Here is a 288,358-nt window from a genome sequence, read left to right as displayed (position 1 = left end):
TAGTATTTCGGGCTGTAGCATGAGGTACGGCATATGTTTCCAACCATCCAGTGGTTGCTTCCACCATTGTAAGTACATAGTGCTTACCTTGACGTGTTTGTGGAACGCGGCGATTAGGAACAACGCATACCAGGACGCAGACAGAAATTCATGCAGAGGCAAAGATCTTGTTCAGGAAGGAGTGCAGAGCCTGGCCAGGCAGAGAGCTGACCTAGGCCTAGGCTTAGGCTACCTTCTTTATTCACCATTGACCATAGGATTTACAGGTACAGGTCTGGACTAAGATGCTAAGATGTTTACAAAAAGGTGTTTTTCCACTAATTGTTATTAAGAACACACTAAATTCATGTGATATTTGTCTCACTTGTTTTTCCACTCATTCACAGACCAGGCCCAAGGACATTCACACATCCCATGCACTTGGGGGCGGTTATCTGGCCCGAGATACCATTCTCACGAGTTTGGGCTATAACTTTTTACAGTTACGAGAAATGTACTTCAAAGTAATCTGTCCAAGGCCCTTTACATATTATTATGTTAGTATTATGTCTTCGACCATCCGGATGGTCATGTTAGTATTGATCTTTCTTTATCATCCAGATGGCTGGAACTGCACATCTTGCTTTCCCACATTTTACTTCCCAACAGTGGAAGTGTAATATAATCAATCTGCCAAGCTTCTCCATACTTATACTTTAACCATCACCCCCCATACCATACAGGCTTTAACCGTTTCACTTGTTTGATTTCAGTGCAAGTACAGTCCAATAAACTCTGTTATCCCTTTCCTCCACCTGGTTGGAGGCAGGGCACCTCTAATTCCTGTTTTGCACAGTCTCTGGGTGTGAATTAGAGGTTCCTTCAAGAGCATCAGAATGTCTTCTGCCCCTTTTGTAAACTGGAGCAGCCACCTTCTTAGGAGTTTTTCCTTTTATCTCACGTACTCGTTCTTGAAGTTCTGAGGTAGGTCTTCCGTGCCACTTATTCGTGTTTTCTCCCTGCTCATGTAGGAAGAACCACAGTGAACCTCTTTTTGTGGGCTGTCTCTGCCCTCTCTCTCGAGATTGGAAACGTCTTTTCCTAATAGCTGAAACATAGGTTTGTGCAGGTCGTGAATGGTACGTGTCTTCTCTGAGTTCTTTGATTTCTTGCAACAACTTTTCAAACCGGTCATCAGATTTTTCACACAGTTTCTCCACAGCAGAGACACAAGCCCACAGAGAACCAGCAAGGCTGTCCTCAAAGTTCCGGAGCTGGTCAATCACTTCAGTAATATCTTGTACACCTCTAGCTGACCAGACCATTCCTGCCAATGACTTAGCATATGCAGGTGGTGCACTTTGTACAAATCTGCGCCACAGAGGTCGTGTACAATTGATTCTGTCTGGGTCTGTCCCCTCTTGGTTGTCTGGTCCAAAATAGATGATCTCTCGCACTGCTAATTCTCTCAGGAACTGGATACCTCTCTCCATAGTATTCCATTTCCCTAACTTGGATATACAATCTTCCTTGTAGGGAAATCTTACTTTCATAGCTGCCAAGAGTCGGGTCCAGAGAGTAGTGGCATTAGAGTCTCTTGAAATTGCCCTATCAGTGGTGGAATCTTTTGACAGAGATCCCAGTGCCTGATTTCACCACCTTCTAATTCAATTGTTTCTGCCCCATTGTCCCAGCATCGCAGCAGCCAGGTTAAAATATTCTCACCTTCACGACGACTAAAGTCTTTTCGCAGATCTCTCAGCTCACCTGGAGAAAAGGACCGAGTGGTGGTCACTTCATCTCCTCCCTGTCCTGATGGTGCCCCTTGGGTTGATGTTGGCCCTGTGCCATCACCTGCTGCACGAGTAGTCTTTCTAGTGACTTTCTTAAAACCGGCAACTGATGCTGATATGGGTTCACCATCATTCGATTCATTTCCAGAGTCTGAATGTCTGTCACAGTGATTGCTGTGGTTACAGCAGCAACAGTGAGCAGTGTGTGAAGAAGGGGGGGCTGCCTTGTTAGCCTTTGAGGCTGGAGAGGTAATGTTATCTGCAGCAACCTTGGCAGAGGAGCTCTGTGTAGAAGCTGTAGCTTCAGCCTGTGAAGCTGCGATTGGGGGGGCAGTGGCTGCAGCAGCAGCTTTCACTGTTTTGCCTTTACTCGAGTGGCTCGGAGTGCTTTTTGCTAAAGCTTCCGAAGACGCATCGCAAATCCCAGGACTAAAAAGAGATGCAAACCTCCTATTGAACCTCATTTCTTTTAACAGAAGCACAAACTGACACACATTCAGCAAACCAGATAGCACCATCACAGTTCTATCAAAGCTCCAAGGATATTCAAAGTTGTGTAAAACATTTGCAAACTGTCTCAGTGAAAAGACAAAAGTATGGTTAGTCACCCTTTCTAAAGATTCGCTTGACCAGTTAGCAAACACATAGCCGTACTGCTGTTTAATCTCTCCCAGAGGCTTTTCAAGGTACAGCAGAAGCGAGTAGAAATTCATTAGCGACTGCAGTGTAATGAAATAAACCAGTGCCAAAACACACAATATCATCATGACCGCTGTCCAGTTTCTTGTTGTTATATAATGAATACTTCGATTCAGAAAGAAACACCAACACAGATAAGGAATCAGTGAGCACAATGTAGAAAATAACTGATACAACTTATGCCATAACATCTTTAAATCAATGTAATTCGCTTTGCCTTAATACCACTAAATAATATCCGAAGCAAACAGACGCGCGAGTATCACAACTCTATGAGTTGGCATCGTGCCAAGAAAATTGAAAGGTACATCAGAGCAGTAGAAAAGCTAAAAATCTCCAAATTTACCCTTTTCTCTTGCCCCACGTTGGGCGCCAATTATCTGTCAAGGGTTAAGATTGTGGGGTGACAACAAAAACCCTGGCAGGTGTATTGTTAACCTCCTCTCCTCCCCACGTCCCCCTTTTGCCCCTCCCTCTCCTCCCTTCCCACTCAGGACAGGCGATCGGGAGGGAAAGAAGGACAGAGAGAAGAGAGTTGGAAAAGTTAAAGATGTTTTACTAATGCTACTAATAAGAATAGAGAAAATAATACAAAATATACAAAACCAATCTTGTAAGTCTCAGCAACTGCAGAGCCAGCACCCAAAGTCCTGGATTAGACTCTGTAGCCAACCGGAGCTGGATTCAGTCTGTCACTAGGTCTCAGTTCGCAGGGACGACCAGCAAGGTCCTCTCCTAATGTCAGCCATGAGGAAAAAGGGAAAAGGGGGAAAAAGGGATGAGATCCTCGTGATCTCCCACTTTTATATGAAGTATTCACGTGAATGGAATGTTATACACCATTGGTCAGTCTCTCGGTCATCAGTTTTCTCGTTGCCCCTCTCGCGAGATGTCCATCCGTGCTTATCAATAAGTTTGCATTCCATTGCTAGGTTTAACCAAAACATGTGTTGGGTTCTCCAGGAAAATGCAGCTAACATGAAGGCTTTAGCTGACAGGTAAATTCACTAAAAGAGAAACTTGTTTTTAACAAAACCAGGACATTCCACCCCTTATAATATGACATTCACTGAATACTTAAACCTTATTAATACAATCTATCAATACAATCTAATTAATCACTACTACTATATATATATATATACACATATGTACATATATACACAGGAGTAATTAATCAGAGTGTTGCTTTATCCATGCGAGCCACGGAACCTGACACACCAATATGATGTTCACAGAGTTCGCTTTATTGTCGGACCGGGCTAGCTTTATAGCAAAGCTGCCCTGTCCACGCGCCTTACAACAACGTGATTGGTTGTAACTCGTGTTATACAATAACATGATAGGCTGCATGTACTGTCCACGCGCTCTGCACGCATGTGTCCGGCGATTGCTCACTCATTGTTACCTTCTAATGGTGCTCCTTTAGTCTCTTTTGTCTCTGGCTTCACCTCTCAGCCAGGCTGGCGACAACCCCATCCCCCTGGGGCGGGGGGGGCTCTGCCACTACATCTCCCCCTCTTTTATTTTATATTAACAATACGCCGTATCATGCTTTAAATACAGTGTGAAATACAGGGTAAGAACATTAAGGCTAATACAATTACAATTAACAAGAACAAACCTGTTTTCAATATTCCTTTTAACCAAACAAGGCATTCACCCCAAAAAACCCAATATCTTCTGTTATTTTCTTGTTCTGCAAATCTTCTATCTTTTTAACTTTTAAGTTCAAACAACACATACAATCAAACTCTTCATAACTGTGAACATGTCCAATAACAAAACATTAATTGCTGCTCTGTTTTACAAAGTGGTATTCTCAACATTGGCTACATTCGTTGCTTAAAGCGATAACATGTCTGAGGTTAAGGGTTGTCATCACTGCAATCGGTTTCTTCTCTGTTAGCTAGCCAAGGTCTCACCCACTTTGCTGGGATCCATGAATTTTTGTGGTTACCTGTAGAAACACAAGCATATCCCCTTCCCCAGGTTATTAGTGACATAGGACCTTCCCATTGTTGTGTTGTCGGATTAAACACACTAACCTTAGGCACATTTTCGGAAAAATCTTTGACATTTTTGATATGGTGCATAACAATTGGTTCCATTTCAGTTTCACTTTTAGGATTAAGCCAGTTCAGCACATACAATGCCTTCATCAATACCTCTTCTGGGCTCACACCAATTCCCCCTTGTTTTTTCAAAACAGACAAAAGATTTTTTAATGCACGGTGTGCACGCTCAATAATTGCTTGGCCAGTAGAATTATAAGGGATTCCAAACAGGTGCTGTACCTTCCACTGGGTGAGGAAGGCTGCAAGTCTGTCAGAGTGGTATGCAGGACCATTATCTGTTTTGATTTGTGTAGGGACACCCATGACAGCAAAAGCTTGTAGTAAATGACGTTTTACTGCCTTTGCATTTGCTGAGGTCAAGGCTGTAGCCCACAGCAGTCCTGAACAGGTATCTATGGAGACATGAATGTACTTTTGTCTGCCAAATGGTGCAAATTCAGTAATATCAGTTTGCCATAACTGACCTGGCTGCAAGCCCCGAGGATTTACTCCCTTTTGTTGGAGAGGGACTATGCGGGCACAATCAGGACAAGCTGCAATAATGGCTCGAGCTTGTTCCTTTGTAATTGTAAACTGCTTTCGGAGTGCTGCTGAGGATTGATGAAAGAATTCGTGAGCTTGTCTGGCTTGTTCAAAAGGGGATATATCTGCTACTGCCACAAGTTTGTCTATGGTGCTGTTTCCTTCTACTAGACCACCTGGTATGTTAGTATGGCTTTTTATATGCATGATAAATACTGGTGCTGTCCTATAATCTAATACGTTCCACAAATCTAACAATGCTTCAAACAACAAGGAATTGGAAACTCGCTGCAAAAGTGCTCTATGTATTCTTTGTACAATTCCCACAACATAAAGAGAATCTGTTACCAGATTAACTGGAGAGTTATGCCATTTTTGCAATGCTGCTAAGCATATTGAGGGCAGTTTCTTTTAAGATGTCCTGTCTGTCCGCAAGTAAAACATGCTAGGCCACAAGAAGGGCTTCGGCCTTTCATTGCAGGCTTAAGTGCTGCAGCCAAGGCTGCAGCGTGGGCTTGAGCATGTATTTTTGCTTTTTCTACCTCCTGTTGCATAATCGGTACCTGTGTGCGAGCTTCCACCATCTCTGCTAAAGAAGCAGTTTTTCCCAAACCGGCTAATATCTGTTGGCATTGGGTGTTTGCATTCATCATAGCCAAATCTTTCCCCACAGCAGCTTTTGCCTCTGGAGTCAAGTTAGGAGAGGCATCTATCACTTCTTTTAAACGATCCACAAATGTCATATATGGTTCCCCAGGATCCCACTCTATTGTAGAATAGGGTGGCACAGGGTTACCTCTATTTGGCAATTCTTTCACTGCCGCCAAGGCAAGCCCTTGCGTTTGCTGCAAAATCCTTGGATGAAGTGCTGCCTGAGTAGCACCATCCGCATATTGCCCACGACCCAGTAACTGGTCCATGCTAGCTAACCGCAACGGATCATCAGCTGGTAAACGAACATTTTCTAATACTGCCAATTCCACTTTCCCCTGCCACTTGTCCAAGAACAGCAAATACCCCGTTGGAGGAAGCAATAACTCCATCAACGCCCTAATATCTGTTTGAGTTAGTACTTGCTCCTTGAAAAATGAATTGATTAGCTGCATCACATGCTTATTATCCGTACCATATTGCATAACTGCACTTTGCAATTGCTTAACCGTTTTCCAATCAAAAGGCGACCACTGCCTTTGTCCTCTATTATCTATGTGCACTGGCACTGCTGTAATACTACCAGGTAACATGATCCCTTCAATAGTTGCATCTCTGATTACTCCTTGCCAACGTTGCCCTGCATTATAAGAATGATCTCGAGGAATATCTCTACCCTGATGCACAGGGGCAGCACCCAAATTATCATTATTATCACTGCTATACAATTCCCTTGTGTTTCCCTGTGGATCAGTAAGTCGGCGCATATTTGCAAACCGATCTGCTAACCCAGTCTCCAGCCCTTTTCCATATCGCGCTCTCAAATATTCATCTGCTTCTCTTACAGACCACATCCCATCTTCAACACATTGTCTAGCCCATTTTTGTATTCGCTCCCTTTTGATACGGAGCTCCTCCGGAGTGAGGTCTAATTCCACCCCCTCCCTTTCCTGTTTTCCCCGTTTTTCACATTCCCTGCCAATTGCCTCCAGCCCGTCCTTAATTGCATCTGACGCCTTTTTATATGCTATTAACCGCGAAGTTTTACTGTTACCGCCATCTAGTCGTTTCATAGCTTCTAGAACTTCTTGTATCTGGCTCTCCTGCCGTCTCAGTAAGTCCTTCAGGCTCTGCACGTGGCTCTCCTCCTGGAACTCAGGGCGATTCTGCGGTGCTCCGTCCTGGTGTTCCATCGGGTCCTCCGGCAAAGGCACGTCGGCTGGATTAACTTGTCCTGGCTTGTTGAAACTTGCCGGTTGCTGCCATTCGTTGTCGGAGCCAGGCAATGGCTCAACGGGCGCAGAGGGTATAATTTGCTCTCCGCCCCAGAACTCCAGATCTGATACGGGACATACCAGCGGTGTTGATTCTTCGGAGTTCTCGGAGGGTGGGCAGCTCGCGGCGGGCGGCTCCGAGGGGACGGCACACAGCTCCGGCTCCTCTGAGACTTCCTGCATTAGCTGCCTGACCTCCCGCCAGGGTCCGGCGAGATCGCAAGCCTCGCGGCTCCCCCTTGTAACCGCTTCCCATAGTTCGGTCCCTATGTCCTCCCATGTACTGGGAGAAAAAAATTCGTCCGTCGAACGAACACAGCCCTTACGCTGGGCGAATAGTAAAAGGCGCTCCACCGCGTCTTTTTCCAAAATTCTTCCTGTTCTTGCAGCCAGCTGCAGAATACTTCTCACTATTATTTTTTCTTCCACGGATGCCGTGTTTCCCATGCCACCTGCTTCTTCGTAGGCCTACTTTCCGCTATGATTGAGCGCTGGGCTGGTGTCGCCCCCAGGTGGCGTCCTCGCGTCTTCACTTCCGGCGATCTTGCTTCGATACGAAGTATCACGTCGGGGTCACCAAAGTGTTGCTTTATCCATGCGAGCCACGGAACCTGACACACCAATATGATGTTCACAGAGTTCGCTTTATTGTCGGACCGGGCTAGCTTTATAGCAAAGCTGCCCTGTCCACGCGCCTTACAACAACGTGATTGGTTGTAACTCGTGTTATACAATAACATGATAGGCTGCATGTACTGTCCACGCGCTCTGCACGCATGTGTCCGGCGATTGCTCACTCATTGTTACCTTCTAATGGTGCTCCTTTAGTCTCTTTTGTCTCTGGCTTCACCTCTCAGCCAGGCTGGCGACAACCCCATCCCCCTGGGGCGGGGGGGGCTCTGCCACTACATCAGTGGACCATCCTTTGAAAAATTCATTAAGTTCATTTTGTCACAACAGTCTCCCAGGGCAGGAAAAATGGTACAAGTGCATCTCATGACCACTGTTTGTGGGTTAAGGACACCAACTTCGAAGAAGGTGTCGGGCGCCACTTGAAGAAGCTAGCTCTAGTTTCATCACCATTGTCTTGATCTGAAAGACACTTATTAAACATTGTTAGTGCGGCAATTCACATCATACAGTTCAACATTGCATATTTTCACCTAAAATGATATCCCCTTGAGGTACACACTGAACTTCTCCATCCTTAAGCATCACCCACCAGGTGCTGCCAGGTCCCTGGGCAAAAACAATCCCACGAATAGGTTTGCCTTTGCCTGAGGCAGGAGTAACCCAGACTGCCTTTCCTAAGATATTTTTCATGTGTACTACAGGGACTTTATCTCCTTCTACAGTACGTAGAATTTCTGATTGGGCAGGCCCGGCTCGGTTGGTTGATCCCCTAGTGTTGACCAACCAAGTGGCTTTTGCTTAATGTGAATCCCAGTTTTTAAAGGTTCCACCACCAAGTGCCTTTAGTGCAGTTTTTAACAAACCATTGTACCTTTCAATTTTCCCAGAGGCTGGTGCATGATATGGAATATGATATACCCACTCAATACCATGTTCTTTGGCCCAATTGTCTATAATACTGTTTTTGAAATGAGTACCATTGTCTGATTCAATTCTTTCTGGCGTACCGTGCCGCCAAAGGACTTGCTTCTCAAGGCCCAAGATAGTATTTTGGGCTGTAGCATGAGGTACGGCATATGTTTCCAACCATCCAGTGGTTGCTTCCACCATTGTAAGTACATAACGCTTACCTTGACGTGTTTGTGGAAGTGTAATATAATCAATCTGCCAAGCTTCTCCATACTTATACTTTAACCATCGCCCCCCATACCATACAGGTTTTAACCGTTTTGCTTGTTTGATTTCGGCGCAAGTTTCACATTCATGAATAACCTGTGAAATAGTGTCCATAGTTAAATCCACCCCTCGATCACGAGCCCATTTGTATGTTGCATTTCTACCTTGATACCCTGAAGCATCATGGGCCCACCGAGCTAGGAAAAGTTCATCTTTATGTTGCCAGTCCAAGTCCACCTCAGATACTTTAATCTTAGCAGCTTGATCTGCTTGGTGGTTGTTTAGATGTTCCGCAGTGGCTCGACTTTTAGGCACATGAGCATCTACATGACGAACTTTCACAGGCAGGCTCTCTAGCTGAGCAGCAATGTCTTGCCACAGTGTGGCAGCCCAAATGGGTTTACCTCTGCGCTGCCAGTTGCTTTTCTTCCATTGCTGTAGCCACCCCCATAAGGCATTTGCTGCCATCCATGAGTCAGTATAGAGATAAAGTATTGGCCACTTCTCTCATTCAGCAATGTCCAAAGCCAGCTGGATGGCTTTCACTTCTGCAAACTGACTGGATTCACCTTGTCCTTCAGTGGCTTCTGTAACTTGTCGTGTGGGATTCCACACAGCAACTTTCCACCTTCGATGTTTTCCTACAAGACGACAGGATCCATCTGTGAACAGTGCATACTGCTTATCAGTCTCTGAAAGCGTATTATATGGTGGTGCTTCTTCAGCACGTTTTACTTCCTCCTCATCTGGAGACATCCCAAAGTCTTTGCTTTCTGGCCATTCTGTAATCACTTCTAATATCCCTGGACGGTTCAGACTTCCAATTCGAGCTCGTTGTGTGATCAGTGCAATCCATTTACTCCATGTAACTTCGGTTGCATGATGTGGAGAGGGAACCGTCCCCTTGAACATCCAGCTCAGCACCGGCAGTCGAGGTGCCAGGAGGAGCTGTGCTTCAGTGCCGATCACTTCTGAAGCAGCTCGAACTCCTTCATATGCGGCTAGTATCTCCTTTTCAGTTGGAGTATAGTTGGCCTCAGATCCTTTGTATCCTCGACTCCAAAAACCTAAGGGTCGACCTCGGGTTTCTCCTGGTGCTTTCTGCCAGAGGCTCCAGGTAAGTCCAGTATCTCCGGCTGCGGTGTAGAGCACATTTTTAACATCTAGTCCAGTTCGGACTGGTCCAAGGGCCACCGCATGAGTTATCTCACGCTTAATTTGTTCAAAGGCTTGTTGTTGTTCAGGGCCCCACTCAAATTGGTTCTTTTTACGAGTCACTCGATAGAGAGGGCTCACAATGTGGCTGTAGTCAGGAATATGCATTCTCCAAAAACCTACAACGCCCAAGAAAGTCTGTGTCTCCTTTTTATGAGTAGGTGGAGACATTGCTGCAATTTTGTTGATCACATCCATTGGGATCTGACGACGGCCATCTTGCCATTTTATTCCTAAAAACTGGATCTCTTGTGCAGGTCCCTTGACCTTGCTTCGTTTTATGGCAAAACCAGCATCCAAAAGAATATGAATTATTCTCTCACCTTTCTCGAAGACTTCTTTCGCTGTGTCGCCCCATACGATGATGTCATCAATATATTGCAAGTGTTCTGGAGCTTCACCTTGCTCCAGCGTGGTCTGGATCAGTCCATGGCAGATGGTAGGACTGTGTTTCCACCCCTGGGGCAAGCGATTCCATGTATACTGGATGCCCCTCCAGGTGAAAGCAAACTGCGCCCTGCACTCTGCTGCTACAGGAATAGAGAAAAATGCATTAGCAATGTCAATTGTAGCATACCACTTGGCTGCCTTTGACACCAGTTCAAATTGCAGTTCTAGTATGTCAGGCACAGCAGCACTCAGTGGTGGTGTAACTTCATTCAGGCCACGATAGTCTTCAGTTAGTCTCCACTCATCACTAGACTTTCGCACTGGCCAGATTGGGCTGTTAAAAGGTGAGCGAGTCTTACTGATCACACCCTGGCTTTCCAATTGACGGATCAGCTTCTGGATAGGAATCAAAGAGTCTCGATTGGTGCGGTATTGCCAGCGATGCACCGTCGTGGTAGCAATTGGCACCTGCTGATCGTCAACCATCAGCAGTCCTACAACAGAAGGGTCATCTGAAAGACCAGGCAAATCAGACCGCTGTTCAATTTTCTCAGTGTCCACAGCTGCTATACCAAATGCCCACCTATACCCTTTTGGGTCCTTAAAATACCCTCTCCTGAGGTAGTCTATGCCAAGGATGCACGGAGCATCTGGACCAGTCACAATGGTATGCTTTTGCCAGTTTTTTCCAGTTAGGCTCATTTCAGCCTCTACAACAGTCAGCTCCTGGGATCCCCCAGTCACTCCAACAATATTGATGGATTGCGTTCCTTTAAAATTAGAAGGAATTATTGTGCACTGAGCACCAGTGTCCACTAAAGCTTTGTACTCCTGGGGTTGTGTTGTACCAGGCCATAGTATTTGTACAGTCCAATAAACTCTGTTATCCCTTTCCTCCACCTGGTTGGAGGCAGGGCACCTCTAATTCCTGTTTTGCACAGTCTCTGGGTGTGAATTAGAGGTTCCTTCAAGAGCATCAGAATGTCTTCTGCCCCTTTTGTAAACTGGAGCAGCCACCTTCCTAGGAGTTTTTCCTTTTATCTCACGTACTCGTTCTTGAAGTTCTGAGGTAGGCCTTCCATGCCACTTATTCATGTTTTCTCCCTGCTCATGTAGGAAGAACCACAGTGAACCTCTTTTTGTGGGCTGTCTCTGCCCTCTCTCTCGAGATTGGAAACCCCTTCTCCTAACAGCTGAAACATAGGTTTGTGCAGATCGTGAACGGTACGATTCTTCTCTGAGCTCTTTGATTTCTTGCAACAGCTTTTCAAACCGGTCATCAGATTTTTCACACAGTTTCTCCACAGAAGAGACACAAGCCCGTAGAGAACCAGCAAGGCTGTCCTCCAAGTACCGGAGCTGCTCAATCACTTCATTAATTTCTTGTACACCTCTAGCTGACCAGACCATTCCTGCCAATGACTTAGCATATGCAGGTGGTGCACTTTGTACAAATCTGCGCCACATAGATTTTGTACAATTGATTCTCTCTGGGTCTGTCCCCTCTTGGCTGTTTGGTCCTAGATAGATGATCTCTCACACAGCTAATTCTCTCAGGAACTGGATACCTCTCTCCATAGTATTCCATTTCCCTAACGTGGATATACAATCTTCCTTGTAGGGAAATCTGACTTTCATAGCTGCCAGGAGTCGGGTCCAGAGAGCAGCGGCATTAGACTCTCTTGAAATTGCCCTATCAATGGTGGAATCTTTTGACAGAGATCCCAGCTGCCTGGCTTCACCACCTTCTAATTCAATTGTTTCTGCCCCATTGTCCCAGCATCGCAGCAGCCAGGTTAAAATATTCTCGCCTTCACGACGACTAAAGTCTTTTCGCAGATCTCTCAGCTCACCTGGTTTAAAGGACCGAGTGGTGGTCACTTCATCTCCACCCTGTCCTGATGATGCCCCTTGGGTTGATGTTGGCCCTGTGCCATCACCTGCTGCATGGGTAGTCTTTCTAGTGACTTTCTTACAACCGGCAACTGATGCTGATATGGGTTCACCATCATTTGATTCATTTTCAGAGTCTGAATGACTGTCACAGTGATTGCTGTGGTTACAGCAGCAACAGTGAGCAGTGTGTGAAGACGGGGGGGCTGCCTTGTTAGCCTTTGAGGCTAGAGAAGTAACGTTATCTGCAGCGACCTTGGCAGAGGAGCTCTGCGTAGGAGCTGTAGCTTCAGCCTGTGAAGCCGCAGTTGGGGGGGCAGTGGCTGCAGCAGCAGCAGCTTTGGCTGTTTTGCCTTTTCTCGAGCGGCTAGGAGTGCTTTTTGCTAAAGCTTCCGAAGACGCACCGCAAATCTCAAGACTAAGAAGAGACGCAAACCTCCTATTGAACCTCATTTCTCTTAACAGTAACACAAACTGACACACATTCAGCAAACCAGATAACACCATCACAGTTCTATCAAAGCTCCAAGGATATTCAAAGTTCTCTAAAACATTTGCAAACTGTCCTAGTGAAAACACAAAAGTATTGTTAGTCAGCCTTTCTAAAGATTCGCTTGACCAATTAGCAAATATAGAGCCATTCTGCTCTTTAATCTCTCCTGGAGGTTTTTCAAGGTAAAGCAGAAGCGAGTAGAAATTCATTAGCGGCTGCAGTATAATGAAATAAACCAATGCCAAACCACACAGAATCATCATGACCGCTGTCCAGTTTCTTGTTGTTGTATAATGAATACTTCGATTCAGAAAGAAACACCAACACAGATATGGGATCAGCGAGCACAATGTAGAAAATAACTGATACAACTTTTGCCATAACATTTTTAAATCAATGTAATTCACTTTGCCTTAATATCACTAAAAAATATCCAAAGCAAGCAGACGCACGAGTATCACAACTCTATGAGTTGGCACCGTGCCAAGAAAATTGAAAGGTACGTCAGAGCAGTAGAAAAGTCAAAAATCTTCAAATTTACCCCTTTCTCTTGCCCCACGTTGGGCGCCAATTATCTGTCGAGGGTTAAGATTGCGGGGTGACAATCAAACCCTGGCAGATGTATTGTTAACCTCTTCTCCCCCCCACTTCCCCCTTTTGTCCCTCCCTCTCCCCCCTTCCCACTCAGGACAGGCGATCGGGAGGGAAAGAAGGACAGAGAGAAGAGAGTTGGAAAAGTTAAAGATGTTTTACTAATGCTACTAATAAGAATAGAGAAAATAATACAAAATATACAAAACCAATCTTGTAAGTCTCAGCAACTGCAGAGCCAGCACCCAAAGTCCTGGATTAGACTCTGTAGCCAACCGGAGCTGGATTCAGTCTGTCACTAGGCCTCAGTTCGCAGGGACGACCAGCAAGGTCCTCTCCTAATGTCAGCCATGAGGAAAAAGGGAAAAGGGGGAAAAAGGGGCTGAGATCCTCGTGATCTCCCACTTTTATATGAAGTATTCACGTGAATGGAATGTTATACACCGTTGGTCAGTCTCTCGGTCATCAGTTTTCTCGTTGCCCCTCTCGTGAGATGTCCATCCATGCTTATCAATAAGTTTGCATTCCATTGCTAGGTTTAACCAAAACACGTGTTGGGTTCTCCAGGAAAATGCAGCTAACATGAAGGCTTTAGCTGACAGGCAAATTCACTAAAAGAGAAACTTGTTTTTAACAAAACCAGGACAGTTGGTTTGTTGGCTGCACTTTTCTGGCCAGAATAAAGTCTATTTTGGAACTTGTTGTCTGCCTAAAACTGTCTTTGGGGTACTGTCACGGTCCATTCAGTAATGGACTCATGATGGTTCGTTTACCTTGATCTCGAAGCGCAAAATTAGACAACCAAAATGCCAAGGGGTTTTAATTCAATCAAACAGTGTTACTTTATTATTTTGCCCATAAAGTGGCATGCGATAGAGAAAGAGAAAAAGGGAAAGAAAAAGGAAAGGGGGAAAGAGGGTTGGTTACCATCACGGGTCCAAAGGCATCCCTATGGTCCCAGGTCCCAAACAGCATCCTGCCAGTCCTCTGTCGTGATCCGTGATCCTTTGGTGGGGAGACCTCAACAATGTCCAGTCAGGAACCATCTTTTATGCTTCTTCACCCCCCCTCACTCCCATGGGTCGAGGCCAATCTCCGCCTTTGTTTTGCAATCCAGGCTTAACTGCACAGGCTCGAAGAATCTCCGCTTCACCTGCCAGAACCTGTCTGCGCCTTTGTGGTCTCACGTTCAGGGGTCTCTTTCTGGTCCTTTGGGTGACCTCAAGACCCTCGGCGAGCCTCTGCGCATGCTCTTCTTCATTGGTCTTAGTAACAGGGAGGAGGTGGGGGGGCAGGTTTGGCTGAAGCAGCAGGTGGAAATCCATCTTCTGGACAACAGCTATTGTCCCCAGATCGGAGAGACCTGTATAACACAGTTTTTTTCCTCAGGCCTCTCTCCAAGTCGTTGTCCATCTGTTCTTGATGGCAATGTTCAAGCAGATACTGTTCTTTGGACTGACTCCTGCACCACCCCATGGCTGAACATTATTATCAGGAGCTTGTGGCAGTAACACAATCCTCAAAGAGAGGTATAGAGGAAGAAAAGGAAAAGTGGTTTATATCCACGTGATCCGCTTTGTATCAATGGTTTTAGGGATGTCTACATTGGAGGGTACACTAAACAAATTATGTGCATTAAGTACAGATGTTAAATGTGTCAAACGCTTTACCAAATTCCAATTTAAAACATGCAATATGGCGGACAGAACAAAACCTATCAAAACTAATACTAAGAGAACAACTATGGAGTGACACAACTTGTTCAGGATGCCTGTAGCAGTAGGTGACCACCCAAAAAGCGTGTCCCACCACTTATGTTCAACATCTTTTTCTACTCAACACACGGTGAATTTCTTCAGCATTGTGGTGAACGGTTATCAAGGTTTTCTGTCCATTTACTTGAACTTCTTCCAAGATCTTGATCAAGTCGTGGTGTTGCAACAATTGCTTTACCAATGTGAGATTCATCCTGACAGGTGTAGGTAGTAATTTGTAAATCGGTGTATCATTAGATTGTATAAGTTGATGAGATATAACTGGTGCTAAATAAGAAAAATCACATCCAGTAATTTTAACAAAATTACAAACACAAAAATTTGAATGATTTCTAATATTTACCATCACTGTATCTACTAATATAGAGTTACAAGCAGTCCTCAAGCACACACAACCTTTGCCAATATACACTAATACAGTTTCTTGATTGTCAGGACGAATCTCAAAATGACAAAAATTCTGCTCAGTGTTCAGACAAATGTCTTGAGCACTGATTGTATTACTTTCACAGATGAATCCTTGCTGTTCTCGCACAATACAAGATTCTAAATTGACAGTTTGCCATTTTTCCTCTACTTTTTGGACCCATACTCTGTGTTCGAAAGGATAGAGTATAGTTCTGTTGTGGTTCAATCCTAATGCAATGATAGGGTAAATTATGTATATTGAAGCATTGTGTATGGTTAACACAAAGGTCGTGGCTGTGTTTGTGATGGGGTTATAAGTGAAGTTTACTAAAGTAAACTAAAGTAAAGTGGCTTCTCTTATGATTGAGGTGGCTACTGATTGCATCCACAGTTGTGCCTGAGTACAACTGAGAGCCAAAGAAAGGTTATTTTGGACCACACTAAGTGTGTCTTTTATATTTACTTCTGGTAGCCAATTTATTCATTAATATTTCTGAATCAATACCATTTAAGACTTCCAATCCTGTCCCCAACACACCAGTTAGGTCTTTAACTTAATCTTTACTATCCCACTCCCATTCAATTACTACAGTAGGTAAGTGAAAAGATGTAGAAAAGCATTAGCAGCTTATACTATTGGTCATTTTAAAAATTTAGGCCTTCAGATTCGATTAATGAATGATTTGTGTTATTCTCTGTTTCCCTCAGAGTTCTTCTGCAAAAAGGAAAACAAACAGGGCTCGTCTCCTTGAGGCAAGAATAATTAAAATGATACAATTATCCGGGGGTGCAGCTTGTGGTTTTGGAAAAGTTCCAAACCATTCTCACAATTGTTTCACAGTGTTTTCACCTGTAGCCCTGCCAAAAGCTTCAGTTTGGACCAATTCTGGGGTTATTCCCCCCCACCAGCACAAAATGTTTACCTCCTGTTTGCTTAAAGGGGCTAAAATAATCCACCTGCCAGATATCCCACAAACCTTTACCCTCCCTTAAATGTAGAGGGTTGTCTTCTAAAGGGTGCCTTTCAAGCTGTCTTCGACATTGTTTGCTGACCAGGGCTTCATGATACAAGCCTTTAGCTCCAGTGTGTTTGCATTTTACATGTAACCATTCTAACAAGCGTTCCCAGTCTTCTGAAATTTGGTCCTTTTGTACGGGGGCCAGTCTTGCTAACTCATCAGCTCAGTTATTCCATTTTCTGCGGATCCCCCATCTACCTGATGAGAAGCTACCCAGCCCACAGCTTGTATAGCTAGGTTTTTTAAAGTTCCTTCAGATATTGAGAAAATGTTACAATAGTGTTCAATCTGAGCATACCACTTTCATACTGAGGCTTCCTGGACCACCTCATCAGGGGTACGGGCCCCAGAAGTGACTGTTTTTATTATTTTAAATGAGCTTCTTAATACGATCGGCTGTTGTCATGCAATCTTCTCTACTTCTACTAGAGTCAGGCTAGCAAGGAACAAACTTTTCTCCCAGGCACACTGGGAGTTAAAAAGAGAATGGGCATTTATTACCACTCTTTGTTCTCACATTTCTTGTATAACCGGTTTGATACCTTTCTTGGCACCCAGGGGAAGGGGGTATTGTTCTGTGGACTGTAAGGCACTGAGGACGCAAAAATGTCACTTCAAGGGAGAAACCCCACACCTTTTAGCATCTTCTTCCTTCAGAGCAGAAATCTGTGCACTGGCATCGATTAAAAAGGTTACAAGTGCATGCTTAGGACCCACTATAGCCGTGATCAATAAATCTCCCCTCTTTGTGTGTGTGAGCTGTTGGATATAAATCCATCCTCCATCCCCCTGCCCACTACTAGGGAATGGAGGTTCTAGTTTTCCTGTTTCTCGGAGAGACTCTGGAAGTCCCCTTATCAAGGGAGTTATCATGTCAGGATTCACTGGCAGCATCATTGGGGATTCATATTCGGGAATCAATTTTCTTTCATGTATCATTTGCAAGCAGGCTGCTTTGTGTACACTTTCTAGCAATTGATTGGGTGTGCCAGTGATTGCCAGGGGTTCTCCCCCAGTTAGGGATACGTGTCACACGTACTCCATTTCAGATTCTTTAGGGAGGTGACCACACTCTTTCTTTAGTTTGGTCAGCTCAGTGTCAGTGTAAGGTGTTTGCTTACTTGTAATGTGAGGGTCAGTATGCTCCTCATTGATTTGATTTATTTGTCGGATACTTTTCTCTTCTAGCTCCCACTCTCTCAGCACTCCTGTGTTTTTTAAATATTTTTTTTAATAAGCTATTTTCTTCCTTCTCTTTTTCTAATTGTTGTTCTAAACTGAAGGTAGTTTTTTGCAAAATCTGCACCAGATTTTCAAGGGATTCTATAATTTTGCTTTCATTACTACATCGTCTGAGATGATCTTCAATCGCTGCTACTAGGTTAGCTCCTAGGACAGCACAGACTATAGCTTTATCCTTATTTGATCTAAACTTAGACTTAGTCTATAAAGAAATCACTCGGTCTACTACACTCTGTAAATTAGCCCAATTATCATGAGCCCAGTCTTCTCCAGGTACGGAGGGTCAAGCCCCATACTCTGCTAAAAGTGTGTAGAACGAGTCTCGACTTCTCACATCTCGATTATTAGCCTTTTCAGTCATTCTTATTACGAAGGGGCAAAACCCACTATGGGAAGGCACAACTTAGTTACAAAAGCCACAGCAACTGCTGCATCACCCTTCTCTTTCCTGAGTGGTTGAAGGGGCCAAAAATCTGCTACGGGAAGGCTCAACTTAGTTATACTAACAAATAAGATTACCCCTTCACTCTCCCTAGCAGACAATTCTCATCAACATGAGAGCAACACCCCTTTTGCACTTTGAGATCTTCTGGTTTGATTCCAAGAGACAGAGCCCTCTACACTACCTGCACTCCTCTGTTTCCCAGAATCCTGTCCGTGATGCCAATTTAATGTCACGGTGCATTCGGTGATGGACTCATGATGGTGAGGCGCAGAAATGATCTTACAACCCTTAAGATTGTAAAGAAGGTATGTATTTACAGCGCTGGACACATGAGGGATAATTTCACCTAATACATGTGTAAAATTACAGTAGCTGTGAGCTTGGTTAAATGCAGTCAAGTGTTACATATTCATGAAAGTTTTAGGAATGCCTATACATATTCATAACCTGTCCCCGAGAAGGCAGCTCTTATTACAATGAGTTCCAGGAGACCATTTCCATAGTCTCCACCTCCGGTTCCTCCTAGTTGCACCTGCGCAGTGATCATGAACCCGGGTCCTCTTCTCTGTACACCGTCACCTTTGGTCCAGTGTGATGAGTTGGTTAGGACTCAGACTGCTGAGTTGGTTAAAACTGGCATATCCCCTGTCCTGTGCCCAAGTTTCTGTTATCTAGTTCACCCAAGGATGCACCAAGGATGCACCCAAGGATTACTATCTTTGCAAGGCGTCAGCGAACTCCTTTTTCTCATACAATAAGTTACACAAAGCTAAGCAAGGTTAGGCAATAGTGATGTGGGTTAAAGGGTTAGCTCTCTGTTAGTTCTTTAAGTCTTTAAGTGTTAGTTCTTTAAGTGTTAATTAGTTAATTGTTAATTCCCTGTATCAATGGTTCATTTACCTTGATCTCGAAGAGCAAAATTAAGGCCTGGACACATTCCTGTGTAGCCTCATCTAGGTGTTCCTGCTCCAGCAGGGGGATTGGACTAGATGATCTTTTGAGGTCCCTTCCAATCCCTAACATTCTGTGATTCTGTGAACTAATACTGTTCAAGTCTGAATGGCCACATCACATGTTGTGGGGGTTTGAGTGGATGCAGTAACTGATGTTGCAGTTGTAGTGGCTGCAGTATCCAAGTCAGGAACTGGAGTTGCTGCAGAGTCTGTTGAGGGGGGTGCAGTAGCTATTGTATCTGTTATAAGAACTGACGTAGTTGCAGAATCTGTCTAGGGGGGTACAGTAGCTGGCATGGGCATTTCAGTGGCTGAAGTGCTTGTAGCTTTAAGAGCGGCAATTCCTGTCACTAGCAAAGACTGACACACATTCCAGAGACTCTTCACTCAAATGTCCAGGGATATTCAAAATTCCCCAAAGCATCTATAATTTGCTCTAATGCCACAGGCAGAGAATAGTTAAATAGCTGTCCTAAAATATCACTCCTGAAACTGAGAAAACAAAAGGCACAGGTCTCTTTAATTTCTTCTGCTTCTACCAAAGAATTCCAAAAATGCATACTCCTGAAGTATGATAACAATTAATAGAAATACATCATTGGCTTAATTAGGATTAAATAAATCACTTCTACACAACCCATGAACAAAACTTTTATAACAACTTTATTCTGACTTCCAGAGATGACATTCCACACAAAAATATTAACAATAAGAATTAATCCCAAAAAAGACATTATTAAATCCAACCAAATTTGCAACAGCATCCTTTAAACAAAACCTGTTACAGTTTTTTTCTTATCTTATCCCCGTATGGCTCTCTCTATCCATACTTTCTCTTTCCCCATACGTTCATCTCTCCCTGTATGGGTCACAAATTAAATCTGTCAAGGTTTAAAGCAAGGCAACAATAAACAATGGCAGATGCCCTCTGTTAATCCCCACCACCATAAAAGGTGATAGAAAGATAAGGAAGAAGGACTTCAAGTTAGAAAGAGTCTTACAAGTTGGAAAAATTTTAAAGGTTTTACTAATGCTACTAATAAATAGAGAATAAATATATATACAAAATATACAAAAGCAATCTTGAATGTCCGATATGGAGTTGGCATCACTCCAGCAGCGGCGGAGCTAGGAGCTTGGCTCCAGCAGGTGTAGGGCAGGCACCCGGAAGTCATGGGCGGGACTTCACAGCAAACCAGAAAATGGATTTCAAGGATGCAGGGCCTGAGGCCTATAGATCACAGGCAGACAGACAAGGTTTTCTCCAGATTCTAGCCACGGTCGAAGAGGCGAGACCCTTGTGATCTCTGCTCTTATATAGGGTACATGATGATTATGGGATGGAATACTCAGTTGGTCAATTTTAGTCAGTTGTTCCATCCACTCCTCCTTCCAAATATGTCCCATTATCCGTTAACCTTGGTTACCATAGTAATAAATCTAAGCATGAGCTTCTTCAGCATTCCGTTGGTCCTCTTATCAGCACCAGTACAGTGTCTAGGAAAAATATGCAGTTACTTAGAAGGCACTTAGCTGAACTTAGCTGAAAGGAAAAATCACTAAAAGAGAACTGGTCTTGTTTTTAACAAAACCAGGACACAAGTTTACTGAATAGGGTCTCCCATACAATATTTCAGAAGGGCTTACTTTTTCTCTTATTCTTGAAGTAATGTGAATTCTCAGGAAAACAATTTACAATACATCTATCCATTTTGCATGAGATTCCTGTCACAATTTAGCTAATTGTCTTTTTATAGATTGATTCATTATTTCTACCTTCCCACTACAATGAAGTCTCTAAGGGGTATGTAAATCCCATCTTACCCCTAGAAGAGTAGAAATGGTCTGTATTATTTCTACTATAAAATGTGGAACGGCCAAACCTTGGTATGATTTTATTCAATAATTTCTTTGCTACTTCCCTAGTTTTGTTGGTCCGTCATGGGAAAGTTTCAGGTCATCTGGAAAATTCAGAAAAATCAATTTACCAAAATTGTCCCAGAAAATTCCCTCTTTTTACCTCTCCAGGTGGAGGCTTTAACCCGATCTTACAACTTTGCATTTTAGGTCAAATTGCATATCTTTTAACACTTACTATCATAGCATCTACTCTCATATAGGTTTTGTAGGATCAAGGCACACATTATCGCTTCATTGGCCACTTTCTTTGCAGTTTAACTTCAGATTGTCCAAATTGGTGAGCCTTACAATGCATTACTGACACCTCTGGTGATACTTGTAAAGTCAGAAGTCCTCTTTCTTTCCACATTGTCTCATGTGCATGCACAATTCCAAAAGCATATGCAGAGTCTCTATATATTAACCCACTCGCCTTGTTACAGTTCTTAGGCTCTAATCAAAGCAATCAGCTCAGCTTTCTGTGCTGACATATTTGATGGCAATGATTGTGATTCAGTTATATTCTCTAGTTACCACAGCATATCCAGATGGTCGTTCTTCACTCAGAGCAAAACTGCTCCCATGAACAGAGTCTACTCTGCATCTTCCAGTGGAGAATCCTTTAAGTCTGGTCTGCTAGAAAAAACTTGTTCAGTAGTTGGTTATGATTAAATATAAGCAATAGAATAGCAGGATTCAAAATGTTGTTGTTTTTAAACCTACATCATCCTGTTCCAGTAATGCTGCTTGGTACTGTACCAGGTGACAGCCAACGGTGTCCTTGTTGTTCCAGCACTGAGGCCACAGCATATGGTGCAAATGCAGTAATCTGCTGTCCCAAAGTTAATTTCCCTGCCTCCTGAATCAGCAACACAGTCACAGATACCTGCCAAGCTTCTAATTATTTTACCAGTATGTCACCAAACAAAGCAGGATTGTTCTTAAGTCCTTTTGGCAAACAGTCTAGCAAGCTGCATCTTTCTTCCAGTGGTAGGTCTTTCCCATTCAAAGGTGAAAAGCTTCTGGCTCTCTAAATCCCATCGTATACAGAAAATGCATCTTTCAAGTCTAAAACAGTAAAATAAATGTTATTTCCTGCTATATTAGTCGAAGAGTGTATGGGCTTTGGCACTACCAGGTGCACATTTATCACAATAGGATTAATGGCTCTCAAATATTGTATCAACCAGTATTCCATAGAATGTGGTTTCTTTACTGGCAAAATTGGAGTATTATTTCTCCCTTATGAGTATTATTTCTCCCTTATGAAGAAAGGCTGAGGGAGCTGGGTCTCTTTAGTTTGGAGAAGAGGAGACTGAGGGGTAACCTTATTAATGTTTATAAATATATAAAGGGTGAGTGCCACGAGGATGGAGTCAGGCTCTTCTCAGTGGCAAACAATGATAGGACAAGGGGCAATGGGATCAAGCTGGAACACAAGAGGTTCCACTTAAATTTGAGAAAGAACTTCTTCTCAGTGAGGGTAACAGAGCACTGGAACAGGCTACCCAGGGAGGTTGTGGAGTCTCCTTCCCTGGAGACATTCAAAGCCTGCCTGGACACATTCCTGTGCGACCTCACCTAGGCGTTCCTGCTCCAGCAGGGGGATTGGACTAGATGATCTTTTGAGGTCCCTTCCAATCCCAAACAGACAGACAGACAGACATACATACATACATACATACATACATATTCTGATTGACATTCCTGCAAAAGTCCATAGTGCATAAACTTGTTAATCAAAGTCTCTAACCCCACTTTGGCTTCCATGTTTATTGGATGTTGTTTTTCCTTACCGAATTGAAGTCCTGTTTCAGTTCTGTCTCAGTTCTGTTAGTGTAGTGTTGGCTTTACCAGGTACTTTAGCTGCCCATACTAGTGAAAATACAGTATCCAAAATTTCCTTGGAGATTTCTTGCTCACTTTGCTGTTCTGATTGCAGCAAGCAGATCTGTGCTTTCCAAGCATTTTCTTGTGGGATATGCAGCTGAACAGAGTTCTCAGAAAATGTTATTTGAGTTTAAAATTCTTAAGATTCTTCTCTCCCTGATAACCGTTCACTCCGGAGTCTGTATTTTAGAACTCCAGAGGCAAACTTTCAGGCGAGGTCTGATAACCGTATGCAGAGCAGACTTTCAGGAAACAAATTCTCAGAAAAAAAAAATTTAATGGAGTAGAATAGCAGGAGGACTGGCTCAAGCTGGGTACCTGCACAGAGGTTCCGACCTGAGCATAGAAAACCATAGACTTTTATATCTTTGCAAATCATTCGTACCATGATTCAGTCCAATAGCAATATTTCATTTTGAGGTCTTCTTGCTTCTCATTGGATCTTTTTCTCTGATTCCATGTCGGCCTTTATTTTGTTCAGCTTAGACATTATTTATGGTCCATAGCCTTGCAGGTACTGTTTTGTCTGAATAAATCCTTTCTTCTCAGCAAAGTGCAAAATAGGCCCTGTTTTGCAGATGTCTGTAATGTCTCCGTGTTAGCCTTGGATCGTCGTTTTTCCCATTAGTTCTGTTTTTCCAAGCAAAGTGCAAACTAGACCTTATCTTTCAAGTGTTCAGTGTAGTCTGTAGTTGCTTTTGGTAAATATGAGCAGAACTTTGAAATGGAGAAATAAACTTAACGACAGAGTCAGTTATACTGTTAAGCAGCATTCTTTTATTTTATCAGTGCTGGGGAACACTGGGGATCATCCTCCATAAGTGCTCCAAAGACTGGATGCTCTTGCATTGCTTATATTCACATAATTATTACATATGTATTACAATTTTTGAAAATTTTGACATACATCTATACTAAAAAATAACTGATGAAGTTAGTTATAATTGTTTAGTTTCTTACAATACATCTATTAATTATTATTTAAATATAAACTCTGCTTCTAATCAATGTATTACTTAATCTCCTGTCTCTCTCTTGTCATGCAGAAGGATCTAAAACTTGAAAAATATCCCCTCGTTTTGCAGATGGTCAGAAAGCATTTATCACGTCAATTGGTTAATGATGGGTACATCTTTTGTAACTTAATCACGGTATACATGAATTTGGCAGTTTCTCTTCAACTTTACAGCTTAAAATTTTAGCAAATCCAGCTTACCAAGTAACATAAAGAAAAGAGTATATTAAAAAACATACTACTTTATACCGCTAAATGATTCATTACATTTGGTGTGCATCTACTTAAACTAAATGATTAATACTGAACTTGAATTGGGCTCATCCACTGACCTGTGAGTAGTAAAACCATTGCCATACAGCTCACTTATTTAGCAGGGAGAGCTCAAAGTGGGCTCATCTAGGCTGTCATATTCATAGAATGAAGTGGTTGACTCGTAGTCAAATTGCATGCAGTAGGAAAAGTATGCAAAAGACTCACTGCGCTCACAAGTTACTGGCATTCAGTGTGCCATCCTGCTTCCTTGTGGGTCTCCTGGAAGGAGTTCTTGGCCTGGCTATGGCTCAGGCCCTTACCTCCTCTGGAGCCTGGACCAAACTGCTGCTGGTTTGGCTGAGGGGGGGTCGAGTGCATCTGCCACAATCATGCATATTCATTACATTTCCAGGAAATCCTTTACATATGCATTACATTTCTTGGAACCACTTCACATATGGTTTAGTGCTAGAGTTACGTTATTGTTGGACTCAGTGAACCTGAGGATCTCTTGCAAATGAAATGATTATATGATTCTATATGTAAATGTCCCCAGCACATGCGCAGTTCAATGAGTCAGGGGTCTTGCGAGAGTCCTGGGAGGAAGTAAGTCTTTCTCAGCCGCCCTGCTGTTTGACCTCAAGTCCTGGGCAGGCACAGTTCCTTTGTTATTTGGCTTGTAACCGCAAAGACAGTCTGAACTGGTCCTTGTGCTGGTCTCATCACCTTGTCTTCTAAGAGCAAGCGCATTGTGTCTTACCCTGTTTCCCCCAAAATAAGACCTACCCAGAAAATAAACGCTAGCATGATTTTTCAGGATTTTTGAGGATGCTTGAAATATAAGCCCTACGCCAAAAATAAGCCCTAGTTACAGTTCATTAAAAAATGTCAATTTAAATAGTGTCTAGGTAGCTATACATATAAAAAAGTAATAAGTTTTGGAGCAAAAATTAATATAAGACCCTGTCTTATTTTTGGGGAAACAGGGTAGCCTTCTCCTGCTTATCTTAATGAATACCATTCTTTTTACTTAATGCCTAGTAAGTGCCTAACACCTAACATATATGAACCTTAATTTTATTAAATTATTTTATTACTAATTTCAGATTTTTGGTATCACCATCATTCATCACTGCTGGGAGAGGGACAGAGATCAGGCCAACCCCTGTGGAGGGGTTTCTGTTAGATGGAGATTTGTTACTGAACCAGCCAGGAATTTCAAGGGCAGCTCAAAAGTTGAGAGCAGGACCTGCTGAGAGAGGCAGCTCTACAATAACAAGGCCTCAACGTGACGTAAATCAATGGACCTATCAGCGGTGAGACTCCAGTGCATGGACATTTCGTGAACATAGATGATATCCAATCAGTGAATGCATGATCGGAGCGTGGACGGGTGATCAGAGAATAGTTGCATATATAAGGAGGTTTGTTTCTGTAATAAATGGCTTTGCGTGATTCACATTGAATTGGAATGCTGAGTCCTTTATTCACTCCAACAAATGGTGACCCCGACGTGATACTCTGAACGGTGTATCACTACGATCGGGGAAAAGCCTGGAGTGGTCCAGCTGGAGGTGGATCAGCTGGACTGAGAACCGGGAGGAGGCGTACGGACATTCCGCAGACAAATTTGTCAAAGAAATCGCCGGAAAAGGTGAGCGGCTGGGGCAGGAGGAGGGAAGAGTGAAGCTCCTCCTGATATTCTCTCTGTGAGAGGACTTAAATATTAAGAAAGTAACATACATAGACTGTTAGTTTGGTGTAGAACTAACGGCTACCTGGGAGAAACCGAGAAGGCTTTTAAACTTGAACTTTGGGACGATATAGGGCAGAAATTATGGGATAAGGTCAGCAATGGAGATAAAGAAGCTAAATCATTAGTAACTACATCGAAGTTTATAATTACCACCTTAAAAGATCTTAAGGTTGAATGGTCTGCTGCTGCTGGAATTTTTGTAGCGTTGCAGCCTGATAAGAATCCTGAAAGTCGCTGTGAAGTTTACCCGGTTCATGTCTTTGATACCGTCCCTATTCCATCCCCTACTGTGCTTTTGGCATCCCCTATAGCTCAGCAGTCCAGGGCAGGGGGGAGGAAAAATGCCGAGCAGGTGGTCTCCTACACTATTACCCAACCCTGATGAGAATAGCAAGTCCAAAGGATTGGAGTCAGACAACTTTGCCCAAAGAACCTGTGAAAGGTGAGAATGCTAAAGTTGTAAACAAGTGTACTATCAATCCTTTTACCAATTTGTATCTGCCTTTATTGTCTTTTAACCCTCCAACTTCCACGAGAGAGCAGAAGGAGTTGCCGGATAAGAACTGGGCAAAAGAACTGTGTGGAAGATTAGATCAGCTAATAGCGAGTGAATCCAGCAGTCGGCAATGCGGTCATGGTGATCGTGATGGGAAAGGGGATGTGCCTGGGGACTCAGGTTTTACGAATAATTATGATTCTAGAAACTACTGGCGAGAATGTGCACTCTTCCGAACCCCCCTGTTAGTAATGATTCTACAGCACCATTCAAGTCCGCGTTATCTGATGACTTGGATGAAGATGAGGGTTTGCAGCATTTTTTTTTTTTGAAAAGTTAACAGGAAAAAGAGTATGTGTACATGTTTCCCCGAGATCAGATAAAAACCATGAAAGACTAAAGCAAAATTAGACCTATGTAATGTAACAGCTATAGATCATTTAGGATGGAACGATGGGGATTCGTTGAAAGGGGCGGGTATCCCCCAACTCTTGGAAGAGACACTAATTGACACATCACAATAACAGGCGTGATTAGTTTCTGAAATCCTGAGGCAGTCAGCAGACCTCGCATATCAAGCTATGACAGAGGTGCCTGAAACCAACAAAGCAGCCAAATTATTTACAGATATTAATCAGGGTCCCAATGAGAATTACATGCAATTTATTGACCACCTTCAAGATGTCATCAATAAGCAGGTTGAAAACTTAGAAGCTAAGGAAGCACTGGCCTTGAAATTAGCAGTAGAGAATACTAATGTTTGCTATCAACATGTTATTTGCGAGTTTTACAGTACATATTACATGCTTCTGTGTATTGCCTCTCTGAAAATCAAGCAGCTTGTCAGGAATGTGAGTTAATTGTTTTGTGCCGTAAAACCTTCTCCCCATTTTTCCGACTCACGCTGCAAGCAGCCCTGTGTTTCCCTCCCTCCCTCCCTCTTCTCAAGGTCTTTACTTACAAGATGGGGTCAGAAATTACTGTTTTCAGTTGTGTTCCTAAGAAATCGGTATTGGGAGGTGTTTTACAACATAGGAAAGCACTTGGAAATAGGAGAAAATAGGATCTTGTTAAGTATTGAAATTAGTGTTAACTGCTGTGTAAGTTAGATGAATGGGAAAAGCGCCCAGAGAATAGAATCTTGAAGTAAAACTCTGTGTTGCAATTAATGTTGTTTTTAAGGCGAGAAGAGCAGGACAAAAAAAAACTCTACAAGAGATCATTAAATCATTTCAGACAGTTTTACAGGCGGAGCGATTTGAACTTCAACAAGCTGAGAGAGAATTAACTGACAACACACAGGTCACAGTAAACTTGTTAAAGTCTGCAAGATGATTTCCTTATTAACCTGTTTTCTTTGTGGGTATCTGTTTAACCATGATGCAGTTTTGGTAGGTCTTTGTTATATGGTACGATGAGTTCACAAACTGTTAAATCATGAGAATCTGTTGACTCAAAATGTGCGTTTTGTGATAATACAGAAGACCATGAGTAATTTAGTTCTTTACTGAGTGAATGTGATGGTAAAATTTTCGTGTGTAGCAACTGTTATTTTTCTTTCTAGCATGCTAGCTTTATTCCAGTATCCAGACTTGCACAACTCTATGATAGGCTGTGTCTCATCTCGATGTGCTTGATTTGGCTCTTTTGTATGCGCACCATGTAAAGAATCCTGGTTTTGGGATAACAGTTGTAGCGTACCAGATGAGACACTAATAAAAGCCTTGCCCAGTCCAGCTTGCTGCGGCGGCGGGGGAGCGGGTGCCAATTGGGCGCCAGCGTGCACTGCCCTGTTTTGTCAGGGAGACCCAGAGGTACCTCCATCTGGCTGAGTAGTAAGCAGTTCTGTCGAGGGTTTAGATTGCAGGGTGACAACAAAAACCCTGGCAGATGTATTGTTAACCTCCTCTCCCCCCCACTTCCCCCTTTTGCCCCTCCCTCTCCCCCCTTCCCACTAAGGACAGGCGATCGGGAGGGAAAGAAGGACAGAGAGAAGAGAGTTGGAAAAATTAAAGATGTTTTACTAATGCTACTAATAAGAATAGAGAAAATAATACAAAATATACAAAACCAATCTTGTAAGTCTCAGCAACTGCAGAGCCAGCACCCAAAGTCCTGGATTAGACTCTGTAGCCAACCGGAGCTGGATTCAGTCTCTCACTAGGTCTCAGTTCGCAGGGACGACTAGCAAGGTCCTCTCCTAATGTCAACCATAAGCAGAAGGGAAAAGGAAAAGGGTGAGATCCTTGTGATCTCCCACTTTTATATGAAGTATTCACGTGAATGGAATGTTATACACCACTGGTCAGTCTCTGGGTCACCAGTTTCTCGTTGCCCCTCTCACGAGATGTCCATCCGTGCTTATCAATAAGTTTGCATTCAGTTGCTAGGTTTACCAAAACATGTGTCTGGTTCTCCAGGAAAATGCAGCTAATATGAAGGCTTTAGCTGACAGGCAAAATTCACTAAAAGAGAAACTTGTTTTTCAACAAAACCAGGACAAGTTCAAAGGTGCAATGCAAAAATTGAGATATTGTCTTGAATTAGTGTAACTGTGATCCATCTGCATATTTGAACTTGGTATTTGGTTTTTATATCTGAGCTCAGTATTTTAATTTGCAGATATATATATATTTAGTACCAAAATAATTTTATTTGGGGAGATAATTACAAAATGGGAACCGATTCTGCTACTCAAGTACTACCTTGCTCCCCCTTAGGATGTATCCTTACAAATTAGAGTAATTGCTTATGTTGTTACCTAATAATTTTGAGACCAGAAAAGAATTTAAGTTGTTAAACTTTGATTCGCATTGAATTTATGCATTTGTTGGAGGTATGGGAACTAAAACTAAATGCTATGATAGATGTGAATTTGGAAGAGGTTGTATTTAAAAGTTGCTAGAATATGGACTGATTTGGATCTAGGAAAACAGAATAATGGATTTGTGTTTATTATACTGTTTTTTGACATCTGTAAATTGTAAAAGGTAAATGGAGCTAAGTAATGTAACTATTGCTGAGCTACTCGGAATTGCATATAAAGTGTATTATGGTTGGAATGAAATGGGAAAACAAAAAAAGCAAAATATCCCAGGTCTGTGTCAAGTTGCAAGATAAACTCAGCTCATTGTAACTGAGGATTTTGCCAGGGCCTCCTACTTCGTACCAGCAATTATGCCAGCTGCGTGGCCTTGGTACATCTGAACTGCAGCAAGAAGAGAGAGAAAAAAAAAAAAAAAATTGGAAAAACCTGGCTGCCCACTTTCAAGGCGGTGAAAGGGGGGTTTTCTCTCCCCCCCACTGCAGCAATGTAATACTGAATGGAGCAGTCTGGGGGTGAAATTTAAAGGCATCCCTAGCAGATCTGTAGTTCTAATGAAACTGGGAAATTAAACCAAAAATTTGTTAATAGACTTATTCTGTGGTAACTAATTGTGAAAGACTTCTTCGTAAATTCACCATGATAGTTTTTGAGATTGTGGGAAAGAAAGAAAGAAAGACCTTTTTTTTTTTTTTTGAGACCAATGGAATGCCAAATTTGAAACAAAGTTTTACCATATGAATTCTTGTAGCTGCCAGAAAGCCCTGTACATCTCTTGGGTCAAGATTTGTTAAGTAAATTGTAAGTTCAAATAACATTTTCTGAGAATTCTGTTTAGTTGCATGGCCCACAAGAAGCTACTTGGATGGTGAAGATATGCTTGCTGCAAGTGAGACATGTCCAAGGAAATTTGGAATGCTGTATTTCCACTAGTATTAACAGCCAATGTTTTGATAAAGAAAACACTACACTGATAGAACTGAAACAGGACTTCAATCCGGTAAGGGAAAACAATATCCAATAAATATGACAACCAAAATGGAATTAGAGACTTTGATGAATAAATTTCTGACAACCTTAGAAGCTAACTGCATTCGATTGGACTTGCAGATTTGTCTAAGAAACAACCTGTGGCTATTATGGGACAGTATGATGAGATTGCTAACAGACTGATAGATCAATTGTCACTCTGATCAAGAAAATGCAGGGAATGAATTTAAGTCTTAATAGGCCATGATCCTTTTATTATATACGTACCATTTGTGAAATTTAATTCTGATTTTTTTTATTTGTAATCTATGTCCTTGTAAATTGAACTAGCTGGTTTTCTTAACAGCACAGCTGTTGGCATTCATAAATGTAAATTGCTGCAGAACCTTCAAGTCTTTAACATCAGGTCACAGGCCATACTTGGTTTTGGTCTGATCCTACATACTTGCAAAGTTTTTGTTGATGGTTTTGAGAAGTCTCATAAAGCTGTAGTGGTCTGGCATGAAGATAAAAATTGGCATTATTCTGTAAAAATTATTGAAGGTTCAACCCAATTAGCAGAACTTGGCACAGCTTTAAATTACTTAGAGCTTTTTAAGGAGGAACCTCTATATTTGATTTGTGATTTTGAGTACGTAGTCAAGGTCCAACGCATGTATCTGATTCCGAAGCTGTTTGCTTGTTTATTTAAAAACAAACAAACAAAAAACAAACAAACAAACAAAACAAAAAAAAAAGGGGGGGGGGAGGAGAAGTAGGGGAAACACCACCACAGGGCCAGTTGTCGGAGTCATTGTATGTGATGAAATAATTTGCAAGTATGACCCAAGGCCATGGTAGGTCAGAGGGAACCTACATTGGTTGTGGTCAGGTTGCTGGTCAATGGAGAGGGCCACATCGATTGAAGGCCTGGGGAGGGGGTTGTGTTTGTGGCATTGCAGGGCGGGGATCGGGGTGGATTCCTGCGAGGTGGGTCGGGCCGTGGCTGAGTGGAGATGGCAAGGATTCGGTGAATGCGAATGGACAGGAGGGAGATAAGTTGTGAGGACTGTTTCAGATGTAGACCATGAATCCTGGTTCGGTGTTGTGGATGCTCACAGACCTGGTGATCTAGAAGCCTATTAGCAAGCTCGTGGTGTGCCTTCTGTGGAGAATGACAATTTGAACAAACAGCAGGAGAGTCAAAAAGGCAATATTACGCTTAGATAGTCAATGCACTCTTTCTCACTGATCTAGCAGCTGGTAAAACCTTAGGAGACATATCAAAGTTAAGCTATTGGTCTTTTAAATAGGTTAATCTAACTTCTGAAGTACTAACTCAATTAATAATAGATGTTGATGGTATTGGACATGTTGCTCTACAAAATCACGCAGTTATAGGTTTTCTGCTTTTAACATCAGGATTCTGGTTGTGCTGTATTAACTTGTTTGATTATTCTGGATCTATTAATAAGTGCTTTAGACAAAGTAGAACAGTACATTAATAAGATTGCCGTAGTAAAATTAAGGTTTGACACATAGCTTAAATGTTTTGGAATAAGTGGGTAGTTGTTTGATCTTATTAAATAAGGCTTAGTTGCATTATATGTAACTGTGATTGTTGTGTTAATCATGTGCTGTATATTGCAGTGTATTTCAAAGATGATTCAGCGCGCTGTAAATGGGGTCTGGCTGGTTCAAGAACAAAAAGAGGGGAATTGTGGAGGGGTTTCTGTTAGATGGAGATTTGTTACTGAACCAGCCAGGAATTTCAAGGCCAACTCAAAAGCTGAGAGCAGGACCTGCCGTGGGAGAGAAGCAGCTCTACAATAACAAGACCTCAATGTGATGTAAATCAACGGACCTATGAGCAGTGAGACTCCAGCGTGTGGACAGCTCATGAACATAGATGATATCCAATTAGTGAATGCATGATTGGAGCGTGGACGCATGATCAGAGAATAGTTGCATATATAAGGAGGCTTGTTTCTGTAATAAATGGCTTTGCGTGATTCACGTTGAATTGGAATGCTGAGTCCTTTATTCACTCCAACAAACCCCCACAGCTCTGCTCCTGCGGGACCACCAGTGAGGGTCCTATCCCACAGCATGGCAGAGTAGTGGAGGGGACACCAACTCACTGAGGCAGTAGCCATTGGCCAGCCCCTCCGCTTGTACCATGCATGCCACCAACAACCAGCAATTGCCCAAGGAGCTGGGGGGAGAGAGCAGGAGGGTCAGCACCGTGCATCTCCTCCACGTCCCAGAGACAACTCTGGACTCACCTCGGCATCCTGGGTATCCATTCAACTGATCCGGGAGATGGGGTGCTTGGGGATCACCAGGAAGTGGACGGGGTTTTGAGGAGCCACGTCGCAGAAGACCAGGCACTGCTGGGGGGAGCAGGGTGAGCCCCGCACCCATGGGTGTTGCCCACCCCCCCCCTCTCCCCCGTACAGACACGTGCTCTGCTGTCCTGGTTATCTTGTCGACTTCATAGAGCAAGGGTGTCAAACTCATTTTCACCGGGGACTCCTACAGGAGTACATCTATACAGTCCTAAAATTACATTCGGCCCTTTGTAGGCAACCGCAAGGCTGATGTGGTCCCCAGTGAAAATGAGTTTGACACCCCTGTCATAGAGGATTCTGGCAGGCATGCTGCTGCCTGCTGCGCCTTGCCCACCTCCTCGTCCTGCCCGCTGGGCACCGCTAAGCACCACTGAGGCGGAGGGGCACGCGGGCCTTACGACCTCCCCCCATAGGGATGTGGACCCTGTGGCCTAGGGTGGTGGGGGAATGCGGGAGGCACAGGGAGATACACAGGCCAGGGTGATGTGGGGTGCAGTAGGCACATGGGGGCGATTTACATGGAGGTGATATGCATGGGAGTTATGGGGGATGCACGTGGAGGTGAGGGTGGACACACACGGGTGCTCAGAGGCCCAGTGCAGTGCCGTGTGGGTGCTCACTGCAGGGCTCATGCCCGCCGCAGACCTTGCCCCGAGGTGAGAGCAGCGGCGAGTGAGACACAGGGCAAAGGCACGACCAAACCCCCGGCTTCCCTGCACGCAGAGTCCCCCGCATCGCCCAGCCACGCGCCTGCCCACCTCACCACCTATTCGCCTCTGTCACTCCCATGCCTGGACCCTCGGCGCCTTAAAGGGTCCGCACGCCCCCAGGGTCGACACCTCTGAGCACTATGTAGGCATCACCTACGCACCGGCCCGCTGAACCTCTGCCGGAGAGGAACTCGCCGAGCTCGAGTTCCCACTCGACCCTCCCCGCCGCCAGTGCCCCCTCAAAGACCCTGGGGCGAAGGCTGGGCCAGACGGGGTTTATTGGGTGCTTCAGAAGCCCATGCAGGGACGTTTGTGGCGGGGCTGGGAAGCGGAGAAGAGCTGACTCTGGGAGGAGAGGATGGAGAGCTGGCTAGCCTGGCTGCCGGGGGGGGTGAAATTCGGCCCCCACTACCAGGTAGTCCCGCAGTGCCTTCTGCCGCTCAGCGCAGGCTCTGGGAGGAGAACAGAGCTTCGTCGGGTGCCAGCAATGCCGGGGGACTGCCTCGCCCCGCGCCCGCGGAGAACCTTCCCGGGAGAACATGGGGTCTGGCCGGGGAAGAGCGGCGGTGACAGCTCAGCTCCAACAACTCGGACTGGTGGGTGAGGGAGGGGGTGAAGCTGGCTGAAAGGCTGTGACGACCCCGGGCTTGCTTCTGCTGCCTCTCCTGCAGCGCCCACTGCCTCTGAGCCAGGTTGAAGCTCGTCTTTTCTTCCCACCACTGCCTCCAGTCCCTGAACCAGGCTGCCGTCAGACAGGTGCTCAGGGGGACCGGACCCCCTGCCAGCTCCGGGGTCTGTGGCAGGGCTGGGGGCTCCCAGCACTGGATGCAACCCCCTTCCTGCACGGTCTGGCGCAGCCGCTAGCATGCCTGCCTGTGCAGGGTGCTGGAGATCACTGGCACCCCCAGAGGTGCCTGAGGACTGGAGGAAAGCAAATGTCACTCCAGTCTTCAAAAAGGGCAAGAAGGAGGACCCGGGGAACTATAGACCGGTCAGCCTCACCTCCATCCCTGGAAAGGCGATGGAACAACTTATCCTTGGTGCCATCTCAAGGCATATAGAGGATAGAGGGTCATAAGGGGCAGTCAACATGGCTTCACCAAGGGGAAGTCATGCTTAACCAACCTCATAGCCTTTTATGAGGACATAATGAGATGGATAGATGATGGCAGAGCAGTGGATGTGGTCTACCTTGACTTCAGTAAAGCCTTTGACACAGTCTCTCACAGCATCCTCACAGCTAAACTGAGGAAGTGTGATCTGGACAATCAGGTAGTGAGGTGGACTGTGAACTGGCTGAAGGAAAGAAGCCAGAGAGTTGTGGCCAATGGGGCGGAGTCTAGTTGGAGGCCAGTATCTAGTGGAGTACCTCAAGGGTTAATACTGGGGCCTGTATTATTCAATATATGCATCAACGACTTGGATGAAGGAATAGAGTGCACTGTCAGCAAATTTGCTGATGACACTAAACTGGGAGGAGTGGTTGACACGCCAGAAGGCTGTGCTGCCATCCAGCGAGACCTGAACAGTCTGGAGAGTTGGGCAGGAAAAAATTTAATGAAATATAACAAGGGCAAGTGTAGAGTCTTGCATCTGGGCAGGAACAACCCCAGGTTCCAGTATAAGTTGGGAAACGACCTGTTAGAGAGCAGTGTAGGGAAAAGGGACCTGGGGGTCCTGGTGGACAGCAGGATGATCATAAGCCAGCACTGTGCCCTTGTGGCCAGGAAGGCCAATGGCATCCTGGGGTGTATTAGAAGGGGTGTGGTTAGTAGATCGAGAGAGGTTCTCCTCCCCCTCTACTCTGCCCTGGTGAGACCACATGTGGAATATTGTGTCCAGTTCTGGAGTCCTCAGTTCAAGAAGGACAGGGAACTGCTTGAGAGAGTCCAGCGCAGAGCCACAAAGATGTTTAAGGGAGTGGAGCATCTCCCTTATGAGGAAAGGCTGAGGGAGCTGGGTCTCTCTAGCTTGAGAAGAGAAGAGAAGAGAAGAGAAGAGAAGAGAAGAGAAGAGAAGAGAAGAGAAGAGAAGAGAAGAGAAGAGAAGAGAAGAGAAGAGATAGAGAAGAGAAGAGAAGAGAAGAGAAGAGAAGAGAAGAGAAGAGAAGAAGACTGAAGGGTGACCTCATTAATGTTTATAAATATGTAAAGGGTGAGTGTCATGAGGATGGAGCCAGGCTCTTCTCGATGACAATCAATGATAGGACAAGGGGCAGTGGGTACAAACTGGAACACAGGAGGTTCCACTCAAATATGAGAAGGAATTTTTTCACCGTGAAGGTGACAGAGCACTGGAACAGGCTGCCCAGGGAAGTTGTAGAGTCTCCTTCTCTGGAGACATTCAAGACCTGTCTGGATGCCTTCCTGTGTATCCTCATCTAGGTGTTCCTGCTCTGGCAGGGAGATTGAACTAGATGATCTTTCGAGGTCTCTTTCAGTCCCTAACATTCTGTGATTCTGTGAGTCTGTGATTCTCTTTCTGGGTGAAGAGATGCTTCTGGCTGAATGTGGGAGACCGGATGTGCCAGGGGGCTCCCTGCAGCTTTTGATAAGCACCTGGAGCCAGCAGCAGTACCGCAGGGACACAGCTGGGCAAAGCCAGTGCAGGCTGGGGGCTGGCACAGTTCTCCTTGGAGCATTTAGCTTCCTCCTGGGCTACTGTGTGATGGATGCACTTGACCTCCCCCCAACCAAACCAGCAGCAGTTTGTTACAGGCTACAGTTTCCAAATTACAAATGCATGTAAATGCAGATCCATTAGCATTACAACAAACTTTCAAACCCTCACCAGTTTTGAATGTGCCCCCACTCACTGAAGAAACACCAACAGAAGGCGTTTGGTTTACCAATGCCTCAGCAAAAAGGATAAATGGTAAATGGCAATACAAGGCTGCTGCATTCAGTATTACCACTGGTGAACAAGTAATAGAAGAAGGTGAAGGGAATGCACAAGTGAGAGAGTTAAGAACATTTTATGTATAAGAGTCTGGTACATGACTAAAAAAATACTCCCTGTTCATCACGAGGAATTCTTCAATGCTGCAATGACATTTAATATTACTAAAGCTATTTGCTTAAAAAAAGCTTGCACACATTATCATTGCATATATATAATATTAATTTAACACTTAAACCGCTGATCTACAACACACTGCATATTTATGACACAGAGGCAAGAGGTAACTGCACTACCACTCTATGAGCTGATAAAGTGGATTCACTGTAGTCAGGGGGTGGAATGTGACAGATGCACTTGACCCTCCCCCAACCAAACCAGCAGCAGTTTGCTACAGGCTCCAAAGGAGGTAAAGGCCTGAGCTGCAACTAGGCCAAGAATTCCTTTGAGGAAACCCACAAAGGAACAGAATGACATAGTGAACACCAGTAAGTTATGGGTGCAAGGAGTCTTTCCCACTGTATGCAATTTGACTACGAGCCAACCACTTTATTCCATAAATATAACAGCCTGGGTCAGCCTACTTTGAGCTCTCTCTGCTCAACAAGTGTGGCTGTATGGAGATGATATTTTACTACTCACAGATCACTGGATGAGCTCCATATAAATTTCATATAAATCATTTAGCTAAGTAAATGCATATTATAATATTCCACCACCACGTGGCAAGATTCATAATTTTAAGTCTTTTAATGTGTCAGCTGGCAGACTCTTATTTTCCCCATCTTCAAGAGTTGAACTTACCCTCCACACTGACTGAGGTGATATTGTAAACTCAGCAAATTAATAACTCTTAAAACCACTTTTAAGGTTTTAAAAGTAGCATTCCTTTATTCCACACTGGGACCCCACTGGGGATATTCCACCATGAGTGCACCAACAACTGATCATTTTTGCTTTGCTTATATTGACAGAAAAATTACATATTCATTACAGTTCTTGGAAATTTTTAACATAGAGTGCACCTATACCAAGAAATGATTACATAAACATCTAGTTATTTTGCGGTCTTTGCTGCCATCTAGCATTCTTCAGCTTGTATTGCAGACTCTTACAGCCTGGTCGCATTTTCCTCTTCAAGGGTCTTCCCATCGTGTCTGGCAAATGACCTCTCCTCGTTGGCAACTCCTCGATCAAGTGCAGTATATACCTACTTATATAAGCTATTATTTGAGCCACACCTGTGTTTTTTTCTAATTAATTATTACTTTATCATCCTGTTTCAGGTCCTCCTTCTAAAGACTGGATCCTGTTCCTAAAGAATATGTTGTAAATCTCTAATACAAGGTCTGCTTACATAGTGAACTTCAGGTGGAATTTAAATAAATACCATTTTTTTAATGAAGTCAAACCAGATTCAACTTCTGTAGCAGGGAGAGAGACATGAGTGTGTTGCGGTTGAGACGGACAAACGACATAGACCAAGTTGCAAATGATTTGGCTGCTTTGTCGCTTTCAGGCACCTTTATCATAGCTTGATATGCGAGGTCTCTTGACTGCCTCAGGATTTCAGGAATTTATCGTGCCTGTAGTTGTGGTGTGCCAATTAGTGTCTCTTCCAAGAGCTGGGGGGTAAATCCCAGCTTTTTGGTAAGTTCGGTTTACGCTCTGAAACTCTACCCCCACCCTCAGGAATTTGCTCTGCAGCAGCGTGGGAGGGGGGCGGGGGCAGACTGGGGGGACCTAAATTTATAGGAATTACGTTATTTAGCTCAGTCTGGCTCACCACAGGAGGATCCTCCCCACCTAAATCTCCAGGCAAGGGGGGATAGGAAAAAAAAATGTCCACTTTTTCCTTCTGCGACTGATAGCGGCGGGGCAGAAGGTTGAACTGTGATTAATGGTGGTGACGCAGATGGCGGAACCGCGACTGATGATGGTGGAGCAGACGTTTGAGCCGTGATTGATGACAGCGGAGCAGTCGGTTGAACGCACTGCTCTGACCGGTGCTCCGGGGGCCCCTCCCGAGATCGTATATAACCCAACGCTGTTTTTTCATGTGAGTCTTTCATAGCTTTTATCTGATTTCGGGGCCACACATACGTACGCTCCTCCTCTATTCCTTTTAACTTTCCAAGAAAGTGTCGCGGATCCTTATCCGTATCAGATCATATGGACTTGGGCGGTGTTGACGAACCTTTAGTAACAGGGGGGGTCGGAGTAGTACTTAATCTCGCCTTTTCCTCCGAATCTGGCCCAGGAGAGCCAGGAAGACCATCCCTCCCCACTGTCTCTGCATGTTTCCGTTGCTCTTTTAATCCTCTGAAAGTCTCTAGCAACAAGTGACATGTTGTTAACAGTTCAGTTGTTTCTTTGCATCTTTCACTAGTGCTTTGCCCCATAGTAACACAGTCCTTCCTTCGTAAAGTCAGTTCCAGAGGGCTAATACCCTGCTTCTTCAGAAGCAACTTTCATGTAGATAATATAATACCCCCCCCGTTCCCGGTAGCTCACCAACTCTTAGTGTGGTGTCTTTTCAACGATCCGGATCTTCGGTAGCTCTCCTCGGCTGCTCTATCAGCTGTACCGGGCTCCGTCTCCACAGCTCGTCTTCAGCTGTCACAGCTTCACCGCTGTCTCTTCTTCATGCGAGATCCTTCTTCATACAGGATCACGTAGGGGTCACCATATGTCACGGCTGAGACGGACAAACGACATAGACCAAGTTCTTCCAGGATGAAAGTAGTAGATGCCATTTATTGCCACAAGTGCATTTTTATACAGTTTTACCAATTCATGTGTCTCTTCACTATTGTTTACAAGTTACAGCAGTAACATCTCATTGGCTAATTTTGCTATCATCAGTGTTACTCTTCTATCCCCTTCTCTCTCACGGGTACATCCTTAATATCTCCGGATACTCCTTTACTCCCATCTTTCTCATGGGTAGGCCTTCATATCTTCAAGGCTAATTTCTCTTACCATGCCCTCCGTCAGGGAATCCACGTACCCACCGTAGTCCCCCACACTAGGGCTAGGATCACAGTCATGACAGGCAGGGTCCTCTTCAGATGCCGGTCACCTGTTCTGTCTGCCCCTCCTTGCAGGTACACCCCTCTCATTTATGGAACGTGCAAAAATTATCAGCAACCTTGGCTGGACCTCTTCTGCATACCATTGTTACCATTATCAGGTCTGGAGCAAACAGTGTCTGGAAAACATGCAGCCAACTTCAGAAAAGTGCAGTTACTTAGAAGAACTTAGCCAAAAGGAAAATTCACTGAAAGAGAACTGGTCTTGGTTTAAACAAAACCAGGACAGAAGGCATCTGCATGTGTGAGACTATAATGTTAGCAATAGTAAAAGACTTTCTCCTGAACTGGGAAACAGGGGGTTGAGTTATTTCATTTTGTGGTCAGTCTCTACAGAAACAGTGATTTGGTAAACCAACTTTTAACTTGTATACAATATAAAGTGAAGACAGTTAGTTCACACTTTATTTTGGTATGCATATGTGATCATGCAGTTGAGGAGGAGAAAGATCAATGAAATAGAAGTGAACGTGTTTGTAGAGATAACTAGAAAAAACTGTCACCTGCCAAAAAATGACACATAACCATTTTCTTTATTATCAGGCAAAGAGGCAATAAAAGCATTTTCTGGGAGTATTAATTTCAAATAAAAGTGGTGTGCAGAAATGAACTGGTTGTTGAGACTAGGGAAGGTGGGAAATGCTGCGTGCCTGTATGTCATTGTTTAGCCCTGGTTTTCCCAGCCAGCAGCTAGAACCACATGCTGCTCACTCACCCCTCCCCTGCCCCCAGTGGGATGGAGAGGAGGATTTAAAAAAAAAAAAGCAATAAAGGCAAAAAACTCGTGGGTTTAATCAGGCAGCAAGGAGAAAAGAAAGAACAAATAAGCGGTAACATAACAGCACTGGTCAAGGAACCCACAAAGACGATAGTCTCCAGCAAGTGATGAGCACAGCAGTGACTGCAGAGGAACCACGGGAGGTTTAAACGCGGTGAACCGACGTGCACAGCAGTGGCTATGGTAAGAACTGAGGCTGGGCATGGATTGGAGAGAGGAGGGGGAGATTCCGATCCTGCCAAAAGAGTCGCAGTGAAAGTGCTGATCTCGAGAGAGGGGCTGACCCGGAAGGGGCGTTGCCAAGAGCAACCGGGGAAGATTTAAATGTCCTCCTAGGGAGCACAGGTAACCAGGTCTAGTGAACAGGGCAGAAGCAGTTCGTGCAGGCAGTTTAAGCAGGCAAGGCAAGCTCAAGTGATTTATCTCACTTGGTTGTTGTCACCCTCACAGAAGGAGCTGACTATGGTATCCACTTGGGGCAAAGGTGAGTACTCTGCACTCAACAGGAAAGAGGCAGCAACTCAGACAGAGCTGCTATGGGAACATGCAGCTACCCAGATCTCAGGCTGCAGAGAATGCCAGAGCCTTTCACTGGTATGGAGTGGTAATACAGAAAACAGTTGTGTGAGGTGTGAGCAGGTGGATGACCTGCTCAGTCTGGTAGTGGAGCTGAGAGAAGAGGTGGAAAGGTTGAGAAGTATCAGGGAGCTGAAAAAGAAAATTGACCGGTGGGATCAAGCCCTGGCTGCCCAGGGGCGGGTAAGACCACCAGCAAGAAACAAAGATCAAGGGATTCCTGTGTCCTCCCCTTGCCTGACTGAAGAAAGCAGGTCAAGGGAAAGGGATGAATGGAAGAAAGTCCACACACAGGGTGGCAGGAAAAACACCCTCCCCACCTTCCTAGGTGCTGCTGTCCAACAGGCATGAGGCTCAGGATGTGGAATGCAGCAACATGAGGAATAAGGGGAAATAGCAGTGAGTTCCTGCCCCGGGGCAGAAAGAGGAGGGTTCCTACTGTGACCACTCCACCCCTCCAGGTTCCCTTGCAAAGCAGGTATGAGGCCTTGTAAGTGGAACTAAACAACAACATTGAGGGAGGTGGTTCCATTAAGTTGGAGGTGCTGCAGAGGATAAGTCACCCTGCACCCTCCATTAAAACAGCTCCCACAAAGAAAAAAAGGTGGGTTGTGGTTGTAGGAGATGTCCTATATGCAGGCCCACTTCTTAGGAAAGTCTGCTGTCTCCCTGGGGCCAGGGTCAAAGATGTAAAAAGGAAACTTCCTGCCCTGGTTAGGCCCTCAGACTACTATCCATTAATAATTTTTCAGGTAGGCAGTGATGAAAACTAAAGACAATCAAGAGAGACTTCAGGGCCTTGGGATGACTGGTCAAGGTATCAGGAGCACTGTCCCAACAGTTGCAGGGTACAACAAGGAAAGATACAGGAAGAGACAGCAGATTAATACCTGGCTACAGGACTGGTGTCACTGACAGAATTTTGGGTTTTTTGATCATGGGCCAGCTTGCAGGGTACATCAAGGAAAGATACAGGAAGAGACAGCAGATTAATACCTGGCTACAGGACTGGTGTCACTGACAGAATTTTGGGTTTTTTGATCATGGGCCAGCTTACATGGCACCTGGCCTGCAAATGACAAATGGGATGCACTTGTCTCAAAAGGGGAAAAGGATCCTGGGGCAGGAGTTAGCAGGACTTATTGAGAGGGCTTTAAACTAGATTTGAAGGGGGAGGAAACCAGGTGTGGCAGAGGCAAACCCAAGGGTGACATGCCAGCATCTGAGGGTAGTGCTAATGAGGCCCTTGGGTCTGCTGACCCCGTGGAATCAATGGCTCAGCTGAACTGCATCTATATGAATGCACACAGCATGGGCAACAAACAGGAAGAACTGGAAGCCCTTGTGAGGCAGAGAAACTATGATTTAATTGACATCTCAGAAACATAGTGGGATGAGTCTCATAACAGGAGCACTGCAGTGGATGGCTATAAACTCTTCAGAAGGGGTAGGCGAGGAAGGAGAGGAGGTGGGGTAGCCATGTATGTTAGGGAGGGTTTTGATTGTCTGGAACTTGAGGAGGGTGATGATAGGGTTGAGTGTCTATGGGTGAGAATAAAGGGGAAGGGCAACAAGGCAGACATCCTGGTGGGGGTCTCTTACAGACCAGGATAAAGAGGCAGACAAAATATTTTGCAGGCAGCTGGGAGAAGTCTCCTGATCACTAGCCCTTGTTCTTATGGGGGAGATCAACCTACCAGATGTCTGCTGGAAAAAAAACACAGCAGAGAGGAAGCAGTCTAGGAGGCTCCTGCAGTGCATGGAAGACAACTTCCTGACAGAGCTGGTTAGTGAGCCAACTAGGGAAGGAGCCCCACTGGATCTCTTGTTTGTAAATAGAGAAGGGTTCGTGGGCAACATGTTGGTTGGAGGTCACCTTAGGCACAGTGATCGTGAAATGATTGAGTTAGTTATCCTTGGAGGAGTTAGAAGGGTAGTTAGCAGAACTGCTACTTTAGGCTTCCGAAGGGCAGACTTCGACCTCTTCAGAAGGCTGGTTGACAGAGTCCCTTGGGAGACAGTCCTGAAGGACAAAGGACTCCAGGAAGTCTGATCTCCCTTCAAGAAGGTAATCTTAGAGGCTCAGGAGCAGATAGTCCCAGTGTGCTGGAAGGCAAGCCGGTGGGGAAGGAGGTCAATCTGGCTGAATAGAGAGCTGCGTCTGGAACTTAGGAATAAAAAGAGAATTTATGACCTTTGGAAGGAGGGGCGGGCCACTCAAGAGGAATACAAGAATTCTGTGAGGCTATGCAGGGAGAAAATCAGAAGGGCCAAAGCCCAACTAGAGCTAAGCCTGGCCACCACTGTGAAAGGCAACAAGAAATGTTTCTATAAATTCATTAGGTCGGGAGAGGTTCTCCTTCACCTCTACTCTGCCTTGGTGAGACCACACGTGGAATATTGTGTCCAGTTCTGGGCCCCTCAGTTCAAGAAGGACAGGGAACTGCTGGAGAGAGTCCAGCGCAGGGCAACAAAGATGATTAAGGGATGTCACGGCTGAGATGGACAAATGACATAGACCAGTTTCTTCCAGGATGAAAGTAGAAGATACCATTTATTGCCACAAGTGCATTTTTATACAGTTTTACCAAGTCATGTGTCTCTTCACTATTGGTTACAAGGTACAGCAGTAACATCTCATTGGCTAATTTTGCTATCATCCATGTTACTCTTCTACTCCCTTCTCTCTCAAGGGTACATCCTTAACATCTCCGGATACTCCTTTACTCCCATCTTTCTCACGGGTAGGCCTTAATATCTTCAAGGCTAATTTCTGTTCCCATGCCCTCCGTCAGGGAATCCAAGGACCCACCGTAGTCCCACAAAGGGAGTGGAACATCTCCTTTATGAGGAAAGGCTGAGGGAACTGGGTCTCTTTAGCTTGGAGAAGAGGAGACTGAGGGGTGACCTTATTAATGTTTACAGATATATAAAGGGTGAGTGTCATGAGGGTGGACCCAGGCTCTTCTCAGTGACAACCAATGGTAAGACAAGGGGTAATGGGTTCAAACTGGAACACAAGAGGTTCCACTTAAATTTGAGAAGAAACTTCTTCACAGTGAGGGTAGCAGAACACTGGAACAGGCTGCCCAGGGAGGTTGTGGAGTCTCCTACTCTGGAGACATTCAAAACCCGCCTGGACACATTCCTGTGTAGCTTCATGTAAGTGTTCCTGCTCCAGCAGGGGCATTGGACTAGATGATCTTTTGAGGTCCCTTCCAATTCCTAACATTCTGTGTTTCTGTGAACAAGAAGAGGGCTAAGGAGAATCTCCATCCCCTGATGGATGCAGAGGGAAACAGTGACAGAGGATGAGTGAAAGGCTGAGGTACTAAATACCTTCTTTGCCTCAGTCTTTAACAGTCAGAACAGTTGTGCTTCAGGTACCCAGCCCCCTGAGCCAGAAGACAGGGATGGGTAGTAAGATGAAGCCCTAATAATTAAAGAGGAAATTGTTAGCGACCAGCTACACCACTTGGACACGCACAAGTCTATGGGGCCAGATGGGATACACCCAAGGGTGCTGAGGGAGCTGGTGGAGGTGATCACTAAACCACTTTCCATTTTCGGTCAGCAATCTTGGCTAACTGAGGAGGTCCCAGTTGACTAGAAGTTGGCAAACGTGATGCCTATCTACAAGAAGGGTCGAAAGGAGGATCTGGGCAACTGGAGACCTGTCAGTCTAACCTCGGTGCCAGGGAAGGTCCTGGAGCAGATCATCCTGAGGGGCATCACATGGCACATACAAGAGAACCATATTATCAGGTCCAGTCAACATGGGTTTATGAAAGGCAGGTCCTGTTTGACCAATCTGATCTCCTTCTATGACAAGGTGACCCAACTAGTAGATGAGGGAAAGGCTGTGAATGTTGTGTACTCAGGCTTCTGTAAGGCCTTTGACACCGTATCCCACAGCATTCTCCTGGAGAAGCTGGCCTGGATGGCCTGGATGGGTGCACTCTTTGATGGGTAAAGAACTGGTTGGAGGACCAGACCCAAAGAGCTGTTGTGAATGGAGTCAAATCCAGTTGGTGGCCAATCACAAGTGGTGTTCCCCAGGGCTTATTAATGGGGCCAGTTCTGTTTAATCTCTTTATCAGTGATCTGGATGAGGGTATTGAGTGCACCCTTGCTAAGTTTGCAGATGACACCAGGTTGGGTGGGAGTGTTGATCTGTTGGATGGTAGGAAGGCTCTACAGAGGGATCTGGACCAGCTGGATCATTGGGCTGAGGCCAGTTTTATGAAGTTTAACAAGGCCAAGTGCCAGATCCTGCACTTGGGTCACAACAACCCCATGCAACGCTACAGTCTCGGGGAAGAGTGGCTGGAAAGCTACTTGGCAGAAAGGGATCTGGGGATGTTGATTGACAGCAGGCTGAATATAAGCCAGCAGTGTTCCCAGGTGGCCAAAAAGACCAACATCATCCTGACTTCTCCCTGGATAGATGAACTTAGTAAATACGGGTATGGTTTTCCTGAAAGTCTGATCTTCCATGATTTTTGATCATCTGAACTTAGAGCTCTTACAGGTTGTGGAATAATTACTGAGGGAGTAAATTACAGAAACTAATTATGAAGGATCCACTTATTGAGAAGTTATATCCACATCTTCAGCATATAAGGCAGCTGCACGGCAGGGAAGAAATAAATCTGCTCTGTATGGTTTCACTCCCCCACCTGGCCTGCATTCTTAGATGGTAGTGCATGGGGAAGCCCAATGTACTGGCAGTTAAGAAGTATGGGGGAGTGGATTGGTGTGAAGATACTGCAGCCTGTGTAAAAAGGCAGGTACAGGAACCAGATGGTATAGCTGCTGCCAATTTTTAAGATAAGGTATAGCTGCTGTCAGTTAAAAAGAATAAATGTTCATCCAAAGTGCTAGTTACTGAGCGAAAAATTTGTCTGGTGGATGAACTTTGCTCATTATAATCTCACTACAATACCAAAACACACCTCCATCTCAAAGGATACCTACCTCCAGTGCAATTTTAAGCATGCTCAGTATCACCATTTACTGCAGGGTGACAATAAACCATGGCAGATGCTCTCTGTTAACCCCCTGCCCTCCCTTCTAAGGAAAGGTAACGGGAGGAAAAGGGAGAGAGACTTACAAGTTGGAAATGTTTTAAATGCTTTACTAATACAAAATATACAAAACCAATCTTGAATTTCCCAGGGTAGTGCAGCATTGCCCATGGTGGAGCTGGTGTGGCTCCAGCGGCTGCAGGACAGGCACCCAGAAGTCCTGGGCTGGAATCCACAGTAAACCAGAACGAGATTCAGGAATGCAAGGTCTGGAATCAGGCCTTGGATCACAGGTGTGAAAGGCAGGGTCCTCTTCAGATGCCAGCCATGGTCGAAGAGAGCGAGACCCTTGTGATCTCCCACTTATACAGGGTGTATGACGTGTATGGGATGGAATACTCAGTTGGTCGATTTTAGTCACCTGCCCTGTTTGCCCCTCTTTGCAAATACAGAATCACAGAATGTTAGGAACTGGAAGGGATCCCGCAAGATCATCTAGTCCAATCCCCCTGCCAGAGCAGGAACACCTAGATGAGGTTACACAGGAAGGCGTCCAGGTGGGTTTTGAATGTTTCCAGAGAAGGAGACTCCACAACCTCCCTGAGCAGCCTGTTCCAGTGCTCTGTCACCCTCACTGTGAAGAAGTTTCTTCTCAAATCTAAGTGGAACCTCTTGTGTTCCAGTTTGAACCCATTACCCCTTGTCCTATCATTGGTTGTCACCAAGAAGAGCCTGGCTCCATCCTTGTGACACTCACTCGTTGTATATTTGTAAACATTAATAAGGTCGCCCCTCAGTCTCCTCCAAGCTAAAGAGACCCCAGCTCCTTCCGCCTTTCCTTATAAGGGAGATGCTCCACTCCCTTAATCATCTTTCTGGCTCTGTGCTGGACTCTTTCAAGCAGTTCCCTGTCCTTCATGAACTGAGGGGCTCAGAACTGGACACAATATTCCAGATGTGCTCTCACCAGGGCAGAGCAGAGGGGAAGGAGAACCTCTCTCAACCTACTAACCACCCCCCTTCTAATACACCCCAGGATGCTGTTGACCTTCCTGGCCACAAGGGCACAGTGCTGGCTCATGGTCATCCTGCTCTCCACCAGGACCCCCAGGTCCCTTTCCTCTACACTGTTCTCTAATCGGTCGTTCCCCAACTTATACTGGAACCTGGGATTGTTCCAACTCAGATGCAAGACTCTACACTTGCCCTTGTTATATTTCATTAAATTTTTCCCCACCCAACTCTCCAGCCTGTCCAGGTCTCTCTGGATGGCAGCACAGCCTTCTGGCGTGTCAGCTATTCCTCCCAGTTTGGTGTCATCAGCAAACTTGCTGATAGTACACTCTAGTTCCTCAACCAAGTCATTGATTAATATATTGAATAGTACTGTTCCCAGTACTGACCCTTGAGGCACTCCACTAGATACAGGCCTCCAGCTAGACTCCGCCCCATTGACCACGAGTCTCTGGCTTCTTTCCTTCAGCCAGTTCCCAGTCCACCTCACAACTTGATCATCCAGTCCACACTTCCTCAGTTTAGCAGCGAGGATGCTGTGGGAGACTGTGTCAAATATTTTGCTGAAATCAAGACAGACCACATCCACTGCTTTGCCATCATCTAGCCACCTCGTTATGTCCTCATAAAAGTCTATCAGGTTGGTCAAGTATGACTTTCCCTTGGTGAAGCCATGTTGACTGGCCCTAATGACTCTCTTATTCTTGATATGCCTTGAGATGGCACCAAGGATAAGTCGTTCCATCACTTTCCCAGAGATGGAGGTGAGGCTTTCCTCCAGTCCTCAGACACCTCTCCCATTTCCCAAGACTTGGCAATGATGATTGAGAGTGACCTAGCAATGACCTCAGCCACCTCCCTCAGCACCCGTGGGTGCACCCCATCTGGACCCATGGATTTATGAATGTCCAGATTGCTTAACTGCTCCCTAACCGAGTCCTCAACAACTAAGGCAGACTCCTCCATTGTCCTGACTTCCTCTGGGGCCTCAGGGGTACGGGGCTCCGCAGGACAGCCTCCAGCAGTGTAAACAGAAACAAAGAAGGCATTCAGTAACTCTGCCTTCTCTGTATCTTCTGTCACCAGGGCACCCACCTCATTCATCAGTGGGCCTACATTGCCTTTGGTGTTAGTTTTATCTCCCATGTATTTGAAGAAGCTCTTTCTGTTGTCCTTGACTGCTCTTGTAAGGTTTAATTCTAAGGAGGCCTTAGCATTTCTTGTTGCTTCCCTACATCCTCTGACAACAGCCTTATATTCTTCCCAAGTGGCCAGCCCCTCCTTCCATGATCTGTAAACTCTTCTCTTCCACTTCAGTTTGCCCAGCAATTCCCTGTTTAACCAAGCATGTCTCCTGGCTCCCTTCCTTGACTTCCTACCTGTCAGGATGCTCTGATCTTGAGTTTGGTAGAAGCAGTTCCTGAATGCTAACCGACTATCTTGGGCCCCTTTACCTTCAAGCAGCCTTGCCCATGGGATTTCTCCTAGCAATTGTTTGAAAAGGCCAAAGTTTGCCCTGCTGAAGTCCAGGGTTGCAATTCTGCTTGCTATTCTGTTCCTGCCACATGAGATCCTGAACTCCACCATCTCATGGTTGCTGCAGCCAAGGCAGCCCTCAACCTTTACTGCTTCAACCAAACCCTCCTTGTTAGTGAGGATGAGGTCCAGTAGCACTCCTCTCCTAGTTGGCTCATCCACCATTTGCATCAGGAAATTATCATCGATGCACTGGAGGAACCTCCTGGACTGTGGCTGGCTGGCCGAGTAGTCCTTCCAGCAAACATCAGGGTAGTTAAAATCCCCTGCAACAACCAGGACCTCTAATTGTGAGGCTGTTCTCAGCTGCCTGTAGAATGCCTCATCAACTTCCTCACCCTGATCTGGTGGCCTGTAATAGACACCCACAATAATATCACCCCTGCCATTCCCCTCTCACAGGACATGCAAAATTTTATCACTAACCTTAGCTGCTATAGCAATAAATCTAAACCTGGGCCTCTTCTGCATACCGTTGGTACCCTTATTTGGTGTCAGAAGTGTGATAAGAACCCATACCTGGATTGTTCCCTGTTGTTGAATTTACTAAAAGATTATAAGGCTTGCCCGAGTCCTGAGGGTCTTAAGTGGGCCTCTGGATTCTGGTCGTGTCCAGATATTGTAACTCAGCGAATAAGGAACTTGGCAAAAGAAAATAGGTTTAAGCTCGGAAAAGGTAAAGCAATTGTGTGTGCTGTATTAGGTGCAGCATTGATAGCTGGTCAGAAAGATAAAGAAACTGACCAGGCGGTGATTAAGTCATTGCAGACAGAATTGGCAGTAGAGTGTTCTAAGTGGCAACAAGCAGAAAAAGAGTTGGCTGATAACAAACGAATCATAGAAAATTTGCAGAACAATTAACGAGATGCCTTTTCAAGAGAAAGGCAGATAAGCTTGAAATTGGCTAATTATGAAGATTTGGAAAGTGATCCGGGGTTTTCCAACCCAGTAAAAGAAACTTCTCTTACAGCAAGGGATGTAGCTCCTCTTTACCCGTGGAGAGAATTGGAGGTTGTGTCAAAATGCGATCCTACTCCCAAGCTTCGGCCACTTGTTAAAACTGAAATTGTACATGACGGTGGGGAAGCCGAGCCCACCATTGTCACTAAAGAAATACCGTATACAGTCACTGAGCTAGTAAAGTTACAGGAAAAATATAGCAGGCTGGCTACGGAGACTGAGACGGAATACGTGTGGAGAGTTTCTCTGACTGGTGGTGGCAGAATAAGGCTTTCTGAGGAAGAATCTCGAGGATATTGGGGTCCTGGCGTATTTCTAACAGTAGAAGATGACAGGGAGCCTTGGTCCCTGACCCAGAGAGCTGTGTATTGGGCCGGTGGTTTAGACCCTTTGGAGAGGGGAGACCCACTTGCTATTCCTACCTCTGGGGTAAGCCAGCTTACTGAGAGCATTCAGAAAGCAGCTTGTCTTCAGCTGATGCATGATAGGCATTTGGTTCCTCACCAGCCCTCTCCAATGTTGCTGTTTGCTGACCCTGACAGGATGACCCCCTTAATTAGAGGGTTACCTGACTCGTTAAAAGTCTATGCCATACAAATCCAAGATCGTCTGAGAGCCACCACAGCAGGGGGGCCTCAGGCTGGACCGGGTCTCTCTTGGGGAGAGATTGCACGGGAGTTGATTAATTATGGCCAGCGTATGGGGTTCGTCGGTAAAGACGTTAAGTCTCAAGTAGCAGTGTGCCGAACTGAAGTAGAGGCAAAATTCCCTTGCCCCCGATCTAAGAATTTTACAGGGGTAGGTTAAAGGCATCAGTGTTGGAAATTAGGTCTGGATAAAGGTATTCCCCGAGAACTGATGGATGGTTTGCCCCTCCCCAATTTACAGCTGCTTGTAAAGATGTGGAAACCAGCAAAAACAGATCAACCAGGAAAGCTACAACATAGAAATAACCTGTGGCTATGGTTGGACAGTATGATGAGAATGCTACTAGACTGATATACCAACTGTTACTCTGATCAAGAAAATGCAGGGAATGAATTTAAGTCTTAATAGGCCATGATCCTTTTGTCATATATGTACCATTTGTCAAATTAATTCTGATATTTTTTTATCTGCAATCTATATCCTTGTAATTTGCACTAGCTGATTTTCTTAATAGCACAACTTTTGGCACGCATAAATGTAAATTTCTGCAGAACCTGCAAGTCTTTAACATCAGGTCATAGGCCATACTTGTATTTGGTCTGATCCTACATACTTGCACAGTTTTTATTGATGGTTCAGGAAAGTCTCATAAAGCTGTAGTGGTCTGGTGTGAAGATAACAATTGGCATCATTTTGTTAAAATTGTTGAAGGTTCAACCCAATTAGTGGAACTTGGCACAGTTTTGCATGCCTTAGAGTTTTTTAGGGAGGAACCTCTAAATTTGGTTCATCAACAACCATCAACAAAAACTGTGTGAGCATTTTGAATAAGACCGAATACAAGTACGGTCTATGGTCTGATATCAAAGACATGCAGATTTTGAAGCAATTTACATTTAGGCATGCCAAAAGCTATGCTGTTAAGAAAATCAGCTAGTGCAATTTGCAAAGACAGAGATTGTGAATAAAAAAATCAAAATCTGCTTTCACAAAAGGTACTTATATGACAGACAGATCGCGACCTACTAAAGCCTGAATCCGTTCTCTGCCTTTTTTGATCAGAGTAACAATCAATTCCAGGGGCGCAGTAATAGTTTTACGAAAAGAATTGGGCAAAAAAATCCATTCCAAGTATATCTGTCTGTTTGCATTCTCATTATACTGTCCCACAATAGCCACAAGTTGTTTCTATGTTGTAGCTATAAATAGACAAATCGCAAGTCCAATCGAATGTAGTTAGCTTGTAAGGCTGTCATAAATTTATTCATCGAAGTTTCTAACTCCATTTTGGCTGTCATATTTATTGGATATTGTTTTCCCTTACCGGATCGAAGTCCTGTTTCAGTTCTATCAGTGTAGTGTTTGATTTATCGAAACATTGGCTGTTAATACTAGTGGAAATACAGCATTCAAAATTTCCTTGGAGCTTTCTCACTTGAAGCAAGCAGATCTGCACCATCCAAGCAGCTTCTTGTAGGACATGCAACTAAACAGAATTCTCAGAAAACGTTATTTGAGGTTACAATTACTTAACAAACCTTGACCCAAGAGAGGTATAGGGCTTTCTGTCAAGTACAAGAATTCATATGGTAAAACTTTGTTCCAAATTTGACATTCCATTTGTCTCAAAAAATGGCCTTTCTTTCATTCTCTCCCATGATCTCAAAGACTATCACAGTGAATTTACTAAGAAGTCTTTCACAACAAGTTACCACAGAATAAGTCTGTTAAAAAAAAAAAAATATTTTTTTTTTAGTTTAATTTCCCAGTTTCATTAGAACTGTGGATCTGCTAAGGATGCCTTTAAACTTCACCCTCCAGACTGCTCTATTCAGTATTACAACATCACTGCAGTGGGGGGGACAGAAAACCTCCCTTTCACAGCCCTGAAAGCGGGCAGCCAGGTTTTTCCTTTTTTTTTTTCCTTTCTCTTCTTGCTACGGTTTAGATATGGCGAAGGCCATGCAGCTAGCATAATCACTGGTATGAAGTAGGAGGCTTTGGCAAACTCCTCAGTTACAATGAGCTGAGTTTATCTTGCAGCTTGACACAGGCCTGACATTTATGTTCAAATACAGGCCTGGGATATTTTGCTTTTTTGTTTTACCATTTCATTACAACCATAATACACTTCTTACGCAATTCCAAGTAGCTCAGCAATAGTTACATTCCTTAGCTCCATTTACCTTTAAAAATTTACATATGTCAAAAACCAGCATATTAAACATCAATCCATTATTCCATTTTCCTAAATCCAAATCAGTTCATATTCTAGCAACTTTTAAATACAACCTCTTCCAAATTCACATCTATCATTGCATTTAGTTTTAGTTCCCATACCTCCAACAAACACATAAATTCAATGCGAATCAGAGTTTAACAACTTCAGTTATTTTCTCATCTCAAAATTATTAGATAACAATAAGAGCAATTACTCTAATGTATAAGGATGCATCCTAAGGGGGAGAAAGGTGGTATTTTAGCAATGGAACCGTTTCCCATTTTTTAATTATCTCCCCCAAACAAAATTCTTTTGGTGTTGGAGCGATAAAGGACTCAGCATTCTGATTCAATGTGAATCACGCAAAGCCATTTATTACAGAAACAAGCCTCCTTATATACGCAACTATTCTCTAATCACGCATCCACGCTCCAAGCATGGATTCGCTAAATGAGTATCATGGGCAGTCCACACACTGGAACCCCACCGATGATAGGTCCGACGACTCACGCCATGCTGAGGCCCTGTTAATGAAGAAACGCCCCTCTTTCTCACAGCAGATTCTGTTCTCAGCTTCTCGAAGTGGCCTTGAGATTCCTTTGGACCTGACTAATTCAACAACATATCTCCATCTAACAAAACCACTCCACAATTCCCCCTTTTTGTTCTTGAATTAGTCAGACCCCTTAAACAGCATGCTGAATCGTCTTTGAAATATACTGCAACATAGAACACGTGATTAACAACATAATTACAATTACATATAATGTAATTAAGATCAAACAAATACCCACTTATTCCAAAACTTATAAGCTATATGTCGGGCTGTAGCATGAGGTACGGCATATGTTTCCAACCATCCAGTGGTTGCTTCCACCATTGTAAGTACATAACGCTTACCTTGACGTGTTTGTGGAAGTGTAATATAATCAATCTGCCAAGCTTCTCCATACTTATACTTTAACCATCGCCCCCCATACCATACAGGCTTTAACCGTTTCGCTTGTTTGATTTCGACGCAAGTTTCACATTCATGAATAACCTGTGAAATAGTGTCCATAGTTAAATCCACCCCTCGATCACGAGCCCATTTGTATGTTGCATCTCTACCTTGATGCCCTGAAGCATCATGGGCCCCCCGAGCTAGGAAAAGTTCACCTTTATGTTGCCAGTCCAAGTCCACCTCAGCTACTTTAATCTTAGCAGCTTGATCCACTTGTTGGTTGTTTAGATGTTCCTCGGTGGCTCGACGTTTAGGTACATGAGCATCTACATGCCGAACTTTCACAGGCAGGCTCTCTAGCTGAGCAGCAATGTCTTGCCACAGTGTGGCAGCCCAAATGGGTTTACCTCTGCGCTGCCAGTTGCTTTTCTTCCATTGCTGTAGCCACCCCCACAAGGCATTTGCTACCATCCGTGAGTCAGTATAGAGATAAAGTATTGGCCACTTCTCTCGTTCAGCAATGTCCAAAGCCAGCTGGATGGCTTTCACTTCTGCAAACTGACTGGATTCACCTTGTCCTTCAGTGGCTTCTGTAACTTGTCGTGTGGGACTCCACACAGCAGCTTTCCACCTTCGATGTTTTCCTACAAGACGACAGGATCCATCTGTGAACAGTGCATACTGCTTATCAGTCTCTGAAAGCGTATTATACGGTGGTGCTTCTTCAGCACGTTTTACTTCCTCCTCATCTGGAGACATCCCAAAGTCTTTACTTTCTGGCCAGTCTGTAATAACTTCTAATATCCCTGGACGGTTGGGACTTCCAATTCGAGCTCGTTGCGTGATCAGTGCAATCCATTTACTCCACGTAACTTCGGTTGCATGATGTGGAGAGGGAACCGTCCCTTTGAACATCCAGCTCAGCACCGGCAGTCGAGGTGCCAGGAGGAGCTGTGCTTCAGTGCCGATCACTTCTGAAGCAGCTCAAACTCCTTCATATGCTGCTAGTATCTCCTTTTCAGTTGGAGTATAGTTGGCCTCAGATCCTTTGTATCCTCGACTCCAAAAACCTAAGGGTCGACCTCGGGTTTCTCCTGGTGCTTTCTGCCAGAGGCTACAGGTAAGTCCATTATCTCCGGCTGCGGTGTAGAGCACATTTTTAACATCTAGTCCAGTTCGGACTGGTCCAAGGGCCACCGCATGAGTTATCTCACGCTTAATTTGTTCAAAGGCTTGTCGTTGTTCAGGGCTCCACTCGAATTGCTTCTTTTTACGAGTCACTCACAATGTGGCTGTAGTCAGGAATATGCATTCTCCAAAAACCTACAACGCCCAAGAAAGTCTGTGTCTCCTTTTTATGAGTAGGTGGAGACATTGCTGCAATTTTGTTGATCACATCCATTGGGATCTGACGACGGCCATCTTGCCATTTTATTCCTAAAAACTGGATCTCTCGTGCAGGTCCCTTGACCTTGCTCCGTTTTATGGCAAAACCAGCATCCAAAAGAATATGAATTATTCTCTCACCTTTCTCGAAGACTTCTTTCGCTGTGTCGCCCCATACGATGATGTCATCAATATATTGCAAGTGTTCTGGAGCTTCACCTTGCTCCAGCGTGGTCTGGATCAGTCCATGGTAGATGATAGGACTGTGTTTCCACCCCTGGGGCAAGCGATTCCATGTATACTGGATGCCCCTCCAGGTGAAAGCAAACTGCGCCCTGCACTCTGCTGCTACAGGAATAGAGAAAAATGCATTAGCAATGTCAATTGTAGCATACCACTTGGCTGCCTTTGACTCCAGTTCAAATTGCAGTTCTAGCATGTCAGGCACAGCAGCACTCAGTGGTGGTGTAACTTCATTCAGGCCACGACAGTCTACAGTTAGTCTCCACTCGTCACTAGACTTACGCACTGGCCAGATTGGGCTGTTAAAAGGTGAGCGAGTCTTACTGATCACACCCTGGCTTTCCAATTGACGGATCAGCTTCTGGATAGGAATCAAAGAGTCTCGATTGGTGCGATATTGCCGGCGATGCACCGTCGTGGTAGCAATTGGCACCTGCTGATCGTCAACCATCAGCAGTCCTACAACAGAAGGGTCATCTGAAAGACCAGGCAAATCAGACAGCTGTTCAATTTTCTCAGTGTCCACAGCTGCTATACCAAATGCCCACCTATACCCTTTTGGGTCCTTAAAATACCCTCTCCTGAGGTAGTCTATACCAAGGATGCACGGAGCATCTGGACCAGTCACAATGGGATGCTTTTGCCAGTTTTTTCCAGTTAGGCTCATTTCAGCCTCTACAACAGTCAGCTCCTGGGATCCCCCAGTCACTCCAACAATATTGATGGATTGCGTCCCTTTATAATTAGAAGGAATTATTGTGCACTGAGCACCAGTGTCCACTAAAGCTTTGTACTCCTGGGGTTGTGTTGTACCAGGCCATAGTATTTGTACAGTCCAATAAACTCTGTTATCCCTTTCCTCCACCTGGTTGGAGGCAGGGCACCTCTAATTCCTGTTTTGCACAGTCTCTGGGTGTGAATTAGAGGTTCCTTCAAGAGCATCAGAATCTCTTCTGCTCCTTTTGTAAACTGGAGCAGCCACCTTCCTAGGAGTTTTTCCTTTTATCTCACGTACTCGTTCCTGAAGTTCTGAGGTAGGCCTTCCATGCCACTTATTCATGTTTTCTCCCTGCTCATGTAGGAAGAACCACAGTGAACCTCTTTTTGTGGGCTGTCTCTGCCCTCTCTCTCGAGATTGGAAACACCTTCTCCTAACAGCTGAAACATAGGTTTGTGCAGGTCGTGAACGGTACGAGTCTTCTCTGAGCTCTTTGATTTCTTGCAACAGCTTTTCAAACCGGTCATCAGATTTTTCACACAGTTTCTCCACAGCGGATACACAAGCCCGTAGAGAACCAGCAAGGCTGTCCTCAAAGTACCGGAGCTGCTCAATCACTTCATTAATTTCTTGTATACCTCTAGCTGACCAGACCATTCCTGCCAATGACTTAGCATATGCAGGTGGTGCACTTTGTACAAATCTGCGCCACATAGATTTTGTACAATTGATTCTATCTGGGTCTGTCCCCTCTTGGCTGTTTGGTCCTAGATAGATGATCTCTCACACAGCTAATTCTCTCAGGAACTGGATACCTCTCTCCATAGTATTCCATTTCCCTAACTTGGATATACAATCTTCCTTGTAGGGAAATCTGACTTTCATAGCTGCCAGGAGTCGGGTCCAGAGAGTAGCGGCATTAGACTCTCTTGAAATTGCCCTATCAATGGTGGAATCTTTTGACAGAGATCCCAGCTGCCTGGCTTCACCACCTTCTAATTCAATTGTTTCTGCCCCATTGTCCCAGCATCGCAGCAGCCAGGTTAAAATATTCTCGCCTTCACGACGACTAAAGTCTTTTCGCAGATCTCTCAGCTCACCTGGAGAAAAGGACCGAGTGGTGGTCACTTCATCTCCACCCTGTCCTGATGATGATGCCTCTTGGGTTGATGTTGGCCCTGTGCCATCACCTGCTGCACGGGTAGTCTTTCTAGTGACTTTCTTACAACCAGCAACTGATGCTGATATGGGTTCACCATCATTTGATTCATTTTCAGAGTCTGAATGACTGTCACAGTGTTTGCTGTGGTTACAGCAGCAACAGTGCCCAGTGTGTCAAGACGTGGGGGCTGCCTTGTTAGCCTTTGAGGCTGTAGAAGTAACGTTATCTGCAGCGACCTTGGCAGAGGAGCTCTGCGGAGGAGCTGTATCTTCAGCCTGTGAAGCCGCGGCTGGGGGGGCAGTGTCTGCAGCAGCAGCTTTGGCTGTTTTGCCTTTTCTCGAGCGGCTAGGAGTGCTTTTTGCTAAAGCTTCCGAAGACGCACTGCAAATCTCAGGACTAAGAAGAGACGCAAACCTCCTATTGAACCTCATTTCTCTTAACAGTAACACAAACTGACACACATTCAGCAAACCAGATAACACCATCACAGTTCTATCAAAGCTCCAAGGATATTCAAAGTTCTCTAAAACATTTGCAAACTGTCCTAGTGAAATCACAAAAGTATTGTTAGTCAGCCTTTCTAAAGATTCGCTTGACCAATTAGCAAATATAGAGCCATTCTGCTCTTTAATCTCTCCTGGAGGTTTTTCAAGGTAAAGCAAAATCGAGTAGAAATTCATTAGCAGCTGCAGTATAATGAAATAAACCAATGCCAAACCACACAGAATCATCATGACCGCTGTCCAGTTTCTTGTTGTTATATAATGAATACTTCGATTCAGAAAGAAACACCAACACAGATATGGGATCAGCGAGCACAATGTAGAAAATAACTGATACAACTTTTGCCATAACATCTTTAAATCAATGTAATTCACTTTGCCTTAATACCACTAAATAATATCTGAAGCAAACAGACGCGCGAGTATCACAACTCTATGAGTTGGCACCGTGCCAAGAAAATTGAAAGGTATGTCAGAGCAGTAGAAAAGCCAAAAATCTCCAAATTTACCCCTTTCTCTTGCCCCACGTTGGGCGCCAATTATCTGTCGAGGGTTAAGATTGCGGGGTGACAATCAAACCCTGGCAGATGTATTGTTAACCTCCTCTCCCCCCCACTTCCCCCTTTTGCCCCTCCCTCTCCCCCCTTCCCACTCAGGACAGGCGATCGGGAGGGAAAGAAGGACAGAGAGAAGAGAGTTGGAAAAGTTAAAGATGTTTTACTAACGCTACTGATAAGAATAGAGAAAATAATACAAAATATACAAAACCAATCTTGAAAGTCTCAGCAACTGCAGAGCCAGCACCCAAAGTCCTGGATTAGACTCTGTAGCCAACCGGAGCTGGATTCAGTCTCTCACTAGGCGTCAGTTCGCAGGGATGACCAGCAAGGTCCTCTCCTAATGTCAGCCATGAGGAAAAAAAAGGGAAAAAGGCAAAAAGGGACGAGATCCTCGTGATCTCCCACTTTTATATGAAGTATTCACGTGAATGGAATGTTATACACCGTTGGTCAGTCTCTCGGACATCAGTTTCTCGTTGTCCCTCTCGCGAGATGTCCATCCGTGCTTATCAATAAGTTTGCATTCCATTGCTAGGTTTAACCAAAACATGTGTTGGGTTCTCCAGGAAAATGCAGCTAACGTGAAGGCTTTAGCTGACAGGCAAAAATTCACTAAAAGAGAAACTTGTTTTTTAACAAAACCAGGACAATGTCAAACCTTAACTTTACCATGGCAATCTTATTAATGTACTGTTCTAGTTTGCCTAAACCACTTATTAATAGATTCAGAACAATCAAACAAGTTAATACAACACAACCATAATCACAGTATCACAGTATCACAGTATCACAGTATGTTTGGGATTGGAAGGGACCTCAAAAGATCATCTAGTCCAATCGCCCTGCTGGAGCAGGAACGCCTAGGTGAGGTCGCACAGGAATGTCTCCAGGCGGGCTTTGAATGTCTCCAGGGAAGGAGACTCCACAACCTCCCTGGGCAGCCTGTTCCAGTGCTCTGTTACCCTCACTGAGAAGAAGTTCTTTCTCAAATTTAAGTGGAACCGCTTGTGTTCCAGCTTGATCCCATTGCCCCTTGTCCTATCATTGTTTGCCACTGAGAAGAGCCTGGCTCCATCCTCGTGGCACTCACCCTTTATATATTTATAAACATTAATAAGGTCACCCCTCAGTCTCCTCTTCTCCAAACTAAAGAGACCCAACTCCCTCAGCCTTTCTTCATAAGGGAGGTGCTCCACTCCCTTAATCATCTTTGTAGCCCTACGCTGGACCCTCTCCAGCAGTTCCCTGTCCTTCTTGAACTGAGGGGCCCAGAACTGGACACAATATTCCAGATGGGGTCTCAACAGGGTGGAGTAGAGGGGAAGGAGGACCTCTCTCGATCTACTGACCACCCCCCTTGTAATACACCCAAGGATGCCATTAGCCTTCCTGGCCACAAGGGCACAGTGCTGGCTCATGGTCATCCTGTTGTCCACCAGGACCCCCAGGTCCCTTTCCCCTACACTGCTCTCTAATAGGTCATTCCCCAACCTATACTGGAACTTGGGATTGTTCCTGCCCAGATGCAGGACTCTACACTTTCCCTTGTTAAATTCCATCAGGTTATCCCCCGCCCAACTCTCCAGCCTGTCCAGGTCCCGCTGGATGGCAGCACAGCCTTTTGGCGTGTCAGCCACTCCTCCCAGTTTAGTGTCATCAGCAAACTTGCTGATAGTACACTCAATTCCCTCGTCTAAATAATTAATGAATATATTGAATAATATTGGCCCCAGTACTGACCCCTGAGGCACTCCACTAGATACTGGCCTCCAACTGGACTCCGCACCATTGACCACCACTCTCTGGCTTCTCTCTTTAAGCCGGTTTCCAACCCACCTCACTACTCTATTGTCTAGACCACACCTCCTCAATTTAGCTGTGAGGATGCTGTGAGGGACTGTGTCAAAGGCTTTACTGAAGTCAAGGTAGACCACATCCACCGCTCTGCCATCATCCATCCACCTTGTTACATTCTCATAAAAGGCTATGAGGTTGGTCAAGCATGACTTACCCTTGGTAAAGCCATGCTGACTGTCCCTAATCCTAATGTTAAAAGTAGAATATTTGTAACTGCGTGTTTTGTGGATTTTGTAGGAATGTCTCATAATTTTACCTCATTTTTGCATTGACTATTTAAGTATAATATCACCCTTTTGGCTCTCCTGCTGATTGTTCAAATTGCCATTCTCCACAGAAGGTACAGCACCTGCTTGCTAATAGGCTTCTAGACCACCAGGTCTGTGAGCATCTATAACACTGAATTAGGATCCATGGTTTACATCTGAAACAGTCCTCACAACTTATCTCCCTCCTGTCCAGCTGCATCCACTGAATCTTTGTTGTCTTTGTTCAGCCATGGCTTGACCCATTTCGTGGGAATCCACTTCAGTTCTTGGCCTGTAATGACACAAACATAACCTTTTCCCCAGGTTATCAATTGATGTGGCTTTTTCCACTGACTAGTGATTTGACCATAACTAATGTAGGTTCTTTCTGATTTAGCACGGTTTTGGGTCATACTTGCAAAGTATTTCATCACATACAATGGTTTTGACAACTGGTTTTGTGGTGTTTCCCCTACTTTCCCCCCCTTTTTTTTAAAACCAACAAAGAAAGAAAGTTTGGAATCACATACGTGCATTGCATCTTGACTACGTACTCAAAATCACAAATCAAATTTAGAGGTTCCTCCTTAAAAAGCTCTAAGTAATGTAAAGCTGTGCCAAGTTCTGCTAATTGGGTTGAACCTTCAATAGTTTTTACAGAATGATGCCAATCGTTATCTTCACACCAAACTACTACAGCTTTATGAGACTTCCCAGAACCATCAACAAAAACTGTGCAAGTATGTAGGATCAGACCAAATACAAATATGGCCTATGACCTGATGTTAAAGACTTGCAGGTTCTGCAAAAATTTACATTTATGCATGCCAAAAGCCGTGCTGTTAAGAAAATCAGCTAGTGCAATTTACAAAGACATAGATTACAAATAAAAAAAAAATCATAATTATATTTCACAACTGGTACATATATGACAAAAGGATCATGGCCTATTAAGACTTAAATTCATTCCCTGCATTTTCTTGATCAGAGTGACAATTGATATATCAGCCTGTTAGCAATCTCATCATACTGTCTCATACTAGCCACAGGTTGTTTCTATGTTGTAGCTATAAATAGACAAATCTGCAAGTCCAATCGAATGCAGTCAGCCTGTAAGGTTTTCATAAATTTATTCCTCAAAGTTTCTAACTCCATTTTGGCTGTCATCTTTATTGGATATTGTTTTCCCTTACCGGATCGAAGTCCTGTTTCAGATCTATCAGTGTAGTATTTGCTTTATCGAAACATTGGCTGTTAATACTAGTGGAAATACAGCATTTGAAATTTCCTTGGAGATTTCTCACTTGCAGCAAGCAGATCTGCGCCATACAAGCAGCTTCTTGTGGGACATGCAACTAAACAGAGTTCTCAGAAAACGTTATTTGAGCTTACAATTTACTTAACAAATCCTGACCCAAGAGAGGTATAGAGCTTTATGGCAAATACAAGAATTCATGTATTAAAACTTTGTTCCAAATTTGGCATTCTATTGATTTCAAAAAACAGCCTCTCTTTCATTCTCTTCCATGATCTCAAAAACTAGCATGGTGAATTTACTAAGAAGTCTCTTACAACCAGTTACCACAGAATAAGTGTATTAAAAAAAAAAAAAATTTGTTTAATTTCCCAGCTTCATTAGAACTATGGACCCACTGGCAATGCCTTTAAATTTCATCCCTCAGACTCCTTGATGCAGTATTACAGTTCTCTAGCAATAGCATTGCTTGGAGGGAGAATAAAACCTCCCTCTCGCCCCCATCTGGGATGACAAGACATCCAGCCCAGCATGAAAACAGATCGGTTCGAACTCCACATTAAACCAACCTGGCTGCACTCCACACCCAAATCAGTACCAGTCTGACCCAGAGAAGCATTGAGCACTCTGACCTCCAAAAGCTGACCAGTATGAAAAGACTGACTTCAGCAAGGAGGTAAAATTATGAGCTCTTTCCCCAGATGTGCCAAAACCTAGGAACAAGACAGAAGGAAAAAGAAACATCACCAGCAACCCCTGATTCAAAGCTGAGAAAGCAACACAGTGCCACAACAAGGATGGATGACAATACTCCAGGAAAAAAAAAGACAGAGCAGGGGGAATAAAGCCCCCCTTTCTCCACTTAGCAGCGGGCAACCAGGTTTTTCCATTTTTTTTTTCTTCTTTCTCTTCTTGCTGCAGTTCAGATATAGCCAAGGCCACGCAGCTGGCGTAACTGCTGGTACGAAGTGGGAGGCTCTGGCAAACTCCTCGGTTACAATGAGCTGAGTTTTATATACCATTCCAATTAGCTCAACAGTTGTTACATTCCTCAGCCCCATTTACCTTCCACAATTTACAGATGTCAAATACAGTATATTAAACATCAATCCATTATTCCATTTTCCTAGATCCAAATCAGTTCACATTCCAGCAACTTTTAAATACAACTTCATAAAATACCAAGTTCACATCCCTCATAGCATTTAGGTGTTTGTTTGTTTCTTTTTTTTTTTTTTTTCAGTGCAAAGCAGAGTTTAACATTTTAAATTATTTTCTGGTCTCAAAATTACTAGATGACAATATAAGCAATTACTCTAATGCGCAAGGATGCATCCTAAGGGGGAGCAATTTGGAATTTCAGCAGTGACATTTTAGCAGTGGAACGGGTTCCCATTTTGTAATTATCTCCCCAAACAAAATTTGTTTGGTACCAAATACAAATATGCAAATTAAAATACTGAGCTCAGATATGAAAACCAAATACCAAGTTCAAATATGCAGGTGGATCACAGTTACACTAATTTAAGACAATCTCTCAATTTTTGCATTGCACCTTTGAACTGCTTACTGCTCAGCCAGGTGGAGGCACCACTGGGTCTCCCTGACAAAACAGGTCAGTGCGCGCTGGAGCCCCATCGGCACCTGCACCCCCGCTGCCGCAGCAAGCTGGATCGGGCAAGGCTTTTATTAGTGTCTCATCTGGTGCGCTACAACTGTTATCCCAAAATCAGGATTCTTTACTTGGTGTGCATACAAAAGAGCCAAATCCAGCACATTGAGATGAGACAGAGCCTATCACAGAGTTGCGCAAGTCTGGATACCGAAATAAAGCTAGCGTGCTAGAAAGAGAAATAACAGCTACTACACTCAAAATTTTACCATCACATTCACGCAGTAATGAACTAAATGACTCACGATCTTCTGTATTATCACAAAACGCACTTTTTGAGTCCATGGATTCTCATGATTTAACAGACTGTGAACTTATAGTACAATATAACAAAGACCTACTAAAATTGCAACATGCTTAAACAGATACCCACAAAGAAAACAGGTTAATAAGGAAAGCATCTTGCAGACTTTAACAAGTTTTCTGACCTGTGTGTTATCAGTTAAGTCTCTCTCAGCTTGTTCAAGTTCAAATCGCCCTGCCTGTAAAACTGTCTGAAAAGATTTAATGATTTATTGTCAGAGTGCTTTCCTATGTTTTAAAACACCTCCCAATACTGATTTCTTAGGAACACAACTGAAAACGATCATTCCTGATCCCATCTTGCAAGTAAAAACCTTGAGAAGAGGAGTGAGGGGGGAAGCAGAGGGCTGCTTGCAGCATGAGTGGGAAAAGCGGGGAGAAGGTTTTGTGGCGCACTTAAAAACAACTAGTAAAACAATTAACTCATATTCCTGACAAGCTGCTTGATTTTCAGAGAGGCAATACACAGGAGCACATAATATGTACTGTAAAACTCGCAAATAACATGCTGATAGCAAACATTAGCATTCTCTACTGCTAATTTCAACACCAGTGCTTCCTTAACTTCTAAGTTTTCAACCTGCTTATTGATGGTCTCTTGAAGATGGTCAATAAATTGCATGTAATTCTCATTGGGACCCTGATTAATAGTTGGAAATGATTTGGCTGCTTTGTTGGTTTCAGGCATCTTTATCATAGCTTAATAAGCAAGGTCTGCTGACTGCCTCAGGATTTCAGAAACTAATCACACCTGTAATTGCGGTGCGCCAATTAGTGTCTCTTCCAAGAGCTGGGGGATACCCGCCGCTTTCAACGGATCCCCATCTTTCTGACCTAAATGATCTATAGCTGTTACATTGCATAGGTCTAATTTTGCTTGAGTCTTTCATGGTTTTTATCTGATCACAGGGCAACATGTACACATACTCCTTTTCCTGTTAACTTTTGAAGAAAATGCTGCAAACCCCCATTCTCATCCAAGTCATCAGATAATGTGGACTAGAATGGTGCTGGAGAAACATTAGTAACAGGGGCGTTCAGAACAGTGCACATTCTCGCCAATAGTTTCTAGCATCATAATTATTAGTATAACCTGAGTCCCCAGGTGCATCCCCTTTCCCGTCGTGAACAGCATCATCACATTGCCGACTACTGGATTCACTCACTGTTAGCTGATCTAATCCTTCACGCAGTTCTTTTGCCCAGTTCTTATCCGGCGACTCCTTCTGCTCTCTCATGGAAGCTGGAGGGTTAAAAGCTGGTAAAGGCGGATACAAATTGGTAAAAGGACTGATAGTACACTTGTTTATGAGTTTAGCATTCTCAGCTTTCACAGGTTCTTTAGGCAAGTTGTGTGACTCCAATCCTTGCTATTCTCATCAGAGTTGGGTAATAGTGTAGCAGGACACCCGCTCGGCATTTTTCCTCCCCCTGCCCCGGACTGCTGAACCCTCGGGGGTGCTGAAGGCACAGCAGGGGCTGGAGTAGGGAAGGTATCAAAGACACAAACTGGGTAAACTTCACAGCGATTTTCAGGATTCTTATCAGGCTGGAACGCTACAAAAATTCCAGCAGCAACAGAGCATTCAGGCTTAAGATCTTTTAAGGTGGTAATTATAAGCTTCCATGTAGTTACTAATGATTTAGCTTCTTTATCTCCATTGCTGACCATATCCCATAATTTCTGCCCTATATCGTCCCAAAGTTCAAGTTTAAAAGCCTTCTTGGTTTCTGCCAGGTAGCCGTTAGTTCTACACCAAACTAACAGTCTACGTATGTTACTTTCTTCATATTTAAGTTCTCTCACAGAGAAAATATCAGGAGGAGCTTCACTCTTCCCTCCTCCTGCCCCAGCTGCTCACCTTTTCCGGTGATTTCTTCGACAAAATTGTCTGCGGAACGTCCATACGCCTCCACCCGGTTCTCAGTCCAGCTGATCCGCCTCCAGCTGGGCCACTCCAGGCTTTTCCCCAATCGTACTGATACGCCGTTCAGAGTATCATGTCAGGGTCACCATTGGTTGGAGTGATAACGGACTCAGCATTCCGATTCAATGTGAATCACGCAAAGCCATTTGTTACAGAAACAAGCCTCCTTATATATGCAACTATTCTCTGATCGCGCGTCCACGCTCCAAGCATCTATGTTCACGAGCTGTCCACGCACCGAAGTCTCACTGCTGATAGGTCCATTGATTTACGTCATGTTGAGGCCTTGTTATTGTAGAACTGATTCTCTCCCACAGCAGGTCCTGTTTTCAGCTTTCCAAGTTGACCTTGAAATTCCTTTAGGCCTGGCTAGTTCAGTAATCAATCTCCGTCTAACAGAAACCCCTCCACAGTTGCAGATTCTTATACTGTAGCTACAGGCTGTTTCCAGTCTGCCAGGGTTTCACATGCTTTCTTCCATCAGAATGCTGCTGCCTTAAAAAAGATGTTTGGTCTCACTCTCGAGCAAGTGAGAGACATAGTGCGCTCTTGCCCGGAATGTCAAGGCGTGATTACAAGCTCGCCCTCCCTTGGAGTTATCCCTCACGGACTCTCAGCTAATGACATTTGGCAGTCTGATGTTACACGTTTCATCCTTTGGCCGTTTGAAATATGTATATGTTTCAGGTATGCTTTGTGCATCTGCGCATACAAGTGAGTAAAGCAGAGATGTTCAGTGTCACTGGACCCACTATTTTGCTATGCTGGGAGTGCCACAACAGATTAAAACTGACAACGGTCCTGGATACACTGCTAGATCCACGCAATATTTTTTACAGCAATGGGGTATTTCGCATGTCACAGGTATTTCACATTCTCCCACTGGACAGACTGTCATTGAACGAGTACATTCCACACTGAAACAGATGTTATTAAAACCAAAAAGGGGGAATATGATGCCTCAGGAACAATTAGACAATGCAATATATGCTTTAAATTTTTTGATTTGTACAGTGCCTCCCTCCTCTATCACAGCAGTGGAAAAACATTTCCGTGTTCCAGATTCACTGTCTCAGAGACCAAAGGTTTTATACCGGGATCCCCTGCACAACAGTCAGTGGCAAGGGCCTGTAGAACTAATCACCTGGGGGAGGGGGTATGCTTGTGTTCTTCTTCCAACAGGACCAAAGTGGTTTCCTGCGAACTATGTTAAACCTTTCTATGAGTTGGACAAACATGATGCAGGACTCAGTACCAAAGATGCAGCATCTGTCCCTGCAGCAGAGGGCAACAAAGAAACAGAAGAGACCAAAGGAAGAGTCACTAGCATATCAGAATGATACAGATTTACATTATTTGGACTAGGGACTAACTGGTGAAAAAAATGTCAATGCATTTGTTTTCCTTATTAGTATGGCTAACCAACTTTCTCCAATATTTGTTAATAACTGTAATTGCTGTAATTTGTATTATTCTGTTCTATTGTAGGTTGATTTGTAATGATAATGTATAACAGGAAAATGACACATAAATGACACATTAGGTATGATGATCCACAGTGGGCATTCGAACTCACCAACAGAATGCCCCCTTTTGACTTTGGAGACAAGGGGTGACTGCACCACCACTCCAGAGTAGTTTGTCAGATGACTGTGGTCACAGGCTGGATTGTGAGGCAGTACACATTCCCCTGAAATCTGGAGCTTTCAATGAGGAGATTGATGGCTCTTTAGTACCTTCTGTGCCCCACTGTGCCTGTCCCCACATATATACACCTAGAATGGTACCAAGGTGTTGTCAATCAGATTCACCTCTACCAACTGGTGGGTCAGGAGGGGTGGGACCTTCAGTCAGTTGACAGGGTCCTTAACAAAGGAGGTGCCCAGACTAGCTGAGAAGCTTCTGGATTATGTTGTAATGCCCACAGCCACATCTGGCCAAACAATGAAACGCCGAAGACCCCCTTTGAGTGGTCTTCTCAGAGCTGCTGGTCTGTAAACTGGAGTGCTTTCCTTAGACAGGAACACCATCTAAGGAAACTTCCTGGGATTAATGACACCTCACTTCTTTATTTGAGTGAGTGACTATTTCTTGTGAGTACCCTGAAGTAAAAGGCTTCTAGTTTTGTTTCTTGTGAGTGACTACATGCACGTTGTGGATCCTCATTATTCTTATGATATTGTATTTAAATAATCTCCTTAGCTGATATCTGAATGTGTATTTTCTGTTATCGGAGTGCTAAATATGTCTAATACCATTTGTCCTGGTATTGTTAAAAAACAAGTTTCTCTTTTAGTGAATTTTGCCTGGCAGCTAAAGCCTTCATATTAGCTGCATTTTCCTGGAGAACCAGATACATGTTTTGGTAAACCTAGCAATGGAATGCAAACTTATTGATAAGCACGGATGAACATCTCGTGAGAGGGGCAACGAGAAACCGGTGACCAAGAAACTGACCAACTATGTATAACATTCCATTCACGTGAATACGTCATATAAAGTGGGAGATCAGGAGGATCTTGTCCCTCTTTTCCTTTTCCCTTCTGCTTATGACCGACATTAGGAGAGGACCTTGCTAGTTGTCCCTGCGAACTGAGGCCTAGTGAGAGACTGAATCCAGCTCCGGTTGGCTGCAGAGTCCAATCCAGGACTTCGGATGCTGGCTCTGCAGTTGCTGAGACTTTCAAGATTGCTTTTGTATATTTTGTATTATTTTCTCTATTCTTATTAGTAGCGTTAGTAAAACCTTTTTAATTTTTCCAACTCTCTTCTCTCTGTCCTTCTTTCCCTCCCGATCACCTGTCCTTACTGGGAAGGGGGGAGAGGGAGGGGCAAAATGGGGAAGTGGGGGGGAGAGGAGGCTAAAAATACATCTGCCAGGGTTTTATTGTCACCCCGCAATCTAACCCTCAACACCACTGAAATTGGATTATGGTGTTTATGAGTGATATGAAGTAAAATAACAGTCTTAGCTAATGTGCAAGGCCTGATTTAGGATTTAGCCAGTACCCTGCAAAATAATTACACAGTTTGTAAGAATTAGGACTGTAAGACAAAATGGCTAACATTATCTAATAGCATAAAGTGATTAGATCCTAAAACTTCATTTTCAGCTCTCAATCTGCATATATGGGTTTCTGTGGGAACTGGATATGCTTGTGTGATGTTTTTTCTTGTAGTCCTTCAAATAATCTGGAGAATGATACAGAATGCAAAGAAGAACAAAGCCGGGTCCTTACTGTGCTCATTGAGAACCTGATGTTTAAAACAAAAAAGGGGGAAATGTTGGAAAGTAAAATGTGAGAAAGCAAGATGTGTGGTTCCAGCCACCTGTATGATAAAGGAAGAGCAACACTAACATGACCATCTGGATGGTCAAAGGCATAATACTAACATAATAATATATAAAGGGCCTTGGACAGATTATTTTGAAGTGAGTTTCTCATAATTATAAAAAGTTATAGCCCAGACTTGCAAGAATGGTATCTCAGGCCGGATAACCGCCCCCAAGTGTATGTGATGTGTGAATGTCCTTGGGCCTGGTCTGTGAATGAGTGGGAACATAACTGAAACAAAGATAACATGAGTGTGGTGTGTTTTTAATAACAATTACTGGAAAAACATGTAACATCTTAGTCCAGGCCCCTATCTGTAAATCCTATTAATTGTCAGTGGCTAATAAAGAGAGGGTCTCAGCCTGGCTCAGCTCTCTGCTTGACCCGGCTCTGCGCTCCTTCCTGAACAAGATCTCTGACTGTACATGCATCTCTGTCTGCATCCCAGTATGCGTTGTCCCTAATCGCCTCAGCAGGGAGAAGAGCTCTTGAGACCCTTCCTGTGCTGTGTTTATGTAGCCAGTGTCATGATCTTGCTGGAAGGCATAGTGTCCTGTTTTTTTTAAAAACAAGACAAGTTTCTCTTTTAGTGAATTTTCCTTTCAGCTAAAGTCTTCTTAGTAACTGAACTTTTCTAAAGTAGGATACATGTTTTGGTAGACATAGCAATGGAATGCAAGGTCACTAATAAGGATGCACGTCCCGTAAGTGAGAGGGGCAAGAAGGAGGGAACTGAACAGGTGACTAAAACTGACCAATTAAATATTCCATCCCATTCACGTGATACTTTATATAAAAGTGGGAGATCACAAGGATCTCGTCCCTTTTTTCGCTCTTTGATTATGGCCGGCATTTGGGAAGGACCCTGCGAGTTGTCCCTGTGAACTGAGGCCTAGTGACAGACTGAATCCAGTTCCAGTTTGCTGCAGAGACCAGCCCAGGACTTCCGGGTGCCTGCTGCTGCTGCCGGAGCAGTTCTTTGCCAGGATTTTCAAGATCAGTTTTGTATATTTTGTATTATTTTATCTGTTTTATTAAGCAGCATTAGTAAAACACTTTTAATTTTTTCCAACTCTCTCTCTCTCTGTCCTTCTTTGCCTTCCAGTCGCCTGTATTTAGTGGGGAGGGAGGGCTAAGGGGGCTGGGGGGAAGAAGAGGGGGTTAACAAAGCATCTGCCACAGTTTATTTTCCCCCTGCAATCAAACCGTGACACATAGTCAGCTATGGACTGCTAAATATAATCTAGACCTCCATGGCTGCATCCTGTGGTGTATTCCGCTCACTGTGTTCAGAGTTTCCAAATCATGGGCCGGCTTACATAGCACCTGATCTGCTAGCAACAAATGGGATGGACCTGTCTCAAAAGGGAAAAAGATCCTGGAGCAGGAGTTAGCAGGAACTATTGAGAGGGCTTCAAACTAGCTTTGAAGGGGGAGGAAACCAGGTGTGGCAGAGACACATCCAAGGGTGACAGGCTGGCATCTGAGGGTAGTGCTAACGGGGCCCTTTGGTCTGGAATCAATGGCTCAGCTGAAGTGCATCTATACAAATGCACGCAGCATGGGCAACAAGCAGGAGGAACTGGAAGCCCTTGTGAGGCAGAAAAACTGTGAAACATGGTGCGATGACTCTCATAACTGGAGCACTGCAGTGGATGGCTATAAACTCTTCAGAAGGGATAGGCAAGGAAGGAGAAGAGATGGGGTAGCCATGTGTGTTAGGAAAGGTTTTGACTGTGTGGAATTTGAAGAGGGTAATTATAGGGTTGAGTGTCTATGGGTGAGAATCAAGGGGAAGGGCAACAAGGCGGACATCCTGGTTGGGGTCTGTTACAGACCACCCAACCAGGATGAAGAGGCAGATGAAATATTTTGCAGGCAGCTGGGAGAAGTCTCCTGATCACTAGCCCTTGTTCTTATGGGGGACTTCAACCTACCAGATGTCTGCTGGAAATACAACGCAGCAGAGAGGAAGCAGTCTAGGAGGTTCCTTCAGTGCATGGAAGACAACTTCCTGACACAGCTGGTTAGTGAGCCTACCAGGGATGGAACCCCAATGGATCTGTTTTTTGTTAACAGAAAAGGACTCATGGGAAATGTGTCAGTTGGAGATTGCCTTGGGTATAGTGATCATGAAATGATTGAGTTCACTATCCTTGGAGAAGTTAAGAGGGTGGTCAGCAGAACTGCCACTTTGGACTTCTGAAGGGCAGACTTTGACCTCTTCAGAAGGCTGGTTGGCAGAGTCCCTTGGGAGGCAGTCCTGAAGGACAAAGGAGTCCAGGAAGGCTGGTCTCTCTTCAAGAAGGTAATCTTAGAGGTTCAGGAGCAGACCATCCCCATGTGCCGGAAGGCAAGCCAGCAAGGAAGAAGGCCGGCCTGGCTGAATAGAGAGCTGTGTCTGGAACATAGGAATAAAAAGAGAATTTATAACCTTTGGAAGGAGGGGCAGGCCACTCAAGAGGAATACAAGAATTCTGTGAGGTTGTGCAGGGAGAAAAATAGGAGGGCCAAAGATGAACTAGAGCTGAACCTGGCTACTGCTGTGAAAGGCAATAAGAAATGTTTCTATAAATATATTAGCAACAAGAGGAGGGTTAAGGAGAATCTCCATCCCCTGATGGATGCAGAGGGAAATATAGTGACAGAAGATGAGGGAAAGGCTAAGGTATTAAATGCCTTCTTTGCCTCAGTCTTTAATAGTCAGAACAGTTGTGCTCCAGGTACCCAGCCCCCTGAGACAGAAGAAAGGGATGGGGAGCAGAATGAAGCCCCATTAATCCAAGGGGAAATGGTTAGAAACCTGCTACACCACTTGGACATGCACAAGTCTATTGGGCCAGATGGGATCCATCCAAAGGGTCTGAGGGAGCTGGTGGAGGTGATCACTAAACCACTTTCCATTTTCGGTCAGCAATCTTAGCTAACTGGGGAAGTCCTGGTTGACTGGAAGTTGGCAAACGTGACACCCATCTACAAGAAGGGCCGGAAGGACGATCTGGGGAACTACAGACCTGTCAGTCTTACCTCAGTGCTGGGTGAGGTCATGGAGCAGATGATACTGAGTGATATCACATGGCACATTCAAGAGAACCGTATTATCAGGTCCAGTCAACATGGGTTTATGAAAGGCAGGTCCTGTTTGACCAACCTGATCTCCTTCTATGACAAGGTGACCCAACTAGTAGATGAGGGAAAGGCTGTGAATGTTGTGTACTCAGACTTCTGTAAGGCCTTTGACACTGTATCCCACAGCATTCTCCTGGAGAAGTTGGCAGCTCGTGGCCTGGATGGGTATATTCTGCAATGAATAAAGAACTGGCTGGAGGGCCAGGCCCAAAGAGTTGTGGTCAATGGAGCCAAATCCAGTTGGCAGCCGGTCATGAGTGGTGTCTCCCAGGGCTCAGTACTGGGGCCAGTTCTGTTTAATCTCTTTATCAATGATCTGGATGAAGGTATTGAGTAAGTTTGCAGATGACACCAAATTGGGTGGGAGTGTTGATCTGCTGGAGGGTAGGATGGCCATACAGAGGGTTCTGGACCAGCTGGATCGTTGGACTGAGGCCAACTGTATGAAGTTTAACAAGACCAAATGCCGGGTCCTGCACTTGGGTCATAACAAGCCCAGGCAACACTACAGGCTCAGAGAAGAGTGGCTGGAAAGCTACCTGGCAGAGAGTGATCTGGGCGTGTTGAATGACAGTCAGCTGAATATGACCCAGCAGTGTGCCCAGGTGGCCAAAAAGGCCAACAGCATCCTGGCTTTTATCAGGAATAGTGTGGCCAGCAGGACTAGAGAAGTGATTGTCCCCTGTACTCGGCACTTGTGAGACCGCACCTTGAATACTGTGTTCAGTTTTGGGCCCCTCATCATAAGAAGGTCATTGAAGTACTAGAGAGAGTGAAGAGGAGGGCAACGAAGCTGGTGAGGGGCCTGGAGCACAAGTCTTATGAGGAGCAGTTGAGGGGACTGGGGCTGTTCAGCCATGAGAAAAGTAGGCTGAGGTAAGACCTTATCACTCTGTACAACTACCTGAAAGGAGGTTGTAGCATGGAGGGTGTTGGCCTCTTCTCCCAAGTAGTAAGTGATAGAACAAAAGGAAATGGCCTCAAGTTGTGCCAGGGGAGGTTTAGATTGGACATTAGGAAAAAAGTCTTCATGGAAAGGATTGTCAGGCATCGGAAAAGTCTGCCCAGGGAAGTGGTGGAATCACCATCTCTGGAGGTGTTTAAAACGCATTTAGATGAGGTTCTTAGGGACATGGTTTAGTGCTAAAGTTAGGTTATGGTTGGACTTGATAATCCTGAGGGTCTTTTCCAACTGAAATGAGTCTATGATTCTATGTTTTAAGCTTTAGCTTGATAAAATAAACCAAATTTACACCTGCAACCTGAGAAATGCTACATTTTTTTCCAGGCTCCGGGGTGTGGTAGAATTCCCAGGGCAGGTTTAGATGTCGTCAGTTGGCTACACAGCATCCCTTCCTTAAATGTCAAGGCCTTAGCTGACAGTGTTTGTATAGGCTGTGAAGTTTGTGGAGAGAACTTATCCTCAGCAAATGTTTAGCCAGAGCCTCTCTGAAAAACAACAGGAAAGTGGGGAACAAATATAAGATTCAGTGATTGCCCTGATTTGTCAAACTCTCCAAAGATCCATGGCAATAACTGAGGCCAAAACATCTTTAGTCAGCCCCCAAGGTTTTTGTAAGCTCTGCCTGCCCTCATCCCAGACCTCACAATTCCTAAATAGAACCGGCAGAGTGTTTGGGGAAAAGCTGTGATTTTCTCTGAGAAATCAACCATTGTGTGGGAGCCCTAAAAATGGTGCCATGGTATGTACACACTATGGTTTTGTTTGTTCAAGCATTCTTGCTCATAGAAATAGTAAAAACTAAGTCCTCATTGTACATGTACATAGGATGAATATTCTGAGTTTCAGTCTGTTCTGTTCTCTTTCCCATTAATAACTAGGGTAATCTTCTTTCAAACTCAAAATGTCATGACTCTAAAGCTAGGAAGACATTACATGCTTAAGAAGATGTATTCAACTTTTGGTGTATATACTTTATACATAAAGTAAAATATTTAAAAGCTAATTTTTACTTGTTCGGTCTAACAGAATTAGAAAGCAGGTAGGGTTTTTTTGTTGCTGTTGGCTTTTTGTTGTTTTGTTTGTTTGTTTTTTTCAAAGTATTGCTTTACTTTTTTTTTTCTCCCTAAGATCTTAATAGCAAAAATGACGTCCTTTGTGGCCTACTTCCCATTTTCAAATTAAACTATATGACACAGGGATTTCGTTTTCTTTATTCTATTATTCTTATTTTTGGTTGATTATATCTGTGTCCTACCATATTCAAAACTGAGTTATATATTTCCATGGGGAGACAGAGCAGGAAGGAAATTACTTGTTGTAACCATCATTCTCACTATGATATAAACACTTCTGTGAGAGGATGGTTATCTAAAAATAATTGAATTCTCCATTTACCTTATCTCCACTGGAAACTTGTTCCTGTCAAGAGGGATGCTTGGTCTCCAGATCTTGTGTATCTTTGCCCAGGCTTTATGCATGGCATGAGATAACAGTAAGTACTAACTCAGTAGATTCTAGATCAAAATCTAGTACTATGCTGTGATCATTAGCATAGTTTGCTGAAAATATTACCTGAAGCATATATTTTTCAGCTTTTAGTCTTTGTTGTATTTGCCTGCTTGGCAGTTTCATATTAGGACAGTTAGTTCTAAAAATAAGTATTTTAAAGTATAGTTTTGGGAGCTGAAGTTGACAAATAGATATTAGATTCACTTACTGCCAAAATTTCAGTACTATTTATATTGGTAACTGCCAGTTTAAAAGAAAAACTCCACTTAACAGGGATGTAGGAAACTCTCAACTTATCCAAATACTGCATGTTTACAATTCAAACATTTCATTTTTATGTTTCAGATTGAAAGTAACGATCAATACTTTAAAAAGGATATACTTAAAGTCAGATTCCTAAACACCTACAAAGGATGCTTAAAGGCCACTTAGAAATCTGAAACCAGGTTAATTTTGTGTAGGGAGCTAATTTGAGGCAACTAGATGTGAAACTATTAGAAATTGTTGCTCATTTGGCCAATATGAATTGTGGAAAAGATTAAGGGCAAGTGCTAGATGGCTTCCTAGCCAAGGAGATCATTCTAGATTCTGGAAATACACACAGGCTGTCAAATGCATTAAGGAAACAAGTTTTTTCTCCCAGGCAAAAATGAACAAGAGCTTCAAAATGAGATTAATAACAAGAATTTTAAAAGTATTCTGAAATAATATAAGATTTTTATATATAAACGCAATTTTCTATAGTTAATTTCATAATTCAGCAGAACAAATTTGCACCTTCTCAATGTCTTACTCTCTTTTCTAAGCAACTCTTTCTAAATATTGGTTTTTTATGTTCCAAATTGTCTTTGCATGTGACATTTCATTTTTTTATCCTGCTTATGGCAACAATGTAATAAAGTTCAAGTGCTTAAGCAAACGTCTTCATTTATTAAGTGTAGAGAGATTATACTGCTCCAATGATAGCTTTTCTCTGTTGTAACTAATGAGTATGATAGGGGATGCACTGATTCCCAGACCTCAGAGATACGGTAAAAATATTCAGATTGAAAAATATAGTCATACACATTAATAGAAAAGCTGCCTGTATGAATCGCTGTCTCAGCCTAGGCTTTGCCAACACAAACAATTTAAGAAGTATATCAAAGTTAAGGACATGTATTGAAAGTGTGATCCACTCTTCATATGAGATCAAAATGTGGTAGTGGACACTTTCCATGTTGGGCTGCTTATAATTATGCACAATTTCACCCATTCAGACCAAAGTTTTCTATGATGAGAATTTAGATGAGGTTATGATCACCCATATGTTTTATTTTGGTTTGGGTTTTTTTTCTGTTGTTATTGTTGTGGCTATTTTATTATGCCCCTCCCTCCCCTTTTTTTTTTAATTTGTGGAATTTTCAACCAAAACAATTCAGCCATTTCCAAGAATAACATCAGAGTAAATACACTGTTCATTCACTATAAAATTCTCAGAGCCATTCAATACAAATATCTTGTGTTTTTATGCTTTAGAACCAGAACCAAAATTTGATGGAAGGATCACCTTGCTGTCAGGGATGTGATTTTACCATCTCTATGAGAATCTAGCCAAGTTTGATGATAGACCTCTCTTAGTTCATACAGACCATTAGAAACATCTTTGTGTATGACAGATAAATCATCATTTGTCTGCTATTCACCCATGTATAAGAGAGTCACAAAGCCTGAGAGAGGCTTTTACTGACATTGCTTTTTAAAATTCCAAAAATTGTTGCAGGTTGTCTTTCCTGTTCTTTCATTGCCTTTGCTGCTGAATCTGCATAGCAAGGGGCATGAAGAGCCAAACTGGAGTGAAGCGAGAAGAGCAGGAGCACAGGAAGAATGGAGATGAGACACCAGAAACAGGAAGGAGAAGAGTAGAAAGTGGGTCAGAGCAAAAACATGGAAGTAAGTGTGGCAGGTGCAATGAATATGTGCAGAAACTATTGGAAAGAAGGAAAAACAGGATGTCAGGCAAGAAGAGAAGTACTAGGTCAAAAATGCTACAGGCCATAGGAGACAAGGACAGGGGAATTGAGACTCCATTGGGCGTAAACTGCACTGGCACCTGCAGGCAAGCCCAAAATCTCCCACTCTCTGTTAATAATTCTGTCAAATAATTGGTGTGAAACCTTACAATTGGGTTGAGACCAAACAGCTGTAGCAAATCCTTTGTGTAAGGAGTACATTTCTTCCCTGCTAGTGGTTCATTCACATAAAAGGTAACATGCTTGTGGTAGGTTGGCCCTGGCTGGCAGCTAGCTTCCCCCTTCCTTCCTCACAGCAGGACAGGAAAGAAAACAGAAAGAATAGGAAAAAGCTTGTGGGTCAAGATGCAGGCAAGGAGATCACTTTGCCAATTGCTGTCATGGGCAAAATAGACCCCACTTTGGGTAATTTAATTTATTGCCAATTAATATAAATAGTTAATTACTGATTTGGGTATTGGGAAACAAAAAGAGTAATGAAGCAAACATTAAAACACTAGGGGAAAACACATTTCTTCCTCCTCTGACCTCTGTGTTCCTTCTGCTGTTTCTCACTCTATTTTTCCTCCTCCTTTGCCTATATAGCATTTTCTACCCTTTCTTAAGTACCTTTTCCCAGAGGCACCACCAGCACGGCTGGTGGGCTCAGTTGTGTCTTGTGGTGTGGAGCCGGCTGGAATCAGCTGGTTTTGGCACAGAGCAGCTGCAGCCTCCTCTCACTGACACCACCCCTGCAGCCCTCTGCTACCAACCCTGTGCCACCCACACTCAGTACCCTACTGGTTTTAGTTACCATATGAATTCAAGTGAGTGAAGACTGTATTGTGGAGCGTGACAATGGGCAAAGTAGCTCAACAAGAAGCCATTGAGATGGAGGTTGAAAAGGGAGAAAGCAAGGTTTTCATGGCAGGTGCAGGTTGTGTTGGTTTTCTACAATGCAACCTGTACAGAAGAGCAGTATGGTTGCATAGTTAAGCATCCCAAATTTAGGAAATATCTAAGTTGAGATTTCCCTGGTAACCTTAGCTTGCCTCTGTCAGTATGCGTGTGCTTTACTGTGATCTTTAAGGATGTATTCAACATAGAATCATAGAATCACTTTGTTTGGAAGAGACTTTTAAGAACATTGAGTCCAACCATAACCTAACTCTAGCACTGAACCATGTCCCTAAGAACCTCATATATACATCTTTTAAACACCTCCAGGAATGGTGACTCAACCACTTCCCTGGGCAGCCTGTTCCACTGCTTCACAACCCTTCCCTTTTTGGCAGTCCCAAAAATCTTACATATCCGGTCTTTTCAAAAAGACTCAGCCCCATTCAATGCACTGCAAGACAATAATCCAGGAATTAATTGGATTTGGGTGGGGAATGAGACAATCACATAGGTGTCTTGGAACTGTAACAGAAGCTGGAAAATGTTTACTGAATGATAAGTGGACTGCGAAAAAGTGTGCTAGACAGAAAGCAAGCAGTCACTAAAGCTGTCTAATTAAAACTCTTAGAGCTGGGCAAGAACTGCAACCATGCAGAAGGAAAAGAACAGAAATTCCCATGCAACAATTAAAATGTAAATATGGAGCTTTCTGCTCCTTGACTGCTTTGTGTTACTTAAACTATAAAAATCTATACTTTGCTTTATTACTATGCTTTAATACCATGAAGGTATTTAAAAACAATTCAAATACAACTTTAAAAAGATACCTCGAAACAAAGTAATTGCAAAATTAAAAACTGAATCAGAATACCCTGGAGAAATGTCAGGATAGTCTTTTTTTTTTTTTCTTTCCCAAAGACAAAGTTTAATTTCAATCAATACTGTTAAAAAGGAATTTAATTGGAAAAATCCACTGGAAAATTTTAAATAAGCCTTCCCAAGCACTTTGAAAAATTTGCCTGTTGCATCTTCATCAAAACTCACCAAATCAGTGTGTCTCTAGAAGTTGAAACTCCTGTTCTTCCCGAATAAACTCTATTTCCCTCACAGAACTGTTGCAGTAAGCAATTAATTCATTTACAAAACACTCTTGTATTACTGCAATGAATGTCACAGAAAACAGAAGGCAAAAATTAATAATTCTATGTTCATTATAAAGACTGGGTTTTATGAGGTATGTCAGGCCTGAGGTCACCCATGAGGCAACTGAATATAAAGAAATATAAAAAAGATATCCACTCAAAGAGGACTTCACATGTAACCTATAACATGAGTCTGTTTTTTAATACTATCATAATGCATATGATTGCATACAGTTACTCAGGAAATCATTATTCCAACCTATTCAAAATTAATTACTTTATTTAGTGATTTTAAAGTCCTTCTAACATTGTAGGTATACAACACAATATATTCTGAAGTAAGCTTATGAGATGCTAAAGTGAGTAATCTGTTTTAACCATCCCTTTAAAACAAAAATAAGCAGTTATTTCCAATAATGCAATCAACAACTGAACAAAAAGAGATTAAATAGCTTCTTAAATAGGAATTTAAAAGGTTCTTTCAACAGCCACACTTTCCCCTTTCAAAAAGAATGTTTTCCAGTTTTCAAAGCACCTTCAGGATGGACAAGGGATCAGACCCAGCCAGCATGGGTTTAGGAGGGGCAGGTCCTGTCTGACCAACCTGATCTCCTTTTATGATCAGGTGACCCCCTGGTGGATGAGGGGAAAGCTGTAGACATGGTCTATCTAGACTTCAACAAAGCCTTTGACACTGTCTCCCATAATATACTCCTGCAAAAGCTGGTAGCCCATGGCTTGGACAAGTGTACTCTCTGCTGGGTTAAGAACTGGCTGGAGGGCTGGGCCCAGAGAGTGCTGGTGAATGGGGCTGCATCTAGCTGGTGGCCAGTCACTAGTGGTGTCCCCCAGGGGTCAGTGTTGGGTCCAGTCCTGTTTAACAGCTTTATTGATGATTTAGATGAAGGGATTGAGACCATCATCAGCAAAGTTGGGAGGGAGTGTCGACCTGCTGGAAGGCAGGAGGGCTCTGCAGAGGGATCTGGATAGACTGGAAAAATGGACCGATTCCAATGGGATGAAATTCAACGAGGCCAAGTGCCAGGTCCTGCACTTTGGCCACAACAACCCCCTGCAGCGCTACAAGCTGGGCACAGAGTGGCTGGAGAGCAGTCAGGCAGAAAGGGACCTGGGGGTACTAATTGACAGGAAGCTCAACATGAACCAACAGTGTGCCCAGGTGGCCAAGAAGGCCAATGGTATCCTGTCCTGTATCAAAAAGAGCATGGTCAGCAGGACAAGGGAAGTGATCCTTCCCCTGTACTCTGCATTGGTGAGGCCACACCTGGAGTATTGTGTTCAGTTCTGGGCCCCTCAGGAAATGTCTTCCCCTCAGGAAAGAGATTGAAGTGCTGGAGCAGGTCCAGAGAAGAGTAACAAGACTGGTGAAGGGACTTGAACACAAGACCTATGGGGAGAGGCTGAGGGAGCTGGGGTTGTTTAGTCTGGAGAAGAGGAGGCTTAGAGGTGACCTCATCAGTCTCTATAACTACCTGAAGGGAAGTTATAGCCAGGTGGGGATTGGTCTCTTCTCCCAGGCAGTTAGCAATAGGACAAGGGGGCATGGGTTTAAACTCTGCCAGGGGAAATTTAGGCTGGATATTAGAAAGAAATTCTTTATGGAGAGAGTGATCAAGCATTGGAATGGACTGCCCAGGGAGGTGGTGGACTCACCGTCCCTGGAGGTTTTTAAGCTGAGATTGGACATGGCACTTAGTGCCATGATCTAGTAAATGGACTGAAGTTGGACCAAGGGTTGGACTTGATGATCTCTGAGGTCTTTTCCAACCCAGTCGATTCTGTGATTCTGTGATTTTAATGTGTTACATTTTTTTTCTACCATTGCAGTGCTTTTAATGTGATAATTAGAACTGTTAGCAAGTATAGGGGAACTTTATAAGGGTATTAAATCATTCTAACACAGTTTTGGGTTCTGATGGATTTAGTAAAGACTTCTAAAATGAAATTCCAAACAAATAAAATTACTAAATTCTTGATCCAGTGGAAAAAAAAAATTGCAATGACATAAAAGCTAAAGAAGTCTTGGAAAGGATAATATGTATGTATCTCTAAAATCTGTGCCATGGTAATTTGTTGAATGAAAAATTTACCCAAGGCATATAAGGTATTTCATCTGTTACGGTAAGATTTAGGAAATAACAATAATAAGTTGTCTTACCCCTGCAGCATTTTATTCTGACTCCAGGAGGGTCAAAGTCATAATTATTTTCCACAAGGAAATTATCCTGCTATTAAGCCACCATTATCTTTATATGTAGCTGTCACGGTGCATTCGGTGATGGACTCATGATGGTTCGTTTACCTTGATCTTGAAATGCAAAATTATGGCAACCAAAATGCCGAGGGGTTATAATTCAATCAAACAGTGTTACTTAATTATTTTGCCCATAAAGCGGCATGCGATAGCGAGAGAGTAAGAAAAAGGGAAAGGAAAAAAAAAGAAAAAAGGGAAAGAAAAATAAGAAGATGGGAATGAGGATTTGTTTACCACCAGATGAGTTCCAAAGGTGTCCCTCTGGTCTCCGGTCCTGTAGAGTTTTGCCGGTCCTCTGTTGTGGTTCAGGATCCTCTGGTGGGAAGATCTTAACAATGTCCATTTGGGAGTCATCTCTTCTGCTTCTTCACCCCCCGTCGCTCCCATCGTTCAAGGCCAGACTCCGCCTTTGTTTTGCAACCCAGGCTTAAACTGCACAGGCTTGAAAAGTCCTCGCTTCTCTTGCCAGGACCCATCTGTGCTTGCATGGCCTCAAGTTCAGGGGTCTCTTTCTGGTCCATTGAGTGACCTCAGGACCCTTGGTGAGGTTCTGGGCATGCTCTTCTTCATTGGCCTTTGTTTGAGGGAGGAGGTGGCGGACAGGTGTGACTGAGGCTGCAGGTGAGAATCCATCTTCTGGATGGCAGCTATTGTCCCTGGGTCAGAGAGACCCACATAACAATCCCTTTTAGGAAGCAGGGGCTAGCTTGGCTGAGGCAGCAGGCGAAGTCCATACAGCAGCCATTGTTAGCAGTAGCCCTCCGGGTCGGAGAGACCTGTGCAACACAGTTCTTCTCCTCAGGGCTCTCTCCAAGTCATTGTCCATGCGTTCTTTCTGTCAGGGCCTCAGTTCTCTCAGTTCCTGATGACTATGTTTCAAGTAAATACTGCTCCATCTTCAGACCAACTCTTACAGTAGCCCAGATAATGCAAACTCACAGAATCACAGAATGGTTGCAGTTGGAAGGGACCTCTGGAGATCATCTAGTTCAACCCACTTTCTAAAGCAGGTACACCTAGAGCAGATTGCACAGGAATGTGTCTAGGCAGGTCTTGAATGTCTCCAGAGGAGACTCCACAACCTCTCTGGGCAACCTGTTCCAGTGCTCTGTCACCCTCAAAGGAAAAAAGGTTCTCCTCATATTCAGATGGAACCTTCTATGCGTCAGCCTGTGCCCATTGCCCCTCATCCTATTGTTGGGCACCACTGAAAGTAGTCTGGTCCCATCCTCTTGACATCCACCCTTCAGATATTTAGAAATATTGATGAGATTGCCTCTCAGCCTTCTCTTCTCCAGGCTGAACAGACCCAGCTCTCTCAGTCTCTCCTCATAAGAAAAGTGCTCTAGGCCTCATATCATCTCCATAGTCCATCGCTGGACTCCCTCCAGTAATTCCTTATCCTTCTTAAACTGGGAAGCCCAGATCTGGACGTAGTACTCCAGATGCATCCTCACCAGGGCAGAGTAGAGGAGGATAACCCTCGACCTGCTGGTCACGCTCTTCTTAATGCACCCCAGGTACCATTGACCTTCTTGGCCATAAGGGCACATTGTTGACTCATGGTCAACCTGTTGTCGACCAGAACTCCCAAGTCCTTTTCTGCAGTGTTGCTTTACAGCAAGTCCGTCCCCAACCTTTACTGGTGCCGGGGGATATTCCTCCCCAGGTGCGAGACCCTACACTTGCCCTTGTTAAACTTCATTAGGTTCTTCTCTGCCCAGTCCTCCAGCCTGTCCAGGCCTCGCTGAATGGTAGCACAGCCTTCTGGTGTGTCAGCCCTTCCACCCAGTGTGGTATCACCAGCAAACTTGCTGAGGGTGCACTCAGTCTCTTCATCCAGGTCACTGATGAACAGGTTGAACAAGACTGGACCTAACACTGACCCCTGGGGAACCCCACTAACTGCAGGTTTCCAACCAGACTTTGCACCATTGATCACAACCTTCTGAGCCCTGCCCATACAGCCAGTTCATGATCCATCTCACCGTGCATTCATCCAGCCCACACTTCTTGAGCTCACCTATGAGGAGGTTGTGAGAGATGGTCTCAAAAGCCTTGCTGAAGTCAAAGTAGACGATATTCACTGCTCTTCCCTCATCTACCCAGCCAGTCATACCATCACAGAAGCTATCAGATTTGTCAAACATTATTTCCCTTTGGTGAACCCGTGCCGATTACTCCTGATAACCTTCTTTTCCTCCACATGCTTAGAGATGACATCCAGAATGAGCTGTTCCATCACCTTTTCAGCGATGGAGGTGAGGGTGACTAGCCTGTAGTTTCCTGGGTCATCCTTCTTGCCTTTTTTGAAGACTGGAGTGACACTGGCTTTCTTCCAGTCCTCCAGCACCTCTCCTGTTCTCCAAGACCTTTCAAAGATGATGGAGAGTGGCTTTGCAGTAACATTTGCCAACTCTCTCAGCACTTGTGGGTGCATCCCATCGGGGCTCATGGATTTGTGGATGTCCAGTTTCTGTAAATGATCTCTAACCTGTTCTTTCTCAACCAAGGGAAAGTCTTTCTTTTGCATGACTTCGAATCATAGAATGAGAGAATCGTTTCGGTTGGAAGAGACCCTCATGATCATTGAGTCCAACCATAACCTAACGTAACTCTAGCACTAAACCATGTCCCTAAGAACCTCGTCGAAACACCTTTTAAACACCTCCAGGGATGATGACTCTACCACTTCCCTGGGCAGCCTGTTCCAATGCCTGACAACCCTTTCCGTGAAGAATTTTTTCCTAATATCCAATCTAAACCTCCCCTGGCACAACTTGAGGCCATTTCTTCTTGTCCTATCACTTGCTACTTGGGAGAAGAGGCCAACACCCTCCATGCTACAACTTCCTTTCAGGTAGTTGTAGTCAGTGATAAGGTCTCCCCTCAGCCTACTTTTCTCATGGCTAAACAGCCCCAGTCCCCTCAACTGCTCCTCATAAGACTTGTGCTCCAAGCCCCTCACCAGCTTTGTCACCCTCCTCTGCACTCACTCTAGTATTTCAATGTTCTTCTTATGATGAGGGGTCCAAAACTGAACATAGTATTCAAGGTGCAGCTGTATGGGAATGTAGTGGAAGATTTGGTGAGGAGGTTGTTTAAATGTAAATCCGCTCAAGTGACTTGCAACTGTCTGTACAAAAAGCACATACATCACACTAATTGTTTTACTGACCTTGTGTGCTTGATGAGTAGAACCTCTGTGTTAGATAACATAGGCCTGTGAGAAACTCTAGGCACCTTATCACTAAGTCTGAGATTTCTGCTTTGTTGTGAGAAAGAGTGCAAGGCTGTGCCTGCTTGAAACCTTGAAATACAGGCGAGCTCAGTAGGCCCAGTGATCTTCCAGCAGGGCTGAACTTACCAGTGCCTGCATCCTCGCTTGTGTCATCTCTGCCTGGGAGCTTAGGTGCGACTTTGGAGATTCCCCAGTAGAGAGGTAACTAAAATAAAATTTGTTCTTTGCAATGTATTTGTGGCTTCTGGCTCTTCTTGCAACGTACCTGTGTATGTGTACACAGTGGCCTCACTAGCGCCGAGTACAGTGGCACAATCACTTCTCTAGTCCTGTTGGCCACACTATTCCTGATACAAACCAGGATGCTTGTCATGGTTGAGACGGACAAACGACATAGACCAAGTTCTTCCAAGATGAAAGTAGTAGATGCCATTTATTGCCACAAGTGCATTTTTATACAGTTTTACCAATTCATGTGTGTCTTCACTATTGGTTACAAGGTACAGCAGTAACATCTCATTGGCTAATTTTACTCTTCTACTTCCTTCTCTCTCACGGGTACATCCTTAACTTCTCCGGATACTCCTTTACTCCCATCATTCTCACGGGTAGGCCTTCGTATCTTCAAGGCTAATTTCTGTTCCTATGCCCTCCGTCAGGGAATCCACAGACCCACCGTAGTCCCCCACAGATGCTGTTGGCCTTTTTGGCCACCTGGGCACACTGCTGGGTCATATTCAGCTGGCTGTCATTCAACACGCCCAGATCACTCTCTGCCAGGGAGCTTTCCAGCCACTCTTTCCTAAGTCAGTAGCGCTGCCTGGGCTTGTTATGATCCAAGTACAGGACCCGGCACGTGGCCTTATTATACCTCATACAATTGGCCTCAGCCCAACGATACAGCTGGTCCAGATTCCTCTGTATGGCCTTTCTACCCTCCAGCAGATCAACACTCCCACCCAATTTGGTGTCATCTGCAAACTTACTAAGGGTGCACTCAATCCCTTCATCCAGATCATTGATAAAGAGATTAAACAGAACTGGCCCAAATACTGAGCCCTGGGGAACACCACTCATGACCGGCTGCCAACTGGATTTGACTCCATTCACCACAACTCTTTGGGCCTAGCCCTCCAGCCAGTATACATGTATGTCATAAATATTTATAAAGTTTACAAACTGTTTATTTCTCACTTGGTCCTGTACACATCTCAGTGGTGCAAAGCAGAGGGAAAGAGAATCAGTAATTTCTGATATCCTAGAAAAAAAGACTGGGAAAAAACCTGGAGGTTAAGTGCTATTTTGTACTTATGGAAGTTAAATCTCTTCAGATCATTTTTGGTACAGACTTGCAGAGACAGAGTGCCTGAAGACAGGCTATGTTTCAGATTGGGTCTCTCATGTCTGCCATATTCAAGTTTAAAATAGTATATTTTGTCATTTTTTCTATGCTAGGAAGCCAAATGTGTCAGAAATGTTATATACACATTTGTATTAGAAATTTAATATATTATTCTTTGAAATCATCAGCTTTTGCATTTGTACTGAGAAAGTAACTGCGGATATAACACAAGAGTCAAGAAAAGGAAAAGAGTCAGAATATGGAAGTAGAAAGTAAAAAGAAAAACAGAAAGAATCTTCTGAAATTCCCACATATATTGACTATTTCTTTGTTGTTGCCTTTTTTTTTTTTTTAACCACGAGGTCACCACTCCATCTAGAGCAGAGGTGTCAAGCTCATTTTCATCGCAGGCCACATCAGCCTTGCCATTACCTTCAAAGGGCCGAATGTAATTTTAGGACTGGGTAAATGTAGGAGTAGTTACATTTATCCAGTCCTAAAATTGCATTTTGCCCTTTGAAGGCAACCACGAGGCTGATGTGCCCCCCTCCAGTGAAAATGAGTTTGAAACTCCTGGTCTAGACTATTCATGGCCCATGGGAAAGCAACACAGCTATGAACCCCCTTCTTTTCAAAGACTCAGGTGTCTCAGGTATCAACTTTTTTCTAACTGTTCAAATACATGTCAAGGCATTTACTTCCTGACAATATGTATTTTTAATCTATCATTCATTGTGGCTAACTGAACTCAGGCAAATTTACAGTGAAACACAGAGTTAACTTTAGGTATGTCCCGGAAATGAACGAGATACCTCTATACCCATGTTTGCTTGTGTCATGGAAGGGCTGAGAACCAAAACCAAGGTATAAAAGCCAAACATCACAGAATCAGGCTTAAGCCATGCAGCTTCTCATTTCAGTAGGCTGCTTTGCAAGAATACGAGCAATTTCTGCTAGCACTTCAGAACCTCAAAGCACTCTAAAGGCTGATCTCTGCCAGCTGGGAGTAAACTGAATCAAGCAGTAACAGTGCATAACACTTTAAATCATAGCCTAACCCTCAAGCAACCCTCAGCTAAAGACTGGGAGTTGCAGTGGTATCAAAGCAGCATTTTTAACACTACTAACTTTAACACTACTAATGACTAAGTGAAAACAAAGAGTGAAGGCTCACAGTTGTCATGTTGTTTCATACAGAAAATTGCATAGCAACATCTCAGTTTTAAAGCATGATCGTAGCATAGGAACCTTATCATCTGGTATTTATGGCAAACACCTCCTCAAGTAAAAGGCAGGGTTTTTTATCCAACCTAGCTAAAATCAACAGCGGTGAATCCAGATAAATAAGTTTACCTATTTTTCAGCAATGCTTGTTTTGTTTAAAAGTATGATTTCTCTAGGGCATGCAGATCAGCAAAAATTCCTCTGCAAAACAGCATTCCTAACCAGTGGCAACACCTTTCCTCTACTCTGCATGAAGCAAGTGCAGAGGAAGAAAAAAAAATTGACTGCTTTCAGCATGTTGCCATTCATATTTTGAAAAACATACAGTGCTAAATTGTTTCCCTTCCAAATCTGTCCTACAGTTGCATCCACAGAAACCCAGAATTATCACTCAAATCTTGCCAGTTTCTGTTCTCTTTCAGTAATAAGAGTTTTCCAGGCAAGGGCTTCTGAATCAAACTTATTTACATCCAAACACAAATAGGACTCTCTGCTCAAGGTTATTTTAGAAATGACCCATTTTTCTACTGAGATTCATAGAATTTTATGTTATTTTTCTTCAATATGGGCAGATATAACTAATAAAACTGTTTTGACAAACACTTTGAGTTTGCAGATTTTTGTGATATATGAACGTGACTGACTTGATAACAGAGAGGCATTATGACCACCTCAGTACTTAGTACAGTGGTGAGATTTTATTTTCGTATCTCTACATCTGTGTCTGCAGGAAGAATCTGAGGACTTTTTCTTGTTACTTTGGTTTTAAACCATTTAGAAATAAGTGCTGTGCGTAAAAGAGACTGGATAAAGGGCAGAGGAGTAGGCTGCTTTCTGAATAAATCATTGTCCAAAAATCTTTGTTTTAAGCTGAAAAAAGTATACTTGTTAACATAATTTCATGGCTGAACTTCAATAATCTCTGTGACAAAAAGAATTGAAGGACCATGTGAAGATTAAGAAGTGAAGGTTACTAATTTGATTCACAACAGGCTCAGCAGAAACATGGTATTTGGTGTACCTACTTCAGGGAAGTAAACTCATGACGAGCATTTAAACTGTCAAAAATGTGAAATGACAATCAAAATCCTAAGTTACTCAGTCTTTTCAAAAACAGGAATGCAAAGAATTTACAGAAACCACTTTTCAGAAACCACAGTTACTAGAATACTTATTAACTTGTGGGGCATAACTAATTGTTTGTAGTTAACTCCAGAGAACCATGACAAATGTGGAACTTTTTGTTTTCGTTCATAATTTGACACTTAGACCAACACATAACTAGAGCAAGCTGGTTCAATGCCATCACTAAAACCTGCTGAATTTTACTCTGTGTGAGACTTTGTAGAACAGCAGAGGTGGGTAAGCACTTTCCTAGTCTAGCTATCTGAGATAGAGATCTATGTGGCCCTGTCTTTCACATATACTATTGAATCACACAGCACTAGAAATTCCAGCACAGTATAGAGTTTTTAGTAGAAATGAAACACTATGATATATAGTTCCTAGATGGCCTATTTGGATTCTTAAATAAAGTGTGATCAATAATTATTCAACTTTTTTGCTTTATGCATGGCACGATGAATTATACCTGCAGTGGATAGTAACTACACTTTGTACTTACAGATTATCCATGTTCTATAGTGTAGAAGAACAATCTTAGTCTTTTTGAAAAACAAAGTGGCACGCAGCAACTATTGACAATGAAGTACAGTTTTTTATGAATTTGCTGCTTGAGTAAGTGGTAGGTAGCTTTTGCATAGCACGTTTTAAGCACGTGTTACAGAATGGGGGTCTTGGCACTGAGTTGAGTAGGGCAGTGGGTAATGAGCTTAGGTGAACAAAGCACATTACTTTTGGATGTAGTGTTTCTACCCAAGTCCTGTTTTTCCACCTCTCTCACCTGAACCTGAGTGAAATTTAAAAACTAGCTTGTGTCTCCCAGAGAACCGAATTTGGTAGGTTTTGTTCTTAGTTTATTTCATGTGCAAGTAGGCTCAGGCTCTGATAAAATGCAGTTATTTCAGCTTTCTTTCCAAATGCAGCAGCAGTACTTGTCCTCTGCCCTGATTCTTTGATAAAACATCTGTAAAGCTAAAGCATTAATCCAAGAATCAAGAAAGCAAGATTATCACCTCAGTCAGATGGGAGACAAATATACGTGTCCCAAGAGCATCTCCTTCTGTTTGCTGTCAGCGGGACACACTTTATCTTCACAACTGAATCTCTGCTGTTACCCAACAAGGAGTTCAAAATACAAAGAGAGTGAGGAAGAAGTAACCTAGCTCCACAGCCAGGTATTTAGAATATTCTAGGGAGACAAGGAAGACCCAGATTTTGGGCACTCTAATGGCCATTTTGCATTAAACTCTCTTCAGGCATCACATAGATACAGATCAAGAGTTAGAAAACAAGTTTCTTCCTTCTGTGGGAAATACCCCAGACATTGACTTTATTGCATAGAGGCAGACTTTCAAAAAAAAAAGAGGATTCTCCTGACTGATGGAAACAGCAGGTCTGGTATGCTTTGTGTATGGGAATTGTGCAAGAATGGCAAGAAGGCTCATTGTAAATACGCTCAAGCAACTGCACCTGGGATGTAGAAAAAGCACATACATCACACTAATTGTTTTACTGACCTTCTGTGCTTGACAGGTAGAACCTCTGTGTTAAAAAACATAGGCCTGTGAGAAACTCTTAAGGCACCTTATCATTATGCCTGAGATTCCTGCTTTGTTGTGAGAAAGAGTGCAAGGCTGTGCCTGCTTGAAACCTTGAAATACAGGCAAATGCAGCAGGCCCGTGATCTTCTACCAGGGTTGAATTCTGCAGTGTCTGCATCTCTACTTGTGTCGCCTCTGCCCAGGAGCTTAGGTGCTGCTTTGGATATCCCCTGGAAGTGAGGTAACTATAATAAATTTGCTCTTTGCAATTGCGTTTATGGCCTCTGGTTGCTTCTAGCAATGTGCCTGCGTTGGCTCACACACTTTGGGAAAAAACAGGTTAGGAAGAGAAAAGTGGACCCTACTTCCCTGGCCCATTCTTGAGAGGCTTTGAGCTGTAGATCTCAAATGGATAGTTTCCTGCTTACTGCCTCAAGATCTGGAGAAGAGACAAGCTGAAAACATGCCTGGTTGTCAGTTAGTTACTGGCTACCTTTAATGAGTTCCCTTTGCACCTAGGAGGTTAGTTTACAAGGCACTGTATGGGGAAGCAACACATCTAAATCAGCAGAGAACAGGTTAGTGGAACTGATGGAACACAGGTTGCACTTCAGTGCATATTTTTCTTTCACTACCAGGCTGACCAGTAGATTTTCATCTTCTCCTTTTGAAACTAGTGTGGTAGAGGGCTTAGTAAGACAAAGATGCAGGGCACTGTAGCATCTACCTTTCAAATCTCAACATCTTTGGCACTAGCCCAGGGTAAATATGCAATCCTTACTCTTTGACAACATTGTTCAAACACTGAATTAATGTTTTCTAACTGCATCAGATTGACTCTATCTAAAAAAAGTACATAACCACTATACACAGGACATATAGCATAAGTGCAAACTGATCAAACAAAGTTCTTTAAGTCTAATCTCCAAAGTGTCACTTCCTTTTAGGTCTCCATTTCACTTCTGGAATTACAACCAAAAGCACTAGTTCTTATTGATAGCTTTGGCCATTGTGGCAGTTGCACATCCCCCTGAGATCTGGATCCTTCAATGGGGCAGTTAATGGCTCTTTTAGCACCTTAATGGGACCCTGAGTCAGTTGACAGGGTCGTTAGCAGAGGAGGTGCCCAGAGTAGCTGCAAAGCTTCTGGACCGTGTTTCAATGCCCACAGCCAGATCTGACCAGACTATAAATGGGGCTCCCACTGAAGACCCTCTTTGGAGTGGCCTTGGAGTAGCGGGTCTGTGAACTGGAACCCTCTCCTTAGACTGGGATGCCGTCTAAGGAGACTTCCCAGGATTGAGAGTGCCTCACCTCGTTGTTTGGGTGAGTGGTTATTTACTGGATACATCCTTGAATGAGTCCTTGCCTAACCCAGGCAAGTGATTATTTCTTGTGGGTACCCTGGAGTCGGAGGGCTCTGGTTGGTTTCTTGTGAGTGTGTGCATGCATGCTGTGGATCCTCATTATTCTTATTTTGCTGCACCCCAATAATCTCAACTGATATCCGAACCTGTATTTTATGTTGTCAGAGTGCTAACTAATTGTATAAACCCTGTTTTGGTCAGTTTATTGGTTGCACTTTTCCAGCCAGAATAAAGTCTGTTTTGGAACTCGTTGTCCACCTAAAACTGACTTTGGGGTACCTCCATGACATTTAAAATGGTGTAGTCGGCAGGATATCAGAAATGGAGAAATTATTATGGGGCTACAGCTGTAATAATCCTTCTGTGGCAACCTGCACACATCGGGCAGAAGCAAGCTGATGTGGTCCCAGAGTGACCGTAGCTGCGTGTGCTGTTTTCTGTGCTTCTGTTTGTGTTGCTGTCAATGCTGTTCTTGGTGTTGTTCTGTGCACCTGCTTAAAGCAAGCCCGAGACCAGCACAAATGCTGTAGCCAGTTGGAGAGGCATGATTCTAGAAAAGAGCTGGAAATATATTGTTTGAAAGCAGAGTTACGGTGAGAGAGAAAGTGAGTGCATTTTTAGGACAAAGGATTGAACTCATGTTAACCCAAGCAAAATTTCCCCTAGTATTGCCCAAATTCGGAAATTGATTGTGGACACAGAACCTGAGGACTGGGATGGAGATATCTGGGGAGATTCTGAAAACAGTGTTGATGAAGAGGAGGTAGAGACAAAGGATGTAGGCCCTCTCATTAAAACTGAGACATGTACAGGTCCACAGGGTGGAAACTCCTGTACTGCTGTTTGTACTACCCCATGGACGGGACCTGAACTTGGCGACTTGCAATCTAAATTCTCACGTTAGCCGGGCGAAACAGAAACTGAATATCTTTCCCTTACGGGGTGTGATCGGATACTATTGAGTAATGAGGAAGCTGCAGGCTTTTGGGGACCTGGTGTGTTTTCAAGTGATGGTCCGAATGGTGATCAGCCCATAACATCTTGTGTGGCTTACTGGGCTGGTGGTGTGGATCCCAAGGAACGTGGGGAGCCCATCACCATTAGGATAAGAGGCTTGCTGGAGCTGGTTGAGGGCGTTCAAAAGGCTGCTTGTATACAGACAATGTACGAAAGAGGGCGGCAAGGAATTGCCATGGCTGCACCAGTAAACCTGACCCACCTTCGGCTGCTTATCAGAGGGCTGCCGGACGCTTTAAAGATACATGTCCAGTCCCTCAGGGAGAGAATTCAGGAGGCTATTGACTGTAACAAGCAGAACCCTGGAAATCTGCCTGCACATGTATTAACCTGGGCTGAAATCCTGCACAATTTAGTCACCTACGGGCGTGAAATGGGATGGGTGGACCCGGGTGGCAGCACAGAGACTTCTTGGAATTGAGAGTGCCTCACCTCCTCGTTTGGGTGAGTGGTTATTTACTGGATATATCCTTAAATGAGTCCTTGCCTAACCCAGGCGAGTGATTATTTCTTGTGGGTACCCTGGAGTCGGAGGGCTCTGGTTTGTTTCTTGTGAGTGTGTGCATGCACGCTGTGGATCCTCATTACTCTTATTTTGCTGCACCCCAATAATCTCTTCAACTGATATATGAACCTGTATTTTATGTTGTCAGAGTGCTAACTAATTGTATAAACCCTGTTTTGATCAGTTTATTGGCTGCACTTTTCCAGCCAGAATAAAATCTGTTTTGGAACTTGTTGTCCACCTAAAACTGACTTTGGGGTGCCTCCGTGACAGCCATAAGGAACTAAACTAAGATCACCATTTTGTTTACCATAGACATTAAAATCCATCTCTGTCATGTTTTCAGTATAGCAAAAAAAATGATCACATGGCTATCTCTTGCACACCCAGAAGTTATCTTGACACCACCTGCCTGATCTGTCTGATATCTCTCATCAAAAAGTTGAACTGAAAGCTGACTGGATCAGGTTGTATCTGTACAGTATCTTGAGGAAGCAGGCTAGAGCGTGTCACTTTGCCAACTCAGCTCTATGTACACATACACACACTCGTGCATGCACAAATTGCTTTCATAGGATGTCTCTGACTTAGCTACCAGCATCCATCTTGGTGCCACCTCAAGGCATATCAAGGATAAGAGGGTTATTAGGGGCAGTCAACATGGCTTTACCAAGGGTAAGTCATGCTTGACCAACCTCATAGCCTTTTATGAGAATGCAACAAGGTGGATGGATGATGGCAGAGCGGTGGATGTGGTCTACCTTGACTTCAGTAAAGTCTTTGACACAGTCTCCCACAGCATCCTCACAGCTAAGTTGAGGAGGTGTGGTCTAGACAATAGAGTAGTGAGGTGGGTTGCAAACTGGCTTAAGGAGAGAAGCCAGAGAGTGGTAGTCAATGGTGCGGAGTCTAGTTGGAGGCCAGTATCTAGTGGAGTGCCTCAGGGGTCAGTACTGGGGCCAATATTATTCAATATATTCATTAACGATTTGGACGAGGGAATGGAGTGTACTATCAGCAAGTTTGCTGATGACACTAAGCTGGGAGGAGTGGCTGACACGCCAGAAGGCTGTGCTGCCATCCAGCGGGACCTGGACAGGCTGGAGAGTTGGGCGGGGAATAACCTGATGAAATTTAACAAGGGAAAGTGTAGAGTCCTGCATCTGGGCAGGAAGAATCCCAGGTTCCAGTATAAGTTGGGGAACGACCGATTAGAGAGCAGTGTAGGGGAAAGGGACCTGGGGGTCCTGGTGGACAACAGGATGACCATGAGCCAGCACTGTGCCCTTGTGGCCAGGAAGGCCAATGGCATCCTCGGGTGTATTACAAGGGGGGTGGTCAGTAGATCGAGAGAGGTTCTCCTTCCCCTCTACTCCGCCCTGGTGAGACCCCATCTGGAATATTGTGTCCAGTTCTGGGCCCCTCAGTTCAAGAAGGACAGGGAACTGCTGGAGAGGGTCCAGCGTAGGGCAACAAAGATGATTAAGGGAGTGGAGCACCTCCCTTATGAAGAAAGGCTGAGGGAGCTGGGTCTCTTTAGTTTGGAGAAGAGGAGACTGAGGGGTGACCTCATTAATGTTTATAAATATATAAAGGGTGAGTGCCATGAGGATGGAGCCAGGCTCTTCTCAGTGGCAAACAATGATAGGACAAGGGATAATGGAATCAAGCTGGAACACAAGAGGTTCCACTTAAATTTGAGAAAAAAACTTCTCAGTGAGGGTGACAGAGCCCTGGAACAGGCTGCCCAGGGAGGTTGTGGAGTCTCCTACTCTGGAGACATTCAAAACCCGCCTGGACATGTTCCTGTGTGATCTCACGTAGGCGTTCCTGCTCCAGCAGGGGGATTGGACTAGATGATCTTTTGAGGTCCCTTCCAATCCCAAACATACTGTGATACATACTGTGATCCATCTACTATAAAGGTACCTTGAGATCAGGCCACCAACAAATCCAATCTATCCTTATGTTGGAGAATGAAAAACTTGTAGAACTCTTTGAGTGCGACGGGCGGACTGGCGAAGACAAAGAATCGGGCTCAATATGAGTTTAACATCAATGCCCTTTAATGAACCTTTAACAACACTGAATATCAATGTCTGCCAGTGCACGTTTTTGAAACCCTTATATAGTCTTTACCCAGTGGTCACGTGGCAAGTGCAGGCTATGATTGATTACTCTCTGCAGTCACTCTTCCCCCCCCCCGCTATGGTGATTAGCTGCAGGTCACTGTCCACGAACTGTTCATGCGCAGTGACGACAGCGCCCCTCCTGCAGCCTGGGTCGAGGATAGACCAGCTTCTGTTTACTTCCGTTCTGTCTTTGGTGTCTCCAGAAAAACCTTCCGTGTAGGTCCTAGCCTGCACCACAGCCACATCAAACTCTGGCTTGTTCACAGCACACAGCCCATGTCCTCTTTCTTCCAAAAACTCTCCACAGTTCCTCCTTTTTTCTTTTTGGACAAGCCAGGCTTGATTATCTATGCGTTCTAACCCATCTTTGATACGTGATGAAGAACAACTTATACATAACATATCAATTACAACAACAATCAACATAAACAATGCACTTTGCAATAAACCCTTAATCCACCCCCTTAGGTCAAGTCAATTTGTTAAACTTTCTAAACAAAAAAATCAGTTGGTTCGATTTCCTACGGCTCTGGCCCTACAGGAAGGCGATCATCACAATTGTCATAGTTGTCAAACCATGCGCTAATATTTTTCCTCTTAGTAAACTTGAGGTACTCCATTGCTGTTTTAATATTGCAATGGATTGATTAAACAAATTCCAAGAACTTTTATTTAATGGTACTCCTACTCAACATGTAACAAACAGTGTGCTGGGTGTTGATCAACCTGCCCAGAAGGTAGTGGTGTTTAAAGACCTTCCTAACATTACCATACATTTTGTCGAGGATCAAAAGCAGTTCTTAACAAAAACCCAGGAACTAGACTGCTTCTCAAGAGAATGAAAAAGATACAAACTTTCCACATGCTTAACACTTTATCATTAAGACCTAGTTATATAACTATATTACACATACATGTCACAGCTAAATTAATGCGAAGGTTACACCTCACTCTGTGTCCTCCAAAGGTTCTGTTGCAGGAAGTTGATTCGGTTGATTTTGCTTCAACTCCGGCTTTACTGCTTGGCTTGGAACCCACAACGGACCTTGATCTGTGGAGAGACACACATACCCTCTACCATTAACAATAACAGGTGCCGGTCCCTTCCACATTCTAGTGGTGGGGTCGCTGAACTGCTACCACTACTGGTTGGATTGTAGATGAGACTTGCTGGCTAACTTGTTGAAGAGATCTCTGCATGACCCCTTCGAAAGCGACAGGCATCACTTCTGCATTTCACTGTTCTTCTGTCCTGGCTACTCGTGTCAGCATTTCTTCTACTGAAGATCCTGGTGGCAGGGTTGCTAGTATTTGTTTAGTCTTTGAATTTGCATTATCGAAAGCCAGCAACCGAAACATTTGATTTTTCATTTCTTCTGATAAATCTGGGTTTTGCATTATTCCTTCATGTAGCCAGTCAATAAAATGCGTGAAATTTTCTGTAGTGCCTTGGCGTATTCCGCTGAATGAGGGAGCTAAGGGTCCTGGTAAAGTTAAGAAAGCATCTAGGGCAAGTTGTGCAGCTTTCCGGTGAACTTCAGCAATAAATCGCAGTTGAACTTCTATTGTAGCGTACTGTCCGCGACCCGTATAGGTGTCGGGTACCACATTGGTTAATGGGTCATTTGGACTGGTGTGTTTGGCTGTTTCTTGCTGCGCTCGTTGATACCAGGCCGATTCCCACAGGAGGAATTGTGCTGGAGTTAGTAATAAGCACATTAAATTTTGGCAGTCCATGGGACACAATAAGTCAGCAGTAAAAATCCAATGCAGTATTTGTCTGGTAGCTTCTGAATGTATCCCATAGTTCGTGATTGTTTGTTTGGCTTGCTGTAAAATTTTCCATTCATGTGGTTCCCATACCGCTGTCTGGGTGTTCATATTTTGAATTACCGGTAGGGCTAATTTTGCTGGAGACCAATCACCTTCTAGAATGGCATCTTTGATGACCCCTGACCATCTGCCAGATCGGGGTGGTGGCCGGTCAGTAGGTTCTATGGGTACCTTTGGTTGCATTGTTTGCGGAAGGCAACCTGGTTTTTGATACTCGATTTGTCTCTTATTTTTCTCTACATCTGACATTCGCAAGTCAAGTTGTTCAAGCTTACTGGTAATGACTTGCAGTAACTGCTCTACTCCTTGTGATGAGCCCAATGATGTAGAAGGAGGCTCACAGGATCCCTCCACATGTATTTTTGGAGGTTCTTTTGGGGGGTGGCCCCTGGTGCCGTGGCCCGGTCGGGCCCAGCCTGGCTGACGCGATAGTCTCAGAGGGGGGCGTGTCTGACTCGGGATAGGGCAGAGGCGGAGCTGTAGGAGGAGGGCGGCACTCAGGGCCTCCCACATCCGGACAGTCCCCTAGTTGCACTTCCGCTTTCTTCTCACATTGCCCCAGAGACTCAGACGGGGAAACTTCCGGTTCTTTGTTTGAGGAGGGTAAAGTTTCCAACTCCCGCCGCAGATCGGATTGCGAGAGTATTGGCTGAGCCGGGACCCCTCGACCACCCCGAACAGCAGGCAGACCCCACAGAGTAGCCCACAGGTCCCTCTTCTCTTTTGGCTGACAACTTTTATCAGTCCAGGTTTGTTCTGGGGCAAGCGCCTTCGCAGCTCCCAGGGCAGTGCGTTGTTCTGACTTCATTACTTCCAATGATTCTAACACGGTTCTCCACAAATCTCTCAGAGCTTTAATTTCTTTCTCTTCTTCCCCTCTGAGAGTCTTATCCCACATAGTGTCCCCCAATAATCTCCATTCCATTGGGGAAAACAAAAGTGGAATTTCTCCAAAGTGTCCCAATTTCTGGACTAATGTAATCAATGTGATTAAGTTTTCCTGTGACGATTCGATACCTCTCTTAGAGAGAATATGCATCAACAGTGCCACAGCTGTCTCAAGTTCCATTATCAAATCAGTGTGGTCTTAAGTACGAGGCGAGTGACCAGCTTGTCTGGTGCTTGTCTTTTGTTACCGGACAAAGCACACTCTCCTACAACCCGGTTTGGCTCCGTCGTTTAATGAATGCTGCTTGCCGCAGTAAATGGCACTCCGGAGATCCTACTTTTGCTAACAACCATCCTCTGCTACCAGATGCTGGAGAATGAAAAACTTGTAGAACTCTTTGAGTGCAACGGGCGGACTGGCGAAGACAAAGAATCGGGCTCAATATGAGTTTAACATCAATGCCCTTTAATGAACCTTTAACAACACTGAATATCAATGTCTGCCAGTGCACGTTTTTGAAACCCTTATATAGTTTTTACCCAGTGGCCATGTGGCAAGTGCAGGCTACGATTGGTTACTCTCTGCAGTCACTCTTCCCCTCCCGCTATGGTGATTAGCTGCAGGGCACTGTCCATGAACTGTTCATGCGCAGTGATGACAGCGCCCCTCCTGCAGCCTGGGTCGAGGATAGACCAGCTTCTGTTTACTTCCATTCTGTCTTTGGTGTCTCCAGAAAAACCTTCCGTGTAGGTCCTAGCCTGCACCACAGCCACATCAAACTCTGGCTTGTTCACAGCACACAGCCCATGTCCTCTTTCTTCCAAAAACTCTCCACATCCTTATGGCAGGAAAATTCAGGAGTATGTGGGCAAGGACAAGAGGGATCCCTGATGGCACTTGCAACTACATTACTGGTCTGGTGCATGCCAAGGGATAGCGAGGGTCTAAATTTTTTCCATGGCCGCCTCTGAAAGTCACATCGAGAGGATTTACAGCCGTTTGGAAACAGAGTGACATTAGATTTATGTAGAGTCTCAGCCTTGTATTTAAAATGCAGATGATATGCTATGTTTGTTTACCATTTTTAACACAAAAGGGATGAGACCTTTTGTGGATACTTCAACATCATGTGTTATTGATAAAAGATCACTTGTAACAGTTAAAAACCCATGAAATAGGAAAGAACTGATGCCAGAATCTTGAACAAGGAAATCCTGGGTCTTTCTGAATTGAGGAAGCCTAAGCATATTGTTCAAGTTATTAGGTTTGTAGCCAAGAGGAAGAAAATATATGTTGGTTGCCTTATTCAGGTCACAAGCAGCATTTACTTCTCAGCAAGATTCTTCTGTAGACAAGGTTTTATTGAATTATTTACACTTAAATCTCAGTTATAAGGTCAACTGACTTTATATACATGCCCTGGTTTTGTTAAAAACAAGACCAGTTTCTCTTTTAGTGTATTTTCCTTTCAACTAAGTTTTTCTAAGTAACTGCACTTTTCTGAATTTAGCTGCATGTTTTTTCAGACAATGTCCACTCTGGAGCTGATAACAGTAGCAATGGTATGCAGAAGAGTCCCAGGTTTAGACTTATTGCTATGGTAGCCAAGGTTACTGATAAATTTTGCACATTCCATAAGTGAAAGGGTCATATTTGCAAGGAGGGGCAAACAGAACAGATGACTAAAACTGACCGAGTATTCCATCCCATACACGTCATACACCCTATAAAAATGAGAGATCACAAGGGTCTCGCTCTTCTTTGACCATGGTTGGCATCTGAGGAGCACCCTGCCTGTCGTGCCTGCGATCCGAGGCCTGGTTCCAGACCCTGCATCCCTGAATCCAGTTCCGGTTTGCTGCGGAGTCTAGCCCAGGACTTCCAGGTGCCTGCCCTGCAGCTGCTGGAGCCGTGCTGGCTCCGCTGCGGGCAATGCTATACTGCCCCGGGAAATTCAAGATTGGTTTTGTATATTTTGTATCATTTTATCTGTTTATTAGTAGCATTAGTAAAGCATTTTTAACTTTTTCCAACTGGCAAGTCTCTCCCTTTTCCTCCTCTTCCCTTTCCTTAGTGGGGAGGGTGGTGGTGGTGGGGTAACAGAGAGCATCTGCCATGGTTTATTGTCACCCTGCAGTAAACGGTGACAATACATAAATAGCCACCACTAGAATAACAGTCATGCACATCATACACATAAACATAATCTGTATAACTCAAACAGGTTGGACTGACTGCAGTCGCTGTCTCTACACAGGCAAGGAACCCCTAAAAAAGCCAAGGGGAATTGCTCCAGAGCCAATAATTGTGTTGCACAGGTGTCTCTGACCCAGGGGCTATCGGTAACAATAGCTGCTGTGTGGACTTCACCTGCTGCCTCAACCAAACTTGCCCCCATCTCCTAAAAGGAATTGTGTTATACGGGTCTCTCCAACCCGGGGACAATAGCTGCTGTCCAGAAGATGGATTTTCACCTGCTGCTTCAGCCAAACTTGCCCCCCACCTCCTCCCTGTTACTAAGGACAATGAAGAAGAGCATGCCCAGAAGCTCGCCAAGGGTCCTGAGGTCACCCAATGGACCAGAAAGAGACCCCTGAACGCAAGGTGACGCAGGCACAGATGGGTCCTGGCAAGTAAAGCAGGGACTTTTTGGGCCTGTGCAGTTAAGCCTGGATTGTGAAACAAAGGTGGAGATTGACCTCAAACAATGGGAATGAGGGGCGGTGAAGAAGCATAAAAGATGACTCCCGACTGGACATTGTTAAGATCTTCCCACCAGAGGATCCCGGATCACAACACAGGACTGGCAGGATTCTACGGGACCGGAGACCAGAGGGACGCCTTTGGGAGTCATTGGTGGTAATTAAAATCCTCTTTTCCCTTTTTTTTCTTTCCCTTTTTCTCTACTCTATTGCGTGCTGCTTTACAGGCAAAATGATAAAGTAACACTGTTTGATTCAATTATAACCCCTTGGCATTTTGATTGCCTTAATTTTGCGCTTCGAGATCAAAGTAAACGAACCATCACGAGTCCATCACCGAATGGACCGTGCCATTAAATTGGCATCACGGATAGGATTCTGGGAAATAGAGGAGTGCAGGTAGTGTAGAGGGCTCTGTCTCTTGGAATCAAACCAAAAGATCTCAAAGTGCAAAAGGGGTGTTGCTCTCATGTTGATGAGAATTGTCTGCTAGGGAGAGTGAAGGGTCAATCTTGTGTAACTAAGTTGAACCTTCCCATAGCAGATTTTTTGGCCCCTTCAACCACTTGGGTAAGAGAAGGGTGACACACCAGTTGCTGCGGTTTTTGTAACTAAGTTGTGCCTTCCTGAAGTAGGTTCCGCCCCTTCATAATAAGAATGATCGAAAAAGCTGATAATCAAGATTTTTGGTTAGTGAAAGATCAAGACTCGTTCTACACACTTTTAGCAAAGTATAGGACTCGACCCTCCGTACCTGGAGAAGACTGGGCTCGTGGTAATTGGGCTGATTTACAGAGTGTAGTAGACCGAGTGATTTCTTTACAGACTAAGTCTAAGTTTAGATCAAATAAAGATAAAGCTGTAGTCTGTGCTGTCCTAGGAGCTAGCCTAGTAGCAGCGATTGAAGATCGCCTCAGGTGATGTAGTAATGAAAGCAAAATTATAGAATCCCTTGAAAATCTAGTGCAGGTTTTGCAAAAAACAACCTCCAGTTTAGGACAACAAGTAGAAAATTGTTTTCAACATTTAGAAAAAGAGAGGAAAGAAAACCACTCATTAAAAGCTACTCTAAAGGAAGAATGTTTAAAAAACACAGGAGTGCTGAGGCAGCAGGAGTTAGAGGAGAAAAGTATCCAACAAATAAATCAAATTTACCCTCAGAAAGAATTGGAGGAGATGGGAAAACGTTATGACGAATATCCACACGTGAGTCCCTTAGTGAAAACAGAATATTTTCATGCAAATGAGGGGGATGCTGACCCTCACATTACAACTAAGCAAACACCTTACACTGCCACTGAGCTGGCCAAACTAAAGAAAGAGTACAGCCACCTTCCTAAATAATCTGAAACTGAATACATGTGGCATGTATCCCTAACTGGGGGAGACCAAATTCAGTTAAGTGAACAAGAAGCTAATGGTTACTGGGGGCACGGAGTTTTCTTAACAAGTGGTGACATGCCCCATGGTCCCTAACCCATCAAGCTGCTTATTGGGCTGGAGGGCTAAACCCTTTAGACGGGGGAAAGCCCTTGGCAATCACTGGCACACCTGATCAATTGTTAGAAAGTGTACACAAATCAGCCTGCTTACAAATGATACATAAAAAGAAATTAATTCCCAAATGTGAATTCCCAATGATGTTGCCAGTGAATCCAGACATGATGACTGATGACTCCCTTGATAAGGGGACTTCCAGAGTCACTTAAATCTACTGGGATTAACCTTCAAATGACAATCACATTAATGAGCCCAGTAGAAAGGTTGGAAGGTGTGATTAGAAGCCAGGGTAACAGAAATGGGAACCAGAGAGATGGAGCTAATACTAGCATAGATTCCCCCTTCACCCCTGCCCCGACTTCCCCCAACCAACCAAATACTCAAAAGGTGTGGACATGAGGGGAAGTAGCACAAGAACTGATAGATTATAGTGGGAAATATGGCCCAGTAAAAATCCTAGAAGAACCGTTGAGAGGAATCCGTCATACTGAAGTCAAGAATCTGCCCCTCTCTACCAGTACTGCTGCTGCTATCGGTGCCCCAAGAAAGGAGCATCCGTACATTAAAACAGGAAAGGGAGAACAACCAAAGAACTGACAACAATGGTGATTTTTGGGAATTAAAAAGGGAGTTCCCAGAGATATAATGGAGGGCTTACCCCTTGATAAACTTAGTAAACTAGTATCAAGGTGGCAAAATCCAAAAGAACATTCACAGACCGTGAAAGAAGTCCTACCTGTTATACCTTCAGCTCCCTCCCCCACCGAGGATGAAAGTCTCTCCCAGAAACAGGAAAACTAGAACCTCCATTCCCTAGTAGTGAGCGGAGGAATGGAGGATGGATTTATATCTGACAGCTCACACATACTAGAGGGGGAGATTTATTGATCACGGCTATAGTGGGTCCTAAGCGTGCACCTGTAACCTTTTTGATTGACACCAGTGCACAGATTTCTGCTCTAAGCGAAGTAGATGCTGGAAGGTGTGGAGTTTCTCCCTTGAGGTGACGTTTTTGCGTCCTTAACGCTTTAGGGTCGACAGAAGTTATGAAAGTTGTTTGAGTAAAATTGTTATTGCTGGGGAATGAGAGCACAGTCATTATTGAGATGGTGATTGGAGACATTCCAAACAGTTTGCTAGGTATGGATACCCTCAAAGGCAGACAGTGGGAAGATTCAGAAGGATTGTTGTGGACTTTCGGAATGCTGCAGCTACATGTCAGACTACTGCAAACTGCACCTGCACGCCCATATAGCCAGGTCACAAACGTTAAGCAATACCCCCTTCCCCTGGGTGCCAAAGAAGGTATCAAACTGGTTATACAAGAAATGCAAGAACAAGGAGTGGTAATAAATACCCATTCTCCTTTTAACTCTCCAGTGTGGCCAGTTAGAAAACCCAATGGGACGTGGCGACTTACAATAGATTTTCAGCGGCTGAATGCCAACACCGATCCTTTAATCGCCGCAGTCTCCGATCTGGCTGAACTAATAACCATGATACAAGAAAAAGCTCATCCAATCATGGCAACAACAGATGTTAAAGACATGTTTTTTATGATACCATTGTGACCAGAAGACAGAGATTATTTTGCGTTCACCTGGGAAAGAAAACAATACACTTTCACCCAACTTCCCCAGGGGTACAAACATTCTCCCACATTAGCTCATCATGCTTTAGCCCAAGAGCTAGAAAAAATACCCAAACCCAAAGGCATAACTGTTTATCAGTACATTGATGATATTCTTGTAGGAGGAAATGAAATAATGAAAGTGGGGGCAACCCAACAGGATATAATTTCACATTTAGAAAATCTGGGTTTGCAAATTCCCCCTGAAAAGGTCCAAAAGCCCTCACAAGAAGTAAAATTTCTGGGAATCTGGTGGAAAGGAAGGATGACCTGCATCCCGCCGGACACCCTTGCTTCCTTAGTTCAGATCAAAATGCCTGAGTCAAAAAAGGGTTTGCAGCATGTTTTAGGGCTGTTGATCTTTCGGAGGAAACACATCTCAAATTTTTCCATCATTGCTAGACCTCTTTATGATTTTCTAAGAAAGGAGGTCAAATGGGAATGGACAGCTTCTCAGGAAGAAGCTATGTGATTACTAATTTTTGAAGCAACAGCTCATCAAGTCCTTGGTCCTATTCACCCTACAGACCCTTTTCAGGTTGAATGGGGGTTTGCTTTATCAGGCTTATCAGTTCATATATGGCAGAGAGGTCCTGAAGGTCCAACCCGACCTGTGGGATTTTTCTCCGGTGGTTTTAGGGATGCCAAAAAGAGAGACACTGCTTGGGAGAAAGGTTTGTTTGTTGTTAGTCTGGCTCTGGTAGAAGTAGAGAAGATTGCATGACAGCAGCCAATCGTATTAAGAGGCCCATTTAAAGTCATAAAAGAAGTCACTTCTGGGACCCCTCCCCCCGACAGGGTGGCCCAGAAGGCCTCAGTATGAAAGTGGTATGCTCAGATTGAACACTATTGTAACATTTTCTCGGTATCTGAAGGAGCTTTAAAAAATCTGGCTATACAAGAAATGGAGAGCTTGGACGATGACCAAGATAAACCTGCCTCAGTAATCCAAGTCGCACCTCCCTTTTCGCATGATTGGTCAGCTAGTGCTTGGTTTACTGATGCTTCTGCTAAAAGAGAAGGAAAGGTGTGGAAATACAGGGCAGTAGCACTCCATACCTCTTCCGATGAACACATTATAACAGAGGGAGAGGGTAGTGCACAAGTAGGTGAATTAATTGCAGTATGGAGTGTTTTCCAACATGAAGCATAAACTACTTCTCCTGTCCACATTTATACTGACTCTTATGCTGTGTTTAAGGGGTGTACCAAGTGGCTTCCTTTCTGGGAACAGAACGGATGGGAAATTAATAGGATTCCAGTGTGGCAAAAAGAAAAATGGCAAGAAATCTTTATTGCTAGAAAGGGAAACTTTGCTGTGGACTGGGTAGCTTCTCATCAGGTAGATGGGGGATCTGCAGGAGAATGGAATAACCAAGCTGATGAATTACCAAGACTGGCCCCTGTACAAAAGGACCAAATTTCAGAAGACTGGGAATGCTTGTTAGAATGGTTACATGTAAAATGCAAACACACCAGAGCTAAGGACTTGTATGGTGAAGCTCTGGCCCGAGGTTGGCCCGTCACCAAAGAAATGTGTAAAACCTGCATATCGGTCTGTGAACAATGTTGGAGACAGCTTGAAAGGCACCCTTTAGAAGATAACCCTCTACATTTAAGGGAGGGTAAAGGTTTCTGGGATGCCTGGCAGGTGTATTATATTGGCCCCTTTAAGAAATCAGGAGGTAAACATTTTGTACTGGTGGGGGTGGAAATAACATCAGGATTAGTCCAAGCTGAAGCTTTTGGCAAAGCTACAGGTGAAAACACTGTGAAAGCATTGTGAGAATGGTTTGGAACTTTTCCAAAGTCACAAGAAATACAGTCTGACAACGGTTCCCATTTCATCGCCAAAGTTGTACAAGATTGGGCACAAAGTGAAGGGATTAAATGGACTTTTCACACCCCATATTACCCACCAGCTAATGGAACTGTAGAAAGAACTGACAGCCTCTTGAAACGGCTTTTGAAACCTCATGAGGGTAACTGGGATACTCGTCTGTGGCAAGTTATCACAAGCGTAAATGACAGGTGGGGGGTAAATGGATGCCCCAAAATCACTGCTTTCTGCCCAAAAGCCCCTTCCTTGATTCCCTCTTTAAAGGGACCGAATGATTCCAAAGATCCAGCCCATTTCCCAGGACAACGAGTCCTGGTGGAACTCCCTACTGTGGAAAGCGTATCACTAGCATTGAAAACCCCTTTAAATGCAAATGCATGGGTAGCCTCTCATGCCCCGGGTAAGGAACACCAGATAAATACCCACTGGATAATTCCATAATTTTAATTATTTTTGCCTCGAGGAGGCAAGCCCTGTTTGTTTTCCTTTTGCAGGAGAACTCCGAGGGACACAGAGAATATCACGAATCATTCAAGAATCAAATCTGAAGGCTTAATTTGTCAAAATGACCAATAGTATAATTAGACTACTAATACTTTTCTGCATCTTCTCACCTACCCATAACCAAAAATACACTAAATGGCCTTGGTCCAAAGCTACTGTTATATACACTAGTTCTCTAGGACTGTATCCTGAAGACCACTTTCCAAGTTTAGCTACTATAGTAATACCTGATGATAAAGTGTATTGCCCATATGAATGGAAGTGGGATAGGAAGGATTGGGTTAGAGTCCTGAATGGTACAAATGGAGAAAAAATTAAAATAGGATGCAGAAAGGTGGAAGGATCTAACCATGAGAAAGCCTCTTCAATTACAGTTACTGGAAACCTTTTAGATCTAAATTCGACAACCAAAATTCACCCTAACATCTCAGCGAAACTCTGTGCCACTGCAGAGTGGAAATGTAATAAACAAAATTCTCTCATCTCGTGTTGTCGCCAAAAGTACATCGGCAACTATACCACCTTGGACCCAAGTACCAACAATGTGGAGATTACTAAATCCTGCAAGGATGCAGAAACTGATTGTTGGTGCAACTTCACTTTAACAAGGACCATCCGGGTGGTGTGTAATTGGCGAAACAATCACGCCAACCGATCAGAACTACTAGGCCTAAAATTCAAATTTAAAATAAATGCTGTCGCCAAACCTCCAGTGACATTTGTTGCAATAGTCACCTATCACAACAAAGACAGCGTTTTCACACAATGACAAAAATAAAGCTTCACGCTCTTTTATGGTGGTCCAGGGTGTCAACTTCTCCATGCAATGTAGACTGATTACTGAATCCCTCACTGAACCAGTAAACAGCTATAGAATTGGACTACATGGCTCTACTCTATCATGTGAAAAACAAAGCCAAAATTGTTGGCTAAACTTTGTGGAGGGGTTTCTGTTAGATGGAGATTTATTGTTGAATTAGTCAGACCCAAAGGAATCTCAAGGCCACTTCGAAAAGCTGAAAACAGGACCTGCTGTGGGAGTGAGGCATTTCTACAATAACAGGGACTCAACAAGATGTAAATCAATGGACCTATCAGCAGTGAGATTCCAGCTCGTGAACATAGACAATATCCAATTAGCGAATGCATGATTGGAGCGTGGATGCGTGATCAGAAAATAGTTGCATATATAAGGAGGCTTGTTTCTGTAATAAACGGCTTTGCGTGATTCACATCGGAGTGCTGAGTCCTTTATCGTTCCAACAAAACTTGACTGCAATACAATATACTCATAAAGTAATGTGTGGTAAAAATAATACCAAACATTGGAGGGAACTCAGGATAGAGGTCGTGACACCTACCACCCAACCAATAGCTGTACCCGATCCGAAAATTTTTGAAATTGGACCATATGTGATCAAAAATATAGGCCAATAACAAATGTTGTTCAATCCAGAATGGTCTCTTAAGCGTGTTGAGGTGTTAATGCAAAATAAGGTTTCTGAGATTCAGCCAGCCTACTCTCCTTTCTTAAGGACCTCTTTCAAAGGGTGAACAACCTGACTGAGGAAACAAATTCCTAATAGAACACCGAGAGACCTAACTGGTGTGTTGGTGACAGGATTGGAAGTTCTAACTGGTATTGATTCAGAGATATTAATGAATAAATTGACTACTACAACTAGTGATTTGGCAAAATTGCAACTGCCCTTGAGGTCTTCCCTATTGGCTTTGGGAACTAACCAGTGACTGTTATAAAAAGTGTTACCAAAATGGGAAAAAGTAAATGTAAAAGACCATGAATTGATAATAGATGCACTTGGTGTGGTCCAAAATAACCTTTCTTTGGCAATCAGTTGTATTCAGGCACAACTGTGGATGCAATCACACCTTGATCATAAGAGAAGGTGAAGAAGGTGCTTTCCCTACTGAAATTCGGAAAATTGTTTGGGACAGTGCCAATGAATTTGAGAAAGAACTGCAGTCCTGGTGGACTTTGGTAAACTTCACTTATAACCCCATCACAAACACTGCCACGACCTTTGTGTTAACCATACACAATACTTCAATATACGTAATTTACGCTATCATTGCATTAGGATTGAACCACAACAGAGCTGTACTCTATCCTTTCGAGCACAGAGTATGGGCCTGAAAAGTGGATGAAAAATGGCAAACTGTCAATTTAGAATCTTGTATTGTGCGGGAACAGCAAGGATTCATCTGTGAAAGTAATACAATTAGTTCTCAAGACATTTGTCTGGACTCTGAGCAGAATGTTTGTCATTTTGAGGTTCGTCCTGACAATCGAGAAATGGTATTATGTTGGAGAATGGTTTGGAAATGGGGGACGTGGGTCTACGGAGCAGTTGTGTGAGTAGAGTCTAGATTTTGTCACATTCCTATACCTCTCTTGGGTTAAGATTTGTTAAGCAAATTGTAAGCTCAAATAACGTTTTCTGAGAATTCTGTTTAGTTGCATGTCCTACAAGAAGCTGCTTGGATGGTGCAGATCTGCTTGTGCAAGTGAGAAATCTACAAGGAAATTTCGAATGCTGTATTTCCACTAGTATTAGCAGCCAATGTTTCGATAAAGCAAATACTACACTTCTGAAACAGAACTTCGATCCAGTAAGGGACATCAATATCCAATAAATATGACAGACAAAATGGAGTTAGAAACTTTGAAGAATAAATTTATGACAACCTTACAGGCTGACTGCATTCAGTTAGATTTGCAGATTTGTCTACGAAATAACCTGTGTCTATTGTGGGACAGTATGATGAGATTGCTAGCAGATTGATATACCGACTGTTGTATACCAATTGTCACTCTGATCAAGAAAATGTAGGGAATGAATTTAAGTCTTAATAGGCCATGATCCTTTTGTCATATATGTACCAGTTGTGAAATTTAATTCTGATTTTTTTTTCATTTGTAATCTATGTCTTTGTAAATTGCACTAGCTGGTTTTCTTAACAGCACAACTTTTAGCATGCATAAATGTAAATTGCTGCAGAACCTGCAAGTCTCTAACATCAGGTCACAGACCATACTTGTATCTGGTCTGATCCTACATACTTGCACAGTTTTTGTTTATGGTTCAGGAAAGTCTCATAAAGCTGTAGTAGTTTGGTGTGAAGATAACGATTGGCATCATTCTGTAAAAACTATTGAAGGTTCAACCCAATTAGCAGAACTTAGTACAGCTTTAAATTACTTAGAGCTTTTTAAGGAGGAACCTCTAAATTTGATTTGTGATTTTGAGTACATAGTCAAGGTCCAACGCACGTATCTGATTCTGAACTTTTGTTTGTTTGTTTCTTGTTTTTTTTTTTTTTTAAAAAGGTGGGGGGAAGTACGGGAAACACCACAAAACCAATTGTCAAAATCATTGTATGTGATGAAATACTTTGCAAGTATGACCCAAAACCATGCTAAATCAGAAAGAACCTACATTAGTTATGGTCAAATCACTAGTCAATGGAAAAGGTCACATCAATTGATAACCTGGGGAAACGTTATGTTTGTGTCATTACAGGCCAAGGATCGAAGTGGATTCCCGCGAAGTGGGTCAAGCCATGACTAAATAAAGACAACAAAGATTCAATGGATGCAGATGGACAGGAGGGAGATAAGTTGTGAGGACTGTTTCAGATGTAAACCATGGATCCTAATTCAGTGTTATAAATGCTCACAGACCTGGAAGATAAATCGAAGTCAATCCATAAGGAAATTCAACAGCTTATGGACTACACCCAGAAGATTCAAGAAGATATAGGGCTTTTCGGCTTGGAGGGGTTAACAAACTGGCTAGGGTTAGAAGGGTGGTTTAAGAGCTTTTTACAAAGTGTGTTGCTTATCTTAGTTATAGTAGCTATAGGGTTATTGTGTTTAAGCTGTGCTCTCTCTTGCTTTAAAAGAATGTTTGAGCAAATAGTGAATCAGGCTCTGCTTGTACAAAAAGAAAAAGGGGGAAATGTTGGAGAATGGCTTGGAAATGGGGGATGTGGGTCTACGAAGCAGTTGTGCGAGCAGAGCCTATTCTGAAGGTCTTAGCATAAGTAGCAAGACTAGGCCGCAGTGAGAACCGCTGACTGTTTCAGTAAAATCAGCAAGGTCACTGAGACCTTCGCAGAGTTTCACAAACAGCTTTCAACAGCACAAGAATGTAGAATAAGCATAGCTAGCAGCTGCAAGTAGGAGGACCATGCAAATGTGACTGTTAGAGCTTAAGCCAATTAGTAGGTCACAGGTATGCATAATTATCGTGAACTGTATAAGTATATGCTATTTGGGCTAATAAATCAAACTATGCTTTATCACTCATATTGAGTCGACCTGCGTGTTCCTCCGCCTCTCAAAGTATTAGTGTATATTGGCAAAGGTTGTGTGTGCTTGAGGACTACTTGTAACTCTATATTAGTAGATAGAGTGATGGTAAATATTAGAAATAATTCAAATTTTTGTGTTTGTAATTTTGTTAAAATTACTGGATGTGATTTTTCTTATTTAACACCAGTCATATCTCATCAACTTATGCAATCTAATTACACACTGATTTATGAATTACTGCCTACATCTATCAGGATGAATCTCACATTGGTAAAGCAATTGTTGCAACACCAAGACTTGATCAAGATCTTTGAAGAAGTTTGAGTAAATGGACAGAAAACCTTGATAACTGTTCACCACAATGCTGAAGAAATTCACAGTGTGTTGAGAAGAGTAGAAAAAGACACAGAATATAAGTGGTGGGACATACTTTTCAGGTGGTCACCTACTGCTACAGGCATCCTGAACAAGTTGTGTCACCCCATTGTTGTTCTCTTGGTATTAGTTTTGATAGGTTTTGTTCTCTCTGCGGTATTGTATGTTTTGAATTGCAAAATGCTAAAGCGTTTGACACATTTGACATCTATACTTAATGCACACAATTTGTTTAGTGTGCCCTCCAATGGAGACATCCATAAAACCATTCATACAAAGCGGATTGCGTGCATATAAACCACTTTTCCTTTCCTTTTTCTTCCTCTATACTTTCTGTCTCTCTTTGAGGATCATGTTGCTGCCACGAGCTCCTGATAACAATGTTCAGTCACGGGGTGGTGTAAGAGTCGATCTGAAGATTTGTCTGAACATCACCATCAAGAACAGATGGACAATGACTTGGAGAGAGGCCCGAGGAGAATAATTGTGTTGCACAGGTCTCTCCAACTCGGGGGCTACTGGTAACAATAGCTGCTGTGTGGACTTCACCTGCTGCCTCAGCCAAGCTTGTCCCCACCTCCTAAAAGGAACTGTGTTATACAGGTCTCTCCGACCCGGGGACAATAGCCGTTGTCCAGAAGATGGATTTTCACCTGCTGCTTCAGCCAAACTTGCCCCCCACCGCCTCCCTGTTACTAAGGACAACGAAGAAGAGCATGCCCAGAAGCTCGCCAAGGATCCTGAGGTCACCCTGAATGCGAGGCAACGCAGGCGCAGATGGGTCCTGGCAAGCAAAGCGGGGACTTTTTGGGCCTGCGCAATTAAGCCTGGATTGTGAAACAAAGGTGGAGATTGGCCTCAAACAATGGGAATGAGGGGGGGTGAAGAAGCATAAAAGATGACTCCCGACTGGACATGGTTAAGATCTTCCCACCAGAGGATCCCGGATCACGACGCAGGACCGGCAGGACTCTACGGGACCGAAGACCAGAGGGACACCTTTGGGACTCGGTGGTGGTAATTAAAATCCTCTTTTTCCCTTTTTTTTCTTTTTTTCTTTCCCTTTTTCTCTACTCTCTCTCTATTGCATGCTACTTTACGGGCAAAATAATAAAGTAACACTGTTTGATTCAATTATAACCCCTTGGCATTTTGGTTACCTCAATTTTGTGCTTCGAGATCAAGGTAAACGAACCATCACAAGTCCATCACCAAATGGATCGTAACAGGGGAAAAGGAGAAAACTGGGCACAACAGAGACAAACCCAAGGGTACCATACCAAAGTGTGAGGGATGGGGTGCTAGCAAGGCCCTTTTGTCTGCCCTCTCATTGGAGGCAGGGGATGGAGGGCCATGTGGTAGCAAAGGCACAAGGGTTATTGATGTTAGAAACCACAGAAGAGCCTGAGAAGGATCAAAAAGGAATTAGGGCTTCTCAGTGCAAAAAGTTGGTGGGATCAGTAGCCTAGCTGAACTGCATCTATATGAATGCACACAGCATGGGCAACAAACAGGAGGAGCTGGAAGTCATCATGCGGCAGAAAAACTACAATGTAGTTGCCATCACAGAAACATGGTGGGATGACTCCCACAGTTGTAGTGCTACATTGGATGGCTATAAACTCTTCAGAAGGGATAGGCAAGGAAGGAGAGGAGGTGGGGTAGCCATGTATGTTAGGGAGTGTTTTGATTGTCTAGAGCTTAATGATGGTGACAATAGGGTTGAGCATTTATGGGTAAGAATCAGGGGGAAGACCAACAAGGCAGATATCCTGGTGGGAGTCTCTTACAGACCACCGAACCAGGATTAAGAAGCAGACAAAATATTCTGCAGGCAGCTGGGGGAAGTCTCGTGATCACTACCCCTTGTTCTCACTGGGGACTTCAACTTACCAGATGTCTGATGGAAATACACAGCAGAGAAGAAACAGTCTAGGAGACTCCTGGAGTGTCCAAATTCCTGATACAGCTGGTCAGTGAGCCAACTGGGGAAGGCACCCCACCTGTTTGCAAACAGAGAAGGATTTGTGGGTGATGTGATGGTCAGAGGTCATCTTGGGCATAGTCACCATGAAATGATTGAGTTTTCTATTCTTGGAGAAGTAAGGAGGGGGATCAGCAGAACTACTACCCTGGAGTTCTGAAGGGCAGACTTTGACCTGTTTAGGAGCCCCTTGGGGGGTTGTTCTTAAAGGTAAAGGAGTCCAGGAAAGCTGGTAGCTCTTCAAGTAGGAAGTCTTAAAGGCATGAGAGCAGGCTGTCCCCATGTGCTGAAAGATGAGCCGATGGGGATGAAGACCAGCCCTGCTGAACAGAGAGCTTCATCTAGAACTCAGGAATAAAAGGAGAATTTCTGACCTTCGGAAGAAGGGACAGGTAACAAGGACGCTGTGAATTTATGCAGGGGGAACATTAGAAGGGCCAAAGCCCAACTAGAGCTGGGCCTGGCTTCTGCTGTAAAAGGGAACAAAAAATGTTTCTATAAATACATTGGCAACAAAAGGAGGGCTAAAGAGAATCTGCGCCCTGTAGTGGACGCATCGGGAAACATAGTGACAGAGGATGAGGGAAAGGCTGAGGTACTTAATGCCTTCTTTGCCTCGGTCTTTAATAGTACAACCAGTTGTGGTCCAGGTGCAAAGCACCCTGAGCCAGAAGACAGTAAGCGGGAGAAGAATGAAGCTCCCTTGGATCCAAGGGGAAATGGTTAGCAACCTGCTACACCACTTAGACACACTCAAGTCTATGGGGCCAGATGGAATCCATCCAAGGGTACTGAGGGAGTTGGCAGAAATGCTCATCGTGCCACTTTCAATTATTTATCTGAAGTCCTGGCTAACCGGGGAGGTCCCAGTTGACTGGAAGTTGACAAATGTGACACCCATCTACAAGAAGGGCCGGAAGGACAATCCAGGGAACTACAGACCTGTCAGTCTAACCTCGGTGCTGGGCGAGGTCATGGAGCAGATGATCTTGAGTAACATCACACGGCACTTACAAGAGAACCATATGATCAGGCCCAGTCAAAACAGGTTTATGAAAGGCAGATCTTGCTTGATCAACCCGATCTTCTTTTTTGACCAGGTGATCTGCTTAGTGGATGAGGGAAAGGCTGTGGATGTTCTGTACCTAGACTTTAGTAAAGCCTTTGACACTGTTTCCAACAGCATTCTCCTTGAGAAACTGCCAGTTCATGGCTTGGATGGGCGTACTCTTTCTGAGTAAAGAACTGTCTGGAGGGCTGGGCCCAAAGAGTTGTGGTGAACAGAGCCAAATCCAGTTGACAGCCACTCACGAGTGGTGTTCCCCAGGGCTCAGTATTGGGGCCAGTTCTGTTGAATCTCTTTATCAATGATCTGGACAAGGGCATTGAGTGCACCCTTAGTAAGTTTGCAGATGACACCAAATTGGGTGGGAGTGTTGATCTGCTTGAGGGTAGGAAGGCTCTACAGAGGGATCTGGACCAGCTGTATTGATGGGCTGAGGCGAATTGTATGAGGTTTAACAAGGCCAAGTGCTGGGTCCTGCATTTGGGTCACAACAGCCCCATGCAACACTACAGGAAGAGTGGCTGGAAAGCTGAACGGCAGAAAGGGACCTGAGGGTGTTGACCCCAGCTATTTTGTGATTCTTTGTTGATCCACAGTTGACTGAACATGAGCCAGCGGTGTGCCCAGGTGGCCAAAAAGACCAACAGCATCCTGGTTTGTATCAGGAACAGTGTGGCCAGCCGGACTGGAGAAGTGATTGTCCCCTGTACTCGGCACTGGTGAGGCTGCACCTTGAATACTGTATTCAGTTTTGGGCCCCTCACTACAAGGAAGACATTGAGGTACTGGAGGTAGTTCAGAAAAGGGTTCAATGAAGCTGGTGAGTGGTCTAGAGAGCAAGTCTTATGAGGAGCAGCTGAGGGAACTGGGGCTGTTGAGTAAAGGAGGCTGAGGGGAGACCTTATTGCTGTCTACAACTGCCTGAAAGGAGGTTGTAGCAAGGTGGGTGTCAGTCTCTTCTCCCAAGTAACAAGTTATGCACGGAAAGGATAAACATACTCGCAATCTTGCGAGAAGTTTTACTCACACACGTGGCTGCAAGGCAAGCGGAGTCTCCATCCTGGGGAGGGGGGGCTCTCGGCGGCAGCATCTTCAGCTCGCGCTCCGAGAGACCGGTGACAATGGGCCGCGTCTCGACGAGAGAGTCCCGTTTTTATACTGGCTGATCAGACCTGACTGTAGGCATTCTAGAAGCTTCTCTGCACCCCCACACCGTGTGTGGGGTGCCCCTGAAGCCTCCAAACATCCCCCACACTGGTCACAGGTGCCCAGCGGCTCACTGGCGCCTTGGCAATCCCTTCTCCTAATGGCCCTGGCCAGGGTGCTCTGGGGCCAAACAAAAGAAGCTGTTAGCCTCAGAGAGAGAGGGAGATGTGCCTACTCCTTCCATGATGAAGGAGGGAGGGGAAGAAAGGGGGGTTTGCATTCTGCCACACTAATGTAGGTTCTTTCTGATTTAGCATGTTTTTTGGGTCACACATGCAAAGTGTTTCATCACAGGGTAAATTTGGGCTGCACCACTTAGATATAAGTGATTCATCACATACAATACTTTTGACAATTGGTTTTGTGGTGTTTTCCCTACTTCTCCCCCCTTTTTGTTTAAAAAAAAGAGAAAAAACAAAAACAAAAAACCAGTTAAGAATCAGATATGTGCACTGGACCTTGACTATGTACTCAAAATCACAAATCAAATTTAGAGGTTCCTCCTTAAAAAGCTCTAAGTAATGTAAAGCTGTGCCAAGTTCTGCTAATTGGGTTGAACCTTCAATAATTTTTACAGAATGATGCCAATTGTTATCTTCATGCCAGACCACTACAGCTTTATGAGACTTCCCAGAACCATCAACAAAAACTGTGCAAGTATGTAGGATCAGACCAGATACAAGTATGGTCTGTGACCTGATGTTAGAGACTTGCAGGTTCTGCAGCAATTTACATTTTACATTTATGCATGCCAAAAGCTGTGCTGTTAAGAAAATCAGCTAGTGCAATTTGCAAGGACATAGATTGCAAATAAAAACATCAAAATTAAATTTCACAACTGGTACATGTATGACAAAAGGATTATGGTCTATTGAGACTTAAATTCATTCCCTGCATTTCTTGATCAGAGTAACAATCAGTATATCAGTCTGTTAGCAATCTCATCATACTGTCCCACAACAACCACAGGTTTTTTCTATGTTGTAGCTATAAACAGACAAATCTGCAAGTCCAATCGAATGCAGTCAACCTGCAAGGTTGTCATAAATTTAGTCCTCAAAGTTTCCAACTCCATTTTAGCTGTCATATTTATTGGATATTGTTTTCCCTCTACCGGATCGAAGTCCTGTTTCAGATCTATCAGTGTAGTATTTGCTTTATCAAAACATTGGCTGTTAATATCAGTGGAAATACAGCATTTGAAATTTCCTTGGAGATTTCTCACTTGCAGCAAGCAGATCTGCACCATCCAAGCAGCTTCTTGTAAGACATGCAACTGAACAGGATTCTCAGAAAACATTATTTGAGCTTACAATTTACTTAACAAGTCTTGATCCAAGAGAGGTATAGGGCTTTCTGGCAACTACAAGAATTCATGTATTAAAACTTTGTTCCAAATTTGGCATTCTATTGGTCTCACAAAACGGCCTTTCTTTCATTCTCTCCCATGACCTCAAAAACTAACACGGTGAATTTACTAAGAAGTCTCTTACAACCAGTTACCACAAAATAAGTCTATTAAAAAAAAAATTTGGTTTAATTTCCCAGCTTCATTAGAACTATGGACCCACTGGCAATGCCTTTAAATTTCAACCCTCAGACTCCTTCATGCAGTATTACAGTTCTCTAGCAGTAACATTACTGGGGGACGGAATAAAACCTCTCGCCCCCATCTGGGATGGCAGGATCTCCAGTCTAGCATGAAAACAAATCAGTTCGAACTCCACATCAAACCAACCTGTCTGCACTCAAATCAGTACCACTCTGACCCAGAGAAGCACTGAGCATTCTGACCTCCCCAAAGCTGACCAGTGTGAAAAGACTGACTTCAGCAAGGAGGTAAAAGGATGAGCTCTCTCCCCAGATGTGCCAAAACCTAGGAGACAAGATAGAAGCAAAAAGAAACATCACCAACAACCCCTGATTCAAAGCCGAGAAGCAACACAGTGCCACAACAAGGATGGATGACAATACTCCAGAGAAAAAAAACAGAGCGGGGGGAGTAAAGCCCCCCTTTCTCCGCTTAGCAGTGGGAAAACGGGTTTTTTCCTTTTTTTTTTCTTTTTTTCTTCTTTCTCTTCTTGCTACAGTTCAGATGTAGCCAAGGCCACGCAGCTGGCGTATTCGCTGGTACGAAGTGGGAGGCTCTGGAAAACTCCTCAGTTACAATGAGCTGAGTTTATCTCGCAACTCGACACAGGCCTGGGATATTTTGCTTTTTTGTTTTCCCATTTCATTCCAACCATAATGCACTTTATACGCAATTCCAAGTAGCTCAGTAATAGTTACATTCCTCAGCCCCATTTACCTTTTGAAATTTACAGATGTCAAAAACCAGCATATTAAACATCAATCCATTATTCCATTTCTCTAGATCCAAATTAGTTCATATTCTAGCAACTTTTAAATACAACCTCATACAATACCAAGGCCACATCCATCATAGCATTTAGTTATTTTCTCTTTTCTTTTCTTTTCTTTTCTTTTCTTTTCTTTTCTTTTCTTCTCTTCTCTTCTCTTCTCTTCTCTTCTCTTCTCTTCTCTTTCTCTTTTCTTTTCTTTTCTTTTCTTTTCTTTTCTTCATGTGAATCAGAATGTAACAATTTAAATTCTTTTCTGGTCTCAAAAATGGCAAATTAACTTACAGTACCATACTTCACCAAATTTTTTCCAAAGTTCTGCAAAACAACATTAATTGCAATACAGCACTGAAACCCTGAATTCCACATTTAAGCCACATTTTAGTACAGTATCATTTCAAGTTTTATTTTTTCAGAATATTTCCTAAGGGGGAACAAGGTGGAATTTTAGCAGTGGAACCGATTCCCATTTTGTAGTTATCTCCCCAAACAAAATTCTTTTGGTACCAAACATATATATACGCAAACTAAAATACTGAGTTCAGATATGAAAACCAAATACCAAGTTCAAATATGCAGATGGATCACAGTTATACTTACTGAAGACAATATCTCGATTTTAGCATTGCACCTTTGAACTGCTTACTGCTCAGCCAGGTAGCGGTGCCGCTGGGTCTCCCTGACAAAACAGGTCAGTGCGCGCTGGAGCCCCATCGGCACCGGCCCCCCCCGCCACTGCAGCAAGCTGGATCGGGCAAGGCTTTTAATAGCGTCTCATCTGGGGTGCTACAACTGTTATCCCAAAACCAGGGTTCTTTACTTGGTGTGGACACACAAGAGCCAAATTTAGTACATAGTGATGAAACACAGCCCATCACAGAGTTGTGCAAGTCTGAATGCCGGAATAAAGCTAGCATGCTAGAAAGAGAAATAACAGCTACTACACACAAAATTTTACCATCACATTCACGCAGTAAAGAACTAAATTACTCATGATCTTCTGTATTATCACAAAATGCACATTTTGAGTCCATGGATTCTCATGATTTAACAGTCTGTGAAATCACTGCACCACACAACAAAGAGCTACTAAAACTGCAACATGCTTAAACAGATACCCACAAAGAAGGTTAATGAAGAAAGCATCTTGCAGACTTCAGCAAGTTTACTGTGACCTGTGTGTTATCAGTTAACTCTCTCTCAGTTTGTTGAAGTTCAAACCGCCCTGCCTGTAAAACTGAAATGATTCAATGATCTTTGTAGAGTTTTATTTTTCTCCTGCTCTTCTCGCTTTAGAAACAACGAAGTGTTATACTTCAAGGTTCTATTCTCCGGACACTTTTCCCAATCATTAAACTTACACAGCAGCCACCATTAATTACAATATTTCACAAGATTTTCGTTCCTCATATTTCAAGTGCTTTCCTATGTTTTAAAACACCTCCCAATACAGATTTCTTAACAACACGACTGAAAACAGTCGTTTCCAACCCCATCTCCTAAGTAAAAACCATGAGAAGAGGGAGGGAGGGGGGGAAAGCACAGGGCTGCTTGCAGCGCAAGTGGGAAAAGTGGGGAGAAGGTTTTACGGCACACTTATACCACAAAGAAACAATTCTGACAACAACCAGTAAAACTCACGTTCCTGACAAGCTGCTTGATTTTCAGAGAGGCAATACACAGAAACACATAATATGTACTGTAAAACTCGCAGATAACATGTTGATAGCAAACATTAGCATCCTCTACTGCTAATTACAACACCATTTCTTCCTTAGCTTCTAAGTTTTGAACCTGCTTATTGATGACCTCTTGAAGACGGTCAATAAATTGCATGTAATTCTCGTTGGGACCCTGATTAATAGTTGCAAATGATTTGGCTGCTTTGTCAGTTTCAGGCACCTTTATCATAGCTTGATATGTGAGGTCTCTTGACTGCCTCAGGATTTCAGAAACTTATTGTGCCTGTAGTTGCGGTATGCCAATTAGTGTCTCTTCCAAGAGTTGGGGGGTACCTGCCCCTTTCAATGAATCCCCATCGTTCTGTCTGAAATGATCTATTGCTGTTACGTTGCATAGGTCTAATTTTGCTTTGAGTCTTTCATGGTTTTTATCTGATCTTGGGGCAACTCGTACACATACTCCTTTTAACTTTTCAAGAATATGCTGCAAACCCTCATCTTCATCCATGTCATCAGATAACGTGGACTTGAACAGTGCTGGAGAATCATTAGTAACAGGGGGGTTTGGCCTTTTTCTTTTTTTTTTTTTTTCAAATCTAGTCCAGGGAAGCCACCCCCCTCCCCTGTCTCTGCATGTTCCCATTGCTCTTTTAATCCTCTCAAAGTCTCTAGCAACAAGTGCCATGTTGTTAACAGTTCAGTTGTTTCTTTGCATCTTTCACTAGTGCTTTGCCCCATAGTAACACAGTCCTTCCTTCGTAAAGTCAATTCCAGAGGGCTAATACCCTGCTTCTTCAGAAGCAACTTCCATGTAGATAATATAATACCCTCTTCTTTAGATAAGTTCCACCCCCCTGTTCCCGGTAGCTCACCAACTCTTGGCGTGGTGTCTTTTCAAGGATCCGGATCTTCGGCAGCTCCCCCCTGCTGCTCTATCAGCTGTACCGGGCTCCGTCTCCACAGCTTGTCTTCGGCTACCACAGCTTCACCGCTGTCTCTTCTTCATGCGAGATCCTTCTTCATACAGGATCAGGTCGGGGTCACCGTATGTCGTGGTTGAGACGGACAAACAACATAGACCAAGTTCTTCCAGGATGAAAGTAGTAGATGCCATTTAATGCCACAGGAAATCAAGTGTGATCACAGTCAGTTATAGCCATCATAATATATGTAATATGCTGCGTATTTGTTGTCTCATCTCTCAGCAGCCATTCTGGTGTCTAGGATGAAATGAAGAGACAGAAGAACTACTTGGCCCTCCATCCTCCAGAGTACCCAACCTGGTATGGTTTGCACAGAAAGATGTAAACCTGTTTTCTTCAGACTGCTCACATTCTTTGCATCTCACCAGCAGCAAGAAGGAAGCAGCACAGTTGTTCAGTAAGTTCAGTGTGCTGCATGTTAATTGACTTGATATAATAATAGACTCATCATAGAATGGTATGTGTGGCGATGAAGAACGACGCACACGTGGACGCAGATAAAGACGTGCACACACAGGCAGAGGTCATGTTCAGCAGGGAACAAAGAGCAAGGCAGAGCTAAGCTGAGTCAAGCTGAGGCTCTTTTTATTAACCATTCTCAATTTATAGATTTACAGATAGGGACCTGGACTAAGACGTTAGACAGGATGTTTTTTCAATAATTGTTATTCCAAACACGCCACACTCATGTTGTGACTGTGTTCAGTCACATTCCCACTCATTCACAGCCCAGGCCTGTGTCGAGGGTTAAGATTGCGGGGTGACAATCAAACCCTGGCAGATGTATTGTTAACCTCCTCTCCCCCCCACTTCCCCCTTTTGCCCCTCCCTCTCCCCCCTTCCCACTCAGGACAGGCGATCGGTAGGGAAAGAAGGACAGAGAGAAGAGAGTTGGAAAAGTTAAAGATGTTTTACTAATGCTACTAATAAGAATAGAGAAAATAATACAAAATATACAAAACCAATCTTGTAAGTCTCAGCAACTGCAGAGCCAGCACCCAAAGTCCTGGATTAGACTCTGTAGCCAACCGGAGCTGGATTCAGTCTGTCACCAGGCCTCAGTTCGCAGGGACGACCAGCAAGGTCCTCTCCTAATGTCAGCCATGAGGAAAAAAGGGAAAAAGGGCATAAGGATGAGATCCTCGTGATCTCCCACTTTTATATGAAGTATTCACGTGAATGGAATGTTATACACCGTTGGTCAGTCTCTCGGTCATCAGTTTCTTGTTGCCCCTCTCGTGAGATGTCCATCTGTGCTTATCAATAAGTTTGCATTCCATTGCTAGGTTTAACCAAAACATGTGTTGGGTTCTCCAGGAAAATGCAGCTAACATGAAGGCTTTAGCTGACAGGCAAATTCACTAAAAGAGAAACTTGTTTTTAACAAAACCAGGACATTCCACCCCTTATAATATGACATTCACTGAATACTTATCAATACAATCTATCAATACAATCTAATTAATCACTACTACTATATATATATATACATATGTACATATATACACAGGAGTAATTAATCAGTGGACCATCCTTTGAAAAGTTCATTAAGTTCATTTTGTCACAACAGTCTCCCAGGGCAGGAAAAATGGTACAAGTGCATCTCATGAACACTGTGGGTTAAGGACACCACTTCGAAGAAGGTGTCGGGCGCCACTCGAAGAAGCTAGCTCTAGTTTCATCACCATTGTCTTGATCTGTAAGACACTTATTAAACATTGTTAGTGCGGCAATTCACATCATACAGTTCAGCATTGCATATTTTCACCTAAAATCAAATCCCCTTGAGGTACACACCGAACTTCTCCATCCTTAAGCATCACCCACCAGGTGCTGCCAGGTCCCTGGGCAAAAACAATCCCACGAATAGGTTTGCCTTTGCCTGAGGCAGGAGTAACCCAGACTGCCTTTCCTAAGATATTTTTCATGTGTACTACAGGGACTTTATCTCCTTCTACAGTCCGTAGAATTTCTGATTGGGCAGGCCCGGCTCGATTGGTTGATCCCCTAGTGTTGACCAACCAAGTGGCTTTTGCTAAATGTGAATCCCAGTTTTTAAAGGTTCCACCACCAAGTGCCTTTAGTGTAGTTTTTAACAAACCATTGTACCTTTCAATTTTCCCAGAGGCTGGTGCATGATATGGAATATGATATACCCACTCAATACCATGTTCTTTGGCCCAATTGTCTATAGTACTGTTTTTGAAATGAGTACCATTGTCTGATTCAATTCTTTCTGGCGTACCGTGCCGCCAAAGGACTTGCTTCTCAAGGCCCAAGATAGTATTTTGGGCTGTAGCATGAGGTACGGCATATGTTTCCAACCATCCAGTGGTTGCTTCCACCATTGTAAGTACATAACGCTTACCTTGACGTGTTTGTGGAAGTGTAATATAATCAATCTGCCAAGCTTCTCCATACTTATACTTTAACCATCGCCCCCCATACCATACAGGTTTTAACCGTTTTGCTTGTTTGATTTCGGCGCAAGTTTCACATTCATGAATAACCTGTGAAATAGTGTCCATAGTTAAATCCACCCCTCGATCACGAGCCCATTTGTATGTTGCATCTCTACCTTGATGCCCTGAAGCATCATGGGCCCATCGAGCTAGGAAAAGTTCACCTTTATGTTGCCAGTCCAAGTCCACCTCAGCTACATTAATCTTAGCAGCTTGATCCGCTTGTTGGTTGTTTAGATGTTCCTCGGTGGCTCGACTTTTAGGCACATGAGCATCTACATGACGAACTTTCACAGGCAGCCTCTCTAGCCGAGCAGCAATGTCTTGCCACAGTGTGGCAGCCCAAATGGGTTTACCTCTGCGCTGCCAGTTGCTTTTCTTCCATTGCTGTAGCCACCCCCACAAGGCATTTGCTACCATCCATGAGTCAGTATAGAGATAAAGTATTGGCCACTTCTCTCGTTCAGCAATGTCCAAAGCCAGCTGGATGGCTTTCACTTCTGCAAACTGACTGGATTCACCTTGTCCTTCAGTGGCTTCTGTAACTTGTCGTGTGGGACTCCACACAGCAGCTTTCCACCTTCGATGTTTTCCTACAAGACGACAGGATCCATCTGTGAACAGTGCATACTGCTTATCAGTCTCTGAAAGCGCATTATATGGTGGTGCTTCTTCAGCACGTTTTACTTCATCCTCATCTGGAGACATCCCAAAGTCTTTGCTTTCTGGCCAGTCTGTAATCACTTCTAATATACCTGGACGGTTGGGACTTCCAATTCGAGCTCGTTGCGTGATCAGTGCAATCCATTTACTCCATGTAACTTCGGTTGCATGATGTGGAGAGGGAACCGTCCCTTTGAACATCCAGCTCAGCACCGGCAGTCGAGGTGCCAGGAGGAGCTGTGCTTCAGTGCCGATCACTTCTGAAGCAGCTCAAACTCCTTCAGATGCTGCTAGTATCTCCTTTTCAGTTGGAGTATAGTTGGCCTCAGATCCTTTGTATCCTCGACTCCAAAAACCTAAGGGTCGACCTCGGGTTTCTCCCGGTGCTTTCTGCCAGAGGCTCCAGGTAAGTCCAGTATCTCCGGCTGCGGTGTAGAGCACATTTTTAACATCTAGTCCAGTTCGGAGTGGTCCAAGGGCCACCGCATGAGTTATCTCACACTTAATTTGTTCAAAGGCTTGTCGTTGTTCAGGGCCCCACTCAAATTGGTTCTTTTTACAAGTCACTCGATAGAGAGGGCTCACAATGTGGCTGTAGTCAGGAATATGCATTCTCCAAAAACCTACAACGCCCAAGAAAGTCTGTGTCTCCTTTTTATTAGTAAGTGGAGACATTGCTGCAATTTTGTTGATCACATCCATTGGGATCTGACGACGGCCATCTTGCCATTTTATTCCTAAAAACTGGATCTCTCGTGCAGGTCCCTTGACCTTGCTCCGTTTTATGGCAAAACCAGCATCCAAAAGAATATGAATTATTCTCTCACCTTTCTCGAAGACTTCTTTCGCTGTGTCGCCCCATACGATGATGTCATCAATATATTGCAAGTGTTCTGGAGCTTCACCTTGCTCCAGCGTGGTCTGGATCAGTCCATGGCAGATGGTAGGACTGTGTTTCCACCCCTGGTGCAAGCGATTCCATGTATACTGGATGCCCCTCCAAGTGAAAGCAAACTGCGGCCTGCACTCTGCTGCTACAGGAATAGAGAAAAATGCATTAGCAATGTCAATTGTAGCATACCACTTGGCTGCCTTTGACTCCAGTTCAAATTGCAGTTCTAGCATGTCAGGCACAGCAGCACTCAGTGGTGGTGTAACTTCATTCAGGTCACGACAGTCTACAGTTAGTCTCCACTCGTCACTAGACTTACGCACTGGCCAGATTGGGCTGTTAAAAGGTGAGCGAGTCTTACTGATCACACCCTGGCTTTCCAGTTGACGGATCAGCTACTGGATAGGAGTCAAAGAGTCTCGATTGGTGCGATATTGTCGGCGATGCACCGTCGTGGTAGCAATTGGCACCTGCTGATCGTCAACCCTCAGCAGTCCTACAACAGAAGGGTCATCTGAAAGACCAGGCAAATCAGACAGCTGTTCAATTTTCTCAGTGTCCACAGCTGCTATACCAAATGCCCACCTATACCCTTTTGGGTCCTTAAAATACCCTCTCCTGAGGTAGTCTATACCAAGGATGCACGGAGCATCTGGACCAGTCACAATGGGATGCTTTTGCCAGTTTTTTCCAGTTAGGCTCATTTCAGCCTCTACAACAGTCAGCTCCCGGGATCCCCCAGTCACTCCAACAATATTGATGGATTGTGTTCCTTTATAATTAGAAGGAATTATTGTGCACTGAGCACCAGTGTCCACTAAAGCTTTGTACTCCTGGGGTTGTGTTGTACCAGGCCATAGTATTTGTACAGTCCAATAAACTCTGTTATCCCTTTCCTCCACCTGGCTGGAGGCAGGGCACCTCTAATTCCTGTTTTGCACAGTCTCTGGGTGTGAATTAGAGGTTCCTTCAAGAGCATCAGAATCTCTTCTGCTCCTTTTGTAAACTGGAGCAGCCACCTTCCAGGACAGCCTGACAACATTTACACATCACACATCCTTGGGGCCGGTGTTCCGGCCCAAGATACCATTCTCATGAGCCTGGACTATCACTCCTTATAATAATGAAAAACATACTTCTGTATAACCTTACCAAGGTCCTTTATATTTTGACTAATTGCTGTGATTTAATCATGTTAGTATTATTTCTTCTTTGACCATCTCGATGGTCATGTTAGTATTTATCTTCCTTTATCATCCAAGTGGTTGGAACCTCACATCCTGCTGTTCCCACTGTATGGTTTGGAAGGGACCTTAAAGATCATCTAGTTCCAACCACCCTGCCATGGGCAAGAACACCTTCCACTAGATCAGGATGCTCAAAGCCCCAGACAACCTGCCCTTGAACACTTCCAGGGATGGGGCATCTGGAACTTCTCTGGACAACCTGTTCCAGTGCCTCATCGCTCTCATGGTGAAGAATTTCTTCCTTATAGTTAATCTAAATCTACCCTCTTTCAGTTTAAAGCCATTACCCCTTTTTCCTATCACTACATGCCCTTGTAGAAAGTCCCTCTCTAGCTTTCTTGTAGGCCCCCTTTAGGTACTGGAAAGCTGCTATAAGGTCTCCCCGGAGCCTTCTCTTCTCCAGGCTGAACAACCTCAACTCTCTCAGTCTTTCTTCATAGGAGAGGTGCTCCAGCCCTCTGATCATCTTCGTGGACCTCCTCTGGACTTGCTCCAAGAGGTCTATGTCCCTCTTATGTTGGGGGTCCCAGAGCTGAATGCTGAACTCCAGGTGGAGTCTCACAAGAGCAGAGGGGGAGAATCACCTCCCTCAACCTACCGCCTAGCCTCCTTGCCATTCTTGCACAATTTCCATACATTCCACCCCCTTGCTCAGGGGACAGCTTCTGCTAGGACCAGCAAAGCCAGAGTTGTTCATTTGGGTTTGTGAGGTGTAGCACAGAGCAATTTACAGGGGCATACAATAAACACATATAGAAAAAGAAAAAAACATATTTCTACAATAATGTTTTAAATTAGGTGTCCCATTCACTTTGTCAAGGAATTAGTCATTCAGCCAGGCATTATCAGTAGATTGTTTCACTTGCTGCATTAATCCCAAAGATGTGAGATGTCTTCTTCCATGTTGACTAGTTCATCATTATGTTGAAGCACCACATGCCTTCAAAATAAGCAGCATTTGCAGCCACTACCTACTTAGAGGAAACCACAAGAAGAAACATTAATGTTAAAATCCCTTAGCATGGCACAATTCTGTAATACAGCTACAAGGGTTGTCATGCTAGTGAAACACATTGTTAAGAGATCTGCAACCGTTAATTTCTCCTAAATATTAAAGGTAAATGATTAGGCTACAGTAGAGGCTGAACAGATCTAAGTTTACCAGGATAAATCTAAGTTAATCAATAGGAGTGTTGTCACCTTCCAGTAATACATATGCTGTTGCTCCAGCTCCTTTAGTTTAACAACCTGGGTTTAACAACCTGGTGTGGGGTAATTGCCCATGCAGACTGAAAAGTCGTGGCCTGCACGTTTTCAGATTGGACTTCACTTTGATATTGGGTCTGTGACACCAAGAACATTGTTCCAATGCTGTCTCCTCTAGATAAAACACGTGTTCACTGAAGATACCTGAAATACAAGAACTCGAGAATCTGATATTAGCAGAGGATGTAACATAAGAAGAGAAGTCAACGTGCAAAACCATACAGTATTCTCTGGAATTATATAAATTTTTGCATCTAGATCAATAGGTTGCAGTCCCACTTCACAATCCATTGATGTGAATAATTCCATTTTCTCTGTAGTTAGCCCTGACACTGTGTCCACAGAAGTGTATACATATTGCCACCCCCTAGAGGGGAGTAGGGGGCTGATATAATCGACCTGACAGGTATTCAAGGCCCATTGACCACGTTTTATCTTTCCCCATGGCCTATATAATGCCCTTAAATTAACTTTGTACAAGTGGCACAATGATGTGAGCATGTTTTACAAGTATATAATAGCAAAGCGGGTTGATTATGAGCAATGTCCCATGCCTGTGCAGCATAAGCTGATCCATGTCCACAAGCTATATGCATACTTAGAGCTTGAGCATGAAGTTCAGCAGAGGTCATATTATCTGCTTCCTTACTGTTTTGCGGCTCAAGTGAATCAACTTTATTGTGCTCTTCTATTAATCCTTCACAAGGGGAATCCTCCTCCACAGATGATTTAGGGATAAAAGTTCTCCAATGCCCTAAAAATCCTAAAAAGGCATGTAATTGTTTTACTGCAGCTGGTACAGAAAACTGCTGGACTGTGTGATATACCTTATCTGGTATTTCTCGAAGCTGCCTATGCCAAACTATTTCTAAAAATAGTACAGTAGCACTAGGGTCCTGTGTTTTAGTCAGATTAATTGCCCAGCCTTGGTCCTGTAAATACACCTTCAAAAATTCAGCAGCTGCTTCAGTTTCTTGTTGTGACACTGCCATAATCAACAGATCATCAATATAATGGCAATCAGTAATGGTACCCAACCATAATGCTATATTAGCTACTATGATTTGATGGCAAACGGAGGGACTGTATTTGTATCTCTGAGACAACACTCGGCAAGTGTATTGCTTTTGTTGCCAGGTAAAGGCAAACTGGTCTTGCATTGAGGTGACAGGCGGGGTGGGGGGTGGGTGCAGTGTTGGCAGTGGGACTAGGGCTGGTTGATTTTTTTGCATAAACATTAACTTTTGCAAGCGGCAAAACATTTCTGATGGTGTGATCCCACCTATTTCTAATCATGGGATACCAGCTTGTACAAAATCATTCCATATTTGTGTCCGCCTCACCCGTGCTGTAACTCCTTTCAGTTTTGCTGGCTTTCCTTTATTCACCACCCAAACAGAGGGTCCTGAAATTACAGCCCCAATTCCCCTCAAGGCATTTACTAGAGTGCCTGCATTGCCCGTAGCATTTGTCACTGTTGGCAGAATCACGGGTATTAGTGAGGCAGGCGGTCCTCTAAGAAGTTGCATTTTAATACTTCTTGTCACTGCTACCCTGTCCAGATCGGATCCCATAATCAATGCAGATGCCACCCCCATCCACCACACTAAATTAATACCATCCTCCATTGTGCACCAGTTTCCACAGGACAACACACATTCAACAGGTTCAACATATGCTGTTAAAACTGCAGCACACAAACACTGACATAGCGTAGGTGCAATAATATCTTGCCCGTCAGGACCTCTGACATTTTGCAGTTGAGCATATCCTCGTATCAGATCATCATTGGCTATAGGGCTTAATAAAACTTTTTCATCTGCTAATAAATGGATAGACGCATCTCCACTCTCCCAAGCTGGCAAAATCCGTGCCAGTATTCCTTCCCCACTCTTCTGCTTCTCGGAGAGTGAGTACACGTGATCTGCCCCTCCTCATCTGCTTGTTCCCGCTGCCACATCATTTGTATGGGGGGCTGTGCTCCCACCACCTCCCTGCCATTTAAGTCAGGATCAAATTAAAACTCAATATTGGAGACTGAGGATTCACTCCAAATATTTCCATCCCATTCCTCGGGATTCCAAGATCATTTTGTGGTGAGAGATGGACAGATCTTGACAAAGCCACTCAGAGACTGAAAGGGCCTGTAAAAGCCCGAAAAAATCTGATGGGGATTTACAGAGCCCAGCAGAGCCCGAAAGAGCCTGACAAAGCCCAACAGAGCCTGACAAAGCCCAACAGAGCCTGACAGATAGCAACAGAGACCGACAGAGCCCCAAAGGGGCTTACAGAGCCTCACAGGTCCTGACAGAAGCCTTCAAAGCCCGACAGAGACCGACAAAGCCCAACATGGATCAAAAAAGCCCAACAAAGCCTGATGTAGCCTGACAGATAATGACAGAGCCCAACAAAGCCAGAGAAAACCCAAAAGATCCCAACAAATTCTGAAAGAACTCGACAGGGCCTGAGAGAGCATGACAGGGCCCAACAAAGACCAACAGAGCTTATAGGGCCTGACAGATCCTGACAGACCCCGACAGACCCTGACATAGCCTACCAGAAACTTACAGAGTGTGCAAGAGCCACACAGAGCCCAAATAAACACGAAACGGAACTTGAAAGAGCCAAACAGAGCCTGACAGGAATTGACAGATCCCAACTAAGCCCTACAGTGCCCGACAGAGGTCAAAAGAACCAACAGAGACAGATAAAGCATAACAGACCAGGAAAGAGCATGACAGGACCTGACAGATCCTGACAGAAACCGACAGAGTCCAACAGAACTCGACAAAGCTTGACAGAGCCCTCCAGGACCTGACAGACAAAGACAGGGCCTGCCAGAGCCCAACAAAGCTCAACAGGGTTTGACAAATCCTGACAGCACCTGATAGATAACGATAGAGCCCGGCAGGACCTGACAGAGGCTGACGAAGTGCAAGAGAGATTAAAGAGCTCAACAAAGCATTACAGAGCCCCACTGAACCTAACACATCTTGACAGAGCATTACAGATCCCGACAGAATCTGACAGAGACCAACAGGGCCCAACAAAGCTTGAAAGAGCCCAAAACCACCCAATGTAGTCTGACAGAGATCAAGAATACCTAACAGTGCCTGACAAATCCCGACAGAGTCCTAGAAATCCTGACATGGCCTGACAGAGCCTGAATAAGGGCTAAAAAGCCTAACAAAGCCTAACAGACCCCGACAGGGATTGAAAGAGCCTGACAAAGCCCTACAGAACCCCACAGAGTCTGACAAGGCCTGACAGGGCTCTACAGAGTCTGAAAGTGCCTGATCAAGCAAAAAAAGCCCAAAAAAGCTTGACAGAGCCTGACAGAGCTTGACAGAGCCCAAGAGAGACCGACAGATCTCGACAAAGTCACACAGAGACCGACAGGGCCTGAAAGAGCCTGACAAAACCTGAGAGGGATTGACAGAGCCCTATAGACCCTGACATCGCTTGACAGAAACTGAAAAAAACAAACAAAACCTGATAGACCCTAACAGAACCTGACAGAGCCTGACAGAGCATGCCAGGGCCTAACAAAGCCTGAGAGAGCCTGACAGGACCTGACAGAGCACGACAGGGCACAACAAAGTATTACTCTTTGGGGCCTGCTAGGGTTCTATCAGGTTCTGTCGAGATCTGTAAGGCTCTGTCAAGCTGTGTCAAGCCCTGTCATGCTCTGCAATGCTTTGCTGAGCTCTTTCAGACTCTGTCATGCTTTATCAGTCTCTGTCAGGCCCTACCGGGATCAAAAAAGCCCAACAAACCTTAATACTGCACAACAACACTTGACACGTCCTGATAGAGCCCAAATAAACCTGACAGAGCCCGAGTAGGACCCACAGAGTCAGACAGAAGCCAACAAAGACTGATAGAGACCATCACAGCTCGAAAATTACCTAGAGATCCTCACGTAGATAGACGGAGCCTGTCATGGCCTAAAAGACCTGGACAGAGCTTGACAAGGCCTGACAGAGCCAGACAGGGTATGACACAGATTAACAGTGCCCCACCTGTCCCAAAAAACACTGACAAAGCCTGATAAGGCCTGACAGATCACTACAGAGCCCAAAAAATCCTGGGAAATCCCAACAGATCCTGAGAGATCCTGACAGAACCTGACAGGACCTGACAGAGGATGACAGAGCCCAAAAAAGCTAGACAGATCCTGACAGAACCCGACAGGGCCTGACACATTCTGACAGAACCTGACAGAGCCCTCCAGGGACTTACAGAGCCCGCAAGAGACTGATAGAGCCCGACAAAACCTGACAGAGCCCGACAGGGCCTGACAGATCCTGACCAAACCCCACAGAGCCCGCCAAGCACTGAAAGATCCTGCAAGAGACTGACAGGGCCTGACAAAACCTGACAGAGCCCATCAGAGCTTGATAAAGCTAGACACAGCCCACCAGGGCGTGACAGAGTCCAAAACAGCTCAACAGGGTTCGACAAATCCTAACAGCGCCTGATAGCGAATGATAGAGCCCGTCAGGACCTGAGAGAGGCTAAAAAAGTGTGACAGAGACTAAAGAACTCAACAAAGCATTGCTACAGAGCCTGATAGGTCCTGACACAGCTTGACAGATCCTTACAGATGTAGACAGAGCCCGACAGGGCCAGACAGAGCTTGAAAGAGCCCAACAGAACCTGACAGGAACTGACATAGTCCAACGAAGCCTGACAGTGCACAACAAACTCGACAAGGCCCAATAGAGTCAGATAAAGCGTGACAGAGCCTGAAATAGCTTGACAGGGCATGAAAGAGTTTACCAGAAACTGAGAGTGACCGCCAGGGCATGATAGAGCCTGAATGAGCCAGACAGACTTCGACAAATCTTTACAGGGCCAAACAGAAACTGAGAAAGCCTGACAGAGCTTAAAAAAGTCTTACAGGGCCCAAGAAAGCTTGACAGAGCACAACGGGACCTGACAGAGACCGACAGTAGTCAACAGGACCTTATAAATCCAGACAACACCTGACAGCGAACTATAGAGTCCAGCAGGACCTGACAGGCTGAGAAAGAGTGACAGAGACTGAAATAGCTCAACAAAGCATTACAGAGCACGACAGGGCCTGACACAGCTTGACAGAGCTTTACAAATCCCAACAGAATCTGATAGAGCCTGACAGGGCCCAACAAAGCTTGAAAGTACCCAACAGCACCCAATAGAGCCTGACAGAGCTCGACAATACCCAATAGAGCCTGACAAAACACAACAGAGCCCTACAAATCTTGAAATGTCCTCACAGAGCTTGATAGACCTTGAGGAAGACTAACAGAGCCCAACAAAGCCTGAATAAGAGCAGGAAAGCCCGACAGTGCCTGAAAAAGCCTGATAGAGCTGGACAGGGTTTGAAATACCTGACAAAACCGACAGAACCCAACAGGGCCTGACAGAACATGACAGGTCTTTACAGAGCCTGAAAAAGACTGGTAGGGCAGAAAGAGCCCAAAAAAACTTGACAGAGACATACAGAGCCTGACAGAGCCTGACAGAGTCCGACGTTTCTTGACAAAGGCACACAGAGACCGACAGGGCCTGGAAGAGCCTGACAAAACCTGACAGGGATTGACAGAGACCTACAGAGCCAAACAGAGCCTGACAAAGCCAAGCAGAGCCTGACAGATTGTGACAGAGACCAACTTAACCCAAAAGGGGCTTACAGAGTCCCACATGTCCTGACAGATGTCGTCAAAGCCTGACAGAGACTGACAAAGCCCGTCAGGGATCAAAAAAGCCCAACAAAGATCAGCATTGCCCAACAACGCTTGATGGGGCCTGACAGAGCCCAAAAAACCTGGCAGAGCCTGAACATGCCTCACAGACTTAGACAGAAGCTGACAAAGCCTGATAAAACAAATCACAGCCCAAAAATGCTCTGAAAAACACGACATAGATACATAGAGCCCGTGATGGCCTAAAAGACCTGGACAGAGCTTGACAAAGCCTGACAGAGCCTGATAGGGTATGACACAGATTAACAGTGCCCTATATACCCCAAAATAGCCCGACATAGGCTGATATGGCACGAGAGATCACAACAGAGCCTGACAACGCTGCAGAAAGCCCAACAGAACCCGACAGATCCTGACAGATCCTGACATTGCTTGACAGAGCACAACAGGGCCTAACAAAGCTCTACAGATCGTGAAAGAACATGATAGGGCCTGACAAAGTATGACAGAGTCCTACAGATCCTGACAGATCCGGACAGAACCCGACAGGGCCTGACAGAGCATGACTAGGTGCTTTTTGGCTCTTTCAAGCTTTGTTGGGTTCTCTCGGGCTCTGTCAGGTTCTGTCGCAATCTGTAAGGTTCTGTCAAGATGTGCTAGGCTCTGTCTGGCTCTTTTAAGTTCTGTTTAGCCCTGTTGGGCTCTGTCGCGATCTGTAAGGCTCTGTCAAGCTGTTTCAGGCCCTGTCACACTCTGTAATGCTTTCTTCAGCTCTTCTAGTTCGTGTCGCACTTTGTCAGCCTCTGTCATGTCTTGCTGGGCTCTATAGTTCACTATCAGGTGCTAAGAGGATTTGTCGAACCCTGTTGAGCTGTGTTGGGCTCTGGCAGGCCCTATCATGCTGTGTCAAGGCCTGGTGGGCTCTGTCAAGCTTTATGGAGCTCTCTTGGGCTCTGTCAGGTTTTGTCAGGCTCTATCAGGCTCTGCTAGGCTTTCTCGGGTTTGATCAGGGTCTGTCAGGCAATGTCAGGATTTGTAGGACTCTGTTGAGTTTTGTCGGGCTCTGTTGGACTTTGTCAGGCTCTGTCAGGGTCTGTAGGGCTCTGTCAGTCTTTGTCAGGTTTTGTCAGGCTCTTTCAGGCCCTGTCGGTCTCTGTGAGGTTTTGTTGAGATCTGTTGGTTTGTCTCAGGCTCTGTGAGGTGCTGTCGGTCTCTGTCAAGCTCCTTTGGGCTCTTTCTGCCCTACCAGGCTTTGTCAGGCTCTGTAAAGCCCTGTCATGCTCTGTCAGGCCTTGTCAGGCTCTGTCAGGTTCTGTCGGGCTTTATAAGGCTTTTTCGGTCTCTATCGTGGTCTGTTGGGTCATATCAAGGTTTATCGTGCTTTTTTGGGGCATATAGGGCACTGTCAATCTGTTTCTTGCCCTGTCAGGCTCTGTAGGGCCTTGTCAAGCCTTGCCTAGGTCTCTTAGATCGTTACTGGCTCTGTCTATCTAAGTCGGGCTCTCTAGAGCATTTTCGGGCTGTGATGGGCAATATCGGGCTTTGTCGGCTTCTGTCTGTCTCTGTGGGGATCTGTCGGGATCTGTAAGGCTCTGTCAAGCTGTGTCAGGCCCTGTCGTGCTCTGTAATGCTTTGTTGAGCTCATTCAGGCTCTGTTCCATTTTGTCAGTCTCTGTCAGGCCCTACTGGACACTATAGTTTGCTGTAAGGTGCTGTTGGGATTTGTCTGGCCCTGTCGAGTTCTGTTGGGCTCTGTCAGGCCCTGTTGGGTTCTGTCGGGCTTTTTTTGGGCCCTGTGAGACTGTGTCGGGCTCTGTCAGGCTTTCTCAGGTGCTGTTGGGCTCTGTCAAGCTTTGTCGAAGTCTGTCAGGTTCTGTCATGCCCTTGCGGGCTCTCTCAGTTTCTGGTAGGCTCTGTTAGGCCCTGACATGCTCTGTCAGGCCCTATCAATCTCTTTCAGTTCCTGGCAGTCTCTGTCAGGTTCTGTCAGGATCTGTCAGGCCCTGTCAACCTCTGTTGGTCTTTGTTGGGCCCTGTCATGCTCTATCAGGTCCTGTCAGGTTCTCTCAGGATCTGCCGGGATCTGTTGGGCTTTCTCGGGCTCTGTTGTGGTCTGTCGGGCCATATCAGGTTTGTTGGGCTTTTTTGGAACATGTAGTGCACTATCAATCTGTGTCATGCCCTGTCAGCCTCTGTCAGGCTCTGTCAAGCTCCTTTGTGCTCTTTCTGCCCTACCAGGATTTTCCAGGTTCTGCCAAGCTTTGTCAGGATTTTTTGATCCCTGTCAGGGTCTGTCAGGAGTTGTAGGGCTCAGTTGGGTTTTTTCATGCTATGTTGGGTTTTGTCGAGCTGTGTCAGGCTCCATTGGGCACTTCTGGGCTCTTTCAAGAATTGTTTGACCCGGTCGGGGTTTGTCAGGTTCTGTCGGAATCTGTAAGGCGCTGTCAAGCTTTCTCAGGCCCTGTTGTGCTCTGTAATGCTTTGTTCAGCTTTTTCAGGCTCTGTTGCGTTTTGTTGGCTTCCATCAGACCCTACTGAGGCACGGAAATGACCTTAAAACCCTTGAATTGTTAGGAAGGTATGTATTTACATATTTATTTACGGCGCTGGAGACACAGGGAATCATTTCACCTAATACGTGTGTAAATTTCCAGGAGCTGTGAGCTTGTTTAAATGCAGTGAAGGCGTCAGTGAAGTCCTGTTTTTTGTACAGTAAGTTACACAGAGTTAAGCAAGGCTAGACAATAGTGATGTGGGTTAAAGGGTTAGTTCTTTGCGTTTTAATTAGTTAATTGTCAATTCCCTGTATCAACTTGTGGTTTGAATGTGGGTTTATATCAATGAGTGGCAATTAAATGTTGTTCCACAGAACTTGGAAAATAGGATTTGATACAGCACTTTAAGTTAATTTGCTTTTATTATTATCTAATAATTTTGAGACCGGGAAAGTATTTAAGTTGTTGAACTCTGATCCCTAATTCAGTCGGTTGTTGGAGCAATAAAGGACTCAGCATTCCAATTCAATGTGAATCACACAAAGCCATTTATTACAGAAACAAACCTCCTTATATACGCAACTATTCTCTAATCACGCATCCACGCTCCAAGCATGGATTCGTTAAATAAGTATCACAGGCAGTCCACATGCTGGAGCCCCACCGATGATAGATCCGATGACTGACGCCATGCTGAGGCCCTGTTAATGAAGAAACGCCCCTCTTTCTCACAGAAGATTCTGTTCTCAATTTCTCCAAGTGGCCTTGAGATTCCTTTGGGCCTGACTAATTCAACAACATATCTCCATATAACCAAACCCCTCCACAGCTGGTAATAGAGAAATTCGTACAAATTGGGTTATAAACAGAATAACAGAGGACCTCTGCCCGGTGGTAGTAAACCCATACAACTTACTGACTGTATTAACTCTAATTTGATTTGGATTACAGTTTTAGATTTAAAAGATACCTTTTTGACTCTCTCTCCATGAAGTCAGCCAGATAATATTTATGTAAAACCCAGCTCACATGGATTTTGTTGCCACAAGGATTTAAGAACAGTCTGACAATATTTGGAAATCAGCTTGCTAAAGATCTTGAATCTTGGGAAGCCCCATCTGATGAAGGACAGATGCTACAATATGGGGATAACATTTTGATCGCTACCCGAACAAATAAGACGTGCATAACCTGAACTGTAAGTCTACTGAACTTTTTGTGGCTCCAAGGATATTGGGTATCACAGAAGAAAGCCCAGATGATGCAGCAACAAGTAACTTATTTGGACTATGAAATTAGTGCAGGGCAAAGGACCCTGGGACAGGCTCGAGAGGAGCCTATATGCCAAACTCCGAAGCCTCAAACTGAAAAAGAATGACGGACCCTTTTTGGGCATGACAGGGTGGTGCCGGTTGTGGATTTATGATTATGGATTGCTTGTCAAGCCATTGTTTGTACTAGCAGCCACAGATCAGGAACACCTGCAATGGAATAAAGGAGCTACACAAGCCTTTGAAGAACTTGGTAAGGCTTTGATGACAGCGCCTGCTTTAGGACTCCCAGATGTGAGTAAACCATTTTTTCTATTCTCTCATGAGAAGCAGGGAATAGCCTTTGGTATACTGGCACAGAATCTTGGCCCATACCGATGAGCAGCAGCCTATTTCTTCAAACAATTAGACGCAAAAGCAAAAGGGTGGCCTGGATTCCTACAGGCAGTTACAGCAGTGGTACTGAACATACAGGAGGCCCGGAAATATACCATGGGACAGAAAATGACTGTGCTAGTATCCCATACAGTGTCTACAGTTCTAGGTGAAAAGGGGGACATTGGCTTTCCCCACAAAGATTTCTCAAATATCAGGCTAAATCATGGTCACTAACATTGTCAATCCGACTTCTTTCCTCAGTGGTCACATTGGAAAACCAGTTCATCATAATTGCCTGGAAAACAATGAAGAAAAATACTCCAGCCAACAAGATCTAAAGGACAATCCTATGGAGAACACTGAGAACTGCTTTATGGATGAAAGTAGCAATATCCTGAACGGTGAAAGGCATGCTGGTTATGCTATAATTAGTAGCCATGAAGTAATGGAATCTGGACCTCTGCCTAAAAGTATCTCAGCACAAAAGGCAGTAATAATCGCCCTTACTTGTGCTCTGGAACTAGCTGTGGACTTTTATACGGACTCTAAGTATGCTTTCAGGATCGTGCTTGCACACAGAACTATTTGGAAGGAAAATGGACTCTTGAACTCTCAAGGCAAACATATCAAAAATGCAGAAGAAATATTGGCAGCTGAACTTCCTAAGAAGGTGGCAATCACGCATATCAAGGCACATCAGAAAGTGATCTCGGCATTGGAAAAACATAAAGAATCATCACCTTAGTAAAAGAATTTGCTAACCTCTTAGAAAAGGGGGGATGTCGTGGATGAGACGGACAAATGACACAGACCAAGTTCTTCCAGGATGAAAGTAGTAGATGCCATTTATTGTCACAAGTGCATTTTTATACAGTTTTACCAATTCATGTGTCTCTTCACTATTCGTTACAAGTTACAGCAGTAACATCCCATTGGCTACTTTTGCTATCATCAATGTTACTCTTCTACTCCCTTCTCTATCACGAGTACATCCTTAGCTTCTCTGGATACTCCTTTACTCCCATCTTTCTCACAGGTAGGCCTTCATATCTTCAAGGCTAATGTCTGTTCCCATGCCCTCGGTCAGGGAATCCACGGACCCACCGTAGTCCCCCACAGGGGGAATGTCATGGCTGAGATGGACAAATGACATAGACCAAGTTCTTCCAGGATGAAAGTAGTAGATGCCATTTCTTGCTACAAGTGCATTTTTATACATTTCTACCAATTCATGTGTCTCTTCACTATTGGTTACAAGGTACAGCAGTAACATCCCATTGGCTAATTTTGCTATCATCCATGTTACTCTTCTACTCCCTTTCTCTCACGGGTACATCCCTTCTCTCTCAGGGTATATCCCTTCTCTCTCATGGGTACAACTAAATATCTCTGGATACTCCTTTAGTCCCATCATTCTCAAGGCTAAACCTTAATATCTTCAAGGCTGATCTCTATTCCCATACTCTCTGTGAAGGATTCCACAGACCTGCTGTAGTTTCCCACAGGGGAATGACACAGGGATTTAACAATTAACTAATGAACACTTAAAGAACTAACACTTAAAGATTTAAAGATAATAAAGATAATAAAGATAATAATAATTGCAAAGGTAATAATTCTTTGGTGCATCCCTGGGTGAACTAGATAACAGAAACTTGGGCACAGGACAGGAGATATGCCAGTTTTAACCAACTCAGCAGTCTGAGACCTAACCATCTCATCACACTGGATTAAAGGTGACCATGTACAGAGAAGAGGACCCAGGTTCACAATCACTGTGTTAGTAACAGAATCAACTTTACAAGATGTTTCCTTCCATGTTCCCTTATGGAACAGGTCAGGATGGGTCTTCACTAGCTCTACCCTGGATATCGCTGGATCTGTTACAGTTGGATTAACATTAAGATAGCAACCAACCTTGTAACCATGGAATTCTTGTATTCAGTAACCAAACTCTATTCTTAAAGTTGACATAGATTTATGGTATATTCTTATAAGGCAGGTAACTGTAACCGAGCCTAATTCTTAAGGTGGACAGAGATTTACGATATATTCTTTTAAAGTTGGTACCTTAGAAAATAACTGGTAAACATAGCATCTTTTAGATAGGAAGTTTGTGTTAGAATAGGTGTGGAATATGCTAATGGTTGTCAGGGGTTGTAATGAATATGTATGTGACTAACTTGTATAATAAGGTGTAGTCTGAATCACCTGTTCGAAGCCAGCTTTGGGTGCGAACCCCTGGTTTCCCAGCGCTGAAATAAAGCACCGCATATAACTACGTCCGTGGTTATGTGTCCTGATTGCTAACATTTTGGTGACCCAGATGGGACCTCGCGGGCATTGCTGAGACAGATCGTGTCTCGATCCTGCTCCAGCTAGCACCGAGGTATTCTTGGGGAGTGCATCGGACGCGACCAGCTCTCCGCTGCTCACGATGGACCTCTGATTGGTAAGAAGGTGCTTTATCTGTTGCTTTACATGGATTATTGGGTACCCATCTGGTCTGGTTCTGGTCTGGTAGCCTGCTGGTCAGACATCTGGTAGCCTGTCGATCAGACACAGCGAAAGCCATGCTCAGTTGGGCAGGGAGCTCCTGAGGTATTGCCTAGGCAGCCGTCCGTTAGAGGGAAACCTCTGCAGGTTTGGCATCTGGTTTGGTTATTTAAGCCACAGGCTCGGCACCTGGTCTGGTCTGGTTATTTGCGTGCACCTGGTCTGGTTATCTATGTTGTTCAGCACCTGGTCTGTAGCCTTGGTAATTTGATCTGTATTTGCTGTTGAAACTGGTGATTTGATCCGTCTTTACTGTTGTTCTGGTAAAGTTATCTGTGTGTTATCCTTCTGTGTTAATCGCCTGTGTGTTACCCTTTTGTGTTGATATGAGCGATACAAAGATGTCACCATTAGACTGTTTGTTGAAACATTGGAAGGAGGCTGGATTTGGACAATCAATGAGTAAAAAGAAGTTAACTGAATATTGTACTCACTGCTGGCCTGAATATGACTTGCCTAATGAAATACGGTGGCCGCCGGAGGGTACTTTAGAACCTGGAACTATTAATGAATTAATGAGGTTTTGTCAAAGGGAAGGTAAATGGGATGAGGTACAGTACGTGGATCTCTTTTTCTATCTTGTACAAAAACAGGACTGGAGGAAGGAATGTGGGTTAATATTAGTATGGAGGGGCGGTACTAATGATAAATGTATGGGTTGTACGGCAGAAAAGAAATACATGACGTGTTTGGCAATAGAAAACAGCTGCGGTAATGCCTTAAAATTAGATTTGCCGTGTCTTGATGTTGCCCCTCCAGAAACTGAACCCTCTGCACCTAAACCCCTTAAACCCTCGGCACCTGTGCGTCTCACTGAAAGTGATATCAATTCCAGTGGGGATGAGGGGGCAGCAACCGGTGTAAAAGGAGTAACAACTACACCAATATCCCACAGGACTAGGCACAGAGAAAAGGAAGCCCAAAAGGGGGGTGGACTGCCAAATGTAATAGCACCCCTGAGACAAGCGGTAGGAGTGGGGGGAGAGACGGTTTATGTAAAAATCCCGTTTTCGCCAGGAGATTTAATGATCTGGAAACAATCAGCCGGTCCTTACCGGGAAAACCCGGACAAGGTTGCAAGGATAATTAAAATGATAATTAAAATGCAGAATCCTGATTGGGATGATTTACAAGTGATTCTTGACACATTAATGGATTCTACAGAAAAGGATATGGTTATACGGGTAGCAAGAGATAAAGCAAGGGAGGATATTCAGAATGGAATAGTGGGTGGCAATGTTGATGAAAATTTTCCAAAGGAGGATCCCAGATGGGATTATAATACTGGAGGTGGTCAGCTTAGCCTCCGGAGGTATCAGGACTGGTTATTGATCGGTGTTCAGACTGCTATGCCAAAACAAATGAATTGGTCAAAATTGTATAATGTTAGGCAGGAAAAGAATGAATCCCCTTCAGCCTTTTTAGAAAGATTAAAGAAAACTGCAAAGAGATATATGGATTTAGATATTGAAACAGAACAAGCAAGGGTTCAGTTGGCTTTAATCTTTTTGGGGCAGTCTCAGGATGATATTCGGAAGAAATTACAGAAACTGGAGGGGGCACAATTACGAGATCTGGATGTCATGTTAGAAACAGCCTGGAAAGTTTATAATAATAGAGAAAAGGAACAGTCGAGGCGTTCTCAGCAAGACTTGTTGGCCCTGGTCCAAGGACAAGGCAGGGGAATAGGAATGGAAGTCCGTGGCAGAGGAACTACAGGCGGCCGAGGGCGCGGTTTTCGGAATGTTCGGGGAACTCCTTTAAGACCTGTTGTAAAGCTTGGTATAAATCAATGTGCTTATTGTAAGGAGGAAGGACACTGGAAAAATGAATGCCCGAACCGTCCGGGCTCCACGAGTCAGGTACCAAGTGCAGCAGGGAATGCAATACAAACTATGGTGTTGGGGGAATATAATAATAACAGTTGACTATATGGCAGCACAAGAACCGATACCCAGAATAAGGAACCCCTTGTGACAATACAAGTGGGGGACCAGGATGTGAGATTTTTAGTGGATACAGGGGCTACTTATTCTGTGCTAAATTCTTTACAGGGAACAATAGGTCATAAAACGACAACGATTGTTGGTGCCACAGGGAAGGAAGAAGTACGGCCATTCCTGCAACCCTTAGATCTGCGTTTTGGAGAAAAGGAATTAACCCATGAGTTCTTATATGTTCCAGATTGTCCAGTTTCCCTTTTAGGACGGGATTTATTGACCAAATTGGATGCTGTAATAACATTTGAGAATGGAAACCTGGTAATGAAAATTCCAGAATCTAAGGTGGGACAAATTCTGTTATTAAGAGAAAACCCGGTAGTGGAAATACCACAAGCTGTGGAGGAGGCTGTGATCCACACGGTATGGGCGACTGACATACCTGGGAAATTGAAAACAGCCCAGCTTGTAAAAGTGGAATTAAAGGAAGATGCCAGGCCTGTACAGTTGAGACAGTACCCACTGAAATTAGAAGCTAGGTTAGGAATAGTTCCTCTAATTGAAAATTCTTGAGATATGGAATTCTAGAGGAATGTGAAACAGAATATAATACTCCAATTTTTCCAGTAAAGAAGTCCGATGGTAATTACCAATTAGTCCAAGATTTGCGGGCTGTAAACCAGATCACTAAGGACATTTATCCGGTAGTTGCAAATCCATACACCTTGTTAACATTTGTGAAGGAGAAATATAAATGGCTTACTGTACTTGATTTAAAAGATGCCTTCTTCTGCATACCCCTCGACCTGGAAAGCAAAAAGCTATTTGCCTTTGAATGGGAAAATCCATACAATGGAAGGAAAACTCAGTTAACCTGGACACGTCTTCCGCAAGGATTCAAAAATAGCCCAACTATTTTTGGAAATCAGTTGGCCAAAGAACTCGAGGAATGGACTACGAAAGGCCACATCGTGATCCCTCGACAATGGTACCTGTTACTACAATACGTAGACGACATTTTGATCGCGACTGAGACACGAGAACTCTGCATCCAGGTAACGATTGAAATACTGAACCAATTGGGAATGAATGGGTACAAAGTATCGAAAAGTAAAGCTCAAATTGCATCCAAGACTGTGATTTATTTAGGATGCGAGCTTTCTCAAGGACAGCGGAAATTAGGTACAAACCGTGTGCATGCTATCTGTGCTATTTCAGAACCACGAAACTTACATGAATTAAGATCCTTTTTAGGAATGACAGGATGGTGCAGACTTTGTATTATGGACTATGGGTTGATTGCCAAACCTTTATACGAAGCACAAGGGAATAAGACGTTCATGTGGGGAAAACCACAACGTGAAGCCTTCCAAAAGCTAAAACAGGCTTTGATGCAGGCGCCTACCTTGGGCCTGCTGGACTTGAGCAAAGATTTCCAGTTGTTTGTACACGAGCGACAAAGACTTGCCTTGGGGGTATTAACCCAACAACTGGGATCCTGGAAAAGACCTGTTGGCTATTTTTCTAAACAGCTAGATCCGGTAAGTACTGGGTGGCCGGCGTGCTTACGGGCGGTAGCTGCTACAGTAATACTGATCCAGGAGGTCCGAAAATTAACTACGGGAAAAAGGATAGAAGTGTTTGTATCCCATATGGTGACAACAGTACTGGAACAAAAGGGGGGTCATTGGCTTTCCCCAAGCAGAATGATGAAATACCAGGTAATTCTGACAGAACAAGATGATGTTGTTCTAAAAACTACTAACCTAATGAATCCTGCTGAGTTTTTGGATGCAGGTACTGAAGAAGGAGACCTGGAACATGATTGCATGGAAGTCATCGAATACACCCACGCAAGTCGCCCTGATTTGAAAGACGCTCCGCTGGCAGAAACTGACTGGGAACTCTTTACTGATGGCAGTAGCTTTGTGGAGAACGGAATGCGGTATGCAGGATATGTGATTAGTACTGCCAAGACAGTAATTGAGGCTAAACCCTTACCGCCAAACACCTCAGCACAAAAAGCGGAATTAATCGCCTTAACTAGGGCATTGGAACTCAGCGAAAACAAGAAAGTTAACATATGGACTGACTCAAAATATGCTTTTGGAGTTGTTCATGTGCATGGAGCCCTTTGGAAAGAGCGGGGACTGCTCTCTTCACAAGGAACAAACATTAAGTACCAGGAGGAAATACTGAATCTGATTAATGCCGTTCAAAAACCATCGCAAGTTGTTGTAATGCACTGTAAAGCTCATCAAAGTGGAACATCGAAAATCATAGAGGGAAATTGGCTTGCTGATCAAACAACTCGGTCAGTAGCACGGCAAGTGAGGACAATGATGGGTCTTATCTCCCAGAAGGTAAGAGCAATTGATTTATTACCTTCAGAACCACCTAAATAGTCTACAGAAGATGAAAAATTGGCAAGTCTAGTAAGAACCAGTAAGAATAATTCTGGGTGGTATGTAACCACCAATGGACAAGTTGTGGTACCAACCACTATTATGAGAGGAATACTTCAGACGGAACACCAGAAGTGTCACTGGGGTGCAGAAGTATTGGTAACTTATTTAAGAAAACATTATCTCGGTCCAGATGTTAACAATGGCAAATTCTATCACAGCTAAGTGTGAAATTTGCTTGAAAAATAATCCTTTAGTAAAAAGAAAAACAGAAATGGGGAAAATAAAGACAGGCATACAACCTGGGGATTATTGGCAAAGAGACTATGCGGAACTCCCCAGAACCCGAGGATTCAGGTAAATACTAGTTGGGGTAGATACCTTTTCAGGATGGCCGGAAGCTTTCCCTTGTCGCACCAACCAGGCGAAAGAAACTGTAAAATAGTTACTAAAGGAAATAATCCCTAGATTTGGGGTACCACTGGGGATATCCTCCGATAGGGGACCACACTTTGTTGCACAATTGGTAAAAGAAATCAGCAGATGTTTGGGAATTAAGTGGGAGTTACATACCCCATGGAGACCCCAGTCTAGTGGACAAGTGGAGAAAATGAATCAAACCCTAAAAAGGCAACTTAGCAAGATCTGTCAGGACGCAAAAATTCAATGGCCTCAGGCCTTGCCAATAGCATTGTTGCATATTAGGATTAAACCTAGGAGTGGAATGTCAGTAAGTCCATACGAGATTTTGTATGGCAAACCATATGAAGCACCAAACCCAAACCCAGAGGTACATGTGAAAGGAAATCAGGACTTGTACAATTATGTGTTGTCTCTTGGCAGGACATTGAATCGACTCAGATCCGCACTAGTGTGGAATCGCCCACTAGCGCTCGAGAATCCAGTACATGATATAGAGCCTGGAGACACGGTGTATCTAAGAACTTGGAATGAAGAACCCTTAAAAGAGCGTTGGGACGGACCCTATCAAGTACTCCTAACTACATTCACCACAGTCAAAGTTGCTGGAGTAGACTCCTGGATACACTATACCCGAGTGAAAAGAGTCCCAAGACTCTGGAAATCGCAGATAGTGGGTCCTACCTCGCTCAAGATTATATCGCAGTAATGTCTGGTTTGCATTACCAAATTGTGATTTTGGTTAGAGTGTTTGTACTTTTGAAAACTGGAGAGGGAAGTGCCACTCTATTCCACAAGGCCTCTGATAAACAGTGGGAAAATGGGACTATTCAAATGGAATTGCAAATTAGACCACGAAGAGCAGTAGATAATAACGAAAGTACCCAGATACCACAGGTGGTATCAGGCAGAGAATCTTATGATAGGATTAATTCGAGATTTCGCACTGACTCAGAATACCAGTAGCATCACTGCTTGCCTTCCAATTCCAAAATCGGCCGAAGACCCAATACAGTGGGGAATAATATCTACCACCTTACCAGAAATAAACAGAACTGGTAAAATAGCATGTGAATCCCGCACTAGAAAAGAAGTCATCCCAACAGAACAAAGGGTAAAAGAACAAGGAAAATGGAAAACACCAGGGCCAAAGGAGGATTGTTTAAAATTACCTGAGGTGAAATGGGTTAAAATAGGAATGACCAGACCATTCAAAAATATAGGTTGGTGTTATTATGACACATGGACCACCAAAGTAGTAAACCAAATGGTTGAACAGACTTACTGGGAATGCAAAGATCAGGATAACAAAAATATAACTGAATCATGGAGTAACATGTGGACATTGAGTATTGTACAACAATACCAATATAGTGAAGCATTTCCATGGTGTGTACGGTGGTCCAATGTAACAGGAGGAACAACAGTACCATGGTGGAATTGTTCACGAGTAATAACTTGCCAGACAGATATGAAAGAGATACCAATATCCATCGTTAAAGTTGCGGTAATTGCAGGTTGCATTTGTCAGAAACAATTGGATCTAAAGGAAGGAATCAAGATAGGTATTGATGGAAATAGAATTGATTGTAGAGGCGTTATAGGTAGTGTGGGACATCTGGTTTGGGCCTTAAGTGATGGGACCTGGACAACACATTTACCAATAGCAGGACCAGTAAGGGAAATTACTTTGGGACTGCCAACCCTATGTCCTATTTGGAAAAAGTCTCCCTTGAAAAATGGGCAAGAACTTCTACATGTTAGGCACAAATGAGAAATAGATGAAGACGATGTGTGGCATGAACCATCAAGCAGTGTTAAATTCGGTTGGGCACTAGAATCTTTCTTTGCACCAATTGCGGCATACAGAAACAGGGAAATGATTGATAAATTGATCGGGCAAATGGATCGATTGGCTAGAATAACTAAGAAAGGTTTTCGGGAACTTAATATACAATTACAGGCTACGACCAAAATGACCTTACATAATAAAATGGCACTCGACATAATGTTGTTGAAAGAAAATGGTGTCTGTGGATATTTGAAAGACAGAATGGATCATTGCTGCATCCATATTCCAAACGTAACTTCGGAGGTCGAGAAGGACATTTCTCAACTCACCCAAACAGAGATGGAGCTGCAAAAGGAAAAGCAGGATGCAGAACAGAGCTGGATAGGAGCTCTGTTGGATTCATTTGGTTTAAATTTGGGAGGATGGGTACATTCACTATTAGAAAGTGTAGTTGTACTTACAATTGTGATTATACTTCTTTGTTTATTACATGTAGGTATTAAACGTGTGATTAGTCAAACAAATGCTAAGAATAATTGCATTTTCAGTGTCCTGAGTAGGAATTATGTTAATCCTATATTTGACAGTCCTCCAGCTAGCCCTCCAGCTTATGAACTGTCACATTTGCCAAATCACCAATCAAATCAATAATTGAAGAAGTTGATTGAAGTGAAAATGCATTGTCTAAAGAAAAGCATTTTCAAAGGGGGGAGATGTTAGTAACAGAATCAACTTTACAAGATGTTTCCTTCCATGTTCCTTTATGGAACAGGAGAATCAACTTTACAAGATGTTTCCTTCCATGTTCCCTTTTGGAACAGGTCAGGATGGGCCTTCGCTAGCTCTACCCTGGATATCGCTGGATCTGTTACAGTTGGATTAACATTAAGATAGCAACCAACCTTGTAACCATGGAATTCTTGTATTCAGTAACCAAACTCTATTCTTAAAGTTGACATAGATTTATGGTATATTCTTATAAGGCAGGTAACTGTAACCGAGCCTAATTCTTAAGGTGGACAGAGATTTACGATATATTCTTTTAAAGTTGGTACCTTAGAAAATAACTGGTAAACATAGCATCTTTTAGATAGGAAGTTTGTGTCAGAATAGGTGTGGAATATGCTAATGGTTGTCAGGGGTTGTAATGAATATGTATGTGACTAACTTGTATAATAAGGTGTAGTCTGAATCACCTGTTCGAAGCCAGCTTTGGGTGCAAACCCCTGGTTTCCCAGCGCTGAAATAAAGCACCGCATATAACTACGTCCGTGGTTATGTGTCCTGATTGGTAACAACTGCGCAGCTGCAACCAGGAGGAGCCGGAGGTGGAGACTATGGAAATGGTCTCCCGGAAGTAATTGTAATAAGAACCGCCTTCTCGTAGAAAGGTTATGAATATGTATAGGCGTTCCTAAAACTTTAATGAATATGTAACACTTTACTGCATTTAACCAAGTTCACAGCTACTGTAATTTTACACACGTATTAGGTGAAATGATTCCCTGCGTGTCCGGCGTCGTAAATAAATACATACCTTCCTTATTTACCTCAAGGGCTGTAAGGTCATTCTGTGCCTCAAAGTGAGTACAATATTGTTTCAAACTTTCTTTTATCAGGATTCCCCACTAAGTTACTCTAATGTGTAAGGATGCATCCTAAGGAGAGCAAGATGGTACTTCAGTATTCTAATGGAACAGGTTCCCATTTTTTTGTTATGTCCCTGATTTTGGAGGGTGAAAAACATATCTGCATATACTTTCTTACAAGCAATACATGGAAATTTAACTCATGCCACGTGACTTAAATCAAGGTGTTTTAAGCTCATCTTCTGCTTTATACAGATCACAGGCTAAAGCATACCACCATAAACAGTAATTACTGTAATTAGCACACACTCAGACAGTTCACAGAGACACGGCTGGTTGGTTTTATGATTTACGAGTTACTTAATGATTTGGAATGGAATGCATGGTATGTCAGGCACTTACAAAAATACCACGCAGTTGTAGACCAATTATTCCTTTTTCACTGACTTTTACCTTTTCCAGCAGCTGCAAAAGAGAGATTTCTGCATTACCCTTCACTCTTGCTAAGATTAGTCATTACCAAAAGTCCATCCTGGCCATCGAAATTGAGACACAGAAATCTCAGAGTTGCTCGATCTGCTCTCAAGATTGCTAGCTGCTGCCCACAAAGAGACTGCAGAAACTCGTGAGACATCTCTCCACGGCTTACTGGCTCCCCGCCAAATGCAATTAAATGGAAGTTTATTACAACATACTTTATCCGTTGTTTTTGTTGGAGGTCTTTTGTCTGCTCCTGCAATGAACAAAGCAAATGGAGATCTTTCCGAAAAAAAAAACAACTTTGGGGCACGCCAAAGCTGGCCGTTCTCACCTATTCACATAGCCAACCAGAACACCCTCCTGCCTGGTTCACCAAAATGAGGTTCGGAAATGACTTTACAATCCTTGAGATTGTAAGGAAGGTATGTATTTACTTATTTACAGTGCCGGACACACGGGGAATCATTTCACCTAATATGTGTGTAAATTTGAAGTAGTTGTGAGCTTGGTTAAATGCAGTAAAGTGTTACATATTCATGAAAGTTTTAGGAACAACACCTATACATATTCATAACCCATCCCTGAGAAGGCTGTTAGCTCTTTAAGTCTTTAAGTGTTAGTTCTTTAAGTCTTAATTAGATAACTGTTAATTCCCTGTAACACGGTTGGACTCTATAGTTCACTGCCAAGTGCTGTCGGGATTTGTTGGGCCCTGTCGAGTTCTGTCAGGTGCTGTTAGGCCCTGTGAGACTCTGTCATGCTGTGTCATGCTTTCTCAGGTACTGCTGGGCTCTGTCAAGCTTAGTCGAAGTCTGTCAGGCTCTGTCATAACCTGGCAGGCTCTCTCAGTTTCTGGTAGGCTCTGTTAGGCCCTGTTGTGCTCTGTCAGGCTTTATCAGGCTCTTTCAGGCCCTGTCATGCTATTTCGGGCTCTGTTGTGCTTTATCTGGCTCTGTTGGTCCTTCTCAAGCTTTGTCGAGCACTATCAGGCTTAGTTGGACTCTGTCAATTTCTTTCAGATTCTGTTGGGCTCTTTCAAGCTCGCTCTGGCCCTGTCAGGCTCTGTCGAGATTTGTAAGGCTCTGTCAAGCTGTATCAGGCCTTATCAGGCTCTGTAATGCTTTGTTGAGCTCTTTTAGTCTCTGTCACACATTGTCAGCCTGTCAGGTCCTGCCGGGCTCTATCGTTCACCATCAGGGTCTGTTAGGATTTGGCAAACCCTCTTGAACTGTGTTGGGCTCTGGAAGGCCCTGTCGTGCTCTGTCAAGGCCTGGTGGTCTCTGTCAAGCTTTGTCGACCTCTTTCGGGCTTTGTCAGATATTGTTGGGCTCTATCAGGTTCGCTCAGGCTATACTGGGCTTTCTGGGGTTCGATCAGGCTCTGTCAGGCCATGTCAGGATTTGCAGGGCTCTGTTGAGTTTTCTCGGACTCTTTCAGGCCCTGTCAGTCTCTGTGTGGCTTTGCTGAAGTCTGTCGGTCTGTCACAAGCTCTGTCAGGCGCTGTCGGTCTCTGTCGAGCTTTTTTAAGCTCTTTCTGTCCTACCAGGCTATTTCAGGTTCTGTAAAGCCTTGTCAGGCCTTGTCAGGCTCTGTCAGTCTTTGTCAGGCTTTTTCATGCTTTTTTTCCCTTATTCAGGCTTTGTCTGGATGTGTCAGGTTTTGTCAAGGTCCATTGAGTATTTTCGATGTCTTTCAGGCTACATTGGGTACTGTTGGTCTCTTTCAAGCTTTTTCAAGCTCTGTAGGGCTCTGTAATGCTTTGTTGAGCTCTTTCAGGCTCTATCGCGCTTTGTCCACCTCTGTCAGGCACTGCTGGACTCTATAGTTTGCTGTCAGGTGCTGTGGGGATTTGTTGGGCCCTGTCGAGTTCTGTTGGGCTATGTCAGGCCATGTTCGGCTCTGTCAGGCTTTGTCGGGCCCTGTGAGACTGTGGCAGGCTCTGTCAGGCTTTCTCAGGTTCTGTCAGTTTCTGTTGGGCTCTGTCAAGCTTTGTTAAGTCTGTGAGGCTCTGTCATGCCCTGGCGGACTCTGTCAAGCTTTGTTGAGCTCTTTTGGGCTCTGTTGAGTTCTTTCAAAATCTGTCAGGCCCTGTCAGGCTCTGTCAAGGTGTGTCAGGCCCTGTTGTGCTCTGTAATATTTTGTTGAGCTCTTTCAGTTTCTGTCATGCTTTGTCAGACTTGTCAGGCCCTGCTATAATTGAGAGTTCACTGTCAGGTGCCATCAGGATTTGTCGGGCCCCGTCGAGCTTTGTCGGGCACCGTCAGGCTTACTTGGGCTCTGTCAATTCCTGTTATGTTCTGACGGGTTCTTTCAAGCTCTGTCAGGCCCTGTCGTGCTCTGTCAGGCCCTGGTGGGCTCTGTCAAGGTTTTTCAAGCTCTGTTGCGCTCTATCGGGTTCTTCCAGGATCTGTCAGGCCCTGTCGGGCTCAGTCAGGATCTGTCATGCTGTGGCGATCTCTCTCAGTTTCTGATAGGCTCTGTCAGGACCTGTTGTGCTCTGTCAGGTCCTAGTGTGCTCTTTCAGGCCCTGTCATGCTCTTTCGGGCTCTGTCAGGCTTTATCTGGCTTTGTGGGGCCTTGTCGAGCTTTGTTGGGCTCTCTTGGGCTTAGTTGGACTCTGTGCATTCCTGTCAGGCTGTTTGGATCTTTCAAGCTCTGCCTGGCCCTGTCAGGCTCTGTCAATCTGTATCAGGCCCTGTCAGGCTCTGTAATGCTTTGCTGAGCTCTTTTAGTCTCTGTTGCACTTCGTCAGCCTCTGTCAGGTCCTCCCGGGCTCTATCATTTGCTATCAGGTGCTGTCAGGATTTGTTGAACCCTGTTGGGCTCTGTCGTACTCTGTGAGGCCCTGTCAGGTTCTGTCAGGATCTGTCGGGATCTGCTGGGCTTTCTCAGGCTTTGTCAGGCTCTGTCGTGATCTCTCAGATCATATCAGTCTATGTCGGGCTATTTTCGGGTATGTAGGGCACTGTTAATCTGTGTCATACCCTGTCAGGGTTTGTCGGGCCTTGTCAAACTCTTTCCAGGTCTTTTAGGCCGTGACGGGCTCTATGAATCTATGTCGAGTTTTCTAGGACATTTTTGGGCTGCGATGGGCTCTATCAAGCTTTGTTGGCTTCTGTCTGACTCTGTGAGGCCTGCTCAGGCTCTGTCCAGTTTTGTTGGGCTCTGTCAGACCCTATCAAGCGTTTTTGGGCAGTGTTGGGCTTTGCTGTGCTTTTTTGATCCCTGTCGGGCTTTGTCAGTCTCCGTCGCGATCTATCAGGCTCTGCTGGGATTTGTCAGGATTTGTAGGGCTCTGTCGGGTTCTGTCAGGCTCTGTTGACCTTTCTCAGGCTCTGTCGGGCTCTGTAGGGCTCTGTTGATCCCTGTCAGGTTTTGTAAGGCTCTCTCTAGGCTTTGTTAGTCTCTGTTTGGCTTTGTCGAGATCTGTCTATCTCTCTCAGGCTCTGCCAGGCTCTGTGTAGTCTGTCAAGCTTCTTTTGGGATCTTTCTTCCCTACAAGGCTCTGTCAGGCTCTGTCAGGCTTTATCAGGTTTGTCGGGCTTTGTTGGGACCTATTAGGCTCTCTCAGGCCTTGTCAGGATTTGTAGGGCTCTGTTGGGTTTTGCCAGGCTCTGTTGGGTATTGTCAAGCTCTGTCAGACTCTATCGGGCACTGTTGCACTCTTTAAAGCTTTGTTGGACCCTGTCAGGCTTTGTCGAGATCTCAAAGGCTCTGTCAAGCTGTGTCAGGTCCTCTCAGCCTCTATAATGCTTTGTTGAGCTCTTTCAGGTTCTGTCGCTCTTTGTCAATCTCTGTAATGTCCTGCCGGGCTCTATCATTTGCTATCAGGTGCTGGTAGGATTTGTCAAACCCTACTGAGGTGCTGGCAGGATTTGTCGAACCCTATTGAGCTGTGTTGGGCTCTGGTGGGCCCTGTCATGCTCTGTCAGGCCCTGATGGGCTCTGTCAAGTTTTGTCGTGCTCTATCAGGTTCTTGCAGGCTCTGTCAGTTCTTGGCGGGCTCTGTTGTTTTCTGTCATGCTCTGTCAGGTCCTGTCAGGCTCTCTCAGGCTTTGTTGGGCCCTGGCATTCTCTGTCAGGCCCTGTGGAGTTCTGTCGGGCTCTGTCAGGCCAGGTTGGTCTCTGTCGGGCTTTGTCGGGCCCTGTGAGACTGTGTCGGGCTCTGTCAGGCTTTCTCAGGTTCTCTCAGTCTCTGTCATGCCGTGGTGGGCTCTGTCTAGCTTTGTCAAGCTCTGTTGGCCTCTCTTGGGTTTTGTCAGAGCACGACAGAGCCCAATAAAACATGACAGATCCTGACAGAACATGACAGGGTCTGACAGAGCACAACAGTCTCACAGGGCCCGACAAAACCCGACAGAGCCCAACAGAACTCGAAAGGGCCCAACAAATCCAAACAGCACCTGACACCTAACTGTAGAGTGAAAGAGCCAAAAAGCACCCAGTGGAACCTGACAGAGCTTGACAATACCCAACAGAGCCTGACAAAACATGACAGAGCCCTACAAACCCAGACATGGCCTGAAAGAGCCTGATAGACCCCCAGAAATCCTGAAAGAGCCTCACAAAGCCTGAATAAGGGCAAGAATGCCCAAAAAAGCCTAACAAAGCCTAATATGTCCTGACGGAGCCCGATAAAGCCTGAAAAAGCCCAACAGATCTCGACAGATCCTGTCAGAAACCGACAAGGACTCAAAGAGCACGACAGGTCCCAACAAAGCCCAACAGAGCTTAACAAGGCCTGACAATTCCCAATAGAACCCCACAGAGCCCGCCAGGAACTGACAGAGTGTACAAGAGCCACATAGAGCCCGACAAAACCCGAGAGAGCCCAACAGAGCTCGACAAAGCTTGACAGAGCCCACCAGGGCCTGACAGAGCCCGACAGGGCCAGACAGAGGTTGAAAGAGCCCAACATAACCTTGCAGAAATTGACAGTGCCCGACAAAGCTCGAAAAGGCCCAACAGATCCAGATGAAGTGTGACAGTGCTCAAAACAGTATGACAGGGTCTGAAAAAGCCTGATAGGGTCTGACAGAGCCCGTCATGGCCTAAAAGACCTGGACAGAGCTTGAAAATGCATGATAGAGCCCGACAGGGCATGACACAGTTTGACAGTGCCCTACATGCCCCAAAAAAGACCAACAAAGCCTGATATGGCATAACAGAGCACAACAAAACCTGAGAAAGCCCAACAGATCCCGACAGAGTCTGACAGAACCCGACAGGGCCTGACAGAGCATGACAAGGCCCAAGAAATCTCGACAGATGCTGACAGAACCTGAGAGCGCATTACAGAGCACAACAGGGCCCAACAAAGCCCGACAGAGCCCTACAGGGTCTGGCAGATTTAGACAGAACCTGATAGAGCCCGCCAGGGACTGAAAGAGCCTGCAAGACCCTGATAGAGCCTGACGAAAGCCAAGAGACCCCAACAGAGCTCGACAAAGCTATGAGGACTGGGTTAAGGAACAATTAGGCAATCTGAACATCCACAAATGCATGGGCCCAGATGGGATGCACCCACAGGAGCTGAGGGAGCTGACTGACGTCGTTGCTGGACCACTCTCCATCATCTTTACCAAGTCTTGGGAGATGGGAGAGGTGCCTGAGGACTGGAGAAAAGCTAATGTCACTCCAGTCTTCAAAAAGGGCAAGAAGGAAGACCCGGATAATTATAGACTGGTCAGCCTCACCTCCATCCCTGGGAAAATAATGGAATGACTTATTCTTGGTGCCATCTCAAGGCATGTCAAGGATAAGAGGGTTATTAGGGGCAGTCAACATGGCTTCACCAAGGGGAAGTCGTGCTTGACCAACCTCATAGCCTTTTATGAAGATATAACGAGGTGGATAGATGATGGCAGGGCGGTGGATGTGGTCTACCTTGACTTCAGTAAAGCATTTGACACAGTCTCCCACAGCATTCTCATAGCTAAACTGAGGAAGTGTGGTCTGGACAATCGGGTAGTGAGGTGGACTGCGAACTGGATGAAGGGAAGAAGCCAGAGAGTCGTGGTCAATGGAGCAGAGTCCGGTTGGAGGTCTGTATCTAGTGGAGTGCCTCAAGGGTCTGTACTGGGGCCAGTACTGTTCAATATATTCATCAATGACTTGGATGAGGGACTAGAGTGTACTATCAGCAAGTTTGCTGATGACACCAAGCTGGGAGGAGTGGCTGACACACCAGAAGGCTGTGCTGCCATCCAGCATGACCTGGACAGGCTAGAGAGCTGGGAGGGGAAAAAATTAATGAAATATAACAAGGGCAAGTGTAGAGTCTTGCATCTTAGTAGGAACAACCCGAGGTTCCAGTATAAGTTGGGGAATGATCTATTAGAGAGCAGCGCAGGGGAAAGGGACCTGGAGTTCCTGGTGGACAGCAGGATGACCATGAGCCAGCACTGTGCCCTTGTGGCCAAGAAGGCCAATGGCATCCTGGGGTGTATTAGAAAGGGGGTAGTTAGTAGGTCAAGAGAGGTTCTCCTTCCCCTCTACTCTGCCCTGGTGAGACCACATATGGAATATTGTGTCCAGTTCTGGGCCTCTCAGTTCAAGAAGGACAGAGAACTGCTGGAAAGAGTCCAGCATAGGGCAACCAAGATGATTAAGGGAGTGGAGCACCTCCCTTATGAGGAAAGACTGTGGGAGCTGGGTCTCCTTAGTTTGGAGAAGAGGAGACTGAGGGGTGACCTTATTAATGTTTACAAATATACAAAGGGTGAGTGTCACGAGGATGGAGTCAGGCTCTTCTCGGTGACAAACAATGGTAGGACAAGAGGTAATGGTTTTAAGTTGGAACGTAAGAGGTTCCACTTAAACTTGAGAAGAAACTTCTCAGTGAGGGTAACAGAGCACTGGAACAAGCTGCCCAGGGGGTTGTGGAGTCTCCTACTCTGGAGACATTCAAAACCCGCTTGGACATGTTCCTGTGTAGCCTCATTTAGGTGTTCCTGCTCCAGCAGGGGGATTGGACTAGATGATCTTTAGAGGTCCCTTCCAGTCCCTAGCATTCTATGATTCTATGAAAGCTAAACAGAGCCCACCAGGGCTGACAGAGCCCAACACAGCTCAACAGGGTTCGATAAATCCTGACAGCACCTGATAGCGAACAATAAAGCCCAGCAGGACCTGAGAGCAGATGACAAAGTGCAACAGAGACTAAAAGAGCTAAACAAAGAATGACAGAGCCTGACAGGGCCTGACACATCTTGATGGAGCCTTAGAGATCTCAACAAAGTTTGTCAGAGTCTGACAGCACTTGAAAGAGTCCAACAGAACCTGACAGGAATTGACAGAGCCAACGAAGCCCGACAGCGCTTGACAAATGTTGACAAGGACCAACAGAGTCAGATAACGCGTACAGGACCTGCAAGAGCATGACAGGGCCTGACAGAGCCCAAGAGGGCCTGACAGAGCCCAATAGAACTCGACAGGTCCCGACAAATCCCAACACCACCTGACAGCGTACTATAGAGTCCAGCAGGGCCTTACAGAGGCCGACAAACTGCGTAAGAGCCTGAAAGAGCTCAACAAAACATTACAGTGCACAACAGGGCTTGACACAGCTTGACAGAGCCTTACAGATCCTGAGAGAACCTGACAGAGCCCGACAGGGCCCAACGAAGCTTGAAAGAGCCCAAAAGCACCCAATGGAGCCTGACAGAGCTCGAGAATACCCCAACAGGGATCAAAAAATCCTGACAAAGCCCGACAGAATGCAACAGAGTCTGACAAGGCCTTACAGAGCATGACAGGGCTTTACAGAACCTGAAAAAGTCTGGTAGGTCAGAAAGAGCCCAAAAAAGCTCAACAGAGCCTGAGAGAGATGGACAGATCTCGACAAAACCACACAGAGACTGACAGGGCATGAAAAAGCTTGACAAAACCTGACAGGGATTTACAGAGCCTTACAGAGACCGACAGAGCCTGGCAAAGACCAACAGAGCTTGACAGATTGTGACAGAGACCTACAGAGCCCAAAAGGAGCTTACAGAGCCCCACAGGTCCTGACAGAAGCCATCAAAACCTGATAGAATCAAAGAAAGCCCGACAGCAATTCAAAAAAGCCCAACAAAGCCCAACACTGCCTAACAATGCCTGACAGGGCCTGGCAGAGCCCAACAAAACCCGACAGAGCATGAACAGGCCCCACAGAATCAGACAGAGGACGACTAAGCCCGATAGAGCACATCACAGCCCGAAAATGCCACAGAGAACCCGACATAGATAGATAGATAGAGCCCGTCATGGCCTGAAAGACTTGTACAGAGGATTTGTAGGGCTCTGTTAAGTTTTATTGGGCTCTCTTAAGTATTGTAGACCTCTGTCAGATGCCATTGGTGCTTTTGGGCTCTTTCAAGCTTTGTCGGGGCCTGTCGGGCTTTGTAAGGTTCTGTCGGGATCTGTAAGGCTCTGTCAAGATGTGTCAGGCCCTGTCAAGCTCTGTAATGCTTTGTTGAGCTCTTTTAGTCTCTGTTGCGCTTTGTCAGCCTCTGTCAGGCCCTGTTGTGCTCTGTCAGGCTTTGCTGGGTGCTGTAAGATTGTTTTGGGCTCTGTCAGGCGTTCTCAGGTTCTGTTGAGCTCTGTCAAGCTTTGTGACTTACTGAGCCATCTGGATCCTCACGAGTCTATGGGACCAGACGGGACCCATCCTAGGATGATGAGGGAGCTAACAGAAGAGCTCGCCAAGCCGCTCTCCATCATCTTCCAACAGTCCTGGCTCACTGAGGAGGTCCCATACAATTGGAAATTGGCGAATGTTACCCCAATCCACAAAAAGGGCTGCAAAGTTGACCCTGGCAACTACAGGCCTGTCAGCCTGACCTCGGTGCCTGGCAGGGTTATGGAGCAGATCATCCTGAATGCAATCACACAGCACCTTCAGGATGGACAAGGGATCAGACCCAGCCAGCACGGGTTTAGGAGGGGCATGTCCTGTCTGACCAACCTGATCTCCTTTTACGATCAGGTGACCCCCTGGTGGATGAGGGGAAAGCTGTAGATCTGGTCTATCTAGACTTCAACAAAGTCTTTGACACTGTCTCCCATAATATACTCCTGCAAAAGCTGGTAGCCCATGGCTTGGACAAGTGCACTCTCTGCTGGGTTAAGAACTGGCTGGAGGGCTGGGCCCAGACAGTGCTGGTGAATGGGGCTGCATCTAGCTGGCGGCCAGTCACTAGTGGTGTTCCCCAGGGGTCAGTGTTGGGTCCAGTCCTGTTTAACAGCTTTATTGATGATTTAGATGAAGGGATTGAGACCATCATCAGCAAATTTGCTGATGACACCAAGTTGGGAGGGAGTGTCGACCTGCTGGAAGGGATCTGGATAGACTGGAAAAATGGACCGATTCCAATGGGATGAAATTCAACGAGGCCAAGTGCCGGGTCCTGCACTTTGGCCACAACAACCCCCTGCAGCGCTACAGACTGAGCACAGAGTGGCTGGAGAGCAGTCAGGCAGAAAGGGACCTGGGGGTACTAATTGACAGGAAGCTCAACATGAACCAACAGTGTGCCCAGGTGGCCAAGAAGGCCAATGATATCCTGTCCTGTATCAAAAAGAGCATGGTCAGCAGGACAAGGGAAGTGATCCTTCCCCTGTACTCTGCATTGGTGAGGCCACACCTGGAGTATTGTGTTCAGTTCTGGGCCCCTCAGTTCAGGAAAGACATTGAAGTGCTGGAGCGGGTCCAGAGAAGAGCAACAAGACTGGGGAGGGACTTGAACACAAGACCTATGGGGAGAGGCTGAGGGAGCTAGGGTTGTTTAGTCTGGAGAAGAGGAGGCTTAGAGGTGACCTCATCAGTCTCTATAACTACCTGAAGGGAAGTTATAGCCAGGTGGGGATTGGTCTCTTCTCCCAGGCAGTTAGCAATAGGACAAGGGGGCATGGGCTTAAACTCTGTCAGGGGAAATTTAGGCTGGATATTAGAAAGAAATTCTTTCCAGAGAGAGTGGTCAGGCATTGCAATGGCCTACCCAGAGAGATGGTGGACTCACCATCTCTGGAGGTTTTTAAACTGAGATTGGACATGGCACTTAGTGCCATAATCTAGTAAATGGACCGGAGTTGGACCAAGGGTTGGACTTGATGATCTCTGAGGTCTTTTCCAACCCAGTCAATTCTTTGATTCTGTGTATTAATCTGTTGGGCTCTATCATGCCCTGGTAGACTCTCTCAGTTTCAGGTAGGCCCAAAGGATCCTGACAGAACCTGACAGGGCCTGACAGAGCACAATAGGGGCTGAGAGAGCTGGACACAGCCTGACAGAGCCCACCAGAGATCGACAAAGCTTGACAGAGCCCACCAGGGCCTGACAGAGACTGACACAGCTCAACAGGGTTCGACAAATCCTGACAGCACTTGATAGCAAACGATAGAGCCCAACAGGGCCTGACAGAGGTTGACAAAGCGTGACAGAGCCTGAAAGAGCTCAGCAACACATTACAGAGCATGACAGGGCCTGACACAGCTTGAGAGAGCCTTACAGATCCTGACAGAAGCTGACAGAGACTGATAGAGTCCAACAAAGCTTGAAAGAGCCCAAAAGCACCCAAGGGAGCCTGACAGAGCTCAAAAATACCCAACGGAGCCGGACAAAACCTAACAAAGCACTACAAATCTTGACATGGCCTGACAGAGCCTGATAGACCCTGAGAAAACCCGACAGAGCACCACAAAGCCTGACTAAGGGCAAGAAAGCCTGACAAAGTCTGACAGAACTCAGTGGAGCCTGACAGAGATTGACAGAGCCCGAGAGAGACCGACAGATCTCAACAAAGCCACAGAGAGACCAACACGGCCTGAAAGAGCCTGGCAAAACCTGGCAGGGATTGACAGAGCCCTACAGAGTCTGACAGCCTGAGAAAGGCCAACAGAGCCTGACAGAACCCGACAGAGCCCTACAAAATCCTGACATTGCCTGACAGAGACTGATTGAACCCAAGAAAGCCCAGCAGAGCCTGACGGAGCCCGACAAAACCTGACAGAGCCCAACAGAGCTCAACAAAGCATGACAGAGCCCACCAGGCCTTGACAGAGTACGACAAGGCCTGTCAGATCCCAACACAGCTCAACGGGGTTTGACAAATCCTGACAGTGCCTGACAGTGAATGATAGAGCTCAGCAGGACCTGACAGAGGCTGAAAAACTGCAACAGAGACTAAAAGAGCTCAAGAAAGCATTGCAGAGCCTGACAGGGCCTGACACGGCTTGACAGAGCCTTACAGAACCCAACAGAGCCCAATAGGGCCAGACAGAACTTGAAAGTTCCCAACAGAACCTGACAGCAACTGACAGAGCCCAACGAAGCCTGACAGTGCCCGATAAAGCTGCAAAGACCCAACGGAGCTAGATAAAGTATGACAAAACCTGAAAGAGCATGACAGGGTCTGAAAGAGCCTACCAGAAACAAAGATAGCCCGCAGGGGTATGACACAACCTGACAGACTTTGACAAAGCTTGACAGAGCCAAACAGAACCTGAGAAAGCCTGACGGAGCCAGACACAGTCTCATGCAGCTCAACAGAGCCCAACAGAACCTGACTGTGCTGGACGGAACTCGACGGGGTCTGACAACTCCTGACAGCACTTGACAATGAACTATAGACTCCAGCAGGGCCTGACAAACCTGAGAAAGGACAATAGAGCCTGAAAAAGCTCAACCAAAAATTACAGAGCATGACACGGTCTGTCACAGTTTGACAAAGCCTTACAGATCCTGACAGAACCCAACAGGGTCTGACAGAGTATGACAGGGCCCAAAAAAGCCCCACAGAGCCCGACAGGGCATGACAGATTTTGACAGATCTCGACAGAGCCCAACAGATGATCGACAAAGCTTTACAGAACCTGCCAGGGAATGACAGAGCCTGACAGATTCGTCAAAGCTTGACAGAGACCAACAGAACCGGAGAAAGCCTGACAGAGCCTGACACAGTCTCACAGGGCCTGACAAAGCCCAACAGAGACCAACAGGGCCTGATAGAGCCCGACAGAACTCCACAGGGCCAGACAAATCTTGACAGTACCTTACAACGAACTATAGAGTACAGTAGGGCCTGACAAAGCCCAACAGAGACCAACAGGGCCTGATAGAGCCCGACAGAACTCCACAGGGCCAGACAAATCTTGACAGTACCTTACAACGAACTATAGAGTACAGTAGGGCCTGACAAAGCCCAACAGAGACCAACAGGGCCTGATAGAGCCCGACAGAACTCCACAGGGCCAGACAAATCTTGACAGTACCTTACAACGAACTATAGAGTCCAGTAGGGCCTGACAGAGGCCGACAAAACGTGACAGAGCCTGAAGGAGCTCAACAAAGCACTGCAGAGCATGACAGGGCCTGACACAGCTTGACAGAGCCTTACAGATATGGACAGAACGTGACACAGCACGAGCAGGCCCAACAGAGTCAAACTTTGTTAGGCCCTGGCATACTCTATCAGTCCCTGGTGTGTTCTGTCAAGTTCTGTCATGCTCTGTCAGGTCCTGTCGGGCTCTCTCAGGCTTTGTTGGGCCCTGGCATGCTCTGTCAGGCCCTGTTGGGTTCTCTCCAGGATCTATCAGGTCGTGTTCATTTTCTCAGGATTTGTCGGGCACTGTCATGATCTGTCGGGCCATATCAGGCTTTGTCAGGCTTTTTTGGGGTGTGTAGGACACTGCCAATCTGTGTCATGATTTGTCAGGCTCTGTCCAGCTCCTTTGGGCTCTTTCTGCCCTACCAGGCTTCTTCAGGCTCTGTAAAGCCCTGTCAGGCTTTGTCAGACCTTTTTCAGGCTTTCTTGCCATTATTCAGGCCCTGTCGTGCTCTGTAATTTTTTGTTGAACTCTTTCAGGCTCCGTCATGCTTTGTCAGCCTCATCAGGCCCTTCTAGAATCTATAGTTTGCTGTCAGATGCTGTGGGGATTTGTCGAGACCTGTCAAGTTCTGTTGGGCTGTGTCAGGCCCTGTTTGACTCTGTCGGGCTTTGTTGGGCCCTGTGAGACTGCGTCGGGTTCTTTCAGGCTGTCTCAGGTTCTGTTGGGTTCTGTCAAGCTTTGTCGAAGTCTGTCAAGCTCTGTCAGGCTCTGTCATGCCCTGGTGGCCTCACTCAGTTTCTTTTAGTTTCTGTCAGGCCCTATCAGGCTCTTTCAGGCCCTGTCATGCTCTTTTGGGCTCTGTAAATTCCTGTCAGGTTCTGTTGGGTTCTTTCAAGCTCTGTCTGGCCCTGTCGGGCTCTGTCAAGATCTGTATAGGTCTGTCAAGCTGTGTCAGGTTTTGTCAGGCTTTTTCAGGCTTTTTCTGGCCCTGTCGGTCTCTGTGTGGCTTTGTTGAGATCTGTCGGTCTGTCTCGGGCTCTGTCAGGTGCTGTCAGTCTCTGTCAAGCTCCTTTGGGTTCTTTATGCCTTACCAGGTTCTGTCAGGCTCTGTCAGGCTTTCTTGCCCTTATTGAGGATTTGTCAGGCTCTGTCGGGTTTTGTCGGGCTCTGTTGGGTATCGTCAAGCTCTTTCAGGCTCCATTGGGTGCTGTTGGGCTCTTTCAAGCTTTGTTGGGCTCTCTCGGTCTCTGTCAAGTTCTATCAGGATCTGTAAGGCTCTCTCAAGCTGTGTCAGCTTCTGTTCTGCTCTGTAAAGCTTTTTTGAGCTCCTTCAGGCTCTCTCGCACTTTGTCCGCCTCTGTCAGGCCCTGCTGGACTCTATAGTTTGCTGATATGTGCTCTCAGGATTTGTCGGGTGCGAGGGCGAAAAATCATGGACTCCCCACAATCCAATATGAATTCAAGCAAAGCCATTTATTACAGAGACAAGCCTCCTTATATATGCAGTTATTTCTTGATCACACATTCACGTTCCAAACACGCATTGGCTGATCGGATATTGTCCATGTTCAGGTCTTGTTATTATAGAATTACCTCACTCTCATAACAGGTGTTGTTTTTCAGCCTTCGCGCCAGCCTTGGAGTTGCTTTGTCTAGTTCAGAAATAAATCTCTATCTAACAGAAACCCATCCACAAAACAACCTTAAGAAAATCCCTTAAATCTCTCACAGTCGGGCCCTGTTGAGTTCTGTCGGCTTCTGTCAGAACCTGTGAGACTGTGTCGGGCTCACTCAAAGTTTCTCAGATTCTGCTGGGTTCTGTCAAGCTTTGTCAAAGTCTGTTGGGCTCTGTCATGGCCTGTCTGGCTCTGTCGAGATCTGCAAGGCACTGTAAAGCTGTGTCAGGCTCTGTAATGCTTTGTTGAGCTCTTTTAGTCTCTGTCGCATTTTGTTAGCCTCTATCAGGTCCTGCTGGGCTCTATCATTTGCTATCAGGTGCTGTCAGGATTTGTCAAAACCTGATCAGCTCTGGTGGGCCCTGATGTTCTCTGTCAGGCCCTGGTGGGCTCTGTCAAGCTTTGTCGACCTCTGTTGGTCTCTGTCAAGTTTTGTCAGTCTCTGTCAGTCTTTATCAGTCTCTGGCAGACTCTGTCGGGTTCTGTCGCACTCTATCAGGCCCTGTCGAGTTCTGTTGGGCTCTTTTAGGCCCTGTTGGGATTTGTCAGGCTTTGTCAAGCCCTGTGAGACTGTGTCGGGATCTGTCAGGCTTTCTCAGGTTCTGTCAGGTTCTGGTGGGCTCTGTCAAGTTTGTCGAAGTCTGTCAGGCTCTGTCATGCCCTGGTGGGCTATGTCAAGCTTTTTCAGACTCTGTTGGGATCTTTCAGATTTTGTCAGGCTCTCTTGGGTTTTGTCAAGTTCTGTGTGGTTCTTATGCACTCTGTCAGTTCCTGGCGAGCTCTGTCAGTTTCTGTCAAGATTTCTCAGAATCTCTTGGGCTTTCTCAGGCTTTGCCAAGCTCTGTCAAGATCTGTCAGGCCATATCAGGCTTTGTCAGGCTTTTATGGGGCATGTAGGGCACTGTCAATCTGTATCATGCCCTGTCAGGCTCTGTCGGGCCTTGTCAAGCTCTGTTCATGTCTTTTAGGCCGTGACGGGCTCTGTCTATCTATGTCGGGCTCTCTAGCCCATTTTTGGGCTGTGATCATCTCTGTTTGGCTTAGTCAGCTTCTGTCTGACTCTGTGGGGTCTGCTCGGGCTCTGTTGGGTTTCGTTGGGCTCCGTCAGGCCCTGTCAAACGTTGCTGGGCAATGTTGGGATTTATTGTTCTTTTTTGATTTCTGTCAGGCTTTGTCGGTCTCTGTTGGGCTTTGACGGCTTCTGTCAAAACCTGTGGGGCTCTGTAAGCTCATTTCGGACTCTGTAGGCCTTTGTCACAATCTGTCAGGCACTGCTGGGTTTGTCAGGCTCTGTCAGGCTCTGTAGGGCTCTGTCAATCCCTGTCAGGTTTTCTCAGGCCCTTTCAGGGCCTGTTGGGCTCTGTCCTTCTCTCTCGGGCTCTGTCAGACTCTGTCAAGCTTTTTGGGACTCTTTCTGCCCTACCAGGCTTTTTCAGGCTTTGTAAAGACCTGTCATGCTCTGTCAGGCCTTGTCAGGCTCTGTCAGGTTCTGTCGGGATCTGTAAGGCTCTGTCAAGCTGTGTCACAACCTGTCGGTTTCTGTGTGGCTTTGTCTACATCTGTAGGTCTCTTTTTGGCTTTGTTAGGCTGTGTTGTGCTCTGTCAAGCTCTTTTGAGATCTTTCTGCCTTACTAGGCTTTTTCAGCCTCTGTAAAACCCTGTCATGCTTTGTCAGGTTTGTCAGGCTCCTTCAGGCCCTGTCGGTCTCTGTGTGGCTTTGTCGAGATCTGTCGGTCTCTGTCAAGCTCCTTTAGGTTCAATAAAACTTGACAGCGCCTGATAGCAAATGATAGAGCCCGGTAAGACATAATAGAGGATGACAAAGTACGAGAGAGACTAAAAGAGCTCAACAAAACATTACAGAACCTGACAGGGCCTGACACAGCTTGACAGAGCCTTACAGATTCCGACAGAACCTTACAGAGGCCAACAGGGCCCAACAAAGCTTGAAAGAGTCCAAAAGCACCCAGTGGAGTCTGACAGAGCCTGACAATACCCAACAGAGCCTGATAAAACCCAACAGAGCCCTACAAATCCTCAAATGGCCTGACAGAACCTGATAGACCCTGACAGGGCCTGACAGAGTATGACAGACCCCAACAGAACAGAGCTTGACAAAACTTGACATAGCCCAACATGGCCTGACTGAACATGACAGCGCCTGCCAGAGCCCAACACAGCTCAACAGCATTCGACAAATCCTGACAGCGCCTGTCACGTTTTGTCGGCCTCTGTCAGGCCCTACTGAGGCGCGTAAATGACCTTACAACCCTTCAGATTGTTAAGAAGGTATGTATTTGCTTATTTATTTACAGCACCGGACACACGGGGAATCATTTCACCTAATACGTGTGTAAAATTACAGTAGCTGTGAGCTTGGTTAAATGCAGTAAAGTGTTACATATTCATGAAAGTTTTAGGAATGCCTATACATATTCATAACCTGTCCCCGAGAAGGCGGTTCTTATTACAGTGAGTTCTGGGACACCATTTCCATAGTCTTCACCTCCGGCTCCTCCTGGTTGCAGCTGCTCAGTGATCGTGAACCCGGGTCCTCTTCTCTGTAAACGGTCACCTTTGGTCCAGTGTGATGAGTTGGTTAGGTCTCAAACTGCTGAGTTGGTTAAAACTAGTGAACCTCCTGTCCTGTGCCCAAGTTTCTTGTTATCTAGTTCACCCAAGGATGCACCAAGGATGCACCCAAGGATTATTGTCTTTGCAAGGTGTCAGCGAACTCCTGTTTCTCATACAATAAGTTACACAGAGTTAAGCAAGGCTAAGCAATAGGGATGCGCATTAAAGGGTTAGCTTTCTAAGAGTTAGCCTTTAAAGTATAGTGTCAGCTCTTTAAGTGTTAATTAGTTAATTGTTAATTCCCTGTATCTTTTCCCCACTTTTCTAATAGGTTAGTAAATTATTTTACTAATGAGATGATTCTTTATCTATGTTTTCTCTGACCACAGGTAAGAAGGCTACTTCTACCTGAGAAAACCCATCTCTATCCTTAAACAGATTTTTAATGTTAATGCCAAAGTCAGGCTCCCAGTGTTTGTCCGCTGCGCTGCTGAGCAATTTTGGGGCAGCTGACAACCATATGACTGGTGCTCCGGCAGCAACGACATCTTCTGGACTGCCATGGGAGCTTGCATTCTTTGGCGTGGTGACCCCGCTGACTGCAACTGTAGCATTTGTCTTCTCTTTTGGCTTTTGTTTTGTTGAGGTAGTAAGTGTCACCCGGGTCGGTCACCCAGAAGGACCAAAAGGACCAAAACATGTCAAGGTGGACATAACCTAATTTTTTGATAGAATTTCATAAAGGTTTTGTTTAATTACTACCAACTTAAAACTCCATTCTGCAGAAGTGGACAATGTGATATATATAGTCAGATTGGTTTGATTCTAAAGAACCAATTTAAAGCGTCCCCCTACAGTTTTATTCAGATCTTGCCCATGTCAATTTTCATCCCACCTGTGTGCTAAGGTTATGATTATAAGTGTCACGGTTTAAGGTAAGGTGGCAATAAACCGTGACAGACGCTCCCTGTTAGCCACTTTACCTCCCACCACCCCTTCCTTTAGATTGGAAAGATGATAAGAAAGATAAGGGGAAAGGAAGAGACACTTAGACTTCAGGTTGGAGAGTTTTAAAGGGTTTACTAATGCTACTAATAAATACAGAATATACATACAAAATATACAAAACCAATCTCAAGTTGGTGTCACTCCAGCAGCAGGAGGTGGATGTGCGGAGCTGGCGGATCCAGGAGGTGCAGCTCAGGCCCCCGGAAGTCATGGACGGGACTTCACAGCAAACTCGAACCTGGTTGCAGGGATGCAGGGCCTGAGGCTTGTAGATCACAGGCAAACAGAGAGGGTCCTCTCTAGATGCTGGCCATGGTTGAAGAGAGCGTGACCCTCGTGATCACCCTCTTATATAGGGGGCATGACGATTATGGGATGGAATACTTCCGTTGATCCTCAGCTGGTCAGTTCTAGTCACCTGTTCCATCCACCCCTCCTCAAAAACGCCCCACTCACAACAGAACGTAGGAAAACTTACCAGCCCTTCTTAGCTACCATAGTAATAAATCTAAACACGAGCTTCTTCAGCATTCCGTTGGTCTCTTATGAGCACCAAGGAGAGCATCCTAGGAAAAATATGCAGGTTAAAACTCAGAAAAGTACAGCCCCCCTAGAAGAACTTAGCTGAAAAAAATCACTAAAAGAGAACCGGTCTTGTTTTTAACAAAACCAGGACAATAAGAAATACAATTTTCCAGGTTGCACCTGGATTACCCTACATGGTGCTTTGCAGGCTTTCTTCACTCTAGAATGATGAATCCAGGCATTCTGTTCTTTAATCTTGACAGCAGTGAAAGATGTCAGGAGGACATGAAATGGACCTTCCTACTGTGGTTCCAAAGTATTTTTTGTAAGAGACTTCACATACACATAATTGCCCAATTGGATGTCATATACTGGCCCATACAAATCTCTGCTCCAAGTTCCAAACACATTTCCAAATTTTGTTAAGTTTTTACCCAATGCTATCATATAAGAAGTCATAATTTTGTCCCCTACTTGTGCAGACATCCCCTTCTGTACATTATAGGGTCTCCCATACAGGATTTCAAAATGACTCAACCCTTGCTTTGCCCTTGGCCTTGTTTGTATACGCAAGAGGACCAAAGGCAAAGATTGAGGCCAAGCCAAATTCGCCTCCTGCCCCAGTTTTACAATTAGTTGTTTAATTACATGATTTTTTTTTTTTCCTACCTGGCCACTGGATTGAGGACGATAAGGGGTATGTAGTTGCCAGGCTATTCCCAAGTGCTGACTGATTTGCTCTACAACTTTTGAAATAAAATGTGACCCTTTATCAGAGGATATAACAGCTGGAACTCCAAACCTTGGTATTATTTATTGTACTAATGCTTTAGTTACCTCTTGAGTTTTTGCTGTTCTGGTAGGGAATGCTTCTGGCTAACCTGAAAAGTCATTTGTTAGTACCAACATATATCAGCACCCCCCTTTTCTTGGGAGTTTCAAAAAATCATTTTGCCAATGTTGCCCCGGTCCATTTCCTTTCCCAATTTGACCCATTTCTGTCTTGGATATATTCTTCGGATTAGCCTGGAGGCAAAGATTTCATTGCTGTGCTTCTGCTCCCCAATGTCTCTTTCTGTGTTCTTTTCTTACTAAAGGCCAAACTAAATAGGAGATAACAATAGCTGTTCCCTGTGGGGTGTGAGCCCACCCTTCCTAATTATATGATCCCTCTAGAACTATAATAAGTTTCCGGTCTTCCTTAGTATATTCTGGCTCACCTTCTAAAGAGACCTGGCCATCGGGGACTGGGGCACTTTCTACATTTACCTTTTGCTTGGGCACCAGTTTTGCCTCTCTCTCCACCAGATCATTTCCTTTTTCTAATTTCGAGCTCACTTTCTGGTGTGCCTTGATATGCATGATTGCCACCTTCTTAGGAAGTTGAGCTGCCAATATTTCTTCTGCATGTTTGATATGTTTGCCTTAAGAGTTCAAGAGTCCTTTTTCTTTCCAAATTGCTCCGCGCGCATGCACGACCCTGAAAGCATACTTAGAGTGCGTTTAAAAGTTCACAGTTTTACCCTGAGCTACTTCCAGAGCATGAAAAAGGGTGATTATTTCTGCCTTTTGTGCTGAAGTACTTCTAGACGGAGGTCCAGATTCCATCACTTCAAGGTTAGTAATTATAGCATAAGCAGAATGCCTTTCACCGTTCATGATATTGCTGCTTTCGTCCATAAAGCAGTTCTCAGTGTTCTCCATAGGACTGTCATTTAGATCTGGTCGGCTGGATTATGTTGCTTTGATGGTTTCCAGGCAATTATGATGAGCTGGTTTTCCAATATTACCACTGAGGAAAGAAACTGGGCTGACAATGTTAGCGACGATGATTTATCCTGATATTTGAGAAATTTTTGTGGGGAAGCCTATGTCCCCCTTTTTCTTGTAGAACTGTAGACACCGTGTGGGATACTAGCACAATCATTTTCTGACCCATGGAAAATTTTTGGGCCTCCTATATGTTAGGTACCACTGTTGCAACTGTTGCAACTGCCTGCAGGCATGCAGGCCACCCCGTTGCAGTTGAGCCTAGTTGTTTGGAGAAATAGGCCGCTGCTCATTGGTACGGGTCAAGATCCTGTGCCAGTACACCCAGGGCTATTCCCTGCTTCTCGTGAGAGAATAGAAAACATGCTTTACTCACATCTGGGAGTCCTAAAGCAGGCACTGTCATCAAAGCCTTACCAAGTTCTTCAAAGGCTTGTGTAGTTCCTTTATTCCCTTGCAGGTGTTTCTGATCTGTGGCCATTAGTGCATACAATGGCTTGAAAAGCAATCCATAATCATAAATCCACAACCGGCACCACCCTGTCATGCCCAAAAAGGTCCGTAATTCTTTTACAGTTTGATGCTTTGGAGTTTGGCATATAACCTCCTTTTGAGCCTGTCCCAGCGTCCTCTGTCCTGCACTAATTTCATATCTCAAATAAGTTACTTGTTGCTGTATCATCTGGGCTTTCTTTTGTGATACTCATTATCCTTGGAGCTCCCAAAAGTTCAGTAAACTTACAGTTCAGGTTATGCACGTCTTCTGTGTTGTGGTAGCGATCAAAATGTGATCCCCATATTGTAGCATCTGTCCTTCATCAGATGGGGCTTCCCAAGATTAAAGATCTTCAGCAAGCTGATTTCCAAATATTGTCGGGCTGTTCTTAAATCCTTGTAGCAACACCGTCCATGTGAGCTGCGTTTTACATAAATCTTGTCTGGCTGGCTTCACGGAGAGAGAGGCAAAAAGGCATCTTTTAAATCTAAAACAGTAAACCAAATCAAATTAGAGTTAATACAGTCAGAAAGGTGTATGGGTTTGCTACCACTGGGTAGAGATCCTTTTTCCTTCTGTTTATAACCAGATTTATATGAATTTCTTATTACCGGCCAAATTCCTTCCCTGTCCTCCCTTTTCTAAGGGTATTGTTTTATCCTTACCGGCTTTTCTCCTTCTTTGATTTTTACCTCGACGGGTACAGCATTTTTGCCTCTTCCATCTATATCAGTAGCCCATACCCCAGGATACGCTTGGTTCACAACTTCTTCATTAATCTTGCCTTCTGTAGGAACATTTGCTAAAAGCCAGCTCATTATTTTCATATATTACTGATCATTTACCTCCAGAGTAATTTCTCCTTTTTCAGATCTGATTACTGCATCCGTTTGTTCCAACAAATTTCTCCCGAGAAGTTTTGTGGGGAATTGGACAGATATTGAAATTTATCAATACCTATTTGTTTACCCAATTTGCGTTTCAAAGGTTCACAAAAATATGCCTTTTCACTTTGGCCAGTGACTCCCTTTACCCGCTATGTAATTGTTTCTTATTGGCAATCCAGCAAAAATTCAACTTGTTTCTGTTCATTGCAGGTTCCCACCAGTCTTTTTTCAAAACTTGCTACTGTCCGTTTTTCTCTCTGCCTACTTCTTCTGTACCTTCCCCAACATTCATTTTCCCAATAGACATTGATCTCTCTCTAAAGGCTTTCAAAGACTTCCAACCTCTTTAGTTCCCTACTTTCTTATACTTTCAACAATCTTCTTTTTCCCTGTTGCTGAATACTCTCCAAGCTTCATCTAACAGTATTTCCAAATTTCTACTTTCTGTTGCCCTCAGCTTCTATAACTTTTCTAGGGGAGCTTGCAATATTTTGGGTGTCAGGCTACACTGAGAGGTATACGGCTTGTCCTCCCCTCGCTCCTTCTAGCAGCGTTTTTTTTTCTGTTTTTTTTTTTTTTTTTTCTTTCTTTCTTTCCTTCCTGCAGTTTAGACACAGACAAGGCCACGTGGATGGGGGAGGTTGAGTTTATCTCACAGCTTGACACAGGTCTGTAATTTATGTTACAACACAGGCCTGGGATATTTCGCTTTCTTGTTTTTCTATTTCATTCAAGTCATAATAAACTTCATATGCAATTCCAATTAGCTCAGCAATAGTTACATTCCTCAGTCCCATTAACCTTTTGCAGATGTCAGAAAAACAGCATATTAAACATAAGTCCATTATTTCCATTATTTTCCTAGATCCAATTCAATCCATGTTCTAGCCACTTTCAAACCACTCTTAAATACAATGTCCCAAGCTCACATCCATCATAACATTTAGTTTGTTCTTTTTCCATATCTCTGAATAGAACATCAATTCAATATGGGTCAGAGTTCAACAACTTAAATCCTTTTGTGGTCTCAAAATTATTAGATAACAATAAAAGCAAATTAACTTAAAGTACTGTATCTCATCCTATTTTCCAAGTTCTGCAGAACAACATTTAATTGCCACTAACTGATATAACCCCACATTCAAACCACAAGTGAATACAATATTGTTTCAAACTTTCTTTTATCAGGATTCCCCACTAAGTTACTCCAGGCTCCATTGGGCACTTTTGGGCTCTTTCAAGTTCTGTCAGGATCTGTAAGACTCTGTCAAGATGTGTCAGGCCCTGTTGGGCTCTGTCAAGCTTTGTCGATCTGTCGATCTCTGTTGGGCTCCCTCGTGATTTGTTGCGCTGTGTGTGGCTCTTACATGCTCTGTCAGTTTCTGGCAGGCTCTATCGGGTTCTGTCAGGATCTGTCAGGCCCTGTAAAGCTCTGTTGGGCTTTGTTGGTCTGTGTCGTGCTGTGTCAGTCCCTGTCGGGTTCTGTCAGATTCTGTCGGGATCTGACCGTCAATAACCATCAGAGCCAAACAGGGCTTGACAGAGCCCAACAGAACTCGATAGGGCCCGACTAATCCCGACAGAACCTGACAGCGAACTACTGAGTCCAGTAAAGCCTGAAAGAGGCCAAAAAAGCATGACAGATCCTGAAAGAACTCAACAAAGCATGACAAAGCGCGACAGGGCATGACACATTTTGACAGAGCCTTACAGATCCCGACAGAACCTGACAGAGCCCGACAGCGCCCAACAAAGCTTGAAGGAGCCCAAAAGCGCACAGTGGAGCCTGACAGAGCTCGACAACACCCAACAGAGCCCGGCAAAACCCCACAGAGCCCTACAACTCTTGACATGACCTGACAGAGCATGATAGACCTCGAGAAAGACTAACAGAGCCTGACAAAGCCTGAAAAAGGGCAATAAAGGTTGACAAAGCCTGGCAGAGCTTGACAGAGACTGTCAGAGCCTGAAAGGGATTGAAAGAGCCCAAGAAAGCCTGACAGAATTTGACAGAGCCTGAGAAGGCCTGACAGAAAATAGCAGGGCTTTACAGAGATTGAAGAAGCCTTGTAGCGAAGAAAGATCCCAAAAAAATCTTGACAGACCAGACAGAGCCTGGCAGAGCCTGAGAGAGACTGACAGATCCCGACAAAGCCAAACAGAGACCAACAAAGCCTGATAGAGCCTGACAAAACCTGACAGGGATTGACAGAGCCCTACAGAGCCAGACAGAACCTGCCAAAGCCCAACAGACCATGACAGATCGCGACGGAGACCGACAAAGCCTGAAAGAAATAAAAAAAGCCCAACAAAGCCCAACATTGCCCAACAATGATTGACAAGGCCTGACAGAGCCCAACAAAACCCAACAGAGCCCAAGCAGGCCCCACAGAGTCAGAAAGAAGCCGACAAAGCCCGACAGAAACCAACAAAGACCGACAGTGATCCAAAAGGCCAACAAAGCCCAACACTGCCCAACAACACTTGATAGGGCCTGACAGAGCCCAACAAAACCTGACAGAGCGTGAGTAGGCCCTACAGAGTCCGACAGAAGCTGACTAAGCCTGGTAGAGCCAATCACAGCCCAAAAATTCCCTAGAAAACCTGACATAGATAGACAGAGCCTGTAACAGCCTAAAAGACCTGGGCAGAGGTTGACAAGGCCCGACAGAGCCCGACAGGGCATGACACACATTAACAGTGCCCTACATGCCCTACAAAGCTTGATGAAGCCCAGCAGATCCTGACAGGTCCTGACAGAGTCCGACAAGGCCTGACAGATTCTGAGAGAACCTAACAGAGCCCGCAAGAGTCTGATAGAGCCCAACAAAACCCGACAGAGCCTGAAAGGGACTGACAGATCCTGACAGAACCCGAGAGAGTTTGCCAGAGACCGACAGAGCCTGTAAGAGCCTGATAGAGCTCAAATAAACCCGACAGAGCCCAACAGAACTCGACAGAGCTAGACAGAGCCCAACAGAACTCGACAGAGCATGACAGGGCCTGAAAGAGTCTACTAGAAACTGAGAGAGCCTGCCAGGGCACGACAGAGCATGACAGAGTCTGACAGATATTGACAAATCTTGACAGAGCCCAAAAGAACCTGACACAATCTGAGAAAGCCTGACACAGTCCTAAAAGGGCCCAACAAAGCCCGACAGAGACCAAGAGGGTCTGACAGATCCCAGCAGAACTCGACAGGGTTGGACAAATCCCCACAGCTCCTTACAGTACACTACAGAGTTCAGTAGGGCCTGACAGAGGCCGACAAAGTGCAACAGAGACTGAAAGAGCTCAACAAAGCTTGACAGAGCACGACAGGGCTTGACACAGCTTGAGAGAGCCTTACATATCATGACAGAACCTGACAGAGCCCAACAGGGCCCAAAAAGTTTGAAAGAACCCAACAGCGCCCAATGGAACCTGAAAGACCTCGACAATACCCAACAGAGTCCGACAAACCTTGACAGAGCCCGACAAAGCCTGAATAATTGCAAGAAAGCCTGACAAATCCTGACAGAGTCTGACAGAGTCTGACAGAGCCTGACAGAGCCTGACAAGGTCTGACAGAGCATGACAAGGCTTTATAGAGCCTGAAAAAGCCTGGTAGGCAAAAAGAGCCCAAAAAAGCTTGACAGAGCCCGACAGAGCCTGACAGAGGTTGAGAGAGACTGACAGATCTTGACAAAGCTACACAGAGACCGTCAGGGCCTAAAAGAGCCTGACAAAACCTGACAGGGATTGACAGAGCCCTGCAAATCCTGACATGTCCTGACAGAGCCTGATCAAACCTGAGAAAGCCCAGCAGAGCCTGCCAGAGTCCAACAGAGCTCAACAGAGCTTGACAGAGCCCACCAGGCCTTGACAGAGCACAACAGGGCATGCCAGTGCCTAATACAGCTCAACAGGGTTCGACAAATCCTGACAGCACCCGATAGAGAACTATAGAGTTTGGCAGGACCTGACATAGGCTGAAAAAGTGTCAGGTGCCAGACAAGGTCTGACAGAGCATGACAGGACTTTACAGTGCCTGAAAATGCCTGGTAAGGCAGAAAGAGCCCAAAGGAGCTTCGCAGAGCCTGATAAAGCATGACACAGATTGACAGTGCCCTATATACCCCAAAAAAACCTGACAAAGCCTAATATGGCCTGACAGATCATGACAGAGCCCGACAAAGCCTGTGAAAACCAAACAGAGCTTGATAGATCCTGACAGAACCTGAAAAGGCCTGACAGAGCACGTGTATGGGGATATAGCAGAAGATTTGGCGAGGAGATTAGTTAAATGTAAATACGCTCAAGTGAAATGCACCTGTCTGTTTTTTTAAAAAGCACATACATCACACTAATTGTTTTACTGACCTTGTGTGCTTGATGAATAGAACCTCTGTGTTAAGTAACATAGGCCTGTGAGAAACTCTAGGCACCTTATCCCTATGTCTGAGATTCCTGCTTTGTTGTGAGAAAGAGCGGGAGGTTGTGCCTGCCTGAAGCCTTGAAATACAGGCGAGCTCAGCAGGCCCAGTGATCTTTCAGCAGGGCTGAACTTACCAGCGCCCGCGTCCCTGCTGGCGTCACCTCTGCCTGGGAGCTTAGGTGTGGCTTCGGAGATCCCCCAAGTAGAGAGATAAGTAAAATAAAACTTAATCCTTGCAATGTATTCGTGGCCTCTGGCTCTTCTTGCAAAGTGCCTGCATATGTGTACACACAGATCTCGACAGAAGCTGACAGGTCCAGGCAGAGCTTGAAAGAGCCCAACAGAACCTGACAGTATTTGAAAGAGCCCAACTAAGCCCAACAGTGCCCGACAATGCTTGATAGGGCCTGACAGAGACCAACAAAACCTGACAGAGCCCGAGCAGGCCCCACAGAGTCAGACAGAATCTGATGAAGCCCGATAGATCTCATCACAGCCCGAAAATGCCCCTAGAGAGCCCGACATAGATAGAAAGAGCTTGTCATGGCCTAAAAGACCTGGACAGAACTTGACAAGGCCTGACAGAACCTGACAGGACATGATGCAGATTGACAGTGCCCTACTGAGAGAATTGGTCTGAAGATGGAGAAGTATTTGCCTGAACATCACCATCAGGAACTGAGAGAACTGAGGCCCTGACAGAAAGAACGCATGGACAATGACTTGGAGAGAGGCTCAAGGAGAAGCATTGTGTTGCACTGGTTTCTCCGATACGGGGGGGCTGCTGCTTACAATGGTTGCTGTATGGATTTTGCCTGCTGCTTCAGCCAAACCAGCCCCTACCTCCTGAAAGTTATTGTTACGAGGGTCTCTTCAACCCAGGGACAATAGCTGCCGTCCAGAAGATGTGTTCTCATCTGCAGCCTCAGTCACATCTGTCCCCCACCTGCTCCCCCAAACAATGTCCAATGAAAAGGAGCATGCCCAGAAGCTCACCAAGGGTCCTGAGGTCACCCAATGGACCAGAGAAACACCCCTGAATGCAGGTCACGTAAGCGCTGGCAAAAGAAAGCGTGAATCTTTCCAGACTGCGCAGTACAAGCCTGGGTTGCAAAATCAAGGCAGAGACTGGCCTCAAACAATGGGAGCGAGGGGGGGGTGAAGAAGCCTAAGAGATGACTCCCGAACGGACACTGTGGAGATCTTCCCACCAGAGGATCCTGAACCACGACAGAGGACCAGCAGGACTCTATGGGACCGGAGACCATAGGGATGCCTCTGAAGCTTGACTGGTGGTAAATGCAACCTCACTTCTCATCTTTACTTTTACTGTTCCCCGTTTCTTTTCCCTTCTCTTTTTCTTACTCTCTCTTTCTATCGCGTGCTGCTTTACGGGCAAGTTAATAAAGTAACACTGTTTGATTGAACCATAACCCCTTGGCCTTTTGGTTGACTTAATTTTGAGCTCTGAGATCAAGGTAAACGAACCATCACGAGTCCATCACCGAGTGGACCATGACATTTAATTGGCGACGAGGATGGGATTCTGGGAAAACAGAGGGGTGTAGGTAGTGTATGGTCTGCACCAGGGGAAGGACATTTTGTCTCAGCCGCACCTAGCCTTACACTGATTTATCAGTGAGAAGTGTCTAGAACGCAAGGGAGGTGATTCAGATTTCCCGCACACCATACACGCCTTGGTGTAGAGCACCCCAAACTCGAGTTGAGGGTTCTGTTTCCCGGAATCTAACACAAAAGATCTCAAAGTGCAGAAGGGGTGTTGTTTTCATGATAATGAGTATTGTCTGCTAGGAAGAGTGAAGGGGCAATCTTGTGTGTTTGTGTAGCTAAGTTAGGTCCTCCCATAGCAGATTTCTAGACCTCTTCAACCACTCGGGAAAGAGAAGGGTGATGCAGTTGTTGCTGTGGTTTTCGTAACTAAGTTGTGCCTTCCTAGAGTGTGTACCGCCCCTTCGTAGTAAGAATGACTGGAAAAGCTGACAATCAGGACTTTTGGCTAGCAAAAGATCGGGACTCGTTCTACACGCTTTTAGCAAAGTATGGAGCCTGACCCTCCATACCCGGAGAAGACTGAGCTCATGATAATTGGACTAATTTACAGAGTGTAGTGGACCGAGTGATTTCTTTGCAGACTAAGTGTAAGTTTGGATCAAATAGAGATAAGACTGCAGTCTGCGCTGTTTTAGGAGCCAGCCTAGTAGCGGCAATCGAAGATCGCTTCATGCGGCACAGTAATGAAAGTAAAATAATAGAATCTCTTGAAAATCTGGTGCAGGTCCTGCAAAAAACAACCTCCAATTTAGAACAACAATTAGAAAACTGCTTTCAACAATTAGAAAAGGAGAGGGAAGAAAACTGCTCACTGAAAGCTACTCTAAAGGAGAACACGGGGGTGCTGAGGGAGTGGGAGTTAGAGGGGAAAAATATCCGACACATAAATCAAATCTACCGTCGGAAAGAATTGGAGGACACGGGAAAACGTTATGACGAATTCCCACACGTGAGACCCTTAGTTAAAACAGAATACTTTTATGCAAATGAGGAGGATACTGACCCTCGCATTACAACTAAGCAAACACCTTACACTGCCACTGAGCTGGCCCAACTTAAAAAAGAGTACGGTCGCCTCCCTAAAGAATCTGAAACTGAATATATGTGGCGTGTATCCCTAACTGGGGGAGACCAAATTCAGTTAAGTGAACAAGAGGCAAATGGATACTGGGGGCATGGAGTCTTCTTAACAACTGGTGACAGACATGCCCCGTGGTCTCTAACCCAGTGAGCTGCTTACTGGGCTGGAGGGCTAAACCCCTTAGATAGGGGAGAGCCCTTAGCAATTACTGGCACATCTGATCAATTGTTAGAAAGTGTACACAAAGCAGCCTGTTTGTAAATGATACATGAAAGGAAATTAATTCCCGAATGTGAATCCCCAATGATGTTGCCAGTGAATCCTGACATGATGACTCCCTTAATAAGGGGACTTCCAGAGTCACTAAAATCTACTGGAATTAACATTCAAAGGAGAATCACACTAATGAGCCCAGTAGAAAAATCGGAAAATATGGCTAGGAGCCAGGGTAACAGAAGTGGGAGCCAGAGGAAAGGAACTAATACTAGCATGGATGCCTCTTTCACCCCTCCCCCGACTTCCTGCAATAACCAAATACTCAAAAGGTGTGGACGTGGGGGGAAGTAACACAAGAATTGATAGATTACAATAGGAAATATGGCCCAGTAAAAATCCTAGAAGAGAGGTCAAGAGGAATCCGTAATATTGAAATCAAAAAGCTGCCCCTCTCTGCCAACACTGCTGCTGTTACCGGTATCCCAAAAAAAAGAACATCCATGCATTAAAACAGCAAAGGGAGAACAGCCTAAGGCCCAACAACAATGATGGGTTTTAGGAATTAAAAAGGGAGTTCCCAGAGATATAATGGAAGGCTTACCCCTTGATAAACTTAGTAAACGAGTATCAAGGTGGCGAAATCCAAAAGAGCCTTCACAGAATGTAAAAGCAATCCTACCTGTTATACCTTCAGCTCCCTCCCCCGTCAAGGATGAAAGTCTCTCCCAGAAACAGGAAAACTAGAACCTCTATTCCTTAGTAGTGAGCGGGGGAATGGGGGATGGATTTATATCCCGCAGCTCATGCGTACCAAAGGGGGCCCTAAGCATGAACCTGTAACTTTTTTCATTGACACCGGTGCACAAATTTCTGCTCTAAGTGATGTAGATGCTGACAGGTGTGGAGTTTTTCCCTCGAAGCGACGTTTTTGTGTCCTTAATGCTTTAGGGTCAACAGAAGTTATGAAAGTTGCTTGGGTAAAATTCTTGTTGCCAGGAAATGAGAGCACAGTCACTATTAAAATGGTGATTGGAGACATTCCTAACAGTTAGCTAGGTATGGATACCCTCAAAGGTAGACAGTGGGAAGTTTCAGAAGGATTATTGTGGACTTTTGGATTGTCACATCGAAGGCTATTGCAAGTCGCACCAGCACTCCCATGTAGTCATGCTACAAATGTAAAACAATACCCGTTGCCCCTTGGTGCCAAAGAAGGCATCAAACCAGTTATACAAGAAATGTGAGTCATAATTAACACACACTCTCCTTTTAACTCTCCAGTGTGGCCAGTTAGAAAGCCCAATGGGATGTGACGACTTACAATAGATTTTCGGCAGCTAAATGCCAACACCGATCCTCTAACCACCGCAGTCCCCAATCTGGCTGAACTAATAACCATGATACAGGAAAAGGCTCATCCAATCATGGCAACAACAGATGTCAAGGACATGTTTTTTATGATACCATTGCAGCCAGAAGACAGAGATCGTTTTGCTTTCACCTGGGAAGGACAAGAATACGCTTTCACCCGACTTCCGCAGGGGTACAAACATTCTCCCACATTAGCTCATCACGCTTTAGCCCAAGAGCTAGAAAAAATACCCAAACCCGAAGGCATAGCTGTTTATCAGTACATTGATGATACTCTTGTGGGTGGAAATGAAATAACAGAAGTAGGGGTAACCCAACAGGATATAATTACACATTTAGAAAATCTGGGTTTGCAAATTCCCCCCGAAAAGGTCCAAAAACCCTCACAAGAAGTAAAATTCCTGGGAATCTGTGGAAGGGAGGGATGACCTGCATCCCGCCGGACACTCTTGCTTCCTTAGTTCAGATCAAAATGCCTGAATCAAAAACGGATTTGCAGCATGTTTTAGGGTTGTTAGTTTTTTGGAGGAAACACATCCCAGACTTTTCTGTCATTGCTAGACCTCTTTACGATTTGTTAAGAAAAGGGGTAAAATGGGAATGGACAGCTTCTCAGGAAGAAGCTATGTGATTACTAATTTTTGAAGCAACAGCTCACCAAGCCCTTGGTCCTATTCACCCTACAGACCCTTTTCAGGTGGAATGGGAGTTTGCTTTATCAGGCTTGTCAGTCACATATGGAAGAGAAGCCCTGAGGGTCCAACCCGACCTGTGGGATTTTTCTCCCGGGGTTTTAGGGATGACAAAAAGAGATACACTGCTTGGGAGAAAGGTTTGTTTATTGTTAGTCTGCCTCTAGTAGAAGTAGAGAAGATTGCACGACAGCAGCCAATCGTATTAAGAGGCCCATTTAAAGTCATAAAAACAGTCACTTCTGGGACCCTTCCTCCTGATGGGGTAGCCCAAAAGGCCTCGGTACGAAATAGGTATGCTCAGATTGAACACTATTGCAACATTTTCTCAGTATCTGAAGGAGCTTTGAAAAATCTAGCTATACAAGAAACTGAGAGCTTGGACGATGACCAAGATAAACCTGCCTCAGTGATTCAAGTCGCACCTCCCTTTTCACATGATCGGTCAGCTAGTGCTTGGTTTACTGACGCTTCTGCAAAAAGAGAAGGAAAAGTGTGGAAATACAGGGCAGTCGCACTCCATACCTCTTCCAATGAACACATTATAACAGAGGGAGAGGGTAGTGCACAAGTAGGTGAATTAATTGCAGTATGGAGTGTTTTCCAACAGGAAGCACAAACTGCTACCCCTGTACACATTTATACTGACTCTTATGCTGTGTTTAAGGGCTGTACCGAGTGGCTTCATTCTGGGAGCAAAACGGATGGGAAGTTAATAGGATTCCAGTGTGGCAAAAAGTGGCAAGGAAATTTTAAGTATTGCTAAAAAAGGAATCTTTGCTGTGGGCTGGGTGGCTTCTCCTCAGGTAGATGGGGAATCCGCAGGAGGATGGAATAACCGAGCTGATGAATTACCAAGACTGACCCCTGTACAAAAGGATCAAATTTCAGAAGACTGGGAAGGCTTGTTAGAATGGTGTACATGTAAAGCGCAAACACACTGGAGCTAAAGACTTGTATCATGAAGCTCTGGTCTGAGGCTGGCCTGTCACCAGAGAAATGTGTAAAACCTGCATATCAGCTTGCGAACAATGTTGGAGACGGCTAGAAAGGCACCCTTTAGAAGATAACCCTCTGCATTTAAGGGAAGGAAAAGGTTTGCGGGATGCCTGGCAGGTGGATTACATTGGCCCCTTCAAGAAATCAGGGGGCAGGCACTTTGTACTGGTGGGAGTGGAAATTACGTCAGGACTAGTCCAAGCAGAAACTTTTAAAAAAGCTACAGGTGAAAATACTGTGAAAGAATTGCGAGAATTGTTTGGAACTTTTCCAAAGCCACAAGTCTGACAACGGTTCCCATTTCATTGTTAAAATCGTACAAGACTGGGCACAAAGTGAAGGGATTAAATGGACTTTTCACACCCCATATTACTCACAGGCTAATAGAATTGTAGAAAGAACAAACGGCCTCCTAAAACGGCTTTTGAGACCTCACGAGGGTAATTGAGATACTCGTCTGTGGCAAGCTGTCACAGGGGTAAATGACAGGTGGGGGGTAAATGGATGCCCCAAAATCACTGCTTTCTGTCCAAAAACCCCTTCCTTGATTCCCTCTCTAAAGGGACCAAATGATTCCAAGGGTTCAGCCCATTACTCGGGACAGCCAGTCCTGGTGGAACTCCCCACTGTGGGAAGTGTACCACTGGTATTGAAAACTCCTTTAAACACAAATTCATGGGTATCTTCCAATGCCCTGGGCAAGGAGCATCAGATAAATACCCGCTGGATATTTCCATCATTTTAATTATTTTTGCCTCGAAGAGGTGAGTCCCGTTTGTTTTCCTTTCTGCAGAAGAACTCTGAGGGACAGAGAGAATAACGTGAATCATCCAAGAATCAAAACTGAAGGCCTAGTTTGTGAAGATGACCAAAAGTATAATTGTGTGGAAAATGTAGTTATGATTCGTGCTGAAGGAGTGCAGCTATGCTGCTTGCATGAAGGCTTGCAAGGGGGACATTGCGAGGGTTGCAAAACACATTGTGGTTGCTGGTGGGACCCCCTCTTAACCAAATAGGGCATGGAGCTAGTGAGGCGCAGAATGACCTTACAGCCCTTGAGGTTATAAAGAAGGTATGTATTTATCTATGACGCCAGACACACGGGGAATCATTTCACCTAATACGTGTGTAAAATTACAGTAGCTGTGAGTTTGGTTAAATGCAGTCAAGTGTTACATATTCATGAAAGTTTTAGGAATGCCTATACTTATTTATAACCTGTCTTCGAGAAGGCGGTTCTTATTACAATGAGTTCCAGGACACCATGTCCAGAGTCTCCACCTCCGGCTCCTTCTGGTCGCAGCTGAGCAGTGATTGTTAATGACATATGGTGACCCCGACGTGATCCTGCCTGAAGAGGATCTCGCATGAAGAGGAGACAGCGTGAAACTGTGACAGCCAAAGAAGAGCTGTGGAGACAGAGCCCGGTACAGCTGATAGAGCAGCCGAGGAGAGCTGCCGAAGATCCGGATCATTGAAAAGACGCCACACTAAGAGTTGGTGAGCTACCAGGAACGGGGAGGGGGTGGAACTTATCTAAAGAAGAGGGTATTATATTATCTACATGAAAGTTGCTTCTGAAGAAGCAGGGTATTAGCCCTCTGGAACTGGCTTTACAAAGGAAGGACTGTGTTACTATGGGGAAAGCACTAGTGAAAGATGCAAAGAAACAACTGAACTGTTAACAACATGTCACTTGTTGCTAGAGACTTTCAGAGGATTAAAAGAGCAACGGGAACATGCAGAGACAGCGGGGAGGGATGGTCTTCCTGGCTCTCCTGGGCCAGATTCAGAGGAAAAGGCGAGATTAAGTACTACTCCAACTCTCCCTGTTACTAAAGGTTTGTCAACACCGCCCAAGTCCATATTATCTGATACGGATAAGGATCCGCGACACTTTCTTGGAAAGTTAAAGGGAATAGAGGAGGAGCGTACGTATGTGTGGCCCCGAGATCAGATAAAAGCTATGAAAGACTCACATGAAAAAACAGCGTTGGGTTATATACGATCTCGGGAGGGGCCCCCGGAGCACCGGTCAGAGTAGTGCATTCAACCGACTGCTCCGCCGTCATCAATCACGGTTCAAACATGTGCTCCACCATCATCAATCGCGGTTCCGCCGTCTGCGTCACCGCCATTGGTCACAGTTCAACCTTCTGCCCCGCTGCTATCAGTCGCAGAATGAAAAAGTGGACTTTTTTTTTTCCTATCCCCCCTTGCCTGGAGATTTAGGTGAGGAAGATCCTCCTGTGGTGAGCCAGAGTGAGCCAAATAACGTAATTTCTATACACCTAGGTCCCCTCAGCCTGCCCCCGCCCCCCTCCCACGCTGCTGCAGAGCAAAATCCTGAGGGTGGGGGTAGAGTTTCAGAGCGTAAACCGAACTTACCAAAAAGCTGGGATTTAACCCCCAACACTTGGAAGAGACACTAATTGACACACCACAATTACAGGCACGATAAATTCCTGAAATCCTGAGGCAGTCAAGAGACCTCGCATATCAAGCTATGATAAAGGTGCCTGAAACCGACAAAGCAGCCAAATCATTTGCAACTATTAATCAGGGTCCCAATGAGAATTACATGCAATTTATTGACCATCTTCAAGAGGCCATCAATAAGCAGGTTGAAAACTTAGAAGCTAAGGAAGCACTGGTGTTGAAATTAGCAGTAGAGAATGCTAATGTTTGCTATCAACATATTATCTGCGAGTTTTACAGTACATATTATGTGTTTCTGTGTGTTGCCTCTCTGAAAATCAAGCAGCTTGTCAGGAATGTGAGTTAATTGTTTCACTGGTCGTTGTTAGAATTGTTTCTTTGTGGTATAAGTGCGCCGTAAAACCTTCTCCCCACTTTTCCCACTTGCGCTGCAAGCAGCCCTGTGCTTTCCCCCCCTCCCTCCCTCTTCTCGTAGTTTCTAGTTACGAGATGGGGTCAGGAATGACTGTTTTCAGTCGTGTTCATAAGAAATCGGTATTGGGAGGTGTTTTAGAACATAGGAAAGCACTTGGAAATATGAGGAAGGAAAATCTTGTGAAATATTGTAATAAATGGTGGCTGCTGTGTAAGTTTGATGATTGGGAAAAGTGTCCGGAGAATAGAACCTTGAAGTATAACTCTTTGTTGTTTCTAAAGTGAGAAGAACAGGAGAAAAATAAAACTCTACAAGAGATCATCGAATCATTTCAGACAGTTTTACAGGTGGAATGGTTTGAACTTCAACAAGCTGAGAGAGAGTTAACTGATAACACACAGGTCACAGTAAACTTGCTGAAGTCTGCAATATGCTCTCCTCATTAACCTGTTTTCTTTGTGGGTATCTATTTAAGCATGTTGCAGTTTTAGTAGGCCTTTGTTGTGTGGTCCAGTGATTTCACAGACTGTTAAATAACGAGAATGAGACTCAAAATGTGCGTTTTGTGATAATACAGAAGATCATGAGTAATTTAGTTCTTTACTGTGTGAATGTGATGGTAAAATTTTGTGTGTAGTAGCTGTTATTTTTCTTTCTAGCACACTAGCTTTATTCCGGCATTCAGACTTGCACAACTCTGTGATGGGCTGTGTTTCATCACTATGTACTAAATTTGGCTCTTGTGTATGCACACCAAGTAAAGAACCCTGGTTTTGGGATAACAGTTGTAGCACCCCAGATGAGACACTGATAAAAGCCTTGCCCGGTCCAGCTTGCTGCAGCGGCGGGGGGGGCCGGTGCCGATGGGGCTCCAGCGCACACTGACCTGTTTTGTCAGGGAGACCCAGCAGCACCACTACCTGGCTGAGCAGTAAGTGGTTCAAAGGTGCAATGCTAAAATCGAGATATTGTCTTGAATAAGTGTAACTCTGATCTGTCTGCATATTTGAACTTGGTATTTGGTTTTCATATCTGAGCTCAGTATTTTAATTTGCATATTTATATTTGGTACCAAAATAAATTTGTTGGGGGAGATAATTACAAAATGGGAACCGGTTCCATTACTAAAATTCCACCTTGCTCCCCCTTAGGATGCATCCTTCCGCATTAGAGTAATTGCTTCTATTGTTATCTAGTAATTTTGAGACCAGAAAAGAATTTAAATTGTTAAACTCTGATTTGCATTGGAAAAAAAACAAAAAAAACAAAAAAACCCCACACTTAAATGTTACGATGGATGTGAACTTGGTATTGTATGAAGATGTATTTAAAAGTTGCTACAGTATGAACTGATTTGGATGTAAGAAACTCAAATAATGGATTGATGTTTAATATGCTGGTTTTTTGACATCTGTAACTTGTGAAACGTAAATGGGGCTGAGGAATGTAACTATTGCTGAGCTGCTTGAAATTGCATATGAAGTGTATTATGGTTGAAATGAAATGGGAAAACAAAAAAGCAAAATATCCCAGGCCTGTGTCGAGCTGCGAGGAGTTTGCCAGAGCCTCCTACTTCATACCAGCGATTACGCCAGCTGCGTGGCCTTGGTACATCTGAACTGCAGAAAAAAAAAAACCACAAACAACCTGTCTTCCTGCTGCTAAGCGGAGAAAGGGGGGCTTTAGTCCCCCTGCTCTGTCTTTTATGTTCCCTGGAGTATTGTCACCCATCCTTGTTGTGGCACTGTGTTGCTTCTCGACATTGAATGAGGGGTTGTTGGTGTTGTTTCTTTTTGCTTCTGTCTTGTTTCTTAGGTTTTGGCACATCTTAGGAAAGAGCTCATCATTTTACCTCCTTGCTGAAGTCAGTCTTTTCACACTGGTCAGCTTTTGGGGGTCAGAGCGCTCAGTACTTCTCTGGGTCAGACTGGTACTCATTTGGGTGTGGAGTAGAGCCAGGCTGGTTTGATGTGGAGTTCAAACTGATTTGTTTTCATGTTGAGCTGGACGTCTTCCCATCTCAGATGGGGGTGAGAGGGAGGTTTTATTCCCCCCCGCGCCCCTCCCCTAAGCAATGTTACTGCTAGAGACCTGTAATACTGCATGAAGGAGTCTGAGGGTGAAATTTAAAGGCATCACCAGTGGATCCATACTTCTAATGAAGCTGGGAAATTAAACAAAAATATTATATATATATATATATATATATATATATCACAGTATCACAGTATGTTTGGGATTGGAAGGGACCTGAAAAGACCATCCAGTCCTATCTCCCTGCTGGGGCAGGAACGCCTAGGAGAGGTCGCAAAGGAACATGTCCAGGCGGGCTTTGAATGTCTCCAGGGAAGGAGACTCCACAACCTCCCTGGGCAACCTGTTCCAGTGCTCTGTCACCCTCACTGAGAAGAAGTTCTTTCTCAAATTTAAGTGGAACCTCTTGTGTTCCAGCTTGATCCCATTACCCCTTGTCCTATCATTGTTTGCCACTGAGAAGAGCCTGGTTCCATCCTCGTGGCACTCACCCTTTATATATTTATAAACATTAATAAGGTCACCCCTAAGTCTCCTCATTCTGTGGTAACTGGTTGTAAGAGACTTCTTAGTAAATTCACTGTGCTAGTTTTTGAGGTCATGGGAGAAAACGAAAGAAAAGCTGTTTTTTGAGACTAATAGAATGCCAAATTCGGAACAAAGTTTTAATACATGAATTCTTGTATTTGCCAGAAAGCCCTGTACCTCTCTTGGGTCAAGATTTGTTAAGTAAATTGTAAGCTGAAATAACGTTTTCTGAGAATTCTGTTTAGTTACATGTCCTACAAGAAGCTGCTTGGATGGTGCAGATCTACTTGTGCAAGTGAAAAATTTCCAGGGAAATTTTGAATGCTCTATTTCCACTAATATTAAGAGTCAGTGTTTCGATAAAGCAAACACTGCACTGATAGATCTGAAACAGGACTTCGATCTGGTAAGGGAAAACAATATCCAATAAATATGACAGCCAAAATGGAGTTAGAGATTTTGAGGAATAAATTTATGACAACCTTACAGGCTGACTGCATTCGATTGGACTTGCAGATTTGTCTGTTTACAGCTACAACATAGAAAAAACCTGTGGCTCTTGTGGGACAGTATGATGAGATTGCTAACAGACTGATATACTGATTGTTACTCTGATCAAGAAAAGCAGGGAATGAATTTAAGTCTCAAAAGGCCATGATCCTTTTGTCATACATGTACCATTTGTGAAGCTTAATTTTGATTTTTTTTTATTTGCAATCTATGTCTTTGTAAATTGCACTAGCTGGTTTTCTTAACAGCACAGCTTTTGGCATGCATAAATGTAAAATGTAAATTGCTGCAGAACCTGCAATTCTTTAACATCAGGTCATAGGCCATACGTGTATCTGGTCTGATCCTACATACTTGCACAGTTTTTGTTGAGGGTTCAGGAAAGTCTCATAAAGCTGTAGTGGTTTGGTGTGAAGATAACAATTGGCATCATTCTGTAAAAATTATTGAAGGTTCAACCCAATTAGTAGAACTTGGTGCAGCCTTACATTACTTAGAGCTTTTTAAGGAGGAACCTCTAAAATTGATTTGAGATTCTGAGTACGTAGTCGAGGTCCAACGTACGTATCTGATTCTGAACTGTGTTTTTGTTTTTTTTCTTTTTTTAAACAAAAAGGGGGGAGAAGTAGGGAAAACACCACAAAACCAATTGTCAAAAGCATTGTATGTGATGAAACACTTTGCAAGTGTGACCCAAAAACATGCTAAATCAGAAGGAACCTACGTTAGTTGTGGTCAAATCACTAGTTAATGGTCAATGGAAAAGGCCACATCAATTGATAACCTGGGGGAGAGGCTATGCTTGTGTCCTTACAGATCAAGGGCCGCAATGGTTGCCAGCATGAAATGTGAAATCTGTGTTATCTTCCTGGCAATGATTGCTGCATCTGCTGCGCTTTGGATGCCTGCACAGACAAAGACTAACGTGGATTACTTTAGCCAACATGACTGACCAGGACTCTATATGCCTAGTTATGGCATCTCTGGAAAACCTGTTCCACACATGCTTGGTTGGCATCCCCCTTGATAACTACAGCAGCATCCCACAACTGTTTCAAAATAGTGATTGGTGCAAAGGCATTGCAACGAACTGTAGTAATACCAACATGGCACTTTGGATTAATTACCTCCTGGAAGCAGATATTGAACCACAGGAACTGGAATTGCTGGCATCTATGTCCATGGACGCTTGTATCAACCTGGTTTGTGAAAAGTGTCAGAACAATATACGAGAACATGAATGGATAAGACTGCAAAATGTTAGTGCTACCCTTGGTGACTATAGAAATGAAACTCGATGGTGTAACGCCTCGCAGAAGAATCCAAGGGGTGTCATTGATAGTGTGGGACAGCGACCCCAAAAACCTCCTGTATGGTGTATTCTTGATCTGTGGAGATAGAGTCTGGCCAGGAATTCCTTCTAATGCTGTTGGAGGACTGTGTATTTTGGGACTATTAACTCTCTTAACACCCAATGTATCTATGATAATAGATCACAGAAGAGCAAGACGAGAAAAATACTTTTTGCATGTATATGAGTCAAATGTGATGATAATGTAGACTTTTGGGGATCAGGGTTAGGGGGTTTAGAACCTCATGTATCTGGTGTTGGCACAGCTAAAGCTTTAAATACTTTAGAAAAATTAGGATGCTGGTTAGTTAAGCAAACTAACAGAACTTCTAAGGCTTTAAGTGGACTTTTGTTAGATGTAGATTCTGTAAGACATGCCACATGACAGAGTAGAGCCGCAATAGACTTTTTGTTATTAGCTAAAGGACATGGGTGTGAAGATTTTTCATGGGATTTGTTAAATAAATTGCTTAGTGGTTGGAGGTTTTTAGGATGGTTGCTATCAGTAGTGAAAACGGGACTGATTGTTTTGATGATTGTTGTGGTTGTGTTACTAATGTTGCCATGCATGATTTCTCTGCTGCAAAGGGCCCTGCAGTCGACAATGAAGGCAATTTTTTTAGCACAAAAACAAAAAGGGGGAATTGTGGGGGACTACGGTGGGTCCGTGGATTCCCTGATGGAGGGCATGGGAACAGAAATTAGCCTTGAAGATATGAAGGTCTACCCGTGAGTAAAGGAGTATCCGGAGATGTTAAGGATGTACCCGTGAGAGAGAAGGGAGTAGAAGAGTAACACTGATGATAGCAAAATTAGCCAATGAGATGTTACTGCTGTAACTTGTAACCAATAGTGAAGAGACACATGAATTGGTAAAACTGTATAAAAATGCACTTGTGGCAATAAATGGCATCTACTACTTTCATCCTGGAAGAACTTGGTCTATGTCGTTTGTCCGTCTCAACCACGACAGTTAACACGGGTCCTCTTTCTTTGTACATGGTCACCTTTGGTACAGTGTGATGAGTTGGTTAGGCATCTCCTGTCCTGTGCCGAAGTTTCTGTAATCTAGTTTACCGAAGGATGCGCCAAGGATTCACCCAAGGATTATTATTTTTGCAAGGTGTCAGTGAAGTCCCGTTTTTCGTACAATATGTTACACAGAGTTAAGCAAGGCTAGGCCATAGTGATGTGGGTTAAAGGGTTAGCTCTCTAAGTGTCAAGTGTTAGTTCTTTAGGTGTTAATTAGTTAATTGTCAATTCTCTCTGTCACTAGGACAAAGGAAATCAGGCTAAGCTTTGAGCAAACTGTGTGGCTAATTGTAAACCTGGCTTGCTTTAAACCAACTGTAAGACTAGTTGTGAAACTAGAAGGTCACAAGGTAAGAAGACACGGAGGAAGAAAGAGGAACTTCCTCCAGAATGACCAACCGCAAGAAGGCCTCCTGAAGACCGCAAAGGAAAGAACAAGTAATACCGAAGAAACGAAAATAGGATGAAACTAGCCGAAATCCGGAACTCAAAGACAATAAAAAGGGCCAGTTTGGAGATCTTAGTGTGCGTGTTTGTGGAGCGCAGGTTCCCTGCACACCCAGCACTGTTTTGCTTATTCTATTATCGAACACATTGTAATAAATTGCATGAGGTGCTGCTATCCATGATTGGAGTAGCCTGAGTTGTTTATTTCAATTGGTGACCCCAACGTGATAACCTTGGATATCTCTGCACCACTCTGAGCTCGGGGAGGCGCCCCACTCTAACCAGTGGCCCTAGTGCTCGGAGTGTCTGGAGATCCAACGTTATTACATGATAAAGCATAAACAAAAGAACTGAGCTCCTCCCCATACTGCAGTTCACCCGTAATCCAGAGAGCATGAAGTTCCCAACGGGAAAAGTGGACTGTAAGTACCGCTGGGTCGGGTGGTGTGTGTGACTGGTGTTGGCTGAAACACAACCTGGTTGCAAAGCGAGTGCGGAGTCCTTCTAATTGCGGTTCCAACACCCCACAAGGGGCTTGGCCACTGAAGGGACAAAGCGAGTGAAGAGTTTGTTTTGGTCATGGATTCGAGTCACACGTTGTGAACCAGTCAGGATAGGCCAGGGAACAAGCAAGTCCTTAGGTCTAGCGGGACCCACGGAAGGGGCCCAAGAGGTTGGAGGGGAGCAACCTGCCAGAGAAACCCCCCTGACAGTCCCTGGCGGGGGGAGGGGGGGGTGTCACGTTAGAATTTTGGAATGAAGAATTTACCCAGGGGAAGGGTAAAGAGAAAATGGTCTATTACTGTATGTAAATGGTAAAGAACTTTTTGGTCAAGAAGAAAGCGATATGTTTCATGCTGGGAAGGAAGTTTGAGAACTGTAGAAATATATGTTTTTGAGAAAAAGGATAAATATACTCAGGAGTAGACCCCCAGTTTGTAGCAAAATCCTGGGGAGATATAAGAAAGAAATTAGAAAAACTCAAAGAGATGGGGAGAAACAAAGAGCAAAGGAAAAAATTCTTAGTAGCCGCAGTAAGGGAGACTCAAAAGGCAGAGAAACTAACACCGGTTAGAGAAGAACAAAATGAACAAAGGGGGAGATCGGTCCCGGTAAACAGACCTCCTATGAATCGAATACAGAGAGAGAATGTCCCTATTTGTTGTTATTATTGTGGGAAAAAGGGACATATGCAGTGAAGTTGTAGAAATAGAGAGCAAAATGAGAAGATGTTTAGAGGAGCAGGGGCTCTATATATATTAGGGGCAAAGACAACAACAGAGCCCTTAATAAAACTCAAGATAGGCCCCCATAAAGAAGAAGTGATCTTTTTGGTGGATACGGGGGTAGGAAGGTCTACCTTCCCAGAGGATGCATTTTAAAGAAGACTGCCCTCGTAGTGGAAGCAAAGGGAGAACCCTTCAAAGTTCTCATACTGGATTATGTGGAAATTGAATCTAAATAAGAAATTGCCTAAATGACTTCTTATTAGTCCCAGAGGCTGAAAATAATCTATTGGGGAGAGATTTAATTGTGGCATTAGGCATGACTATAGAAATTGAACAGGGAATATTAAAAGTAAAACTATATGTGATAACGCCACAGGACAAAGTCAAAACCAACCATATCCCGATTTCCTGTGGTAGCAAATCTATATATATTGCTAAACCAGATGTCCCCAGAAAACATTTAGTATAGCGTAGTAAATCTAAAAGATGTATTTTGGGCCTGCCCCTTAGATGAGAGTAGCAGGAATTATTTTGTTTTTGAATGGGACGAAAACAACAATTAAGATAGACCGTATCGTCACAGGGTTTTACAGAATTACCAAATTTATTTGGATAAGTGTTAGAAAAACTATTGTTAGAATTTGAACCCCCTTCTGGGGTAAAGTTAATATAATAGACGACTTATTAATTGCCGGAACGAAGCAGAAGAGACAGTATGAAAAAGAACCATAGGATTATTGAACTTTTTTAGACACAAAGGATTAAAAGTATCAGAGAGTAAATTGAAGTTTGTAGAACCAGACGTAAAATATTTAGGACATTGGTTTATAAAAGGGAAAAGACAATTGTTAGGATTGTTAGGATATTGTAGACAACGGATAGGTGCAGATCTCAAGAATGGGGGATGTTATTTTTTTTACCGGATAGTAGAGAGATAGTCCCCAAAAATTAGGTTAAGGGAATCCTAAATTTACTCATTGGGGAACCAGAGCTCTCCATGATCAGTTTTTGAAGTGTTTTGGATGTTTTTGAATTTTCTTGAAGTTACTGTGTGGATGGGTTTCTCTTAGATGGAGATTTGTTATTAAACTACCCAGGCCCAAAAGAATTTCAAGGCCACCTTGGAAAGCTGAGAACACAACATAAATCAACAGACCTATTAGCAGTGAGACTTGGGCGCGTAGACAGCTCATGAACATAGACAATGTCCAATCAGCTAATGCATGCTTGGAGCGTGGACGCGTGATCAGGAAATAACTGCATATATAAGGAGGCTTGTTTCTGTAATAAATGGCTTCGCTTGAATTCATATTGGATTGTGTGGAGTCCATGATTTTTCACGCTCGCAAGTGGCGATGCCGACGTGATATGCAAGGAGAATTTACGGCGAGGGGACAACTGCTGCGAGGAGCGAGCACCAGCTGGAGACGGCATGGCTGGACCGTGATCGGGACGTAGTCTGCAGGCTGCGTGTCTCCTGATTGATCGCTACAGAAGTGACAGAGGAGAGATAGAGGATCCGATATTGTTGCAACGGACACCCAAAGAGGTGAGCAGCTGGGGGCGAGAGGAGATGGGGCAGAATATTTTTAAAGAAGAAGAAGAAATAGTGCGACTCCTCTCGCATATCCTCTCTATGAGAAGGGTGAACTATGAGGAGAGTAACGTCAAAAAACTTTGAATTTGGTGGAGAGGCAATGGGTTTCCTGCTGATCTGTCAGGAGCTTTTCAAATAGAGACTTGGGAAAAAGTGGGAACTGTGTTGTGGAAGGCGATCAGTTGCAGTGAAAAATATATTCTCGGCCTTGTAACCGCCCCGAAACTGATAATTACTACACTGAAGCAATTAAAACCTGAAAAGACTGTTATGAGCATGTCGAGGGTTAAGATTGCGGGGTGACAATCAAACCCTGGCAGATGTATTGTTAACCTCCTCTCCCCCCCACTTCCCCCTTTTGCCCCTCCCTCTCTCCCCTTCCCACTCAGGACAGGCGATCGGGAGGGAAGGAAGGACAGAGAGAAGAGAGTTGGAAAAGTTAAAGATGTTTTACTAATGCTACTAATAAGAACAGAGAAAATAATACAAAATATACAAAACCAATCCTCTAAGTCTCAGCAACTGCAGAGCCAGCACCCAAAGTCCTGGATTGGACACTGCAGCCAACCGGAGCTGGATTCAGTCTGTCACTAGGCCTCAGTTCGCAGGGACGACCAGCAAGGTCCTCTCCTAATGTCAGCCATGAGGAAAAAAGGGCCGAGATCCTCGTGATCTCCCACTTTATATGAAGTATTCACGTGAATGGAATGTTATACACCATTGGTCAGTCTCTCGGTCATCAGTTTTCTCGTTGCCCCTCTCGCGAGATGTCCATCCATGCTTATCAATAAGTTTGCATTCCATTCCTAGGTTTAACCAAAACATGTGTTGGGTTCTCCAGGAAAATGCAGCTAATATGAAGGCTTTAGCTGACAGGCAAAAATTCACTAAAAGAGAAACTTGTTTTTAACAAAACCAGAACATTCCACCCCTTATAATATGACATTCACTGAATACTTAAACCTTATCAATACAATCTATCAATACAATCTAATTAATCACTACTACTATATATATATATATATATATATATACACACATATGTACATATATACACAGGAGTAATTAATCAGTGGACCATCCTTTGAAAAGTTCATTAAGTTCATTTTGTCACAACAGTCTCCCAGGGCAGGAAAAATGGTACAAGTGCATCTCATGACCACTGTTTGTGGGTTAAGGACACCAACTTCGAAGAAGGTGTCGGGCGCCACTCGAAGAAGCTAGCTCTAGTTTCATCACCATTGTCTTGATCTGAAAGACACTTATTAAACATTGTTAGTGCGGCAATTCACATCATACAGTTCAGCATTGCATATTTTCACCTAGAATCAAATCCCCTTGAGGTACACACCGAACTTCTCCATCCTTAAGCATCACCCACCAGGTGCTGCCAGGTCCCTGGGCAAAAACAATCCCACGAATAGGTTTGCCTTTGCCTGAGGCAGGAGTAACCCAGACTGCCTTTCCTAACATATTTTTCATGTGTACTACAGGGACTTCATCTCCTTCTACAGTCCGTAGAATTTCTGATTGGGCAGGCCCGGCTCGATTGGTTGATCCCCTAGTGTTGACCAACCAAGTGGCTTTTGCTAAATGTGAATCCCAGTTTTTAAAGGTTCCACCACCAAGTGCCTTTAGTGTAGTTTTTAACAAACCATTGTACCTTTCAATTTTCCCAGAGGCTGGTGCATGATATGGAATATGATATACCCACTCAATACCATGTTCTTTGGCCCAATTGTCTATAGTACTGTTTTTGAAATGAGTACCATTGTCTGATTCAATTCTTTCTGGCGTACCGTGCCGCCAAAGGACTTGCTTTTCAAGGCCCAAGATAGTATTTCGGGCTGTAGCATGAGGTACGGCATATGTTTCCAACCATCCAGTGGTTGCTTCCACCATTGTAAGTACATAACGCTTACCTTGACGTGTTTGTGGAAGTGTCATATAATCAATCTGCCAAGCTTCTCCATACTTATACTTTAACCATCGCCCCCCATACCATACAGGTTTTAACCGTTTTGCTTGTTTGATTTCAGCGCAAGTTTCACATTCATGAATAACCTGTGAAATAGTGTCCATAGTTAAATCCACCCCTTGATCACGAGCCCATTTGTATGTTGCATCTCTACCTTGATGCCCTGAAGCATCATGGGCCCACCGAGCTAGGAAAAGTTCACCTTTATGTTGCCAGTCCAAGTCCATCTCAGCTACTTTAATCTTAGCAGCTTGATCTGCTTGTTGGTTGTTTAGATGTTCCTCGGTGGCTCGACTTTTAGGTACATGAGCATCTACATGCCGAACTTTCACAGGCAGGCTCTCTAGCCGAGCAGCAATGTCTTGCCACAGTGTGGCAGCCCAAATGGGTTTACCTCTGCGCTGCCAGTTGCTTTTCTTCCATTGCTGTAGCCACCCCCACAAGGCATTTGCTACCATCCATGAGTCAGTATAGAGATAAAGTATTGGCCACTTCTCTCGTTCAGCAATGTCCAAAGCCAGCTGGATGGCTTTCACTTCTGCAAACTGACTGGATTCACCTTGTCCTTCAGTGGCTTCTGTAACTTGTCGTGTGGGACTCCACACAGCAGCTTTCCACCTTCGATGTTTTCCTACAAGACGACAGGATCCATCTGTGAACAGTGCATACTGCTTATCAGTCTCTGAAAGCATATTATATGGTGGTGCTTCTTCAGCACGTTTTACTTCATCCTCATCTGGAGACATCCCAAAGTCTTTGCTTTCTGACCAGTCTGTAATAACTTCTAATATCCCTGGACGGTTGGGACTTCCAATTCGAGCTCGTTGTGTGATCAGTGCAATCCATTTACTCCACGTAACTTCGGTTGCATGATGTGGAGAGGGAACCGTCCCTTTGAACATCCAGCTCAGCACCGGCAGTCGAGGTGCCAGGAGGAGCTGTGCTTCAGTGCCGATCACTTCTGAAGCAGCTCAAACTCCTTCAGATGCTGCTAGTATCTCCTTTTCAGTTGGAGTATAGTTGGCCTCAGATCCTTTGTATCCTCGACTCCAAAAACCTAAGGGTCAACCTCGGGTTTCTCCTGGTGCTTTCTGCCAGAGGCTCCAGGTAAGTCCATTATCTCCGGCTGCAGTGTAGAGCACATTTTTAACATCTACTCCAGTTCGGACTGGTCCAAGGGCCACCGCATGAGTTATCTCACGCTTAATTTGTTCAAAGTCTTGTCGTTGTTCAGGGCCCCACTCAAATTGGTTCTTCTTACGAGTCACTCGATAGAGAGGGCTCACAATGTGGCTGTAGTCAGGAATATGCATTCTCCAAAAACCTACAATGCCCAAGAAACTCTGTGTCTCCTTTTTATTAGTAGGTGGAGACATTGCTGCAATTTTGTTGATCACATTCATTGGGATCTGACGACGGCCATCTTGCCATTTTATTCCTAAAAACTGGATCTCTCGTGCAGGTCCCTTGACCTTGCTCCGTTTTATGGCAAAACCAGCATCCAAAAGAATATGAATTATTCTCTCACCTTTCTCGAAGACTTCTTTCGCTGTGTCGCCCCATACGATGATGTCATCAATATATTGCAAGTGTTCTGGAGCTTCACCTTGCTCCAGCGTGGTCTGGATCAGTCCATGGTAGATGATAGGACTGTGTTTCCACCCCTGGGGCAAGCGATTCCATGTATACTGGATGCCCCTCCAGGTGAAAGCAAACTGCGGCCTGCACTCTGCTGCTACAGGAATAGAGAAAAATGCATTAGCAATGTCAGTTGTAGCATACCACTTGGCTGCCTTTGACTCCAGTTCAAATTACAGTTCTAGCATGTCAGGCACAGCAGCACTCAGTGGTGGTGTAACTTCATTCAGGCCACGATAGTCTACAGTTAGTCTCCACTCGTCACTAGACTTACGCACTGGCCAGATTGGGCTGTTAAAAGGTGAGCGAGTCTTACTGATCACACCCTGGCTTTCCAATTGACGGATCAGCTTCTGGATAGGAATCAAAGAGTCTCGATTGGTGCGATATTGCCGGCGATGCACCGTCGTGGTAGCAATTGGCACCTGCTGATCGTCAACCATCAGCAGTCCTACAACAGAAGGGTCATCTGAAAGACCAGGCAAATCAGACAGCTGTTCAATTTTCTCAGTGTCCACAGCTGCTATACCAAATGCCCACCTATACCCTTTTGGGTCCTTAAAATACCCTCTCCTGAGGTAGTCTATACCAAGGATACACGGAGCATCTGGACCAGTCACAATGGGATGCTTTTGCCAGTTTTTTCCAGTTAGGCTCATTTCAGCCTCTACAACAGTCAGCTCCTGGGATCCCCCAGTCACTCCAACAATATTGATGGATTGCGTTCCTTTATAATTAGAAGGAATTATTGTGCACTGAGCACCAGTGTCCACTAAAGCTTTGTACTCCTGGGGTTGTGTTGTACCAGGCCATAGTATTTGTACAGTCCAATAAACTCTGTTATCCCTTTCCTCCACCTGGTTGGAGGCAGGGCACCTCTAATTCCTGTTTTGCACAGTCTCTGGGTGTGAATTAGAGGTTCCTTCAAGAGCATCAGAATCTCTTCTGCTCCTTTTGTAAACTGGAGCAGCCACCTTCCTAGGAGTTTTTCCTTTTATCTCACGTACTCGTTCTTGAAGTTCTGAGGTAGACCTTCCATGCCGCTTATTCATGTTTTCTCCCTGTTCATGTAGGAAGAACCACAGTGAACCTCTTTTTGTGGGCTGTCTCTGCCCTCTCTCTTGAGATTGGAAACGCCTTCTCCTAACAGCTGAAACATAGGTTTGTGCAGGTCGTGAATGGTATGTGTCTTCTCTGAGCTCTTTGATTTCTTGCAACAGCTTTTCAAACCGGTCATCAGATTTTTCACACAGTTTCTCCACAGCAGAGACACAAGCCCGTAGAGAACCAGCAAGGCTGTCCTCAAAGCACCGGAGCTGCTCAATCACTTCATTAATTTCTTGTGCACCTCTAGCTGACCAGACCATTCCTGCCAATGACTTAGCATATGCAGGTGGTGCACTTTGTACAAATCTGCGCCACATAGATTTTGTATAATTGATTCTATCTGGGTCTGTCCCCTCTTGGCTGTTTGGTCCTAGATAGATGATCTCTCGCGCAGCTAATTCTCTCAGGAACTGGATACCTCTCTCCATAGTATTCCATTTCCCTAACTTGGATATACAATCTTCCTTGTAGGGAAATCTGACTTTCATAGCTGCCAGGAGTCAGGTCCAGAGAGTAGCGGCATTAGACTCTCTTGAAATTGCCCTATCAATGGTGGAATCTTTTGACAGAGATCCCAGCTGCCTGGCTTCACCACCTTCTAATTCAATTGTTTCTGCCGCATTGTCCCAGCATCGCAGCAGCCAGGTTAAAATATTCTCGCCTTCACGACGACTAAAGTCTTTTTGCAGATCTCTCAGCTCACCTGGAGAAAAGGACCGAGTGGTGGTCACTTCATCTCCACCCTGTCCTGATGATGCCTCTTGGGTTGATGTTGGCCCTGTGCCATCACCTGCTGCACGGGTAGTCTTTCTAGTGACTTTCTTACAACCGGCAACTGATGCTGATATGGGTTCACCATCATTTGATTCATTTCCAGAGTCTGAATGACTGTCACAGTGATTGCTGTGGTTACAGCAGCAACAGTGAGCAGTGTGTGAAGAAGGGGGGGCTGCCTTGTTAGCCTTTGAGGCTGGAGAGGTAATGTTATCTGCAGCAACCTTGGCAGAGGAGCTCTGCGGAGGAGCTGTAGCTTCAGCCTGTGAAGCCGCGGTTGGGGGGGCAGTGGCTGCAGCAGCAGCTTTGGCTGTTTTGCCTTTTCTCGAGCGGCTAGGAGTGCTTTTTGCTAAAGCTTCCGAAGACGCACTGCAAATCTCAGGACTAAAAAGAGACGCAAACCTCCTATTGAACCTCATTTCTCTTAACAGTAACACAAACTGACACACATTCAGCAAAACAGATAACACCATCACAGTTCTATCAAAGCTCCAAGGATATTCGAAGTTCTCTAAAACATTTGCAAACTGTCCTAGCGAAAACACAAAAGTATTGTTAGTCAGTCTTTCTAAAGATTCGCTTGACCAATTAGTAAATACAGAGCCATTCTGCTCTTTAATCTCTCCTGGAGGTTTTTCGAGGTAAAGCAGAATCGAGTAGAAATTCATTAGCGGCTGCAATATAATGAAATAAACCAGTGCCATACCACACAGTATCATCATGACCGCTGTCCAGTTTCTTGTTGTTATATAATGAATACTTCGATTTAGAAAGAAACACCAACACAGATATGGGATCAGCGAGCACAATGTAGAAAATAACTGATACAACTTTTGCCATAACATCTTTAAATCAATGTAATTCACTTTGCCTTAATACCACTAAAACATATCCGAAGCAGACGCGCGAGTATCACAACTCTATGAGTTGGCACCGTGCCAAGAAAATTGAAAGGTACGTCAGAGCAGTAGAAAAGCCAAAAATCTCCAAATTTACCCCTTTCTCTTGCCCCACGTTGGACGCCAATTATCTGTCGAGGGTTAAGATTGCGTGCGGGGTGACAATCAAACCCTGGCAGATGTATTGTTAACCTCCTCTCCCCCCCACTTCCCCCTTTTGCCCCTCCCTCTCTCCCCTTCCCACTCAGGACAGGCGATCGGGAGGGAAAGAAGGACAGAGAGAAGAGAGTTGGAAAAGTTAAAGATGTTTTACTAATGCTACTAATAAGAACAGAGAAAATAATACAAAATATACAAAACCAATCCTCTAAGTCTCAGCAACTGCAGAGCCAGCACCCAAAGTCCTGGATTGGACACTGCAGCCAACCGGAGCTGGATTCAGTCTGTCACTAGGCCTCAGTTCTCAGGGACGACCAGCAAGATCCTCTCCTAATGTCAGCCACGAGGAAAAAAGGGTCGAGATCCTCGTGATCTCCCACTTTATATGAAGTATTCACGTGAATGGAATGTTATACACCATTGGTCAGTCTCTCGGTCATCAGTTTTCTCGTTGCCCCTCTCGCGAGATGTCCATCCGTGCTTATCAATAAGTTTGCATTCCATTGCTAGGTTTAACCAAAACATGTGTTGCGTTCTCCAGGAAAATGCAGCTAATATGAAGGCTTTAGCTGACAGGCAAAAATTCACTAAAAGAGAAACTTGTTTTTAACAAAACCAGGACAGAGCATTAGTGACTCAAAACTTAAACTTGAACTTTGGGACGATATAGGGCAGAAATTATGGGATAAAGTCAGCAATGGAGATAAAGAAGCTAAATCATTAGCAACTGCATGGAAGCTTATAATTACCGTCTTAAAAGATCTTAAGGCTGAACGGTCTGCTGCTGCCGGAATTTTTGCAGCGTTGCAGCCTGATAAGTATCCTGAAAATCGCTATGAATCTTACCTAGTTCATGTTTTCAATGTCCTCCCTACTCCATCCCCTGCTGTGCCTTCGGCACCCCCGATGGTTCAGCAGTCTGGGGCGGGGGGAGGAAAGATGCCGAGCAGGTGGCCTCCTGTACCATTGCCCAACACTGATGAGAACAGCAAGTCCAGAGGATTGGAGTCTTGATCAAAGAACCTGTGAAAGCTGAGAATGTTAAAGTTGTAAACCTGTGTACTATCAGTTCTTTTTACCAATTTGTATCTGCCTCTACCACCTTTTAACCCTCCAACTTCCACGAGAGAGCAGAAGGAGTCACTGGTTGTTGTTTGCAGTTCTTTCTTTGTGACATTGTTTATGTGGATACACTGTGGGCCTTCTCCCCGCTTTTCCCACTCGTGCTGCAAGCAGCCCCGTGCTTCCCCTCCCTTCCTCCCTCCCTCTTCTCATGGTTTTTACTTACGAGATGGTGTCAGTAATGATTGTTTTCAGTCGTGTTTTTAAGAAATCGGTATTGGGAGGTGTTCTATAACCTAGGACAGCACTTGGAAATATGAGAAAGGAAAATCTTGTGAAATATTATGATCAATGGTGGCTGCTGTGTAAGTTAGATGAATGGGAAAAGTGGTTGGAGGATAGAACCTTGAAGTATAATACTTTGTTGCAATTAATGTTGTTTTTAAGGCGAGAAGACAGGCCAGCCAGGCGTGGTGGCGGAGTCACTCTTTACGTGAGAGAGCAACTACAATGTATTGAGTATTGTCCAGGCTCGGATGAGGAATGAGTTGAGAGTCTATGGGTGAAAATTAAGGGGCAGGCTGGCAAGGGTGATACTATTGTGGGTGTCTATTATAGGCCACCAGATCAGGGTGAGGAAGTTGATGAGGCCTTCTACAGACAGCTGAGAGCAGCCTCAAAATCACAGGCCATGGTTGTGGTGGGGGATTTTAACTTCCCTGATGTTTGTTGGAAGGACTACTCAGCCAGCCATCCACAGTCTAGGAGGTTCCTCCAGTGCCTTGATAACTTTCTGATGCAAAGGGTGGAGGAGCCGACTGGAAGAGGTGCACTGCTGGACCTCATCCTCACTAACAAGAAGGGTCTGGTTGAAGCGGTAAAGGTTGAGGGCTGCCTTGGTTGCAGCAACCATGAGATGACGGAGTTCAGGATCTTGTGTGGCAGGAACAGGATAGCAAGCAGAATTGCAACCCTGGATTTCAGCAAGGCAAACTTAGGCCTTTTCAGGCAATTGCTGAGGGAAATCCCATCGGTAAGGCTGCTTGAAGGTAAGGGGGCCAGAGATAGTTGGTTAGTGTTCAGGGACTGTTTCTACCGGGCACAAGATCAGAGCATCCTGACACGTAGGAAGTCAAGGAAGAGAACCAGGAGACCTGCGTGGTTAAAGAGGGAACTGCTGGGTATGCTCAAGTGGCAGAGGAGAGTTTACAGATCATGGAAGGAGGGGCTGGCCACTTGGGGAAAATATGAGGCTGTTGTCAGGGGATGTAGGGAGGCAACTAGGAAAGCTAAGGCCTCCTTGGAAGTAAACCTGGCGAGAGGGGTCAAGGACAACAGGAAGAGCTTTTTCCAATACATGGCAGATAAAACTAACACCAGAGGCAATGTAGGCCCACTGATGAACGGGGTGGGTGCCCTGGTGACAGAAGATACAGAGAAGGCAGAGGTACTGAATGCCTTCTTTGTCTCTGTCTACTCTGCTGGAGGCTGTCCTGAGGAGCCCCGTACCCCTGAGGCCCCAGAGGAAGGCAGGACAATGGAGGAGTTTTCCTCGGTTGATGAGGACTGGGTTAGGGACCAATTAGGCAATCTGGACATTCATAAATCCATGGGTCCAGATGGGATGCACCCGCAGGTACTGAGGGAGCTGGATGAGGTCATTGCTGGACCTCGCTCCATCATCTTTGCCAAGTCCTGGGAAATGGGAGAGGTGCCTGAGGACTGGAAGAAAGCAAATGTCACTCCAGTCTTCAAAAAGGGCAAGAAGGAGGACCCAGTTAACTATAGACCAGTCAGCCTCACCTCCGTTCCTGGGAAACTGATGGAATGACTTAGCCTTGGTGCCATCTCAAGGCATATCAGGGATAAGAGGGTCATTAGGGGCAGTCAACATGGCTTCACCAAGGGGAAGTCGTGCTTGACCAACCTCATTGACTTTTATGAGGACATAACAAGATGGGTGGATGATGGCAGAGTGGTGGATGTGGTCTACCTTGACTTCAGTAAGGCATTTGACACAGTCTCCCACAGCAGTGCGGTCTGGATGAATGGGTAATGAGGTGGACTGCGAACAGGCTGAAGGGAAGAAACCAGAGAGTCATGGTCAATGGGGCGGAGTCTAGTTGGAGGCCAGTATCTAGTGGAGTGCCTCAGGGCTCAGTACTGGGGCCTATATTATTCAATATATTCATCAATGATTTGGACGAGGGAATAGAGTGTACTGTCAGCAAGTTTGCTGATGACACCAAGCTGGGAGGAGCGGTTGACACACCAGAAGGCTGTGCTGCCATCCAGCATGACCTGGACGGGCTGGAGAGTTGGGTGGGGAAAAATTTAATGAAATATAACAAGGGCAAGTGTAGAGTCTTGCATCTTAGTAGGAACAACCCGAGGTTCCAGTATAAGTTGGGGAATGATCTATTAGAGAGCAGCGTAGGGGAAAGGGACCTGGAGTTCCTGGTGGACAGCAGGATGACCATGAGCCAGCACTGTGCCCTTGTGGCCAAGAAGGCCAATGGCATCCTGGGGTGTATTAGAAAGGGGGTAGTTAGTAGGTCAAGAGAGGTTCTCCTTCCCCTCTACTCTGCCCTGGTGAGACCACATATGGAATATTGTGTCCAGTTCTGGGCCCCTCAGTTCCAGAAGGACAGGGAACTGCTGGAGAGAATCCAGCGTAGGGCAACAAATTTGATGATTAAGGGAGTGGAGCATCTCCCTTACAAGGAAAGGCTGAGGGAGCTTGGTCTCTGTAGCTTGGAGAAGAGGAGACTGAGGGGTGTCCATATTAATGTTTACAAATATGTAAAGGGTGAGTGTCATGAGGATGGAGCCAGGCTCTTCTAGGTGACAACCAACGGTAGGACAAGGGGTAATGGGTTAAAACTGGAACACAAGATGTTCCACTTAAATTTGGGAAGAAACTTCTTCTCAGTGAGGGTGACAGAACACTGGAACAGGCTGCCCGGGGAGGTTGTGGAGTCTCCTACTCTGGAGGCATTCAAAACCTCCGTGGACGCCTTCCTGTGTAACCTCATCTAGGTGTTCCTGCTCCAGCAGGGGGATTGGACTAGATGATCTTTTGAGGTCCCTTCCAATCCCTAACATTCTGTGATTCTGTGAAGAGCAGGACAAAATAAATCTCTACAAGAGATGATTAAATCATTTCAGACAGTTTTACAGGTGGAACGGTTTGAACTTCAACAAGCTGAGAATTAACTGATAACACACAGGTCATAGAAAACTTGCTGAACTCTGCAAGATGCTTTCCTCATTAACCTGTTTTCTTTGTAGGTATCTGTTTAAGCATATTACAGTTTAATAGGTCTTTGTCTGTTATGTGGTACAGTAAGTTCATAGACTGTTAAATAACGAGAATCCATGGACTCAAAATGTGCGTTTTGTGATAATACAGAAGATCATGAGTAATTTAGTTATTTACTGCGTGAATGTGATGGTAAAATTTTGTGTGTGGTAGCTGTTACTTTTCTTTCTAGCATGCTAGCTCTATTCCAATATCCAGACTTGCGCAACTCTGTGATAGGCTGTGTCTCATCTCAATGTGCTGGATTTGGCTCTTCAGTATGCACATCAAGTAAAGAATCCTGCTTTTGGGATAGCAGTTGTAGCACACCAGATGAGACACTAATAAAAGCCTTGCCTAGTCCAGCTTGCTGTGGCGGCGTGGGGGCAGGTGCCCATTGGGCTCCAGCGCCCGCTGACCTGTTTTGTCAGGGAGACCCAGCGGTGCCTCTGCCTGGCTGAGCAGTAAGCGGCCCAAAGATGCAATGCAAAAATTGAGATATTGTCTTGAATAAGTGTAACTGTGATCCATCTGCATATTTGAACTTGATATTTGGTTTTCATATCTGAGTTCAGCATTTTAATTTGCATATTTCTATTTGGTACCAAAAGAATTTTGTTTGGGGAGATGATTACAAAATGGGAAAAGTTTCCACTGCTAAAATACCACCTTGCTCCCCCTTAGGATGCATCCTTACACATTAGAGTAATTGCTTATATTGTTACCTAGTAATTTTGAGACCAGAAAAGAATTTAAATTGTTAAACTCTGATTTGCATTGAAAGCAAAAAAACAAACAAAACAAACAAACAAAGAAGAAACCACAAACCAAACCAAAAGAAAACTCCTAAATGCTATGATGGATGTGAACTTGGTATTGTATGAGGTTGTATTTAAAAGTTGCTAGAATATGAACTGATTTAGGTCTAGGAAAATGGAATAATGGATTGATGTTTAAGATACTGTTTTTTGACATCTGTAAATTGTAAAAGGTAAATGGGGCTGAGGAATGTAACAACTGTTGAGCTAATTGGAGTTGCGTATAGAGGGTTTTATGTTTGGAATGAAATGGGAAAACAAAAAAGCAAATTATCCCAGGCCTGTGCTTGAACATAAATTTCAGGCCTTTGTCAAGCTACAAGATAAACCCAGCTCATTGTAACTGAGGAGTTTGCCAGAGCCTCCCAATTCATACCAGTGATTACGCCACCTGCATGGCCTTGGATATATCTAAACTGCAGCAAGAAGTTTTTTTAAAAAAAAAAAAATATATATATATATAAGGAAAAAGATAAGGAAAAAGCTGGTTGCCCACTGCTAAGCAGAGAAAGGGGGGCTTTATTCCCTCCTCGTCCTTCTTTTTTTTTTTCTTGGAGTGTTGTCATCCATCCTTGTTGTGGCACTGTGTTGCTTCTCAGCTTTGAATCAGGAGTTGTTGGTGCTGTTTCTTTTTGCTTCAGTCTTGTTTCTTAGGTTCTGGCACATCTGGGGAGAGAGCTCATCATTTTACCTCCTTGCTGAAGTCAGTCTTTTCACACTGGTCAGCTTTGGGGGGTCAGAGTGCTCAGTCTTGCTCTGGGTCAGACTGGTACTAATTTGGGTGTGGAATGGAGCCAGGCTGGTTTTATGTGGAGTTTGAACTGATTTGTTTTCATGCTGGGCTGGAGGTCTTGCCATCTCAGATGGGGGTGAGCGGGAGGTTTTATTCCCCCCCACCCCCTCCCCCCCAGCAATGTTACTGCTAGAGAACTGTAATACTGCATGAAGGCATCTGAGGATTAAATTTAAAGGCATCACCAGTGGATCCATAGTTCTAATGAAGCTGGGAAATTAAAGCAAAAATGTTTTTTAATAGACTTATTCTGTGGTAACTACTTGTAAGAGACTTCTCAGTATATTCACCGTGCTAGTTTTTGAGGTCATGGGAGAGAATGAAAGAAAGGCCTTTTTTTGAGACCAATGGAATGCCAAATTTGGAACAAAGTTTTACCATATGAATTCTTGTATTTGCCAGAAAGCCCTATACGTCTCTTGGGTCAGGATTCATTAAGTAAATTGTAAGCTCAAATAACGTTTTCTGAGAATTCCGTTTAGTTGCATGTCCTACAAGAAGCTGCTTGGATGGTGCAGATCTGCTTGCTTCAAGTGAGAAATCTCCAAGGAAATTTTGAATGCTGTATTTCCACTAGTATCTCAACAGATTCTGACAGAACCCAACAGGGCCTGACAGAACTCGACAGAGCCCACCAGGAACTGACAGAGCATGAACGGGCCTGCCAGAAACCAACACTCTGTCAGTCTCCTTTGATCCCTGTCGGGGAGCCTGACAAAACCTGACAGGGATTGACAGAGCCCTGCAGAGCCAGACAGAGCCTCACAAAGCCCAACAGAGCCTGACAGATCGTGACAGAGACAGACAGAGTCTGAAAGGGGCTTACAGAGGCCCACAGGTCCTGACACAAGCCATCAAAGCCCGACAGAAACCAACAAAGACCGACAGTGATCCAAAAGGCCAACAAAGCCCAACACTGCCCAACAACACTTGATAGGGCCTGACAGAGCCCAACAAAACCTGACAGAGCGTGAGTAGGCCCTACAGAGTCCGACAGAAGCTGACTAAGCCCGGTAGAGCTGATCACAGCCCAAAATAATAGCCTAAAAGACCTGGGCAGAGGTTGACAAGGCCCGACAGAGCCCGACAGGGCATGGCACACATTAACAGTGCCCTACATGCCCTACAAAGCTTGAGAAAACCCAGCAGATCCTGACAGGTCCTGACAGAGTCCGACAGGACCTGACAGATTCTGAGAGAACCTAACAGAGGCCGCAAGAGTCTGATAGAGCCCAACAAAACCCGACAGAGCCTGAAAGGGACTGACAGATCCTGACAGAACCCGAGAGAGTTTGCCAGAGACCGACAGAGCCTGTAAGAGCCTGATAGAGCTCAAATAAACCCGACAGAGCCCAACAGAACTCGACAAAGCTAGACAGAGCCCGCCAGGGCACGACAGAGCATGACAGAGTCTGACAGATATTGACAAATCTTGACAGAGCCCAAAAGAACCTGACACAATCTGAGAAAGCCTGACACAGTCCTAAAAGGGCCCAACAAAGCCCGACAGAGACCAAGAGGGTCTGACAGATCCCAGCAGAACTCGACAGGGTTGGACAAATCCCCACAGCTCCTTACAGTACACTACAGAGTTCAGTAGGGCCTGACAGAGGCCGACAAAGTGCAACAGAGACTGAAAGAGCTCAACAAAGCTTGCCAGAGCACGACAGGGCTTGACACAGCTTGAGAGAGCCTTACAGATCACGACAGAACCTGACAGAGCCCAACAGGGCCCAAAAAGCTTGAAAGAACCCAACAGCGCCCAATGGAACCTGAAAGACCTCGACAATACCCAACAGAGTCCGACAAACCTTGACAGAGCCTGACAAAGCCTGAATAATTGCAAGAAAGCCTGACAAAGCCTGACAAGGCCTGACAGAGCATGACAAGGCTTTATAGAGCCTGAGAAAGCCTGGTAGGGCAGAAAGAGATCAAAGGAGCTTGGCAGAGACTGACAGCACCTGACAGAGCCCGAGACTAGACCGACAAATCTAAACAAAGTCACAGAGAGACCGACAGGGCTTGAAAGAGTCTGACAAAATCTCACAGGGATTGACAGAGCCCTACAGAGCCTGACAGAGCCTGAAAGAGCTTTACGGAGCCTGAAAAAAGCATGGTCCGGCAGAAATAGCCTAAAAAAGCTTGACAGAGCCTGACAGAGATCGACAGATCTCGGCAAAGCAACACAGATACTGACAGAACCTGAAAGAGCCTGAAAAAAACCTGACAGGGATTGACAGAGGCCTACAGAGTCTGACAGATTGCGATAGAGCCCTACAAATCTTGACATCACCTGACAGAGACTGATCGTGCCTGAGAAAGCCCGGCAGAGTCTGACAGAACCTGATCGAGCCCAGCAGAGCCTGACAGAACCTGATAGAGCCCGGCAAAACCTGACAGAGCCCAACATAGCTCGGTAAAGCTTGACAGAGCCCACGAGGCCTTGAGAGAGCACTACAGGGCCTGCCAGAGCCCAACACAGCTCAACAGGTTTTGACAAATCTTGACAGTGCCTCATAGCGAACGATATAGCCCGGTAGGACCTGACAGAGGCTGAAAAAGTGCCAGAGAAGGCCTGACAGAGCATGACGAGGCTTTTACAAAGCCTGAAAAAGCCTGGTAGGGCAGAAAGAGCCCAAAGGAGCTTGACAGAGCCTGACAAATTTTGAGCGGCGGAGGAATACGCAGGTCGACTCAATATGAGTGATAAAGCATAGTTCGATTTATTAGCCCGAATAGCATATACTTATACAGTTCATGATAATTATGCATACCTGTCACCTACTAATTGGCTTAAGTTCTAACAGTACATTTGCATGGTCCTCCTACTTGCAGCTGCTAGCTATGCTTATTCTACATTGTAGTGCTGTTGAAAGCTGTTTGTGAAACTCTGCCAAGGTCTCAGTGACCTTGCTGATTTTACTGAAACAGTCAGCGGTTCCCACCGCGGCCTAACCTTACTAATTGTGCTAAAGTCTTCAGAATGGGCTCTGCTCGTACAACCGGTCCGCAGATCCATGTCCCCCATTTCCAAGCCATTCTCCAACAACAAATCATGACACAGATTGACAGTGCCCTATATGCCCCCAAAAAGCCTGATACAGCCTGATATGGCCCAACAGATCATGACAGAGCCTGAAAGAGCCTGACAGACCATGCCAAGGCCCAACAAAGCCTGAGAGAGCCTGATAGAACCTGACAGACGACAACAGAACCCAACAGAACCTGACAGGGTCTGACAGATCACGCAAAGGCACAACAAAGTCTGTCTCTGGGCTGCTAGGGCCCTGCTAGGGCTCTGTCAGGTTCTGTCGAGATATGTAAGGCTCTGTCAAGCTGTGTCAGGCCCTGTCGTGCTATGCATTGCTTTGTTGAGATCCTTCAGGCTCTGTCGCATTTTATCAGCCTCTGTCAGGCTCTACTGAGTCGCGGAAATGACCTTACAACCCTTCAGATAGTTAAGAAGGTATGTATTTACATATTCATTTACGGCGCCGGACACACTGTAAATCATTTCACCTGATACATGCATAAAATTACAGTAGCTGTGAGCTTGGTTAAATGCAGTAAAGTGTTACATATTCGTGAAAGTTTTAGGAACGCCTATGCATTTTCATAACCTGTCCCCGAGAAGGCGAGGAGACCATTTCCATAGTCTACACCTTCTGTTATCTAGTTCACCCAAGGATGCAACAAGGATGCACCCAAGGATTTTTATCTTTGCAAGGTGTCAGCAAACTCCTGTTTCTCATACAATAAATTACACAAAGCTAAGCAAGGCTAAGCAATAGGGATCTGGGTTAAAGGGTTAGCTTTCTAAGTGTTAGCTCTCTAACTGTCTTTACGTGTTAGTTCTTTAAGTATTAATTAGTTAATTGTTAATTCCCAGTATCATTCCCCCCTTTTCTAAGAGGTTAGTAAATTCTTTTACTAATGTGATGATCCTTTATCTATGTTTTCTCTGGCCACAGGTAACAATGCTACTTCTACCTGAGAAAACCCATCTCTATTCTCAAACAGACTGTTAATGTTAATGCAAAAGTCAGGCTCCCGGTGTTTGTCTACTGCGCTGCTAAGCTCTTTTGGGGCAGCTGGCGACCATATGGCTGGTGCTCCGGCAGCAACGGCATCTTCTGGGTTGCAACGGGAACTTGCACTCTTTGGTGTAGTGACCCCGCTCACTGCGCTTGTAGCATTTGTCTTTTCTTCTGGCTTTCATTTTGCGAAGGTACTACATGCCATCCGGGCCGGTCACCCAGAAGGACCAAAAGGACCAAAGGGACCAAAAGGTCACTCAGAAGGTCCAGAAGGACCAAAACATGTCAAGGTAGACACAACCAAATTTCTTTGATAGAATTTCAGAAAGGTTTTGGTTAATTACTACAAACTTAAACTCTGTTTTGCAGAACTGGGCAATGTAATATACATACTCTGGTTGGTTTGCTTCCAGAGCACCAATTTAAAGGGTCCCCCACGGTTTTATTCAGATCTTGCCCATGCCAATTTTCATCCCACCCGTGTGCTAAGGCTATGATCATAAGAAATACAATTTTCCAGGTTGCACCTGGATTACCCTTCATGGTGCTTTGCAGGCTTTCCTCACTATAGAATTATGGATCCGGGTGTTCTGTTCTTTAATCTTGATAGCAGTAAAAGATGTCAAGAGGACTTGAAATGGACCTTCCTATTGTTGTTCCAAAGTCCTTTTCCGCAAGAGACTTCACATACACATAATCTCCCAGTTGGATGTTATAAACTGGCACATCCAAACCTCTACTCTGAGTTCCAAACATGTTTCCCAATTTTGTTAAGTTGTTTATCCAACGCTACCATATAAGAAGTCATAATTTCGTCCCCTACTTGTGCAGAGGTCCAGATTCCATCACTTCATGGCTAGTAGTTATAGCATAACCAGCATGCCTTTCACTGTTCAGGATATTGCTGCTTTCATCCATAAAGCAGTTCTCAGTGTTCTCCATAGGACTGTCCTTTAGATCTGCTCAGCTGGAGTTTGTTGCTTCCATGGTTTCCAGGCAATTATGATGAACTGGTTTTCCAATGTGACCACCGACGAAAGAAGCTGGATTGACAATGTTAGTGACGATGATTTAGCCTGATATTTGAGAAATCTTTGTGGGGAAAGCCAATGTCCCCCCCCTAGTTCAGTAACAAATCTCCATCTAATAGAAACCCATCCACAGGTGAGCTAATTGGAATTATATATGAAGTGTATTGTGACTGGAATTAAATGGAAAACCAAAAAAAGCAAAATATCCCAGGTCTGTGTTGTAATATAAATCTCACGTCTCTGCCAAGCTGCAGGATAAACTCAACCTCCCCTGTCTGCGTGACCTTGCCTGTGTCTAAACTGCAGCAAGGAGAGAAAGTAAAAAAAAAAAAAAAATAAAAATAGGAAAACCGCTGCTTGAAGTGGTGAAATTGGGGGGGCAGGCCGTATGCCTCTCAGGGTAGCGTCTAGCACCCAAAATGGTGTAAGCTCCCCTAGAGAATTTATAAAAACTGAGAGCAACAGAAAGCAGAAATTTGGAATGTTGTTAGATGAACCTTGGAGAGTATTCAGGGAAAAGGAAGATTGTCAAAAGGATAAGAAAGTATGGAACTAAAGAGGTTGGAAGGCTTTGAAAACCTTTAGAGAGAGATCAATGTATACTGAGAAAAGGAATGTTGGGGAAGGTACAGAAGAAGTAGGCAGAGAGAGAAACGGACAGTAGCAAGTTTTGAAAAAGACTGATGGGAACCTGGAATGAACAGAAACTAGTGGAATTTTTGGTGGACTGCCAATAAGAAACAATTACATAGTAGGTAAAGGGAGTCACTGGCCAAAGTGAAAGGGCATATTTTTGTGAACCTTTGAAATACAAATTGGGTAACCAAGTAGACATTTATAGATTTTTATGTATGCCAAGTTCCCTGAAACCTATTTTGGGGAGAAATCTGTTGGAACAAATGGATGCAGTAATCAGATTCAAAAAAGGAGAAATTACTCTGGAGGTAAATGATCAGCAATATATGAAAATAATGGACTTGCTTTTAGCAACTGTTCCCACAGAAGGCAAGATTAATGAAGAAGTTGTGAACCAAATGTATCCCTGGATATGGGCTACTGATGTACCTGGAAGGGCCAAAAATGCTCCACCCGTCGAGGTAAAAATCAAGGAAGGAGAACACCCGGTAAGGATAAAACAATGCCCTTAGAAAAGGGAGGACATGGAGGGAATTTGGCCCGTAATAGAGAAATTCATACAAATTGGGTTATAAACAGAATAACAAAGGACCTCTACCCAGTGGTAGAAAACCCATTCACATTTCTGAATGTATTAACTCTGATTTGGTTTACTGTTTTAGATGTAAAAGATGCCTTTTTGCCTCCCTCTCCATGAAGCCAGCCAGACAATATTTACGTAAAACCCAGCTCACATGGCCGGTGTTATCACAAGGATTTAAGAACAGCCCGAAAATATTTGGAAATCAGCTTGCTAAAGATCTTGAATCTTGGGAAGCCCCATGTGATGAAGGACAGATGCAACAATATGGAGATGACATTTTGATCGCTACCAGAACAAAGAAGACGTGCATAACCTGAACTGTAAGTCTACTGAACTGTTTGGGGCTCGAAGGATACCGGGTATCACAGAAGAAAGCCCAGATGATACAGTAACAGGTAACTTATTTGGCCTATGAAATTAGTGTAGGGCACAGGACCCTGGGATAGGCTTATGGACCCTTTTGGGGGGTGGCGCTGGTTGTAGATTTATAATTACAGATTGCTTGTCAAGCCATTGTATGTACTAGAAGCCACAGATCAGGAACACCTGCAATGGAATAAAGGAGCTACATGAGCCTTTGAAGAACTTGGTAAGGCTTTGATGACAGCACCTGCTTTAGGACTCCCAGATGTGAGTAAAACATGTTTTCTATTCTCTCACGAGAAGCAGGGAATAGCCTTGGGTATACTGGCACAGGATCTTGACCCGTACCAACGAGCAGCGGCCTATTTCTCCAAACAGTTAGACACAACTGCAAAGGAGTGGCCTGGATGCCTAGAGGCAGTTACAGCAGTGCTACTGAACACACAGGACGCCCACAAAATGGGTCAGGAAATGACTGAGCTAGTATCTCACACGGTGTCTACAATTCTAGAAGCAAAAGGGGGACATTGGCTTTCCCCACAAAGATTTCTCAAATATCAGGCTAAATCATCGTCACTAACATTGTCAATCCAGCTTCTTTCGTCGGTGGTCACATTGGAAAACCAGTTCATCATAATTGCCTGGAAACCATGGAAGCAACAAACTCCAGCTGAGCAGATCTAAAGGACAGTCCTATGGAGAACACTGAGAACTGCTTTATGGATGAAAGCAGCAATATCCTGAACAGTGAAAGGCATGCTGGTTATGCTATAACTACTAGCCATGAAGTGATGGAATCTGGACCTCTGCACAAGTAGGGGACGAAATTATGACTTCTTATATGGTAGCGTTGGATAAACAACTTAACAAAATTGGGAAACATGTTTGGAACTCAGAGTAGAGGTTTGGATGTGCCAGTTTATAACATCCAACTGGGAGATTATGTGTATGTGAAGTCTCTTGCGGAAAAGGACTTTGGAACAACAATAGGAAGGTCCATTTCAAGTCCTCTTGACATCTTTTACTGCTATCAAGATTAAAGAACAGAACACCCGGATCCATAATTCTATAGTGAGGAAAGCCTGCAAAGCACCATGAAGGGTAATCCAGGTGCAACCTGGAAAATTGTATTTCTTATGATCATAGCCTTAGCACACGGGTGGGATGAAAATTGGCATGGGCAAGATCTGAATAAAACCGTGGGGGACCCTTTAAATTGGTGCTCTGGAAGCAAACCAACCAGAGTATGTATATTACATTGCCCAGTTCTGCAAAACAGAGTTTAAGTTTGTAGTAATTAACCAAAACCTTTCTGAAATTCTATCAAAGAAATTTGGTTGTGTCTACCTTGACATGTTTTGGTCCTTCTGGACCTTCTGAGTGACCTTTTGGTCCCTTTGGTCCTTTTGGTCCTTCTGGGTGACCGGCCCGGATGGCATGTAGTACCTTCGCAAAATGAAAGCCAGAAGAAAAGACAAATGCTACAAGCGCAGTGAGCGGGGTCACTACACCAAAGAGTGCAAGTTCCCGTTGCAACCCAGAAGATGCCGTTGCTGCCGGAGCACCAGCCATATGGTCGCCAGCTGCCCCAAAAGAGCTTAGCAGCGCAGTAGACAAACACCGGGAGCCTGACTTTTGCATTAACATTAACAGTCTGTTTGAGAATAGAGATGGGTTTTCTCAGGTAGAAGTAGCATTGTTACCTGTGGCCAGAGAAAACATAGATAAAGGATCATCACATTAGTAAAAGAATTTACTAACCTCTTAGAAAAGGGGGGAATGATACTGGGAATTAACAATTAACTAATTAATACTTAAAGAACTAACACGTAAAGACAGTTAGAGAGCTAACACTTAGAAAGCTAACCCTTTAACCCAGATCCCTATTGCTTAGCCTTGCTTAGCTTTGTGTAATTTATTGTATGAGAAACAGGAGTTTGCTGACACCTTGCAAAGATAAAAATCCTTGGGTGCATCCTTGTTGCATCCTTGGGTGAACTAGATAACAGAAGGTGTAGACTATGGAAATGGTCTCCTCGCCTTCTCGGGGACAGGTTATGAAAATGCATAGGCGTTCCTAAAACTTTCACGAATATGTAACACTTTACTGCATTTAACCAAGCTCACAGCTACTGTAATTTTATGCATGTATCAGGTGAAATGATTTACAGTGTGTCCGGCGCCGTAAATGAATATGTAAATACATACCTTCTTAACTATCTGAAGGGTTGTAAGGTCATTTCCGCGACTCAGTAGAGCCTGACAGAGGCTGATAAAATGCGACAGAGCCTGAAGGATCTCAACAAAGCAATGCATAGCACGACAGGGCCTGACACAGCTTGACAGAGCCTTACATATCTCGACAGAACCTGACAGAGCCCTAGCAGGGCCCTAGCAGCCCAGAGACAGACTTTGTTGTGCCTTTGCGTGATCTGTCAGACCCTGTCAGGTTCTGTTGGGTTCTGTTGTCGTCTGTCAGGTTCTATCAGGCTCTCTCAGGCTTTGTTGGGCCTTGGCATGGTCTGTCAGGCTCTTTCAGGCTCTGTCATGATCTGTTGGGCCATATCAGGCTGTATCAGGCTTTTTGGGGGCATATAGGGCACTGTCAATCTGTGTCATGATTTGTTGTTGGAGAATGGCTTGGAAATGGGGGACATGGATCTGCGGACCGGTTGTACGAGCAGAGCCCATTCTGAAGACTTTAGCACAATTAGTAAGGTTAGGCCGCGGTGGGAACCGCTGACTGTTTCAGTAAAATCAGCAAGGTCACTGAGACCTTGGCAGAGTTTCACAAACAGCTTTCAACAGCACTACAATGTAGAATAAGCATAGCTAGCAGCTGCAAGTAGGAGGACCATGCAAATGTACTGTTAGAACTTAAGCCAATTAGTAGGTGACAGGTATGCATAATTATCATGAACTGTATAAGTATATGCTATTCGGGCTAATAAATCGAACTATGCTTTATCACTCATATTGAGTCGACCTGCGTATTCCTCCGCCGCTCAAAATTTGTCAGGCTCTGTCAAGCTCCTTTGGGCTCTTTCTGCCCTACCAGGCTTTTTCAGGCTTTGTAAAAGCCTCGTCATGCTCTGTCAGGCCTTCTCTGGCACTTTTTCAGCCTCTGTCAGGTCCTACCGGGCTATATCGTTCGCTATGAGGCACTGTCAAGATTTGTCAAAACCTGTTGAGCTGTGTTGGGCTCTGGCAGGCCCTGTAGTGCTCTCTCAAGGCCTCGTGGGCTCTGTCAAGCTTTACCGAGCTATGTTGGGCTCTGTCAGGTTTTGCCGGGCTCTATCAGGTTCTGTCAGGCTCTGCTGGGCTCGATCAGGTTCTGTCAGACTCTGCCGGGCTTTCTCAGGCACGATCAGTCTCTGTCAGGTGATGTCAAGATTTGTAGGGCTCTATCGCAATCTGTCAGACTCTGTAGGCCTCTGTCAATCCCTGTCAGGTTTTTTTCAGGCTCTTTCAGGTTCTGTCAGTATCTGTGTTGCTTTGCCGAGATCTGTCGATCTCTGTCAGGCTCTGTCAAGCTTTTTTAGGCTATTTCTGCCGGACCATGCTTTTTTCAGGCTCCGTAAAGCTCTTTCAGGCTCTGTCAGGCTCTGTAGGGCTCTGTCAATCCCTGTGAGATTTTGTCAGACTCTTTCAAGCCCTGTCGGTCTCTCTGTGACTTTGTTTAGATTTGTCGGTCTAGTCTCGGGCTCTGTCAGGTGCTGTCAGTCTCTGCCAAGCTCCTTTGATCTCTTTCTGCCCTACCAGGCTTTCTCAGGCTCTATAAAGCCTTGTCATGCTCTGTCAGGCCTTGTCAGGCTTTGTCAGGCTTTCTTGCAATTATTCAGGCTTTGTCAGGCTCTGTCAAGGTTTGTCGGACTCTGTTGGGTATTGTCGAGGTCTTTCAGGTTCCATTGGGCGCTGTTGGGTTCTTTCAAGCTTTTTGGGCCCTGTTGGGCTCTGTCAGGTTCTGTCGTGATCTGTAAGGCTCTCTCAAGCTGTGTCAAGCCCTGTCGTGCTCTGGCAAGCTTTGTTGAGCTCTTTCAGTCTCTGTTGCACTTTGTCGGCCTCTGTCAGGCCCTACTGAACTCTGTAGTGTACTGTAAGGAGCTGTGGGGATTTGTCCAACCCTGTCGAGTTCTGCTGGGATCTGTCAGACCCTCTTGGTCTCTGTCGGGCTTTGTTGGGCCCTTTTAGGACTGTGTCAGGCTTTCTCAGATTGTGTCAGGTTCTTTTGGGCTCTGTCAAGATTTGTCAATATCTGTCAGACTCTGTCATGCTCTGTCGTGCCCTGGCGGGCTCTGTCTAGCTTTGTCGAGTTCTGTTGGGCTCTGTCGGGTTTATTTGAGCTCTATCAGGCTCTTACAGGCTCTGTCGGTCTCTGGCAAACTCTCTCGGGTTCTGTCAGGATCTGTCAGTCCCTTTCAGGCTCTGTCGGGTTTTGTTGGGCTCTATCAGACTCTTGCGGCCTCTGTTAGGTTCTCTCAGAATCTGTCAGGTCCTGTCGGACTCTGTCAGGACCTGTCAGGATCTGCTGGGTTTTCTCAAGCTTTGTAGGGCATGTAGGGCACTGTTAATGTGTGCCATGCCCTGTCGGGCTCTGTCGGGCCTTGTCAACCTCTGCCCAGGTCTTTTAGGCTATTATTTTGGGCTGTGATCAGCTCTACCGGGCTTAGTCAGCTTCTGTCGGACTCTGTAGGGCCTACTCACGCTCTGTCAGGTTTTGTTGGGCTCTGTCAGGCCCTATCAAGTGTTGTTGGGCAGTGTTGGGCTTTGTTGGCCTTTTGGATCACTGTCGGTCTTTGTTGGTTTCTGTCGGGCTTTGATGGCTTGTGTCAGGACCTGTGGGCCTCTGTAAGCCCCTTTCAGACTCTGTCTGTCTCTGTCACGATCTGTCAGGCTCTGTTGGGCTTTGTGAGGCTCTGTCTGGCTCTGCAGGGCTCTGTCAATCCCTGTCAGGTTTTGTCAGGCTCCCCGACAGGGATCAAAGGAGACTGACAGAGTGTTGGTTTCTGGCAGGCCCGTTCATGCTCTGTCAGTTCCTGGTGGGCTCTGTCGAGTTCTGTCAGGCCCTGTTGGGTTCTGTCAGAATCTGTTGAGATACTAGTGGAAATACAGCATTCAAAATTTCCTTGGAGATTTCTCACTTGAAGCAAGCAGATCTGCACCATCCAAGCAGCTTCTTGTAGGACATGCAACTAAACGGAATTCTCAGAAAACGTTATTTGAGCTTACAATTTACTTAATGAATCCTGACCCAAGAGACGTATAGGGCTTTCTGGCAAATACAAGAATTCATATGGTAAAACTTTGTTCCAAATTTGGCATTCCATTGGTCTCAAAAAAAGGCCTTTCTTTCATTCTCTCCCATGACCTCAAAAACTAGCACGGTGAATATACTGAGAAGTCTCTTACAAGTAGTTACCACAGAATAAGTCTATTAAAAAACATTTTTGCTTTAATTTCCCAGCTTCATTAGAACTATGGATCCACTGGTGATGCCTTTAAATTTAATCCTCAGATGCCTTCATGCAGTATTACAGTTCTCTAGCAGTAACATTGCTGGGGGGGAGGGGGTGGGGGGGAATAAAACCTCCCGCTCACCCCCATCTGAGATGGCAAGACCTCCAGCCCAGCATGAAAACAAATCAGTTCAAACTCCACATAAAACCAGCCTGGCTCCATTCCACACCCAAATTAGTACCAGTCTGACCCAGAGCAAGACTGAGCACTCTGACCCCCCAAAGCTGACCAGTGTGAAAAGACTGACTTCAGCAAGGAGGTAAAATGATGAGCTCTCTCCCCAGATGTGCCAGAACCTAAGAAACAAGACTGAAGCAAAAAGAAACAGCACCAACAACTCCTGATTCAAAGCTGAGAAGCAACACAGTGCCACAACAAGGATGGATGACAACACTCCAAGAAAAAAAAAAAGAAGGACGAGGAGGGAATAAAGCCCCCCTTTCTCTGCTTAGCAGTGGGCAACCAGCTTTTTCCTTATCTTTTTCCTTATATATATATATATTTTTTTTTTTTTAAAAAAACTTCTTGCTGCAGTTTAGATATATCCAAGGCCATGCAGGTGGCGTAATCACTGGTATGAATTGGGAGGCTCTGGCAAACTCCTCAGTTACAATGAGCTGGGTTTATCTTGTAGCTTGACAAAGGCCTGAAATTTATGTTCAAGCACAGGCCTGGGATAATTTGCTTTTTTGTTTTCCCATTTCATTCCAAACATAAAACCCTCTATACGCAACTCCAATTAGCTCAACAGTTGTTACATTCCTCAGCCCCATTTACCTTTTACAATTTACAGATGTCAAAAAACAGTATCTTAAACATCAATCCATTATTCCATTTTCCTAGACCTAAATCAGTTCATATTCTAGCAACTTTTAAATACAACCTCATACAATACCAAGTTCACATCCATCATAGCATTTAGGAGTTTTCTTTTGGTTTGGTTTGTGGTTTCTTCTTTGTTTGTTTGTTTTGTTTGTTTTTTTGCTTTCAATGCAAATCAGAGTTTAACAATTTAAATTCTTTTCTGGTCTCAAAATTACTAGGTAACAATATAAGCAATTACTCTAATGTGTAAGGATGCATCCTAAGGGGGAGCAAGGTGGTATTTTAGCAGTGGAAACTTTTCCCATTTTGTAATCATCTCCCCAAACAAAATTCTTTTGGTACCAAATAGAAATATGCAAATTAAAATGCTGAACTCAGATATGAAAACCAAATATCAAGTTCAAATATGCAGATGGATCACAGTTACACTTATTCAAGACAATATCTCAATTTTTGCATTGCATCTTTGGGCCGCTTACTGCTCAGCCAGGCAGAGGCACCGCTGGGTCTCCCTGACAAAACAGGTCAGCGGGCGCTGGAGCCCAATGGGCACCTGCCCCCACGCCGCCACAGCAAGCTGGACTAGGCAAGGCTTTTATTAGTGTCTCATCTGGTGTGCTACAACTGCTATCCCAAAAGCAGGATTCTTTACTTGATGTGCATACTGAAGAGCCAAATCCAGCACATTGAGATGAGACACAGCCTATCACAGAGTTGCGCAAGTCTGGATATTGGAATAGAGCTAGCATGCTAGAAAGAAAAGTAACAGCTACCACACACAAAATTTTACCATCACATTCACGCAGTAAATAACTAAATTACTCATGATCTTCTGTATTATCACAAAACGCACATTTTGAGTCCATGGATTCTCGTTATTTAACAGTCTATGAACTTACTGTACCACATAACAGACAAAGACCTATTAAACTGTAATATGCTTAAACAGATACCTACAAAGAAAACAGGTTAATGAGGAAAGCATCTTGCAGAGTTCAGCAAGTTTTCTATGACCTGTGTGTTATCAGTTAATTCTCAGCTTGTTGAAGTTCAAACCGTTCCACCTGTAAAACTGTCTGAAATGATTTAATCATCTCTTGTAGAGATTTATTTTGTCCTGCTCTTCACAGAATCACAGAATGTTAGGGATTGGAAGGGACCTCAAAAGATCATCTAGTCCAATCCCCCTGCTGGAGCAGGAACACCTAGATGAGGTTACACAGGAAGGCGTCCACGGAGGTTTTGAATGCCTCCAGAGTAGGAGACTCCACAACCTCCCCGGGCAGCCTGTTCCAGTGTTCTGTCACCCTCACTGAGAAGAAGTTTCTTCCCAAATTTAAGTGGAACATCTTGTGTTCCAGTTTTAACCCATTACCCCTTGTCCTACCGTTGGTTGTCACCTAGAAGAGCCTGGCTCCATCCTCATGACACTCACCCTTTACATATTTGTAAACATTAATATGGACACCCCTCAGTCTCCTCTTCTCCAAGCTACAGAGACCAAGCTCCCTCAGCCTTTCCTTGTAAGGGAGATGCTCCACTCCCTTAATCATCAAATTTGTTGCCCTACGCTGGATTCTCTCCAGCAGTTCCCTGTCCTTCTGGAACTGAGGGGCCCAGAACTGGACACAATATTCCATATGTGGTCTCACCAGGGCAGAGTAGAGGGGAAGGAGAACCTCTCTTGACCTACTAACTACCCCCTTTCTAATACACCCCAGGATGCCATTGGCCTTCTTGGCCACAAGGGCACAGTGCTGGCTCATGGTCATCCTGCTGTCCACCAGGAACTCCAGGTCCCTTTCCCCTACGCTGCTCTCTAATAGATCATTCCCCAACTTATACTGGAACCTCGGGTTGTTCCTACTAAGATGCAAGACTCTACACTTGCCCTTGTTATATTTCATTAAATTTTTCCCCACCCAACTCTCCAGCCCGTCCAGGTCATGCTGGATGGCAGCACAGCCTTCTGGTGTGTCAACCGCTCCTCCCAGCTTGGTGTCATCAGCAAACTTGCTGACAGTACACTCTATTCCCTCGTCCAAATCATTGATGAATATATTGAATAATATAGGCCCCAGTACTGAGCCCTGAGGCACTCCACTAGATACTGGCCTCCAACTAGACTCCGCCCCATTGACCATGACTCTCTGGTTTCTTCCCTTCAGCCTGTTCGCAGTCCACCTCATTACCCATTCATCCAGACCGCACTGCTGTGGGAGACTGTGTCAAATGCCTTACTGAAGTCAAGGTAGACCACATCCACCACTCTGCCATCATCCACCCATCTTGTTATGTCCTCATAAAAGTCAATGAGGTTGGTCAAGCACGACTTCCCCTTGGTGAAGCCATGTTGACTGCCCCTAATGACCCTCTTATCCCTGATATGCCTTGAGATGGCACCAAGGCTAAGTCATTCCATCAGTTTCCCAGGAACGGAGGTGAGGCTGACTGGTCTATAGTTAACTGGGTCCTCCTTCTTGCCCTTTTTGAAGACTGGAGTGACATTTGCTTTCTTCCAGTCCTCAGGCACCTCTCCCATTTCCCAGGACTTGGCAAAGATGATGGAGCGAGGTCCAGCAATGACCTCATCCAGCTCCCTCAGTACCTGCGGGTGCATCCCATCTGGACCCATGGATTTATGAATGTCCAGATTGCCTAATTGGTCCCTAACCCAGTCCTCATCAACCGAGGAAAACTCCTCCATTGTCCTGCCTTCCTCTGGGGCCTCAGGGGTACGGGGCTCCTCAGGACAGCCTCCAGCAGAGTAGACAGAGACAAAGAAGGCATTCAGTACCTCTGCCTTCTCTGTATCTTCTGTCACCAGGGCACCCACCCCGTTCATCAGTGGGCCTACATTGCCTCTGGTGTTAGTTTTATCTGCCATGTATTGGAAAAAGCTCTTCCTGTTGTCCTTGACCCCTCTCGCCAGGTTTACTTCCAAGGAGGCCTTAGCTTTCCTAGTTGCCTCCCTACATCCCCTGACAACAGCCTCATATTTTCCCCAAGTGGCCAGCCCCTCCTTCCATGATCTGTAAACTCTCCTCTGCCACTTGAGCATACCCAGCAGTTCCCTCTTTAACCACGCAGGTCTCCTGGTTCTCTTCCTTGACTTCCTACGTGTCAGGATGCTCTGATCTTGTGCCCGGTAGAAACAGTCCCTGAACACTAACCAACTATCTCTGGCCCCCTTACCTTCAAGCAGCCTTACCGATGGGATTTCCCTCAGCAATTGCCTGAAAAGGCCTAAGTTTGCCTTGCTGAAATCCAGGGTTGCAATTCTGCTTGCTATCCTGTTCCTGCCACACAAGATCCTGAACTCCGTCATCTCATGGTTGCTGCAACCAAGGCAGCCCTCAACCTTTACCGCTTCAACCAGACCCTTCTTGTTAGTGAGGATGAGGTCCAGCAGTGCACCTCTTCCAGTCGGCTCCTCCACCCTTTGCATCAGAAAGTTATCAAGGCACTGGAGGAACCTCCTAGACTGTGGATGGCTGGCTGAGTAGTCCTTCCAACAAACATCAGGGAAGTTAAAATCCCCCACCACAACCATGGCCTGTGATTTTGAGGCTGCTCTCAGCTGTCTGTAGAAGGCCTCATCAACTTCCTCACCCTGATCTGGTGGCCTATAATAGACACCCACAATAGTATCACCCTTGCCAGCCTGCCCCTTAATTTTCACCCATAGACTCTCAACTCGTTCCTCATCCGAGCCTGGACAATACTCAATACATTGTAGTTGCTCTCTCACGTAAAGAGTGACTCCGCCACCACGCCTGGCTGGCCTGTCTTCTCGCCTTAAAAACAACATTAATTGCAACAAAGTATTATACTTCAAGGTTCTATCCTCCAACCACTTTTCCCATTCATCTAACTTACACAGCAGCCACCATTGATCATAATATTTCACAAGATTTTCCTTTCTCATATTTCCAAGTGCTGTCCTAGGTTATAGAACACCTCCCAATACCGATTTCTTAAAAACACGACTGAAAACAATCATTACTGACACCATCTCGTAAGTAAAAACCATGAGAAGAGGGAGGGAGGAAGGGAGGGGAAGCACGGGGCTGCTTGCAGCACGAGTGGGAAAAGCGGGGAGAAGGCCCACAGTGTATCCACATAAACAATGTCACAAAGAAAGAACTGCAAACAACAACCAGTGACTCCTTCTGCTCTCTCGTGGAAGTTGGAGGGTTAAAAGGTGGTAGAGGCAGATACAAATTGGTAAAAAGAACTGATAGTACACAGGTTTACAACTTTAACATTCTCAGCTTTCACAGGTTCTTTGATCAAGACTCCAATCCTCTGGACTTGCTGTTCTCATCAGTGTTGGGCAATGGTACAGGAGGCCACCTGCTCGGCATCTTTCCTCCCCCCGCCCCAGACTGCTGAACCATCGGGGGTGCCGAAGGCACAGCAGGGGATGGAGTAGGGAGGACATTGAAAACATGAACTAGGTAAGATTCATAGCGATTTTCAGGATACTTATCAGGCTGCAACGCTGCAAAAATTCCGGCAGCAGCAGACCGTTCAGCCTTAAGATCTTTTAAGACGGTAATTATAAGCTTCCATGCAGTTGCTAATGATTTAGCTTCTTTATCTCCATTGCTGACTTTATCCCATAATTTCTGCCCTATATCGTCCCAAAGTTCAAGTTTAAGTTTTGAGTCACTAATGCTCTGTCCTGGTTTTGTTAAAAACAAGTTTCTCTTTTAGTGAATTTTTGCCTGTCAGCTAAAGCCTTCATATTAGCTGCATTTTCCTGGAGAACGCAACACATGTTTTGGTTAAACCTAGCAATGGAATGCAAACTTATTGATAAGCACGGATGGACATCTCGCGAGAGGGGCAACGAGAAAACTGATGACCGAGAGACTGACCAATGGTGTATAACATTCCATTCACGTGAATACTTCATATAAAGTGGGAGATCACGAGGATCTCGACCCTTTTTTCCTCGTGGCTGACATTAGGAGAGGATCTTGCTGGTCGTCCCTGAGAACTGAGGCCTAGTGACAGACTGAATCCAGCTCCGGTTGGCTGCAGTGTCCAATCCAGGACTTTGGGTGCTGGCTCTGCAGTTGCTGAGACTTAGAGGATTGGTTTTGTATATTTTGTATTATTTTCTCTGTTCTTATTAGTAGCATTAGTAAAACATCTTTAACTTTTCCAACTCTCTTCTCTCTGTCCTTCTTTCCCTCCCGATCGCCTGTCCTGAGTGGGAAGGGGAGAGAGGGAGGGGCAAAAGGGGGAAGTGGGGGGGAGAGGAGGTTAACAATACATCTGCCAGGGTTTGATTGTCACCCCGCACGCAATCTTAACCCTCGACAGATAATTGGCGTCCAACGTGGGGCAAGAGAAAGGGGTAAATTTGGAGATTTTTGGCTTTTCTACTGCTCTGACGTACCTTTCAATTTTCTTGGCACGGTGCCAACTCATAGAGTTGTGATACTCGCGCGTCTGCTTCGGATATGTTTTAGTGGTATTAAGGCAAAGTGAATTACATTGATTTAAAGATGTTATGGCAAAAGTTGTATCAGTTATTTTCTACATTGTGCTCGCTGATCCCATATCTGTGTTGGTGTTTCTTTCTAAATCGAAGTATTCATTATATAACAACAAGAAACTGGACAGCGGTCATGATGATACTGTGTGGTATGGCACTGGTTTATTTCATTATATTGCAGCCGCTAATGAATTTCTACTCGATTCTGCTTTACCTCGAAAAACCTCCAGGAGAGATTAAAGAGCAGAATGGCTCTGTATTTACTAATTGGTCAAGCGAATCTTTAGAAAGACTGACTAACAATACTTTTGTGTTTTCGCTAGGACAGTTTGCAAATGTTTTAGAGAACTTCGAATATCCTTGGAGCTTTGATAGAACTGTGATGGTGTTATCTGTTTTGCTGAATGTGTGTCAGTTTGTGTTACTGTTAAGAGAAATGAGGTTCAATAGGAGGTTTGCGTCTCTTTTTAGTCCTGAGATTTGCAGTGCGTCTTCGGAAGCTTTAGCAAAAAGCACTCCTAGCCGCTCGAGAAAAGGCAAAACAGCCAAAGCTGCTGCTGCAGCCACTGCCCCCCCAACCGCGGCTTCACAGGCTGAAGCTACAGCTCCTCCGCAGAGCTCCTCTGCCAAGGTTGCTGCAGATAACATTACCTCTCCAGCCTCAAAGGCTAACAAGGCAGCCCCCCCTTCTTCACACACTGCTCACTGTTGCTGCTGTAACCACAGCAATCACTGTGACAGTCATTCAGACTCTGGAAATGAATCAAATGATGGTGAACCCATATCAGCATCAGTTGCCGGTTGTAAGAAAGTCACTAGAAAGACTACCCGTGCAGCAGGTGATGGCACAGGGCCAACATCAACCCAAGAGGCATCATCAGGACAGGGTGGAGATGAAGTGACCACCACTCGGTCCTTTTCTCCAGGTGAGCTGAGAGATCTGCAAAAAGACTTTAGTCGTCGTGAAGGCGAGAATATTTTAACCTGGCTGCTGCGATGCTGGGACAATGCGGCAGAAACAATTGAATTAGAAGGTGGTGAAGCCAGGCAGCTGGGATCTCTGTCAAAAGATTCCACCATTGATAGGGCAATTTCAAGAGAGTCTAATGCCGCTACTCTCTGGACCTGACTCCTGGCAGCTATGAAAGTCAGATTTCCCTACAAGGAAGATTGTATATCCAAGTTAGGGAAATGGAATACTATGGAGAGAGGTATCCAGTTCCTGAGAGAATTAGCTGCGCGAGAGATCATCTATCTAGGACCAAACAGCCAAGAGGGGACAGACCCAGATAGAATCAATTATACAAAATCTATGTGGCGCAGATTTGTACAAAGTGCACCACCTGCATATGCTAAGTCATTGGCAGGAATGGTCTGGTCAGCTAGAGGTGCACAAGAAATTAATGAAGTGATTGAGCAGCTCCGGTGCTTTGAGGACAGCCTTGCTGGTTCTCTACGGGCTTGTGTCTCTGCTGTGGAGAAACTGTGTGAAAAATCTGATGACCGGTTTGAAAAGCTGTTGCAAGAAATCAAAGAGCTCAGAGAAGACACATACCATTCACGACCTGCACAAACCTATGTTTCAGCTGTTAGGAGAAGGCGTTTCCAATCTCAAGAGAGAGGGCAGAGACAGCCCACAAAAAGAGGTTCACTGTGGTTCTTCCTACATGAACAGGGAGAAAACATGAATAAGCGGCATGGAAGGTCTACCTCAGAACTTCAAGAACGAGTACGTGAGATAAAAGGAAAAACTCCTAGGAAGGTGGCTGCTCCAGTTTACAAAAGGAGCAGAAGAGATTCTGATGCTCTTGAAGGAACCTCTAATTCACACCCAGAGACTGTGCAAAACAGGAATTAGAGGTGCCCTGCCTCCAACCAGGTGGAGGAAAGGGATAACAGAGTTTATTGGACTGTACAAATACTATGGCCTGGTACAACACAACCCCAGGAGTACAAAGCTTTAGTGGACACTGGTGCTCAGTGCACAATAATTCCTTCTAATTATAAAGGAACGCAATCCATCAATATTGTTGGAGTGACTGGGGGATCCCAGGAGCTGACTGTTGTAGAGGCTGAAATGAGCCTAACTGGAAAAAACTGGCAAAAGCATCCCATTGTGACTGGTCCAGATGCTCCGTGTATCCTTGGTATAGACTACCTCAGGAGAGGGTATTTTAAGGACCCAAAAGGGTATAGGTGGGCATTTGGTATAGCAGCTGTGGACACTGAGAAAATTGAACAGCTGTCTGATTTGCCTGGTCTTTCAGATGACCCTTCTGTTGTAGGACTGCTGATGGTTGACGATCAGCAGGTGCCAATTGCTACCACGACGGTGCATCGCCGGCAATATCGCACCAATCGAGACTCTTTGATTCCTATCCAGAAGCTGATCCGTCAATTGGAAAGCCAGGGTGTGATCAGTAAGACTCGCTCACCTTTTAACAGCCCAATCTGGCCAGTGCGTAAGTCTAGTGACGAGTGGAGACTAACTGTAGACTATCGTGGCCTGAATGAAGTTACACCACCACTGAGTGCTGCTGTGCCTGACATGCTAGAACTGTAATTTGAACTGGAGTCAAAGGCAGCCAAGTGGTATGCTACAACTGACATTGCTAATGCATTTTTCTCTATTCCTGTAGCAGCAGAGTGCAGGCCGCAGTTTGCTTTCACCTGGAGGGGCATCCAGTATACATGGAATCGCTTGCCCCAGGGGTGGAAACACAGTCCTATCATCTACCATGGACTGATCCAGACCACGCTGGAGCAAGGTGAAGCTCCAGAATACTTGCAATATATTGATGACATCATCGTAGGGGGCGACACAGCGAAAGAAGTCTTCGAGAAAGGTGAGAGAATAATTCATATTCTTTTGGATGCTGGTTTTGCCATAAAACGGAGCAAGGTCAAGGGACCTGCACGAGAGATCCAGTTTTTAGGAATAAAATGGCAAGATGGCCGTCGTCAGATCCCAATGGATGTGATCAACAAAATTGCAGCAATGTCTCCACCTACTAATAAAAAGGAGACACAGAGTTTCTTGGGCATTGTAGGTTTTTGGAGAATGCATATTCCTGACTACAGCCACATTGTGAGCCCTCTCTATCGAGTGACTCGTAAGAAGAACCAATTTGAGTGGGGCCCTGAACAACGACAAGACTTTGAACAAATTAAGCGTGAGATAACTCATGCGGTGGCCCTTGGACCAGTCCGAACTGGAGTAGATGTTAAAAATGTGCTCTACACTGCAGCCGGAGATAATGGACTTACCTGGAGCCTCTGGCAGAAAGCACCAGGAGAAACCCGAGGTTGACCCTTAGGTTTTTGGAGTCGAGGATACAAAGGATCTGAGGCCAACTATACTCCAACTGAAAAGGAGATACTAGCAGCATCTGAAGGAGTTTGAGCTGCTTCAGAAGTGATCGGCACTGAAGCACAGCTCCTCCTGGCACCTCGACTGCCGGTGCTGAGCTGGATGTTCAAAGGGACGGTTCCCTCTCCACATCATGCAACCGAAGTTACGTGGAGTAAATGGATTGCACTGATCACACAACGAGCTCGAATTGGAAGTCCCAACCGTCCAGGGATATTAGAAGTTATTACAGACTGGTCAGAAAGCAAAGACTTTGGGATGTCTCCAGATGAGGATGAAGTAAAACGTGCTGAAGAAGCACCACCATATAATATGCTTTCAGAGACTGATAAGCAGTATGCACTGTTCACAGATGGATCCTGTCGTCTTGTAGGAAAACATCGAAGGTGGAAAGCTGCTGTGTGGAGTCCCACACGACAAGTTACAGAAGCCACTGAAGGACAAGGTGAATCCAGTCAGTTTGCAGAAGTGAAAGCCATCCAGCTGGCTTTGGACATTGCTGAACGAGAGAAGTGGCCAATACTTTATCTCTATACTGACTCATGGATGGTAGCAAATGCCTTGTGGGGGTGGCTACAGCAATGGAAGAAAAGCAACTGGCAGCGCAGAGGTAAACCCATTTGGGCTGCCACACTGTGGCAAGACATTGCTGCTCGGCTAGAGAGCCTGCCTGTGAAAGTTCGGCATGTAGATGCTCATGTACCTAAAAGTCGAGCCACCGAGGAACATCTAAACAACCAACAAGCAGATCAAGCTGCTAAGATTAAAGTAGCTGAGATGGACTTGGACTGGCAACATAAAGGTGAACTTTTCCTAGCTCGGTGGGCCCATGATGCTTCAGGGCATCAAGGTAGAGATGCAACATACAAATGGGCTCGTGATCAAGGGGTGGATTTAACTATGGACACTATTTCACAGGTTATTCATGAATGTGAAACTTGCGCTGAAATCAAACAAGCAAAACGGTTAAAACCTGTATGGTATGGGGGGCGATGGTTAAAGTATAAGTATGGAGAAGCTTGGCAGATTGATTATATGACACTTCCACAAACACGTCAAGGTAAGCGTTATGTACTTACAATGGTGGAAGCAACCACTGGATGGTTGGAAACATATGCCGTACCTCATGCTACAGCCCGAAATACTATCTTGGGCCTTGAAAAGCAAGTCCTTTGGCGGCACGGTACGCCAGAAAGAATTGAATCAGACAATGGTACTCATTTCAAAAACAGTACTATAGACAATTGGGCCAAAGAACATGGTATTGAGTGGGTATATCATATTCCATATCATGCACCAGCCTCTGGGAAAATTGAAAGGTACAATGGTTTGTTAAAAACTACACTAAAGGCACTTGGTGGTGGAACCTTTAAAAACTGGGATTCACATTTAGCAAAAGCCACTTGGTTGGTCAACACTAGGGGATCAACCAATCGAGCCGGGCCTGCCCAATCAGAAATTCTACGGACTGTAGAAGGAGATGAAGTCCCTGTAGTACACATGAAAAATATGTTAGGAAAGGCAGTCTGGGTTACTCCTGCCTCAGGCAAAGGCAAACCTATTCGTGGGATTGTTTTTGCCCAGGGACCTGGCAGCACCTGGTGGGTGATGCTTAAGGATGGAGAAGTTCGGTGTGTACCTCAAGGGGATTTGATTCTAGGTGAAAATATGCAATGCTGAACTGTATGATGTGAATTGCCGCACTAACAATGTTTAATAAGTGTCTTTCAGATCAAGACAATGGTGATGAAACTAGAGCTAGCTTCTTCGAGTGGCGCCCGACACCTTCTTCGAAGTTGGTGTCCTTAACCCACAAACAGTGGTCATGAGATGCACTTGTACCATTTTTCCTGCCCTGGGAGACTGTTGTGACAAAATGAACTTAATGAACTTTTCAAAGGATGGTCCACTGATTAATTACTCCTGTGTATATATGTACATATGTGTGTATATATATATATATATATATATATAGTAGTAGTGATTAATTAGATTGTATTGATAGATTGTATTGATAAGGTTTAAGTATTCAGTGAATGTCATATTATAAGGGGTGGAATGTTCTGGTTTTGTTAAAAACAAGTTTCTCTTTTAGTGAATTTTTGCCTGTCAGCTAAAGCCTTCATATTAGCTGCATTTTCCTGGAGAACCCAACACATGTTTTGGTTAAACCTAGGAATGGAATGCAAACTTATTGATAAGCATGGATGGACATCTCGCGAGAGGGGCAACGAGAAAACTGATGACCGAGAGACTGACCAATGGTGTATAACATTCCATTCACGTGAATACTTCATATAAAGTGGGAGATCACGAGGATCTCGGCCCTTTTTTCCTCATGGCTGACATTAGGAGAGGACCTTGCTGGTCGTCCCTGCGAACTGAGGCCTAGTGACAGACTGAATCCAGCTCCGGTTGGCTACAGAGTCCAATCCAGGACTTTGGGTGCTGGCTCTGCAGTTGCTGAGACTTAGAGGATTGGTTTTGTATATTTTGTATTATTTTCTCTGTTCTTATTAGTAGCATTAGTAAAACATCTTTAACTTTTCCAACTCTCTTCTCTCTGTCCTTCCTTCCCTCCCGATCGCCTGTCCTGAGTGGGAAGGGGAGAGAGGGAGGGGCAAAAGGGGGAAGTGGGGGGGAGAGGAGGTTAACAATACATCTGCCAGGGTTTGATTGTCACCCCGCAATCTTAACCCTCGACATGCTCATAACAGTCTTTTCAGGTTTTAATTGCTTCAGTGTAGTAATTATCAGTTTCGGGGCGGTTACAAGGCCGAGAATATATTTTTCACTGCAACTGATCGCCTTCCACAACACAGTTCCCACTTTTTCCCAAGTCTCTATTTGAAAAGCTCCTGACAGATCAGCAGGAAACCCATTGCCTCTCCACCAAATTCAAAGTTTTTTGACGTTACTCTCCTCATAGTTCACCCTTCTCATAGAGAGGATATGCGAGAGGAGTCGCACTATTTCTTCTTCTTCTTTAAAAATATTCTGCCCCATCTCCTCTCGCCCCCAGCTGCTCACCTCTTTGGGTGTCCGTTGCAACAATATCGGATCCTCTATCTCTCCTCTGTCACTTCTGTAGCGATCAATCAGGAGACACGCAGCCTGCAGACTACGTCCCGATCACGGTCCAGCCATGCCGTCTCCAGCTGGTGCTCGCTCCTCGCAGCAGTTGTCCCCTCGCCGTAAATTCTCCTTGCATATCACGTCGGCATCGCCACTTGCGAGCGTGAAAAATCATGGACTCCACACAATCCAATATGAATTCAAGCGAAGCCATTTATTACAGAAACAAGCCTCCTTATATATGCAGTTATTTCCTGATCACGCGTCCACGCTCCAAGCATGCATTAGCTGATTGGACATTGTCTATGTTCATGAGCTGTCTACGCGCCCAAGTCTCACTGCTAATAGGTCTGTTGATTTATGTTGTGTTCTCAGCTTTCCAAGGTGGCCTTGAAATTCTTTTGGGCCTGGGTAGTTTAATAACAAATCTCCATCTAAGAGAAACCCATCCACACAGTAACTTCAAGAAAATTCAAAAACATCCAAAACACTTCAAAAACTGATCATGGAGAGCTCTGGTTCCCCAATGAGTAAATTTAGGATTCCCTTAACCTAATTTTTGGGGACTATCTCTCTACTATCCGGTAAAAAAAATAACATCCCCCATTCTTGAGATCTGCACCTATCCGTTGTCTACAATATCCTAACAATCCTAACAATTGTCTTTTCCCTTTTATAAACCAATGTCCTAAATATTTTACGTCTGGTTCTACAAACTTCAATTTACTCTCTGATACTTTTAATCCTTTGTGTCTAAAAAAGTTCAATAATCCTATGGTTCTTTTTCATACTGTCTCTTCTGCTTCGTTCCGGCAATTAATAAGTCGTCTATTATATTAACTTTACCCCAGAAGGGGGTTCAAATTCTAACAATAGTTTTTCTAACACTTATCCAAATAAATTTGGTAATTCTGTAAAACCCTGTGACGATACGGTCTATCTTAATTGTTGTTTTCGTCCCATTCAAAAACAAAATAATTCCTGCTACTCTCATCTAAGGGGCAGGCCCAAAATACATCTTTTAGATTTACTACGCTATACTAAATGTTTTCTGGGGACATCTGGTTTAGCAATATATATAGATTTGCTACCACAGGAAATCGGGATATGGTTGGTTTTGACTTTGTCCTGTGGCGTTATCACATATAGTTTTACTTTTAATATTCCCTGTTCAATTTCTATAGTCATGCCTAATGCCACAATTAAATCTCTCCCCAATAGATTATTTTCAGCCTCTGGGACTAATAAGAAGTCATTTAGGCAATTTCTTATTTAGATTCAATTTCCACATAATCCAGTATGAGAACTTTGAAGGGTTCTCCCTTTGCTTCCACTACGAGGGCAGTCTTCTTTAAAATGCATCCTCTGGGAAGGTAGACCTTCCTACCCCCGTATCCACCAAAAAGATCACTTCTTCTTTATGGGGGCCTATCTTGAGTTTTATTAAGGGCTCTGTTGTTGTCTTTGCCCCTAATATATATAGAGCCCCTGCTCCTCTAAACATCTTCTCATTTTGCTCTCTATTTCTACAACTTCACTGCATATGTCCCTTTTTCCCACAATAATAACAACAAATAGGGACATTCTCTCTCTGTATTCGATTCATAGGAGGTCTGTTTACCGGGACCGATCTCCCCCTTTGTTCATTTTGTTCTTCTCTAACCGGTGTTAGTTTCTCTGCCTTTTGAGTCTCCCTTACTGCGGCTACTAAGAATTTTTTCCTTTGCTCTTTGTTTCTCCCCATCTCTTTGAGTTTTTCTAATTTCTTTCTTATATCTCCCCAGGATTTTGCTACAAACTGGGGGTCTACTCCTGAGTATATTTATCCTTTTTCTCAAAAACATATATTTCTACAGTTCTCAAACTTCCTTCCCAGCATGAAACATATCGCTTTCTTCTTGACCAAAAAGTTCTTTACCATTTACATACAGTAATAGACCATTTTCTCTTTACCCTTCCCCTGGGTAAATTCTTCATTCCAAAATTCTAACGTGACACCCCCCCCTCCCCCCGCCAGGGACTGTCAGGGGGGTTTCTCTGGCAGGTTGCTCCCCTCCAACCTCTTGGGCCCCTTCCGTGGGTCCCGCTAGACCTAAGGACTTGCTTGTTCCCTGGCCTATCCTGACTGGTTCACAACGTGTGACTCGAATCCATGACCAAAACAAACTCTTCACTCGCTTTGTCCCTTCAGTGGCCAAGCCCCTTGTGGGGTGTTGGAACCGCAATTAGAAGGACTCCGCACTCGCTTTGCAACCAGGTTGTGTTTCAGCCAACACCAGTCACACACACCACCCGACCCAGCGGTACTTACAGTCCACTTTTCCCGTTGGGAACTTCATGCTCTCTGGATTACGGGTGAACTGCAGTATGGGGAGGAGCTCAGTTCTTTTGTTTATGCTTTATCATGTAATAACGTTGGATCTCCAGACACTCCGAGCACTAGGGCCACTGGTTAGAGTGGGGCGCCTCCCCGAGCTCAGAGTGGTGCAGAGATATCCAAGGTTATCACGTTGGGGTCACCAATTGAAATAAACAACTCAGGCTACTCCAATCATGGATAGCAGCACCTCATGCAATTTATTACAATGTGTTCGATAATAGAATAAGCAAAACAGTGCTGGGTGTGCAGGGAACCTGCGCTCCACAAACACGCACACTAAGATCTCCAAACTGGCCCTTTTTATTGTCTTTGAGTTCCGGATTTCGGCTAGTTTCATCCTATTTTCGTTTCTTCGGTATTACTTGTTCTTTCCTTTGCGGTCTTCAGGAGGCCTTCTTGCGGTTGGTCATTCTGGAGGAAGTTCCTCTTTCTTCCTCCGTGTCTTCTTACCTTGTGACCTTCTAGTTTCACAACTAGTCTTACAGTTGGTTTAAAGCAAGCCAGGTTTACAATTAGCCACACAGTTTGCTCAAAGCTTAGCCTGATTTCCTTTGTCCTAGTGACAGAGAGAATTGACAATTAACTAATTAACACCTAAAGAACTAACACTTGACACTTAGAGAGCTAACCCTTTAACCCACATCACTATGGCCTAGCCTTGCTTAACTCTGTGTAACATATTGTACGAAAAACGGGACTTCACTGACACCTTGCAAAAATAATAATCCTTGGGTGAATCCTTGGCGCATCCTTCGGTAAACTAGATTACAGAAACTTCGGCACAGGACAGGAGATGCCTAACCAACTCATCACACTGTACCAAAGGTGACCATGTACAAAGAAAGAGGACCCGTGTTAACTGTCGTGGTTGAGACGGACAAACGACATAGACCAAGTTCTTCCAGGATGAAAGTAGTAGATGCCATTTATTGCCACAAGTGCATTTTTATACAGTTTTACCAATTCATGTGTCTCTTCACTATTGGTTACAAGTTACAGCAGTAACATCTCATTGGCTAATTTTGCTATCATCAGTGTTACTCTTCTACTCCCTTCTCTCTCACGGGTACATCCTTAACATCTCCGGATACTCCTTTACTCACGGGTAGACCTTCATATCTTCAAGGCTAATTTCTGTTCCCATGCCCTCCATCAGGGAATCCACGGACCCACCGTAGTCCCCCACAATTCCCCCTTTTTGTTTTTGTGCTAAAAAAATTGCCTTCATTGTCGACTGCAGGGCCCTTTGCAGCAGAGAAATCATGCATGGCAACATTAGTAACAGAACCACAACAATCATCAAAACAATCAGTCCCGTTTTCACTACTGATAGCAACCATCCTAAAAACCTCCAACCACTAAGCAATTTATTTAACAAATCCCATGAAAAATCTTCACACCCATGTCCTTTAGCTAATAACAAAAAGTCTATTGCGGCTCTACTCTGTCATGTGGCATGTCTTACAGAATCTACATCTAACAAAAGTCCACTTAAAGCCTTAGAAGTTCTGTTAGTTTGCTTAACTAACCAGCATCCTAATTTTTCTAAAGTATTTAAAGCTTTAGCTGTGCCAACACCAGATACATGAGGTTCTAAACCCCCTAACCCTGATCCCCAAAAGTCTACATTATCATCACATTTGACTCATATACATGCAAAAAGTATTTTTCTCGTCTTGCTCTTCTGTGATCTATTATCATAGATACATTGGGTGTTAAGAGAGTTAATAGTCCCAAAATACACAGTCCTCCAACAGCATTAGAAGGAATTCCTGGCCAGACTCTATCTCCACAGATCAAGAATACACCATACAGGAGGTTTTTGGGGTCGCTGTCCCACACTATCAATGACACCCCTTGGATTCTTCTGCGAGGCGTTACACCATCGAGTTTCATTTCTATAGTCACCAAGGGTAGCACTAACATTTTGCAGTCTTATCCATTCATGTTCTCGTATATTGTTCTGACACTTTTCACAAACCAGGTTGATACAAGCGTCCATGGACATAGATGCCAGCAATTCCAGTTCCTGTGGTTCAATATCTGCTTCCAGGAGGTAATTAATCCAAAGTGCCATGTTGGTATTACTACAGTTCGTTGCAATGCCTTTGCACCAATCACTATTTTGAAACAGTTGTGGGATGCTGCTGTAGTTATCAAGGGGGATGCCAACCAAGCATGTGTGGAACAGGTTTTCCAGAGATGCCATAACTAGGCATATAGAGTCCTGGTCAGTCATGTTGGCTAAAGTAATCCACGTTAGTCTTTGTCTGTGCAGGCATCCAAAGCGCAGCAGATGCAGCAATCATTGCCAGGAAGATAACACAGATTTCACATTTCATGCTGGCAACCATTGCGGCCCTTGATCTGTAAGGACACAAGCATAGCCTCTCCCCCAGGTTATCAATTGATGTGGCCTTTTCCATTGACCATTAACTAGTGATTTGACCACAACTAACGTAGGTTCCTTCTGATTTAGCATGTTTTTGGGTCACACTTGCAAAGTGTTTCATCACATACAATGCTTTTGACAATTGGTTTTGTGGTGTTTTCCCTACTTCTCCCCCCTTTTTGTTTAAAAAAAGAAAAAAAACAAAAACACAGTTCAGAATCAGATACGTACGTTGGACCTCGACTACGTACTCAGAATCTCAAATCAATTTTAGAGGTTCCTCCTTAAAAAGCTCTAAGTAATGTAAGGCTGCACCAAGTTCTACTAATTGGGTTGAACCTTCAATAATTTTTACAGAATGATGCCAATTGTTATCTTCACACCAAACCACTACAGCTTTATGAGACTTTCCTGAACCCTCAACAAAAACTGTGCAAGTATGTAGGATCAGACCAGATACACGTATGGCCTATGACCTGATGTTAAAGAATTGCAGGTTCTGCAGCAATTTTCATTTTACATTTATGCATGCCAAAAGCTGTGCTGTTAAGAAAACCAGCTAGTGCAATTTACAAAGACATAGATTGCAAATAAAAAAAAATCAAAATTAAGCTTCACAAATGGTACATGTATGACAAAAGGATCATGGCCTTTTGAGACTTAAATTCATTCCCTGCTTTTCTTGATCAGAGTAACAATCAGTATATCAGTCTGTTAGCAATCTCATCATACTGTCCCACAAGAGCCACAGGTTTTTTCTATGTTGTAGCTGTAAACAGACAAATCTGCAAGTCCAATCGAATGCAGTCAGCCTGTAAGGTTGTCATAAATTTATTCCTCAAAATCTCTAACTCCATTTTGGCTGTCATATTTATTGGATATTGTTTTCCCTTACCAGATCGAAGTCCTGTTTCAGATCTATCAGTGCAGTGTTTGCTTTATCGAAACACTGACTCTTAATATTAGTGGAAATAGAGCATTCAAAATTTCCCTGGAAATTTTTCACTTGCACAAGTAGATCTGCACCATCCAAGCAGCTTCTTGTAGGACATGTAACTAAACAGAATTCTCAGAAAACGTTATTTCAGCTTACAATTTACTTAACAAATCTTGACCCAAGAGAGGTACAGGGCTTTCTGGCAAATACAAGAATTCATGTATTAAAACTTTGTTCCGAATTTGGCATTCTATTAGTCTCAAAAAACAGCTTTTCTTTCGTTTTCTCCCATGACCTCAAAAACTAGCACAGTGAATTTACTAAGAAGTCTCTTACAACCAGTTACCACAGAATGAGGAGACTTAGGGGTGACCTTATTAATGTTTATAAATATATAAAGGGTGAGTGCCACGAGGATGGAACCAGGCTCTTCTCAGTGGCAAACAATGATAGGACAAGGGGTAATGGGATCAAGCTGGAACACAAGAGGTTCCACTTAAATTTGAGAAAGAACTTCTTCTCAGTGAGGGTGACAGAGCACTGGAACAGGTTGCCCAGGGAGGTTGTGGAGTCTCCTTCCCTGGAGACATTCAAAGCCCGCCTGGACATGTTCCTTTGCGACCTCTCCTAGGCGTTCCTGCCCCAGCAGGGAGATAGGACTGGATGGTCTTTTCAGGTCCCTTCCAATCCCAAACATACTGTGATACTGTGATATATATATATATATATATATATATATATAATATTTTTGTTTAATTTCCCAGCTTCATTAGAAGTATGGATCCACTGGTGATGCCTTTAAATTTCACCCTCAGACTCCTTCATGCAGTATTACAGGTCTCTAGCAGTAACATTGCTTAGGGGAGGGGCGCGGGGGGGAATAAAACCTCCCTCTCACCCCCATCTGAGATGGGAAGACGTCCAGCTCAACATGAAAACAAATCAGTTTGAACTCCACATCAAACCAGCCTGGCTCTACTCCACACCCAAATGAGTACCAGTCTGACCCAGAGAAGTACTGAGCGCTCTGACCCCCAAAAGCTGACCAGTGTGAAAAGACTGACTTCAGCAAGGAGGTAAAATGATGAGCTCTTTCCTAAGATGTGCCAAAACCTAAGAAACAAGACAGAAGCAAAAAGAAACAACACCAACAACCCCTCATTCAATGTCGAGAAGCAACACAGTGCCACAACAAGGATGGGTGACAATACTCCAGGGAACATAAAAGACAGAGCAGGGGGACTAAAGCCCCCCTTTCTCCGCTTAGCAGCAGGAAGACAGGTTGTTTGTGGTTTTTTTTTTTCTGCAGTTCAGATGTACCAAGGCCACGCAGCTGGCGTAATCGCTGGTATGAAGTAGGAGGCTCTGGCAAACTCCTCGCAGCTCGACACAGGCCTGGGATATTTTGCTTTTTTGTTTTCCCATTTCATTTCAACCATAATACACTTCATATGCAATTTCAAGCAGCTCAGCAATAGTTACATTCCTCAGCCCCATTTACGTTTCACAAGTTACAGATGTCAAAAAACCAGCATATTAAACATCAATCCATTATTTGAGTTTCTTACATCCAAATCAGTTCATACTGTAGCAACTTTTAAATACATCTTCATACAATACCAAGTTCACATCCATCGTAACATTTAAGTGTGGGGTTTTTTTGTTTTTTTTGTTTTTTTTCCAATGCAAATCAGAGTTTAACAATTTAAATTCTTTTCTGGTCTCAAAATTACTAGATAACAATAGAAGCAATTACTCTAATGCGGAAGGATGCATCCTAAGGGGGAGCAAGGTGGAATTTTAGTAATGGAACCGGTTCCCATTTTGTAATTATCTCCCCCAACAAATTTATTTTGGTACCAAATATAAATATGCAAATTAAAATACTGAGCTCAGATATGAAAACCAAATACCAAGTTCAAATATGCAGACAGATCAGAGTTACACTTATTCAAGACAATATCTCGATTTTAGCATTGCACCTTTGAACCACTTACTGCTCAGCCAGGTAGTGGTGCTGCTGGGTCTCCCTGACAAAACAGGTCAGTGTGCGCTGGAGCCCCATCGGCACCGGCCCCCCCCGCCGCTGCAGCAAGCTGGACCGGGCAAGGCTTTTATCAGTGTCTCATCTGGGGTGCTACAACTGTTATCCCAAAACCAGGGTTCTTTACTTGGTGTGCATACACAAGAGCCAAATTTAGTACATAGTGATGAAACACAGCCCATCACAGAGTTGTGCAAGTCTGAATGCCGGAATAAAGCTAGTGTGCTAGAAAGAAAAATAACAGCTACTACACACAAAATTTTACCATCACATTCACACAGTAAAGAACTAAATTACTCATGATCTTCTGTATTATCACAAAACGCACATTTTGAGTCTCATTCTCGTTATTTAACAGTCTGTGAAATCACTGGACCACACAACAAAGGCCTACTAAAACTGCAACATGCTTAAATAGATACCCACAAAGAAAACAGGTTAATGAGGAGAGCATATTGCAGACTTCAGCAAGTTTACTGTGACCTGTGTGTTATCAGTTAACTCTCTCTCAGCTTGTTGAAGTTCAAACCATTCCACCTGTAAAACTGTCTGAAATGATTCGATGATCTCTTGTAGAGTTTTATTTTTCTCCTGTTCTTCTCACTTTAGAAACAACAAAGAGTTATACTTCAAGGTTCTATTCTCCGGACACTTTTCCCAATCATCAAACTTACACAGCAGCCACCATTTATTACAATATTTCACAAGATTTTCCTTCCTCATATTTCCAAGTGCTTTCCTATGTTCTAAAACACCTCCCAATACCGATTTCTTATGAACACGACTGAAAACAGTCATTCCTGACCCCATCTCGTAACTAGAAACTACGAGAAGAGGGAGGGAGGGGGGGAAAGCACAGGGCTGCTTGCAGCGCAAGTGGGAAAAGTGGGGAGAAGGTTTTACGGCGCACTTATACCACAAAGAAACAATTCTAACAACGACCAGTGAAACAATTAACTCACATTCCTGACAAGCTGCTTGATTTTCAGAGAGGCAACACACAGAAACACATAATATGTACTGTAAAACTCGCAGATAATATGTTGATAGCAAACATTAGCATTCTCTACTGCTAATTTCAACACCAGTGCTTCCTTAGCTTCTAAGTTTTCAACCTGCTTATTGATGGCCTCTTGAAGATGGTCAATAAATTGCATGTAATTCTCATTGGGACCCTGATTAATAGTTGCAAATGATTTGGCTGCTTTGTCGGTTTCAGGCACCTTTATCATAGCTTGATATGCGAGGTCTCTTGACTGCCTCAGGATTTCAGGAATTTATCGTGCCTGTAATTGTGGTGTGTCAATTAGTGTCTCTTCCAAGTGTTGGGGGTTAAATCCCAGCTTTTTGGTAAGTTCGGTTTACGCTCTGAAACTCTACCCCCACCCTCAGGATTTTGCTCTGCAGCAGCGTGGGAGGGGGGCGGGGGCAGGCTGAGGGGACCTAGGTGTATAGAAATTACGTTATTTGGCTCACTCTGGCTCACCACAGGAGGATCTTCCTCACCTAAATCTCCAGGCAAGGGGGGATAGGAAAAAAAAAAGTCCACTTTTTCATTCTGCGACTGATAGCAGCGGGGCAGAAGGTTGAACTGTGACCAATGGCGGTGACGCAGACGGCGGAACCGCGATTGATGATGGTGGAGCACATGTTTGAACCGTGATTGATGACGGCGGAGCAGTCGGTTGAATGCACTACTCTGACCGGTGCTCCGGGGGCCCCTCCCGAGATCGTATATAACCCAACGCTGTTTTTTCATGTGAGTCTTTCATAGCTTTTATCTGATCTCGGGGCCACACATACGTACGCTCCTCCTCTATTCCCTTTAACTTTCCAAGAAAGTGTCGCGGATCCTTATCCGTATCAGATAATATGGACTTGGGCGGTGTTGACAAACCTTTAGTAACAGGGAGAGTTGGAGTAGTACTTAATCTCGCCTTTTCCTCTGAATCTGGCCCAGGAGAGCCAGGAAGACCATCCCTCCCCGCTGTCTCTGCATGTTCCCGTTGCTCTTTTAATCCTCTGAAAGTCTCTAGCAACAAGTGACATGTTGTTAACAGTTCAGTTGTTTCTTTGCATCTTTCACTAGTGCTTTCCCCATAGTAACACAGTCCTTCCTTTGTAAAGCCAGTTCCAGAGGGCTAATACCCTGCTTCTTCAGAAGCAACTTTCATGTAGATAATATAATACCCTCTTCTTTAGATAAGTTCCACCCCCTCCCCGTTCCTGGTAGCTCACCAACTCTTAGTGTGGCGTCTTTTCAATGATCCGGATCTTCGGCAGCTCTCCTCGGCTGCTCTATCAGCTGTACCGGGCTCTGTCTCCACAGCTCTTCTTTGGCTGTCACAGTTTCACGCTGTCTCCTCTTCATGCGAGATCCTCTTCAGGCAGGATCACGTCGGGGTCACCATATGTCATTAACAATCACTGCTCAGCTGCGACCAGAAGGAGCCGGAGGTGGAGACTCTGGACATGGTGTCCTGGAACTCATTGTAATAAGAACCGCCTTCTCGAAGACAGGTTATAAATAAGTATAGGCATTCCTAAAACTTTCATGAATATGTAACACTTGACTGCATTTAACCAAACTCACAGCTACTGTAATTTTACACACGTATTAGGTGAAATGATTCCCCGTGTGTCTGGCGTCATAGATAAATACATACCTTCTTTATAACCTCAAGGGCTGTAAGGTCATTCTGCGCCTCACTAGCTCCATGCCCTATTTGGTTAAGAGGGGGTCCCACCAGCAACCACAATGTGTTTTGCAACCCTCGCAATGTCCCCCTTGCAAGCCTTCATGCAAGCAGCATAGCTGCACTCCTTCAGCACGAATCATAACTACATTTTCCACACAATTATACTTTTGGTCATCTTCACAAACTAGGCCTTCAGTTTTGATTCTTGGATGATTCACGTTATTCTCTCTGTCCCTCAGAGTTCTTCTGCAGAAAGGAAAACAAACGGGACTCACCTCTTCGAGGCAAAAATAATTAAAATGATGGAAATATCCAGCGGGTATTTATCTGATGCTCCTTGCCCAGGGCATTGGAAGCTACCCATGAATTTGTGTTTAAAGGAGTTTTCAATACCAGTGGTACACTTCCCACAGTGGGGAGTTCCACCAGGACTGGCTGTCCCGAGTAATGGGCTGAACCCTTGGAATCATTTGGTCCCTTTAGAGAGGGAATCAAGGAAGGGGTTTTTGGACAGAAAGCAGTGATTTTGGGGCATCCATTTACCCCCCACCTGTCATTTACCCCTGTGACAGCTTGCCACAGACGAGTATCTCAATTACCCTCGTGAGGTCTCAAAAGCCGTTTTAGGAGGCCGTTTGTTCTTTCTACAATTCTATTAGCCTGTGAGTAATATGGGGTGTGAAAAGTCCATTTAATCCCTTCACTTTGTGCCCAGTCTTGTACGATTTTAACAATGAAATGGGAACCGTTGTCAGACTTGTGGCTTTGGAAAAGTTCCAAACAATTCTCGCAATTCTTTCACAGTATTTTCACCTGTAGCTTTTTTAAAAGTTTCTGCTTGGACTAGTCCTGACGTAATTTCCACTCCCACCAGTACAAAGTGCCTGCCCCCTGATTTCTTGAAGGGGCCAATGTAATCCACCTGCCAGGCATCCCGCAAACCTTTTCCTTCCCTTAAATGCAGAGGGTTATCTTCTAAAGGGTGCCTTTCTAGCCGTCTCCAACATTGTTCGCAAGCTGATATGCAGGTTTTACACATTTCTCTGGTGACAGGCCAGCCTCAGACCAGAGCTTCATGATACAAGTCTTTAGCTCCAGTGTGTTTGCGCTTTACATGTACACCATTCTAACAAGCCTTCCCAGTCTTCTGAAATTTGATCCTTTTGTACAGGGGTCAGTCTTGGTAATTCATCAGCTCGGTTATTCCATTCTCCTGCGGATTCCCCATCTACCTGAGGAGAAGCCACCCAGCCCACAGCAAAGATTCCTTTTTTAGCAATACTTAAAATTTCCTTGCCACTTTTTGCCACACTGGAATCCTATTAACTTCCCATCCGTTTTGCTCCCAGAATGAAGCCACTCGGTACAGCCCTTAAACACAGCATAAGAGTCAGTATAAATGTGTACAGGGGTAGCAGTTTGTGCTTCCTGTTGGAAAACACTCCATACTGCAATTAATTCACCTACTTGTGCACTACCCTCTCCCTCTGTTATAATGTGTTCATTGGAAGAGGTATGGAGTGCGACTGCCCTGTATTTCCACACTTTTCCTTCTCTTTTTGCAGAAGCGTCAGTAAACCAAGCACTAGCTGACCGATCATGTGAAAAGGGAGGTGCGACTTGAATCACTGAGGCAGGTTTATCTTGGTCATCGTCCAAGCTCTCAGTTTCTTGTATAGCTAGATTTTTCAAAGCTCCTTCAGATACTGAGAAAATGTTGCAATAGTGTTCAATCTGAGCATACCTATTTCGTACCGAGGCCTTTTGGGCTACCCCATCAGGAGGAAGGGTCCCAGAAGTGACTGTTTTTATGACTTTAAATGGGCCTCTTAATACGATTGGCTGCTGTCGTGCAATCTTCTCTACTTCTACTAGAGGCAGACTAACAATAAACAAACCTTTCTCCCAAGCAGTGTATCTCTTTTTGTCATCCCTAAAACCCCGGGAGAAAAATCCCACAGGTCGGGTTGGACCCTCAGGGCTTCTCTTCCATATGTGACTGACAAGCCTGATAAAGCAAACTCCCATTCCACCTGAAAAGGGTCTGTAGGGTGAATAGGACCAAGGGCTTGGTGAGCTGTTGCTTCAAAAATTAGTAATCACATAGCTTCTTCCTGAGAAGCTGTCCATTCCCATTTTACCCCTTTTCTTAACAAATCGTAAAGAGGTCTAGCAATGACAGAAAAGTCTGGGATGTGTTTCCTCCAAAAAACTAACAACCCTAAAACATGCTGCAAATCCGTTTTTGATTCAGGCATTTTGATCTGAACTAAGGAAGCAAGAGTGTCCGGCGGGATGCAGGTCATCCCTCCCTTCCACAGATTCCCAGGAATTTTACTTCTTGTGAGGGTTTTTGGACCTTTTCGGGGGGAATTTGCAAACCCAGATTTTCTAAATGTGTAATTATATCCTGTTGGGTTACCCCTACTTCTGTTATTTCATTTCCACCCACAAGAGTATCATCAATGTACTGATAAACAGCTATGCCTTCGGGTTTGGGTATTTTTTCTAGCTCTTGGGCTAAAGCGTGATGAGCTAATGTGGGAGAATGTTTGTACCCCTGCGGAAGTCGGGTGAAAGCGTATTCTTGTCCTTCCCAGGTGAAAGCAAAACGATCTCTGTCTTCTGGCTGCAATGGTATCATAAAAAACATGTCCTTGACATCTGTTGTTGCCATGATTGGATGAGCCTTTTCCTGTATCATGGTTATTAGTTCAGCCAGATTGGGGACTGCGGTGGTTAGAGGATCGGTGTTGGCATTTAGCTGCCGAAAATCTATTGTAAGTCGTCACATCCCATTGGGCTTTCTAACTGGCCACACTGGAGAGTTAAAAGGAGAGTGTGTGTTAATTATGACTCACATTTCTTGTATAACTGGTTTGATGCCTTCTTTGGCACCAAGGGGCAACGGGTATTGTTTTACATTTGTAGCATGACTACATGGGAGTGCTGGTGCGACTTGCAATAGCCTTCGATGTGACAATCCAAAAGTCCACAATAATCCTTCTGAAACTTCCCACTGTCTACCTTTGAGGGTATCCATACCTAGCTAACTGTTAGGAATGTCTCCAATCACCATTTTAATAGTGACTGTGCTCTCATTTCCTGGCAACAAGAATTTTACCCAAGCAACTTTCATAACTTCTGTTGACCCTAAAGCATTAAGGACACAAAAACGTCGCTTCGAGGGAAAAACTCCACACCTGTCAGCATCTACATCACTTAGAGCAGAAATTTGTGCACCGGTGTCAATGAAAAAAGTTACAGGTTCATGCTTAGGGCCCCCTTTGGTACGCATGAGCTGCGGGATATAAATCCATCCCCCATTCCCCCGCTCACTACTAAGGAATAGAGGTTCTAGTTTTCCTGTTTCTGGGAGAGACTTTCATCCTTGACGGGGGAGGGAGCTGAAGGTATAACAGGTAGGATTGCTTTTACATTCTGTGAAGGCTCTTTTGGATTTCGCCACCTTGATACTCGTTTACTAAGTTTATCAAGGGGTAAGCCTTCCATTATATCTCTGGGAACTCCCTTTTTAATTCCTAAAACCCATCATTGTTGTTGGGCCTTAGGCTGTTCTCCCTTTGCTGTTTTAATGCATGGATGTTCTTTTTTTTGGGATACCGGTAACAGCAGCAGTGTTGGCAGAGAGGGGCAGCTTTTTGATTTCAATATTACGGATTCCTCTTGACCTCTCTTCTAGGATTTTTACTGGGCCATATTTCCTATTGTAATCTATCAATTCTTGTGTTACTTCCCCCCACGTCCACACCTTTTGAGTATTTGGTTATTGCAGGAAGTCGGGGGAGGGGTGAAAGAGGCATCCATGCTAGTATTAGTTCCTTTCCTCTGGCTCCCACTTCTGTTACCCTGGCTCCTAGCCATATTTTCCGATTTTTCTACTGGGCTCATTAGTGTGATTCTCCTTTGAATGTTAATTCCAGTAGATTTTAGTGACTCTGGAAGTCCCCTTATTAAGGGAGTCATCATGTCAGGATTCACTGGCAACATCATTGGGGATTCACATTCGGGAATTAATTTCCTTTCATGTATCATTTACAAACAGGCTGCTTTGTGTACACTTTCTAACAATTGATCAGATGTGCCAGTAATTGCTAAGGGCTCTCCCCTATCTAAGGGGTTTAGCCCTCCAGCCCAGTAAGCAGCTCACTGGGTTAGAGACCACGGGGCATGTCTGTCACCAGTTGTTAAGAAGACTCCATGCCCCCAGTATCCATTTGCCTCTTGTTCACTTAACTGAATTTGGTCTCCCCCAGTTAGGGATACACGCCACATATATTCAGTTTCAGATTCTTTAGGGAGGCGACCGTACTCTTTTTTAAGTTGGGCCAGCTCAGTGGCAGTGTAAGGTGTTTGCTTAGTTGTAATGCGAGGGTCAGTATCCTCCTCATTTGCATAAAAGTATTCTGTTTTAACTAAGGGTCTCACGTGTGGGAATTCGTCATAACGTTTTCCCGTGTCCTCCAATTCTTTCCGACGGTAGATTTGATTTATGTGTCGGATATTTTTCCCCTCTAACTCCCACTCCCTCAGCACCCCCGTGTTCTCCTTTAGAGTAGCTTTCAGTGAGCAGTTTTCTTCCCTCTCCTTTTCTAATTGTTGAAAGCAGTTTTCTAATTGTTGTTCTAAATTGGAGGTTGTTTTTTGCAGGACCTGCACCAGATTTTCAAGAGATTCTATTATTTTACTTTCATTACTGTGCCGCATGAAGCGATCTTCGATTGCCGCTACTAGGCTGGCTCCTAAAACAGCGCAGACTGCAGTCTTATCTCTATTTGATCCAAACTTACACTTAGTCTGCAAAGAAATCACTCGGTCCACTACACTCTGTAAATTAGTCCAATTATCATGAGCTCAGTCTTCTCCGGGTATGGAGGGTCAGGCTCCATACTTTGCTAAAAGCGTGTAGAACGAGTCCCGATCTTTTGCTAGCCAAAAGTCCTGATTGTCAGCTTTTCCAGTCATTCTTACTACGAAGGGGCGGTACACACTCTAGGAAGGCACAACTTAGTTACGAAAACCACAGCAACAACTGCATCACCCTTCTCTTTCCCGAGTGGTTGAAGAGGTCTAGAAATCTGCTATGGGAGGACCTAACTTAGCTACACAAACACACAAGATTGCCCCTTCACTCTTCCTAGCAGACAATACTCATTATCATGAAAACAACACCCCTTCTGCACTTTGAGATCTTTTGTGTTAGATTCCGGGAAACAGAACCCTCAACTCGAGTTTGGGGTGCTCTACACCAAGGCGTGTATGGTGTGCGGGAAATCTGAATCACCTCCCTTGCGTTCTAGACACTTCTCACTGATAAATCAGTGTAAGGCTAGGTGCGGCTGAGACAAAATGTCCTTCCCCTGGTGCAGACCATACACTACCTACACCCCTCTGTTTTCCCAGAATCCCATCCTCGTCGCCAATTAAATGTCATGGTCCACTCGGTGATGGACTCGTGATGGTTCGTTTACCTTGATCTCAGAGCTCAAAATTAAGTCAACCAAAAGGCCAAGGGGTTATGGTTCAATCAAACAGTGTTACTTTATTAACTTGCCCGTAAAGCAGCACGCGATAGAAAGAGAGAGTAAGAAAAAGAGAAGGGAAAAGAAACGGGGAACAGTAAAAGTAAAGATGAGAAGTGAGGTTGCATTTACCACCAGTCAAGCTTCAGAGGCATCCCTATGGTCTCCGGTCCCATAGAGTCCTGCTGGTCCTCTGTCGTGGTTCAGGATCCTCTGGTGGGAAGATCTCCACAGTGTCCGTTCGGGAGTCATCTCTTAGGCTTCTTCACCCCCCCCTCGCTCCCATTGTTTGAGGCCAGTCTCTGCCTTGATTTTGCAACCCAGGCTTGTACTGCGCAGTCTGGAAAGATTCACGCTTTCTTTTGCCAGCGCTTACGTGACCTGCATTCAGGGGTGTTTCTCTGGTCCATTGGGTGACCTCAGGACCCTTGGTGAGCTTCTGGGCATGCTCCTTTTCATTGGACATTGTTTGGGGGAGCAGGTGGGGGACAGATGTGACTGAGGCTGCAGATGAGAACACATCTTCTGGACGGCAGCTATTGTCCCTGGGTTGAAGAGACCCTCGTAACAATAACTTTCAGGAGGTAGGGGCTGGTTTGGCTGAAGCAGCAGGCAAAATCCATACAGCAACCATTGTAAGCAGCAGCCCCCCCGTATCGGAGAAACCAGTGCAACACAATGCTTCTCCTTGAGCCTCTCTCCAAGTCATTGTCCATGCGTTCTTTCTGTCAGGGCCTCAGTTCTCTCAGTTCCTGATGGTGATGTTCAGGCAAATACTTCTCCATCTTCAGACCAATTCTCTCAGTAGGGCACTGTCAATCTGCATCATGTCCTGTCAGGTTCTGTCAGGCCTTGTCAAGTTCTGTCCAGGTCTTTTAGGCCATGACAAGCTCTTTCTATCTATGTCGGGCTCTCTAGGGGCATTTTCGGGCTGTGATGAGATCTATCGGGCTTCATCAGATTCTGTCTGACTCTGTGGGGCCTGCTCGGGCTCTGTCAGGTTTTGTTGGTCTCTGTCAGGCCCTATCAAGCATTGTCGGGCACTGTTGGGCTTAGTTGGGCTCTTTCAAATACTGTCAGGTTCTGTTGGGCTCTTTCAAGCTCTGCCTGGACCTGTCAGCTTCTGTCGAGATCTGTGTGTACACATATGCAGGCACTTTGCAAGAAGAGCCAGAGGCCACGAATACATTGCAAGGATTAAGTTTTATTTTACTTATCTCTCTACTTGGGGGATCTCCGAAGCCACACCTAAGCTCCCAGGCAGAGGTGACGCCAGCAGGGACGCGGGCGCTGGTAAGTTCAGCCCTGCTGAAAGATCACTGGGCCTGCTGAGCTCGCCTGTATTTCAAGGCTTCAGGCAGGCACAACCTCCCGCTCTTTCTCACAACAAAGCAGGAATCTCAGACATAGGGATAAGGTGCCTAGAGTTTCTCACAGGCCTATGTTACTTAACACAGAGGTTCTATTCATCAAGCACACAAGGTCAGTAAAACAATTAGTGTGATGTATGTGCTTTTTAAAAAAACAGACAGGTGCATTTCACTTGAGCGTATTTACATTTAACTAATCTCCTCGCCAAATCTTCTGCTATATCCCCATACACGTGCTCTGTCAGGCCTTTTCAGGTTCTGTCAGGATCTATCAAGCTCTGTTTGGTTTTCACAGGCTTTGTCGGGCTCTGTCATGATCTGTCAGGCCATATTAGGCTTTGTCAGGTTTTTTTGGGGTATATAGGGCACTGTCAATCTGTGTCATGCTTTATCAGGCTCTGCGAAGCTCCTTTGGGCTCTTTCTGCCTTACCAGGCATTTTCAGGCACTGTAAAGTCCTGTCATGCTCTGTCAGACCTTGTCTGGCACCTGACACTTTTTCAGCCTATGTCAGGTCCTGCCAAACTCTATAGTTCTCTATCGGGTGCTGTCAGGATTTGTCGAACCCTGTTGAGCTGTATTAGGCACTGGCATGCCCTGTTGTGCTCTGTCAAGGCCTGGTGGGCTCTGTCAAGCTCTGTTGAGCTCTGTTGGACTCTGGCAGGCTCTGCTGGGCTTTCTCAGGTTTGATCAGGCTCTGTCAGGACATGTCAGGATTTGCAGGGCTCTGTCAATCCCTGTCAGGTTTTGTCAGGCTCTTTTAGGCCCTGACGGTCTCTGTGTAGCTTTGTCAAGATCTGTCAGTCTCTCTCAACCTCTGTCAGGCTCTGTCGGGCTCTGTCAAGCTTTTTTGGGCTCTTTTTGCCTACCAGGCTTTTTCAGGCTCTATAAAGCCTTGTCATGCTCTGTCAGACCTTGTCAGGCTCTGTCAGGCTCTGTCAGACTCTGTCAGACTCTGTCAGGATTTGTCAGGCTTTCTTGCAATTATTCAGGCTTTGTCGGGCTCTGTCAAGGTTTGTCGGACTCTGTTGGGTATTGTCGAGGTCTTTCAGGTTCCATTGGGCGCTGTTGGGTTCTTTCAAACTTTTTGGGCCCTGTTGGGCTCTGTCAGGTTCTGTCATGATATGTAAGGCTCTCTCAAGCTGTGTCAAGCCCTGTCGTGCTCTGTCAAGCTTTGTTGAGCTCTTTCAGTCTCTGTTGCACTTTGTCGGCCTCTGTCAGGCCCTACTGAACTCTGTAGTGTACTGTAAGGAGCTGTGGGGATTTGTCCAACCCTGTCGAGTTCTGCTGGGATCTGTCAGACCCTCTTGGTCTCTGTCGGGCTTTGTTGGGCCCTTTTAGGACTGTGTCAGGCTTTCTCAGATTGTGTCAGGTTCTTTTGGGCTCTGTCAAGATTTGTCAATATCTGTCAGACTCTGTCATGCTCTGTCGTGCCCTGGCAGGCTCTCTCAGTTTCTAGTAGACTCTTTCAGGCCCTGTCATGCTCTGTCGAGTTCTGTTGGGCTCTGTCTAGCTCTGTCGAGTTCTGTTGGGCTCTGTCGGGTTTATTTGAGCTCTATCAGGCTCTTACAGGCTCTGTCGGTCTCTGGCAAACTCTCTCGGGTTCTGTCAGGATCTGTCAGTCCCTTTCAGGCTCTGTCGGGTTTTGTTGGGCTCTATCAGACTCTTGCGGGCTCTGTTAGGTTCTCTCAGAATCTGTCAGGCCTTGTCGGACTCTGTCAGGACCTGTCAGGATCTGCTGGGCTTCATCAAGCTTTGTAGGGCATGTAGGGCACTGTTAATGTGTGTCATGCCCTGTCGGGCTCTGTCGGGCCTTGTCAACCTCTGCCCAGGTCTTTTAGGCTGTTACAGGCTCTGTCTATCTATGTCAGGTTTTCTAGGGAATTTTTGGGCTGTGATTGGCTCTACCGGGCTTAGTCAGCTTCTGTCGGACTCTGTAGGGCCTACTCACGCTCTGTCAGGTTTTGTTGGGCTCTGTCAGGCCCTATCAAGTGTTGTTGGGCAGTGTTGGGCTTTGTTGGCCTTTTGGATCACTGTCGGTCTTTGTTGGTTTCTGTCGGGCTTTGTCGGCTTCTTTCTGACTCTGTGGGGCCTGCTTGGGCTCTGTTGGGTTTTGTTGGGCTCTGTCAGGCCTTGTCAATCATTGTTGGGCAATGTTGGGCTTTGTTGGGCTTTTTTTATTTCTTTCAGGCTTTGTCGGTCTCCGTCGCGATCTGTCATGGTCTGTTGGGCTTTGGCAGGTTCTGTCTGGCTCTGTAGGGCTCTGTCAATCCCTGTCAGGTTTTGTCAGGCTCTATCAGGCTTTGTTGGTCTCTGTTTGGCTTTGTCGGGATCTGTCAGTCTCTCTCAGGCTCTGCCAGGCTCTGTCTGGTCTGTCAAGATTTTTTTGGGATCTTTCTTCGCTACAAGGCTTCTTCAATCTCTGTAAAGCCCTGCTATTTTCTGTCAGGCCTTCTCAGGCTCTGTCAAATTCTGTCAGGCTTTCTTGGGCTCTTTCAATCCCTTTCAGGCTCTGACAGTCTCTGTCAAGCTCTGCCAGGCTTTGTCAACCTTTATTGCCCTTTTTCAGGCTTTGTCAGGCTCTGTTAGTCTTTCTCGAGGTCTATCATGCTCTGTCAGGTCATGTCAAGAGTTGTAGGGCTCTGTGGGGTTTTGCCGGGCTCTGTTGGGTGTTGTCGAGCTCTGTCAGGCTCCACTGTGCGCTTTTGGGCTCCTTCAAGCTTTGTTGGGCGCTGTCGGGCTCTGTCAGGTTCTGTCGGGATCTGTAAGGCTCTGTCAAAATGTGTCATGCCCTGTCGCGCTTTGTCATGCTTTGTTGAGTTCTTTCAGGATCTGTCATGCTTTTTTGGCCTCTTTCAGGCTTTACTGGACTCAGTAGTTCGCTGTCAGGTTCTGTCGGGATTAGTCGGGCCCTATCGAGTTCTGTTGGGCTCTGTCAAGCCCTGTTTGGCTCTGATGGTTATTGACGGTCAGATCCCGACAGAATCTGACAGAACCCGACAGGGACTGACACAGCACGACACAGACCAACAAAGCCCAACAGAGCTTTACAGGGCCTGACAGATCCTGACAGAACCCGATAGAGCCTGCCAGAAACTGACAGAGCATGTAAGAGCCACACACAGCGCAACAAATCACGAGGGAGCCCAACAGAGATCGACAGATCGACAAAGCTTGACAGAGCCCAACAGGGCCTGACACATCTTGACAGAGTCTTACAGATCCTGACAGAACTTGAAAGAGCCCAAAAGTGCCCAATGGAGCCTGGAGTAACTTAGTGGGGAATCCTGATAAAAGAAAGTTTGAAACAATATTGTATTCACTTGTGGTTTGAATGTGGGGTTATATCAGTTAGTGGCAATTAAATGTTGTTCTGCAGAACTTGGAAAATAGGATGAGATACAGTACTTTAAGTTAATTTGCTTTTATTGTTATCTAATAATTTTGAGACCACAAAAGGATTTAAGTTGTTGAACTCTGACCCATATTGAATTGATGTTCTATTCAGAGATATGGAAAAAGAACAAACTAAATGTTATGATGGATGTGAGCTTGGGACATTGTATTTAAGAGTGGTTTGAAAGTGGCTAGAACATGGATTGAATTGGATCTAGGAAAATAATGGAAATAATGGACTTATGTTTAATATGCTGTTTTTCTGACATCTGCAAAAGGTTAATGGGACTGAGGAATGTAACTATTGCTGAGCTAATTGGAATTGCATATGAAGTTTATTATGACTTGAATGAAATAGAAAAACAAGAAAGCGAAATATCCCAGGCCTGTGTTGTAACATAAATTACAGACCTGTGTCAAGCTGTGAGATAAACTCAACCTCCCCCATCCACGTGGCCTTGTCTGTGTCTAAACTGCAGGAAGGAAAGAAAGAAAGAAAAAAAAAAAAAAAAACAGAAAAAAAAACGCTGCTAGAAGGAGCGAGGGGAGGACAAGCCGTATACCTCTCAGTGTAGCCTGACACCCAAAATATTGCAAGCTCCCCTAGAAAAGTTATAGAAGCTGAGGGCAACAGAAAGTAGAAATTTGGAAATACTGTTAGATGAAGCTTGGAGAGTATTCAGCAACAGGGAAAAAGAAGATTGTTGAAAGTATAAGAAAGTAGGGAACTAAAGAGGTTGGAAGTCTTTGAAAGCCTTTAGAGAGAGATCAATGTCTATTGGGAAAATGAATGTTGGGGAAGGTACAGAAGAAGTAGGCAGAGAGAAAAACGGACAGTAGCAAGTTTTGAAAAAAGACTGGTGGGAACCTGCAATGAACAGAAACAAGTTGAATTTTTGCTGGATTGCCAATAAGAAACAATTACATAGCGGGTAAAGGGAGTCACTGGCCAAAGTGAAAAGGCATATTTTTGTGAACCTTTGAAACGCAAATTGGGTAAACAAATAGGTATTGATAAATTTCAATATCTGTCCAATTCCCCACAAAACTTCTCGGGAGAAATTTGTTGGAACAAACGGATGCAGTAATCAGATCTGAAAAAGGAGAAATTACTCTGGAGGTAAATGATCAGTAATATATGAAAATAATGAGCTGGCTTTTAGCAAATGTTCCTACAGAAGGCAAGATTAATGAAGAAGTTGTGAACCAAGCGTATCCTGGGGTATGGGCTACTGATATAGATGGAAGAGGCAAAAATGCTGTACCCGTCGAGGTAAAAATCAAAGAAGGAGAAAAGCCGGTAAGGATAAAACAATACCCTTAGAAAAGGGAGGACAGGGAAGGAATTTGGCCGGTAATAAGAAATTCATATAAATCTGGTTATAAACAGAAGGAAAAAGGATCTCTACCCAGTGGTAGCAAACCCATACACCTTTCTGACTGTATTAACTCTAATTTGATTTGGTTTACTGTTTTAGATTTAAAAGATGCCTTTTTGCCTCTCTCTCCGTGAAGCCAGCCAGACAAGATTTATGTAAAACGCAGCTCACATGGACGGTGTTGCTACAAGGATTTAAGAACAGCCCGACAATATTTGGAAATCAGCTTGCTGAAGATCTTTAATCTTGGGAAGCCCCATCTGATGAAGGACAGATGCTACAATATGGGGATCACATTTTGATCGCTACCACAACACAGAAGACGTGCATAACCTGAACTGTAAGTTTACTGAACTTTTGGGAGCTCCAAGGATAATGAGTATCACAAAAGAAAGCCCAGATGATACAGCAACAAGTAACTTATTTGAGATATGAAATTAGTGCAGGACAGAGGACGCTGGGACAGGCTCAAAAGGAGGTTATATGCCAAACTCCAAAGCATCAAACTGTAAAAGAATTACGGACCTTTTTGGGCATGACAGGGTGGTGCCGGTTGTGGATTTATGATTATGGATTGCTTTTCAAGCCATTGTATGCACTAATGGCCACAGATCAGAAACACCTGCAAGGGAATAAAGGAACTACACAAGCCTTTGAAGAACTTGGTAAGGCTTTGATGACAGTGCCTGCTTTAGGACTCCCAGATGTGAGTAAAGCATGTTTTCTATTCTCTCACGAGAAGCAGGGAATAGCCCTGGGTGTACTGGCACAGGATCTTGACCCGTACCAATGAGCAGCGGCCTATTTCTCCAAACAACTAGGCTCAACTGCAACGGGGTGGCCTGCATGCCTGCAGGCAGTTGCAACAGTTGCAACAGTGGTACCTAACATATAGGAGGCCCAAAAATTTTCCATGGGTCAGAAAATGATTGTGCTAGTATCCCACACGGTGTCTACAGTTCTACAAGAAAAAGGGGGACATAGGCTTCCCCACAAAAATTTCTCAAATATCAGGATAAATCATCGTCGCTAACATTGTCAGCCCAGTTTCTTTCCTCAGTGGTAATATTGGAAAACCAGCTCATCATAATTGCCTGGAAACCATCAAAGCAACATAATCCAGCCGACCAGATCTAAATGACAGTCCTATGGAGAACACTGAGAACTGCTTTATGGACGAAAGCAGCAATATCATGAACGGTGAAAGGCATTCTGCTTATGCTATAATTACTAACCTTGAAGTGATGGAATCTGGACCTCCGTCTAGAAGTACTTCAGCACAAAAGGCAGAAATAATCACCCTTTTTCATGCTCTGGAAGTAGCTCAGGGTAAAACTGTGAACTTTTAAACGCACTCTAAGTATGCTTTCAGGGTCGTGCATGCGCGCGGAGCAATTTGGAAAGAAAAAGGACTCTTGAACTCTTAAGGCAAACATATCAAACATGCAGAAGAAATATTGGCAGCTCAACTTCCTAAGAAGGTGGCAATCATGCATATCAAGGCACACCAGAAAGTGAGCTCGAAATTAGAAAAAGGAAATGATCTGGTGGAGAGAGAGGCAAAACTGGTGCCCAAGCAAAAGGTAAATGTAGAAAGTGCCCCAGTCCCCGATGGCCAGGTCTCTTTAGAAGGTGAGCCAGAATATACTAAGGAAGACCGGAAACTTATTATAGTTCTAGAGGGATCATATAATTAGGAAGGGTGGGCTCACACCCCACAGGGAACAGCTATTGTTATCTCCTATTTAGTTTGGCCTTTAGTAAGAAAAGAACACAGAAAGAGACATTGGGGAGCAGAAGCACAGCAATGAAATCTTTGCCTCCAGGCTAATCCGAAGAATATATCCAAGACAGAAATGGGTCAAATTGGGAAAGGAAATGGACCGGGGCAACATTGGCAAAATGATTTTTTGAAACTCCCAAGAAAAGGGGGGTGCTGATATATGTTGGTACTAACAAATGACTTTTCAGGTTAGCCAGAAGCATTCCCTACCAGAACAGCAAAAACTCAAGAGGTAACTAAAGCATTAGTACAATAAATAATACCAAGGTTTGGAGTTCCAGCTGTTATATCCTCTGATAAAGGGTCACATTTTATTTCAAAAGTTGTAGAGCAAATCAGTCAGCACTTGGGAATAGCCTGGCAACTACATACCCCTTATCGTCCTCAATCCAGTGGCCAGGTAGGAAAAAAAAAAAATCATGTAATTAAACAACTAATTGTAAAACTGGGGCAGGAGGCGAATTTGGCTTGGCCTCAATCTTTGCCTTTGGTCCTCTTGCGTATACAAACAAGGCCAAGGGCAAAGCAAGGGTTGAGTCATTTTGAAATCCTGTATGGGAGACCCTATAATGTACAGAAGGGGATGTCTGCACAAGTAGGGGACAAAATTATGACTTCTTATATGATAGCATTGGGTAAAAACTTAACAAAATTTGGAAATGTGTTTGGAACTTGGAGCAGAGATTTGTATGGGCCAGTATATGACATCCAATTGGGCAATTATGTGTATGTGAAGTCTCTTACAAAAAATACTTTGGAACCACAGTAGGAAGGTCCATTTCATGTCCTCCTGACATCTTTCACTGCTGTCAAGATTAAAGAACAGAATGCCTGGATTCATCATTCTAGAGTGAAGAAAGCCTGCAAAGCACCATGTAGGGTAATCCAGGTGCAACCTGGAAAATTGTATTTCTTATTGTCCTGGTTTTGTTAAAAACAAGACCGGTTCTCTTTTAGTGATTTTTTTCAGCTAAGTTCTTCTAGGGGGGCTGTACTTTTCTGAGTTTTAACCTGCATATTTTTCCTAGGATGCTCTCCTTGGTGCTCATAAGAGACCAACGGAATGCTGAAGAAGCTCGTGTTTAGATTTATTACTATGGTAGCTAAGAAGGGCTGGTAAGTTTTCCTACGTTCTGTTGTGAGTGGGGCGTTTTTGAGGAGGGGTGGATGGAACAGGTGACTAGAACTGACCAGCTGAGGATCAACGGAAGTATTCCATCCCATAATCGTCATGCCCCCTATATAAGAGGGTGATCACGAGGGTCACGCTCTCTTCAACCATGGCCAGCATCTAGAGAGGACCCTCTCTGTTTGCCTGTGATCTACAAGCCTCAGGCCCTGCATCCCTGCAACCAGGTTCGAGTTTGCTGTGAAGTCCCGTCCATGACTTCCGGGGGCCTGAGCTGCACCTCCTGGATCCGCCAGCTCCGCACATCCACCTCCTGCTGCTGGAGTGACACCAACTTGAGATTGGTTTTGTATATTTTGTATGTATATTCTGTATTTATTAGTAGCATTAGTAAACCCTTTAAAACTCTCCAACCTGAAGTCTAAGTGTCTCTTCCTTTCCCCTTATCTTTCTTATCATCTTTCCAATCTAAAGGAAGGGGTGGTGGGAGGTAAAGTGGCTAACAGGGAGCGTCTGTCACGGTTTATTGCCACCTTACCTTAAACCGTGACACTTATAATCATAACCTTAGCACACAGGTGGGATGAAAATTGACATGGGCAAGATCTGAATAAAACTGTAGGGGGACGCTTTAAATTGGTTCTTTAGAATCAAACCAATCTGACTATATATATCACATTGTCCACTTCTGCAGAATGGAGTTTTAAGTTGGTAGTAATTAAACAAAACCTTTATGAAATTCTATCAAAAAATTAGGTTATGTCCACCTTGACATGTTTTGGTCCTTTTGGTCCTTCTGGGTGACCGACCCGGGTGACACTTACTACCTCAACAAAACAAAAGCCAAAAGAGAAGACAAATGCTACAGTTGCAGTCAGCGGGGTCACCACGCCAAAGAATGCAAGCTCCCATGGCAGTCCAGAAGATGTCGTTGCTGCCGGAGCACCAGTCATATGGTTGTCAGCTGCCCCAAAATTGCTCAGCAGCGCAGCGGACAAACACTGGGAGCCTGACTTTGGCATTAACATTAAAAATCTGTTTAAGGATAGAGATGGGTTTTCTCAGGTAGAAGTAGCCTTCTTACCTGTGGCCAGAGAAAACATAGATAAAGAATCATCTCATTAGTAAAATAATTTACTAACCTATTAGAAAAGTGGGGAAAAGATACAGGGAATTAACAATTAACTAATTAACACTTAAAGAGCTGACACTATACTTTAAAGGCTAACTCTTAGAAAGCTAACCCTTTAATGCGCATCCCTATTGCTTAGCCTTGCTTAACTCTGTGTAACTTATTGTATGAGAAACAGGAGTTCGCTGACACCTTGCAAAGACAATAATCCTTGGGTGCATCCTTGGTGCATCCTTGGGTGAACTAGATAACAAGAAACTTGGGCACAGGACAGGAGGTTCACTAGTTTTAACCAACTCAGCAGTTTGAGACCTAACCAACTCATCACACTGGACCAAAGGTGACCGTTTACAGAGAAGAGGACCCGGGTTCACGATCACTGAGCAGCTGCAACCAGGAGGAGCCGGAGGTGAAGACTATGGAAATGGTGTCCCAGAACTCACTGTAATAAGAACCGCCTTCTCGGGGACAGGTTATGAATATGTATAGGCATTCCTAAAACTTTCATGAATATGTAACACTTTACTGCATTTAACCAAGCTCACAGCTACTGTAATTTTACACACGTATTAGGTGAAATGATTCCCCTTGTGTCCGGTGCTGTAAATAAATAAGCAAATACATACCTTCTTAACAATCTGAAGGGTTGTAAGGTCATTTACGCGCCTCAGTAGGGCCTGACAGAGGCCGACAAAACGTGACAGGCGCTGTCAGGATTTGTCGAATGCTGTTGAGCTGTGTTGGGCTCTGGCAGGCGCTGTCATGTTCAGTCAGGCCATGTTGGGCTATGTCAAGTTTTGTCAAGCTCTGTTCTGTTGGGGTCTGTCATACTCTGTCAGGCCCTGTCAGGGTCTATCAGGTTCTGTCAGGCCATTTGAGGATTTGTAGGGCTCTGTTGGGTTTTATCAGGCTCTGTTGGGTATTGTCAGGCTCTGTCAGACTCCACTGGGTGCTTTTGGACTCTTTCAAGCTTTGTTGGGCCCTGTTGGCCTCTGTAAGGTTCTGTCGGAATCTGTAAGGCTCTGTCAAGCTGTGTCAGGCCCTGTCAGGTTCTGTAATGTTTTGTTGAGCTCTTTTAGTCTCTCTCGTACTTTGTCATCCTCTATTATGTCTTACCGGGCTCTATCATTTGCTATCAGGCGCTGTCAAGTTTTATTGAACCTAAAGGAGCTTGACAGAGACCGACAGATCTCGACAAAGCCACACAGAGACCGACAGGGCCTGAAGGAGCCTGACAAACCTGACAAAGCATGACAGGGTTTTACAGAGGCTGAAAAAGCCTAGTAAGGCAGAAAGATCTCAAAAGAGCTTGACAGAGCACAACACAGCCTAACAAAGCCAAAAAGAGACCTACAGATGTAGACAAAGCCACACAGAAACCGACAGGTTGTGACACAGCTTGACAGAGCCTTACAGATCCCGACAGAACCTGACAGAGCCTGACAAGGCCTGACAGAGCATGACAGGTCTTTACAAAGCCTGAAAAAGCCTGGTAGGGCAGAAAGAGTCCCAAAAAGCTTGACAGAGTCTGACAGAGCCCGAGAGAGAAGGACAGAGCCCAACAGGCCCTGAAAGGGCCTGAGAAAACCTGACAGGGATTGACAGAGCCCTACAGAGCCTGACAGAGCCTGACAAACCCAGCAGTGCCTGACAGATTGTGACAAAGGCCTACAGAGTCCGAAATGAGCTTACAGAGCCCCACAGGTTTTGACAGAAGCCGTCAAAGCCCAACAGAGACCGACAAAGCCTGACAGAAATCAAAAAAGAACAATAAATCCCAACATTGCCCAGCAACGTTTGACAGGGCCTGACGGAGCCCAACGAAACCCAACAGAGCCCGAGCAGACCCCACAGAGTCAGACAGAAGCTGACTAAGCCAAACAGAGATGATCACAGCCCAAAAATGGGCTAGAGAGCCCGACATAGATAGACAGAGCCCGTCACGGCCTAAAAGACATGAACAGAGCTTGACAAGGCCCGACAGAGCCTGACAGGGCATGATACAGATTGACAGTGCCCTACATGCCCCATAAAAGCCTGACAAAGCCTGATATGGCCTGACAGATCTTGACAGAGCTTGGCAAAGCCTGAGAAAGCCCAAGAGATTCTGAGAAATCTTGACAGAAACTGACAGAGCTCGCCAGGAACTGACAGAGTGCATAAGAACCACACAGAACTTGACAAAACCCAAGAGAGCCTGACAAAATCTGAAAGATCCCAACAGAGTCTGAAAAAGCTTGACATAGCCCACCAGGGCATGACAGAGCCTGACAGACTTCGACAAACTTGACAGAGCCCACCAGAACCTGACAGAACCTGAGAAAGCCTGACAGATCCCGACACAGTCTCACAGGGCTTGACAAAGCCTGACAAATCCCAACAGGGCCTAAAAGAGCCCAACAGAACTCGACAGGGCCTGATAGAGTGCGACAGAACCCGACAGAGTCTGCCAGAGACTGATAAAGACTGACAGAGACTGACAAAACTTGACAGAGACCAACAGAGGTCGACAAAGCTTGACAGAGCCCACCAGGGCCTGACAGAGAACATCAGGGCCCACCAGAGCTGATCAGGTTTTGACAAATCCTGACAGCACCTGATAGCAAATGATAGAGCCCAGCAGGACCTGATAGAGGCTAACAAAATGCGACAGAGACTAAAAGAGCTCAACAAAGCATTACAGAGCCTGACACAGCTTTACAGTGCCTTGCAGATCTCGACAGAGCCAGACAGGCCATGACAGAGCCCAACAGACTTTGACAAAGCTTGACAGAACCCAGCAGAATCTGAGAAACTTTGAGTGAGCCCGACACAGTCTCACAGGTTCTGACAGAAGCCGACAGAACTCAACAGGGCCCGACTGTGAGAGATTTAAGGGATTTTCTTAAGGTTGTTTTGTGGATGGGTTTCTGTTAGATAGAGATTTATTTCTGAACTAGACAAAGCAACTCCAAGGCTGGCGCGAAGGCTGAAAAACAACACCTGTTATGAGAGTGAGGTAATTCTATAATAACAAGACCTGAACATGGACAATATCCGATCAGCCAATGCGTGTTTGGAACGTGAATGTGTGATCAAGAAATAACTGCATATATAAGGAGGCTTGTCTCTGTAATAAATGGCTTTGCTTGAATTCATATTGGATTGTGGGGAGTCCATGATTTTTCGCCCTCGCACCCGACAAATCCTGAGAGCACATATCAGCAAACTATAGAGTCCAGCAGGGCCTGACAGAGGCGGACAAAGTGCGAGAGAGCCTGAAGGAGCTCAAAAAAGCTTTACAGAGCAGAACAGAAGCTGACACAGCTTGAGAGAGCCTTACAGATCCTGATAGAACTTGACAGAGACCGAGAGAGCCCAACAAAGCTTGAAAGAGCCCAACAGCACCCAATGGAGCCTGAAAGAGCTTGACGATACCCAACAGAGCCCGACAAAACCCGACAGAGCCTGACAAATCCTCAATAAGGGCAAGAAAGCCTGACAGAGCCTGACAGAACCTGGTAAGGCATAAAGAACCCAAAGGAGCTTGACAGAGACTGACAGCACCTGACAGAGCCCGAGACAGACCGACAGATCTCAACAAAGCCACACAGAGACCGACAGGGCCAGAAAAAGCCTGAAAAAGCCTGACAAAACCTGACACAGCTTGACAGACCTATACAGATCTTGACAGAGCCCGACAGGGCCAGACAGAGCTTGAAAGAACCCAACAGAACCTGACAGGAATTTACAGAGCCCAAAAGAGCATGACAGGGCCTGAAAGAGCCTGATAGGGCCTGACAGAAACTAAAAGAAACTGAGTGAGGCCACCAGGGCATGACAGAGCCTGACAGAGCTTGACAGACTTCGACAAAGCTTGACAGAACCCAACAGAACCTGAGACAGCCTGAAAGAACCCGACGCAGTCTCACAGGGCCCAACAAAGCCCGACAGAGTCAAACAGGGCCTGACACAGCCCAACAGAACTTGACAGGTCTCGACAAATCCCCACAGCATCTGACAGCAAACTATAGATTCTAGAAGGGCCTGATGAGGCTGACAAAGCATGACGGAGCCTGAAAGAGTTCAACAAAAAATTACAGAGCACGACAGGGCCTGAATAATGGCAAGAAAGCCTGAAAAAGGTCTGACAAAGCCTGACAGGGCTTTACAGAGCCTGAAGAAGCCTGGTAGGGCAGAAAGAGCCCAAAGGAGCTGGACAGAGCCTGACAAATCATGACACAGATTGGCAGTGTCCTACACACCCCAAAAAAGCCTGACAAAGCCTGATATGGCCCGACAGATCATGACAGTGCCCGACAAATCCTGAGAAAATGAACACGACCTGATAGATCCTGGAGAGAACCCAACAGGGCCTGACAGAGCATGCCAGGGCCCAACAAAGCCTGAGAGAGCCCGACAGGACCTGACAGAGCATGACAGAACTTGACAGAACACACCAGGGACTGATAGAGTATGCCAGGGCCTAACAAAGTTTGACTCTGTTGGGCCTGCTCGTGCTGTGTCACGTTCTGTCCATATCTGTAAGGCTCTGTCAAGCTGTGTCAGGCCCTGTCATGCTCTGCAGTGCTTTGTTGAGCTCCTTCAGGCTCTGTCACGTTTTGTCGGCCTCTGTCAGGCCCTACTGGACTCTATAGTTCGTTGTAAGGTACTGTCAAGATTTGTCTGGCCCTGTGGAGTTCTGTCGGGCTCTATCAGGCCCTGTTGGTCTCTGTTGGGCTTTGTCAGGCCCTACTGTACTCTATAGTTCGTTGTAAGGTACTGTCAAGATTTGTCTGGCCCTGTGGAGTTCTGTCGGGCTCTATCAGGCCCTGTTGGTCTCTGTTGGGCTTTGTCAGGCCCCACTGTACTCTATAGTTCGTTGTAAGGTACTGTCAAGATTTGTCTGGCCCTGTGGAGTTCTGTCGGGCTCTATCAGGCCCTGTTGGTCTCTGTTGGGCTTTGTCAGGCCCTACTGTACTCTATAGTTCGTTGTAAGGTACTGTCAAGATTTGTCTGGCCCTGTGGAGTTCTGTCGGGCTCTATCAGGCCCTGTTGGTCTCTGTTGGGCTTTGTCAGGCCCTGTGAGACTGTGTCAGGCTCTGTCAGGCTTTCTCCGGTTCTGTTGGTCTCTGTCAAGCTTTGACGAATCTGTCAGGCTCTGTCATTCCCTGGCAGGTTCTGTAAAGCTTTGTCGATCATCTGTTGGGCTCTGTCGAGATCTGTCAAAATCTGTCATGCCCTGTCGGGCTCTGTGGGGCTTTTTTGGGCCCTGTCATACTCTGTCAGACCCTGTTGGGTTCTGTCAGGATCTGTAAGGCTTTGTCAAACTGTGACAGACCGTGTCATGCTCTGTAATTTTTGGTTGAGCTTTTTCAGGCTCTATTGTCCTTTCTCAGGTTTGTCAGGCCCTGCTGGAGTCTATAGTTCATTGTCAAGTGCTGTCAGGAGTTGTCAGACCCCGTCGAGTTCCGTCCAGCACAGTCAGGTTCTGTTGGGCTCTGTTGAGCTGCATGAGACTGTGTCTGGCTCCGTCAGGCTTTCTCAGGTTCTGTTTGGCTCTGTCAAGCTTTGTCAAAGTCTGTCAGGTTGTGTCATACCCCTGCGGGCTATCTTTGTTTCTGGTAGGCTCTTTCAGACCCTGTCATGCTCTTTCAGGTTTTGTCATACTTTATCTAGCTCCGTTGGGTCTTTGCAGCTTTATCGGGCACTGTCAGGCTTCGTTGGGCTCTGTCAGTTGCTGTCAGGTTCTGTTGGGAACTTTCAAGTTCTGTCTGGCCCTATTGGGCTCTGTTGGGTTCTGTAAGGCTCTGTCAAGCCGTGTCAGGCCCTGTCAGGCTCTGCAATGCTTTCTTGAGCTCTTTTAGTCTCTGTTGCAGTTTTTCAGCCTCTGTCAGGTCCTGCTGAGCTCTATCATTCACTGTCAGGCACTGTCAGGATTTGTCAAACCCCGTTGAGCTGTGTTGGGATCTGACAGGCCTTGTCGTACTCTGTCAAGGCCTGGTGGGCTCTGTCATGCTTTGTTGAGCTCTGTTGGGCTCTGTCAGGTTTTGTCGGGCTCCGTCAGGCTCTGCTGGGCTTTCTTGGGTTCAATCAGTCTCTGTCAGGCAATGTCAGGATTTTGTAGGGCTCTGTCGGGTTCTGTCAGGCTCTGTTGGCCTTTCTCAGGCTGTCAGACTCTGTAGGGCTCTGTCAATCCCTGCCAGGTTTTGCCAGGCTCTTTCAGGCCGTGTTGGTCTCTCTGTGGCTTTGTTGAGATCTGTCGGTCTCTCTCGGGCTCTGTCAATCTCTGTCAGGCTCCACTGAGTTCTGTCAGACTTTGTCAGGCTTTCTTGCCCTTAGTCAGGCTTTGTGGTGCTCTGTCGGGTTTTCTCAGGGTCTATCAGGCTCTGTCAGGCCATGTCAAGATTTGTAGTGCTTTGTTAGGTTTTGTCCGGCTCCGTTGGGTATTTTTGAGCTCTGTCAGGCTCCCTTGGGTGCTTTTGGGCTCTTTCAAGCTTTGTTGGACTCTATCAGTCTCTGTCAGCTTCTGTCAGGATCTGTAAGGCTCTCTCAAGCTGTGTCAGGCCCTGTCATGCTCTGTAATGTGTTGCTGAGCTCTTTCAGGCTCTGTCACGCTTTGTCAACCTCTGTCAGGCCCTGTTGGGCTCTATCGTTTGCTATCAAGTGCTGTCAGGATTTGTCGAACCCTGTTGAGCTGTGTCAGTCTCTGTCAGGCCCTGGTGGGCTCTGTCAAGCTTTGTCGATCTCTGGTGGGCTCTGTCAGGCTGTGTCCAGCTCTCTCAGCCCCTATTGTGCTCTGTCAGGCCCTGTCAGGTTCTGTCAGGATCCTTTGGGCCTACCTGAAACTGAGAGAGTCTACCAGGGCATGATAGAGCCCAACAGATTAATACACAGAATCAAAGAATTGACTGGGTTGGAAAAGACCTCAGAGATCATCAAGTCCAACCCTTGGTCCAACTCCGGTCCATTTACTAGATTATGGCACTAAGTGCCATGTCCAATCTCAGTTTAAAAACCTCCAGAGATGGTGAGTCCACCATCTCTCTGGGTAGGCCATTGCAATGCCTGACCACTCTCTCTGGAAAGAATTTCTTTCTAATATCCAGCCTAAATTTCCCCTGACAGAGTTTAAGCCCATGCCCCCTTGTCCTATTGCTAACTGCCTGGGAGAAGAGACCAATCCCCACCTGGCTATAACTTCCCTTCAGGTAGTTATAGAGACTGATGAGGTCACCTCTAAGCCTCCTCTTCTCCAGACTAAACAACCCTAGCTCCCTCAGCCTCTCCCCATAGGTCTTGTGTTCAAGTCCCTCCCCAGTCTTGTTGCTCTTCTCTGGACCCGCTCCAGCACTTCAATGTCTTTCCTGAACTGAGGGGCCCAGAACTGAACACAATACTCCAGGTGTGGCCTCACCAATGCAGAGTACAGGGGAAGGATCACTTCCCTTGTCCTGCTGACCATGCTCTTTTTGATACAGGACAGGATATCATTGGCCTTCTTGGCCACCTGGGCACACTGTTGGTTCATGTTGAGCTTCCTGTCAATTAGTACCCCCAGGTCCCTTTCTGCCTGACTGCTCTCCAGCCACTCTGTGCTCAGTCTGTAGCGCTGCAGGGGGTTGTTGTGGCCAAAGTGCAGGACCCGGCACTTGGCCTCGTTGAATTTCATCCCATTGGAATCGGTCCATTTTTCCAGTCTATCCAGATCCCTTCCAGCAGGTCGACACTCCCTCCCAACTTGGTGTCATCAGCAAATTTGCTGATGATGGTCTCAATCCCTTCATCTAAATCATCAATAAAGCTGTTAAACAGGACTGGACCCAACACTGACCCCTGGGGAACACCACTAGTGACTGGCCGCCAGCTAGATGCAGCCCCATTCACCAGCACTGTCTGGGCCCAGCCCTCCAGCCAGTTCTTAACCCAGCAGAGAGTGCACTTGTCCAAGCCATGGGCTACCAGCTTTTGCAGGAGTATATTATGGGAGACAGTGTCAAAGACTTTGTTGAAGTCTAGATAGACCAGATCTACAGCTTTCCCCTCATCCACCAGGGGGTCACCTGATCGTAAAAGGAGATCAGGTTGGTCAGACAGGACATGCCCCTCCTAAACCCGTGCTGGCTGGGTCTGATCCCTTGTCCATCCTGAAGGTGCTGTGTGATTGCATTCAGGATGATCTGCTCCATAACCCTGCCAGGCACCGAGGTCAGGCTGACAGGCCTGTAGTTGCCAGGGTCAACTTTGCAGCCCTTTTTGTGGATTGGGGTAACATTCGCCAATTTCCAATTGTATGGGACCTCCTCAGTGAGCCAGGACTGTTGGAAGATGATGGAGAGCGGCTTGGCGAGCTCTTCTGTTAGCTCCCTCATCATCCTAGGATGGGTCCCGTCTGGTCCCATAGACTCGTGAGGATCCAGATGGCTCAGTAAGTCACAAAGCTTGACAGAGCTCAACAGAACCTGAGAACGCCTGACAGAGCCCAAAACAATCTTACAGCACCCAGCAAAGCCTGACAGAGCACAACAGGGCCTGACAGAGGCTGACAAAGCGCAACAGAGACTAAAAGAGCTCAACAAAGCATTACAGAGCTTGACAGGGCCTGACACATCTTGACAGAGCCTTACAGATCCCGACAGAACCTTACAAAGCCCGACAGGCCCCGACAAAGCTTGAAAGAGCCCAAAAGCACCAATGGCATCTGACAGAGGTCTACAATACTTAAGAGAGCCCAATAAAACTTAACAGAGCCCTACAAATCCTCTGTACAAGTCTTTCAGGCCATGACGGGCTCTATCTATCTATCTATGTCGGGTTCTCTGTGGCATTTTCGGGCTGTGATGTGCTCTATCGGGCTTAGTCGTCCTCTGTCTGATTCTGTGGGGCCTGTTCATGCTCTGTCGGGTTTTGTTGGGCTCTGCCAGGCCCTGTCAGGCATTGTTAGGCAGTGTTGGGCTTTGTTGGGCTTTTTTGAATTGCTGTCGGGCTTTCTTTGATTCTATCAGGTTTTGATGGCTTCTGTCAGGACCTGTGGGGCTCTGTAAGCTCCTTTTGGGCTCTGTAGGTCTCTGTCACAATCTGTCAAGCTCTGTTGGTCTTTGCCAGGCTCTGTCGGTCTCTGTAAGGCTCTGTAAATCCCTGTCAGGTTTTGTCAAGCTTTTTCATGCCCTGTCAGTCTCTGTGTGGTTTTGTCGAGATCTGTCCATCTCTCTCAGGCTCTGTTGAGCTTTTTTGGGCTCTTTCTGACCTACCAGACTTTTTCAGGTTCTGTAAAGCCCTGTCATGCTCTGTAAGGCCTTGTCAGACTCTGTTGCATTCTGTCGGGCTTTGTCAGGATTTTTTGATCCCTGTTGGGGTATTCTCGAGCTCTGTCAGGCTCCATTGGGTGCTTTTGGGCTCTTTCAAGCTTCGTTGGGCCCTGTCGGGCTCTGTCAGGTTCTCTCAGGATCTGTAAGGCTCTGTCAAGCTGTGTCAAGCCCTGTTGTGCACTGTAATGTTTTGTTGAGCTCTTTCAGGCTCTTACGCAGTTTGTCGGCCTCTGTAAGGCCCTGCTGGACTCTATAGTACGCTGTCAGGTGGTGTTGGGATTTGTCGGGACCTGTCGAGTTCTATTGGGCTCTGTCAGGCCCTCTTGGGCTCTGTCAGGCCCTGTCATGCTCTTGCAGGTCCTGTACGCGTTATCTGACTCTGTTGGTCCTTGTCAACATTTGTCAAGCGCTGTCGGGCTTCGTTGGCTCTGTCAATTCCTGTCAGGTTCTGTTGGACTCTTTCAAGTGCTGTCAGACTCTGACAAACTTTGTTGAGATCTCTAAGGCTCCATCAAGATGTGTCAGGCCCTGTCAGGCTCTGTCATTCTTTGTTTAGCTCTTTTAGTCTCTGTTGCACTTTGTCATCTGCTCTCAGGTCCTGCTGGGCTTTATTGTTCACTATCAGGTGCTGTCAGGATTTATCGAACCCTGTTGAGCTGTGTTGGGCTCTGTCAGCCCTGGTGGGCTCTGTTTAGCTTTCATAGAATCATAGAATGCTAGGGACTGGAAGGGACCTCTAAAGATCATCTAGTCCAATCCCCCTGCTGGAGCAGGAACACCTAAATGAGGCTACACAGGAACATGTCCAAGCGGGTTTTGAATGTCTCCAGAGTAGGAGACTCCACAACCCCCTGGGCAGCTTGTTCCAGTGCTCTGTTACCCTCACTGAGAAGTTTCTTCTCAAGTTTAAGTGGAACCTCTTACGTTCCAACTTAAAACCATTACCTCTTGTCCTACCATTGTTTGTCACCGAGAAGAGCCTGACTCCATCCTCGTGACACTCACCCTTTGTATATTTGTAAACATTAATAAGGTCACCCCTCAGTCTCCTCTTCTCCAAACTAAGGAGACCCAGCTCCCACAGTCTTTCCTCATAAGGGAGGTGCTCCACTCCCTTAATCATCTTGGTTGCCCTATGCTGGACTCTTTCCAGCAGTTCTCTGTCCTTCTTGAACTGAGAGGCCCAGAACTGGACACAATATTCCATATGTGGTCTCACCAGGGCAGAGTAGAGGGGAAGGAGAACCTCTCTTGACCTACTAACTACCCCCTTTCTAATACACCCCAGGATGCCATTGGCCTTCTTGGCCACAAGGGCACAGTGCTGGCTCATGGTCATCCTGCTGTCCACCAGGAACTCCAGGTCCCTTTCCCCTGCGCTGCTCTCTAATAGATCATTCCCCAACTTATACTGGAACCTCGGGTTGTTCCTACTAAGATGCAAGACTCTACACTTGCCCTTGTTATATTTCATTAATTTTTTCCCCTCCCAGCTCTCTAGCCTGTCCAGGTCATGCTGGATGGCAGCACAGCCTTCTGGTGTGTCAGCCACTCCTCCCAGCTTGGTGTCATCAGCAAACTTGCTGATAGTACACTCTAGTCCCTCATCCAAGTCATTGATGAATATATTGAACAGTACTGGCCCCAGTACAGACCCTTGAGGCACTCCACTAGATACAGACCTCCAACCGGACTCTGCTCCATTGACCACGACTCTCTGGCTTCTTCCCTTCATCCAGTTCGCAGTCCACCTCACTACCCGATTGTCCAGACCACACTTCCTCAGTTTAGCTATGAGAATGCTGTGGGAGACTGTGTCAAATGCTTTACTGAAGTCAAGGTAGACCACATCCACCGCCCTGCCATCATCTATCCACCTCGTTATATCTTCATAAAAGGCTATGAGGTTGGTCAAGCACGACTTCCCCTTGGTGAAGCCATGTTGACTGCCCCTAATAACCCTCTTATCCTTGACATGCCTTGAGATGGCACCAAGAATAAGTCATTCCATTATTTTCCCAGGGATGGAGGTGAGGCTGACCAGTCTATAATTATCCGGGTCTTCCTTCTTGCCCTTTTTGAAGACTGGAGTGACATTAGCTTTTCTCCAGTCCTCAGGCACCTCTCCCATCTCCCAAGACTTGGTAAAGATGATGGAGAGTGGTCCAGCAACGACGTCAGTCAGCTCCCTCAGCTCCTGTGGGTGCATCCCATCTGGGCCCATGCATTTGTGGATGTTCAGATTGCCTAATTGTTCCTTAACCCAGTCCTCATAGCTTTGTCGAGCTCTGTTGGGGTCTCTTGGCTTTCGTCAGGCTCTATCAGGGTCTTGCAGGCTCTTTCAGTCCCTGGCGGGCTCTATCAGGTTCTGTCTAAATCTGCCAGACCCTGTAGGGCTCTGTCGGGCTTTGTTGGGCCCTGTTGTGCTCTGTAATGCGCTCTCAGGTTCTGTCAGCATCTGTCGAGATTTCTTGGGCCCTGTCATGCTCTGTCAGGCCCTGTCGGGTTCTGTCAGACTCTGTCGGGATCTGTTGGGCTTTCTCAGGTTTTGTTGTGCTCTGTTATGCCATATCAGGCTTTGTTGGTCTTTTTTGGGGCATGTAGGGCACTGTCAAACTGTGTCATGCCCTGTCGGGCTCTATCATGCATTTTCAAGCTCTGTCCAGGTCTTTTAGGCCATGACGGGCTCTGTCAGACCCTATCAGGCTTTTTCAGACCCTGTCATACTGTTTTGAGCACTGTCACACTTCATCTGGATCTGTTGGGCCTTTTCGAGCTTTGTCGGGCACTGTCAATTTCTGCAAGGTTATGTTGGGCTCTTTCAACCTCTGTCTGGCCCTGTCGGGCTCTGTCAGGCCCTGGTGGGCTCTGTCAAGCTTTGTCGAGCTCTGTTGGGCTCTCTCGGGTTTTGTCGGGCTCTATGTGGCTCTTGTACACTCTGTCAGTTCCTGGCGGGCTCTGTGGGGTTCTATTGGGAATTGTCAGGCCTTGTTAAGCTCTGTTGGGCTTTGTTGGGACCTGTCGTGCTCTTTGAGTCCTTGTCGGTTTCTGACAGGATCTGTCGAGATCTGTTGGGCTTTTTCAGGCTTTATCGGGCTCCGTCAGGACATATTAGGCTTTGTTAGGCTTTTTTGGGCATTCTTGCCCTTATTCAGGCTTTGTGAGGCTCTTTCAGGATTTCTGGGGGTCTATCAGGCTCTTTCAGGCCATGTCTGGGTTTGTAGGGCTCTGTCATGTTTTGTCAGGCTCTGTTGGGTATTGTCAAGCTCTGTCAGGTTCCACTGGGTGCTTTTTGGCTCTTTCACTCTACAGTTAGGTGTCAGGTGCTGTTTGGATTTGTTGGGCCCTTTCGAGTTCTGTTGGGCTCTGTCGGGTTTTGTCGGGCCCTGTGAGACTGTTGTGCTCTGTCAGACCCTGTCATGTTCTGTCAGGATCTGTCATGTTTTATTGGGCTCTGTCGTGCTCTGACAAAACCCAAGAGAGGCCAACAGAGCTTGACAAAGCTAGACAGAGCCCACCACGGCATGACAGAGACTGAGAGAACCTGAGAAAGCCTGACAGAGCCCGACACAGTCTCACAGGGCCCGACAAAGCCCGACAGAGACCAACCTGGCCTGACAGAGCCCGACAGAACTCCACAGGGCCTGACAGAGAATGCCAGGGCCCAACAAAGCCTGAGAGAGCCTGACAGGACCTGACAGAGCACGACAGAAAACAACAGAGCCCGCCAAGAACTGACAGAGCCTGCAAGAACCTGATAGAGCACGACAAAACTTGACAGAGCCCATCAGGGCCTGACAGAGCATGACAGGGCCCACCAGAGCCCAACACAGCTCAATAGGGTTCGACAAATCCTGCCAGCACCTCAGTAGGGTTTGACAAATCCTACCAGCACCTGATAGCAAATGATAGAGCCCGGCAGGACATTACAGAGATTGACAAAGAGCGACAGAACCTGAAAGAGCTCAACAAAGCATTATAGAGGCTGAGAGGACCTGACACAGCTTGACAGAGCCTTTGAGATCTCGACAAAGCCTGACAGGGTCCAACAAAGCTTTAAAGAGTGCAACAGTGCCCGATAGAGTCTGACAGAGCTTGACAATACCCAACAGAGCCTGGCAAAACCCAACAGAGCCCTACAAATCCTGACAAGGCCTGAGAGAGCCTAATAGGTCCCAACAAAGCCCGACAAACCTGATAAAGCCTGACAGAGCCTGACAGAGCCTTGTAGGGAAGAAAGATCCCAAAAGAAGCTTGACAGACTACACAGAGCCTGGCAGAGCCTGAGAGAGATAGACAGATCTCGACAAAGCCAAACAGAGACTAACAAAGCCTAGAGAGAGCCTTACAAAACCTGACAGGGATCAACAGAGCCCTACAGAGCCCGACAGAGCCTGAGAAAGGTCAACAGAGCCTGACAGAACCCGACAGAGCCCTACAAATCCTGACAAATCCCAGCAGAGCCTGATAGATCGCGACGGAGACTGACAAAGCCCGACAGGGATCAAAAAAGCACAGCAAAGCCCAACACTGCCCAAAAACGCTTGATAGGGTCTGACAGAGCCCAACAAAACTGGACAGAGCCTGAGCAGGCCTCACAGAGTCAGACAGAAGCCAACAAAGCTTGATAGAGCCCATCGCAGCCCAAAAATGTCCTAGAAAACTCGACATAGATTCATAGAGCCCGTCACGGCCTAAAAGACCTGGAAAGAGTTTGACAAGGCCCGACAAACCCTGACAGGGTATGACACAGATTAACAGTGCCCTACATACCCGAAAATAGCCCGACATAGACTGATATGATCTGAGAGATCACGACAGAGCCTGACAAAGCCTGAGAAAGCCCAGCAGATCCCGACAGATCCTGACAGAACCTGACAGGGCCTCACAGAGTACGACAGAGCCCAACAGGGTTCAACAAATCCTGACAGCACCTGATAGCAAATGATAGAGCCCGGGAGGACCTGACAGAGGCTGACGAAGTGCAACAGAGACTAAAAGAGCTCAGCAAAGCATTACAGAGCCTGACAGGGCCTGATACAGATTGACAGAGCCTGACAGGGCCAGGCAGAGCTTGAAAGATCCAAACAGCCTGACAGGAATGCACAGAGTCCAACTAAGCCCAAGAGAGCCCAACAAAGCTCGACAAGGCCCCACAAAGCCAGATAAAGCCTGACAGAGCCCGAAAGAGCATGACAGGGCCTGAAAGAGCACACTAGGACCTGACAGAGCACAACAGGTCCTGACAGAGCCTATCAGAAACTGAGAGAGATCGCCACAGCATGACAGATCCTGACTGAGCCCGACAGGGCCTGACAGATCCTGGAAGAACCCGATAGAGCGCAACAGAGCTTGAAAAACCTTGACAGAGCCCACCAGGGCCTGACAGAGCACGACAGGGCCTGACAGAGCTTGAAAGAACCCGTCAGAACATAACAGGAATTGACAGAGCCCAAGTAAGCCTGACGGTGCCCGACAAAGCTCGACGGGGCCCGACAAATCCTGATGGCACCTGACAGTGAACTCTCAATTATAGCAGGGCCTGACAAGTCTGACAAAGCATGACAGAAACTGAAAGAGCTCAACAAAATATTACAGAGCACAACAGGGCCTGACACACCTTGACAGAGCCTGACAGGGCCTGACAGATTTTGAAAGAACTCAACAGAGCCCAAAAGAGCTCAACAAAGCTTGACAGAGTCCGCCAGGGCATGACAGAGCCTCACAGACTTAACAAAGCTTGACAGAGCCCAACAGAAACTGACAGAACCTGAGAAAGCCTGACAGAGCCTGCCACAGTCTCACAGGGCCCGACAAAGCCTGACAGAGCCGAACATGGCCTGACATAGCCCAACAGAACTCGACAGGGCCCAACAAATCCCCACAGCACCTGACAGCAAACTATAGAGTCCAGCAGTGCCTGACAGAGGTGGACAAAGCGCGATAGAGCCTGAAAGAGCTCAACAAAGCATTACAGAGCCCTACAGAGCTTGAAAAAGCTTGAAAGAGACCAACAGTACCCAATGTAGCCTGAAAGACATCGAAAATACTCAATGGACCTTGACAAAACCTGACACATCCAGACAAAGCCTGAATAAGGGAAAAAAAGCATGAAAAAGCCTGACAAAGACTGACAGAGCCTGACAAGGCCTGACAAGGCTTTACAGAACCTGAAATAGCCTGGTAGGACAGAAAGAGCTTAAAAAAGCTCGACAGAGACCGACAGCGCCTGACAGAGCTTGTGACAGACCGACAGACTTCAGCAAAGCCACACAGAGACTGACAGGGCCTGAAAGAGTCCGAGAAAACTCAACAGAGCCCTGCAAATCCTGACATGGCCTGACAGAGCCTGATCGAACCCCAGAAAGCCCAGTATAGCCTGAGCGAACCTGATAGAGCCCAACAATATCTGACAAAGCCCGAAAGAGGTCGACAAAGCTTGACAGAGACCACCAGGCCTTGACAGAGCACGACAGGGCCTTCCAGAGCCCAACACAGTTCAAGAGGGTTTGCCAAATCCTAACAGACCCTGATGGTGAACGATAGAGCCCGGCAGGACCTGACAGGCTGACAATGTGTGACAGAGACTAAAAGAGCTCAACAAAGCATTACAGAGCCTGATAAGGCCTGATACAGCTTGACAGAGCCTTACAAATCTCGACAGAGCCTGACAGGGCCAGAGCGAGCTTGAAAGAGCCCAACAGAATCTGAAAGAAATTGACAGAGTCCAACTAAGCCTGATAGTGCTCGACAAAGCTTGAGAAGGACCAACAGAGCCAGATAAAGCACAACAGAGCCCGAAATAGCATGACAGGGCCTGAAAGAGCCTGATAAAGCCTGACAGAGCACAACAGGGCCTAACAGAGCCTACCAGAAACTGAGAGAGCCTGCCAGGTTATGACAGAGCCTGACAGACTTCGACTAAGCTTGACAGAGCCCAGCAGTACCTGAGAAAGCATGACACAGCATGACAGAGTCTCACAGGGCCTAACAGCACCTGACAGAACTCGACAGGGCCCAACAAATCCCGACAGCACTTGGCAGTGAACTATAGAGTCCAACCGTGTTACAGGGAATTAACAGTTATCTAATTAAGACTTAAAGAACTAACACTTAAAGACTTAAAGAGCTAACAGCCTTCTCAGGGATGGGTTATGAATATGTATAGGTGTTGTTCCTAAAACTTTCATGAATATGTAACACTTTACTGCATTTAACCAAGCTCACAACTACTTCAAATTTACACACATATTAGGTGAAATGATTCCCCGTGTGTCCGGCACTGTAAATAAGTAAATACATACCTTCCTTACAATCTCAAGGATTGTAAAGTCATTTCCGAACCTCATTTTGGTGAACCAGGCAGGAGGGTGTTCTGGTTGGCTATGTGAATAGGTGAGAACGGCCAGCTTTGGCGTGCCCCAAAGTTGTTTTTTTTTTCGGAAAGATCTCCATTTGCTTTGTTCATTGCAGGAGCAGACAAAAGACCTCCAACAAAAACAACGGATAAAGTATGTTGTAATAAACTTCCATTTAATTGCATTTGGCGGGGAGCCAGTAAGCCGTGGAGAGATGTCTCACGAGTTTCTGCAGTCTCTTTGTGGGCAGCAGCTAGCAATCTTGAGAGCAGATCGAGCAACTCTGAGATTTCTGTGTCTCAATTTCGATGGCCAGGATGGACTTTTGGTAATGACTAATCTTAGCAAGAGTGAAGGGTAATGCAGAAATCTCTCTTTTGCAGCTGCTGGAAAAGGTAAAAGTCAGTGAAAAAGGAATAATTGGTCTACAACTGCGTGGTATTTTTGTAAGTGCCTGACATACCATGCATTCCATTCCAAATCATTAAGTAACTCGTAAATCATAAAACCAACCAGCCGTGTCTCTGTGAACTGTCTGAGTGTGTGCTAATTACAGTAATTACTGTTTATGGTGGTATGCTTTAGCCTGTGATCTGTATAAAGCAGAAGATGAGCTTAAAACACCTTGATTTAAGTCACGTGGCATGAGTTAAATTACAGTGTGCGCGGTGTAAGAAAGTATATGCAGATATGTTTTTCACCCTCCAAAATCAGGGACATAACAAAAAAATGGGAACCTGTTCCATTAGAATACTGAAGTACCATCTTGCTCTCCTTAGGATGCATCCTTACACATTAGAGTAACTTAGTGGGGAATCCTGATAAAAGAAAGTTTGAAACAATATTGTACTCACTTTGAGGCACAGAATGACCTTACAGCCCTTGAGGTAAATAAGGAAGGTATGTATTTATTTACGACGCCGGACACGCAGGGAATCATTTCACCTAATACGTGTGTAAAATTACAGTAGCTGTGAACTTGGTTAAATGCAGTAAAGTGTTACATATTCATTAAAGTTTTAGGAACGCCTATACATATTCATAACCTTTCTACGAGAAGGCGGTTCTTATTACAATTACTTCCGGGAGACCATTTCCATAGTCTCCACCTCCGGCTCCTCCTGGTTGCAGCTGCGCAGTTGTTACCAATCAGGACACATAACCACGGACGTAGTTATATGCGGTGCTTTATTTCAGCGCTGGGAAACCAGGGGTTTGCACCCAAAGCTGGCTTCGAACAGGTGATTCAGACTACACCTTATTATACAAGTTAGTCACATACATATTCATTACAACCCCTGACAACCATTAGCATATTCCACACCTATTCTGACACAAACTTCCTATCTAAAAGATGCTATGTTTACCAGTTATTTTCTAAGGTACCAACTTTAAAAGAATATATCGTAAATCTCTGTCCACCTTAAGAATTAGGCTCGGTTACAGTTACCTGCCTTATAAGAATATACCATAAATCTATGTCAACTTTAAGAATAGAGTTTGGTTACTGAATACAAGAATTCCATGGTTACAAGGTTGGTTGCTATCTTAATGTTAATCCAACTGTAACAGATCCAGCGATATCCAGGGTAGAGCTAGCGAAGGCCCATCCTGACCTGTTCCAAAAGGGAACATGGAAGGAAACATCTTGTAAAGTTGATTCTCCTGTTCCATAAAGGAACATGGAAGGAAACATCTTGTAAAGTTGATTCTGTTACTAACATCTCCCCCCTTTGAAAATGCTTTTCTTTAGACAATGCATTTTCACTTCAATCAACTTCTTCAATTATTGATTTGATTGGTGATTTGGCAAATGTGACAGTTCATAAGCTGGAGGGCTAGCTGGAGGACTGTCAAATATAGGATTAACATAATTCCTACTCAGGACACTGAAAATGCAATTATTCTTAGCATTTGTTTGACTAATCACACGTTTAATACCTACATGTAATAAACAAAGAAGTATAATCACAATTGTAAGTACAACTACACTTTCTAATAGTGAATGTACCCATCCTCCCAAATTTAAACCAAATGAATCCAACAGAGCTCCTATCCAGCTCTGTTCTGCATCCTGCTTTTCCTTTTGCAGCTCCATCTCTGTTTGGGTGAGTTGAGAAATGTCCTTCTCGACCTCCGAAGTTACGTTTGGAATATGGATGCAGCAATGATCCATTCTGTCTTTCAAATATCCACAGACACCATTTTCTTTCAACAACATTATGTCGAGTGCCATTTTATTATGTAAGGTCATTTTGGTCGTAGCCTGTAATTGTATATTAAGTTCCCGAAAACCTTTCTTAGTTATTCTAGCCAATCGATCCATTTGCCCGATCAATTTATCAATCATTTCCCTGTTTCTGTATGCCGCAATTGGTGCAAAGAAAGATTCTAGTGCCCAACCGAATTTAACACTGCTTGATGGTTCATGCCACACATCGTCTTCATCTATTTCTCATTTGTGCCTAACATGTAGAAGTTCTTGCCCATTTTTCAAGGGAGACTTTTTCCAAATAGGACATAGGGTTGGCAGTCCCAAAGTAATTTCCCTTACTGGTCCTGCTATTGGTAAATGTGTTGTCCAGGTCCCATCACTTAAGGCCCAAACCAGATGTCCCACACTACCTATAACGCCTCTACAATCAATTCTATTTCCATCAATACCTATCTTGATTCCTTCCTTTAGATCCAATTGTTTCTGACAAATGCAACCTGCAATTACCGCAACTTTAACGATGGATATTGGTATCTCTTTCATATCTGTCTGGCAAGTTATTACTCGTGAACAATTCCACCATGGTACTGTTGTTCCTCCTGTTACATTGGACCACCGTACACACCATGGAAATGCTTCACTATATTGGTATTGTTGTACAATACTCAATGTCCACATGTTACTCCATGATTCAGTTATATTTTTGTTATCCTGATCTTTGCATTCCCAGTAAGTCTGTTCAACCATTTGGTTTACTACTTTGGTGGTCCATGTGTCATAATAACACCAACCTATATTTTTGAATGGTCTGGTCATTCCTATTTTAACCCATTTCACCTCAGGTAATTTTAAACAATCCTCCTTTGGCCCTGGTGTTTTCCATTTTCCTTGTTCTTTTACCCTTTGTTCTGTTGGGATGACTTCTTTTCTAGTGCGGGATTCACATGCTATTTTACCAGTTCTGTTTATTTCTGGTAAGGTGGTAGATATTATTCCCCACTGTATTGGGTCTTCGGCCGATTTTGGAATTGGAAGGCAAGCAGTGATGCTACTGGTATTCTGAGTCAGTGCGAAATCTCGAATTAATCCTATCATAAGATTCTCTGCCTGATACCACCTGTGGTATCTGGGTACTTTCGTTATTATCTACTGCTCTTCGTGGTCTAATTTGCAATTCCATTTGAATAGTCCCATTTTCCCACTGTTTATCAGAGGCCTTGTGGAATAGAGTGGCACTTCCCTCTCCAGTTTTCAAAAGTACAAACACTCTAACCAAAATCACAATTTGGTAATGCAAACCAGACATTACTGCGATATAATCTTGAGCGAGGTAGGACCCACTATCTGCGATTTCCAGAGTCTTGGGACTCTTTTCACTCGGGTATAGTGTATCCAGGAGTCTACTCCAGCAACTTTGACTGTGGTGAATGTAGTTAGGAGTACTTGATAGGGTCCGTCCCAACGCTCTTTTAAGGGTTCTTCATTCCAAGTTCTTAGATACACCGTGTCTCCAGGCTCTATATCATGTACTGGATTCTCGAGCGCTAGTGGGCGATTCCACACTAGTGCGGATCTGAGTCGATTCAATGTCCTGCCAAGAGACAACACATAATTGTACAAGTCCTGATTTCCTTTCACATGTACCTCTGGGTTTGGGTTTGGTGCTTCATATGGTTTGCCATACAAAATCTCGTATGGACTTACTGACATTCCACTCCTAGGTTTAATCCTAATATGCAACAATGCTATTGGCAAGGCCTGAGGCCATTGAATTTTTGCGTCCTGACAGATCTTGCTAAGTTGCCTTTTTAGGGTTTGATTCATTTTCTCCACTTGTCCACTAGACTGGGGTCTCCATGGGGTATGTAACTCCCACTTAATTCCCAAACATCTGCTGATTTCTTTTACCAATTGTGCAACAAAGTGTGGTCCCCTATCGGAGGATATCCCCAGTGGTACCCCAAATCTAGGGATTATTTCCTTTAGTAACTATTTTACAGTTTCTTTCGCCTGGTTGGTGCGACAAGGGAAAGCTTCCGGCCATCCTGAAAAGGTATCTACCCCAACTAGTATATACCTGAATCCTCGGGTTCTGGGGAGTTCCGCATAGTCTCTTTGCCAATAATCCCCAGGTTGTATGCCTGTCTTTATTTTCCCCATTTCTGTTTTTCTTTTTACTAAAGGATTATTTTTCAAGCAAATTTCACACTTAGCTGTGATAGAATTTGCCATTGTTAACATCTGGACCGAGATAATGTTTTCTTAAATAAGTTACCAATACTTCTGCACCCCAGTGACACTTCTGGTGTTCCGTCTGAAGTATTCCTCTCATAATAGTGGTTGGTACCACAACTTGTCCATTGGTGGTTACATACCACCCAGAATTATTCTTACTGGTTCTTACTAGACTTGCCAATTTTTCATCTTCTGTAGACTATTTAGGTGGTTCTGAAGGTAATAAATCAATTGCTCTTACCTTCTGGGAGATAAGACCCATCATTGTCCTCACTTGCCGTGCTACTGACCGAGTTGTTTGATCAGCAAGCCAATTTCCCTCTATGATTTTCGATGTTCCACTTTGATGAGCTTTACAGTGCATTACAACAACTTGCGATGGTTTTTGAACGGCATTAATCAGATTCAGTATTTCCTCCTGGTACTTAATGTTTGTTCCTTGTGAAGAGAGCAGTCCCCGCTCTTTCCAAAGGGCTCCATGCACATGAACAACTCCAAAAGCATATTTTGAGTCAGTCCATATGTTAACTTTCTTGTTTTCGCTGAGTTCCAATGCCCTAGTTAAGGCGATTAATTCCGCTTTTTGTGCTGAGGTGTTTGGCGGTAAGGGTTTAGCCTCAATTACTGTCTTGGCAGTACTAATCACATATCCTGCATACCGCATTCCGTTCTCCACAAAGCTACTGCCATCAGTAAAGAGTTCCCAGTCAGTTTCTGCCAGCGGAGCGTCTTTCAAATCAGGGCGACTTGCGTGGGTGTATTCGATGACTTCCATGCAATCATGTTCCAGGTCTCCTTCTTCAGTACCTGCATCCAAAAACTCAGCAGGATTCATTAGGTTAGTAGTTTTTAGAACAACATCATCTTGTTCTGTCAGAATTACCTGGTATTTCATCATTCTGCTTGGGGAAAGCCAATGACCCCCCTTTTGTTCCAGTACTGTTGTCACCATATGGGATACAAACACTTCTATCCTTTTTCCCGTAGTTAATTTTCGGACCTCCTGGATCAGTATTACTGTAGCAGCTACCGCCCGTAAGCACGCCGGCCACCCAGTACTTACCGGATCTAGCTGTTTAGAAAAATAGCCAACAGGTCTTTTCCAGGATCCCAGTTGTTGGGTTAATACCCCCAAGGCAAGTCTTTGTCGCTCGTGTACAAACAACTGGAAATCTTTGCTCAAGTCCAGCAGGCCCAAGGTAGGCGCCTGCATCAAAGCCTGTTTTAGCTTTTGGAAGGCTTCACGTTGTGGTTTTCCCCACATGAACGTCTTATTCCCTTGTGCTTCGTATAAAGGTTTGGCAATCAACCCATAGTCCATAATACAAAGTCTGCACCATCCTGTCATTCCTAAAAAGGATCTTAATTCATGTAAGTTTCGTGGTTCTGAAATAGCACAGATAGCATGCACACGGTTTGTACCTAATTTCCGCTGTCCTTGAGAAAGCTCGCATCCTAAATAAATCACAGTCTTGGATGCAATTTGAGCTTTACTTTTCGATACTTTGTACCCATTCATTCCCAATTGGTTCAGTATTTCAATCGTTACCTGGATGCAGAGTTCTCGTGTCTCAGTCGCGATCAAAATGTCGTCTACGTATTGTAGTAACAGGTACCATTGTCGAGGGATCACGATGTGGCCTTTCGTAGTCCATTCCTCGAGTTCTTTGGCCAACTGATTTCCAAAAATAGTTGGGCTATTTTTGAATCCTTGCGGAAGACGTGTCCAGGTTAACTGAGTTTTCCTTCCATTGTATGGATTTTCCCATTCAAAGGCAAATAGCTTTTTGCTTTCCAGGTCGAGGGGTATGCAGAAGAAGGCATCTTTTAAATCAAGTACAGTAAGCCATTTATATTTCTCCTTCACAAATGTTAACAAGGTGTATGGATTTGCAACTACCGGATAAATGTCCTTAGTGATCTGGTTTACAGCCCGCAAATCTTGGACTAATTGGTAATTACCATCGGACTTCTTTACTGGAAAAATTGGAGTATTATATTCTGTTTCACATTCCTCTAGAATTCCATATCTCAAGAATTTTCAATTAGAGGAACTATTCCTAACCTAGCTTCTAATTTCAGTGGGTACTGTCTCAACTGTACAGGCCTGGCATCTTCCTTTAATTCCACTTTTACAAGCTGGGCTGTTTTCAATTTCCCAGGTATGTCAGTCGCCCATACCGTGTGGATCACAGCCTCCTCCACAGCTTGTGGTATTTCCACTACCGGGTTTTCTCTTAATAACAGAATTTGTCCCACCTTAGATTCTGGAATTTTCATTACCAGGTTTCCATTCTCAAATGTTATTACAGCATCCAATTTGGTCAATAAATCCCGTCCTAAAAGGGAAACTGGACAATCTGGAACATATAAGAACTCATGGGTTAATTCCTTTTCTCCAAAACGCAGATCTAAGGGTTGCAGGAATGGCCGTACTTCTTCCTTCCCTGTGGCACCAACAATCGTTGTCGTTTTATGACCTATTGTTCCCTGTAAAGAATTTAGCACAGAATAAGTAGCCCCTGTATCCACTAAAAATCTCACATCCTGGTCCCCCACTTGTATTGTCACAAGGGGTTCCTTATTCTGGGTATCGGTTCTTGTGCTGCCATATAGTCAACTGTTATTATTATATTCCCCCAACACCATAGTTTGTATTGCATTCCCTGCTGCACTTGGTACCTGACTCGTGGAGCCCGGACGGTTCGGGCATTCATTTTTCCAGTGTCCTTCCTCCTTACAATAAGCACATTGATTTATACCAAGCTTTACAACAGGTCTTAAAGGAGTTCCCCGAACATTCCGAAAACCGCGCCCTCGGCCGCCTGTAGTTCCTCTGCCACGGACTTCCATTCCTATTCCCCTGCCTTGTCCTTGGACCAGGGCCAACAAGTCTTGCTGAGAACGCCTCGACTGTTCCTTTTCTCTATTATTATAAACTTTCCAGGCTGTTTCTAACATGACATCCAGATCTCGTAATTGTGCCCCCTCCAGTTTCTGTAATTTCTTCCGAATATCATCCTGAGACTGCCCCAAAAAGATTAAAGCCAACTGAACCCTTGCTTGTTCTGTTTCAATATCTAAATCCATATATCTCTTTGCAGTTTTCTTTAATCTTTCTAAAAAGGCTGAAGGGGATTCATTCTTTTCCTGCCTAACATTATACAATTTTGACCAATTCATTTGTTTTGGCATAGCAGTCTGAACACCGATCAATAACCAGTCCTGATACCTCCGGAGGCTAAGCTGACCACCTCCAGTATTATAATCCCATCTGGGATCCTCCTTTGGAAAATTTTCATCAACATTGCCACCCACTATTCCATTCTGAATATCCTCCCTTGCTTTATCTCTTGCTACCCGTATAACCATATCCTTTTCTGTAGAATCCATTAATGTGTCAAGAATCACTTGTAAATCATCCCAATCAGGATTCTGCATTTTAATTATCATTTTAATTATCCTTGCAACCTTGTCCGGGTTTTCCCGGTAAGGACCGGCTGATTGTTTCCAGATCATTAAATCTCCTGGCGAAAACGGGATTTTTACATAAACCGTCTCTCCCCCCACTCCTACCGCTTGTCTCAGGGGTGCTATTACATTTGGCAGTCCACCCCCCTTTTGGGCTTCCTTTTCTCTGTGCCTAGTCCTGTGGGATATTGGTGTAGTTGTTACTCCTTTTACACCGGTTGCTGCCCCCTCATCCCCACTGGAATTGATATCACTTTCAGTGAGACGCACAGGTGCCGAGGGTTTAAGGGGTTTAGGTGCAGAGGGTTCAGTTTCTGGAGGGGCAACATCAAGACACGGCAAATCTAATTTTAAGGCATTACCGCAGCTGTTTTCTATTGCCAAACACGTCATGTATTTCTTTTCTGCCGTACAACCCATACATTTATCATTAGTACCGCCCCTCCATACTAATATTAACCCACATTCCTTCCTCCAGTCCTGTTTTTGTACAAGATAGAAAAAGAGATCCACGTACTGTACCTCATCCCATTTACCTTCCCTTTGACAAAACCTCATTAATTCATTAATAGTTCCAGGTTCTAAAGTACCCTCCGGCGGCCACCGTATTTCATTAGGCAAGTCATATTCAGGCCAGCAGTGAGTACAATATTCAGTTAACTTCTTTTTACTCATTGATTGTCCAAATCCAGCCTCCTTCCAATGTTTCAACAAACAGTCTAATGGTGACATCTTTGTATCGCTCATATCAACACAAAAGGGTAACACACAGGCGATTAACACAGAAGGATAACACACAGATAACTTTACCAGAACAACAGTAAAGACGGATCAAATCACCAGTTTCAACAGCAAATACAGATCAAATTACCAAGGCTACAGACCAGGTGCTGAACAACATAGATAACCAGACCAGGTGCACGCAAATAACCAGACCAGACCAGGTGCCGAGCCTGTGGCTTAAATAACCAAACCAGATGCCAAACCTGCAGAGGTTTCCCTCTAACGGACGGCTGCCTAGGCAATACCTCAGGAGCTCCCTGCCCAACTGAGCATGGCTTTCGCTGTGTCTGATCGACAGGCTACCAGATGTCTGACCAGCAGGCTACCAGACCAGAACCAGACCAGATGGGTACCCAATAATCCATGTAAAGCAACAGATAAAGCACCTTCTTACCAATCAGAGGTCCATCGTGAGCAGCGGAGAGCTGGTCGCGTCCGATGCACTCCCCAAGAATACCTCGGTGCTAGCTGGAGCAGGATCGAGACACGATCTGTCTCAGCAATGCCCGCGAGGTCCCATCTGGGTCACCAAAATGTTAGCAATCAGGACACATAACCACGGACGTAGTTATATGCGGTGCTTTATTTCAGCGCTGGGAAACCAGGGGTTCGCACCCAAAGCTGGCTTCGAACAGGTGATTCAGACTACACCTTATTATACAAGTTAGTCACATACATATTCATTACAACCCCTGACAACCATTAGCATATTCCACACCTATTCTAACACAAACTTCCTATCTAAAAGATGCTATGTTTACCAGTTATTTTCTAAGGTACCAACTTTAAAAGAATATATCGTAAATCTCTGTCCACCTTAAGAATAAGGCTCGGTTACAGTTACCTGCCTTATAAGAATATACCATAAATCTATGTCAACTTTAAGAATAGAGTTTGGTTACTGAATACAAGAATTCCATGGTTACAAGGTTGGTTGCTATCTTAATGTTAATCCAACTGTAACAGATCCAGCGATATCCAGGGTAGAGCTAGTGAAGACCCATCCTGACCTGTTCCATAAGGGAACATGGAAGGAAACATCTTGTAAAGTTGATTCTGTTACTAACACAGTGATTGTGAACCTGGGTCCTCTTCTCTGTACATGGTCACCTTTAATCCAGTGTGATGAGATGGTTAGGTCTCAGACTGCTGAGTTGGTTAAAACTGGCATATCTCCTGTCCTGTGCCCAAGTTTCTGTTATCTAGTTCACCCAGGGATGCACCAAAGAATTATTACCTTTGCAATTATTATTATCTTTATTATCTTTATTATCTTTAAATCTTTAAGTGTTAGTTCTTTAAGTGTTCATTAGTTAATTGTTAAATCCCTGTGTCATTCCCCTGTGGGAAACTACAGCAGGTCTGTGGAATCCTTCACAGAGAGTATGGGAATAGAGATCAGCCTTGAAGATATTAAGGTTTAGCCTTGAGAATGATGGGACTAAAGGAGTATCCAGAGATATTTAGTTGTACCCATGAGAGAGAAGGGATATACCCTGAGAGAGAAGGGATGTACCCGTGAGAGAAAGGGAGTAGAAGAGTAACATGGATGATAGCAAAATTAGCCAATGGGATGTTACTGCTGTACCTTGTAACCAATAGTGAAGAGACACATGAATTGGTAGAAATGTATAAAAATGCACTTGTAGCAAGAAATGGCATCTACTACTTTCATCCTGGAAGAACTTGGTCTATGTCATTTGTCCATCTCAGCCATGACATTCCCCCTGTGGGGGACTACGGTGGGTCCGTGGATTCCCTGACCGAGGGCATGGGAACAGACATTAGCCTTGAAGATATGAAGGCCTACCTGTGAGAAAGATGGGAGTAAAGGAGTATCCAGAGAAGCTAAGGATGTACTCGTGATAGAGAAGGGAGTAGAAGAGTAACATTGATGATAGCAAAAGTAGCCAATGGGATGTTACTGCTGTAACTTGTAACGAATAGTGAAGAGACACATGAATTGGTAAAACTGTATAAAAATGCACTTGTGACAATAAATGGCATCTACTACTTTCATCCTGGAAGAACTTGGTCTGTGTCATTTGTCCGTCTCATCCACGACATCCCCCCTTTTCTAAGAGGTTAGCAAATTCTTTTACTAAGGTGATGATTCTTTATGTTTTTCCAATGCCGAGATCACTTTCTGATGTGCCTTGATATGCGTGATTGCCACCTTCTTAGGAAGTTCAGCTGCCAATATTTCTTCTGCATTTTTGATATGTTTGCCTTGAGAGTTCAAGAGTCCATTTTCCTTCCAAATAGTTCTGTGTGCAAGCACGATCCTGAAAGCATACTTAGAGTCCGTATAAAAGTCCACAGCTAGTTCCAGAGCACAAGTAAGGGCGATTATTACTGCCTTTTGTGCTGAGATACTTTTAGGCAGAGGTCCAGATTCCATTACTTCATGGCTACTAATTATAGCATAACCAGCATGCCTTTCACCGTTCAGGATATTGCTACTTTCATCCATAAAGCAGTTCTCAGTGTTCTCCATAGGATTGTCCTTTAGATCTTGTTGGCTGGAGTATTTTTCTTCATTGTTTTCCAGGCAATTATGATGAACTGGTTTTCCAATGTGACCACTGAGGAAAGAAGTCGGATTGACAATGTTAGTGACCATGATTTAGCCTGATATTTGAGAAATCTTTGTGGGGAAAGCCAATGTCCCCCTTTTCACCTAGAACTGTAGACACTGTATGGGATACTAGCACAGTCATTTTCTGTCCCATGGTATATTTCCGGGCCTCCTGTATGTTCAGTACCACTGCTGTAACTGCCTGTAGGAATCCAGGCCACCCTTTTGCTTTTGCGTCTAATTGTTTGAAGAAATAGGCTGCTGCTCATCGGTATGGGCCAAGATTCTGTGCCAGTATACCAAAGGCTATTCCCTGCTTCTCATGAGAGAATAGAAAAAATGGTTTACTCACATCTGGGAGTCCTAAAGCAGGCGCTGTCATCAAAGCCTTACCAAGTTCTTCAAAGGCTTGTGTAGCTCCTTTATTCCATTGCAGGTGTTCCTGATCTGTGGCTGCTAGTACAAACAATGGCTTGACAAGCAATCCATAATCATAAATCCACAACCGGCACCACCCTGTCATGCCCAAAAAGGGTCCGTCATTCTTTTTCAGTTTGAGGCTTCGGAGTTTGGCATATAGGCTCCTCTCGAGCCTGTCCCAGGGTCCTTTGCCCTGCACTAATTTCATAGTCCAAATAAGTTACTTGTTGCTGCATCATCTGGGCTTTCTTCTGTGATACCCAATATCCTTGGAGCCACAAAAAGTTCAGTAGACTTACAGTTCAGGTTATGCACGTCTTATTTGTTCGGGTAGCGATCAAAATGTTATCCCCATATTGTAGCATCTGTCCTTCATCAGATGGGGCTTCCCAAGATTCAAGATCTTTAGCAAGCTGATTTCCAAATATTGTCAGACTGTTCTTAAATCCTTGTGGCAACAAAATCCATGTGAGCTGGGTTTTACATAAATATTATCTGGCTGACTTCATGGAGAGAGAGTCAAAAAGGTATCTTTTAAATCTAAAACTGTAATCCAAATCAAATTAGAGTTAATACAGTCAGTAAGTTGTATGGGTTTACTACCACCGGGCAGAGGTCCTCTGTTATTCTGTTTATAACCCAATTTGTACGAATTTCTCTATTACCAGCTGTGGAGGGGTTTGGTTATATGGAGATATGTTGTTGAATTAGTCAGGCCCAAAGGAATCTCAAGGCCACTTGGAGAAATTGAGAACAGAATCTTCTGTGAGAAAGAGGGGCGTTTCTTCATTAACAGGGCCTCAGCATGGCGTCAGTCATCGGATCTATCATCGGTGGGGCTCCAGCATGTGGACTGCCTGTGATACTTATTTAACGAATCCATGCTTGGAGCGTGGATGCGTGATTAGAGAATAGTTGCGTATATAAGGAGGTTTGTTTCTGTAATAAATGGCTTTGTGTGATTCACATTGAATTGGAATGCTGAGTCCTTTATTGCTCCAACAACCGACTGAATTAGGGATCAGAGTTCAACAACTTAAATACTTTCCCGGTCTCAAAATTATTAGATAATAATAAAAGCAAATTAACTTAAAGTGCTGTATCAAATCCTATTTTCCAAGTTCTGTGGAACAACATTTAATTGCCACTCATTGATATAAACCCACATTCAAACCACAAGTTGATACAGGGAATTGACAATTAACTAATTAAAACGCAAAGAACTAACCCTTTAACCCACATCACTATTGTCTAGCCTTGCTTAACTCTGTGTAACTTACTGTACAAAAAACAGGACTTCACTGACGCCTTCACTGCATTTAAACAAGCTCACAGCTCCTGGAAATTTACACACGTATTAGGTGAAATGATTCCCTGTGTCTCCAGCGCCGTAAATAAATATGTAAATACATACCTTCCTAACAATTCAAGGGTTTTAAGGTCATTTCCGTGCCTCAGTAGGGTCTGATGGAAGCCAACAAAACGCAACAGAGCCTGAAAAAGCTGAACAAAGCATTACAGAGCACAACAGGGCCTGAGAAAGCTTGACAGCGCCTTACAGATTCCGACAGAACCTGACAAACCCCGACCGGGTCAAACAATTCTTGAAAGAGCCCAGAAGTGCCCAATGGAGCCTGACACAGCTCGACAAAACCCAACATAGCATGAAAAAACCCAACTGAGCCCTACAACTCCTGACAGACCCTGACAGGGATCAAAAAATCCTGACAAAGCTTGGCAGAACCTGGAAAATCCTGGTAGGGCAGAAAGAGCACAAAGGAGCTTGACAGAGCCTGACAGAGGCTGACAGGGCATGACACAGATTGATAGTGCACTACATGTTCCAAAAAAGCCCAACAAACCTGATATGGCCCGACAGACCACAACAGAGCCCGAGAAAGCCCAACAGATCCCGGCAGATCCTGAGAGAACCTGACAGGACCTGATAGAGCATGACAGGGCCCAACAAAGACCAACAGAGGTTGACAGGGCCTGACAGATCCTGACAGAACCTGACAGAGACTGCCAGGAACTGAAAGAGATTGATAGGGCCTGACAGAGCATGTCAGGGCCTAACAGAGCCTACCAGAAACTGAGAGAGCCCGCAAGGGCATGACAGAACCTGACAGACTTCGACAAAGCTTGACAGAGCCCAACAGCACCTGAGAAAGCCTGACAGAGCCCGACACAGTCTCACAGGGCCCAAAAAAAGCCCGACAGAACCCAACAGGGCCTGACAGAGCCCAACAGAACTCGACAGGGCCAGACAAATCCCAACAGCACCTTACAGCAAACTATAGTGTCCAGTAGGGCCTGACAGAGACTGACAAAATGGAACAGAGCCTGAATGAGCTCAACAAAGCATTACAGAGCACGACAGGGCCTGACACAGCTTGACAGAGCCTTACAGATCCCGACAGATCCCCACAGAGACAGACAGAAGCCGACAAAGCCCGATATTGCCCATCACAGCCCGAAAATGCTCTAGAGAGCCCGACTTAGATAGACAGAGCCAGTAACGATCTAAGAGACCTAGGCAAGGCTTGACAAGGCCCTACAGAGCCTGACAGGGCAAGAAACAGATTGACAGTGCCCTATATGCCCCAAAAAAGCACGATAAACCTTGATATGACCCAACAGACCACGATAGAGACCGAAAAAGCCTTATAAAGCCCGACAGAACCTGACAGAGCCTGACAAGGCCTGACAGAGCATGACAGGGCTTTACAGAGCCTGACAAAGCCTGGTAGGGCAGAAAGAGCCCAAAGGAGCTTGACAGAGACCGACAGCACCTCACAGAGCCTGAGACAAACCAACAGATCTCAACAAAACCTCACAGAGACCGACAGGGCCTGAAAGAGCCTGACAAAACCTGACAAAGACTGACAGAGCCCTACAGACCCTGACAGAGCCTGACAAAGTCCAACAGAGCCCGACAAAACTCAACAGAGTCCTACAAATCCTGACATTGCCTGACAGACCCTGATCAAACCCGAGAAAGCCTAGCAGAGCCTGATAGAGCCTGACAAAACCTGACAGAGCCCAAGAGAGCTCCATAAAGCTTGACAGAGCCCACCAGGCCTTGACACAGCATGATAGGGCCTGCCAGAGCCCAACACAGCTCAACAGGGTTCGACAAATCCTCTTAGCACCTGATAGTGAACTATAGAGCCCAGCAAGACATGACAGAGGCTGACAAAGTGCGACACGAACTAGAAGAGCTGAAGAAAGCATTACAGAGTGTGACAGGGCCTGAAACAGCTTGACAGAGCCTTACAGATCGCGACAGAGCCCAACAGGGCTAAACAGAACTTAAAAGAGCCAGACAGAGCCTAGCACATCTTGACAGAACCTTACAGATTGCGACAGAACCTGACAGAGCCCGAGAGAACCCAACAAAGCTTGAAAGAGCCAAAAAGCACCTAGTCATGCTCTGTCAGGCCCTGTCGGGTTCTGTCCGGATCTGTCAGGATCTGTAGGACTCTGTCATACTTTGTCAGGCCCTATCATGTTCTTTCACGATCTGTAGAGCTTTGTTAGGCCCTGTTGTGCTCTGTCAAGCAATGTCAGGATCTGTCAGGATCTGTCGGGTTCTGTTGGGCTTTCTGCAGCGTTGTCAGGCTCTGTTGTGATCTCTCGTGCCATATCAGCCTATGTCGGGCTATTTTGGGGTATATAGGGCACTGTTAATCTGTGTCATACCCTATCAGGCTCTGTCAGGCTTTGTCAAGCTCTGTCCAGGTCTTTTAGGCCATCACGGGCTCTATGTATCTATGTCGTGTTTTTCAGAGCATTTTTGGGCTGTGATTTGTTTTATCAGGCTTTGTCAGCTTCTGTCTAAGTCTGTGAGGCATGTTCAGGCTCTGCCAGGTTTTTTGGGCTCTGTCAGGCCCCATCAAGCGTTGTTGGGCAATGCTGATCTTTGTTGGGCTTTTTTGATCCCTGACGGGCTTTGTCAGTCTCTGTCAGGCTTTGACGACATCTGTCAGGACATGTGGGACTCTGTAAGCCCCTTTTGGGTTAAGTTGGTCTCTGTCACAATCTGTCAGGCTCTGCTTGGCTTTGTCAGGCTCTGTTTGGCTCTGTAGGTCTCTGTCAATCCCTGTCAGGTTTTGTCAGGCTCTTCCAGGCCCTGTCGGTCTCTGTGTGCCTTTGTCAAGAAACGTCGGACTCTGTCAGGCTCTGTCAGGCTCTGTATGTCTCTGTCAAGTTTTTTTGGGCTCTTTCTGCCCTACCAGTCTTTTTCAGGCTCTGTAAAGACCTGTCATGTTCTGTCAGGCCCTGTTGGGTTCTGTCGGTTTTGTCAGGTATTTCAAACCCTGTCCAGCTCTATCAGGCTTTTTCAGGCACTGTCGGGCTTTCCTGCTCTTATTCAGGCTTTGTTGGGCTCTGTTAGTCTTCCTCAAGGTCTATCAAGCTCTGTGAGGACATTTCAAGATTTGTAGGGCTCTGTTGTGTTTTGTCAGGCTCTATTGGGTATTGTCGAGCTCTGTCAGGCTCTATTGGGTGCTGTTGGGTACTTTCAAGCTTTGTTGGGCCCTGTCAGGCTCTATCAGATTCTGTTGGGATTTGTAAAGCTCTGTCAAGCTGTGTCAGGCCCTGTCGTGCTCTGTAATGCTTTGTTGAGCTATTTCAGTCTCTGTCACTCTTTCTCAGCCTGTCAGGTCCTGCTGGACTCTATAGTTCGCTGTCAGGTGTTGTCTGGATTTATAAGGTCCTGTTGACTACTGTCGGTCTCTGTCAGGTCCCGTTGTGCTCTGTCAAGCTTTCTTGGGCCCTGTAAGACTTTTTTAAGCTCTGTCAGGCTTTCTCAGTTTCTGTTTGGCCCTGTAAAGATTTGTCGAAGTCTGTCTGGCTCATTCAGGCTCTATCATGCCCTGGCGGTCACTCTCAGTTTCTGGTAAACTCTTTCATGCCCTGTCAAGCTATTTCAGGCTCTGTCACGCTTTATCTGACTCTATTGGGCCTTGTCGAGTTTGTTGTGCACTGTCAGGCTTCGTTGGACTATGTCAGTTCCTGTCAGGTTCTGTTGGGCTCTTTCAAGCTCTGTCTGGCCCTGTCGGGCTCTGTCTACATCTGTAAGGATCTGTCAAGCTGTGTCAGGACCTATCAGGCTCTGTAGCAATGCTTTGTTGAGTTCTTTAGTCTCTGTCACACTTTTTTAGCCTCTCTCAGGTCCTGACGGGCTCTATCATTCGCTATCAGGCGCTGTTAGGATTTGTCAAACCCTGTTGAGCTGTTTTGGACTCTGTCACGCCCTGGTGGGCTGTGTCTAGCTTTATCAAGCTCTGATGGGCTCTGTCAGGTTTTGTCAGGCCCTGTCAGTCTCTTGCAGGATCTTTCAGTGCTTGGCGGGCTCTGTGGGGTTTGGTCAGGATCTGTCAGGCCCTGTCGGGCTCTGTCAGGTTTTGTCGGGCTCTATCAGTCTCTTGCGGGCTCTGTAAGTCCCTGGAGGGCTCTGTCAGGTTCTGTCAGAATGTGTCAGGCCCTGTCGGGTTCTGTCAGGATCTGTCTAGCTTTTTTGGGCTCTGTCATCCTCTGTCAGGTCCTGTCAGGTTCTGTCAGGATCTCTCAGGATCTGTTGGGATTTCCCAGGATTTTTTGGGCTCTGTAGTGATCTGTCAGGCCTTATCAGGCTTTGTCAGTGTTTTTTGGGACAGGTGGGGCACTGTTAATCTGTGTCATACCCTGTCTGGCTCTGTCAGGCCTTGTCAAGCTCTGTCCAGGTCTTTTAGGCCATGACAGGCTCCGTCTATCTACGTGAGGATCTCTAGGTAATTTTCGAGCTGTGATGGTCTCTATCAGTCTTTGTTGGCTTCTGTCTGACTCTGTGGGTCCTACTCGGGCTCTGTCAGGTTTATTTGGGCTCTATCAGGACGTGTCAAGTGTTGTTGTGCAGTATTAAGGTTTGTTGGGCTTTTTTGATCCCGGTAGGGCCTGACAGAGACTGATAAAGCATGACAGAGTCTGAAAGAGCTCAGCAAAGCATTGCAGAGCATGACAGGGCTTGACACAGCTTGACAGAGCCTTACAGATCTCGACAGAACCTGATAGAACCCTAGCAGGCCCCAAAGAGTAATACTTTGTTGTGCCCTGTCGTGCTCTGTCAGGTCCTGTCAGGCTCTCTCAGGCTTTGTTAGGCCCTGGCATGCTCTGTCAGGCTCTGTCAGGTTCTGTTAGGGTCTATCAGGTTTTGTTTGTTTTTTTCAGTTTCTGTCAAGCGATGTCAGGGTCTATAGGGCTCTGTCAATCCCTCTCAGGTTTTGTCAGGCTCTTTCAGGCCCTGTCGGTCTCTGTGTGACTTTGTCGAGATCTGTCGGTCTCTCTTGGGCTCTGTCAAGCTCTGTCAGGCTCTGTCAAGCTTTTTTGGGCTTTTTTTGCTTGATCAGGCACTTTCAGACTCTGTAGAGCCCTGTCAGGCCTTGTCAGACTCTGTGGGGTTCTGTAGGGCTTTGTCAGGCTCTTTCAATCCCTGTCGGGGTCTGTTAGGCTTTGTTAGGCTTTTTAGCCCTTATTCAGGCTCTGTCAGGCCATGTCAGGATTTCTAGGACTCTGTCGGGATTTGTCAGGCACTGTTAGGTATTCTTGATCTCTGTCAGACTACATTGGGTGGTTTTGGGCTCTTTCAAGCTTTGTTGGGCCCTGTTGGTCTCTGTCAGATTCTGTCGGGATCTGTAATGCTCTGTCAAGATGTGTTAGGTTCAGTGGGGCTCTGTAATGCTTTGTTGAGCTCTTTAATCTCTCTTGCACTTCGTCAGCCTCTGTCAGGTCCTGCCGGGCTCTATCGTTATCTATCAGGTGCTGTCAGGATTTGTCAAACCCTGTTGAGCTTTGTTGGGCTCTGGCAGGCCCTGTCTTTGTCTGTCAGGTCCTGGAGGGCTCTGTCAAGCTTTGTCGAGTTCTGTTGGACTCTGTCGGTTTCTGTCAGGATCTGTCAGGTCCTGTCATGCTCTTTCCTGGTCTGTTATGCTTTATCTGTCTCTGTTGGTTCTTTTGACCTCTGTCGGGCACTGTAGGGCTTAGTTGGGATCTGTCAATTCCTGTCAGGCTCTGTTTGGCTCTTTCAAGTTCCGTTTCGTGT

This window comes from Patagioenas fasciata, chromosome W, assembly GCF_037038585.1.
Source record: "Patagioenas fasciata isolate bPatFas1 chromosome W, bPatFas1.hap1, whole genome shotgun sequence".
In the NCBI taxonomy this organism is placed as follows: Eukaryota; Metazoa; Chordata; class Aves; order Columbiformes; family Columbidae; genus Patagioenas; species Patagioenas fasciata.
The sequence above is the reverse complement of the archived record's forward strand: the minus strand, read 5'-3'. Positions refer to the sequence as shown.